The sequence below is a fragment of the Salmo salar genome, chromosome 09, assembly GCF_965601325.2.
Source record: "Salmo salar chromosome 09, fSalSal1, whole genome shotgun sequence".
Classification (NCBI taxonomy): domain Eukaryota; kingdom Metazoa; phylum Chordata; class Actinopteri; order Salmoniformes; family Salmonidae; genus Salmo; species Salmo salar.
The window spans coordinates 120,631,804-120,882,478 of NC_138299.1; the positions used below are offsets into that span (position 1 = coordinate 120,631,804).

The 250,675-nt window shown below is 44.5% G+C and overlaps 6 protein-coding genes across 7 annotated transcripts; 4 read left to right on the top strand and 2 right to left on the bottom strand.

Moving 5' to 3' along the window:
• The first annotated feature begins 75,423 nt into the window (after positions 1–75,423).
• Positions 75,424–88,673, top strand: LOC106612393 (neutral amino acid transporter B(0)). The gene is made up of 8 exons (XM_014213484.3): positions 75,424–76,144; positions 82,743–82,785; positions 83,254–83,322; positions 83,466–83,632; positions 83,913–84,146; positions 84,357–84,551; positions 84,800–84,934; positions 85,134–88,673. Exons 1-8 carry the CDS (start codon positions 75,615–75,617, stop codon positions 85,369–85,371), a joined length of 1,611 nt encoding a protein of 536 aa, XP_014068959.1. The 5' UTR covers positions 75,424–75,614; the 3' UTR covers positions 85,372–88,673.
• A 1,454-nt stretch (positions 88,674–90,127) lies between these two features.
• On the bottom strand, positions 90,128–95,491 carry LOC106612391 (ribitol 5-phosphate transferase FKRP). Its single transcript, XM_014213479.3, has 2 exons — positions 95,221–95,491; positions 90,128–94,641 (listed from the first exon to the last, which is right to left on the bottom strand). Exon 2 carries the CDS (start codon positions 94,485–94,487, stop codon positions 92,880–92,882), a length of 1,608 nt encoding a protein of 535 aa, XP_014068954.1. The 5' UTR covers positions 94,488–94,641; positions 95,221–95,491; the 3' UTR covers positions 90,128–92,879.
• A 7-nt stretch (positions 95,492–95,498) lies between these two features.
• Positions 95,499–128,228, top strand: LOC106612402 (striatin, calmodulin binding protein 4). Its single transcript, XM_014213497.3, has 18 exons — positions 95,499–96,010; positions 104,514–104,617; positions 104,757–104,827; positions 105,437–105,515; positions 105,948–106,142; positions 106,343–106,529; positions 106,627–106,780; positions 107,342–107,437; positions 117,448–117,566; positions 118,010–118,185; positions 118,443–118,490; positions 118,619–118,740; positions 119,372–119,539; positions 119,628–119,768; positions 121,379–121,477; positions 121,632–121,718; positions 121,909–122,112; positions 122,227–128,228. Exons 1-17 carry the CDS (start codon positions 95,729–95,731, stop codon positions 122,076–122,078), a joined length of 2,298 nt encoding a protein of 765 aa, XP_014068972.2. The 5' UTR covers positions 95,499–95,728; the 3' UTR covers positions 122,079–122,112; positions 122,227–128,228.
• A 1,672-nt stretch (positions 128,229–129,900) lies between these two features.
• On the top strand, positions 129,901–193,419 carry LOC106612401 (serine/threonine-protein kinase D2). Its single transcript, XM_014213496.3, has 18 exons — positions 129,901–130,761; positions 173,800–173,938; positions 174,630–174,761; positions 176,460–176,761; positions 177,053–177,236; positions 177,378–177,449; positions 177,997–178,159; positions 178,251–178,362; positions 179,578–179,655; positions 180,222–180,543; positions 180,937–180,989; positions 181,178–181,250; positions 181,355–181,461; positions 183,513–183,674; positions 190,635–190,733; positions 191,026–191,293; positions 191,442–191,527; positions 191,772–193,419. The coding sequence occupies exons 1-18, from the start codon at positions 130,435–130,437 to the stop codon at positions 191,991–191,993; spliced, it is 2,901 nt and encodes a 966-aa protein (XP_014068971.2). The 5' UTR covers positions 129,901–130,434; the 3' UTR covers positions 191,994–193,419.
• A 12,144-nt stretch (positions 193,420–205,563) lies between these two features.
• LOC106612400 (G-protein coupled receptor 4-like) lies at positions 205,564–216,878 on the top strand. Of its 2 annotated transcripts, XM_014213494.3 has the most exons (3): positions 205,566–205,962; positions 210,851–210,969; positions 214,840–216,878. In XM_014213494.3, exon 3 carries the CDS (start codon positions 214,881–214,883, stop codon positions 215,880–215,882), a length of 1,002 nt encoding a protein of 333 aa, XP_014068969.1. In that variant the 5' UTR covers positions 205,566–205,962; positions 210,851–210,969; positions 214,840–214,880; the 3' UTR covers positions 215,883–216,878. The 2 variants fall into 2 exon arrangements, with proteins under 2 accessions (XP_014068970.1, XP_014068969.1); XM_014213495.3 differs by lacking the exon at positions 210,851–210,969 and having other exon boundaries at positions 205,564–205,962.
• A 7,845-nt stretch (positions 216,879–224,723) lies between these two features.
• Positions 224,724–231,782, bottom strand: LOC106612399 (prolactin-releasing peptide receptor-like). Its single transcript, XM_014213493.3, has 3 exons — positions 231,674–231,782; positions 228,717–229,558; positions 224,724–228,390 (listed from the first exon to the last, which is right to left on the bottom strand). Exons 2-3 carry the CDS (start codon positions 229,539–229,541, stop codon positions 228,064–228,066), a joined length of 1,152 nt encoding a protein of 383 aa, XP_014068968.1. The 5' UTR covers positions 229,542–229,558; positions 231,674–231,782; the 3' UTR covers positions 224,724–228,063.
• Positions 231,783–250,675: the final 18,893 nt, after the last annotated feature.

Consider the following 250,675-nt stretch of genomic DNA (forward strand, 5'->3'; position numbering starts at 1 on the left):
GCCAGATAGCCATTTTCCGACCAACCACATGCATCACAAATAACCAAAAAACAGCTAAATGCAGCACTAACCTTTGACAATCGTCATCAGATGACACACCTAGGACATCATGTTACACAATACATGCATTCTTTTGTTTGATAAAGTTCATATTTATATATAAAAACAGCATTTTACATCGGTGCGTAACGTTGACTAACTATTTTCCCTCAAATACATCCAATGAAACAGCGCTACAATTTACTAAATTACTATTCGAAAACATTTTTAAAATGTAATATTGTCATTCTAAGATTTATAGATGAATATCTCTTGAAAGAACCTGTAATGCCAGATTTAAAAATAACTTTACTGGGTAATCACACTTTGCGATAAAAGGGGATGCGATACTCAGAACAATAGGCTAGTAATAGCAATAGGCTAGCCATCTTGGAACAATCGCATATCAAATCTAGTCTTGTATACTATTGTCAATAATCCCTTACCTTTGATTATCTTCATCCTTAGGCACTTCCAGGAATCCCAGGTCCACAACAAATGTATTTTCGTTCGAAAAAGTTCATCCTTTATGTTCCATTAGCTTGTTGTTGTTAGCGCGTTCTGAAGGCTGAACCAAAAGTTCCGACGTGCGCGGGGCTACTCTTTCAACAAAATGCATTTTTTTCTTATTTAGGTTCGTTCAAACATGTCAAACGTTGTATAACATAAATCTGTAGGGCCTTTTTCAACGAGAGCTCCAATAAGATTCGAGGGGGACGATTGCATTGTGTTTCAAAACGTTTCGAAAGGGGAGGGTAACCAGGGGCGCCGGCGTCATAATGGTGATGGCCCTCTCCGTGTGACCACGTTCCACAGCGTGTCATTCTGTCAGTATTCACAGTAGGAGACTCAAATCACTTTGTAAAGACTGGGGACATCTATTGGAAGCAATAGGAAGTGCTCAATGAACCATAGCTCACGGTGTGATTAATAGGCAACGTGATGAAGTTGAGTTCGCAATTCAGAATTCCACTTCCTGTTTCGATCTGTCTCGGGGTTTTGACTGCCATATGAGTTCTGTTATACTCACAGACACCATTCAAACAGTTTTAGAAACTTTAGGGTGTTTTCTATTCACAAGTATTAATTATATGCATATCCTAGCTTCTGAGTTTGAGTAGTAGGCCATTTAAAATGGGCACTAATTTTTTTCAAAAATCGCTGTAGCGCCCCCTATCCTAGGGGAACGCCAAGAGGTTAAGGACAACAAAGTCAAGGTATTGGAGTGGCCATCACAAAGCCCTGACCTCAATCCTATAGACAATTTGTGGGCAGAACATAAAAAACGTGTGCGAACAAGGAACTAATTGAGTGTATGTAAACTTCTGACCCACTGGGAATGTGATGAAAGAAATAAAAGCTGAAATAAATCATTCTCTCTACTATTATTCTGACATTTCACATTCTTAAAATAAAGTGGTGTTCTTAACTGACCTAAGACAGGGAATTTTTACTAGGATCAAATGTCAGGAATTGTGAAAAGCTGAGTTTAAATGTATTTGGCTAAGGTGCATGTAAACTTCTGACTTCAACTGTAAATAGCGAATGGAGGATGCTTTTCCCGTGGTTCATTTTCATGGCAGCCAGGTAGTCTATACTCTTGTTGTAAAGATAAGAAATGTGCTTTATATGAGGAAAGTTGAGAAATAAATATAATAGGCCTGGCCTATAGACATTTTTTTTTAATAGAGGCGCAATTGCATAGCCTATTGAAATGTTGCTCAACATGAGCTCATGGGCTCTCATGAAGTGTTTGATTAGATTTTCGACTACATTTGCATTGATGTGAGAGTAACTAGAGGGACAATAGAGTGCCGAGTACCAGGCAGTTAGTAAGTTTGGTAGGCTACTAATGACCATCAGCAGAATCAGTGCTTGGAGAAGCCTAATTACCATGACTAAACGGTCATGTAGAATTTGACTGCCATCATGACTTGTGACCACCGGTGTGGCGGTAATATGGTCACCGCAACAGCCCTAGTCCCAGACCCCCTGCCCGTGCATGCACATGCATAGGCACACACACCTACTTTGTGATTTGTAGGATCAGACCATCAGAGATGGTAGAGATGATCTTAGGTAAGGGAGAATCATTTGCCTGTCATTTAGTCAGTTGAGTCCGTGTTCTTTTCATTTTGAGCAGAATCCTTTTGTAATGGGGCCCAATGACAGGATGTGAAACAAACAAACCACAGAGTTGCTCTGCTCTTGTGCACTAGAAAAAACATTAGCAGCTCTAATGCAATATTGGCTTCACAGTGAAACACCACTATTATGGCTATTAATCATTCTTAAACAGTCAGTAAAATATCTTATTTACCTGTCTAAAAAAATACCTATCTTATCATGCATGCAAGCTTGCTTGTCTGTACAAAACATTGGAGCAGCAGACCAAGCAATATGCGTGAGGAGGACCCTATACCGTAGGGTAATTATTCTGGTCGGTGTCAACTTAATTCATGAACACGTACTGAGGAGATCGATTCTGTTTCTTGTTTACTTGCTATTCGAGTCAGATATTTACATTTTGGGATAGTTGTTCACTGAATTGCTAGCACTAGTTGCTCAAGCTGCTAAAGTGGCTACAATGTAAACAAACATCTCGCGCTTGGCAGAATGGGGATGTGTTGTCACATGATGCAGCCTTTGAATCCCGTCCCAAATGGCAGTTACCTACTGGAAAAGTTCTACTTACTGAGGTACTGTGGGTGCCTTTGGAGGCAGGTAGGTGGACACAGCCACTATCACAATGGATGCTGCTGGTGGTTATAGCAACCTGGCTCAGCTTCCCTCCCCAAGGGCAGTGATGACATCTTCATCACCATGGAGGGATGTGGACCAGAGGGCTTGGTGCAGAGTGGTGCTGCCCACCATGATATTACATAGACATTCATTCTGTTTATCTGTTACAAGCAAATGTAGTTTAGGAAAGTTCAATCAGGAAGGCTGGTCTGAATGCTTGTTGAACTTCATCAAGCAGCATAACAATTCACTCTGTTTCCTACTATACAGGCATAGTGGGAATGAATACAAATGTATCATCAGCATAGCGTCTCGTACTTTTCCTTTTCCTATTAGCCATGTGCGGAACATCATTCAACTACGTATTGACCTTTTGTCACGTGTGCTCCCTCTCCGGCCTCTAGGTCACCAGGCTGCTCGTTATGGCGCACACCTGTCACCATCATTACGCGCACTTGCGTGTCGTCAGACTCATCTGGACTCCACCACTTCCTTGATTACCTGCCCTATATATGTCACTCCCTTTCGTTCCTTCCCCAGGCGTTATTGTTTCTGTTTCATGTCTGTGCGTTGTTCCAGGTTGTTGTTTTGTATTATGTTCCGTTTATTTAATTAAAACAGTCACTCCCTGAACTTGCTTTTCGACTCTCAGTGCACATCGTTACAGAATGACGCCTCGCCTAAGGGAAGCATCAGGGAGTGTTTTTTATATATATTTTTTGTTTTGTTTTTTTGGTTAGGTGGGAATGACGTTGGGTCCGGGAGCCGCTACAGGCTCCCCAGCCTCAGCCGGCTCGTCGGGCTTTCATGCCTTTGCCGGATCGCCAGGCTCCACAGCTTCCACTGGCTCGTCAGGCTCTCATGCCCTAACCGGATCGCCAGGCTCCCCTGCCTCAGACGGTCTGTCAGGTTCCCGCGTCCCAGCCGGCGACAGGTTCCCACGCATCAGCGGGGGTGACCGGTCCGCTCATGATCCCCGGGATCGTCCCTTGGGTTGCCGTCCTGCGGCTGGAGCCGAACGCGCCGGGGAGGGGGTACTGTCACGTGTGCTCTCCCTCCGGCCTCTAGGTGACCAGGCTGCTCGTTATGGCGCACACCTGTCACCATCGTTACGCGCACCTGTGTGTCGTCAGACTCACCTGGACTCCACCACTTCCTTGATTACCCACCCTATATATGTCACTCCCTTTGGTTCCTTCCCCAGGCATCATTGTTTCTGTTTCATGTCTGTGCGTTGTTCGAGGATCTTGTTTTGTATTATGTTCCGTTTATTTCATTAAAACACTCACTCCCTGAACTTGCTTCCCGACTCTCAGCGCACATCGTTACACCTTTAGCCTTTAAGCACGGCATGATAATGCAGTTTCCACATGCTACTGTTTAACCTATGGGCTCACTCTTGCAGTGATCACTTTCCTCTCTCTCAACCAATGGGTGTAAACGTTGGGATGTATTCATATGTCAACTTACCCATGTTCACTTGCTGTTTTTCAGCAACAGTTTTCAATAACCATCCACCTCCCCACCACCACCAGCTAGCTTTACTAACCTTAAGGCCTGGCATTGGAACTTATTTTCTAGGCTAAACCGTTCAGATGCTACAGTCGTTTTCGTGAGATGACAGATACGGAAGTCCGCCATTGGCGGATGGGTGGACTGAGACGCAGTCCATGCAAAAAAACAGATATCCCCAGCTTTAACAGATGGATTTTGATGGGGAGACAAGGCCATACCCCAAATTATTTAATAAAATTCCATATTGCATTCTCTCTGTTCATTCAGTTAAGCATGTACTGAAATAAACTGCATTTTGATGACCCATCCCACAACTTGTATTGGATAACCCATAAACCAAGTGAATAAATGTTATTTGTTGTCCTCAAATCAAATGATTTTACTGTATCTGTTTACACACAGACAGAACATAATAATGCAAGGAATATCAGTAATACATGGTGTATGATGGTATATTGCCCTCACAGGCCAAACAAAGACCAATGTGTGACATCTCATGACACAAGCAAACCTTAGCATCTCCATTATTACAGATGTGTGTGCGTGTGTGCGTGTGTACGTGCAGAAACCGATGAAATAGAGACGATCTGGAGGAAGGGAGGAGAGAAGTCTGATGTTCACTTTCGATAAAAGGAAGGGATATGTTGTTATGATGACACGTCTTGCAAGTCAATGGACAGTAGACTTGAACTTCAATATTTATTGTGAAACTAGAATGTCAAATGATGGTGTTGCTGATTGTCATTAACTTTTGTTCTGTGAATTCAGAGGTTTGGTTCCATCCCCTACCATAACAAGAACTGTTTTCCACATCTCACAAAAGATGCTGCAGTCCGCCAATTGCAACCTAATAGAATTCCACTCAGTGCCTTCTGTAACTACATGCAATCTTTTATCTCACCAGTTCTGGGGTTCTTATCTAGGGTTCTTATTCCAAGACTGAGTGGAGCTCCTCGTGGCGATAGTGGAAGAACAAAGTCGAGGCCAGTCAAAGACATCACCACAGCCGTTCACAGGAGTGATAATGGTCCCAAAGGAGACCGTAAGGTACTGTAAACACTGCCAAACCTTGTGGTAACGTTCCTTCAACCAAAACCACAACAACAGGTTGCGTAACACGCACAACCCCAAAGGACCTCTGGACACACTAGACATGCAGGCTTGCTTGGATACACACAGGTGCGAAAGCACACACGCGTACAAGCTCATACTCTAAATGGGCACACATACACACACATGCCTGGTTGCCCTTGAAGTGAAGACCTGTGGCTCACTTATATAACCTCTTAGATATTAAGTCCCCTATTCCGACAGATATTTGTGACTGACCGGCTCAAATCTGTCTTTGTCACATCTCTCGACGAGAGGTGGGTGTAGGAGTCAGGCGCAGGAGAGGAGATAAATGCAATCACAAGAGTTTAATAAAGTCCATCCAAAACCATACAGGCACAGGACAAAAATACACAGTCCGAAAATGACCAATAGAACGAAAATCCTAAGGACATAACCTGAATGAAATAGATGAACAAAAATAACGTCACCCAACATAAAACAGGGAAACAAAAACAAACCCGCACGAAACAAAGCGGGTAGAGAAAAAATAGATACCCACACTAATCAACCTAAACAAGGAACAGGTGCACAAACCAAAACAGACAAGACTAATCGAAAAATAAAAAAGGATCAGTGGCAGCTAGTAGACCGGCGACGACGACCGCCGAGCACCACCCGAACAGGGAGAGGAGCCACCTTTGGTGGAAGTCATGACAGTACCCCCCCCGACGCGTGGCTCCCGCAGCGCGCCGACGCCAGCCTCGAGGACGACCCGGGGGACGAGGCGCAGGGCAATCCGGACGGCAGTTGTGGAACTCCCTCAGCAATGATGGGTCCAAGATGTCCCCCCTCCTTAACCAGCACCTCTCCTCCGGGCCGTACCCCTCATTTTTACATTTACATTTTAGTCATTTAGCAGACGCTCTTATCCAGAGCGACTTACAAATTGGTGCATTCACCTATAATATCCAGTGGAACAACCACTTTACAATAGTGCATCTAAATCTTTTAAGGGGGGGGGGGTTAGAAGGATTACCTTATCCTATCCCAGGTATTCCATGAAGAGGTGGGGTTTCAGGTGTCTCCGGAAGGTGGTGATTGACTCCGCTGTCCTGGCGTCGTGAGGGAGCTTGTTCCACCATTGGGGTGCCAGAGCAGCGAACAGTTTTGACTGGGCTGAGCGGGAACTGTGCTTCCTCAGAGGTAGGGAGGCGAGCAGGCCAGAGGTGGATGAACGGAGTGCCCTTGTTTGGGTGTAGGGCCTGATCAGAGCCTGAAGGTACGGAGGTGCCGTTCCCCTCACAGCTCCGTAGGCAAGCACCATGGTCTTGTAGCGGATGCGAGCTTCGACTGGAAGCCAGTGGAGAGAGCGGAGGAGCGGGGTGACGTGAGAGAACTTGGGAAGGTTGAACACCAGACGGGCTGCGGCGTTCTGGATGAGTTGTAGGGGTTTAATGGCACAGGCAGGGAGCCCAGCCAACAGCGAGTTGCAGTAATCCAGACGGGAGATGACAAGTGCCTGGATTAGGACCTGCGCCGCTTCCTGTGTGAGGCAGGGTCGTACTCTGCGAATGTTGTAGAGCATGAACCTACAGGATCGGGTCACCGCCTTGATGTTGGTGGAGAACGACAGGGTGTTGTCCAGGGTCACGCCAAGGCTCTTAGCACTCTGGGAGGAGGACACAAGGGAGTTGTCAACCGTGATGGCGAGATCATGGAACGGGCAGTCCTTCCCCGGGAGGAAGAGCAGCTCCGTCTTGCCGAGGTTCAGCTTGAGGTGGTGATCCGTCATCCACACTGATATGTCTGCCAGACATGCAGAGATGCGATTCGCCACCTGGTTGTCAGAAGGGGGAAAGGAGAAGATTAATTGTGTGTCATCTGCATAGCAATGATATGAGAGACCATGTGAGGATATGACAGAGCCAAGTGACTTGGTGTATAGCGAGAATAGGAGTGGGCCAAGAACAGAGCCCTGGGGGACACCAGTGGTGAGAGCACGTGGTGCGGAGACAGATTCTCGCCACGCCACCTGGTAGGAGCGACCTGTCAGGTAGGACGCAATCCAAGCGTGCGCGGTGCCAGAGATGCCCAGCTCGGAGAGGGTGGAGAGGAGGATCTGATGGTTCACGGTATCAAAGGCAGCAGATAGGTCTAGAAGGATGAGAGCAGAGGAGAGAGAGTTAGCTTTAGCAGTGCGGAGAGCCTCCGTGACACAGAGAAGAGCAGTCTCAGTTGAATGCCCAGTCTTGAAACCTGACTGATTAGGATCAAGAAGGTCATTCTGAGAGAGATAGCAAGAGAGCTGGCCAAGCACGGCGCGTTCAAGAGTTTTGGAGAGAAAGGAAAGAAGGGATACTGGCCTGTAGTTGTTGACATCGGAGGGGTCGAGTGTAGGTTTTTTCAGAAGGGGTGCAACTCTCGCTCTCTTGAAGACGGAAGGGACGTAGCCAGCGGTCAAGGATGCGTTGATGAGCGAGGTGAGGTAGGGGAGAAGGTCTCCGGAAATGGTCTGGAGAAGAGAGGAGGGGATAGGGTCAAGTGGGCAGGTTGTTGGGCGGCCGGCCGTCACAAGACGCGAGATTTCATCTGGAGAGAGAGGGGAGAAAGAGGTCAAAGCACAGGGTAGGGCAGTGTGAGCAGGACCAGCAGTGTCGTTTGACTTAGCAAACGAGGATCGAATGTCGTCAACCTTCTTTTCAAAATGGTTGACGAAGTCATCCGCAGAGAGGGAGGAGGGGGGGGGAGGGGGAGGAGGATTCAGGAGGGAGGAGAAGGTAGCAAAGAGCTTCCTAGGGTTAGAGGCAGATGCTTGGAGTTTAGAGTGGTAGAAAGTGGCTTTAGCAGCAGAGACAGAAGAGGAAAATGTAGAGAGGAGGGAGTGAAAGGATGCCAGGTCCGCAGGGAGGCGAGTTTTCCTCCATTTCCGCTCGGCTGCCCGGAGCCCTGTTCTGTGAGCTCGCAGTGAGTCGTCGAGCCACGGAGCAGGAGGGGAGGACCGAGCCGGCCTGGAGGATAGGGGACAGAGGAAATCAAAGGATGCAGAGAGGGAGGAGAGGAGGGTTGAGGAGGCAGAATCAGGAGATAGGTTGGAGAAGGTTTGAGCAGAGGGAAGAGATGATAGGATGGAAGAGGAGAGAGTAGCGGGAGAGAGAGAGCGAAGGTTGGGACGGCGCAATACCATCCGAGTAGGGGGAGAGTGAGAAGTGTTGGATGAGAGCGAGAGGGAAAAGGATACAAGGTAGTGGTCGGAGACTTGGAGGGGAGTTGCAATGAGATTAGTGGAAGAACAGCATCTAGTAAAGATGAGGTCAAGCGTATTGCCTGCCTTGTGAGTAGGGGGGGAAGGTGAGAGGGTGAGGTCGAAAGAGGAGAGGAGTGGAAAGAAGGAGGCAGAGAGGAATGAGTCGAAGGTAGACGTGGGGAGGTTAAAGTCACCCAGAACTGTGAGAGGTGAGCCATCCTCAGGAAAGGAACTTATCAAGGCGTCAAGCTCATTGATGAACTCTCCAAGGGAACCTGGAGGGCGATAAATGATAAGGATGTTAAGCTTGAAAGGGCTGGTAACTGTGACAGCATGGAATTCAAATGAGGAGATAGACAGATGGGTCAGGGGAGAAAGAGAGAATGTCCACTTGGGAGAGATGAGGATTCCAGTGCCACCACCCCGCTGGCTCGATGCTCTAGGGGTATGCGAGAACACGTAGTCAGACGAGGAGAGAGCAGTAGGAGTAGCAGTGTTATCTGTGGTGATCCATGTTTCCGTCAGCGCCAGGAAGTCTAGGGACTGGAGGGTAGCATAGGCTGAGATGAACTCAGCCTTGTTGGCCGCAGACCGGCAGTTCCAGAGGCTGCCGGAGACCTGGAACTCCACGTGGGTCGTGCGCGCTGGGACCACCAGGTTAGAGTGGCAGCGGCCACGCGGTGTGGAGCGTTTGTATGGCCTGTGCAGAGGAGAGAGAACAGGGATAGGCAGACACATAGTAGACAAGCTACAGAAGAGGCTACGCTAATGCAAATGAGATTGGGGTGACAAGTGGACTACACGTCTCGAATGTTCAGGAAGTTAAGCTTACGTTGCAAAAATGTTATTGACTAAGATGATACAGTACTGCTGGCTGGTGGAGTAGGCTAGCTAGCAGTGGCTGCGTTGTTGACTTTGAACGTGTAGCTGGCTAGGTAACCTCGGTAGTTTCAGTACTACACCTTGTCATGATACAAAGCAACTTTGTAGCTAGCTAGCTAACATAACACTAATCAAGACGTTCCTTGTAGTGTATTTAGTTTCAACAATGCTGCTCGTCGGTAATAGTTGGCTAGGTTAGGAAAAATGGCGTCGCGGGGGACGGAAATAGCTGGCTAGCTAACCTCGATGGCTGGCTAGCTAACAATTATCAATTAACAATTATCAAGTTATGACAAAGACAACTAGGTAGCTAGCTAGGTAACACTGCACTAGTCTAATCGTTCCGTTGTTTAGTATTAGTAACTACAGCGCTGCTAGTCGGTAACGGATGGCTAGCTGGCAGTGGGTTAATGATGACTAGGTGTGTTGAGTAAGTCTGGCGCCGCGTCGCGGCTGGCTAGCACACCTCGATAATACTCAAACTCAAACTACACAATTATCTTAGATACAGAGACAGCACGGACAACTATGTAGCTGGCTAACTAACACTAACACCACACTAATCAAGTCGTTGCGTTGTAATGTAATAGTTTCTGCTAGTCGGTAGAAGTTGGCTAGCTAACGGTGATGACTAGCTAGCTAGCAGCTAGCAGTGTTGACAACGTTAGGAGGACGAAGATAGCTAGCCTCGATAATTACTCAGTTACTCTAAACTACACAATTATCTTTGATACAAAGACGGCTATGTAGCTAGCTAAGAAGAATTGCTCAGATCAAACAAATCAAGCCGTTGTAATGTAGCGAAGTGGAATATTACCTGTGGAGCGAAGCGTGGTGCGACTGCTCGCTCTGCTCGCTCGCTCGCTCCAATCCACGAGGTACTGCAGGCCCCCCACCCGGCGCCTCGAGTCCAGGATGGACTGTACAGTGTACGCCGGTGCCCCCTCGATGTCCAGGGGGGGCGGAGAGACCTCGCGCACCTCCGCGTCCTGCAGTGGACCAGCTACCACCGGCCTGAGGAGAGACACATGAAACGAGGGGTTAATACGATAGTGAGGGGGAAGTCTTAACCTATAACATACCTTGTTTATTCTCCTCAGGACTTTAAATGGCCCTACAAACCGTGGGCCCAGCTTCCGGCAGGGCAGGCGGAGAGACAGGTTTCGGGTCGAGAGCCAGACCCGGTCCCCCGGCGCGAACACTGGAGCCTTACTGCGGTGGCGGTCAGCGCTCACCTTCTGCCATCCACCAGCCCGTTTAAGAGACTCCTGGATGGCTCTCCAGGTCTCCTTTGAGTGCTGCACCCAATCCTCCACCGCAGGAACCTCGGCCTGGCCCTGATGCCATGGTACCAGGACCGGCTGATAGCCCAACACACACTGAAACGGTGACATGTTCGTGGAAGAGTGTCGGAGTGAATTCTGGGCCATCTCTGCCCATGGGACGAACCTCGCCCACTCTCCTGGCCAGTCCTGGCAATATGACCGCAAAAACCTGCCCACATCCTGATTAACTCTTTCCACCTGCCCATTACTCTCGGGGTGAAAACCAGAGGTCAGGCTGATCGAGACCCCCAGACGCATCATAAACGCCCTCCACACCCGGGACGTAAACTGGGGACCCAGATCAGAAACAATGTCCTCAGGCACCCCATAGTGCCGGAAAAGTGTGTAAACAGGGCCTCTGCGGTCTGCAGGGCCGTAGGCAGACCGGGCAAAGGGAGGAGACGACAGGACTTAGAAACATTTGCGTTTACATTTTAGTCATTTAGCAGACACTCTTATCCAGAGCATACATTTCATACATTTTTTATTTATTTTTGTACTGGCCCCCCGTGGGGTTGCAAACACCATGCTCTACCAACTGAGCCACAGGGAAGGCCCACCACAGGAACCTATCCACAACGACCAGGATCGTAGTGTTCCCCTGCGATGGAGGAAGATCGGTGAGGAAATCCACCGACAGGTGGGACCAAGGCCGCTGTGGAACAGGAAGGGGCTGTAACTCCCCTCTAGGCAGGCGTCTAGGAGCCTTACACTGAGCGCACAGTGAACAGGAGGAGACGTACCTCCTCACGTCCTTTGCTAAAGTGGGCCACCAGAACCTCTCTAAGCCCACGCACCGTCTGATCAATACCTGGATGACCAGAGGAGGGTAGCGTGTGAGCCCATCTGATCAATCTATCGCGAACACCAAGCGGAACGTACTTCCGACCAGCTGGACAACCTGGTGGAGGGGGATCTGATCGTGATGCCTCCCACACCACCGGTGCCACCAGGCAAGAGGCTGGAAGTATGGGAGTGGGATCGATCGACCGCTCCTCAGTTTCATAGAGACGGGACAGTGCGTCAGCCTTAGTGTTTTGGGAACCTGGTCTGTAGGAAAGGGTGAACACAAAACGGACATACTCCAGATTACGGTGGTCAGTCCAGATGAGAAAAGAGTGTTTCGCTCCCTCAAGCCAATGTCTCCACACCTTCAGGGCTCTGACCACAGCCAACAACACTCGGTCCCCAACATCATAGTTTCGCTCCGCCTGACTGAGCTTCCTTGAGAAGAAAGTGCAGGGGCGAAGCTTGGGGGGTGTGCCTGAGCGCTGGGAGAGCACAGCTCCATCCCCAGCCTCAGACGCATCCACCTCCACTATGAATGGCAAAGAGTGGTCCGTTGGTGAACAGAGCCTTCAGACGACCAAAAGCATTGTCCGCCTCTGCTGACCACCTCAAACGCACCGGCCCTCCCTTCAGCAGTGAGGTAATGGGAGCAGCCACCGGTCCAAAACCCCGGATAAACCTCTGGTAGTAATTGGCAAACCCTAAAAACCGCTGCACTTCTTTTACCGTGGTCGGAGTTGGCCAATTACGCACGGCCGCAATGCGGTCACATTCCATCTTCACCCCTGTTGTGGAAATGCGATACCCCAGAAAGGAGACCGATTGTTTGGAAAACACACATTTCTCGGTCTTGACGTATAGGTCATGCTCCAACAATCGTCCAAGTACCTTGCGCAACAGGGACACATGCGTGGCGCGTGTAGCGGAAAAGATCAGAATGTCATCGATGTAGACCACCACACCCTGTCCATGCAGGTCCCTGAGAATCTCGTCTACAAAGGATTGGAAAACTGCTGGAGCATTCTTTAACCCATACAGCATGACGAGGTACTCATAATGGCCAGGTGTGGTACTAAACGCGATTTTCCACTCATCTCCATCTCGGGTACGCACCAAGTTATACGCGCTCCTGAGATCCAGTTTTGTGAAGAAGCGTGCTCTGTGAAATGACTCCACCGCCATGGCGATAAGAGGTAGTGGGTAACTGAAGCCCACTAATGGAATTTAGACCTCGATAGTCAATACACGGACACATACCTCAATCTTTTCTCTTCACAAAAAATAAACTCGAGGAGACGGGTGACATGGATGGCCGAATGTATCCCTGTCTCAGAGATTCAGTGATATATGTCTCCATAGCCACTGTCTCCTTCTGTGACAAGGGATACACGTGACTCCTAGGAAGTGCAGCATTAACTTGGAGGTCTATCACACAATCCCCTCGTCCATGTGGTGGTAATTGGGTCGCCCTCTTTTTACTGAAAGCGATAGCCAAATCTGCATATTTGGAGGGAATGGGCACGGTAGAGACTTGGTCTGGACTCTCCACCGTCGTCGCACCGATGGAAACACCTAAACACCTACCCGAGCACTCCTCTGACCACCCCTCTAGAGCCCCCTGTCTCCATGAAATTTTAGGATTGTGATCAGCCAACCAGGGAAACCCCAGCACCACTGGAAACGCAGGAGAGTCAATGAGGAAGAGACTAATCCGCTCCTCATGCCCCCCTCGCGTCACCATGTCCAGTGGAACCGTGGCCTCCCTAACCAGCCCTGACCCTAGTGGTCGACTATCTAAGGCGTGCACGGAGAATGATTGGTCCAACTGAACCAAGGGAATCCCTAACTTATTAGCGAACCCACGATCAAAAAAAGCTCCCTGCTGCGCCTGAATCTACTAGCGCCTTATGCTGGGAGTGAGCGGAAAATTCAGGAAAGGAGACATACACATACATATTACCAACAGGGAGCTCTGGGTGAGTTTGGTGCGTACTCACCTGGGGTGTTCGAGCAGCGCTCTTGCCTGCCTTCTCGACTCCCAGACGAGCTCCTCCAGCACCGGTCAGCAGTGTGTCCTCTGCGACCACAACTGGTGCAGAAGAAAGCTCATCCTCCGGTCGGCCTAGCGGCAGCACTTCCCATTTCTATGGGGATCGGAGCAGGTGGGCTGCGAGGTGGAACGAACAGGACCCGATCAGGACGCCCACGGGCAGCCAGCAAGTTGTCCAGTCGAATGGACATGTCTATAAGCTGGTCCAAGGTAAGGGAGGTGTCCCGACAGGCTAGCTCCCTGTGGACGTCCTCTCGTAATCTACAGCTATAATGGTCTATCAGGGCCCTCTCATTCCACCCCGCGCCTGCGGCCAGGGTCCGAAACTCCAGCGCAAAGTCCTGTGCGCTCCTCGTCTCCTGGCTTGCATTCTGCATTTCAATTCCTCCCAAAGGTCTTCGATGGGGTTGAGGTCAGGACTCTGTGCAGGCCTTCCACACCGATCTCGACAAACCATTTCTGTATGGACATTGCTTTATGCACGGGGGCATTGTCATGCTGGAACAGGAAAGGGCCTTCCCCAAACTGTTGCCACAAAGTTGGAAGAAGGAATCGTCTAGAATATCATTGTATGCTATAGCGTTAAGATTTACCTTCACTGGAACTAAGGGGCTTAGCACGAACCATTAAAAACAGCCCCACACCATTATTCCTCCCCCATCAAACTTTACAGTTGGTACTATGCATTGGGGCAGGTAGCGTTCTCCTGGCATCAGCCAAACCCAGATGTGTCCGTCGTACTGCCAGATGGTGAAGCGTGATTCATCACTCAGAGAACGAGTTTCCACTGCTCCAGAGTCCAATGGCGGCAAGCTTTATACCACTCCAGCCAATGCTTGGCATTGCGCATGGTGATCTTAGGCTTGTGTGCGGCTGCTTGCCCATGGAGCTCCCGACGAATAGCTATTGTGCTGACGTTGCTTCCAAGCGGCTGAGGTGTTGTTGCTCTTATACATTTCCACTTCACAATAACAGCACTCAGGGTCACAACTTTCACTGGGGATGGGGGGACATGTCCCTCGACCCATTCTGAAATCCCCCCCCCCCAGTTTTATAATTGGAATGTGATACAAAACAGGCAACGGTGTGCTTTAGGACCATGTGGACGCCTCCGTGCGGTTGGGTAGGCTGTTTGGAGTGTTTATCCGATTGGATTTAGGACCATGTGGACACCACAGAGCGGGCTGACAGCCTGTGTGAAGGCAAAGCTTCTGGAAGGCTGGCTGGACCAGCATGGGAGAGTTGAGCATAGTTCAGTGTATAGGTTGCTCTGTTTCACTAAGTTGTGAGAGGAACAGAAACTGGTTACTCTTTTGTTGACTGATGTAGCTGGCAAGGTAACTGCTGTTTAACTTAACAGAAAAAAAACTAAACTAGTGTTTATTCGCAGTGCTGAGCTAGTATTGTAACTGACATGTACTGTTAGCTAATGTTACATCCCCTGTCGACTGAGGTGAATGAATAGTAGCTACCACAGCCAGGTCAGCTCTAGCTTCAAGTTATCTGTCAGATAGCGATATGAGGTGGCTATTATTACTGTCTAACAGTTGTTTGTATGGACATGTTTGTAGCCTTTTTTTGTCACGTTTCAGAAGTAAATTAACTTGGCAAGCTTTCGCCAGTTGATGTACAGTTAGAGAAAGAGCTGGCCAAAAGTTTGCTTACATTAGTTATTATTTTTCCCTCAATCAAACTAGACCTGAATCAAAAGATGAAACCATCGGCCAAACGATTGAAGATTGATATTCAGACTTTTTTTCAGTGCAATGTGAGTTGTATTAGTCAGAGTGTCAATGTAACGTTATTGATCTGTCAGTTTCTCTAGCTAGTTCCCTACTTTTCAGACTGACACAGTAATAAACAGCTCTAATGTTACAGGCTTCACTGTCATGGTGCACAGTAGAGGTCTGCACAGGACTGATTTCTTTATCCCGCTCCTGCCCTGCCTGCACCAGCTGGCTTTCTGTCCGACTCCCATCCGCTACTGCAAGAACTGGTCCCAAACCCAACAGCAGTCCCACAATGTTATTACGGAGCTCACTTGCCAGCCATGGTCCCAGCAATTTTGCTATGGTCAATATAAAATGCTCAAAAATAACTTAAGAAATAGATTCAATTACCAGAGATTCTCACATGACCCTTATATTGGATTACTGGGCTATATCAGCCAATATGATAGATGTAGTTTGAAGAGAGCAGAGTTGGAGAGACTTGCACTTTCTCTTGAGCTATTTTTCGAGCCTACCATTTAGGAGTGGGCAGATTTTCAGACAGAGAAATATGGGTGATCAATATTTAGGCCTATTTATAGGCAATGTAGTAAACTATTGCCTAATCATAGGCCTATTTAGAAAGTACATTCCCTTGGAAAAATAACTGTCCCATGCTTCTCCGCCCATGTAAACATAGGCTACAGCCTAGTCTATTTAATTGAGACCACATGCGCACCTGATCTCACAGGTATGACTACTGAACTGGAAGCAGCAAGAATAATGACAGTGACACTTGCTACGTTTTGCATAATCCTATAGGATATAGCCTAACTTTTAGGAGGACATACTTAATGAAAATGAAAAGGCGCAACGCTCGCTCACCATAGTAGCCTAACCTATGTGCGCGTTGTGCCTTTTTCCTTTTCAATGATGATTACATTTTTTGATTGCACTTTGACTCACTTCTTGTTATTTTCAATATTTATTTACAGACACTGTAGTCCGGGACGCAACTTTCATTCTGAAATTGCATTTTTGTCCACCCCAGTTTTATCTATGGAATGTGATACAAAATGAGGACGCGGACGCCTCGGAGCGGTCGGATAGGCCGTTTAGAGTGTTTCTCGGACTGATTATTTTTTTCTTCATAATATGTCCCCCGACTTCTAAAAGCAAAGTTGCGTCCCTTACTGTAGTAAACTACAGTCTAGTTATATTTAAGTTAATTTAATATTCAAGTTAACTTCCACGTGATTCTCCAACCATGTAGGCAACCTATTCTATTTTAAAGAGACCACACATACTAGGCACACTCACTTGAACTCTCACGCCCAGCTACAGTAGGAGAGGTAGGCTACTGAAGTTGAAGCAGTGAATTCTGTGTGTGAATAATGCAAAAAAATATGTGCTTTTAATACAATAGGTAGGCTAATGCATACAAATGAGAAAGAGGACCGTTTCAAAATAATCTGTGGGATAACATCTGTCTGACTGCCTGCAGCACTAAAAATGCCAACCGTGTTCTTGGATAATATAATGTATAAATGTGCACCAAGGTAGTTCTTTGTCATGCCTCATTTTAGCAGGATCAGATGGTGACAGGGGTCTCAGCAGGGTCAGGCAGCCAGGGAAGACCAGTTTGTGACAAAGGTGAGGTTCATTTTTGCAGATACAACACTTTATCCTCTCTGTCCAGCAAACACTGGACAAGTCAGATGCTATTTTAAGGCAGTCTGACAAACCTCCAAAGTTGATTTCCAAACTGTTGATGCAGGCTTTTCCCGATGACACAAAACATGTAAAACAAAATGTCAGAAAGACCTGGGAGATGCTATTGATGACGATGAATGGATAAAGATATGTTAGAATACCCAGTCATGTTCATATAATCTCAGACATAAATTAATGCAGTTCAAGACCATCCATAGAGGGTAGTATATGCCAGTGAAACTGAATATCGTGCACTCAGAAATTGTATTATTCTGCTGGAGGTGTAAAGCACAAAAGGGGACATTTTTTTTTCATTTTTTTTATTGAAACTTTATTTAACTAGCCATGTCAGTTAAGAACAAATTCTTATTTATAATGACAGCCTACCTGATGCCATATGTTGAGGTCTTGTGAAGTCTGGCTGAATTCTGGCAAAGAGTATGTCCTTTTATCTCAGCATGTCTACGGATTCTGCCTTCTCCCTGTTTTTGTTTGCTTGGAAATGTTGATACTGGAGACTGTTATCAGAAGAAACTGTGTAACCAAGCATTTAAATTGGCTAATAAATGCATTGCTATTCATTGGAAGGTTGGTTATCCTCCCACAATCTATGGAAGAAATGTCAAGTTATGTACAGTATCACTAGATTTGTTTTAAGATTGAGGGTATACTGTGCAACTTTCATAAGGTCTGGAAGCCTTATTTGGAATACGGTACGACAAAAGGAGTCTGTATTGAAAACATGACCATGTCAGGGGAGATTTAAGCAATCCCTAGCTGCTGGGCTGCTCATTCCTGGCCCTGGGAGTCTGCTGTACTGTTGTCACTCTGAAACACTCTGAAACACCTGAAACTAATAATGAATGTTTCACTAAGATCCTGAAGCTGAGTGGGGTGTGTTGGGTTGGGGCGCTGCAGGGCCATGGACGGGTGACCCGGCTATATTGTGTACAGGTAAAAAGAGCTCTATAGTTCTATTAGACCTATGATATGAATTAAATGGAGGGTGAAATGTTTCTGTGTGTTAATGTGTAGGTGGATGTTCAACTATTGTTTTACAAACATTTCCCTTGAGACATAAAAAAAAGATGGGAAGGAAGTTGTGTTGGTGAGAGAGTTGAGTTATTGACTAGACTGGTTGGGTTCGGCCGTATAGGCGGCTCGGATTGGCTGGGCGGTATGGCTGAAATTTGATATAGAGGATGTCTTCATGACAATCAAAAGTTGTCTGTACTTTATTTGTAAGAGTTGTTCATTTGTTATGGATCTAGTTCAGTCTTATCAATCACTTTAACATACACTACCGTTCAAAAGTTTGGGGTCACTTAAAATGTCCTTGGTTTCCATGAAAACATACATGAAATGAGTTGAAAAATGAATAGGAAATATAGTCAAGACGTTGAAAAGGTTACAATGATTTGTAATTGAAATAATAATTGTGTCCTTCAAACATTGCTTCGTCAAAGAATCCTCCATTTGCAGCAATTACAGCCTTGCAGAACTTTGGCATTCTAGTTGTTAATTTGTTGAGGTAATCTGAAGAGATTTCACTCTATGCTTCCTGAAGCACCTCCCACAAGTTGGATTGGCTTGATGGGCACTTCTTACGTACCATACGGTCAAGCTGCTCCCACAACAGCTCAATAGGGTTGAGATCCAGTAACTGTGCTGGCCATTCCATTATAGACAGAATACCAACTGACTGCTTCTTCCCTAAATAGTTATTGTTTGGATCTGTGCTTTGGGTCATTGTCCTGTTGTAGGAGGAAATTGGCTCCAATTAAGCGCCGCCCACAGGGTATGGCATGGCGTTGCAAAATGGAGTGATAGCCTTCCTTCTTCAAGATCCCTTTTACCCTGTACAAATATCCCACCAAAGCACCCCCAGACCATCACATTGCCTCCACCATGTTTGACAGATGGCGTCAAGCACTCCTCCAGCATCTTTTAATTTTTTCTGCATCTCACGAATGTTCTTCTTTGTGATCCGAACACCTCAAACTTAGACTCGTCTGTCCATAACACTTTTTTTCCAATCTTCCTCTGTCCAGTGTCTGTGTTTTTTTGCCCATCTTAATATTCTATTTTTGTTGGCCAGTCTGAGATATGGCTTTTTCTTTGCAACTCTGCCTAGAAGGCCAGCATTTCCGGAGTCGCCTCTTCACTGTTGACGTTGAGACTGGTGTTTTGTGGGTACTATTTATTGAACCTGCGAGTTGAGGAATTGTGAGGCATCTGTTTCTCAAACTACACACTCTAATGTACTTGTCCTCTTTCTCAGTTGTGCACTGAGGCCTCCCACTCCTCTTTCTATTCCGGTTAGAGACAGTTTGAGCTGTTCTGTGAAGGGAGTAGTACACAATGTTGTACGAGATAGTCGTTTCTTGGCAATTTCTCGCATGGAATAGACTGATGAGTTTCAGAAGAAAGTACTTTGTTTCTGGCCATTTTGAGCCTGTAATCGAACCCACAAATGGTGATGCTCCATAAACTCAACTAGTCTAAAGAAGGCCAGTTTTATTGCTTCTTTAATCAGGACAACAGTTTTCAGCTGTGCTAACATAATTGCAAAAGGGTTTTCTAATGATCAATTAGCCTTTTAAAATGATAAACTTGGATTAGCTAACACAACGTGCCATTGGAACACAGGAGTGATGGTTGCTGATAATGGGCCTCTGTACGCCCATGTAGATATTCCATTAAAAATCAGCCATTTCCAGCTTCAATAGTCATTTACAACATTAACAATGTGTACACTGTATTTCTGATCAATTTGATGTTATTTTAATGGACAAAAAAAATTGCTATTCTTTCAAAAACAAGGACATTTCTAAGTGACCCCAAACTTTTGAACGGTGGTGTACATTAAAAAACATTAACATGTAGTGTGTGTTTGTGTGCATCTATCAGTTACACATACAGTGCCTTCGGAAAGTATTCAGACCCCTTGACTTATTCCACATTCTCTTACGTTACAGCCTTATTCTAAAATGGATTCAAAAATAACAATTATTCAGCAATCTACACACAATACCCCATAATGACAAAGTGCTGCCCTCAAACCAAGGCACGCTGCCTGCTAATTAACCTGTTAGGGCTAGGGGGCAGTATTGACACGGCCGGATAAAAAACGTACCCGATTTAATCTGGTTACTACTCCTGCCCAGTAACTAGAATATGCATATAATTATTGGCTTTGGATAGAAAACACCCTAAAGTTTCTAAAACTGTTTGAATGGTGTCTGTGAGTATAACAGAACTCATATGGCAGGCCAAAACCTGAGAAGATTCCATGCAGGAAGTGGCCTGTCTGACATGTTGTGTTTCATCTTGGCTCTTTTTATTGAAGACTGAGGATCTTTGCAATAACGTGACACTTCCTACAGCTCCCATAGGCTCTCAGAGCCCGGGAAAAAGCTGAACGATATCGAGGCAGGCTCTGGCTGAAACACTTTATCGCGTTTGTCAAGTGGCCGATCAGAGTACTATGGGCTTAGGCGCGTGCACAGGTCGACCGAATGCTTTATTTTCTTTCGTCTGTTTACCTAAACGCAGATTCCCGGTCTGAATATTATCACTTTTTTATGAGAAAAATGGCATAAAAATTGATTTTAAACAGCGGTTGACATGCTTCAAAGTACGGTAATGGAATATTTAGAATTTTTTTGTCACGAATTGCGCCATGCTCGTCACCCTTTTTACCCTTTCGGATAGTGTCTTGAACGCACGAACAAAACGCCGCTGTTTGGATATAACTATGGATTATTTTGAACCAAACCAACATTTGTTATTGAAGTAGAAGTCCTGGGAGTGCATTCTGACGAAGACAGCAAAGGTAATAACATTTTTCTTATAGTAAAGCTGACTTTGGTGAGTGCTAAACTTGCTGGGTGTCTAAATAGCTGCCCTGTGATGCCGGGCTATCTACTGAGAATATTGCAAAATGTGCTTTCACCGAAAAGCTATTTTAAAATCGGACATATCGAGTGCATAGAGGAGTTCTGTATCTATAATTCTTAAAATAATTGTTATGCTTTTTGTGAACGTTTATCGTGAGTAATTTAGTAAATTCACCGGCAGTGTTCGGTGGGAATGCTAGTCACATGCTAGTCACATGCTAATGTAAAAAGCTGGTTTTTGATATAAATATGAACTTGATTGAACAAAACATGCATGTATTGTATAACATAATGTCCTAGGGTTGTCATCTGATGAAGATCATCAAAGGTTAGTGCTGCATTTAGCTGTGGTTTGGGTTTATGTGACATTATATGCTAGCTTGAAAAATGGGTGTCTGATTATTTCTGGCTGGGTACTCTGCTGACATAATCTAATGTTTTGCTTTCGTTGTAAAGCCTTTTTGAAATCGGACAGTGTGGTTAGATTAACGAGAGTCTTGTCTTTAAAATGGTGTAAAATAGTCACATGTTTGAAAAATTGAAGTTTTTGCATTTTTGAGGTTTTTGAATAACGCGCCACGGGATTACACTGGCTGTTGAGTAGGTGGGACGCAAGCGTCCCACCTAGCCCATAGAGGTTAACTATAGGCATGTTTCAACTTATGAATTGCAAATTATTTTATGACATGTTTTCTTTTCTAACAGTTTGAATTGAGGTGTGTTCCACCTCATTAATTCACATAGAAGTAGCCCATTTCACTGTTTCAGACAATTTATGTTTGAAGCTTTACTGAGCCGGACAAACTTCTCTCTTCTACAAGAGGAGAGCCCAAGCACTTCCCCAGTGTTTCCCCAGATCACGTATGCAGATATTTGCAAATCTCCAGTCAGAAAATGACTTGCACAAACTTTTCCCCCTGGCACATTTTCCGTCTTCTGCCCGCATTGCCTTCATTGTTGTTTTCCTTACTAATAATAACTTTGGACATGTGTGTGTTCGTATCAAAGTAAGTGCCTTATTACGTTATCATTATAGTTTCTGTATGTCGTGTTGTCGTTTCTACCACAGCACACCATATTTATGTATGTACGGAGCATACTGTATTTACTGTTTTATTTACGTGTTCCAGTATTGGTGACAAATCATGCATTCCGATTCTTGCATAGATTGTAATGGACATAAATGATGTGTGTAAAATACTTTTTGGAAAGTTGTACTGATTACGATGAGCTAATGCTAAGCTAAATGCCAGTTATGTGTGGAACCATGTTTGTTGACATCATACAATGCATTCTGGTTGTCACGTTAACGCCTGTCAGACCAAAGATGTTACAACAAAAGGAGGTGAAGGGATGGTTCACTCGACTGACTGATTGTTACTCAGGGTTGCCAGCATAGACCCCCTTTCAGGGATTTTATTTTAATTTGACGTATGACCTTCTGTATTTGCAACCTATTTATTTATAAAAACTCCATAGTTAGTAATATTTCCTGCGTCATATCCCCCCACGATACCTTCCCCCAATTCTACCCCCCATGGACTTGAAATCCCCAAAATATTTTAAATTAAATTATCCCCCTTGTAGTTTCAATGAGCAAGGCAGAGGCAAAAAGGCTGATATGGACAGTGGTGGTGCAGAGATGGCAAGAGCAGTGGAATTGAGATACTAAGTGCAGGCATTTATTTAAAGTACAGAGGAAATTCGGGGAGGGGAGGAAGGGACAGAATAGAGATTACAAGATTAAGGGTGGGACACAGCTAGTTGAATATCATTTTTAATGTGATAGGAAGCATCCAACAAGAAAGTGTGATTATTGTCAAGAAAAGAGACCGTGGAGCATGTATTGCTACAGTGTGGGCAGTAACAGAGGGAAAGAGAGAGACTGAGATCTAGTATGAGGGAGAAGGGGATACAGGAAATTAGTTTTAAGAGTATATTGAGTACAACGTCATTAGATATAGACACACCAAAGACGGCATTAACGATAAGTAATAAAATAAAGATGGCACTTCTAAAAGCCTATTTCACACCATAGCCTGCTGAATTTGCCAGATAACATTTTCTTTCATTTAGATTTTGGCACAAATTACGATGTGGCTCTGACTCGCCCATGGTTTGACGTTTCAGCATTGTCTCAACGAAGAGTTCGGCGTTCGACTAGCCATGTGCAACATGAACTCGCAGTTACAAGCCTGCTAAAGTTAACGACAGACAGACCAGCAATATCCACTGTCTAAGTACAGATGAAGCATGACCTGGAATGTGAAGCTAACTGAAGCTGGCTAGCTTTCTAAAAGCTTGAATAGATATAGCTTGCTTCTTAGTATACCACTCTGCTCACCAAACAAGGGCCGTGAAAAACAGGTATGAAGTATCTGACATTGCCACAGTGCCAATTCAAATACGAAGACCATTCACAACACGGCCGGTCATGTGGCCCTCAGCCTGAAAGAGAGGGGAGACAGACACTGGAACTCTCTGTGCTTTCCAGGGCCAGGTATCAAAAGCCATTTTAAAGAGTTACGCATACACCCCAACATGAACCAACTAAGGCAGAGGAAAGCGGTTTTTACAACAAATAAACACTTCATTCCAGGCTTGCTGGCTGACTTTGTGGCGGCTATTTGGGCAACACAGTGTCTTCATGAGGTCATTAAAAGCCAAAGTTAGACAGAGCGTATGCGTGTTATGAGCACATGACATCTCCAGCTGGGGGAGAGTGCTGTTATGTATTCAACCTCTAGTTCTCTTCCTTCAAACTCCTTCACTCAATTCAATTCAAGGGGCTTTATTGGCATGGGAAACATATGTTAACATTGCCAATGCAAGTGAAGTAGATCATAAACAAAAGTGAAATAAACAATAAAAATAAAACAGCAAACATTACACTCCGCAGAAGTTCCAAATGTCATAATGTCATATTATGTATATATACAGTGTTGTAACGATGTGCAAATGGTTAAAGTACAAATGGGAAAATAAATAAACATAAATATGGGTTGTATTTACAATTGTGTTTGTTCTTCACTGGTTGCCCTTTTTCTTGTGGCAACAGGTCACAAATCTTGCTGCTGTGATGGCACACTGTGGTATTTCACCCAGAAGATATGGGAGTTTATCAAAATTGGGTTTGTTTTCAAATTCTTTGTGGATCTGTGTAATCTGAGGGAAATATGTGTCTCTAATATCGTCATACATTTGGCAGGAGGTTAGGACGTGCAGCTCAGTTTCCACCTAATTTTGTGGGCAGTGTGCACATAGCCTGTCTTCTCTTGAGAGCCAGGTCTGCCTACGGCGGCCTCTTGAGAGCCAGGTCTGCCTACGGCGGCCTTTCTCAGTAGCAAGGCTATGCTCACTGAGTCTGTACATAGTCAAAGCTTTCCTTAAGTTTGGGTCAGTCACAGTGGTCAGGTATGCTGCCACTGTGTACTCTCTGTTTAGGGCCAAATAGCATTCTAGTTTGCTCTGTTTTTTGGTGAATTCTTTCCAATGTGTCAAGAAATTATCGTTTTGTTTTCTCATGATTTGGTTGGGTCTAATTGTGTTGCTGTCCTGGGGCTCTGTGGGGTCTGTTTGTGAACAGAGCCCCAGGAACAGCTTGCTACTGGGACTCTTCTCCAGGTTCATCTCTCTGTAGGTGAGGGCTTTGTTATGGAAGGTTTGGGAATCACTTCCTTTTAGGTGGTTGTAGAATTTAAGAGCCCTTTTCTGGATTTTGATAATTAGCGGGTATCGGCCTAATTCTGCTCTGCATGCATTATTTGGTGTTTTACGTTGTACATGGAGGATATTTTTGCAGAATTCTGCAGGCAGAGTCTCAATTTGGTATTTGTCGTGGTTGGTGAGTGGACCCCAGTCCTCACAACCATAAAGGGCAATGGGTTCTATAACTGATTCAAGTATTTTTAGCCAGATCCTAATTGGTGTGTTCCTTTTGATGTCTCTCTCTCTCTCTCTCTATCTGTCTCTCTCTCTCTCTCTCTCTCTCTCTCTCTCTCTCGCTCTCTCTCTCTCTCTCTCTCTCTCTCTCTCTCATTCCTCCTGCTTTCTTGCTTTTTCTTTTTGGATAATGAGCAAATAGAGGTAGAGAGACATGGACGAAGAAGAAGGAGTTAACAAGTTGGTTGGAGAGAGAGAGAGTAATTTCTGTTTCATACAAATGTATATGTCTGCTCATTTCTTATGTGAATAATATAAATGGAAAGAGATGGGTAGCAAGGAGAGAATGTGCATGTGAGAAAGACTGCAGCGGTCCTCTAGGCCATATCATATGACTGTGGAGAGAGAGGGAGGCGTGGTGAGGCGGGCGTGTTTGTCTCAGCCAATAACAAGACTCCTCCTGTCTCTGGTTAGCTGTGAGCCTAGGGCGGTGCAGGTAGGCAGGCCCATGTGTTCCATTGAGACTTCCTCTGGGAAGATAGTGTTCCCGACCAGCTGGCTGGTTGGCTGTTTCTACGTTTCAAACCTTTGACTCCCATTCATCTAGCTGTCCTTACACTTTATGTAATGATTATGTGGCCCTCCTGAACTCCTGGCTTATGTTTACAGTGACTCTTTCTGCTGAGTGTGTTGTTGTGGAGTGTTGGTGAACTAAATTACCTGTTAATTATCATAGGGAGACGTCTCATTGCTGATCCAAAGTGTTCCATGATGTGTGTGGATCATGAGGCCTTCAGCTCCAGTATGGCAAGTTATTGAGAACAAACTCTCCTCTACCGTAACAACCTGGAAGTCATCTTCAGTGATTACTTATGCCAGTGATGTCATGCAGGATGAGGGTGATGTAATGCATTTCACAGGCAGATGCAGTTCCTGGGGATATATATCTCTCTGGGAGTGGAGGCTCCAGGCCTCGCCAGTGAACAAGGCCCAGCTGAGAGCCTACAGGCTGGAATGAATGTTCTGTTTGTGTCTCTGACCACCCTGCATGCTATGTATGCTGGGAATGTCAAACTGCCCCTGCAAATCAGACACGGCCTGACCTTTACTGCAACCCTACGTGAGCGAAAGAGAGGAGGTGGGGTGGAGAGAATAGAGGGAAGAAGAGGGTGCGAGACGGACAGAGTGGTAATAAGAGGGATTTAATAAGTGAGAAAGGAGAGATATCGCCAGTGTAAAGAGTGTATCTCATTGTGAGGTATGCATCATTATGTGCATAATTCTGCAGAGAAGTAAAAAAAAAAGGGTTGTAGATGTTTTGAGGGTTGTAGATGTTTTGTGGAATAATAGAAAACTCCAAGATGTTAATGGTCTTTGAAATGAACAAGATTACCACCTTTTGGGGAGATGTTATTTTCACAAAAATTATGTCTAAGAGTTTTTCAGGGGAGGGCTGCAAGTGTCAACCCCCAAAATACATTACATTATGTTTGGCAACTGGTCTAAGAATATTTTACCCACTGGTACATTTACAAAACGTTCTCTGTCACCACGTTTCTCCTCTGAAAACAAAATGGCTTGTAGGAGGGAGGATAACATAAGTGTTTTAAAATGTGGGCACGTGTGGTGAGGAAAACAGCTTCCTTTTGCATGCAGGCATTGTCAGGCTGAAACAGGAAAGGGCCTTCCCCAAACTGTTGCCACGAAGTTGGAAGCACAGAATCGTCTAGAATATCATTGTGTGCTGTAGCGTTAAGATTTCTCCTCACTGAAACTAAGGGGCCTAGCCCGAACCATGAAAAGCATCGACAGACCATTATTCCTCCTCCACCAAACTTTACAGTTGGCACTATGCATTGGGGCAGGTAGCGTTCTCCTGGCATCCACCAAACCCAGATGCGTCCATCGGACTGCCAGATGGTGAAGCATGATTCATCACTCCAGAGAACACATTTCCACTGCTCCAGAGTCCAATGGCTTTACACCACTCCAGCCAACGCTTGGCGTTGCTTCCAGAGGCAGTTTGGAACTCGGTAGTGAGTGCAGCAACTGAGGAAAGACGTTTTTTATGCACTACACGCTTCAGCACACAGCAGTCCTGTTCTGTGAACTTCTGTGGCCTTACACTTCGCGATTGAGCCGTTGTTGCTCCTAGACGTTTCCACTTCACAGTAACAGCACTTCCAGTTGACCGGGGAAGCTCTAACAGAGCAGGAATTTCACGAACTGACTTGTTGGAAAGGTGGCATCCTATGACGGTGCGTTGAAAGTCACTGAGCTCTTCAGTAAGGCCATTCTACTGCCAATGTTTGTCTATGGAGATTGCATGGCTGTGTGGTCGGTTTTATACACCTGTCAGCAACGGGTGTGGCTGAATTAGCCGAATCCAAACATTTGAAAGGGTGTCCACATACTTTGTATATACAGTGCATTCGGAAAGTATTCAGACCCCATGACTTTTTCCACATTATGTTACGTTACAGCCTTATTCTAAAATTGATCACATAAAAAAAATTCTCATCAATCTACGCACAATACCCCATAATTTTTTTAATTTCACCTTTATTTAACCAGGTAGGCCAGTTGAGATAAAGTTGTCATTTACAACTGCGACCTGGCCAAGACAAAGCAAAGCAGTGCGACAAAAAACAACAGCACAGAGTTACACGTGGGATAAACAAAAGTACAGTCAATAACACAATAGAAAAATCTATATACATTGTGTGCAAATGGCGTAAGGAGGTAAGGCAATAAATAGGCCATAGTAGCAAAGTAATTACAATTCAGCAAATTAACACTGGAGTGTTAGATGTGCAGATGATGATGTGCAAGTAGAAATACTGGTGTGCAAAAGAGCAAAAAAAGTAAATAAAAACAATATGGGGATGAGGTAGGTAGTTGGATGGGCTATTTACAGATGGGCTGTGTACAGCTGCAGCGATCGGTAAGCTGCTCAGATAGCTGATGCTTAAAGTTAGTGAGGGAGATATAAGTCTCCAACTTCAGCAATTTTTGCAATTTGTTCCAGTCATTGGCAGCAGAGAACTGGAAGGGAAGGCGGCCAAAGGAAGGGTTGGCTTTGGGGATGACCAATGAGATATACATGCTGGCGCGCGTGCTACGGGTGGGTGTTGTTATGGTGACCAGTGAGCTGAGATAAGGCGGAGCTTTACCTAGCAAAGACTTATAGATGACCTGGAGCCAGTGCTTCTGGCGACGAATATGTAGCGAGGGCCAGCCGATGAGAGCATACAGGTCGCAGAGGTGGGTGGTATATGGGGCTTTGGTGACAAAACGGATGGCACTGTGATAGACTGCATCCAGTTTGCTGAGTAGAGTGTTGGAGGCTATTTTGTAAATGACATCGCCAAAGTCAAGGATCGGTAGGATAGTCAGTTTTACGAGGATATGTTTGGCAGCGTTAGTGAAGGAGGCTTTGTTGCAAAATAGGAAGCCGATACTAGATTTAATTTTGGATTGCAGATGCTTAATATGGGTCTGGAAGGAGAGTTTACAGTCTAGCCAGACACCTAGGTATTTGTAGTTGTCCACATATTCAAAGTCAGAACCGTCCAGAGTAGTGATGCTAGTCGGGCGGGCGGGCGGGTGCGGGCAGGGTGGGTGTCGTCTGCATAGAGAAACCAAGGCTGTTGAGTCTGCCGATAAGAATACAGTGATTGACAGAGTCGAAAGCCTTGGCCAGGTCGATGAAGACGGCTGCACAGTACTGTCTTTTATCGATGGCGGTTATGATATCGTTTAGTACTTTGAACGTGGCTGAGGTGCACCCGTGACCAGTTCGGAAAACGGATTGCACAGCGGAGAAGGTACGGTGACAAATTGAAAACTGGTTTTAATTTTTTTGCAAGTGTATTACCTTTTTACATAAGTATTCAGACCCTTGGGCTATGAGACTTGAAATTGAGCTCAGGTGCATCCTGTTTCCATTGATCATCCTTGAGATATTTCTACAACTTGATTGGAGTCCACCTGTGGTAAATTCAATTGATTGGACATTATTTTGAATGGCACACACCTGTCTATATAAGGTCCCACCATTGACAGTGCATGTCAGAGCAAAAACCAAGCCATGAGGTCAAAGGAATTGTCCGTAGAGCTCCGAGACACGATTGTGTTGAGGCACAGATCTGGGGAAGGATACCAAAACATGTCTGCAGCATTGAAGGTCCCCAAGAACACAGTGGCCTCCATCATTCTTAAATGGAAGAATTTTAAAAACACCAAGACTCTTCCTAGAGCTGGCCGCCCGGCTAAACTCAGCAAACGGAGGAGAAGGTCCTCTGTCAGGGAGGTAACCAAGAACCTGATGGTAACTCTGACAGAGCTCCAGAGTTCCTCTATGGAGATGGGAGAACCTTCCAGGAGGACAACCATCTCTGCAACACTCCACCAATCAGGCCTTTATAGTTGAGTGGCCAGACGGAAGCCCCTCCTCAGTTAAAGGCACATGACAGCCCACTTGGAGTGGCTCTCAGACTATGAGGAACAAGTTTTTCTGGTCTGATAAAACCAACATTGAACTCTTTGGCCTGAATGCCAAGCGTCACATCTGGAGGAAACCTGGCACCATCCCTACACTGAAGCATGGTGGTAGCATCATCATGTTGTGAGGATGTCTTTCAGCGGCGGGGACTGGGAGACTAGTCAGGATCGAGGGAAAGATGAACAGAGCAAAGTACAGAAAGATCCTTGATGAAAACCTGCTCCAGAGCTCAAACTAGGACAACATTTCACCTTCCAACAGGACAACGACTCTAAGCGCACAGCCATGACAACACAGGAGCGGCTTCCGGACAAGTCTCTGAATGTCTTTGAGTGGCCCAGCCAGAGCCCTGACTTGAACCCAATCAAACATCTCTGGAGAGACCTTAAAATAGCTGTGCAGCGACACTCTCCATCCAACCTGACAGAGTTTGAGAGGATCTGCAGAGAAGAATGGGAGAAACTCCCCAAATACAGGTGTGCCAAGCTTGTAGCGTCATACCCAAGAAGGCTTGAGGCTGCAATCGCTGCCAAAGGGGCTTCAACAAAGTACTGAGTAAAGGGTCTAAATACTTAGGTAAATGTGATATTTCCGTGTGTAGATTGATGAGGAAAAAATACTATTTTATCCATTTTAGAATAAGGCTGTAACATAACAAAATGTTGAAAAAGTCGAGGAGTCTGAATACTTTCTGAATGCACTGTGTAGTGTAAATCAGTAGGATGGTTGGTTTCTGGTGTACCTAAGGAAATAGAGAGGCGCCAAATTACAGTAGCCTGCAGGGCCAATCAGAATTCTCAAGTGTTTGATGAACACAATGTGATCTCGTGACAGATTAATATAACCTCAGGTTGTTGTCATTTCAAAGGTTGTCCCTAGATGATGATCACTACTGTATCTAACGTGAGTGGAAACCTCCAACTGTAAACATACGCATCATCTAGTTCAGATAAGTCTCCCCTGAGACCATGCATTGGGAAGTGTCCAACTGCTGCTAATGAAAGTAGATGACAATGGCTCGTGTGCTTTTGTTGTCTCACAGAGGGCAACATTTTTCGTAGTGCAAAAGCAACCTAAAACTCATTATAAACTGGCAGCATATTTAATTGGTAATTTTCTTCAACAATGTGCTTTATGAACAGGTGACTATCTACACAATTATTGACACCCTTGATAAAGATGAGCAAAAAATGGTTGTCATCTGACCATAGCACCGGTTCCAATCCAAGTGCCAAACTCAAGGCGTTTACATTTGCTGGATGACATGAAAATAGATCTCTTTGTCCACACACACCAGTGGTGGGTTTGGCTTCGAAGTAATGATGTATATACAGAAAAGAACCCCATATCTACTGTAAAATATGGTGGTGGATCTTCGATGGGGATATTTGCCTCTACTGGTCCTGGGGCTATTGTTTAGGTCAACAGCATCGTGAATTTTACCCAGTACCAGGACACTTTAGCCAAAAATCTGGTTGCCTCTGCCAGGAGGCTGAAACTTGGCCACAAGTGGATCTTCCAGGAAGGCAATAACCCCAAGCACACATGAAAAGCCACAAAGGAATGGTTCATTGACCACAAAATCAACATTTTGCCATCTCAGTCTCTGTGGTTTGAATTGAAGAGGGCAGTCCATAAACTCAAACGAAGGATATCAAGGATCTGGAAATATTCTGTATGGAGGAATGGCCTAAGATCCCTCCCAATGCGTTCTTCAATCTCATAAAACATTTAAAAGAAAGGCTCAGTGCCGTTATCCTAGCAAGGGGAGGGTTCTGGAGTATTGAAAAGAGGGGTGGCAATCATTTTGAACCCTATCTTCAACCTGGTCTCAGAGCATTTTACATTTTTCTGTACATACACTCCATTTAGTATCATACTGTATGTTACGTTTGGTATGGTTACGTAAGACAGATGGTTACTTAAGGCAAAAACAAAAGGCAGGATGGTTGGATGGGTGGCCGTACAACGCTAACGTCTAGGTTGCGGGTTCAGTTTTCATCATTGACAACTTTAGCATTTTAGCTAAATACCAATTTTTAGACTACTTGCTACTTTCCAACTACTTAGCATGTTAGCCTTCCCTTCCCCTAACCATAACCCTTTTAGCTAACCCTTCACAGAACCCTTTAACCTAACTCCTAAACTTAGCTAACGTTAGCCATCTAGCCACCTAGCTAGAATTTGTATCATACAGTGAGGGAAAAAAGTATTTGATCCCCTGCTGATTTTGTACGTTTGCCCACTGACAAAGAAAGGATCAGTCTATAATTTTAATGGTAGGTTTATTTGAACAGTGACAGACAGAATAACAACAACAAAAAAATCCAGAAAAACGCATGTCAAAAATGTTATTAAATGATTTGCATTTTAATGAGAGAAATAAGTATTTGACCCCTCTGCAAAACATGACTTAGTACTTGGTGGCAAAACCCTTGTTGGCAATCACAGAGGTCAGACGTTTCTTGTAGTTGGCCACCAGGTTTGCACACATCTCAGGAGGGATTTTGTCCCACTCCTCTTTGCAGATCTTCTCCATGTCATTAAGGTTTCGAGGCTGACGTTTGGCAACTCGAACGTTCAGCTCCCTCCACAGATTTTCTATGGGATTAAGGTCTGGAGACTGGCTAGGCCACTCCAGGACCTTAATGTGCTTCTTCTTGAGCCACTCCTTTGTTGCCTTGGCTGTGTGTTTTGGGTCATTGTCATGCTGGAATACCCATCCACGACCCATTTTCAATGCCCTGGCTGAGGGAAGGAGGTTCTCACCCAAGATTTGACGGTACATGGCCCCGTCCATCGTCCCTTTGATGCGGTGAAGTTGTCCTGTCCCCTTAGCAGAAAATCACCCCCAAAGCATAATGTTTCCACCTCCATGTTTGACGGTGGGGATGGTGTTCTTGGGGTCATAGGCAGCATTCCTCCTCCAAACACGGCGAGTTGAGTTGATGCCATAAAGCTCCATTTTGGGCTCATCTGACCACAACACTTTCACCAGTTGTCCTCTGAATCATTCAGATGTTCATTGGCAAACTTCAGACGGGCATGTATATGTGCTTTCTTGAGCAGGGGGACCTTGCGGGCGCTGCAGGATTTCAGTCCTTCACGGCGTAGTGTATTACTAATTGTTTTCTTGGTGACTATGGTCCCAGCTGCCTTGAGATCATTGACGAGATGCTCCCGTGTAGTTCTGGGCTGATTCCTCACCGTTCTCATGATCATTGCAACTCCACGAGGTGAGATCTTGCATGGAGCCCCAGGCCGAGGGAGATTGACAGTTCTTTTGTGTTTCTTCCATTTGCGAATAATCACACCAACTGTTGTCACCTTCTCACCAAGCTGCTTGGCGATGGTCTTGTAGCCCATTCCAGCCTTGTGTAGGTCTACAATCTTGTCCCTGACATCTTTGGAGAGCTCTTTGGTCTTGGCCATGGTGGAGAGTTAGGAATCTGATTGATTGATTGCTTCTGTGGACAGGTGTCTTTTATACAGGTAACAAACTGAGATTAGGAGCACTCCCTTTAAGAGTGTGCTCCTAATCTCAGCTCGTTACCTGTATAAAAGACACCTGGGAGCCAGAAATCTTTCTGATTGAGAGGGGGTCAAATACTTATTTCCCTCATTAAAATGCAAATCAATTTATAACATTTTTGACATGAGTTTTTCTGGATTTTTTTGTTGTTATTCTGTCTCTCACTTTTCAAATAAACCTACCATTAAAATTATAGACGGATCCTTTCTTTGTCAGTGGGCAAACGTACAAAATCAGCAGGGGATCAAATACTTTTTTCCCTCACTGTATCATACATTTTGCAAATTCTTAACATTTTGTATGTTTTACAAATTCATAACATATAATACGAATTGTAATTTGTAGCATATACAAAATGGTTGATGGATATCAACAAATGAATTCATGCCATATGAAATGTAACATATCATACTAAATGGAGTGTCTCGGATTTACTTATAGAATAATATAAAATGCCCTGAGACCAGGTTGCAATTATTATTTATTTTTTATTACAAAAAAAATCATTACTTTTTAAACAAAATCTCTCTCTGGGCGATTGTATTAGTATGAAATAGTAATATTTGTATTTATTTTATACAGTCTTTTTTGCACATCTTAATGAAGGGTGCCAATCATTTTGTTTGACTGTATGTATTGCTCAGATTACTAAATTCTTATTAAATATTTGCCTCCTCATAACGCACATTGTTGGAGAAAAGCTTCAAATTAAATCACATTTTGAGATTATAATGAGATGTACTGTACTTTTTTTGCACTTTGCACAAAGCTTTTTCTCTGCATTTCGGCCTGTTTGTTTACTACCACTGCATTCCTTCATAACTCTAACCCTGACTTTGACGTTGCAGTTTAAATTACTAATAGGCCTCTTCTTCTGTGTTATTAATTTGGATATGTTTTGTAAAGATGATCTTGTATGGACGCCCTACTGTTCTCTTCCACTTCAGAATTAGTGGTCAGTTAGGCTGGGCAGAAACAGACGGGTAGAGGGTGGGCGGGGTGAGGGAGTCGGGTTACAGAGTGTAAATGTGTCAATTCAGGAGGCCTCTGGTGCTGTTCACATCGGACTAAAGAAGATCAGACAGGGTTTAAGGGTGTACCTTACATCTCTGTGCTTGGAGAATAACAGGGTAATGTGGGAATGGACTGCGGGACAGCCCCCAGCGTCCACCCAGCCAGATAGAGATTACTAGCCCTGGCTGCTGCCTGCATCCAACCAACATGGCCGTTTTTTTTACTTACATAAATTAATTTGCATAGGATGTATGGTATTCATAATTTAAATGACCTAAATTATATCAATATCGAGTTCAATTAAACATCATCAAATCAGTTTTTCAGGGGAGGGCTGCAAGTGTCAACCCCCAAAATACATTACATTATGTTTGGCAACTGGTCTAAGAATATTTTACCCACTGGTACATTTACAAAACGTTCTCTGTCACCACGTTTCTCCTCTGAAAACAAAATGGCTTGTAGGAGGGAGGATAACATAAGTGTTTTAAAATGTGGGCACGTGTGGTGAGGAAAACAGCTTCCTTTTGCATGCAGGCATTGTCAGGCTGAAACAGGAAAGGGCCTTCCCCAAACTGTTGCCACGAAGTTGGAAGCACAGAATCGTCTAGAATATCATTGTGTGCTGTAGCGTTAAGATTTCTCCTCACTGAAACTAAGGGGCCTAGCCCGAACCATGAAAAGCATCCACAGACCATTATTCCTCCTCCACCAAACTTTACAGTTGGCACTATGCATTGGGGCAGGTAGCGTTCTCCTGGCATCCACCAAACCCAGATGCGTCCATCGGACTGCCAGATGGTGAAGCATGATTCATCACTCCAGAGAACACATTTCCACTGCTCCAGAGTCCAATGGCTTTACACCACTCCAGCCAACGCTTGGCGTTGCTTCCAGAGGCAGTTTGGAACTCGGTAGTGAGTGCAGCAACTGAGGAAAGACGTTTTTTATGCACTACACGCTTCAGCACACAGCAGTCCTGTTCTGTGAACTTCTGTGGCCTTACACTTCGCGATTGAGCCGTTGTTGCTCCTAGACGTTTCCACTTCACAGTAACAGCACTTCCAGTTGACCGGGGAAGCTCTAACAGAGCAGGAATTTCACGAACTGACTTGTTGGAAAGGTGGCATCCTATGACGGTGCGTTGAAAGTCACTGAGCTCTTCAGTAAGGCCATTCTACTGCCAGTGTTTGTCTATGGAGATTGCATGGCTGTGTGGTCGGTTTTATACACCTGTCAGCAACGGGTGTGGCTGAATTAGCCGAATCCAAACATTTGAAAGGGTGTCCACATACTTTGTATATACAGTGCATTCGGAAAGTATTCAGACCCCATGACTTTTTCCACATTATGTTACGTTACAGCCTTATTCTAAAATTGATCACATAAAAAAAATTCTCATCAATCTACGCACAATACCCCATAATTTTTTTAATTTCACCTTTATTTAACCAGGTAGGCCAGTTGAGATAAAGTTGTCATTTACAACTGCGACCTGGCCAAGACAAAGCAAAGCAGTGCGACAAAAAACAACAGCACAGAGTTACACGTGGGATAAACAAAAGTACAGTCAATAACACAATAGAAAAATCTATATACATTGTGTGCAAATGGCGTAAGGAGGTAAGGCAATAAATAGGCCATAGTAGCAAAGTAATTACAATTCAGCAAATTAACACTGGAGTGTTAGATGTGCAGATGATGATGTGCAAGTAGAAATACTGGTGTGCAAAAGAGCAAAAAAAGTAAATAAAAACAATATGGGGATGAGGTAGGTAGTTGGATGGGCTATTTACAGATGGGCTGTGTACAGCTGCAGCGATCGGTAAGCTGCTCAGATAGCTGATGCTTAAAGTTAGTGAGGGAGATATAAGTCTCCAACTTCAGCAATTTTTGCAATTTGTTCCAGTCATTGGCAGCAGAGAACTGGAAGGGAAGGCGGCCAAAGGAAGGGTTGGCTTTGGGGATGACCAATGAGATATACATGCTGGCGCGCGTGCTACGGGTGGGTGTTGTTATGGTGACCAGTGAGCTGAGATAAGGCGGAGCTTTACCTAGCAAAGACTTATAGATGACCTGGAGCCAGTGCTTCTGGCGACGAATATGTAGCGAGGGCCAGCCGATGAGAGCATACAGGTCGCAGAGGTGGGTGGTATATGGGGCTTTGGTGACAAAACGGATGGCACTGTGATAGACTGCATCCAGTTTGCTGAGTAGAGTGTTGGAGGCTATTTTGTAAATGACATCGCCAAAGTCAAGGATCGGTAGGATAGTCAGTTTTACGAGGATATGTTTGGCAGCGTTAGTGAAGGAGGCTTTGTTGCAAAATAGGAAGCCGATACTAGATTTAATTTTGGATTGCAGATGCTTAATATGGGTCTGGAAGGAGAGTTTACAGTCTAGCCAGACACCTAGGTATTTGTAGTTGTCCACATATTCAAAGTCAGAACCGTCCAGAGTAGTGATGCTAGTCGGGCGGGCGGGCGGGTGCGGGCAGGGTGGGTGTCGTCTGCATAGAGAAACCAAGGCTGTTGAGTCTGCCGATAAGAATACAGTGATTGACAGAGTCGAAAGCCTTGGCCAGGTCGATGAAGACGGCTGCACAGTACTGTCTTTTATCGATGGCGGTTATGATATCGTTTAGTACTTTGAACGTGGCTGAGGTGCACCCGTGACCAGTTCGGAAAACGGATTGCACAGCGGAGAAGGTACGGTGACAAATTGAAAACTGGTTTTAATTTTTTTGCAAGTGTATTACCTTTTTACATAAGTATTCAGACCCTTGGGCTATGAGACTTGAAATTGAGCTCAGGTGCATCCTGTTTCCATTGATCATCCTTGAGATATTTCTACAACTTGATTGGAGTCCACCTGTGGTAAATTCAATTGATTGGACATTATTTTGAATGGCACACACCTGTCTATATAAGGTCCCACCATTGACAGTGCATGTCAGAGCAAAAACCAAGCCATGAGGTCAAAGGAATTGTCCGTAGAGCTCCGAGACACGATTGTGTTGAGGCACAGATCTGGGGAAGGATACCAAAACATGTCTGCAGCATTGAAGGTCCCCAAGAACACAGTGGCCTCCATCATTCTTAAATGGAAGAATTTTAAAAACACCAAGACTCTTCCTAGAGCTGGCCGCCCGGCTAAACTCAGCAAACGGAGGAGAAGGTCCTCTGTCAGGGAGGTAACCAAGAACCTGATGGTAACTCTGACAGAGCTCCAGAGTTCCTCTATGGAGATGGGAGAACCTTCCAGGAGGACAACCATCTCTGCAACACTCCACCAATCAGGCCTTTATAGTTGAGTGGCCAGACGGAAGCCCCTCCTCAGTTAAAGGCACATGACAGCCCACTTGGAGTGGCTCTCAGACTATGAGGAACAAGTTTTTCTGGTCTGATAAAACCAACATTGAACTCTTTGGCCTGAATGCCAAGCGTCACATCTGGAGGAAACCTGGCACCATCCCTACAGTGAAGCATGGTGGTAGCATCATCATGTTGTGAGGATGTCTTTCAGCGGCGGGGACTGGGAGACTAGTCAGGATCGAGGGAAAGATGAACAGAGCAAAGTACAGAAAGATCCTTGATGAAAACCTGCTCCAGAGCTCAAACTAGGACAACATTTCACCTTCCAACAGGACAACGACTCTAAGCGCACAGCCATGACAACACAGGAGCGGCTTCCGGACAAGTCTCTGAATGTCTTTGAGTGGCCCAGCCAGAGCCCTGACTTGAACCCAATCAAACATCTCTGGAGAGACCTTAAAATAGCTGTGCAGCGACACTCTCCATCCAACCTGACAGAGTTTGAGAGGATCTGCAGAGAAGAATGGGAGAAACTCCCCAAATACAGGTGTGCCAAGCTTGTAGCGTCATACCCAAGAAGGCTTGAGGCTGCAATCGCTGCCAAAGGGGCTTCAACAAAGTACTGAGTAAAGGGTCTAAATACTTAGGTAAATGTGATATTTCCGTGTGTAGATTGATGAGGAAAAAATACTATTTTATCCATTTTAGAATAAGGCTGTAACATAACAAAATGTTGAAAAAGTCGAGGAGTCTGAATACTTTCTGAATGCACTGTGTAGTGTAAATCAGTAGGATGGTTGGTTTCTGGTGTACCTAAGGAAATAGAGAGGCGCCAAATTACAGTAGCCTGCAGGGCCAATCAGAATTCTCAAGTGTTTGATGAACACAATGTGATCTCGTGACAGATTAATATAACCTCAGGTTGTTGTCATTTCAAAGGTTGTCCCTAGATGATGATCACTACTGTATCTAACGTGAGTGGAAACCTCCAACTGTAAACATACGCATCATCTAGTTCAGATAAGTCTCCCCTGAGACCATGCATTGGGAAGTGTCCAACTGCTGCTAATGAAAGTAGATGACAATGGCTCGTGTGCTTTTGTTGTCTCACAGAGGGCAACATTTTTCGTAGTGCAAAAGCAACCTAAAACTCATTATAAACTGGCAGCATATTTAATTGGTAATTTTCTTCAACAATGTGCTTTATGAACAGGTGACTATCTACACAATTATTGACACCCTTGATAAAGATGAGCAAAAAATGGTTGTCATCTGACCATAGCACCGGTTCCAATCCAAGTGCCAAACTCAAGGCGTTTACATTTGCTGGATGACATGAAAATAGATCTCTTTGTCCACACACACCAGTGGTGGGTTTGGCTTCGAAGTAATGATGTATATACAGAAAAGAACCCCATATCTACTGTAAAATATGGTGGTGGATCTTCGATGGGGATATTTGCCTCTACTGGTCCTGGGGCTATTGTTTAGGTCAACAGCATCGTGAATTTTACCCAGTACCAGGACACTTTAGCCAAAAATCTGGTTGCCTCTGCCAGGAGGCTGAAACTTGGCCACAAGTGGATCTTCCAGGAAGGCAATAACCCCAAGCACACATGAAAAGCCACAAAGGAATGGTTCATTGACCACAAAATCAACATTTTGCCATCTCAGTCTCTGTGGTTTGAATTGAAGAGGGCAGTCCATAAACTCAAACGAAGGATATCAAGGATCTGGAAATATTCTGTATGGAGGAATGGCCTAAGATCCCTCCCAATGCGTTCTTCAATCTCATAAAACATTTAAAAGAAAGGCTCAGTGCCGTTATCCTAGCAAGGGGAGGGTTCTGGAGTATTGAAAAGAGGGGTGGCAATCATTTTGAACCCTATCTTCAACCTGGTCTCAGAGCATTTTACATTTTTCTGTACATACACTCCATTTAGTATCATACTGTATGTTACGTTTGGTATGGTTACGTAAGACAGATGGTTACTTAAGGCAAAAACAAAAGGAGGATGGTTGGATGGGTGGCCGTACAACGCTAACGTCTAGGTTGCGGGTTCAGTTTTCATCATTGACAACTTTAGCATTTTAGCTAAATACCAATTTTTAGACTACTTGCTACTTTCCAACTACTTAGCATGTTAGCCTTCCCTTCCCCTAACCATAACCCTTTTAGCTAACCCTTCACAGAACCCTTTAACCTAACTCCTAAACTTAGCTAACGTTAGCCATCTAGCCACCTAGCTAGAATTTGTATCATACAGTGAGGGAAAAAAGTATTTGATCCCCTGCTGATTTTGTACGTTTGCCCACTGACAAAGAAAGGATCAGTCTATAATTTTAATGGTAGGTTTATTTGAACAGTGACAGACAGAATAACAACAACAAAAAAATCCAGAAAAACGCATGTCAAAAATGTTATAAAATGATTTGCATTTTAATGAGAGAAATAAGTATTTGACCCCTCTGCAAAACATGACTTAGTACTTGGTGGCAAAACCCTTGTTGGCAATCACAGAGGTCAGACGTTTCTTGTAGTTGGCCACCAGGTTTGCACACATCTCAGGAGGGATTTTGTCCCACTCCTCTTTGCAGATCTTCTCCATGTCATTAAGGTTTCGAGGCTGACGTTTGGCAACTCGAACGTTCAGCTCCCTCCACAGATTTTCTATGGGATTAAGGTCTGGAGACTGGCTAGGCCACTCCAGGACCTTAATGTGCTTCTTCTTGAGCCACTCCTTTGTTGCCTTGGCTGTGTGTTTTGGGTCATTGTCATGCTGGAATACCCATCCACGACCCATTTTCAATGCCCTGGCTGAGGGAAGGAGGTTCTCACCCAAGATTTGACGGTACATGGCCCCGTCCATCGTCCCTTTGATGCGGTGAAGTTGTCCTGTCCCCTTAGCAGAAAATCACCCCCAAAGCATAATGTTTCCACCTCCATGTTTGACGGTGGGGATGGTGTTCTTGGGGTCATAGGCAGCATTCCTCCTCCAAACACGGCGAGTTGAGTTGATGCCATAAAGCTCCATTTTGGGCTCATCTGACCACAACACTTTCACCAGTTGTCCTCTGAATCATTCAGATGTTCATTGGCAAACTTCAGACGGGCATGTATATGTGCTTTCTTGAGCAGGGGGACCTTGCGGGCGCTGCAGGATTTCAGTCCTTCACGGCGTAGTGTATTACTAATTGTTTTCTTGGTGACTATGGTCCCAGCTGCCTTGAGATCATTGACGAGATGCTCCCGTGTAGTTCTGGGCTGATTCCTCACCGTTCTCATGATCATTGCAACTCCACGAGGTGAGATCTTGCATGGAGCCCCAGGCCGAGGGAGATTGACAGTTCTTTTGTGTTTCTTCCATTTGCGAATAATCACACCAACTGTTGTCACCTTCTCACCAAGCTGCTTGGCGATGGTCTTGTAGCCCATTCCAGCCTTGTGTAGGTCTACAATCTTGTCCCTGACATCTTTGGAGAGCTCTTTGGTCTTGGCCATGGTGGAGAGTTAGGAATCTGATTGATTGATTGCTTCTGTGGACAGGTGTCTTTTATACAGGTAACAAACTGAGATTAGGAGCACTCCCTTTAAGAGTGTGCTCCTAATCTCAGCTCGTTACCTGTATAAAAGACACCTGGGAGCCAGAAATCTTTCTGATTGAGAGGGGGTCAAATACTTATTTCCCTCATTAAAATGCAAATCAATTTATAACATTTTTGACATGAGTTTTTCTGGATTTTTTTGTTGTTATTCTGTCTCTCACTTTTCAAATAAACCTACCATTAAAATTATAGACGGATCCTTTCTTTGTCAGTGGGCAAACGTACAAAATCAGCAGGGGATCAAATACTTTTTTCCCTCACTGTATCATACATTTTGCAAATTCTTAACATTTTGTATGTTTTACAAATTCATAACATATAATACGAATTGTAATTTGTAGCATATACAAAATGGTTGATGGATATCAACAAATGAATTCATGCCATATGAAATGTAACATATCATACTAAATGGAGTGTCTCGGATTTACTTATAGAATAATATAAAATGCCCTGAGACCAGGTTGCAATTATTATTTATTTTTTATTACAAAAAAAATCATTACTTTTTAAACAAAATCTCTCTCTGGGCGATTGTATTAGTATGAAATAGTAATATTTGTATTTATTTTATACAGTCTTTTTTGCACATCTTAATGAAGGGTGCCAATCATTTTGTTTGACTGTATGTATTGCTCAGATTACTAAATTCTTATTAAATATTTGCCTCCTCATAACGCACATTGTTGGAGAAAAGCTTCAAATTAAATCACATTTTGAGATTATAATGAGATGTACTGTACTTTTTTTGCACTTTGCACAAAGCTTTTTCTCTGCATTTCGGCCTGTTTGTTTACTACCACTGCATTCCTTCATAACTCTAACCCTGACTTTGACGTTGCAGTTTAAATTACTAATAGGCCTCTTCTTCTGTGTTATTAATTTGGATATGTTTTGTAAAGATGATCTTGTATGGACGCCCTACTGTTCTCTTCCACTTCAGAATTAGTGGTCAGTTAGGCTGGGCAGAAACAGACGGGTAGAGGGTGGGCGGGGTGAGGGAGTCGGGTTACAGAGTGTATATGTGTCAATTCAGGAGGCCTCTGGTGCTGTTCACATCGGACTAAAGAAGATCAGACAGGGTTTAAGGGTGTACCTTACATCTCTGTGCTTGGAGAATAACAGGGTAATGTGGGAATGGACTGCGGGACAGCCCCCAGCGTCCACCCAGCCAGATAGAGATTACTAGCCCTGGCTGCTGCCTGCATCCAACCAACATGGCCGTTTTTTTTACTTACATAAATTAATTTGCATAGGATGTATGGTATTCATAATTTAAATGACCTAAATTATATCAATATCGAGTTCAATTAAACATCATCAAATCAGTTTTTCAGGGGAGGGCTGCAAGTGTCAACCCCCAAAATACATTACATTATGTTTGGCAACTGGTCTAAGAATATTTTACCCACTGGTACATTTACAAAACGTTCTCTGTCACCACGTTTCTCCTCTGAAAACAAAATGGCTTGTAGGAGGGAGGATAACATAAGTGTTTTAAAATGTGGGCACGTGTGGTGAGGAAAACAGCTTCCTTTTGCATGCAGGCATTGTCAGGCTGAAACAGGAAAGGGCCTTCCCCAAACTGTTGCCACGAAGTTGGAAGCACAGAATCGTCTAGAATATCATTGTGTGCTGTAGCGTTAAGATTTCTCCTCACTGAAACTAAGGGGCCTAGCCCGAACCATGAAAAGCATCCACAGACCATTATTCCTCCTCCACCAAACTTTACAGTTGGCACTATGCATTGGGGCAGGTAGCGTTCTCCTGGCATCCACCAAACCCAGATGCGTCCATCGGACTGCCAGATGGTGAAGCATGATTCATCACTCCAGAGAACACATTTCCACTGCTCCAGAGTCCAATGGCTTTACACCACTCCAGCCAACGCTTGGCGTTGCTTCCAGAGGCAGTTTGGAACTCGGTAGTGAGTGCAGCAACTGAGGAAAGACGTTTTTTATGCACTACACGCTTCAGCACACAGCAGTCCTGTTCTGTGAACTTCTGTGGCCTTACACTTCGCGATTGAGCCGTTGTTGCTCCTAGACGTTTCCACTTCACAGTAACAGCACTTCCAGTTGACCGGGGAAGCTCTAACAGAGCAGGAATTTCACGAACTGACTTGTTGGAAAGGTGGCATCCTATGACGGTGCGTTGAAAGTCACTGAGCTCTTCAGTAAGGCCATTCTACTGCCAGTGTTTGTCTATGGAGATTGCATGGCTGTGTGGTCGGTTTTATACACCTGTCAGCAACGGGTGTGGCTGAATTAGCCGAATCCAAACATTTGAAAGGGTGTCCACATACTTTGTATATACAGTGCATTCGGAAAGTATTCAGACCCCATGACTTTTTCCACATTATGTTACGTTACAGCCTTATTCTAAAATTGATCACATAAAAAAAATTCTCATCAATCTACGCACAATACCCCATAATTTTTTTAATTTCACCTTTATTTAACCAGGTAGGCCAGTTGAGATAAAGTTGTCATTTACAACTGCGACCTGGCCAAGACAAAGCAAAGCAGTGCGACAAAAAACAACAGCACAGAGTTACACGTGGGATAAACAAAAGTACAGTCAATAACACAATAGAAAAATCTATATACATTGTGTGCAAATGGCGTAAGGAGGTAAGGCAATAAATAGGCCATAGTAGCAAAGTAATTACAATTCAGCAAATTAACACTGGAGTGTTAGATGTGCAGATGATGATGTGCAAGTAGAAATACTGGTGTGCAAAAGAGCAAAAAAAGTAAATAAAAACAATATGGGGATGAGGTAGGTAGTTGGATGGGCTATTTACAGATGGGCTGTGTACAGCTGCAGCGATCGGTAAGCTGCTCAGATAGCTGATGCTTAAAGTTAGTGAGGGAGATATAAGTCTCCAACTTCAGCAATTTTTGCAATTTGTTCCAGTCATTGGCAGCAGAGAACTGGAAGGGAAGGCGGCCAAAGGAAGGGTTGGCTTTGGGGATGACCAATGAGATATACATGCTGGCGCGCGTGCTACGGGTGGGTGTTGTTATGGTGACCAGTGAGCTGAGATAAGGCGGAGCTTTACCTAGCAAAGACTTATAGATGACCTGGAGCCAGTGCTTCTGGCGACGAATATGTAGCGAGGGCCAGCCGATGAGAGCATACAGGTCGCAGAGGTGGGTGGTATATGGGGCTTTGGTGACAAAACGGATGGCACTGTGATAGACTGCATCCAGTTTGCTGAGTAGAGTGTTGGAGGCTATTTTGTAAATGACATCGCCAAAGTCAAGGATCGGTAGGATAGTCAGTTTTACGAGGATATGTTTGGCAGCGTTAGTGAAGGAGGCTTTGTTGCAAAATAGGAAGCCGATACTAGATTTAATTTTGGATTGCAGATGCTTAATATGGGTCTGGAAGGAGAGTTTACAGTCTAGCCAGACACCTAGGTATTTGTAGTTGTCCACATATTCAAAGTCAGAACCGTCCAGAGTAGTGATGCTAGTCGGGCGGGCGGGCGGGTGCGGGCAGGGTGGGTGTCGTCTGCATAGAGAAACCAAGGCTGTTGAGTCTGCCGATAAGAATACAGTGATTGACAGAGTCGAAAGCCTTGGCCAGGTCGATGAAGACGGCTGCACAGTACTGTCTTTTATCGATGGCGGTTATGATATCGTTTAGTACTTTGAACGTGGCTGAGGTGCACCCGTGACCAGTTCGGAAAACGGATTGCACAGCGGAGAAGGTACGGTGACAAATTGAAAACTGGTTTTAATTTTTTTGCAAGTGTATTACCTTTTTACATAAGTATTCAGACCCTTGGGCTATGAGACTTGAAATTGAGCTCAGGTGCATCCTGTTTCCATTGATCATCCTTGAGATATTTCTACAACTTGATTGGAGTCCACCTGTGGTAAATTCAATTGATTGGACATTATTTTGAATGGCACACACCTGTCTATATAAGGTCCCACCATTGACAGTGCATGTCAGAGCAAAAACCAAGCCATGAGGTCAAAGGAATTGTCCGTAGAGCTCCGAGACACGATTGTGTTGAGGCACAGATCTGGGGAAGGATACCAAAACATGTCTGCAGCATTGAAGGTCCCCAAGAACACAGTGGCCTCCATCATTCTTAAATGGAAGAATTTTAAAAACACCAAGACTCTTCCTAGAGCTGGCCGCCCGGCTAAACTCAGCAAACGGAGGAGAAGGTCCTCTGTCAGGGAGGTAACCAAGAACCTGATGGTAACTCTGACAGAGCTCCAGAGTTCCTCTATGGAGATGGGAGAACCTTCCAGGAGGACAACCATCTCTGCAACACTCCACCAATCAGGCCTTTATAGTTGAGTGGCCAGACGGAAGCCCCTCCTCAGTTAAAGGCACATGACAGCCCACTTGGAGTGGCTCTCAGACTATGAGGAACAAGTTTTTCTGGTCTGATAAAACCAACATTGAACTCTTTGGCCTGAATGCCAAGCGTCACATCTGGAGGAAACCTGGCACCATCCCTACAGTGAAGCATGGTGGTAGCATCATCATGTTGTGAGGATGTCTTTCAGCGGCGGGGACTGGGAGACTAGTCAGGATCGAGGGAAAGATGAACAGAGCAAAGTACAGAAAGATCCTTGATGAAAACCTGCTCCAGAGCTCAAACTAGGACAACATTTCACCTTCCAACAGGACAACGACTCTAAGCGCACAGCCATGACAACACAGGAGCGGCTTCCGGACAAGTCTCTGAATGTCTTTGAGTGGCCCAGCCAGAGCCCTGACTTGAACCCAATCAAACATCTCTGGAGAGACCTTAAAATAGCTGTGCAGCGACACTCTCCATCCAACCTGACAGAGTTTGAGAGGATCTGCAGAGAAGAATGGGAGAAACTCCCCAAATACAGGTGTGCCAAGCTTGTAGCGTCATACCCAAGAAGGCTTGAGGCTGCAATCGCTGCCAAAGGGGCTTCAACAAAGTACTGAGTAAAGGGTCTAAATACTTAGGTAAATGTGATATTTCCGTGTGTAGATTGATGAGGAAAAAATACTATTTTATCCATTTTAGAATAAGGCTGTAACATAACAAAATGTTGAAAAAGTCGAGGAGTCTGAATACTTTCTGAATGCACTGTGTAGTGTAAATCAGTAGGATGGTTGGTTTCTGGTGTACCTAAGGAAATAGAGAGGCGCCAAATTACAGTAGCCTGCAGGGCCAATCAGAATTCTCAAGTGTTTGATGAACACAATGTGATCTCGTGACAGATTAATATAACCTCAGGTTGTTGTCATTTCAAAGGTTGTCCCTAGATGATGATCACTACTGTATCTAACGTGAGTGGAAACCTCCAACTGTAAACATACGCATCATCTAGTTCAGATAAGTCTCCCCTGAGACCATGCATTGGGAAGTGTCCAACTGCTGCTAATGAAAGTAGATGACAATGGCTCGTGTGCTTTTGTTGTCTCACAGAGGGCAACATTTTTCGTAGTGCAAAAGCAACCTAAAACTCATTATAAACTGGCAGCATATTTAATTGGTAATTTTCTTCAACAATGTGCTTTATGAACAGGTGACTATCTACACAATTATTGACACCCTTGATAAAGATGAGCAAAAAATGGTTGTCATCTGACCATAGCACCGGTTCCAATCCAAGTGCCAAACTCAAGGCGTTTACATTTGCTGGATGACATGAAAATAGATCTCTTTGTCCACACACACCAGTGGTGGGTTTGGCTTCGAAGTAATGATGTATATACAGAAAAGAACCCCATATCTACTGTAAAATATGGTGGTGGATCTTCGATGGGGATATTTGCCTCTACTGGTCCTGGGGCTATTGTTTAGGTCAACAGCATCGTGAATTTTACCCAGTACCAGGACACTTTAGCCAAAAATCTGGTTGCCTCTGCCAGGAGGCTGAAACTTGGCCACAAGTGGATCTTCCAGGAAGGCAATAACCCCAAGCACACATGAAAAGCCACAAAGGAATGGTTCATTGACCACAAAATCAACATTTTGCCATCTCAGTCTCTGTGGTTTGAATTGAAGAGGGCAGTCCATAAACTCAAACGAAGGATATCAAGGATCTGGAAATATTCTGTATGGAGGAATGGCCTAAGATCCCTCCCAATGCGTTCTTCAATCTCATAAAACATTTAAAAGAAAGGCTCAGTGCCGTTATCCTAGCAAGGGGAGGGTTCTGGAGTATTGAAAAGAGGGGTGGCAATCATTTTGAACCCTATCTTCAACCTGGTCTCAGAGCATTTTACATTTTTCTGTACATACACTCCATTTAGTATCATACTGTATGTTACGTTTGGTATGGTTACGTAAGACAGATGGTTACTTAAGGCAAAAACAAAAGGAGGATGGTTGGATGGGTGGCCGTACAACGCTAACGTCTAGGTTGCGGGTTCAGTTTTCATCATTGACAACTTTAGCATTTTAGCTAAATACCAATTTTTAGACTACTTGCTACTTTCCAACTACTTAGCATGTTAGCCTTCCCTTCCCCTAACCATAACCCTTTTAGCTAACCCTTCACAGAACCCTTTAACCTAACTCCTAAACTTAGCTAACGTTAGCCATCTAGCCACCTAGCTAGAATTTGTATCATACAGTGAGGGAAAAAAGTATTTGATCCCCTGCTGATTTTGTACGTTTGCCCACTGACAAAGAAAGGATCAGTCTATAATTTTAATGGTAGGTTTATTTGAACAGTGACAGACAGAATAACAACAACAAAAAAATCCAGAAAAACGCATGTCAAAAATGTTATAAAATGATTTGCATTTTAATGAGAGAAATAAGTATTTGACCCCTCTGCAAAACATGACTTAGTACTTGGTGGCAAAACCCTTGTTGGCAATCACAGAGGTCAGACGTTTCTTGTAGTTGGCCACCAGGTTTGCACACATCTCAGGAGGGATTTTGTCCCACTCCTCTTTGCAGATCTTCTCCATGTCATTAAGGTTTCGAGGCTGACGTTTGGCAACTCGAACGTTCAGCTCCCTCCACAGATTTTCTATGGGATTAAGGTCTGGAGACTGGCTAGGCCACTCCAGGACCTTAATGTGCTTCTTCTTGAGCCACTCCTTTGTTGCCTTGGCTGTGTGTTTTGGGTCATTGTCATGCTGGAATACCCATCCACGACCCATTTTCAATGCCCTGGCTGAGGGAAGGAGGTTCTCACCCAAGATTTGACGGTACATGGCCCCGTCCATCGTCCCTTTGATGCGGTGAAGTTGTCCTGTCCCCTTAGCAGAAAATCACCCCCAAAGCATAATGTTTCCACCTCCATGTTTGACGGTGGGGATGGTGTTCTTGGGGTCATAGGCAGCATTCCTCCTCCAAACACGGCGAGTTGAGTTGATGCCATAAAGCTCCATTTTGGGCTCATCTGACCACAACACTTTCACCAGTTGTCCTCTGAATCATTCAGATGTTCATTGGCAAACTTCAGACGGGCATGTATATGTGCTTTCTTGAGCAGGGGGACCTTGCGGGCGCTGCAGGATTTCAGTCCTTCACGGCGTAGTGTATTACTAATTGTTTTCTTGGTGACTATGGTCCCAGCTGCCTTGAGATCATTGACGAGATGCTCCCGTGTAGTTCTGGGCTGATTCCTCACCGTTCTCATGATCATTGCAACTCCACGAGGTGAGATCTTGCATGGAGCCCCAGGCCGAGGGAGATTGACAGTTCTTTTGTGTTTCTTCCATTTGCGAATAATCACACCAACTGTTGTCACCTTCTCACCAAGCTGCTTGGCGATGGTCTTGTAGCCCATTCCAGCCTTGTGTAGGTCTACAATCTTGTCCCTGACATCTTTGGAGAGCTCTTTGGTCTTGGCCATGGTGGAGAGTTAGGAATCTGATTGATTGATTGCTTCTGTGGACAGGTGTCTTTTATACAGGTAACAAACTGAGATTAGGAGCACTCCCTTTAAGAGTGTGCTCCTAATCTCAGCTCGTTACCTGTATAAAAGACACCTGGGAGCCAGAAATCTTTCTGATTGAGAGGGGGTCAAATACTTATTTCCCTCATTAAAATGCAAATCAATTTATAACATTTTTGACATGAGTTTTTCTGGATTTTTTTGTTGTTATTCTGTCTCTCACTTTTCAAATAAACCTACCATTAAAATTATAGACGGATCCTTTCTTTGTCAGTGGGCAAACGTACAAAATCAGCAGGGGATCAAATACTTTTTTCCCTCACTGTATCATACATTTTGCAAATTCTTAACATTTTGTATGTTTTACAAATTCATAACATATAATACGAATTGTAATTTGTAGCATATACAAAATGGTTGATGGATATCAACAAATGAATTCATGCCATATGAAATGTAACATATCATACTAAATGGAGTGTCTCGGATTTACTTATAGAATAATATAAAATGCCCTGAGACCAGGTTGCAATTATTATTTATTTTTTATTACAAAAAAAATCATTACTTTTTAAACAAAATCTCTCTCTGGGCGATTGTATTAGTATGAAATAGTAATATTTGTATTTATTTTATACAGTCTTTTTTGCACATCTTAATGAAGGGTGCCAATCATTTTGTTTGACTGTATGTATTGCTCAGATTACTAAATTCTTATTAAATATTTGCCTCCTCATAACGCACATTGTTGGAGAAAAGCTTCAAATTAAATCACATTTTGAGATTATAATGAGATGTACTGTACTTTTTTTGCACTTTGCACAAAGCTTTTTCTCTGCATTTCGGCCTGTTTGTTTACTACCACTGCATTCCTTCATAACTCTAACCCTGACTTTGACGTTGCAGTTTAAATTACTAATAGGCCTCTTCTTCTGTGTTATTAATTTGGATATGTTTTGTAAAGATGATCTTGTATGGACGCCCTACTGTTCTCTTCCACTTCAGAATTAGTGGTCAGTTAGGCTGGGCAGAAACAGACGGGTAGAGGGTGGGCGGGGTGAGGGAGTCGGGTTACAGAGTGTATATGTGTCAATTCAGGAGGCCTCTGGTGCTGTTCACATCGGACTAAAGAAGATCAGACAGGGTTTAAGGGTGTACCTTACATCTCTGTGCTTGGAGAATAACAGGGTAATGTGGGAATGGACTGCGGGACAGCCCCCAGCGTCCACCCAGCCAGATAGAGATTACTAGCCCTGGCTGCTGCCTGCATCCAACCAACATGGCCGTTTTTTTTACTTACATAAATTAATTTGCATAGGATGTATGGTATTCATAATTTAAATGACCTAAATTATATCAATATCGAGTTCAATTAAACATCATCAAATGTATAATTTAAATGTAATAATATCAAGTTTAACGATAACAGAAAGTAACAAAGTTCCATGACGTTTATGGGTTAGCAGCATGAGTAGAGTAGAGTATTACTTTATTCATCTCAATTTGGGAAATTGTTTTATCACAGCACGCATCATCAATGACTTACAATGACAGGACACGTAACAACGACCAACACATGATAAAAAACAACGCACATTAAGACACAAAGGCACATGCAACACAGCTGCTCCTGTGCTGCGTTAGAGTGCTGTGGAGTGGGTTTGTGTCATTGTCCATGATCAGGTGTGTTTTTACTTGCAGCCTTTTTATGACAATGTCCTGCGTTGATTCCAGGTTGCAGCCAATTGTAGCACTGGCTTTGTTAATGCTTGTTTAAGTCAAGCTTGTTTAAGTCTTCCTTAGCTAAATTCCCTTCCCGGCACACAATGACATAGGTCACTACACTTGCCACGACACTTCTATAGAACATACGAAGCATTTTGTCACATACATTAAAAGATCTAAGCTTCCTAAAAAAGTAGTCTGGATAGTTTTTTTTGTAGACACCCTGCATCCTACTGCTGGAGTGCCTCTGAAGCTAAACAGGGTTGGTTCTGGTCGTCCCTGGATGGGAGACCAGATGCTGCTGGAAGTGGTGTTGGAGGGCCAGTAGGAGGCACTCTTTCCTCTGGTCCAAAAAAATATCTGAATGTCCCAGGGCAGTGATTGGGGACATTGCTGTCCCCAATCACGTTAATGTCACGCCCTGATCTGTTTCACCTGTCATTGTCTCCACCCCCTCCAGGTGTCGCTTATTTTCCCCAGTGTATTTATCCCTGTGTTTCCTCTCTCTCTCTGCCAGTTCGTCTTGTATGTTTCCAAGTCAACCAGCGTTTTTCCCTTTCTCCTGATTTTTGCGTTCTCCTTTTTCTAGTCCTCCCGGTTTTGACCCTTGCCTGTTTCTGGACTTTGTACCAGCCTGCCTGACCATTCTGCCTGCCTTGACCACGAGCCTGTCTGTCACTCTGTACCTCCTGGACTCTGATCTGGTTTTGACCTTTTTGCCTGTCCACGACCATTCTCTTGCCTACCCCTTTGGATTAATAAACATTGTAAGACTCCAACCATCTGCCTCCAGTGTCTGCATTTGGGTCTCGCCTTGTGCCTTGATAGTTAAACGGATTTCATAAAGTTCCATTACGTTTATGGGCTAGCAGCATGAGTAGAGAGTAGAGTAGAGTATTATTTTATGAATCCCAATTTGGGAAATTGTTTTATCAAAGCATGCATCATCAATGACTTACAATAACGGGACACGTAACAATGACCAATACATGATAACAAACAATGCACATTAAGACACAAAGACACATGCACCATAGTAATGTAAGAGTCTGATTCAAGTGCTGTTTTCTATCCTACACTGGGTGAAAACAGGCAACAACATTTTTCAATAGAAAGACCTTATAAAACAGTTAATCAATTACACATTAAAAAGCCTCATGGCTGAGGGTAAAAATGAGCGTCTAAACCTCTCTGTGAAACATCTGGGTAGAATGAACCTGCTACTGAAGCTGCTCCTGTGTTGCATTAATAAGAGTGCTGTGGAGTGGGTGTGTAACCGTACTCATTGATGGACAACAATATTCAACGCTTGTCACTGATTTTCAAGCAGAGTTAGGTCAGTAATTATTTGTAATTATTCTGCTGAAAAAAGAAAACTAAATTGCAGGTTTAGGTTTTCAGAAGACTATGGCAGGTTTTCCTCTAACTTTTTTAACCTGTCCTTTGCTCTATTCCTATTTATTTTGATCCTAACATACACCCCAGCTCCTGCCAGTAACAGGCATACCCAGAACATGATGCTGCCACCACAATACTCATCTTATTCAAAATGATTCACACCTGTAATGGCTGCTAATAGTGCTTCCACCAAATATTAACTATAACAGGGCTGCTGAAAAATGTGTGGCATTTTCCCAGCACTTTTCAGTCAGGTGCGGCACACCACCTCTGATTTAGTTCAATAAAATATATCAACGCAGAGGCTTAAAAAGAGGGCAAAGTGCGTTTTTTTGTTGTTGCGATTTGCCTCATGTTTTGTCAACTTGTGCACAATTTTTCTGTCCTTCACATAGGAGTGCTGCTGCAGGCTGTCTGGATGTTTTGAGCAATCAGATTCACGGAAATCTCGGGTCGCGCACAAAGCTGAAGGCACGATATCCACTTTCCTCTGGTATTTACTTAGCAAGCGTGATAACACATCGCTCCTGACACAAACAAAAACTTACTTACAGTGCCTTCAGAAGGTATTCACAGCCCTTGACTTTTTCCACATTTTGTTGTGTTACAAAGTGCGATTAAAATGAATTTATTTGTCATTTTTTGGTCAACAATCTACACAAAATACTCTAACGTCAAAGTGGAAGAAAAATTGAAACGTTTGAATTTTTTTTAAAATAAAAACACTAATATATTTGGATTAGATAAGTATTCAACCACCTGAGTCAATACATGTTAGAATCACCTTTGGCAGCATTTACAGCTGAGTCTTTCTGGGTAAGTCTCTACACCTGAGTCTCGACACCTTGATTGTGCAACATTTGCCCATCCACTTTGACATTATGGGGTATTGTGTGTATGTCAGTGACAAAAAACATCTCAATTTAATCAATTTTAAAGTCAGGCTGTAATACAACAAAATGTGGAAAAAGTCAAGGGGTGTGCATACTTTTTGAAGACACTGTAAATGTAGCAGCCTGTACATCTAAAAATTAGCAATCTGACATCCCTGCAAACAATAATGAATCGTTAGGATATCACAAAATGGTCACCTAAAGTCATTGTGTCATGGTCCCCCAGGAGGTTTTGTCTAGTTCCCAGCTCTGTTAAAAATGCACTGAAAAACTATTATATTTATTATAGTGATTCAGGAGTAGCATTAAAACAGAACAATATGCCCCAGCAACATTAGACAACTACACTGAAAACGCAAACTCAAATTGCTTAAATAAGTTAACGAAGTCAATGAGAGAATTGTCAGATTAACTAATAACTAAAATAGGAGGGCAGTTTGCACTCTTTTGCTAAGTGCATGGATGTATTATAGGTAATGAATGTGACACACACCTCTACATACTTTGTGGCCCAGCAGAAAGATCAGCATACCCCCCCAAATCCTGAGGTTGTGAGTTCAAATCCCAGGTGGGGGTCATATTGAAAAATCCGTACTAAGTGAACATATCAAAAGTAATCATGTTGTTAAAGACTGATTGACTATTTTAGCTGAACAGTGTACCAGTTACCTTAAACCCCCCCATGCCATTTCATTACTTTACTTATAATGGTTTGGGACATCTTGGACAACATCCCAAGAACGTTCAGGTGACCATGACACAACATCCCAAGAAGGTCCTTAAAAAATGGGACAAAACAGACACTATAAAAAGGTCACCCAGAGAACATTACCTTGGGACGATCATGTGACGTCCTAAGGACTAGTAAAATGAAAGTCCTGAGAACATCATAAAAAGGTCCTGACATGGTCCTCAATGATGTCCTGGGAACGTGCAGGGAACTAGACAAAGGTCCCCCAGAGAACGTTCCCTTGGGACCATAATGCAATGTTCTTATTCAGTGGAATAACATCGGGACAAAACCCTTAAGGGACATAATGGGAACGTCACCGAATGTCCTCAGGTCATCCCGTTTGCTGGGATGCTGAAGTGCATGGAAACGAGACAACTTTTTTGACTGATAAACTGTAGGCTACTAACAACAGTGGCTGCATAATCTAGCCTACTATGCGCCCTGTCCCTCTGGTCGGGGTAAACAAAGCGCTAACATTGGGAATTTATAGCCCATTTGTTTTGTGAGAAAATGTGAATGGGATAAAATGTGGTTTATATTCAAATTTGGGCTAACTAGGTTACCTAGACTTTTTCAAACCAGAATTATTAACTGGAATTAATCAATTAACAAAATAGCTGACATAGACTGAGTACATTTTTTATTATGCCTACAGTTGCATAGGGCATAAAGCAAGCTCAGCCCTGTGAGTTTTATTGTCCAATCATGTTGCTTTCTCTGTGTATAGGAAACCCTCCTAGGCCTTCTTTAACATATAATTCATATGATCAAGTACAAGTTTGCTGCAGTTTGACATGGTTTTTGTTCAGGAGTTTTTTTTTAAACCATGTGGCCTAATTAGAAAAACTCTGGTCCCATAGCCCATATTAAACCTTTTTACAACAGATTAATCATGTCATACTGTATAAAGTCTGTCGTTTTACCGGGTTAGGTTACCAGAACCACTCTGGGACCTGTGGTACCACTTCTGAACTATGGGGTTTGAAGACATACAGTACACAATCAAGACATCTTCGTTTTTACATTTTTTATTAATTTGGAAAATGTTCTATGATTTTGTTTTCACTTTAGAAATGTGGAGCAGGTTGTGTACATTGGTAGGATTTAAAAAAAATGTAATACATTTTTAGATTTAGTATTAAGGCAACAAAATGTGAAGACTGTCTCTCAGTGCTCTCTCCACCCTCCTCTTCATTGACATTCAAGGCACTAGAAGCTGATTGGTTTAAGTATTAATAATTAAAAATATATGCTAATAAACAGTTATTCATATACATTTCTCATAAATTATAATTATATCGACAATTACAATTATTTATATAAAAACATCTATTTTTTTTATATTGATAATTACATTTTTTATAAAGAAAATGCAAATAATTTATTATCACAAATTGTTTTATCAAAATCAAAAATTGTTCTCCATTGAATCCTATGGAGAATTATTGATATAATAATACCATTATTGATATATAAAAATGATATCAATATATATTTTTAAAGGCTTTCTATTACAAACTAACATTGTTCTCCTGGTTCTCACGTTCCTGTCCATTGGTCGGTGGCATTCTCCTGTACTCATGATGACTCATGATTGACAAGAATTCCCTTCCTAACCATTAATAAGCAGTTTTGGGAGAGATGACCCTTGCATTGATTTATGAGCATCAGATGGCGTTACTCAGGAGATACATTTTAGTATAGCACCCATTATACAAGTAACACTTGCTAATGCTGTATTAGAATATTTCAGGTATCAGTGTATTGCAGTGTATTTTGATTATCAATAGTAGTACTCCTGTATCTCTGAATCTGCCTAAATCTTCATACTAAGGCTGATTAAAGTATTCCAGTGTAACAGTGACTCAGCATATTATGTCATCTGAAACAGGAAGGCTTCGTCAAGCCCTTAGTCAACAGTCTTTATTCATGCTCTCTCTCGCGCGTCTCTCTCCCTCTCTCTCTTCCCGTCTCTCTTTTGACACACACTCTCTCTCGCCACTCTCTCGCTCTTTTCATTCTGACATTGACAGTATTGTTACAATGTGGGGGGAAAAATAAAAGAGTGGGGAAAAAAAGGATGAAAAAAGATTGTTCTCTCATACGATATTATTAACTTGAGACAATTGTAGGCTACCGTACAAGATTGGCAAGATTGGTCAAATTACAAAATTCCTAACAACTCATCCTTTTCTGTGCTGAATGACTTTTTTTAGGGGACATCCCTCCCCCTTTCTCTCCCTCCTACCTCTTTTGTTATTGTACTTTTAGTCTCGGTGCCGCTGCCTACAGTAATGACAGTAACCTCTTCTAGCTCTACAGTCAACAAAGCCTCTTTGTCCTTATGCCCTCGTCTACTGTAGGCTAGTACCAGAACAGGAAAGGGGTATGGGTTGCTGCCAGACTGGAGGACTAAAAACAAAGGATTGTCTTTCTCACCTACATCCTTCTTTCTACTCTGCCAGCCCTCCTCTCCCTCACCTGCTTTTCCCATGCCACCTGAGACCTCAGTGCATTGTCAGCCGCATTTTCGGCGGTCACATGACAGCCCTATCACCTTCCCTGACCAGACTGTTTTTGTTCTGCCAACCATACGTGCGTAACATCACCGCTCACATTTAGACTGGAGATTAAGTCACATTGTACTGTGTGCCAACGTAACACAACATGAACTAAAGGAAGACTCGAGGAGTTATTCAGGGTTGACTGTGGTCTTCTGCTTTGGAAATAGTTCTCAAATTGCCAAAGCAAGTAAGACGAGGAAGCTAAAGAGACACAGAGACAGTCAAACTCCTTATGTCAAAGAGTTTTTGTGAGTGCCTCTGTTGGTTTTTCTTTGTTTCTTGTCAATGCTCTTGTCCCAGATGCAGAGACATGAAAATGGTATCCATGAGTTAATCGGACTCTGGGGAAGTAGATAAAGAGCTTCATTGCCAAAACCCCAACGTATCCCTTTAACATATGGACGGAAAAGCTGTTGTATGTTCAGTTAGCCTCTTTAAGATTGAATATATCAAGATTTGTGCGTGTGTATATCTGCATACAGGCTGTGTGAGCTTTTCAGTGACAGTTGGTGACATGTAAGGCAAAATGTGGTTTGTGTGTGTGTTTGTGTGTGTGTGGTGTGTGTGTGCGCACACATGTGCAGCATGTGGTTGTTAGTATGGTACAGTACCAGTCAAAAGTTTGGACACACCTACTCATTCAAGGGTTTTTCTTTATTTTTACTATTTCCTACATTGTAGAATAACAGTGAAGACATCATAACACATATGGAATCAGGTAGTAACCAAAAAAAGTGTTAAACAAATCAAAATATATTTTAGATTTTAGATTCTTCAAAGTAGCCACCCTATGCCTTGATGACAGCTTTGCACAGTCTTGGAATTCTCTCAACCAGCATCACCTGGAATGCTTTTCCAACAGTCTTGAAAGAGTTTCCACAAATGTTGAGCACTTGCTGGCTGCTTTTCCTTCACTCTGCGATCCAACTCATCCCAAACCATCTCAATTGGGTTTAGGTCCGGTGATTGTGGAGTCCAAGTCATCATGTGTTTGGGTCATTGTCCTGTTGAAAAAAAAAATGATAGTCCCACTAAGCGCAAACCAGATGGGATGGCAAATCGCTGCAGAATGCTGTGGTAGCCATGCTGGTTAAGTGTGCCTTGAATTCTAAATAAATCACAGACAGTGTCACCAGCAAAGCACCCCCACACAATCACACCTCCTCCACCATGCTTCATGGTGGGAACCACACATGCAGAGATCATCTGTTCACCTACTCTACGTCTCACAAAGACACAGCGGTTGGAACCAAAGATTTCAAATTTGGACTCATCAGACCAAAGGACAAATTTCCACCAGTCTAATGTCCATTGCTTGTGTTTCTAGTCCCAAGCAAGTCTCTTCTTCTTATTGGCATCCTTTAGTAGTGGTTTCTTGCAGCAATTTGACCATGAAGACCTAATTCACGCAGTCTGTTATTTGAACTCTGTGAAACATTTATTTGGGTTGCAATCTGAGGTGCAGTTAACTCTAATGAACTTATCCTCTGCAGCAGAGGTAATTCTGGGTCTTCTTTTCCTGTGGCGGTCCTCATGAGAGCCAGTTCCATCATAACGCTTGATGGTTTTTGCGACTGCACTTCAAGAAACTTTCAAAGTTCTTGAAATTTTACGGATTGACTGACCTTCATGTTTTATAGTAATGATAGACTGTCATTTCTCTTTGCTTATTTGAGCTGTTCTTGCCATAACATGGACTTGGTCTTTTACCAAATAGGGCTATCTTCTGTATACCACCCCTACCTTGTCACAACACAAGTGATTGGCTCAAATGCATTAAGAAGGAAAGAAATTCCACAAATTAACTTTTAACAAGGCACATTTGTTAATTGAAATTCATTCCAGTGTGCAAATCTGTCATCAAGGCAAAGGGTGGATGCTTTGAAGAATCTCAAAAATAAAATATTTGTTTAACACTTTTTTTGCTTACTACATGATTCCATATGTGTTATTTCATAGTTTTGATGTCTTCACTATTATTCTACAATGTAGAAAATAGTCAAATAAAGAAAAAACCCTTGAATGAGTGGGTGTGTCCAAACTTTTGACTGGTACTGTAGATACGATCCTGTATGTGTGTATGATTGTGTGTCTCAGGGGGAGGACAGTGTGTGTGCAAGCGTGAGGGCAGGCCAGTGTTGACACAGAGGCATCAGGGTCAGTGAGGTCATCTGCATGCAGTTATGATACGCGCAGGGGGACGCAGAGTGGGTTTGTGTACAGACGCTCCATCTCTGTGTGTTTTCATTAGAGGCGCCCTGCTTCACAAAATTCTCAGAGCACTTACTCTTCACACTGCTCTGGCTATCCAACGCACCACTCTCACAGAGTCTCACAGAAGAACGCAAAGTTTCACAGGGACACCATGATTCTTCGAAACATCACTCACCCAGTGGGGCGCAACAAAGACAAAGCCTGAGTTAACACAAGCCAGGACGAAGAGGAGAGCTTCCTTCTGCTACAGTTGAAGTCGGAAGTTTACATACAGCCTACATATAGCCAAATACATTTAAACTCAGTTTTTCACAGTTCCAGTTAGGATCACCACTTTATTTTAAGAATGTGAAATGTCAGAATAATAGTAGAGAGAATTATTTCTTTCAGCTTTTATTTCTTTCATCACATTCCCAGTGGGTCAGAAGTTTACATACACTCAATTAGTATTTGGTAGCATTGCCTTTAAATTGTTCAACTTGGGTCAAACGTTGCGGGTAGCCTTCCACAAGCTTCCCACAATAAGTTGGGTGAATTTTGGCCCATTCTTCCTGACAGAGCTGGTGTAACTGAGTCAGGTTTGTAGGCCTCCTTGCTCGCACATGCTTTTTCAGTTCTGCCCACTGTCACGTCCTGACCAGAAAAAGGGGTTGTTTGTTATTGTAGTTTGGTCAGGGCATGGCAGGGGGTGTTTGTTTTGTGTGTTTCGGGGTTTTTGGTGTATGTTCTATATTTTCTATTTCTATGTGTTTATCTGGTTTTTCTATTTCTATGTTGGGGTTTTGGAAAGACCACCAATTAGAGGAAGCTGGTTGTCGTTGCCTCTAATTAGAGGCCATATTTAAGTGGGTTAATGTTCTCTTGTGTTTGTGGGTGGTTGTTCCTTGTATAGTCTGAGCACCTTACGGGACTGTTTTTCGTCGTTTGTTTTGTGTAAGTGTTTTGTTGTTTTTCCTTCAAATAAAAGAAGACGATAAATATACCCGCTGCAGTTTGGTCCACTCCATACGACGAACGTTAAACCCACAAACTTTCTATAGGATTGAGGTCAGGGCTTTGTGATGGCCACTCCAATACCCTGACTTTGTTGTTCTTAAGTCATTTTGTGACAATTTTGGAAGTATGTTTGGGGTCATTGTCCATTTGGAAAACCCATTTGCGACCAAGCTTTAACTCCCTGACTGATGTCTTGAGATGTTGCTTCAATATATACACATCATTTTCTCTCCTCATGATGCAATCTATTTTGTGAAGTGCATCAGTCCCTCCTGCAGCAAAGCACCCCCACAATATGATGCTGCCATCCCTGTGCTTCACGGTTCGGATGGTGTTCTTCGGCTTGCAAGCCTCCCCCTTTTTCCTCCAAACATGACGATGGTCATTATGGCCAAACAGTTCTATTTTTGTTTCATCAGACCAGAGGACATTTCTCCAAAAAGTACGATTGTTGTCCCCATGTGCAGTTGCAAACCGTAGTCTGGCTTTTTTATGGTGGTTTTGGAGCAGTGGCTTCTTCCTTCCTGAGCGGCCTGTCAGGTTATGTCAATATAGGACTCATTTTACTGTGGATATAGATTATTTTGTACCTGTTTCCTCCAGCATCTTCACAAGGTCCTTTGCTTTTGTTCTGGGATTGATTTGCACTTTTCACACCAAAGTACGTTCATCTCTAAGAGACAGAACACGTCTCCTTCCTGAGCGGTATGATGGCTGCATGGTCCCATGGTGTTTATACTTGCGTACTATTGTTTGTACAGATGAACGAGGTACCCTCAGACGTTTGGAAATTGCTCCCAATGATGAACCAGACTTGTGGAGGTCTACAGTTGTTTTTCTGAGGTCTTGACTGATTTCTTTTGATTTTCCCATGATGTCAAGCAAAGAGGCACTGAGTTTGAAGGTAGGCCTTGAAATACATCCACAGTTACACATCCAATTGACTCAAATTATCTTTATTAGCCTATCAAAAGCTTCTAAAGCCATGACATCATTTTTTGTTTAAAGGTACAGTCATCTTAGTGTATGTAAACTTCTGACCCACTGGAATTGTGACACAGTGAGTTATAAGTGAAATAATCTGTCTGGAAACAGTTGTTGGAAAAATTACTTGTGTCATGCACAAAGTAGATGTCCTAACTGACTTGCCAAAACTGTAGATTGTTAACAAGAAATTTGTGGAGTGGTTGAAAAACGAGTTTTAATGACTCCAACCTAAGTGTATGTAAACTTCCGACTTAAACTGTATCTCCTGGCTGAATTTACATTTCTAACTGTTAAAAGGTGCCTTTCCCACCAATGTGCATCCTTGAGAGGAGGGTTCAAAGAGGACTCAGATTATTTTCTCAGTCTAAGCTAACCTGGAGGATACTGGCTCCCCGACAAAGACTGCCTTCTATCAGAGACGAGGCGCTGTTCTCCCAGACGTTGAGATTCTGTCTCTTTTTATACGAATCCAAAAACATGCCTTGGAAAAGACTATGTGGGCAGATCAGGTGTCATGTTAGGTCTTTCTCTCTCTCGCTCTCTGTATCAGAGATGAGGGAGGGAGAGCACACAATAACATTTCAAGGATAGCACAGATGGAATGTTCAGGGAGGTGCTCTATTTGAAGGCCTGTGATTGGTTATATTCTGCCCCACCTTTTCATTGAATGAATATAGAGAATATGGTTACTCACAGAGTCAATGGTTCAATATGTGCAGACGTCTCCATCAAATCTACCCTGTTTTGGAATCATATCACTTTGATGATGTACTGAACTTTGTCTTTACCTCGCATTCTCTGCTCCAGCCACTCCCATAGTGCTTGAAATCCCCAAGACACGTCTCCGAACTATGGGGGACAGAGCCTTCTGCTCCCTTGCCCCACACCTATGGAATGCTCTCCCTGACCATCTGAGAGCTGCTCCGTCATTCGGAACTTTTAAAACGGGCCTTATAAGAGTCCAAGCCATTGTGGGGAGGGGGGTTCTAAGCTGACATTTGGAAATGTTTTAAGATGGTCATACCATGGATCATTTAGCTATTTGATTTTGAATTGTAGGACCCCTAAAAAAAATCATTTGATTAAATATTGATTGTGGCCTTTACCTCTAAAGCTCATAGAAACACATTGAATAACACATTCAGAAATGGCAAAAAAGAGTGTCTGTCCTATATCTAGGAGATATAAGAAAGCTCAGGAAATATATATACATTTAAAAATCTCTCTCTCTCTCTCTCTATATATATATATATATATATATATATAGAGAGAGAGAGAGAGATTTTTAAATGTATCCCCAATCCGGTACTCTAGAAGAATCCAATGACACTTGTGGGGGACATAGAGCAAAACGGAGAACACCATAGTGTTTGTGAGAATCTCCCCTTTCCACAGTGGGTTTCACATTAGTTTGTAGCCCAAGCAGTTCGGATGCTACAAAACACAAGTTGGCACATCGACGGTACCGACTTCAGACGAGTCCCCTGACACTTGTGAGGGTCATAGAACAAAACGGAGAACACCATCGTGTTCGTGAAAGTCTTCCCTATTATGACCATAGAGTGGTCATAAGAGTTTGTAGGCCAAACGGATTGGACGCTACAGACGTTTTCGTGAGAAGAATGATTTTCGGGATGGTCTGACAAACACCGCTCTAGCGCTGCTACCTTTCACCGCCAATGCAGTTGCGGTGGATTGACTGATATCTCTAGCTTAAACTGACGGATTTTTGATGCGGATTTTCTTATTATGTTACTTAGATTGATGCACCGTTGCATCAATTGACTCTAGGGGGTTAAAACCCACCTCTACAGATGGTCTTTTTTCATAGTCCCAGTCTAAAACGTATTTAGCACTTAGCCCACTATTGCTATTGTACCTTCCTTGATTCTAAATGTATTTTGTTTTTATTGTATATACTTTTGTATTTTTCCTCCCAGTAAAGCATTGAGATAACTGTAATGAAAAGCGCTATACAAATGACATTTATTATTATTAGAATAAATCAACGCACCATTTTGGTTCGATACTGTATGTGTGGAAAAGCAAATAAACAATAAGCTCCATCACATCATATCCAGTTCTAGCTGGTCTGCCATTGACTCCTCAACAGCCATCCTATCTGCTAATGTTATATCTCCTTTATGCACACACAATTAGGTCTGTCTATAGGGTTAGGGATCACTAAATATTACCTGTTAGTTTAGCTGACAGCAGAGTAATGGCAGCAAGGCAGAATGTTATCAGTCATGGTTCACTTTCAACCATTAGGCTCACAGCCCGTTCCATCTCAACCCAAAGATGTTCTATTGGGTTGAGGTCTGGGGACTGTGCAGGCCAATGAAGTAAACTCAAATCAAATCAAATCAAATTGTATTGGTCACATACACGTGGTTAGCAGATGTTAATGCGAGTGTAGCGAAATGCTTGGGCTTCTAGTTCCGACCGTGCAGTAATATCTAACAAGTAATCTAACAATTTCACAACAACTACCTTATACACACAAGTGTAAAGGAATGAACAAGAATATGAACATATACATATATGGATGAGCGATGGCCGAACGGCATAGGCAAGATGCAGTAGATGGTATAGAGTACAGTATATACATATGAGATGAGTAATGTAGGGTATGTAAACATTATATAAAGTGGCATTGTTTAAAGTGACTAGTGATACATTTATTACATCCAATTTTGTATTATTAAAGTGGCTAGAGATTTGAGTCAGTATGTTGGCAGCAGCCACTCAATGTTAGTGATGGCTGTTTAACAGTCTGATGGCCTTGAGATAGAAGCTGTTTTTCAGTCTCTCGGTCCCAGCTTTGATGCACCTGTACTGACCTCGCCTTCTGGATGATAGTGGGGTGAACAGGCAGTGGTTCGGGTGGTTGTTGTCCTTGATGATCTTTATGGCCTTCCTGTCACATCAGGTGGTGTAGGTGTCCTGGAGGGCAGGTAGTTTGCCCCCGGTGATGCGTTGTGCAGACCTCACTACCCTCTAGAGAGCCTTACGGTTGTGGGCGGAGCAGTTGCCGTACCAGGCGGTGATACAGCCCGACAGGATGCTCTCGATTGTGCATCTGTAAAAGTTTGTGAGTGTTTATGGTGACAAGCCAAATTTCTTCAGCCTCCTGAGGTTGAAGAGGCGCTGTTGCGCCTTCTTCTCCACGCTGTCTGTGTGGGTGGACCATTTCAGTTTGTCCGTGATGTGTACGCTGAGGAACCTAAAACTTTCCACCTTCTCCACTACTGTCCTGTCGATGTGGATAGGGGGGTGCTCCCTCTGCTGTTTCCTGAAGTCCACGATTATCTCCTTTGTTTTGTTGACGTTGAGTGTGAGGTTATTTTCCTAACACCACACTCCGAGGGCCCTCATCTCCTCCCTGTAGGCCGTCTCGTCATTGTTGGTAATCAAGCCTACCACTGTAGTGTCATCTGCAAACTTGATGATTGAGTTGGAGGCGTGCATGGCCACGCAGTCAGGGAACAGGGAGTACAGGAGAGGGCTGAGAACGCACCCTTGTGGGGCCCCAATGTTGAGGACGCTGTTTCCTACCCTCACCACCTGAGGGTGGCCCGTCAGAAAGTCCAGGACCCAGTTGCACAGGGCGGGGTCGAGACCCAGGGTCTTGAGCTTAATGACGAGTTTGGAGGGTACTACGGTGTTAAATGCTGAGCTGTAATCAATGAACAGCATTCTTACATAGGTATTCCTCTTGTCCAGATGGGTTAGGGCAGTGTGCAGTGATTGCGATTGCGTCATCTGTGGACCTATTGGGGCGGTAAGCAAATTGGAGTGGGTCTAGGGTGTCAGGTAGGTTGGAGGTGATGTGATCCTTGACTAGTCTCTCAAAGCACTTCATGATGACGGAAGTGAGTGCTACGGGGCGATAGTCGTTTAGCTCAGTTACCTTAGCTTTCTTGGGAACAGGAACAATGGTGGCCCTCTTGAAGCATGTGGGAACAGCAGACTGGGATAGGGATTGATTGAATATGCTCTGAGGATGTGGCTAGGGATGCCGACTGGGCCGTCAGCCTTGCGAGGGTTAACACGTTTAAATGTTTTACTCACATTGGCTGCGGTGAAGGAGAGCCCGCAGGTTTTGGTAGCGGGCCGTGTCAGTGGCACTGTATTGTCTTCAAAGTAAGCAAAGAAGTTGTGTCCGCGACGGGGCTGGTTTTCTTTATGTAATCCAGGATTGACTGTAGACCCTGCCCTATACGTCTCGTGTCTGAGCCGTTGAATTGCGACTCTACTTTTTCTCTATACTGATGCTTAGCTTGTTTGATTGCATTGCGGAGGGAATAGCTACACTGTTTGTATTCGGTCATGTTTCCGGTCGCCTTGCCATGATTGAAAGCAATGGTTTGTGCTTTCAGTTTTGCGCGAATGCTGCCATCAAGCCACAGTTTTTGGTTGGGGAAGGTTTTAATAGTCACCGTGGGTACAACATCACCGATGCATTTGCTAATAAACTCGCTCACCGAATCAGCGAATACATCAATGTTGTTGTCTAAGGCTATCCTGAACATATCCCAGTCCACGTGATCGAAGCAATCTTGAAGGGTGGAATCAGATTGGTCGGACCAGCGTTGAACAGACCTGAGCACGGGCGTTTCCTGTTTTAGTTTCTGTCTATAGGCTGGGAGCAACAAAATGGAGTCGTGGTCAGATTTGCCGAAAGGAGGGTGAGGGAGGGCTTTGTATGCGTTGCGGAAGTTAGAGTAACAATGATCCAGAATTTTGCCAGCCCGGGTCGAGCATTCAATATGATGATCAAATTTAGGGAGCCTTGTTTTCAGATTAGCCTTGTTAAAATCCCCAGCTACAATAAATGCAGCCTCAGGATATGTGGTTTCCAGTTTACATAGAGTCCATTGAAGTTCTTTCAGGGCCGTCGAGGTGTATGCTTGGGGAGGGGGTGGTATACACAGCTGTGATTATAATCGAAGAGAATTCTCTTGGTAGATAATGCGGTCGGCACTCGCTGTTATGTTCCAGGCAATGTTTTTCCACTCCTCAATTGTCCAGTGTTGGTGATCGCGTGCCCACTGGAGCTGCTTCATCCTGTTTTTAACTGATAGGACTGGAACCCGGTGTGGTCGTCTGCTGCAATAGCCCATTCGTGACAAAGATTGATCAGTTGTCCGTTCCGAGATGTCGTTCTGCACCACACTATTGTACTGCACCGTTATTTGTCTGTTTGTGGCCCGCATGTTAGCTTGCACGATTCTTGCCATTCTCCTTCAACCTCTCCCATTAATGAGCTGTTTTTGCCCACAGGACTGCCGCTGACTGGATGTTTTTTGTTTGTCGCACCATTCTCGGTAAACCCTAAACACTGTCATGCATGAAAATCCCCGGGAGTGCGACCGTTTCATACTGGATCTGGCGAGGCCTGCCACCGATGATCACATCACGCTCAAAGTCGCTTATTTGACAAATTTTGCACATTTTATCAAACAGTAACTAATTGCCTCGATGCCTGTCTGCTTGCTTTATATAGCAAGCAAAAGCCACATGACGCACTGTCTGTAGGAGCAATCCATTTTCGTGAGCGGGGTTGTGTACCTAATAAACTGGTTCGGTGAGTGTATATCTCTCTATTATGTGTGGGAATACTTTGGAACAAATTTCTAAAATGTAAATCACTTGGAGCTGATTTGCTGGTGGTTTTAGTAGTTTATGTCAAACAATGAAAAACAATACAAACAACAACAAAAAATTGTTCAGAACAGTGGTTTTTGTATTGCTTCCACTGGTTAATCATTAATACCCAAGAAATTGCAGAAAATGACAGAGTGACGGAAATGTGACATGTTACATATCATGTTACATATCAAACTGCAATTATGGAATGAAAGTCCTGCTTCAGTAGGCTACTATACTACATATAGAGTACCACAGTATGAGTCATAATATCCACAAAACCTAGTGGTCAAACAGGGAAATGGTTCAAAATTGTTTTTCCACCATTCAATTTTTCCATAGGGGATTTTAGAAACATATCAAATAAGGGCTGTGTTTCGTGTAGTCTTACCCTAGCGTGACATTTTGATAACCTTGTAATCTCTCTAGGACAAGGTTGTCACGTCCTGGCCAGTATAAGTGTTAATTGTTATTGTAGTTTGGTCAGGATGTGGCAGAGGGTATTTGTTTTATGTGGTTCAGGGTGGTGTATTAGTTAGGAGAGTGTTTGATTTATTATTTCCGGGTTTTGAGTTATGGTCTATGTTTATGTATTTCTATGTGTAGTCTAGTGAGTGTGTTTCTATGTTGAGTTAATTGGGGTGGACTTCCAATTGAAGGCAGCTGTTTGGTGTTGCCTTTGATTGGAAGTCCTATATTAGTTGGGTGTGTTTTGTATTTGTGGGAGATTGTGTTTGCATTGCGTGTTTTGTTAGCCTGCAAAACTGTCATTTGTCGTGCTTATTGTTTTCTTGTTTTTTCGTGTTCAACGTTTGTTAATAAATTAAGAAAATGAACACCAACTCTGCTGCATATTGGTCCACCTTTTCGGACGACGATTTCGCTATATCGTCCTCCGACGAGGAAAGCCGTGACAGAATCTCCCACCAAACCAGGACCAAGCAGCAGAGGAAGGAGCAGAGGAATTGTGATTTGGACAATCGGGAGAGATGGACATGGGATCAGGTTATGGCCGGAGAAGGCCCATGGAGTAAGGCTGGTATGGACCGGGAACGTTTCCGAGGGACACGACTGGCGTATAAGCATGAGAGGCACCCCCAAGAATTTTTTTGGGGGGGGAACACGGGTAGTTTGGCTAGGCCTAGGAAGAGCCGGAAGCCAGCTACCCGTGGTTATATGGAAGAGTGTATGAGGTGGAGAGCGCCATGTTTCGCTGAGGAGCGCACTATCTCACCCATACGCACGCACAGTCCGGTGCACGTTATTCCAGCCCCTCACAGGTGCCGTGCTAGAGCGGGCATCCAGCCTGGTAGGAGGATGCCTGCGCAGCGCATCAGGTCACCGGTACGCCTCCGAGGACCAGGCTACCCAACTCCCGCTCTACGCACGGCTACCATCAGGCCCCTGCACAACCCAGTCCGCCCTGTACAAGCACCCCGCTCGTGCAGGGCTACTAGTTCCATCCATCCAGGACGGGTTGTGCAGGAGGTAAGATCAAGACCGCCTGTGCGCCTCCATAGCCCTGGGTTTCCAGCTCCTGTCTCTCGTGCGGACCCGGAAGTGCGTCAACCCAGTCCGACTCAACCTGTTCCCGCTCCCCGCACTAGCCTGGAGGTGCGTGTTCCCAATCTGGTACGCCCAGTACCAGCACCACGCACCAGGCTTCAAGTGCGTAAACCCAGCCTCGCCAGTCAACAGTCACCAGAGCTGCCCGCCAGTCAACAGCAACCAGAGCTGCCCGCCAGTCAACAGTCACCGGAGCTGCCCGCCAGTCAACAGTCACCGGAGCTGCCCGCCAGTCAACAGTCACCGGAGCTGCCCGCCAGTCAACAGTCACCGGAGCTGCCCGCCAGTCAACAGTCACCGGAGCTGCCCGCCAGTCAACAGTCACCGGAGCTGCCCGCCAGTCAACAGTCACCGGAGCTGCCCGCCAGTCAACAGTCACCGGAGCTGCCCGCCAGTCAACAGTCACCGGAGCTGCCCGCCAGTCAACAGTCACCAGAGCTGCCCGCCAGTCAACAGTCACCAGAGCTGCCCGCCAGTCAACAGTCACCAGAGCTGCCCGCCTGTCAACAGTCACCAGACTGCCCTGAACTGCCGGAGTGGCCAGACTGCCCTGAACTGCCGGAGTGGCCAGACTGCCCTGAATTGCCGGAGTGGCCAGACTGCCCTGAATTGCCGGAGCGGCCAGACTGCCCTGAATTGCCGGAGCGGCCAGACTGCCCTGAATTGCCGGAGCGGCCAGACTGCCCTGAATTGCCGGAGCGGCCAGACTGCCCTGAGCCGCCGGAGCGGCCAGACTGCCCTGAGCCGTCGGAGCGGCCAGACTGCCCTGAGCCGCCGGAGCGGCCAGACTGCCCGGACCGTCCCGAGCTGCCAGACTGCCCGGACCGTCCCGAGCTGCCAGACTGCCCGGACCGTCCCGAGCTGCCAGACTGCCCGGACGGTCCCGAGCTGCCAGACTGCCCGGACCGTCCCGAGCTGCCAGACTGGGCAGACTGCCCCGAGCTGCCAGAGTGGCCCGACTGCCTGGAATGGCCAGAACCGGAGCCACCTCCTGATATAGGTGGGTTGGGGAGGGGGGGTGTAGCACAGTGCCGTCGTTGACGGCAGCCACCCTCCCTTCCCTCCCTTTTAGTAGAGGGGAAATTTGTTTTGTTGTTTGGGGTTGTGGTTTTTTTTTAAAACATTTTTTTAAGGTGCTTCCGGGGTTAGCACCTTTAAGGGGGGGGGGTACTGTCACGTCCTGGCCAGTATAAGGGTTAATTGTTATTGTAGTTTGGTCAGGACGTGGCAGAGGGTATTTGTTTTATGTGGTTCGGGGTGGTGTGTTAGTTAGGAGGGTGTTTGATTTATTATTTCCGGGTTTTGAGTTATGGTCTATGTTTATGTATTTCTATGTGTAGTCTAGTGAGTGTGTTTCTATGTTGAGTTAATTGGGGTGGACTTCCAATTGAAGGCAGCTGTTTGGTGTTGCCTTTGATTGGAAGTCCTATATTAGTTGGGTGTGTTTTGTATTTGTGGGAGATTGTGTTTGCATTGCGTGTTTTGTTAGCCTGCAAAACTGTAATTTGTCGTGCTTATTGTTTTCTTGTTTTTTCGTGTTCAACGTTTGTTAATAAATTAAGAAAATGAACACCAACTCTGCTGCATATTGGTCCACCTTTTCGGACGACAATTTCGCTATATCGTCCTCCGACGAAGAAAGCCGTGACAAAGGTGACTTTTAACAATATATTTGCCTGTATTTACCCCCTCAAAATGAAATGCTAATTAGATGCTAATGTGCCTATCATAAAGAACTACAAATGCCATGATTATCTGGACAAGACTGCCGAATCAAGGCAAAGGTAAGAATCTCTGGATTAACTATCTAATGTTTGCTAAACGTAGTAATTAATAAATTGACTACAATTCTTTCAATTGACAATTCTGTGAACTGTCTGGTGCAAGTTTTAAATTGACTTAATACATGTTAGCAAAGGCATCAGCTAGAGATGACATGCAGGAGCTTGCAGGGATTATTTTAAGTGTTTCTAAAGACCTCTATGGGAAAAATGAATGGTAGAAAGATTGATCAATTGGAACCATTTCCCTGTGTGACCACGAGGTTTTATCATGACGCCTTCACTTCCGGGCTGATGGATACATTACGGCATATTGTTGTTTAGCAGTTCTCATTTGTTGCTCATGGTAGGCCTAAGCCTACGTATTTGTTGTTGAGAAATATAATGAAAGCTATTAGTGCTGCCAGTACAGTCATTGGCGAAAAACACAAGGCTCGTCGTCAATAAATTGCGCAGTAGACTATCCTTTGGAGGCTTCCGCTGTGCACGATTGATGTAGTGATGTCCCATACCCTATGGTTATTTATCTCTCCCTAGTCCCTAACACTCGTTGCTCTGTTTGAGGGACACTCCCCCACCGAGTGACACTCAAAAATGAGGGGGAGGGCTTAAAGGGTGAGTATTTGGATCGAGTCAATGGCCGTGTTCAAATCAAACTTTATTTTCCATATGCCCCCGAATACAACAAGTGTAGACTTTACCGTGAAATGCTTACTTACAAGCCCTTAACCAACAGTGCAGTTCAAGAAGAAGAAAACCTACTTTAACAAGTAGGCTAAAATAAAAAGTAATAATAAAAAGTAACACAATAAGAATAACAATAACAAGGGTATATACAGGGGGCACTGGTACCGAGTCAGTGTGCAGGGGTACAGGCTAGTTAACGTAATCTGTACATGTAGGTGCCAATGACTGGAACAATCTGCAAAAATCACTGAAGCTGGTGATAACTTTAAGCACCAGCTGTCAGAGCAGATCAAAGATCGCTGCACCTGTACATAGCCCATCTGTAAATAGCCCATCCAACTACCTCATCCCCATACTGTTATTTTATTATTTTTTATAAGTATCTCTACTTGCACATTCATCTTCTGCACATCTATCACTCCAGTGTTTAATTGCTAAATTGTAATTATTTTGCCACTATGGCCTTACCTCCCCTATCTTACCTCATTTGCACACACTGTATATAGACTTATGTTTCTATTGTGTTATTGACTGTATGTTTGTTAATTCTATGTGTAACTCTGTGTTGTTTGTGTCGCACTGCTTTGCTTTATCTTGGCCAGGTCGCAGTTGTAAATGAGAACTTGTTCTCAACTAGCTTACCTGGTTAAATAAAGGTGAAATAAATAAATAAATAAATAAAAAAAGGTGCTGGTGAAGTGACTATGCATAGGTAACAAATAAACAGCGAGTAGCAGCAATGTACAAGAGGGGAGGTGTGTCAATGTAAATTGTTTGGAGGCAATTTTTATGAATTGTTCAGCAGTCTAATGGCTTGGGGGTAGAAGCTGTTGAGGAGCCTTTTGGTCCTAGGCTTGGCACTCCGGTACCGCTTGCCTTGCGGTAGCAGAGAAAACAGTCTATAACTTGGGTGACTGGAGTCTCTGACAATTTTCTGGGCTTTCCTCTGACACCGCCTATTATATAGGTCCTGGATGGCACAAAGCTTGGCCCCAGTGATGTACTGGGCTGTTCGCACTACCCTCTGTAGTGCCTTACGGTCAGATGCCAAGCAGTTGCCATACCAGGCAGTGATTCTCTCGATGGTGCAACTGTAGAACCTTTAGAGGATCTGGGGACCCATGCCAAATCTTTTCAGTCTCCTGAGGGGGAAAAGGTTTTGTCGTGCCCTCTTCACCACTGTCTCGGTATGTTTGGACCATGATAGTTAGTTGGTGATGTGGACACCAAGGAACTTGAAACTCTCGACCCGCTCCACCACAGCCCCGTCGATGTTAATGGGGGCCTGTTCGGCCCCCCTTTTCCTGTAGTCCACGATTAGCTCCTTTGTCTTGCTCACAATGAGGGAGAGGTTGTTGTCCTGGCACCACACTGACAGTTCTCTGACCTCCTCCCTATAGGCCGTCTCATCGTTGTCGGTGATCAGGCCTACCACTGTTGTGTCATCAGCAAATTTAATGATGGTGTTTGAGTCGTGTTTAGTCACGCAGTCGTGGGTTAACAGAGAATACAGGAGGGGACTAAGTACACACCCCTGAGGGGCCCCAGTGTTAAGGATCAGCGTGGCGGACGTGTTGTTGCCTACTCTTACCACCTGGGGGCGGCCCGTCAGGAAGTCCAGGATCTAGTTACAGATGGAGGTGTTTAGTCTAGAGGTCGACCGATTATGATTTTTCAACGCCGATACCGATGCCGATTATTGGAGGGCCAAAAAAGCCGATGCCTATTAATCGGCCGATTTTTGTATTTATTTATTTGTAATAATGACAATTACAACAATACTGAATGAACACTTATTTTAACTTAATATAATACATCAATAAAATCTATTTAGCCTCAAATAAATAATGAAACATGTTCAATTTGGTTTAAATAATGCAAAAACAAAGTGTTGGAGAAGAAAGTAAAAGTGCATTATGTGCCATGTAAGAAAGCTAACGTTTAAGTTCCTTGCTCAGAACATGAGAACATATGAAAGCTGGTGGTTCCTTTTAACATGAGTCTTCAATATTCCCAGGTAAGAAGTTGTAGGTTGTAGTTATTATAGGAATTATAGGACTATTTCTCTCTATACGATTTGTATTTCATATACCTTTGACTATTGGATGTTCTTATAGGCACTTTAGTATTGCCAGTGTAACAGTATAGCTTCCGTCCCTCTCCTCGCTCCTACCTGGGCTCAAACCAGGAACACATCGACAACAGCCACCCTCGAAGCAGCGTTACCCATGCAGAGCAAGGGGAACAACTACTCCAAGTCTCAGAGCGAGTGACGTTTGAAACGCTATTAGCGCGCACCCGCTAACTAGCTAGCCATTTCATATCGGTTACACCAGCCTAATCTTGGGAGTTGATAGGCTTGAAGTCATAAACAGCGCAATGCATTGCGAAGAGCTGCTGGCAAAACGCACAAAAGTGCTGTTTTGAATGAATGCTTACGAGCCTGCTGGTGCCTACCATCGCTCAGTCAGACTGCTCTATCAAATCATATACATAATTATAACATAACACAGAAACACGAGCCTTAGGTCATTATTATGGTCGAATCCGGAAACTATCACGTTTATTCTTTCAGTGAAATACGGAACAGTTCCGTATTTTATCTAATGGGTGGCATCCATAAGTCTAAATATTCCTGTTACATTGCACAACCTTCAATGTTATGTCATAATTACGTACATTTCTGGCAAATTAGTTCGCAACGAGCCAGGCGGCCCAAACTGTTGCATATACCCTGACTCTGCGTGCAATGAACGGAAGAGAAGTGACACAATTTCACCTGGTTAATATTGCCTGCTAACCTGGATTTCTTTTAGCTAAATATGCAGGTTTAAAAATATATACTTCTGTGTATTGATTTTAAGAAATGCATTGATGTTTATGGTTAGGTACAGTCGTGCAAAGATTGTGCTTCTTCGCAAATACGCTTTTGTTAAATCATCCCCCGTTTGGCGAAGTTGGCTGTCATTGTTAGGAAGAAATAGTCTTCACACAGTTCGCAATGAGCCAGGCGGCCCAAACTGCTGCATATACCCTGACTCTGTTGCAGAGGTGACACATTTTCCCTAGTTAAAAAAAATTCATGTTAGCAGGCAATATTAACTAAATATGCAGGTTTAAAAATATATACTTGTGTATTGATTTTAAGAAAGACATTGATGTTTATGGTTAGGTACAAGTTGGAGCAACGACAGACCTTTTTCGCGAATGCACACCGCATCGATTATATGCAACGCAGGACAGGCTAGATAAACTAGTAATATCATCAACCATGTGTAGTTAACTAGTGATTATGATTGATTGATTGATTGATTGATTGTTTTTTATAAGATAAGTTTAATGCTAGCTAGCAACTTACCTTGGCTTCTTACTGCATTCGCTTAACAGGCAGGCTCCTCATGGAGTGCAATGTAAAGCAGGTGGTTAGAGCGTTGGGCTAATTAACCGTAAGGTTGCAAGATTGAATCCCCAAGCTGACAAGGTAAAAATCTGTCATTCTGCCCCTAAACAAGGTAGTTAACCCACCGTTCCTAGGCCGTCATTGAAAATAAGAATGTGTTCTTAACTAACTTGCCTAGTTAAAAAATATTTATAAAAAATAAAAATATAAAAAATGGCCAAAAATACCGATTACCGATTGTTATGAAAACTTGAAATCGGCCCTAATTAATCGGCCATTCTGATTAATCGGTCGACCTCTAGTTTAGTCCCAGAGTCCTTAGCTTAGTGATGAGCTTTGTGGGCACTATGGTGTTGAACGCTGAGCTGTAGTCGATGAACAGCATTCTCACATAGGTGTTCCTTTTTGTCCAGGTGAGAAAGGGCGGCGTGGAGTGCGATTGAGATTGCGTCATCTGTGGATCTGTTGGGGCGGTATGCGAATTGGAGTGGGTCTAGGGTGTCTGGGAGGATGCTGTTGATGTGTGCCATGACCAGTCTTTCAAAGCACTTCATGGCTACCGACGTGAGTGCCACGGGGCGGTAATCATTTAGGCATTTAATCTTAATCCTGTATTGACGCTTTTCTTGTTTGATGGTTAGTCTGAGGACATAGCTGGATTTCTTATAAGCATCTGGATAAGTCTACCGCTCCTTGAAAGCGGAAGCTCAAGCCTTTAGCTCGATGCGGATGTTGCCTGTAATCCATGGCTTCTGGTTGGGATATGTACGTACAGTCACTGTGGGGATGCACTTATTGATGAAGCCGATGACTGAGGTAGTGTATTCCTCAATGCCATTGGATGAAGAGCATCAAGAGCATCAAAATGACTGCAGGTGAGTGCTGACTAACTGACCTACAAATCACCTTGCATCATAAGTAATGACTCATTATTTGTAGATCAATTGTCTGTCAGTCACAAGGCACCCATGTTACATTGCGGTTTTGATCCTCACGAACACGGCCTATGGCTTTCAGTTCTGTAGCCTTCTCCAAGTGAGTGCCTAAGGGAATATTTTATCATTGGAATTATACTCTTTATGACAATACATTACACATATCATAAGGACATACTTTGACAGCCTAGATTTACCCTAACACAGTGGTTTGAATCTCCTGGTTTGCAGGCACATCGGGAAGGTCACATTATGCTGGCTTGCAAAGTGATATGCAATTCCCAGCCAGAGTTAGGATATCCAATTTTATTTTTTTAGAACCTGCAACCTGCTTTTAGAATGACTGTCAAGGTAAGATAAATTGATAAATTACACTAACAAAACCATCTTAACTGGAACAACCATCTCAGTAAAGGATTGGATTAGTTTCGAAAAATGTGTTATTTATCTTTGTGTAGCATAAAATCAATCAATCTATGTGCATGCAAAAACACACACATTGAAACAAACAATGCTAAAAAATCAACTGGCAATAGAGTATGCTGGGAAATATGATAATGTTGGGCAGGTTTTTGAGTGTGGATGGTTGTACCTTCTTTATATTACAAATATTGGGTATGTTGAACCATTATACTAGATTATCTGCACATGTACCCTAAAAGGTACCACACAGTACCATGTGAGATTATATGTGTACCTTGAAAGGTACATTATGTGTATTTTGATATTTTTGTACACCTGGGAACAATTCTATACCCTTACCGAAACGTTTTTTTCTGAGAGTGAACGAGTGAGGTTGAATCACTGATGCTGATGCAATCCACCCCTAACGTGTCATCTAGGGCAGTGGTAGGCTAGAATTAAGGATTGAGGAACACACATCTAGGTTCAGGATGATGTCCTCATTTTAGTGTACTTCTAATTGCTCAAATGTAATTTCATTCGTGTTTCAAACATATTTAATAATCATAGGAAAAATATGCATGATTTAATTGCTCATTGTGTGTTTACTTATTTGTCCATTTGAATGATTTTAATTGTGCAGTTATGGTTTAGAAAATGTAAAATGATATTGCTCCCTTTCTATTTGATTTTAGAATTATTTTGGTATTAGGACAGATGGTCTAGAAAGGTTGTTCGAATAGGAATGGATTGGTGACGTCACCAACCTTCATGAGCCCGCCCTCTACTTGACTTTACCGGGCATTTGTTCCGGTGCTGGTTGGGTTATAAATTACGGGCTGAGAGGCATAGCAACTCACCGGAGTCATTTCGCTACAATACAAACTCATTACTACTTCCAACAGCTACACTAACAGATCCTATAGTCAAACAAACGTTGACTATCATTTCTCTCCATATAATTATTTTGTGTAGGTGTTAAGGTACACTCAGGGCGCACAATGGCAGAAAAGATAAACATGGAGGGTAAGGCATCCAACGGAGAGGCGCATCTCGATGAGATGGTAGCCAACGGATTCGGCCACAAGAAGTGTTCCAAAGAGACAACATCGGAGAAAATCAAGAGGTTAGTCATGGCCAACTTTCTGGTGATTCTCACCGTGGCCGGGGTGATCATCGGGGTGTTCATCGGACTTGGCGTGCGCCACATGGAGCTGAGCAGGACACAGATCATCTACGTGGGTTTCCCTGGCGAACTGCTCATCCGGTTGCTGAAAATGATCATAATCCCCCTGGTCGTGTGCAGTCTGGTGTCCGGGGCGGCCAGCATCGACCCCAAAGCCCTGGGTAAGCTAGGCGGCTGGGCCATGCTCTTCTTTTTGGTCACCACCTTAATTGCGTCAGCAATCGGGGTGATCATGGCGTTCATCATCTCCCCCGGATCAAACACCGGCTCCAAGCCGATTCTGTTGGATGTCGGCGAGCAGCCCCCGACCAAAGAAGTGGTGGACTCGTTCTTGGACCTGATCAGGTGAGATTCAAATGTCTGGCAGTGGCAGGGTGGTGATTTAGGCTAAGCAAAAGGGGCAGACAGGCTGATGTGGCATAGCCATTTGGGGGTCGTTCACTGGAGTGGCTGCGACCCTGCCTTGTTTTTTACGCATCCTTATTTGTCACAATGACTAAGTGCTCACACGTGGCAGACCCCTCAGCCAGCAGCAAGCTAATGAGCCCACTGTTTGAATTTGAGTGGGGTTCTTTTGGATGTTGCTTTATTCCCCCAAATTAGGCATACATTTCCGCATATGAATTACAAAACCGAGCCAAGCAGTCTGACTGCAAGCTTGTCTTAAAATTGTTAGTCACTGGTCTCGTGCTGGGTCAGTACAAATAAGGTCTCTTGACATTTGAAAGAGGGGACCGTCAGTCCTTCTTTCTGGGTGGCGCGACATGCGACATGCGCGCCATCCAGGTTCATTAAAGCCATTTTCCCCAACCGGTCGGGGTTCCGTTTGCCGTGCGCACAGAAAATAAAGTGGTACTGGTTCTGTCAAAACCACACACAGTGCCACCTCGTGCTGTAACGTAGGGCAGTAGTTGCATCAGCTCAAGATGCAGCCGGTTAATCCGCCATGTGTGTTCAGTGTCTAACGACTGATGGCGTGTCCCTCTTGTCATTCCAACCCAATATCGTCCGTCAGAAAATTACATTTTTTTTGCCTACATGCGCGATATTATGTAACATGTGCTTAGTTTAGCTTCATGTTTCCACCAATACACGTGTAGGAAACATTGTCGTGCGTCGTAGTAGGCGTGGCGGAAGTTCTGAGTAAGTTTTGGGCTGGCCCCTTTCTTTCTGGGACAACCACTTGCATTCCAAACATGGACATCACAATTCGTTCCAGCCATGTGTTTTTAGGCACAGATGAGGAAGGATATATTGGACATTCCGTTCTTTCTTGGTTTATCACATGTTGTCATGCTTTTTTTTTTTTTTTTTAAATGTAAGAGGTCTCTGAGACAGCATCATCGAACGAAATTATTGCACAGTCGTTGCTTGTAGCACACTTTCCTGAAACATTTCATAACCCCAGTGCGCCAAGAAAAAACCCCTATACTCAGAATACGTTTTTCTATTACTAGGGGTAACACACTAAGAAATACTGTTCTACATTATCTGTCTTGCCAGTCAATGAACAGTAATGGAAGTTCAAACAGAATCAGTGGGCAAAATGATTAGCATTCCTTTATTATGGTTGTGTAGTCTAGTTTTATTACAATGTACACTTCTACTGCTTTGGTGCCCTAAAAGCCTTTCAAGCACAATGCAATGAGCAGTCATTTTGCCTGGCCGGTAGAAAATAATATATTCTAGAGAAAACAGCCATGAGTGGAGGATTGTGTCTACCCACTCATCTTTTGTGCCTCACATGCCTTACATTCTTATTGTACACTGATCATACTCATACACACTCTCAACGAAACCTCACCGTGTCGTTGGATTTAGAAAGGAAGTGGTGAACAGTTGGTCACCAAAGCCTCATGTTGGCACATACTCAACATATACTAGGAATGTGGCAAGGTCAGTGGCATTCTACATTGAGCCCTTACTACGACAGAACTGATATCCTAAAACAAACTATATGCTGGACCTTGGTTGTTTTAACCCGTCTTAGTATGCTGATGTTCCGAAGCATCAGGTTGCGTTACATAGTTACCCCTGACGGTGACTGTTTGACAGGAAATAGTCAACTGTCAACATCACTCGTGCACCTGTCATAAATTCCTGCGCCACAGACTCATCATAGGTGAGGGGAGTCATGCTACCAGGAAGCTAGCAAACCATGTGACCCCCCCCCCCCTCTGTCCTAGATCAGGTCATTAAGCTAGATTAGTTAGGAGTTTTAAAACCTAAACATCTTGCCAATCATTTAGCCGATCACGTTATGCAACAATGGGATAAGAAAGAATGGCCTATTCTCCAGAGCTTGAACTGAATTTAAAGGACCCTGCGTTTTCAGTAGGATTAGAAACGTGACTAGACCACGCTCTATCTACAGAAAAGCTCTCTTGGCTTTTCACCATAAAAAAGAGCCACTCTCAGGCTATTTGCGTTCATTTGGAGGCCCATTCTCCACGCAACCTTAATTAGGCCTAATGTCTGTTGCTTTGGGCTCATAAAGAGAAGCATGTGTAGTGTCTCTAAATTAAAGCCATGCAGCCAAACCTCCTTGATGTAGCCTAGTATGGGTTGATGCCAGTTTCCACAAGCAACTTCTTGTAAAACAATTCGCTTGCAAATCAGATTTACTATTTTGCTCTGTGGCAAACGGAAGCAGCCCAAAACACAGCCTTATACTCAACCTTTTTAAATCGTTTATAAATGACATGCTCTTTTCTTGTCAGTCAGTTGCTCTGTTCCTCCTGGTCCAGCATTGTGGGTGACCTCTAAACCTCAAAATTCATTGTGATCAGCCTCCATCTAGTCCAGATCCCTATGTCCCAGTCCAGGAAAACCGTTAAAACCAGATTACACGGGTGAGGGTATTGGGGCAATGAATATTGTTAATTTTATAATCCTTCTATAAATGCGATTGTAATTCCTTCACCTATAGTTGTCATTATGATTTTAACTCGCTCTTGCATAATATGATCTACAAGTTGAAACAGAGTGGTCTCTCCTTCCCAGTCCAACGCATAAGGAATCCACACGTTTATAATGCCTTGTGCTCCATTTTGATATTTACAAAAAATTATCAAATGAGACTTTCTTGGATGTGCGTGGGTCCCTGCAGGGAATCAATGAGAAAGGTTGTCAGTTTCGTGAGGACACACACACGCAGAAAGGCCCACAAAGGATGACGGTTAATTGTGCAGCTCGCGTGACTCGTGTGGCTCATTAAAGTGACCACTCTCTGTCGGGGTCCCGTTTTGGCAACAAGCAGAGCCGATGAGCTGTTCACTACAGTGGAAACGAGGAGCCCTTTAAAGCATGCACGCTCGCACACACTGTCTTTCACGCCCTCCTCTCGCTCTCCTCCGTTCTCTCGCGTACATACTAACACATCACAAAAAGTTGTGGCCGGTTCTCGTAGTTACACATGACCTCAATAACATACCGGCTTAAACAGGTCGTGAGGTTAAATAAAGGTCATAAACCAACTGAAGAGGAACAAGGCATCAAATTTCCCAACCGGGTACGAGAACCCCTCACTCCCTTCACTTCCTGTTGTACTTTGCTTACCTTATCTCCACAGGAAGTTGGTGGCACCTTAATTTGGTAGGATGGACTTGTGGTAATAGCTGGAGAAATATTAGTGGAATGGTGTCAAATACATCACACATGGTTTCCATGTGTTTTGATGCCGTTCCATTCTCTCCATTCCGGCTGTTATCATGAGCCGTCCTCCCCCTCAGCAGCCTCCGCTGCTTATCTCCATCTGGCTTTCACCCGTTTTGCTTTCCCACTTGTCAGTTCAATGCTTCGTTCACAGGTGCCCCTATGTAGGCAGTGTTGTATCACCTGTTTGTTTACTGGACAAGGTTTGATGAGCCAGTAACTCCTTTACATTAAATTACTGGTAGTGTTGGTCTTCAGTTGAAAGGATATGCCCTTCACTCTTACGGATCTACCTGCAAGTCATTGTCCGTCCTGTTTTTTTGACTTATTAGTCTAACCCTGAGACTAAACACCGAGACAAACATACAGGACAGCGGACCGTAGCTGTTCATATGTAGACGGCGTTAAGAGCCAGAGAGAAGGGCAGTAGTACTATTCATTCGGATTTGAATGGAGATCATTTTATTAATGCTTCAGAACAAAGAGAGGTGGAGGTAAGGGATCAGGTGTGTTGCATCAGCCATCCTCACCGGCCCCCCCTCCCTCTCCCGGTGACATTCGTTCTCTCTGTCTCTGTGGCATTTGGCTCACCCGCCTGAGCAGTATTTCAGGAGTGACTGAGAGGGTGTCTACCATCTGTGTCAGTTAGCCACGTACAGCCAGGAGGGACCCATGGGTTCTCATAGGTCTAGAGAGGGTGCCAGGATGGGGTGTGTTTTGACACTGGTATGCAAATAAGGTGCCGCCGTAATGGTTGCCACGTTTCACACGCAGTCGCAGATCCGGTTTGACCAGGTAGGGGCGTTCTCGTCTGGCCATCAAAGCGACACGTCAACAACACTGAATTGCTGAGCTCTACGCCACCCAGTAGGGTGTAAACACGACACGCCCGTCACCATGCTTCACGTGTACCCAGAAGATCAGGCACGCTGTGTCGTTGTGACCCTTTGCTCATTACTCCGACACCATGGGAATGTAAATCTAAACACCGATATGCAAATACAGTACCAACTTGCTGTTACGCAAGTGTGTGCACAGCATTGATGGCAAACTGTAAACTGCAGAACTTTTGCAGTAATCTGACATGGAGAAGTGTGCATGGATGGAGGCTGCGCACACCGCCTTCCAAACTGGACACTGACAGAGAGGGGCTTCATGTTTTAAATGAGTGCTGTTGCACATTCACAGTAGTTTAGTGTTCACGTGCAGAGTCTCGCTTCGAGAGGAGGGAGCGCGTCAACTAGGGATCTCTGTAGGACTGGGGGTAGGGAAGGAACAAGGCAGTGACTTACTAAATAAGAATGTCAGGACTGGAGATACACAATGTCTGAAATGAGAGAAGCCTTCCTTGGGTCTTTGGGCATAGATACAGCTGCCACACAGAATGTTTTTTTGTGTTTTGTTTTTAGGGTGTGTCTGTACGTGTCACCTGCAGCCCTGTTTGTTCTCTTTTTCCGTCTGTCTATTCCAACCATCGCCCAATGTTCTTCCGTCTAGCCGTAGCTATGTTCATTTAGCTCTAATGGCTGTGGTGGCATTGGGTTGTCATGACACGGCATAACAGGAAGTATAAATGGGGAAGTGGAGGGGGTAGGTGGAGTCAGCCGGTTACTAAATCTAAACAGATATGTGAGTTTTGGGCGGGCAGACGGTTGTGCTGCTCGGGGCGTCCGGGGACGTTAACGTCATTGCTTCCTGTTTCCGCGGAACCTTCACTCCCATCCAGAGCGACATAGGGTTCTAGAGAGGGCATTTCCTTTCCCTGTTTGACCAAGTCCTTCAACAACCCATGGAAATGGAGTGGTTTTGTTTTTAATTGACAGGGTTTGTTACTGATACAGGTCACCTTCCTAGAAATGTGGTTTAAGGGTTAGTCTCGAGTTATTCTATCCTCGGTCACATGGTGCGATCATTTTAATCCCACAATGCATTGTTTCCTGTCCCGCATGTGTTCAGGTCAGAAAGAGATACAGGATAAAAACATGAAAGAAGTTAAGCCCTCATTACTCTAAATCCATATGGAGGTTGACTAAGAGGGAAGGGCGGGGGCGGCTTAGTGCTCTGAGGAGAGTTGCCCACTATGTTCACGAATATGTGGCTTTGAGGGGTGGTACAGCAACTCCACTGAGGTGTGTACTGTATTGTAGAGCAGCATTCTGCCCACCCCTCTTGGCAGGTCTTGGTTTGGACCTGTAATCCCAGCAGCAACAGTTTTGGGGGCAGTTGGAGGATTAAAACACTGAAATGCTCCCCGCTATTGCCACATGACAACACTCGTGGTTGGCTCCCTCGTGAGGCGTTGGTGCCCAAGGTTATAGGCGTTGAGTTGGCATAAAGGAATCCTGGAGAGATCGCTTAGAAGTTAGAACAAGGAGTTCAGTTAGTGGTTGTATCCCGTGGGTTGTTACCTTTTAGTCACAGGCCTAGGATCAGTTTACCTTTCCCAAATTCCATTTTTGGAATGATATATATATATATATATAGAGTAATGGAGTTGAGCGTTTTTTGGCATGGTATAGGAGCAACACTGGTAAAAGAGTAATTAAGGCTTATACCATCCTCTCTAGTATGGTAATCTAGTGACTACAACTGTACCTGGAGCTGGTTCCAAAGCCTGTGGCCAGAGCGGTGAAGATGCCCCACAGGAAGGTGTAGGGGTTCTTGCGGGTGATGATAAACAGGAAGCAATACATTTATTGGTTTACATTTATGTTGTAAAATAAGCTTATATTTTGGGTTCTGATGGGGTACAACCGTTGAACTAAACTAAATGAGTTTAGTTCAACGGTTGTACCCCATCAGAACCCAAAATATAAGCTTATTTTACAACATAAATGTAAACCAACACTGAATAGCATCAAAGAATGGTTAAAACTGGTCGGTTCCTGCAATCATAGCTCTGTATGCATTTGAGTGGATGCATTTCTTCAGCCCCATCCCATAGCTTGTTAGCGAAACAGAGGCGCGAAGAAAGCTTAGTTATGGTTTCAAATAAGGATTGTAGCTTTAACCATTTTAAGGGGGAAAACTCAACTGGCCGTATGTGAATGTCTCGTGACAACTTCTACCTCTTGTAGAACACTAAATCGTACAGGGCCGCATGTATACTGTTACTCACTAGAAAACAAAGTAAAGCCAATACATTTTAGCCCTGGCTGTCACACACCTGCACTAGCACCTGTAATTCTGTAATTCCCGCCATTTTGGTTTCTGATCATCATTAGTGTCTCTGTCAGCACAGCTGGTGCCCGTGTAGTGTACTGAATGTGTCTCTTGTTCTCTCTTCCAGAAACATCTTCCCCTCCAACTTGGTGTCTGCTGCCTTTCAGTCTGTGAGTATCCTCTTGTACCACACGTATAATAGAACGAGCGAGGCTGAGAGAAACCGAGACTTAAAGGAATAATCCACTCAAACTATCTTTTGGTATTTTTTCCCCCCCACTGTTGATACAGTCCCAACATGTTTTGCATGTCCGCAATCAAGTTTTCAAGATATAGGACTTTCAAAAAGTAAATTGTAATTTACCACAGAACACGTCATCATGATGTGGCAAGTTACAATTTGCTTTTTGAAAGTCCTATATCTTGACAACTTGATGGCTGACATGTAAAACATGTTGGGACTGTATTAACAGTGGACTAATTAAACAAATACAAAAAAGTAAATATATATTTAAAACATTTTTTGGGGGGGGGGGAATTATTCCTTTTAGGCTTTTTTGGGAATCCACGTAATTAGTTAGTTAAACAGAACATGTCTTTCATCAGTGTACTAATGAAATATTTTCCTCTGTCTGCAGTACGCTACCAGCTACAAGTTTGTGACCAAGAATGGCACTAATGGCTTGCCCAACATCACAGTTGAGAAGGCGAGTAGACCTAAATGCCAAAATGAGTTGGAAATCTATATATGATGTCACTTTTGACTTTCTAACACCTATGGCTGTTGACAGTTTGAACGTGTCTGAAATGCATCACTCACGCTGACCTGAGATATCGTGTGTGTCTCTAGGTTCCCTTTGGCACAGACCAAGACGGTATGAACATCCTAGGACTGGTGGTGTTTGCCATAGTGTTTGGTGTAGCCCTGAGGAAGCTGGGAGAGGAGGGAGAGATCCTCATCAAGTTCTTCAACTCCTTCAACGAGGCCACCATGGTTCTGGTGTCCTGGATCATGTGGTAAGGGAGTCCTTTCCCCAACAGCACTGTCAGGGGGAATAGATGTGGGAGAGGATACATGCGTGATATGAGTTTTGCCACCCCGCGTTTGTCATCTTTCACATGTCAACTCCTAATTGTTAGAATAATAATAATATGGTATTTCAATTGCGTTTTTTCAAGGGTAGCATCACATGTGGTAATATTGATGCATGTTTTTTTAAATTGTCATTTTCGTACTTTTTGTTGTATTTGCGTCTTTACAAATTCACAATGGTAACCCTCCTCTCCCTCTCTCCAGGTATGCCCCCCTTGGAATCATGTTCTTGGTGGCAGGGAAGATCGTGGAGATGGAGGACGTGGGAACGCTGTTTGCCAGCCTGGGCAAGTACATCGCCTGCTGTATCGTCGGCCACGCTGTCCACGGCCTGCTGGTCCTGCCGGGCATCTACTTTATCATCACCCGCAAGAACCCCTACACCTTCCTGTGGGGCATCTTCACCGCTCTGGCCACAGGCTTTGGAACCAGCTCCAGGTACAGTTGTAGTCACTAGATTACCATACTAGAGAGGATGGTATAAGCCCTAATTACTCTTTTACCAGTGTTGCTCCTATACCGTGCCAAAAAACGCTCAACTCCATTACTCTGCAGTTCAAATACAATTATTCCAATGCTGTGTAACAACATGTTACCAGCTAATTTACGGCTAGCCCCTCACACACTCCCTCGCTGTCTCTCTCTCAGCTCTGCCACCCTGCCCCTGATGATGAAGTGCGTGGAGGAGAACAACGGCGTGTCGAAGCACATCAGTCGTTTCATCCTGCCCATCGGGGCCACCGTGAACATGGACGGTGCAGCGCTCTTCCAGTGTGTGGCGGCCGTCTTCATCGCTCAGCTCAACCACATCCCGCTCAACTTCATCCAAGTTTTCACCATCCTGTGAGTCCCGCTCTCCCTAGTTAGTTTGATTTAGTTTCAATCCAGTCCGATTCAACGGGGCAGTTGTGTTGGGTAAAGCGGAGGAAATTCAAATGTTGTAGCTACAGTATATACGCGCACACACACACACACACACGTACAAAACAGACTTTTATAAAGCTTGGGTCAAACTTACTAGGCCGAGTTTTAGGAAACGCTGTGCTCTTGAGTGACTAATTCACCCCGTGTCCCACCCCCCCCTCTGTCAGAGTGACAGCCACAGCGTCCAGTGTGGGAGCAGCAGGGATCCCCGCTGGGGGCGTGCTGACGCTGGCCATCATCCTGGAGGCAGTGGGACTGCCCACCAACGACATCTCCCTCATCCTCGCCGTCGACTGGCTCGTGTGAGTAACCTCATGTTGCAGTTCTATTGGAACATCAAGGCCTCTATAATGCTGTCATATACATGTCATAACAGCCATGACCGTTTTGTGTCTGCTTCACACACTTGACATAGCATTGACATGACGTAGTTATGGATACGGTGGATAAACCTGGGTTTGATTGGTTTAACCGTGATTGGACCATTTCTCTTGTTTCCAGTGACCGTACCTGCACCGTTCTGAACGTGGAGGGAGACGCCTTCGGAGCCGGGCTGCTGCAGTGGTACGTGGACCGCTCGGCCAAGCCCGAGGAGGGGACGGAGCTAAACGAGGTAAAGATGGAGGATGACACGCCCGCCGGGCCGGAGCACTCGCCCCTCATCGGGGAGAAGGCGAGAAGGGATGCGGGTGACGAGAAGGCGGCGGCTCGCGGCTCTGAGAAAGAGTCCGTCATGTAGATGGTTCACTGCCGTGTCATCGATGACCCTCCGTTTGACCCCTCAATCTAGCCTCTCCATACGTGACCCCTCCCCATGCAGAAAGGAGGGGAGAGGACCTTTTAGACTTTAATTCGAAGACAATTCCTCTCCTTGTGACTTCTCTCTTTCTAAGAGAACCAGGTTGGGGGGGGAGGAAGGAGAGTGTGAACAGAGGCTGTTCAGATTTTAACGTGAAAGTATTTTTTTTTTTAAGGACTCTAGTTTGAAATCCTTTGCCTCCCATTTTTTAAATGTTCGTTATATTTCTGCTTTGGTTCAGAAGAGCTGGCCTTGACTTCCTCTCTTTTTAAATATTTTTGTCAATTTATAACAGCAGGCAGACTTGAAAAGGTAAATATCTCCCTGTTTTCTATATCAATGCCCATGTACAGTATGGTTTTTCTGTGTATGAAGTAGCCTACACTAATTATCTCACTGCACTCTGTGAGAGTAGATGATGAAGATTCCTATGTTACATAAGATGCACCAAATGAAGTTAAATCCTCAGTGATGTTCCACTGCTGGAAAAAGGACCTTTCTCACACGAGCTCGCTGTAAAATCACACATACTAATGTGGCTCTGGTCAATGCTTCAAGTCTGTAGCTGTGTCATTTTAGTTAGTCAGTCCGGGGCTCGCGTCTGCCAAGCACAAGAGGGCCCCCATGTTCTTACAATCTCCCGTTTTTGCACAGTCCAAACTTTTTTTTTACAATGCTACAAGAATGTGTGAGAGGTGTTGCTGTAGAGAGCCCCCTCTAGTAATTGAATAGGATATGTCATAATCTCTCAAAAGTTCCATAATGGGACAAAATGGCAGCCATCTTGGTCAGGGAGAAATCCAAAACCAGTCTAATTGGAATGAATGGCAGTAGAGGCATAGGTGATGGATTTCTTGCTTTTACTCAGGCAGGTGGGAAAAGTAAAGCATGTGATATATCAGAAATTGTACTATAGAAATACTGTCACCCTGAATTATTGCCATATATTATACAGGCTTTTCTGTATACATGGCCTCTAAAATATATGTAAATGGGCCATAAATGTCTCAGATTTTGTTTTCTTGGAAAGCTGTAAGTGCTATTATATGATACAATATCAGTACTTATCATCAACTGATTTGAGCCAGTGTATGGCTGTGGATTGACTGCATTGTTTAAATGGAATATTGGCACATTCGCAGTTAATTTGAAACATTTATAGAATCATTCCTCAAACTGTCTGGCTAACTAGATACAGTGCAGATCAATCATTTTTGTTTTACACTGTCTTACCACAGCGCTGGCAAACCATAGTTGACCAACTCCCTGACCAACATGGCTGACTTTTGGACCTTGATAAGAAGGTTCATGACCGTTCTAGTTGCTAATTCTATGGGTGTTGCACTCCGTGTGCCCTCACTAGGCTAGGGGTCGCAGTAACAGGATGTTGCATGTCCTATGTTTTTTTTGGGGGGGGCGTAGAACTTTCGGGAGAAGCGTGGGAAGATGAGTGGGGTGAGTTACAGTGAGTAAGTCTGAGGCAAATTAATTTATAGAGGGAAGACATTCAAATTGTCTCTATGACAAAGGTATATTTTTAAAGCAATTGTTGTTGGCTGTAAGCCATTTATCAATTTGTGTTTATTTCATTGCTTTTAATGGTTTCCAAAGCAGACGAGGCCAGTGGCTGAGTAGGAACACAATCTGACATGATCCTCTTTTTGTGTCCATTCTACTGTTTTTAAATTGTCTCCAAACCGACTTCCCTTCATCAAGTGAAGCATGTCCCTTACCGAAACCATTAGCACACCTTTTTTATTTTATTTGCAGACTTATTTTAAATTATTTTAAAGTGTATTTTTGCTAGTTATTTCATGTTTTAATCATTTGTTGGTAATAGCTTTTTATACTCGAAAGATTTTTTTATTTTCCCAACAGTTATTTGTTTGTGTGCGTATGTACCTTCTGTTCCAGTCTTTCTCTATTGCGGTTAGTTCATGCAGTCAGTTCATGCAGTCAGTTCAGACAATGTGTCCTGTGGTCCGCTCATTTGTGATACCCATCCGTTCAGAGTTGATCGGGTCAGTCCACACCACTGAGAGGAATACTGTATATCTGTCATTGCCTGTGTTTTGGTAAAAAGCTTGAGGGATGGACCTGGAGAAATTCCAATTCGAAGCAAGAGTATGCAAGGACTGCCCATCCATGATATCAAAATGATCGTTTTAAATATGTTTTGAGGCTGTACAGTGTGTGTCTACAAATACTTAGTTTGGAGTATAAAAAGCTTTTATTTTGGGTTCAGATGGGGTTCAACAATTGAACTAAACTCATGAGCATTTCTAAGTTATATTCTTCAAGAATCAATGGGTACACTGTATCATTCATTTACACGTCCGAAAATGTATGTAGCAACTAAGGATTCTAGCTTGAACAATTCCTCACCTTTTTCTCTGAAGATTTGGTTTCATAACCTCACCGCCTGTATTGAATTGATACGCCCCCTATCGTAGGGCTTGAATCAGTTCTCGGATTATCCAGTCTTAACCGACATCATCATCCGAGGCTGACAATGAAGACTTGCCCTAGAACAATGCAACGAGCCGCCTGAAAACGTGTGGCGAGACCGCATTTGCGCCAGTACTATTAACACTTTCAAAGTAGCAGCATCTACTTGGCCAGTTACTTGAGTTCCAGTTCAACATTTACCTGCTCTGTCGCAGGCTACCAATTGAAAACCATTTTCCTGAGCGAAAAAGAAGCGACTATCAATCTACTCTCTGAGCTTATTTATTTTAGGGAAAGTGATTTTACAAAGGTAAACCTTCAATAGTGGACATACTAGCAATATGCTGGCTACCAGTGATGGTCTGCAAAAAGAAAGCGACAAAAATACAGCTTACTGTATCAGCCAGGTTGATATCTTGTTTGGAACAATTGTCTTAAAGGGGCAGCAACCTATTTTGAGATGTAAAATGATTTGTTTGTTGCAAAACCACTTTTGAACCTTTGATGCCACCTTTGGTTCTGCAGCCTTTTCTCCCTGCTGTCTGTCTTTTATGTTTTATGCAACGCTGTAAAGAAATGCTTATCATTCCACAGGGTCTTCGGCGTGACGTCACCACGTTGTGTGTGTGTGAGTCAGCGTGTGTACAGATAGATATGTGTGGTGATGGTGGATGTGTAGTCAGACACCATGGTTACTTGATGACATATTTATCAGAGCTGTAGAGAAGCACTGTGTTGCTCTGAATGTAATCTGTTAGTTCTAAAAAAAATTAAATACTTTTTATTAGTATTCACTTGTTGACATCTTGTTTCACGTTTCTAATTAATATATAATACTATAATGTATGTCATTTAACAGGCACTTTTACATTTTACATATGGGTGGCCCCGGGAATCAAACCCATTACCGTGACGTTGGAAACGCCATGTTCTACCTACAGAAGACCACAATTAATAGTAATGGATGTGTACATGCACTGTATATACATCAACATTTGATGTGTAAGGAACACCTTCCTAATATTGAGTTGCAACCCTTTTCACCCTCAGAAAAGCCTCATTTCGTCAGGGGGCATGGACTCTACAAGGTGTCGACAGCATTCCCCAGGGACGCTGGCCCCTGTTGGCTGGATGTCCTTTGGGACACTATCACACCCTGTGCAGAGGCTATTCACACTCAGAATGGCCCACATACACCATCCATGTCTCTCTTGTCTCGAGGCTTAAAAATCCTTCTGTAACCTGTCTCCTCCCCTTCATCTTCACTGATTTGATATTAATTTTAACAAGTTATATCAATAAGGGATCATAGCTTTCACCTGTATTCACCTAGTCAATCTATGGCATTTTGTACTCAGTGTATAGGACACATTGTGAATAGGCCCTCCAGACAAGACATGTTTGTCAGGTAGTAGTTAATGGCGATGCCCATGAATGAACACATTACACAGACTACCTGGTACTGTGTCCTGCCTCCGTGAGGTGTTGACGGAGAGGCCTGTAAAGAATGTCCTTCTATTCATTCTAATGGAACTTCAGACTTTCCCAACACACACACCCAATGCAGTCACCAACATTATATTACATCGCCCACCTGGGTGGGGTACACAGTACACACACAAGTTGGGGAACGGACCAATTTATTGATCCCACACTAACAGGTGCTGAGGGGTTTCATATAATCATGAGGTTCAGTGCTATATGGCCCCTTCTGTCAGTAGAATGGCTGGCATTAGGTTTTACAACCAGGGACATATAGGGTAAATCTTACTACAGTGACATTCCTGGGTCTCCTATTAGACTTATTCATTGTTCTTCTGTTAGCAATGTGGTAACTTTACACCCCTCCCAATTGAATTCAGCCAACGGTTCAACTTTACATCCCGAGGGAAGGAAGGAAAATACGGAAGTATATTGAGTACAATGAAGTGTGTTATGGTGTTCTTGTATTTAGCTTATCAATGTAGGATTCAGAAATGTAATTTAGTTGGATATATTTTGTCGGGGATTTTGCAGCTAGTGACTTTACCACGGCAATATTCATAAGTTACCCATTCAATGTCCAAGGCTCTTCTGCCACCTACTGGTGAGACAGGGGAGTTGCATACTAAACCCTGCTATTTTTGTCAAAACCAAAGAAAGCTTTAGGCCCTCCTGGTAAATGAATTTTTTGAATGATTCCTGAAAAACTGGAATGTATACAACGCTGTCTCATCAAATCCTTAAACCTCAAATGACAAAACACAAATAACAGTGGTGTTATAATTCATTTTTTCAGTCCATGAAGTGGAGTGATACACATTGACAGCAAGATTCTGGTTAGCGTGCTGGTGAGTATTGAGCCTTTTTCCTCACTTGTAAAATGATAGGTCAAGCGCAAAACAAGTGGCACCTATTAGACATCAGTCTTTCTCTCACAACTCAGATGACTTTTTACATTCCAGTCAAGGCAGGACACAAATGTGACAGCAACACTCAACAGATGACACACATACACACACATTTAATTTAGAATATTGGATAAACTAGTGGATAGTTTCCTTTTTCATAATTCATACCTGGGATTTGAACACACCCGCATGGACTGATAGCGCTTTATCCAAGGCCTCGCGTGAATATCCAAGTCAGAGTTGAAGAGAAAGCTCCTCATTTTACCACTGGGAAATGGGACGGCCATAATAGGCATGCTGATGGAACACGCCAAGGCCTACCCGGTGGCATCAGTCCACAGTGAAAAAGGTCTAAAGTCATACATCTCATACACTGAACATGTACACTAATCTCAAATAAGAAAGTGCATCAGTGCAACATATCTGCACATGTACTCAATGAAATATATCTTTAGCTTTAGGACAGAATTGACCAACACATTTATATTCACAACATCAACAATAACACAGCTATCGACACTGATTGTGTCAGATATTGCTTAACAGCAGCTGTTGTTGTGGTGGATATGTCATTGGATATCTGATAGCACTTTGATGAGCACCTGATAATTACAGGGAAACTATGTGGTAATAATAGCTAATACTTCCTGGTACTACTTCAAAGAATTGAAAACAATTGATAACCACCTTGTACTTAATGGTACCCCCAAAAAGATTGAAAATAATTGATATATAATTAGTGTAATTACCATTTTACCATGTCATTTCTTACTAAATACCTGGTCATTTATGTACCGGAAAATGATGTGCAACAGAATACCGTTTTGAATGTATAAATACTTTGTCTCTATACTTAACTTATAGCTTATACAGACTAATAGACCTCTGAAAGGAGTCTTCAATTGACCTGTCATGTAGGTACAGTTGAAGTCGGAAGTTTACTTACACTTAGGTTGGAGCCATTAAAACTCGTTTTCAACCACGACACAAATTTCTTGTTAACAAACTATAGTTTTGGCAAGTCGGTTAGGACATCTACTTTGTGCATGACAAGTAATTTTTCCAAATATTGTTTACAGACAGATTATTTCACTTATAATTCACTGTAGCACAATTCCAGTGGGTCAGAAGTTTACATACACTAAGTTGACTGTGCCTTTAAACAACTTGGAAAATTCCAGGAAATGATGTCATGGCTTTAGAAGCTTCTGATAGGCTAATTGACATAATTTGAGTCAATCGGAGGTGTACCTGTGGATGTATTTCAAGGCCGACCTTCAAACTCAGTGTCTCTTTGCTTGACATCATGGGAAAATCAAAAGAAATCAGCCAAGACCTCAGAAAAATAATTGTAGACCTCCATAAGTCTGGTTCATCCTTGGGAGCAATTTCCAAACACCTGAAGGTACCATGTTCATCTGTACAAACAATAGTACGCAAGTATAAACACCATGAGACCACGCAGCTGTCATACCGCTCAGGAAGGAGATGCGTTCTGTCTCCTAGAGATGAACGTACTTTGGTGCGAAAAGTGCAGATCAATCCCAGAACAACAGCAAAGGACCTTGTGAAGATGCTGGAGGACACATCTAAATCCAGTATCTAAGTATCTAAATCCACAGTAAAACGAGTCCTATATCGACATAACCTGAAAAGCCGCTCAGCAAGGAAGAAGCCACTGCTCCAAAACCGCCATAAAAAAAGCCAGACTATGGTTTGCAACTGCACATGGGGACAAAGATTGTACTTTTTGGAGAAATGTCCTCTGGTCTGATGAAACAAAAATAGAACTGTCTGGCCATAATGACCATCGTTATGTTTTCCAACCGTGAAGCACGGGGGTGGCAGCATCATGTTGTGGGGGTGCTTTGCTGCAGGAGGGACTGGTGCACTTCACAAAATAGATGGCATCATGAGGAGAGAAAATTATGTGGATATATTGAAGCAACATCTCAAGACATCAGTCAGGAAGTTAAAGCTTGGTCGCAAATGGGTCTTCCAAATGGACATTGACCCCAAGCATACTTCCAAAGTTGTGGCAAAATGGCTTAAGGACAACAAAGTCAAGGTATTGGAGTGGCCATCCCAAAGACCTGACTTCAATCGTATAGAAAATTTGTGGGCAGAACTGAAAAAGCGTGTGCGAGCAAGGAGGCCTACAAACATGACTCAGTTACACCAGCTGTCAGGAGGAATGGGCCAAAATTCACCCAACTTATTGTGGGAAGCTTGTGGAAGGCTCCCCGAAACGTTTGACCCAAGTTAAACAATTTAAAGGCAATGCTACCAAATACTAATTGAGTGCATGTAAACTTCTGACCCACTGGGAATGTGATGAAAGAAATAAAAGCTGAAATAAATCATTCTCTCTACTATTATTCTGACATTTCACATTCTTAAAATAAAGTGGTGATCCTAACTGACTTAAGACAGGACATTTTTACTAGGATTAAATGTCAGTAATTGTGAAAAACTGAGTTTAAATGTAATTGGCTAAGGTGTATGTAAACTTCCGACTTCAACTGTATATGTTTTGGGTTGTGGCTAGAATCGTTTTGTCCTTTTGGTGGGCCACATGAAAACTCCAAAGGTCCCAGCCACACCCCTCCCTCACAGCCGGCTCCTATCCAGCCTCTTCTTGGTAGGGTTGGGGTACTGGGGGTTCTCGATGACCCCCTCCCCAAACTTGAGCTCAAGGAAGGCGCGGTGGTTGTTCGGGCCGTAGGCGGTGACGCCGGCGAACGGCATTGGCACCAGCGGCTGCAGGAAATGCTCGGGGAACTCCACATCCTGTTTGTGCTCCATCCACGTGTCTTTGGTCATGATGCCATTCCGCGGGTAGAAGGGCCACAGGTCCACGTGGAGGTGGTTAGCCTCACTGTATTGCACCCTATAGAAGTCCCCCTCCACTGCCCGCTCCCACACATAGCCGTTAGCGTCCACCAGAGAACCAGAGTCCAGGTTCTTCAGGTAGTCACAGTTAGGCACGTCCTCCAGGTAGATGCCCAGGTCCACATCATAGTCCCAGGGGATGATGTCCTGGTGGCGGGCCGCCCCCAGCAGGGAGCCTCCTTCCAGCCAGTAGCGCACCCCGAAGCTCTCCAGGATGTTGATCACATACTTGGTGGTCTCGCGGAGGGCGCGCAGGCAGCAGGGAGGTGTCCAGCGCTCCAGGTACAGGTACTCAGGGGTGTCATCCCGGACCGTACCGAAGCAACGCTCAGTCTCCTTCCCACAACCATGCCACTGCTCCTTCCCATCAGCCAGTAGGAGACGCTTCAGCCCAAAGTTCCTCATCAGCTGGCTAGTGGCCTCCTTCAGATGGCTGTCTGCCTTCCACTGGTTGTGGGCTGAGCTAAAGAGAGGCCGGTGGCTGGGGGAGAAGCAGGGGCTCTCCAGAAGCTTGACCTTCCAGCCATGCAGGGACGTCTGGATGAAGAGCGAGGGCAGCAGGGGCCTCCCCAGTGGGACAGACAGGTTGAAGAGGTCCTCAGAGCGGATGAGGACCACTGCGTCCCCCTGAAGGGCTGTACACACGCTACCACTGCTCCCAGACGCCGCTGTGGAGTAGGTGGCCGTCCACTCTCTCAGACTGACCCGCAGGTGCAGGCACTGGACGGCCGAGCGTGCCAACACTGGGGAAGCCACCAGCCTCACGGGCCCCGCACCCTCCCCCTCCAGCTCCCGGATCAGCCTCTCCACAGCCCGGCCCTGCTCCAGCTCCACCCCGTCAGGCACAAGCAGCACAAACTCTGTCTGGACGTGGAACTCTGGCCGGTGGGCCTGCGGAGGCTGCTCGGGGCTGGGGGAGAGCACCAGGAGACGGGCCCCCTCGGGGAGAGACAGAGGGGGGTAGGGCGGGGTGTCAGACACAGCCAGGAAGGGCAGCTCAGGTCTCTGGTGCTGGAAGGAGCGTGCAACATCACCGACGTAGTTCTCAAAGTCCTCAAACTCCCGTAGGAGGATAGTCACACGAGGGCCGCGGCTGTTCCCCTCTCCCCCGACACCTCCAGCGCCAACCATCCCCGCGCCAACCCCTACCAGGCCCCCCATGCCGCCCTCCAGCCCGGAAGCAGGTAAGGCAGCCTTCCTGGAGCCGCTTCCTGGGTCCCGGCGTTTCTCCATCATCTGCTGCTGGGCTTGGGACACATAGTAGAGGATGAGCAGGTTCAGAGCGATGGCTCCAGTCAGAAGGCCCTGGCAGAAACTCACCCGCATGGCACCTCTTGCTGCGCTCGTCTGGCTCAGGGAAAGGAGAAGGTATAGGATGGAGCTATCTATTCAGAAAGCCTGTCCATAAATATCAGGACCCCATCAGTAAAGAGCTACTGCCTATGTGCATCAGAAGAGTAATGGCCAGCTGCTGGAATAGCTGAAATACACAGAAAACACAGGAATTTAAAATGAGTCCTAAAAAAAGAGTGGTTCTAAGCACTTCAGATGGCTGTGATAGGCTTTAGAGGCTGAAGTCTAGTTTATTACATTATATTCAAACGTCAAGGTACTTGGTGCAGTGTGCCTCCCATACATGGACTGGATTGCCCTAGTTCTCCTCAGCCAATACTTTGACCTAGATTGTAACCGTAACTATAAATTGCAGCCAAGTGAGCTACAGAGATGCTTCAAATTGATGTTCCATTTAAGTACAGGCCTATGCTCCCTTCTAGAATTGGTACCGTAGGCTATCAAGTATTGCTACAGCAATAATACCACATTTCCAGTAGCTAGAATTGTGTCTGCATAATGCAATGTACACCTATACTGCATGGCGCCTATGCAACCATGATCATTCTCAATCATTTCATATACATCATTTCATATAGACCACACCATAAATGACCCCTATAAACGCTTCATATGCACAACTCGTTTGTCTTCAAATGTGAATCACGTTCTCCCCGTTATATAGCCTAACATTCTCCCAATCGTTCGAATGAAACAGCATACAAACCATAATGCACGTAACGTTACATCGAATTCGCTCGCTGTGTGGAAAGGTGGCTGAGCTAAGCGCAACATGAAGACACCGCCAGTGCAATAGCTCCTACTTACAGTGTAAAATATGAATGTTACACCGACAAATTAACTAAAGTAGTGTTAATATACTGAGAGTTTTAGATTAGTATCAACACCGCGGTGCGTAACGTTATACCCTTGCTTTGCTGTTTCGGAAACGATCACAGGGAGCTTGCGTGAGATCACAATATGGCAGGAAGCGACGGCCCTGGTTACTGTAATGGGACAGAAAAAAAAACGATTCCCGTCGACGCTGTAGTAGATTTGCACTTAGCTCATTTTTTGGCACCGTTTCTCCATGGGAGTTCTTGCGTTTCCTCTTTACGTGAGAGAGGAAGAAAGAAGGGTAGAGTGTTAAGTGCTGGGTTTGTGAGGGACGGGGCTGTTATTATCGTCGCTGCTTGTTTCCACCTCCCTGTCCTGGCGAAAGCTCAAGCGCTAAAATGGAGGCGGAAAGATCCGGCGGAGTAGCAGGGGGAACGAACCAGAACTCTGGAGGCAGCGGCGTGGGGCGCAACCCGAACGGGCCGAAATCAGTACTCGGGCAGGCGACAACAGCAGCGGCGGCAGCCGCCGGAGCGATGGCTGGATCGTCGCAGCCTCGAGAACCACAAGACGGCGACGCAGGCCTATCGCTTCCTGGGATCTTGCACTTTATCCAGTTCGAATGGGGACGCTTCCAGACCGAGAAATATCGTTGGGAAGCCGAGAGAGATGAACTCCGGGTAATTATAGTGTTATCATCTAGCTATAGTTATGTAGACTTTGTATTACTAGCTAGTTAAGATTTTAGAAAAAAAAGCTAGCCTAGCGTTGCCAACATCCCACAGAAGTCACGACCGCTCCTCAATACTTTCCCCAATCGGACAGAATTACGGTCCACATAATCACGAATCTATTTACCCTATGCTCCTGGATATCAGTTCCAAAGCTTTTTTTGCGATCAAAGCAAACCCAATATTTGGGGGTTCCAAAAAATGTCACCGTTCTTGACTAGTCTAAAACACTGTGTTGTGAATGTATTTAATGTATTGCATCAATCACAGGACTTTCAATGATCCGTGTGTTTCACATTGAGGCGCAGTCACTGTCAGAGCCACACGCTGATCCCAACGCAGCCAGACATGTATTCGACATTGTCTAATTATAGCGGATCACACAGGTGGCGGTGTCAATAGGCTTTGTAGAGTTGCTCCAACGGTAATTAACGCCAGATGGTTGGACTCCGCTGTTTTTCAACCCCTTCGTGGTTTCTGTTTTTCTCTGTGCGAGATTACGGTGGGTCACGTGACTCACTGTCAATTACAACAGGGATTCAGTAATGCGTTTATAAATCCCGGAGCCGTGCGCGCGCGCGCACACACACACACACACACACACACACACACACACACACACACACACACACACAAAAAGACCGATGACGTAATGCGGTTCTTCCGCCGTTTACACACGTTCACATGTACACTCTTGCCTGCCTGGGGAGTGCAAAGCGTGTTTTTTTCCCCCTCATTGCTTTCCCCATTATGTGGCCTTTCTCCTGTCAGCACGTTTAACTATAAGGATGCTGAATGAACATGAGCTGATGAAATACGAGTTTGCTCGATATTTACAGTAGCCTAAAGGTCTGTGTTGAAAGGCTATAACCATTCCACTGCTGTCAGTGTATTCCACTCTCCCGCTCACTCTACCCTATAGGCTATAGCCTAGTTATAAACAGGAACTTTATGTAATATGGATGAACCATAACAAACTGGCCTGCTGATCTTATAGCAGTGTGGGGATTGAAGTCTGAAGTATGTCACCACCACCACTAGAGTCTTACTGGGAAGGATTACTGTGCGTGTACATGCGTGAACGTGAGTGTGTGTGTGGTCTGGTTTTCACAGGCTCAATTAGTGGCAGAACTCTGGCCAGGAGAGAGAGAGAGGAGTGGTTGGGTGCCCTGTTCAAACAGTAGCCCAGCAGTTTACACAAGAGGACACCAGTGGCTGCTAAAATAGGGAAAGCCCTGTGGCGAGCACACACACACACACACACACACACACACAGCCTCCATGCACATACACACAGAACACACAACACCATACAGAATAATAGCCTACAGTTTCCTCTGGGCTAGTGCTCTGTCTCAAACCAAAAGTTGTTGATTGATGACTGCCTGGTGTGTGGAAAACATTGGCCTTCCCTCCCATGTGACTGTGTGCGTGTGTGTCACTGACAGGGTGTGTATGGTGTGCCAGTGGTATCTTTTTTAGGGCTGAATCGTGTCGTTAAAACGGGAACACTTGTGGCACTCTGTCTCCTGTGACAGCAAGCCAGGCTGTGGCGGGGCCGGGCCGGGCCAAGCAGTTGGCTAGACCAGGTGTAACCTAACGTAGCAGTGGTTTCTTTCTGGTCCCTACGAGAGATATATTTTTAGGGGAAGTTTCTCTTCTGCACTGTTCAACCAATCCAGTTTAGTGTCGCCTTGTTAATGCCCAAAAGTGGAAGTCACGTCACAGGCTCTCTCTCAATTTCTCTGAAAACTGGATGCGTCCGTTTGTCATTGACCCCCGCGAAGGGTGGGCCAGGTGTGACGTCCCCAGAGCAGAACCCCAGGGCCATGTGACCACAGCCAGCAGGCCATGCCAGGGGACAGACAGACAGGTGGCACAGCTCTGGGCCCTGTTATTCATCACTGATCTCACATGACTGGGGATAGGCCAAAGCTATGTAGCGGCAGCCCTGGCTTAGTCCTATCCAGTCAGGTAAGATCCGTGATTCCTTCAAGAAAGAGAGGATGAGGGATACTGCTATAAAACCTGCAGGCCTCTCAGCTCTGTTAGGCTATATCTGTCCCTTAGAACTGTACAGGGGGTCCAAATCAAACAAAGTCATTTCTCTACTGAATATCTGAATATACTCCTGCTGAGTCTGTAGAGAAAAGAGTCTATAAAGCTCTTGTCCTACTTCATTATGCTAGTACAGTTGGTGCTGATCAAGGACCTACAGGTCTCCTAGTAAATGTCAGATTAGATTTCAACGTTGCGATCACAGTTGCGCTACAGTTACTACTTTCCATAAATAGAAGGACAGAGTGCTTTGTAGCCATTGACACTCAAGATCAGTGGCACTCCGACTAGTGGTGACCCAGATGACATCACTTCCTGCTGGGGTATGTTAAGTGGGGCCCGTAGTGCCCTTCTCTCAGCTCTCATGAAAAGCCCAGTGCTCTCATGCATGACACACGTATGTACAGTACTGTGCTTTGCTCGCCACACCCTCACACTTCTGGGCTCTTATCGTACGTTTCTCACACTTCATTTGGCCTCTCTTTCTCACACGCAAAGACACACATGCACACAAGCTGACTTTTTGCACAACTTAAGCGCTCACGCACACTCACCTACGCACGCATACACTTACACGCGCACACACGCGTGCAAAAGCATGCACGCTACACACACACACACACACACACACACACACACTCTCTCTCTCTCCAGTTCCCTGTCCCAGAAAAGTCCTCTGCTCTACTTGTTGGCTGATGGGTCTCGGAGGGATGGAGGATGGCATAGAGGTAAAGGACAGGGAGAGCTGCCCTTGACCCTGTTCAGAGGCGCCGGCGGGGGGGGGGCGGCTGACTGATGAAATGCGTCAGTCAGAACTCCTCAGCAGGCCAACTTCTGAGATGGCCATATAGAGAGTGCTGTAGTGTTTTTACTTAGAAAGGTAGTTATGTAGCCTATCTTTGTGCTAAGACTGTTGTTGGTTTTTGTGCCAATGTTCAATATGCATGTCTTATAACAAAGTTCATACCCTTTTATTACAGGTCACAGCTGTTTCTTTTGGTTCAGGTTTCAACTTAATTTGTCCCAGAGGGCAATTGGTTTTGGCACCAAGGAGTATGTGAGACGTACATACAATGCTAGTGCATGAGTCATGGGTTGGCAGCCGTCAATATCAATATAAGGTTGCTAATGATCAGCCAGTAGCAGCAGCAATAGTGTAAAGTAAGGCCTGCGTAGAAGGTAAGTAAAGTGCGCTGTGCACATTCTCCAAAACATCACGTCAACACCATTCAAATATGCAGGTAAAAAAAATGCTGACTACATTAGCATCATCAGCCCATGTAATGACAACCAGGACAATAAAACTAGTTAGGACAGACTAACCTCGTCCCTGTATTCGAAAGGCCAAATGGCCGTAGGGGTAAAAGGTAAATGAGTGCTTGTACCTGTTAGTCTTAACAGTGGGGAATCCACACCGGGAGCCAGAGGGTAGGACATAGACTCCTGTTGTCGGGGGTAGGGCACAGTCAGACAGGATGGATTCTACCTTCCTCACCACTTGTCTGCTGTACAGGTCAGACAGACTGCTCCGCTGCCGCGATCTTACTGGCCACTTTTACTATCCTAGCTAGTGCTTTTTTGTTGTTGTTGCTTTGATACCAAGGTTACCATGCCAACAGATCAAAGAAAATGGTAGGACCGACTCAATGTAGGCTTTTATAAAAGAGAGTCTTCAAGGTCCTGTCAACCTGGAACTTTGCCCGTTTCCTGACACAAACAAGGTGTTGCTGGTACTTCTTACACATCACGTCAGTGTCGCACTCAAAGCTCAATTGATCATCAATCATGATCCCAAGATACTTATAATTGGCTATGGTGTCTACCACCTGGCCCTTAAGGATCGTGTTCTGAGAGGTAGGGGGTTGACACCTGAAGTCGATACACATATCTTTTTGTTTTTGTCACATTCAGTTGAAAGGAACCGCTGTGGCACCAATGAACAAACTCCTTAACAGGCCCGGGGCTAGTTTCATCGGCATGAAGCAGACCGACTATTTCTGAGTCGTCCGCAAACTCTAGGATGTGTTGGTTCTTGTACTGGCTACGACAGTCATCAGTGTGCAGGATATAGAGGGGCGAGGATACAACCCTGGGGTGAGCCTGTTGATAATGACCGCTTCCCTGCCAGGCACCCATGCACCTTCACCCTCTGGGTTCTGCTAGTAAGAAAGTCAAGGATCCAGTTCACTACATTAGTCTCCACTAAAATGATTATTGAGTTTGTTCGTAGACCTTGCGAGATACACTACGTGGCCAAAAGTATGTGGACGCCTGCTCGTCGAACATCTCATTCCAAAATCATGTCTATTAATAAGGAGTTGGTCCCCCCCTTTGCTGCTATAGCAGCCTCCACTCTTCTGGGAAGGCTTTCCACCAGATGCTGGAACATTGCTGCTCTAAGAGCGTTAGTGAGGTCAGGCGCTGATGTTGTGCAACGATTACGCCTGGCTCACAGTCGGCGTTCCAATTCATCCCAAAGGTGTTTTGATGGGGTTGAGGTCAGGGCTCTGTGCAGGTCAGTCAAGTTCTTCCACACCACCAATCTCGACAAACCATTTCTGTGTGGACCTCACAGCCAGATTGTGAAGCACGATTCATCAGTCCAGAGATCGTGTTTCCACTGCTCCAGAGTCCAATGGCTGCGAACTTTACACCACTCCAGCCGACACTTAGCGTTGTGCATGGTGAATTTAAGTTTGTGTGCGGCTGCTCGGCCATGGAAACCCATTTCACGAAGCTCCTGAGGAACAGTTCTTGTGCTGACGTTGCTTCCAGAGGCAGTTTGGAACTCGGTAGTGAGTGTTGCAACCGAGGACAGACGATTTTTACACGCTATGTGCTTCAGCACTCGGCAGTCCTGTTCTGTGAGCTTGTGGCCTACCACTTCGCGGCTGAGTCCTTATTGCTCCTATACATTTCCACTTCCATCAAACACTTCCAGTTGACTGAAGCAGCTCTAGCAGGGAACAAATTTGAAGAATTGACTTGTCGGAATGGTGGCATCCTATGACGGTGCCACTTTGAAAGTCACTGAGCTCTTCAGTAAGGCCATTCTACTGCCAATGTTTGTCTATGGAGATTGCATGGCGGTGTGCTCGTTTTTTTTTTTACACCTGTCAGCAACAGGTGTGGCTGAAATAGCCGAATCCACTCATTTGAAGGGGGGGTCCAAATACTTGTGTGTGTGTGTGTGTGTGTATATAGTGTATATGCTTGAGCTTTTGATGTGTGTTTGATCACAGATCACTGATCTGTGATTCACTCATCAGAGTGAACTAAATCGCCTACAGTAGACTCCTTCTCTCACCTCTACTTGCCACACTTCCAGACTCAGGATCTACTCCAGTACTTTTGAAATGCATCATCCCTCCTCCCTCCCATGAGGTCCTTGCTGATCTGTGTACGATTGGATGGCCCGGGTGAAGTTCAATTCCCACCTTATTTCTGTCTGCAGTCCAGCTCTTCCAGGAAGGAAGGAAGGAAGGAGGGAAGGAAGGAAAGGTGTGTGTCTGAAGTGACGGGGCCCTGGATTGGACAAGGTTCCTGTTGTTCAGACAGGGAGTGGACGTGATGTTCATGGATCGTCACGGTACGCTGACATGGACAGATGATGTGCTCCTCCTGTGCGTACACTGTACCACAGCACAACAGGCGCGCGCACACACACACACAGGGCAAGTAAAGCCATGTCAGATTGCAGGGCGCCAGTGGAGACAGAAGTGGGAATATATAGTTCCAGGAATGTCAGGGACAGTGAGAGAGATGACTGATGCTTATCTGGGATAAAAGGGACATTCCAAAGAAGTGTGTGTGTGTGTGTGTGTGTGTGTGTAAAGAAGACGTGTGCGTGTACAAAGCGTTAGAAAAATGAGTTAGAATGACAGGTCGCAACTCGTCCCTCTGTCGGGGGAAGGAACAGAACCATGTGAGAACCCCGCCCACATAACGGCGAGGTAGATACATTCCACAATGCCCCCTGTCTCCCAGTGCCCTGCTCCCTCTGGCTGCACCCAACACAGTGCATCCTACTGGTAGCTACCTTCACTACCCGGTTTGGCCGTTCCCCTGCTACCCCAGACGGACACAGCCCTGAGCAGAGTGCCCTACTGGTTTATTTTAGTACCTGGAGTCTGTAGGCATGACTGTAGCTGCTGCTAAACCAGGAAGAACGGTTCTATCTGAAACGCACAGGAGATGCTGTGTTCTCAAAATAGCCAGTGTAACAGTTGTCCCAGTAGTCAAAGTGACGCGTCATCAGCAGAGGTACAGTGGATTTCAAAAGTCTACACACCCCTGTCAAAATGCCAGGTTTTTGTGATGTAAAATAATGAGACAAAGATAAATCATGTCAGAACTTTTTCCACCTTTAATGTGACCTATAACGTGAACAATTCAAATGAAAAACAAACTGAAATCTTTGAGGGGGAAAAATAAAAAATAAAAAACTCACAATAACCTGGTTGCATAAGTGTGCACACCCTTAAACTAATACTTTGTTGAAGCACCTTTTGATTTTATTACAGCACTCAGTCTTTTTGGGTAGGAGTCTATTAGCATGGCACATCTTGATGTGGCAATATTTGCCCACTCTTCTTTGCAGAAGCGCTCCAAATCTGTCAGATTGCGAGGACATCTCCTGTGCACAGCCCTCTTTAGATCACCCCAGAGATGTTCAATTGGATTCAGGTCTGGGCTCTGGCTGGGCCATTCCAAAACGTTAATCTTCTTCTGGTGAAGCCATGCTTTCGTGGATTTGGATGTGTGCTTTGGGTCGTTGTCGTGCTGAAAGGTGAACTTCCTCTTCATCTTTCTAACGGACGCCTGAAGGTTTTGTGCCAAAATTGCCTGGTATTTGGAACTGTTCATAATTCCCTCCACCCTGACTAAGGCCCAGGTTCCAGCTGAAGAAAAACAGCCCCAAAGCATGATGCTGCCACCACCATGCTTCACTGTGGGTATGGTGTTCTTTGGGTGATGTGCAGTGTTGTTTTTGCGCCAAACATACCTTTTGGAATTATGGCCAAAAAGTTCAACCTTGGTTTCATCAGACCGTAACACATTTTCCCACGTGCTTTTGGGGGACTTGATGTTTGTTTTTGCAAACTTCAGCCGGGCTTGGATGTTTTTCATTGTAAGAAAAGGCTTCCGTCTTGCCACCCTACCCCATTGCCCATTCATATGAAGAATACGGGAGATTGTTGTCACATGTAGCACACAGCCAGTACTTGCCAGAAATTCCTGCAGTTCCTTTAATGTTGCTGTAGGCCTCTTGGAAGCCTCCCTGACCAGTTTTCTTCTCGTCTTTTCATACATTTTGGAGGGACGTCCAGTTCTTGGTAATGTCTCTGTGGTGCCATATTTTCTCCACTTGATGATGACTGTCTTCACTGTGTTCCATGGTTTATGTAATGCTTTGGAAATTCTTTTGTACCCTTCTCCTGACTGAGATCTTTCAACAATGAGATCCCTCTGATGCTTTGGAAGCTCTCTGCGGACCATGGCTTTTGCTCTGAGATGCAACTAAGAAAATGTCAGGAAAATCCTACTAGAACAGCTGAACTTTATTTGAGATTAATCAGAGTCACTTTAAATGATGGCAGGTGTGTAATGACTTCTATTTAACATGAGTTTGAATGTGATTGGTTAATTCTGAACACAGCCACATCCCCAGTTATGAGGGTGTGCACACTTATGCAACCAGGTTATTGTAAGGTTTTCATTTTTCCCCCTCAAAGATTTCAGTTTGTTTTTCAATTGAATTGTTCACATTATAGGTCACATTAACAGTAGAAAAAGTTCTGACATGATTTATCTTTGTCTCCATTCTTTTACATCACAAAAACCTGGCATTTTAACAGGGGTGTGTAGACTTTTTATATCCACTGTAGTTTTTGCAGTAGCACCGTAACATTATTTTTGTTTGCGTGAGTACGGTTTGTGTGTCCCAGTTGTAAGGTCTCGCTGCCGTCGCGTCGACCTCGTGTAGACGGCATTGTAGACGTGTAGGCGACGTTTTTAGACTGCTCTACTTTTCTGGGGCTCTGTGTGTTAGCGAGTGTGTGTGTGTCAGGAAGAGCAATTGGACCACGCACGCAACACACACACACTCGCACTCCTCTCCTCATGATGGTTTCCCCCTCCAGATGTCTGGGTAGGGTTTGCTGGTCAGGAGAAGTTCTAAATACAGAACGCGGCGCCGTCCACAACCCACTACTTAGCCTGGCTTTCGGTGGCGGAACCAAACCAACAGTATTTCTGCACCGTACGTTGTATTTGTTTGAGTGGTCCAAACAAACTTCACCTCACAATGACTGGGAAGTGGCATGCTCAGTTCAGTTGTGGTGATTGGTTTTCAGAGGATTTTAACAGATAATGTGTGTGTGTGTGTGCGCAGGCTCAGGTGACGTTCCTGCAGGGTGAGAGGAAGGGGCAGGAGAACATGAAGCAGGACCTGGTCAGGCGGATTAAGATGTTGGAGTACGCCCTGAAACAAGAGAGGTCAGTCGCACACAGACACACACAGACACAGACACACACACACACACACACACACACACACACACACACACACACACACACACACACAGTGTAAGACTTGGGTAACACTGCCATCTTGTGGTTCTTCCTCTCTCTGCAGGTCCAAACACCAGAAGCTGAAGACAGGCAGTGACCAGAGCCCAGGGGAGAAGAAACCAGAGGCAGAACAAGGTATGCAGGCTCTATGTAGACCTTACGTAGACTCTACGTATGCTCTTGGCCAGGGGTGTCAAACTCATTTTGCCCCGGGGGCCGCTTTCGGTCTTCAACAACATTTTTTTGTTATATTTCCTCGCCATCCAAATTTTCAAAAATTAGTCCTCTAGCCATAATTTGATGCTCCCTGACTTTCTAGCTTTCATTTCTGTGATTGTTAGCGAGTTGGACACAGTCAAGAAACTGTACGAATATAGGTCCATTATCAATTCTACTCATTTTGATTTTAGTCATTAGAAAGTATATTGACACACAAAAACATTATAATATCATTTTTTTACTCAAACCGCCAATGGGCCGGATTGAACCCTCTCGGATGGTCTAAGGATTGGTTCACTATGTAGCCTAGATCTAATGCATTCTAAAGCAGAACTGGTAACTTCCCTATGCTTCTGTTTCCACGTCGGTCCCATTTAACTGTGTGTGTGTGTGTGGTGTGGTGTGTGTGTGTGTGTGTGTGTGTGTGTGTGTGTGTGTATGCGCAGAGCTGTAAGTGTTGCTCTGGTGCGTGCTTCTGTTATATCGGAGCTTCCTCCTCTAATTGACTCTTCCTCTACCCCGCAGTGCCTAATGGGCCAGCAGAGTCTGAATCTGAGCCAGCCAATCAGATGTCCTGGAAGGAGGGCCGTCAGCTGCTGCGCAAGTAAGGCTTCCTCCCCATACATAGCGAGAGCAAGGCTTCCTCCTCATACATAGCGAGAGCAAGGATTCCTCCCCATAGCGAGAGCAAGGCTTCCTCCCCATAGCGAGAGCAAGGCTTCCTCCCCATAGCGAGAGCAGCACTGTCCTCAATACGGGGTGGCAGGTAGTCGAGTGGTTAGAGTGTTGGGCCAGTAGCCAAAATGTTGCAAGATCGAATACCCGAGCTGACAAGGTAAAAATCTGTCGTTCTGCTCCTGAACAAGGCAGTTAACCCACTGTTCCTAGACCGTCATTGTAAATAGGAATTTGTTCTTAACTGACTTGCCTAGTTAAATAAAGGTAAAATAAATAACCAAAAAACGACTTTAAACAAACAGTTGAGTCTGAATGAAGAGGCTAATCGTGTGTCCATGGTTTGTGTGTGTGTGTGTAGGTACCTGGAGGAGGTGGGCTACTCGGACACCATCCTGGACATGCGTTCGAAGCGTGTGCGCTCCCTGCTGGGTCGTACCAGCCCCGAAGCTAATGGCGCCCCGGCCAGCAGCGAGCAGCAGCCCGCCCCGGACCCCGAGCCCCTGGCAGGGGGGGAGTCACTCCTCATCAGACAGATAGAGGAGCAGATCAAGAGGTGAGACCCCCAACACACACACCCCTGTCCTCGGTGTAGGGTGCTGTGGACAGTGATGAAGGGAAGCGGTAGTCACTAGGAAGTTGATCAGTACTATGTCTGTGGTGGTGTAATGCATATTTCTTTGTCTAATTTCTGGAACTGTCAGTATTGTTGTTGGAGTTGTGTGTTGCAGCTGATGTGTGTGTGTGTGTCGGTAGGAACGCGGCGGGGAAGGATGGTTCTAAAGAGCGTCTGGGCGGTTCCGTGCTGGATAAGATCCCCTTCCTACACGGCTGCCAGGATGATGATGATGAGGATGACAGTGATGAGGAAGATGACTTCCAGGGCATGGCCACGGACCGTATAGACGGGCAGCGCAACAAGAACAAGAAGCCTCGCGTTAAGGTTCCGATCACGTCAACACGGCAAAGTGTGTGTGTGAAATTATACCCCTGTGTGTGTGAGAGAGTATTGAAGGTCTTCTCTCTCTCTGTGTGTGTAGATGGGGACTGAGCCCATGACCACAGATCTGGACCCTGATGATGAGGATGAAGACGACTCGGAGGATGCCCTGAGCGAGTTTGACTTCCTGGGATCAGGGGAGGAGGGGGAGGGGGCGGGAGAGGCCCGGATCTCAGGGGACGGCCGGGAGTTAGGTACGCCATCGTCATAGCAACCACCTCAACCACACCTGTCTGTCTAGCTTTCTGTCTGTCTTCTCTTTCTGTCTGTTTGTCTATCCCTCTCTCCCTTCATCCCTATCCGTCTCTCTCTAGGGAGTTATATGTTCTGTACTCTCACCTCTACTGCCAATAAACCATTGTCTATGGTGAACCATTGTCTCTGTGTCTCTATCACATTTGTTGTTTGGATGTGTGACTTTGTCATCCACGTGTCTCTCTCTCTCGATCTGGAGCAATGTGTTCTGTTGGCATAACGCATGCTATTTGGTGTCTGTCTACTTTCTCTTTATCAGCCTCGTGGCCTGTCCCTCGGTCCGTTTCTCTTCGTCTGTTTGTGGGTTTCTCTCTTTCTATTTCTCTGTTCGTTCATCGTCTCCTTCTGTATGCATGGCCATGTGTTCTTTTGTCCTTTACCTCTCTCTCTCTCTCTCTCTCTCTCTCTCTCTCTCTCTCTCTCTCTCTCTCTCTCTCTCTCTCTCTCTCTCTCTCTGCATGACTGTGTGTGTTGTGTCTCTCTCCTCTGGCCTGGTTCAGAGAACCGCAGGAACAAGCTACAGGGCATGATGTCGGACTTCCCCCCCAAACCCTCCCCACCCCCCTCTGTGTCGGGACAGTCTCGCTCCGGGGAAGGTAAGACAACACCCGCCCCCAAAACTCTCTCCCTGTCTGGCTGTGCCAAATGTTCTACAATGTCCTGTATTATGTCATGTTTTGTGTGGACGCCAGGAAGAGTAGCTGCTTCTTTCACAACAGCTAATGGGGATCCTAAAAAAAAAACAATTGCAAGTACCAAAGTAGCTCAATTGCTTCTCTAAAGGGATGCTTCTCTAAAGGGATGCTTCTCTAAAGGGGTAATTGTTTTAGTGTTGGAAAAGGGGAAGGGGTGTGTTTTTGATAAGATGGTGGTTGATGTGGTAGGGAGTTTAGTGTTGGAAAAGGGGAAGGGGTGTGTTTTTGATAAGATGGTGGTTGATGTGGTAGGGAGTTTAGTGTTGGAAAAGGGGAAGGGGTGTGTTTTTGATAAGATGGTGGTTGATGTGGTAGGGAGTTTAGTGTTGGAAAAGGGGAAGGGGTGTGTTTTTGATAAGATGGTAGTTGATGTGGTAGGGAGTTTAGTGTTGGAAAAGGGGAAGGGGTGTGTTTTTGATAAGATGGTGGTTGATGTGGTAGTGAGTTTAGTGTTGGAAAAGGGGAAGGGGTGTGTTTTTGATAAGATGGTGGTTGATGTGGTAGGGAGTTTAGTGTTGGAAAAGGGGAAGGGGTGTGTTTTTGATAAGATGGTGGTTGATGTGGTAGGGAGTTTAGTGTTGGAAAAGGGGAAGGGGTGTGTTTTTGATAAGATGGTGGTTGATGTGGTAGGGAGTTTAGTGTTGGAAAAGGGGAAGGGGTGTGTTTTTGATAAGATGGTGGTTGATGTGGTAGGGAGTTTAGTGTTGGAAAAGGGGAAGGGGTGTGTTTTTGATAAGATGGTAGTTGATGTGGTAGGGAGTTTAGTGTTGGAAAAGGGGAAGGGGTGTGTTTTTGATAAGATGGTGGTTGATGTGGTAGTGAGTTTAGTGTTGGAAAAGGGGAAGGGGTGTGTTTTTGATAAGATGGTGGTTGATGTGGTAGTGAGTTTAGTGTTGGAAAAGGGGAAGGGGTGTGTTTTTGATAAGATGGTGGTTGATGTGGTAGTGAGTTTAGTGTTGGAAAAGGGGAAGGGGTGTGTTTTTGATAAGATGGTGGTTGATGTGGTAGGGAGTTTAGTGTTGGGGAAGGGGTGTGTTTTTGATAAGATGGTAGTTGATGTGGTAGTGAGTTTAGTGTTGGAAAAGGGGAAGGGGTGTGTTTTTGATAAGATGGTGGTTGATGTGGTAGTGAGTTTAGTGTTGGAAAAGGGGAAGGGGTGTGTTTTTGATAAGATGGTGGTTGATGTGGTAGTGAGTTTAGTGTTGGAAAAGGGGAAGGGGTGTGTTTTTGATAAGATGGTGGTTGATGTGGTAGGGAGTTTAGTGTTGGAAAAGGGGAAGGGGTGTGTTTTTGATAAGATGGTGGTTGATGTGGTAGGGAGTTTAGTGTTGGAAAAGGGGAAGGGGTGTGTTTTTGATAAGATGGTGGTTGATGTGGTAGGGAGTTTAGTGTTGGAAAAGGGGAAGGGGTGTGTTTTTGATAAGATGGTGGTTGATGTGGTAGGGAGTTTAGTGTTGGAAAAGGGGTGTGTTTTTGATAAGATGGTGGTTGATGTGGTAGGGAGTTTAGTGTTGGAAAAGGGGAAGGGGTGTGTTTTTGATTAGATGGTGGTTGATGTGGTAGGGAGTTTAGTGTTGGAAAAGGGGAAGGGGTGTGTTTTTGATAAGATGGTGGTTGATGTGGTAGGGAGTTTAGTGTTGGAAAAGGGGAAGGGGTGTGTTTTTGATAAGATGGTGGTTGATGTGGTAGTGAGTTTAGTGTTGGAAAAGGGGAAGGGGTGTGTTTTTGATAAGATGGTGGTTGATGTGGTAGTGAGTTTAGTGTTGGAAAAGGGGAAGGGGTGTGTTTTTGATAAGATGGTGGTTGATGTGGTAGGGAGTTTAGTGTTGGAAAAGGGGAAGGGGTGTGTTTTTGATAAGATGGTAGTTGATGTGGTAGTGAGTTTAGTGTTGGAAAAGGGGAAGGGGTGTGTTTTTGATAAGATGGTGGTTGATGTGGTAGGGAGTTTAGTGTTGGAAAAGGGGAAGGGGTGTGTTTTTGATAAGATGGTGGTTGATGTGGTAGTGAGTTTAGTGTTGGAAAAGGGGAAGGGGTGTGTTTTTGATAAGATGGTGGTTGATGTTATAGGGAGTTTAGTGTTGGAAAAGGGGTGTGTTTTTGATAAGATGGTGGTTGATGTGGTAGGGAGTTTAGTGTTGGAAAAGGGGAAGGGGTGTGTTTTTGATAAGATGGTGGTTGATGTGGTAGGGAGTTTAGTGTTGGAAAAGGGGAAGGGGTGTGTTTTTGATAAGATGGTGGTTGATGTGGTAGGGAGTTTAGTGTTGGAAAAGGGGAAGGGGTGTGTTTTTGATAAGATGGTGGTTGATGTGGTAGGGAGTTTAGTGTTGGAAAAGGGGAAGGGGTGTGTTTTTGATAAGATGGTGGTTGATGTGGTAGTGAGTTTAGTGTTGGAAAAGGGGAAGGGGTGTGTTTTTGATAAGATGGTGGTTGATGTGGTAGGGAGTTTAGTGTTGGAAAAGGGGAAGGGGTGTGTTTTTGATAAGATGGTGGTTGATGTGGTAGGGAGTTTAGTGTTGGAAAAGGGGAAGGGGTGTGTTTTTGATAAGATGGTGGTTGATGTGGTAGGGAGTTTAGTGTTGGAAAAGGGGAAGGGGTGTGTTTTTGATAAGATGGTGGTTGATGTGGTAGGGAGTTTAGTGTTGGAAAAGGGGAAGGGGTGTGTTTTTGATAAGATGGTGGTTGATGTGGTAGGGAGTTTAGTGTTGGAAAAGGGGAAGGGGTGTGTTTTTGATAAGATGGTGGTTGATGTGGTAGGGAGTTTAGTGTTGGAAAAGGGGAAGGGGTGTGTTTTTGATAAGATGGTGGTTGATGTGGTAGGGAGTTTAGTGTTGGAAAAGGGGAAGGGGTGTGTTTTTGATAAGATGGTGGTTGATGTGGTAGGGAGTTTAGTGTTGGAAAAGGGGAAGGGGTGTGTTTTTGATAAGATGGTGGTTGATGTGGTAGTGAGTTTAGTGTTGGAAAAGGGGAAGGGGTGTGTTTTTGATTAGATGGTGGTTGATGTGGTAGTGAGTTTAGTGTTGGAAAAGGGGAAGGGGTGTGTTTTTGATAAGATGGTGGTTGATGTGGTAGGGAGTTTAGTGTTGGAAAAGGGGGTGTGTTTTTGATAAGATGGTGGTTGATGTGGTAGGGAGTTTAGTGTTGGAAAAGGGGAAGGGGTGTGTTTTTGATAAGATGGTGGTTGATGTGGTAGGGAGTTTAGTGTTGGAAAAGGGGAAGGGGTGTGTTTTTGATAAGATGGTGGTTGATGTGGTAGGGAGTTTAGTGTTGGAAAAGGGGTGTGTTTTTGATAAGATGGTGGTTGATGTGGTAGGGAGTTTAGTGTTGGAAAAGGGGTGTGTTTTTGATAAGATGGTGGTTAATGTGGTAGGGAGTTTAGTGTTGGAAAAGGGGAAGGGGTGTGTTTTTGATAAGATGGTGGTTGATGTGGTAGGGAGTTTAGTGTTGGAAAAGGGGAAGGGGTGTGTTTTTGATAAGATGGTGGTTAATGTGGTAGGGAGTTTAGTGTTGGAAAAGGGGAAGGGGTGTGTTTTTGATAAGATGGTGGTTGATGTGGTAGTGAGTTTAGTGTTGGAAAAGGGGAAGGGGTGTGTTTTTGATAAGATGGTGGTTGATGTGGTAGGGAGTTTAGTGTTGGAAAAGGGGAAGGGGTGTGTTTTTGATAAGATGGTGGTTAATGTGGTAGGGAGTTTAGTGTTGGAAAAGGGGAAGGGGTGTGTTTTTGATAAGATGGTGGTTGATGTGGTAGGGAGTTTAGTGTTGGAAAAGGGGAAGGGGTGTGTTTTTGATAAGATGGTAGTTGATGTGGTAGTGAGTTTAGTGTTGGAAAAGGGGAAGGGGTGTGTTTTTGATAAGATGGTGGTTGATGTGGTAGTGAGTTTAGTGTTGGAAAAGGGGAAGGGGTGTGTTTTTGATAAGATGGTGGTTGATGTGGTAGGGAGTTTAGTGTTGGAAAAGGGGAAGGGGTGTGTTTTTGATAAGATGGTGGTTGATGTGGTAGGGAGTTTAGTGTTGGAAAAGGGGAAGGGGTGTGTTTTTGATAAGATGGTGGTTGATGTGGTAGTGAGTTTAGTGTTGGAAAAGGGGAAGGGGTGTGTTTTTGATAAGATGGTGGTTGATGTGGTAGGGAGTTTAGTGTTGGAAAAGGGGAAGGGGTGTGTTTTTGATTAGATGGTGGTTGATGTGGTAGTGAGTTTAGTGTTGGAAAAGGGGAAGGGGTGTGTTTTTGATAAGATGGTGGTTGATGTGGTAGGGAGTTTAGTGTTGGAAAAGGGGTGTGTTTTTGATAAGATGGTGGTTGATGTGGTAGGGAGTTTAGTGTTGGAAAAGGGGAAGGGGTGTGTTTTTGATAAGATGGTGGTTAATGTGGTAGGGAGTTTAGTGTTGGAAAGGGGAAGGGGTGTGTTTTTGATAAGATGGTGGTTGATGTGGTAGGGAGTTTAGTGTTGGAAAAGGGGAAGGGGTGTGTTTTTGATAAGATGGTAGTTGATGTGGTAGTGAGTTTAGTGTTGGAAAAGGGGAAGGGGTGTGTTTTTGATAAGATGGTGGTTGATGTGGTAGGGAGTTTAGTGTTGGAAAAGGGGAAGGGGTGTGTTTTTGATAAGATGGTGGTTAATGTGGTAGGGAGTTTAGTGTTGGAAAAGGGGAAGGGGTGTGTTTTTGATAAGATGGTGGTTGATGTGGTAGGGAGTTTAGTGTTGGAAAAGGGGAAGGGGTGTGTTTTTGATAAGATGGTAGTTGATGTGGTAGTGAGTTTAGTGTTGGAAAAGGGGAAGGGGTGTGTTTTTGATAAGATGGTGGTTGATGTGGTAGTGAGTTTAGTGTTGGAAAAGGGGAAGGGGTGTGTTTTTGATAAGATGGTGGTTGATGTGGTAGGGAGTTTAGTGTTGGAAAAGGGGAAGGGGTGTGTTTTTGATAAGATGGTGGTTGATGTGGTAGGGAGTTTAGTGTTGGAAAAGGGGAAGGGGTGTGTTTTTGATAAGATGGTGGTTGATGTGGTAGTGAGTTTAGTGTTGGAAAAGGGGAAGGGGTGTGTTTTTGATAAGATGGTGGTTGATGTGGTAGGGAGTTTAGTGTTGGAAAAGGGGAAGGGGTGTGTTTTTGATTAGATGGTGGTTGATGTGGTAGTGAGTTTAGTGTTGGAAAAGGGGAAGGGGTGTGTTTTTGATAAGATGGTGGTTGATGTGGTAGGGAGTTTAGTGTTGGAAAAGGGGTGTGTTTTTGATAAGATGGTGGTTGATGTGGTAGGGAGTTTAGTGTTGGAAAAGGGGAAGGGGTGTGTTTTTGATAAGATGGTGGTTGATGTGGTAGTGAGTTTAGTGTTGGAAAAGGGGAAGGGGTGTGTTTTTGATAAGATGGTGGTTGATGTGGTAGGGAGTTTAGTGTTGGAAAAGGGGAAGGGGTGTGTTTTTGATAAGATGGTGGTTGATGTGGTAGTGAGTTTAGTGTTGGAAAAGGGGAAGGGGTGTGTTTTTGATAAGATGGTGGTTGATGTGGTAGTGAGTTTAGTGTTGGAAAAGGGGAAGGGGTGTGTTTTTGATAAGATGGTGGTTGATGTGGTAGGGAGTTTAGTGTTGGAAAAGGGGAAGGGGTGTGTTTTTGATAAGATGGTGGTTGATGTGGTAGTGAGTTTAGTGTTGGAAAAGGGGAAGGGGTGTGTTTTTGATAAGATGGTGGTTGATGTGGTAGGGAGTTTAGTGTTGGAAAAGGGGAAGGGGTGTGTTTTTGATAAGATGGTGGTTGATGTGGTAGGGAGTTTAGTGTTGGAAAAGGGGAAGGGGTGTGTTTTTGATAAGATGGTGGTTGATGTGGTAGGGAGTTTAGTGTTGGAAAAGGGGAAGGGGTGTGTTTTTGATAAGATGGTGGTTGATGTGGTAGGGAGTTTAGTGTTGGAAAAGGGGAAGGGGTGTGTTTTTGATAAGATGGTGGTTGATGTGGTAGGGAGTTTAGTGTTGGAAAAGGGGAAGGGGTGTGTTTTTGATAAGATGGTGGTTGATGTGGTAGGGAGTTTAGTGTTGGAAAAGGGGAAGGGGTGTGTTTTTGATAAGATGGTGGTTGATGTGGTAGGGAGTTTAGTGTTGGAAAAGGGGAAGGGGTGTGTTTTTGATAAGATGGTGGTTGATGTGGTAGGGAGTTTAGTGTTGGAAAAGGGGAAGGGGTGTGTTTTTGATAAGATGGTGGTTGATGTGGTAGGGAGTTTAGTGTTGGAAAAGGGGAAGGGGTGTGTTTTTGATAAGATGGTGGTTGATGTGGTAGGGAGTTTAGTGTTGGAAAAGGGGAAGGGGTGTGTTTTTGATAAGATGGTGGTTGATGTGGTAGGGAGTTTAGTGTTGGAAAAGGGGAAGGGGTGTGTTTTTGATAAGATGGTGGTTGATGTGGTAGGGAGTTTAGTGTTGGAAAAGGGGAAGGGGTGTGTTTTTGATAAGATGGTGGTTGATGTGGTAGGGAGTTTAGTGTTGGAAAAGGGGAAGGGGTGTGTTTTTGATAAGATGGTGGTTGATGTGGTAGGGAGTTTAGTGTTGGAAAAGGGGAAGGGGTGTGTTTTTGATAAGATGGTGGTTGATGTGGTAGGGAGTTTAGTGTTGGAAAAGGGGAAGGGGTGTGTTTTTGATAAGATGGTGGTTGATGTGGTAGGGAGTTTAGTGTTGGAAAAGGGGAAGGGGTGTGTTTTTGATAAGATGGTGGTTGATGTGGTAGGGAGTTTAGTGTTGGAAAAGGGGAAGGGGTGTGTTTTTGATAAGATGGTGGTTGATGTGGTAGTGAGTTTAGTGTTGGAAAAGGGGAAGGGGTGTGTTTTTGATAAGATGGTGGTTGATGTGGTAGTGAGTTTAGTGTTGGAAAAGGGGAAGGGGTGTGTTTTTGATAAGATGGTGGTTGATGTGGTAGGGAGTTTAGTGTTGGAAAAGGGGTGTGTTTTTGATAAGATGGTGGTTGATGTGGTAGGGAGTTTAGTGTTGGAAAAGGGGAAGGGGTGTGTTTTTGATAAGATGGTGGTTGATGTGGTAGGGAGTTTAGTGTTGGAAAAGGGGAAGGGGTGTGTTTTTGATAAGATGGTGGTTGATGTGGTAGGGAGTTTAGTGTTGGAAAAGGGGTGTGTTTTTGATAAGATGGTGGTTGATGTGGTAGGGAGTTTAGTGTTGGAAAAGGGGTGTGTTTTTGATAAGATGGTGGTTAATGTGGTAGGGAGTTTAGTGTTGGAAAAGGGGAAGGGGTGTGTTTTTGATAAGATGGTGGTTGATGTGGTAGGGAGTTTAGTGTTGGAAAAGGGGAAGGGGTGTGTTTTTGATAAGATGGTGGTTAATGTGGTAGGGAGTTTAGTGTTGGAAAAGGGGAAGGGGTGTGTTTTTGATAAGATGGTGGTTGATGTGGTAGTGAGTTTAGTGTTGGAAAAGGGGAAGGGGTGTGTTTTTGATAAGATGGTGGTTGATGTGGTAGGGAGTTTAGTGTTGGAAAAGGGGAAGGGGTGTGTTTTTGATAAGATGGTGGTTAATGTGGTAGGGAGTTTAGTGTTGGAAAAGGGGAAGGGGTGTGTTTTTGATAAGATGGTGGTTGATGTGGTAGGGAGTTTAGTGTTGGAAAAGGGGAAGGGGTGTGTTTTTGATAAGATGGTAGTTGATGTGGTAGTGAGTTTAGTGTTGGAAAAGGGGAAGGGGTGTGTTTTTGATAAGATGGTGGTTGATGTGGTAGTGAGTTTAGTGTTGGAAAAGGGGAAGGGGTGTGTTTTTGATAAGATGGTGGTTGATGTGGTAGGGAGTTTAGTGTTGGAAAAGGGGAAGGGGTGTGTTTTTGATAAGATGGTGGTTGATGTGGTAGGGAGTTTAGTGTTGGAAAAGGGGAAGGGGTGTGTTTTTGATAAGATGGTGGTTGATGTGGTAGTGAGTTTAGTGTTGGAAAAGGGGAAGGGGTGTGTTTTTGATAAGATGGTGGTTGATGTGGTAGGGAGTTTAGTGTTGGAAAAGGGGAAGGGGTGTGTTTTTGATTAGATGGTGGTTGATGTGGTAGTGAGTTTAGTGTTGGAAAAGGGGAAGGGGTGTGTTTTTGATAAGATGGTGGTTGATGTGGTAGGGAGTTTAGTGTTGGAAAAGGGATGTGTTTTTGATAAGATGGTGGTTGATGTGGTAGGGAGTTTAGTGTTGGAAAAGGGGAAGGGGTGTGTTTTTGATAAGATGGTGGTTAATGTGGTAGGGAGTTTAGTGTTGGAAAAGGGGAAGGGGTGTGTTTTTGATAAGATGGTGGTTGATGTGGTAGGGAGTTTAGTGTTGGAAAAGGGGAAGGGGTGTGTTTTTGATAAGATGGTAGTTGATGTGGTAGTGAGTTTAGTGTTGGAAAAGGGGAAGGGGTGTGTTTTTGATAAGATGGTGGTTGATGTGGTAGGGAGTTTAGTGTTGGAAAAGGGGAAGGGGTGTGTTTTTGATAAGATGGTGGTTAATGTGGTAGGGAGTTTAGTGTTGGAAAAGGGGAAGGGGTGTGTTTTTGATAAGATGGTGGTTGATGTGGTAGGGAGTTTAGTGTTGGAAAAGGGGAAGGGGTGTGTTTTTGATAAGATGGTAGTTGATGTGGTAGTGAGTTTAGTGTTGGAAAAGGGGAAGGGGTGTGTTTTTGATAAGATGGTGGTTGATGTGGTAGTGAGTTTAGTGTTGGAAAAGGGGAAGGGGTGTGTTTTTGATAAGATGGTGGTTGATGTGGTAGGGAGTTTAGTGTTGGAAAAGGGGAAGGGGTGTGTTTTTGATAAGATGGTGGTTGATGTGGTAGGGAGTTTAGTGTTGGAAAAGGGGAAGGGGTGTGTTTTTGATAAGATGGTGGTTGATGTGGTAGTGAGTTTAGTGTTGGAAAAGGGGAAGGGGTGTGTTTTTGATAAGATGGTGGTTGATGTGGTAGGGAGTTTAGTGTTGGAAAAGGGGAAGGGGTGTGTTTTTGATTAGATGGTGGTTGATGTGGTAGTGAGTTTAGTGTTGGAAAAGGGGAAGGGGTGTGTTTTTGATAAGATGGTGGTTGATGTGGTAGGGAGTTTAGTGTTGGAAAAGGGGTGTGTTTTTGATAAGATGGTGGTTGATGTGGTAGGGAGTTTAGTGTTGGAAAAGGGGAAGGGGTGTGTTTTTGATAAGATGGTGGTTGATGTGGTAGTGAGTTTAGTGTTGGAAAAGGGGAAGGGGTGTGTTTTTGATAAGATGGTGGTTGATGTGGTAGGGAGTTTAGTGTTGGAAAAGGGGAAGGGGTGTGTTTTTGATAAGATGGTGGTTGATGTGGTAGTGAGTTTAGTGTTGGAAAAGGGGAAGGGGTGTGTTTTTGATAAGATGGTGGTTGATGTGGTAGTGAGTTTAGTGTTGGAAAAGGGGAAGGGGTGTGTTTTTGATAAGATGGTGGTTGATGTGGTAGGGAGTTTAGTGTTGGAAAAGGGGAAGGGGTGTGTTTTTGATAAGATGGTGGTTGATGTGGTAGTGAGTTTAGTGTTGGAAAAGGGGAAGGGGTGTGTTTTTGATAAGATGGTGGTTGATGTGGTAGGGAGTTTAGTGTTGGAAAAGGGGAAGGGGTGTGTTTTTGATAAGATGGTGGTTGATGTGGTAGGGAGTTTAGTGTTGGAAAAGGGGAAGGGGTGTGTTTTTGATAAGATGGTGGTTGATGTGGTAGGGAGTTTAGTGTTGGAAAAGGGGAAGGGGTGTGTTTTTGATAAGATGGTGGTTGATGTGGTAGGGAGTTTAGTGTTGGAAAAGGGGAAGGGGTGTGTTTTTGATAAGATGGTGGTTGATGTGGTAGTGAGTTTAGTGTTGGAAAAGGGGAAGGGGTGTGTTTTTGATAAGATGGTGGTTGATGTGGTAGGGAGTTTAGTGTTGGAAAAGGGGTGTGTTTTTGATAAGATGGTGGTTGATGTGGTAGGGAGTTTAGTATTGAGAGCTGTTCTTCCTCCACTCCTTAAGGTGGCGCTCTGGGTTTTTCTTCTGACGTCTTCATCCTGGACGCCGTCGGGGGCGGAGACATGAACCTGGGAGAGCTGGCTGACCTCACCGTCGCCAACGACAACGACCTCACCGTGGATGTGAGTACTTGAATGCGTGCTCACACACACACACACACACACACACACACACACACACACACACACACACACACACATGACAGTGTTTCTCCTATGATTTTTTTTCAGCAGCGGTGGCAAAGATAACGTGGGGGGGGGCTGAGAGAAGAAATTGCAGTTTTAAAGCTAATTTCCTGCAAATCTACACATTTCGCCATGGCTTAGGCCGTGTTCCTATGCTATCTGAGTGACTCAAACATAATAACAAAATCAATGGGGGTCCTTTATATTCTCCCTCAATGTCTAGTTTTTATGTTGGTGGTTGTTCATTTTCAAAGATGATTTTATAAATATTTAGCTCAATGATCTTTTTTACGTACTTTATCTGAGTTTAGTCATACAAAAAGTTAGCTGCTGCTAAATGACTACACCCCACCAACACTCTGCCACCTGTGTGCGTGCAGCTGCAGGATAACCGGGAGGAGTTCAAGAAGACGTGGAACCCTCGCTTCACGCTGCGTAGCCATTTTGATGCCATCAGAGCGTTGACGTTCCACCCCAGCCAAGCCGTTCTACTCACAGCCTCCGAGGACGGAACCCTGAAGCTGTGGAACCTCAACAAGGCCATACACTCCAAGAAGTAAAAACCTAAGGAATAGCAGGACCATAACACGCCAATATCAGGGCCTGTATCATAAAGTCGGGAATGCTGATTTAGGATCAGATCCCTCCTTGTCCATGTTATCTTCTTCATTGTGATTTTTAAAAGGCATAACTGATCCCAGATCAGCACTCACTCCTACTCTAAGGAGTGGGAAAGAAACTGAATGCGGTCTGGTAGTTTGCTGTAACACCGTGCTGTAATGTGTAAATGGATTTTGGTCTTTGCCTCCACAGAAATGCAGCTCTGGACGTTGAACCCATCTACACCTTCAGAGCCCACAGGTGAGATCAGACCACACGCACATACACACACATGCATGCAAACACACATTTGTTGCAGCTGTCATGTGTTTTGGTGTGTTTCTGGGTTAATAGCTCATCTTTGTGTAATCGTGTGTGTGTGTGTACAGTGGTGCAGTTCTGTCTCTGGCAATGGGAGAGGACGGAGACTCGTGCTACAGCGGGGGTCTGGACGGAACCGTGCGCTGCTGGAAGATCCCAGACCTCAACGTGGATCCCTACGACAACTACGGTCAGTCCCTGACCCCTGTCTGACCGCTCTGTCACCAGGACAAGCCAGGTTTATCCCCAGCTAACGTATTCAGCTCTGATTCAGTGGATTACACACGATCAAGTATCATCACCATGAAAACATATTGACTGACATTAGGGCTGTGACGGTCAAGGAATTTTGGATGGCGGTTATTGGTCAGCCAAATGACCACGGTCAGACGCACATTTTGGGGGCATTGTCTAGGACAGGGGTTTTCACTTTTCTTGGGTTGTGGTCGGGTGATTGTGGAGGCCAGGTCATCTGATGCAGCACTCCATCACTCTCCTTCTTGGTCAAACAGCCCTTACACAGCCTGGAGGTGTGTTGGGTCATTGTCCTGTTGAAAAACAAATTATATTCCCACTAAGCACAAACCAGATGGGATGGCTTATCGCTGCAGAATGCTGTGGTAGCCATGTTGGTTAAGTGTACCTTGAATTCTAAATAAATCACAGTGTAACCAGTTAACCAAAATAAAAGTTATTATTTTTCACGTAAGTTTGAAAACACCTAGTCTCGTTTGCTACAACACCTTGCTTGTTTCATCAAGCAGCAACAAAGTTTCATCACGTTGTAGAATCCATTTGTGTGTGTCTCTTTTGTTGTGTAGACCCGGGCATAGAGAGCAGTGTGTTGTCGGGTCATGAGGACTCCGTGTGGGGTCTGACGTATTCTGCCCACCACCATCGGCTGGCCTCCTGCTCTGCAGACGGGACCGTTCGCATCTGGGAACCCCAGAACTCTGCCCCCTGTCTCTCCGTCTTCAATAAGGAGAAAGGTGTGTGTGTGTGTGTGTGTGTGTGTGTGTGTGTGTGTGTGTGTGTGTGTGTGTGTGAGATATCTTAACTCTCTCCTCCCCCCCCCAGAGCACGGAACACCCACTTCGGTGGCCTTTGTGAACTCTGACCCTGACCAGGCGGTGGTGTCATTCGACGGCGGCGAGACGCTGCTCTATGACCTCAACACAGAGCAGAGCATCATGGTCCTGGAGACCGGCACTAAGGACGGTGAGTCCTAGGGCCTGTTCTAATACAGTCAGAATGCTACCTTCGTCCTGGCTGGTCTAGTGGTAGTGCATGTGTACGGTGTTGGCTAGGGGTGTACAGCGAATGTTTCTTGGCGTTGTCTGTTGTGACAGGATGTTATGTTTGGGGCCTCTCAAGTTTCCACTCTGATGCTGCGTTTGTAACCATGTGGGAGGTGGGAATTTAACAGCTGTGAGGTTGTAAATGCCAGTTGGATGCATTCGTGTGATTTGAACTCGTTTAAAAAACGCAGATTGGCAAATGGCCAACAAGCTGTGTCAACCATAAACTAAAATGACAGCTATTATGCTTTTTAAACAAATTATAGAGTAAAGAAAAAACACAACAATAGACTGCTTTTTATAAACCTTGTTTTGTTGTTGCGTTTAACTGCCGAAAATGCTGTTATCGAGGGCATTTCCTTAGTAGATGTCAGAGGTCACCATGTGGGAAGAACAGGATTATAGACGAGTTTCCCACTAGTAATTACCAGTTGGTGTGCCATTTCAAGTGGACTTTTCCCAGTCGTATGTGGTAAATTCCCTCTCCCCGCATGGTTACGAACGCACCATGACACTGCTTCCTTCAGTGCCAGATACGCACTTGTGACTCTCATGAAAGGTCTGTAGCACAGTTCATCTCCCGCTCTGGGGTAATGTAATGGGCTGCCGCTTTTAAGCACGTTCAACACAGGGTGCATTGGCTAATTGATTGAAAACATTGGCTTATGTAGAGCGGGTACTAGCTGTTTGCTAAAATGGGTGCAAGAGGGAAGTTTGTAACGTGGCTCGATGCTGAAACACCCTATTCTCAACCTCTGAATGGGCGCATATCCGCGGCTATAAACCAAAGACTGTAAAAAACAATATGGACATAGCCTAGCTATTGCTCTTGTCATTTCTTTGGCCCAGTCAGAATCAGCTGCTTAAATGCAGAGGGGAGACGACGTTGTGGTGTTGATTCTTTGCGTTTCCGTCTTGCTCCGGCATGCGAGGTTGACGTCGGCGTAAATGTGGCAACATATTTCAGGTGTTGGCAGCTCGATAGGCTATTGTCGTTGCACGTGGCGACATACTGTTAACGTTTTATCCACAACTCCTCTGTCCATCGCTGTCGTAATCTACTATGAAACCAACATTTTCCCAAAATGTGAGATTTTAACAAATGATGGAGTATCCTCAGAAAATGACAATTTGTGATTAGAATTTTGATTACAACGTACACATATGCTCTAGGTGTTGTAACAGAATGGCCTACGTCGGGGGTTTTTCAGCTCAGATTTACTCAAGAGGCATCGGCCTACAATGCAGCATCGGCATAGCCTATAGGACTAGTGTTTTTACATTTTTATATATATTCAGTGCGAATACGTGTACCCTTACACCCCTAGTCGGCATAGGTTCAAATCAGGCATACTGCCCTAGGATGCAACCTCTCTCTTGTCTTTCCCCACTGTCATCCTCTCTCTGTTCAATAAAATCTGAAAATACCTTATATGTATTGAAAAAAATGTATCATTCTGTGCCTCCCTTCCTTGAGAGAAGCCAGGAGGATCTCCCTCAATACTGGTCTGTGTGTGTCGCCCCCTGCAGGCAGTAAGCTGATTAACTGTGTGGTCAGCCACCCCTCGGAGCCCATCTCCATCACCGCACACGAGAATCGCACTATCCGTTATCTCGACAACAAGACAGGTCAGCCTCTGTCCACTGCTAAATCCTACCTTTATGTAACAACGGCAGAATTAGGCCTCATGCTTGATCTGTTTTGTCTGGGTCGAACTAGCCCATAGTCACGTTCCTATCTTTTACCAGTTTAAATGTAATGCCCATCTGCGTTTGTTACCAGGTAAAGTGATCCACTCCATGGTGGCACACCTGGATGCTGTCACCTGTCTGACCACGGACCCCAAAGGCACTTACCTCATCTCTGGCAGTGAGTACCCTGATTGTATTGGAACTGGGGACCAAAAGGTCTGCAATTTATTAGATTTTTGCCCTCTAGCACTACACACCTGGGGGTGCATCCTGGTCTCCAGGACCAGGATTAAGGAACACTATTTCTAACCGCATTTCATTGACGATTCCGCTGTACTCGTAACTGTGCTCTCCGCTTCCCCCTGCAGGCCATGACTGTTCGGTGCGTCTGTGGATGCTGGACAACAGGACGTGTGTGCAGGAGATCACGGCCCACAGGAAGAAGCACGACGAGGCCATTCACGACGTGGCCTTCCACCCCTCACAGCCCTTCATCGCCTCGGCCGGCGCCGACGCGCTCGCCAAGATCTTCGTCTGAGAGGAGGCACAGACAGGGACCATCATCCTCCTTGGTGAGACACTAGTGTACAGGGAGAGAGAGAGAGTGTGTGTGCTTTATCTTACAATCTGTTAGTTTACTTTCTTTACAGTTTCTACTTATATGAAATTGTCCCTTTTCATTACAGCCCAACAAACACAACTTGGCCAGAGGAGAGTGATGACTACAATGGACAAACCTCACCTGCCTACACACGCAATTCCACATTCACAGTTACATACACACACACACAGACATCCAGTGACATACACACACGAAACTGTGTCCTGCACCCCACTGGCTGGGTCATTGCCAACAGGACACTATTACCCACAGTTCTCTAGCTGTCCCATGATGCCTCAGTAACTTGTTGCAATACTAACCATACTGCTTTTCTAACGACTAATCTGGCTGCTCGGTTTATTAGGTCAGTTTACTACACTATAATACTCTATTCATTTCTACCTTTACAGTCCACTCATGGTTATAATAAGGCAGTGTGTGTGTTGACATTGATCACTAGGCATGCCGATGCATCACCTACTACAATTAGTGACGCGCGCACGCACACACACACACACACACAGGTTAACATTCAGTTTGAAACTGTGTTTTTTTTAAACGTTTTTTTTATTTATTTTTTTATATAAAAAGCTTAGCTCACCAGTTGCTAACACACATAAGTACCTGACTACAGTAGAGTCCAGTCCCCATCAAGTGACGGCATTAGCCATTGTCTACTGCAATACAGAGTGGGGCCACAATGCATTTCATTCCAAAGACTTCTGAGGGTTTTAGTTTGTGTGTGTTTTGGAGCCTTCTCCTAACCAGTGTTGGACAAAACAGCTTTAATTTCAGCCTCATCGCCGAGACACTAAGTCTGAGTGTTTGTGTGTCCGGTATTGTACGGTCATCCATTTCAGTAGAATCAAGTTTGATAGGAAAGGGGTGTGTGTGTGTGTGTGTGTTGCACTTGTTTAATCTTTGGTGCTAAGATCTCGTCAGTCCGAGTCTGAATCAGGGACCTGTTTGCATTCGAGGTGTGTGTGTGTGTGTGTGTGTGTGTGTGTGTGTGTGTGTGTGTGTGTGTGTGTGTGTGTGTGTGTGTGTGTGTGTGTGTGTGTGTGTGTGTCACTGGGATATTTGTCATCAACAGTAGCATGATATGGCTTGTATCATGCGTCACTCTCCAGCCATGCCATCTGTTTGTGTTGAGATACTGTATGGGTCATTTTTATCTCATAAGAAGACTAACACGCTATGCTAAGCAGACACTTTTCTACTGGTTTCCTTTTATATATATGTGTGTGAAGTTGGCCTTTGTCATTTCATCAGGATAGCTGGTTTGTGAAAGAGTTTGTGGAGATGATGCCACAGTGGAGACCTCTGACTGAAACGGTTGACGTTGAGAGAAAGTGACACTACTCCCAATATGGCATCCTGTATTCTCTCTCCCTTAAGTCGGCATCAAGTCAGACTGGTCCTTTGTGCCGGTCTATTTATTTAGGCTTGCGCTTGGAAACAATCATATTATCCATTGAAATAGCTGTTGTTGATTAGGTTTCTGGTTTTGGTGCGAGTCCTCATAGTGGGAAACTGGCCTCTCTCCAGTGTCAATGGAGTCAGCAGGGGAAATTGCCCCCAGGATATGGGAACAAAAGGCACATAAAGACCCCTCCTTCCTCTCCCTTTCCCCTATGGAGAGGAAACAAGAACAAACACTACCTAACCCTTAGCCCCCCCTTACATTGGCCTCCGACAAAGACTGAACTAGACAGGGTTGGTGTCTGTTCACCAAGCAGTCACTTTGGCCTTGGATTATTGTGTAGCTATTTTTCCTGGAAGGGAAAACAAGCTTGGACAAAGAGCGAAGCCACTCTGAACCGTGGGCGACTGCTAAAGACTGACATATAGGTCGGAGATCAGGGGTGATGTCGTTAGGTAGCCGGTTTATTTTTGAACTTTCCGGGGTGGAGGCAGAGGGAGCCCTACGGGCAGATCTCTGGCTGTGGAAACATGGTTCAACATGGTTCCACAAGCCAGGGCAGAGCAGGGCATGGCAGTAAAGAATTAATGGTCCAGTAGCACCATGTCAATCAGTAACTGGCCCTGAGCTGCCCACAACATACTAATCAACCCCTAGCACACGCCAGAGGAACGGGGTAGAAGTCGTCCCAAACCACTGATTCCAGATCAGATATTTCTTCATCTCCTTAATGGTTAAAGCCAGAATTGTGGCTATGGTAATCTGATCCTAGATCTGTGGTTTAAGGTAAATTTTAACCAACTACAGTACGTGCAACAGGGTCACTACAGGGGTCAGAGAATCAGAGAAATGACTGAGAGGTCAACGTTTTCCTCTCCACTGCAAGATCTTATGGGAAAACACTCTGTGGTCTGGTCAGACAGGTGTCTGCGGGCTTGATTTAGTACATGTCAGCTTCATGTGTTTGCTAAAACATGATGGTTTCAGATGTATTGGATTTGATGAGGCAGAGAATGCCTAAAGTGCTACTGTGGCACATTGTGTGCTGTAATGCTTTGTTGTTGAGAGGATATAGTACACAGTTGTCAATCACCCACACTAACTGTTGGTTATATGCTGCACTACATCAGCTGCACTAGACCCCAAAACTAGACCAAGGGGTTATCTGTAGCTCAGCTGTGTCTTAGTGTGGCTGTGGAGACCAGGGCCCAGTTTCCCAAAAGCATCTTAAAGAGCGACTGACCCTATAAAAAGCTACTTCTCGTTTTTAAAAATGGCCTACATGAGTCAGAAACACGTATTCTACTGTCAAAATTGACTACAAAGAGTAATTTTGGTCATAAAAGTCAGTCTCGTCCAAAACCGTTGTTACTAAAGTTGCATTTGAAAGCGCTCATTATTTTCCCGACTGCCTCAGAACAGCTGAGTGCATCGTTAGATGCTTTTTTTTTTTACCCTTCCTCGTCACTTTATACACTAAACAGAAGATCTCAGCTAAACATAGAATCGAGATGTTTATCTGTCTCTGTGAACGCAGATAACTTAAGAACGTAGTTGACTGCTACAAATACAAAGTTGCCAATGTCCTTGTGATTGTTGCAAACAGTAAGGTTCCAAAATAAAAACTGAGTTGTCGGTGGGGAGCAGACGGACAAACAAAAAGATAAATACAGACAGTAGGCTTATATAGGCTACATACAGTGCCTTCGGAAAGTATTCAGACCCCTTGGCTTTTTCCATATTTTGTTAGGTTACAGCTTTATTCTAAAATTGATTAAATCGTTTTTTCCCCCTCATCAATCTACACACAATATCCCATAATGACTAAGCAAAAACAGGTTAAAAAAAAATAAAAAAATAAACGGAAATATCACATGTACATAAGTATTCAGACCCTTTACTCAGTACTTGGTTGAAGCACCTTTTGCAGTGGTTACAGCCTCGAGTCTTCTTGACTATGACGCTACAAGCTTGGTATTTGGGGAGTTTCGGGCTCTGGCCGGGCCATTCAAGGACATCCAGAGACTTGTCCCGAAGCCACTCCTGCGTCGTCTTGGCAGTGTGCTTAGGGCCGTTGTCCTGTCTGAGGTCTTGAGCGCTCTGGAGCAGGTTTTCATCAAGGATCTCTCTGTACTTTGCGCCATTCATCTTCGATTTGATTCTGACTAGTTTCCCTGCCACTGAAAAACTTCCCCACAGCTGCCACCACCATGCTTCACCGTAGGGATGGTACTAGGTTTCCTCCAGACGTGACGCTTGGAATTCAGGCCAAAGAGTTTAATCTTGGTTTCATCAGACCAGACAATCTTGTTTCTCATGGTCTGAGAGACTTTAGGTGCCTTTTGGCAAACCCCGAGCACGCTGCCATGTACCTTTTTACTAAGGAGTGGCTTCTGTCTGGCCACTCTACCATAAAGGCCTGATTGGTGGAGTGCTGCAGAGATGGTTGTCCTTCTGGAAGGTTCTCCCATCTCCACAGAGGAACTCTGGAGCTCTGTTAGAGTGACCATTGGGTTCTTGGTCATCTCCCTGACCAATGCCCTTCTCCCCCGATTGCTCAGTTTGGCCAGGCGGCCAGCTCTAGGAAGAGTCTTGGTGGTTCCAAACTTCTTCCATTTAAGAATGGAGACCACGGTGTTGTTGGGGACCTTCAATGCTGCAGTCTTTTTTTACAATTTTTTTTACCCTCATCACAATTCTGTCTCGGAACTCTACAGACAAATCCTTCGACCTCATGGCTTGGTTTTTGCTCTTACATGCACTGTCCACTGTGGGACCTTTTATATGGAGAGGTGTATGCCTTTCCAAATCATGTCCAATCAATTGAATTTACCACAGGTGGACTCCAATCAAGTCATCTCAATGATGATCAATCGAAACAGGATGCATCTGAGCTCAATTTCGAGTCTCATCGCAAATGGTCTGAATACTTAGGTAAATAAGGTATTTCAGTTTTTTATTTTTAATACATTTGCTAAAATTTCTAAAAACCTGTTTTTGCTTTGTCATTATGGAGTATTGTGTGCAGATTCTTGAGGATTCTTCTTTATTTAATCCATAACACTTGAAAAAGTCAAGGGGTCTGAATACTTTCTGAAGGCACTGTATATAGGCCTGTTTATTTAAATCAGGTTCAAATCAATTTCATGTTCAATCAATTGAGTTCTAGTTTGCTGGCTAGCCTACTGTGCAGTTTTTACCTCAATACATATCACGATATGTAATGTGTGCAATGATATGCGAAATCTCTGATTTGTGCAGTATTATTGTGTAAGCATTAGAATATGCCGCCTCAATATTTGCAGCCATTAGGTGATAATCTCTCTAGGAGCTGATCCGTTGTCAGTATTGTGAAATAATTATAATGTTAAAGTAAGATATGAATAGAGAGAACTGATCCGAGAGCAGCGCTGCCTTTCTTTCGATCCTACCAGTATCGACACATGCTCCAACGACACACTTGGCGAACGTTCTTTCTGCGTGGTGTTTTGGGAAACGCATGTTACATCTTCGGGCGTTGTAGGAACGATGGATTGTTAAAACACTTGTTAGCCTAAATTCCATCGCGATCGGGAAACCAGGCCCTGAAGTGTCTCACTGGCATTTCTCCTCCCTTCACGTAAATATTGAGACTGCCATGAGTGTGTTGGATGAACTCTGCACTCAGTGTCTATGTGTCAGTCAGTCTACATGTACGTCTGCAGCATTGAGCTATAGACTGGTCCTGAGACGCTGAAATATGTCCCCCTTCTGAGAACAGACAAATCAATGTGACAAATCAAAAAAAGCGAGAGGATAATAAAAATGACTGTAAATGATAAAAGACTAGAGCTGGCGTTATGTGGTGTACATGTCCATTTTCATGTTTTATTTGTTGCTTTTTTCCCCCTTTTTGATTTGAATTATTATGGAAGAATACTGTAGTATCATAAGTGAAATCATTATTCTTTGCTAGGCTTAGAAGTTGCTTGTGATTGATAATGACAATGTATACCTTGTTAAAAAAAAAGAAAAAAAGGTTAACAAATCGGAAAAATGACAAAAAAACTAAAAACATCAAAAAGTGATCAGTCCGAGGCCAAGGTAAAGGACTCGTTTCTTTGTGTTTTTATTTTTTTAATAGCAACTTATCACTGTGTGATATTTTGTATATCATATTAAGCTGCATTCAAACAATTTCCTCTAACTACAAGGGATAAGAGACCTGCTTTTTATTGTTTGTTTTATTATATATATTTTTTGAACTGCATTTTAGCTTGTATCAAATGACAGATTTTCCTTCTTTGGTTTTGTTTACTTTGCGGGTCTCGTGTTGTATGTCATTAAAGAAGAAAAACAAAAAATGAAGAAAAAAATACATTTTGTACAGTGAATTTGAGAGCAATATTGTCATTCATCGTATCTTGTCAACTGTCATTTATTGCTGTATAACTACATGTTAATGATCAACCTAATGATCGAGGGTTTCCCTCTTATATGTTCCTTGTATAGCAACATATTAGGGTTGTTCCACAAAATGAGTCCCTTTTGATATTTTAAGTAGACATTTTGCGCCAAAATTGAATTTAAAAGCCTGTTATTAAATGAAGTGCCCTTGTAATATAGACCACATGGAAAATGCAAAAACATGTATGAATAAAGTCTTGCTAAAATGCCAAAATTCATCATTTTGATATGTCCCTCTGTGCACCCTCTGAGACTTCTAGGAAGATTTAAACCCACTTAACCCCCCCAAAAAATCCAAGTTTTCCCCATTGTAAAGCCCTAGTTATTTTGTTGCTTTGACAAAGTCATTTCTAAAGATTATTATTTATTAGTGATTCATTTTTAGGTATAAAAAAACCCACCTGGCCCTCATTTTAAGTTCAACCCTGTTATGTGAACTGAACTCACATTTTAATATCGTGAAACTATTCCTTAAAATAATGTTTTTCAAAAGAAACATTGAACATCTAATAGTCAAATCATAGTGTAAAATCTTGACCTGGTTGTACTCTTTTTGGCTGTTTTCTGGTGTTTTTTTGGGCTGTAAAACTGAGTGCGTTGAGCATAATGTCAACCCTGTTGCCAATAGATCGACAGGCTAAAATGTTTTAACATTCCCCCTGTCACAAGGGGATTTATGGATGATTTAAGATGAAATCGTCAAGTCATTTATTTAAAAGAAATGTAACATCTCTTGAGATGGGAAAACATGTTTTTATTAAGTTTGTCCTCTTTATGAAAGAATGTAAACATTTGGTGAAATCAAATGTTACACTACCCAAAATGGACTAATTTCATGGAACAACCCAATACACTCTTCTCTCCCTCACCTGACTTCTGTCCAGAACAGGAACGAACTAGGCAGGTTTTACAGGTCTCTGGGATAACGTAAAACAGGACCCACAACAAGCAAGTGACCAAAGGATTGTTCATGAAAAAGTCACATTAACATGACAGTCGTGACACCCACCTGCTACCCAAGCTCTGGAGAAGACAACTCAGAAATATCAAGCTTGCGTCACCCGTTCCTGAAGACTAGCAAGGTCAGTTGTGTTACTTATGTGATGAAGATCAAAACAGACCTTGGATCAGTCCAGTCTTATGATGAAGATGTCAGAGACTCTTGAGGGATACATGTCCCTCTAGTGGTCCTTAAAGCTTCAACTCAGAACAACCGCAGATAAGAATGTGCTTTTTACAGTAGGTTTATTGTGGTCACTTCTCTTAATCTATTAGCCATAGATGATGCTAATTAGAATATCTATATCTAAATAATAGTTTTTCATAATACACAATTAGACATTAAGCAAACATTCAACAACGAGTACCTACCAAAGGTCATAAAGCTAGTTAGTTACATACCAAAATGTATGTTTACAGTTCTGTTTTTACTCCCATTTTTACAGCTCCGTTCTACTTCACTGAGTAGAACGGTAGACGCACCGTAGGTGCGGTTCTATATTAGAATCAGAGAGAGACCTGTATGTCGTTGGCACTGCCAAGAGGGAGAGGAGAGCGAGAGAGAACCAAAAAAACAAAGCCACGGAGAAAAGTGATAGTGTTTTAAAAGAAAGAGAGACATATTTGTGAGTAGTTCCCCTCAGGGTAGAGTAAGACGAGCCCAGCTGTTTAGAGAAGGAGTAAACAAGAAGAATTAACCCAACGTTAAACACAGAGGAAGGAAAAAGAGAGAAGGGGGCGGGGTTGCTAGCTTGAGAGGAGACCAGGGAGGGGGAGGGACTGATATAGGCTTATGCAGAGCTCACCCCTCCCATTGGTAGAGAGCAGTGTCAGTCATATCACTTCCTCCTTAGTTGTGGCAAGTTCAGAAAGGAGAGGGCAGGAGGGAGGGGGAGAGGGAGGTACCTTCACGTAGCTGTCTCTGTCTTGGTTTTCTACAGAAAATAGTTAACTCGGCTGAAACTGAAACAGGGCAAAAGAAAAGCCCCACCAGGCTGTCTTTCTCCTTCATTCTCTCAGTTTCCTGCTCAAGGAAGCTTTTTTGTACAGGTTGGCGTGTAAGGACAACAAACTTTTGGTGGTTGTTTTTTCCCCTTCCTCAGTGTTTCCTGTGAAAAATTTGGACTTTCTCATCTGCAGAGCAACTTCTTCACCGGAGGAGGGGTGGAGGAGAGGTAGGAGGGGAGAAGTTTTTCTAAGTCTGTCGCTCACTCTTGCCTTGCCGGATAATGAAAGAACAAGTGTGAGTGCAGGTCACAAAAATCAAGAGGGAGAGAAGAAAGGAAGGAGCAGTGCTTCCTGGATAGGGATCTCCTCTTGACTCCTCTAGGACTCTGCAGCAGTGTGTTTGTGTGTGGATCAGCGTGTCCACACTCTCACGGTCCTGCTCTCTGAGGGAGGTAGAGCGTGTGTGTGTAGCGAGGGATGGCCAACGCCAGCCCCTGCATGTCGCCGGGACCCCTCTCCCAGGTCTTCTTCCACCCAGGGGGCCCTTCTCCCCCAGGCTCTGTGGTGATGCAGCAGGGGACCCCCATGGCTGTGCCTCCTACCTCTACTCAGGGTGGCTTCCCCCCTGTGGACCTGGGGGCTGGGCAGGGCCCTGGGGGGGCTGCCATGTCCCACGTGCCCCCCATCCCGGCAGGGGTCTCCTTCATCCTCCAGATTGGGCTGACCAGAGAGTCAGTGCTGCTGCCACAGACCGCTGACTTAGCCTACGTCAAACAGATCGCCTGCTCCATCGTAGACATCAAGGTGAGAGCGGTGTGTGTGTGTGTGTGTGTGTGTGTGTGTGTGTGTGTGTGTGTGTGTGTGTGTGCGCACGCAGCCTGGCCTTAGAGCCATACGAAACATACTTGACTTATGTCTGAGCATCTCCAAGATGTATGATACCTACTAACGGTCTAGTTACTTTAGACAGAAACAAGAGTAGGAAGGTTGATCAGGGAGGATGGGTGGGCGTAATCTGCGACCGTCTAGCAATCCAAAGGTTGCGTGTTTGAGACGCGTTGTGACATATTTAAGTACAGAGTAATATATTTGCCCTGAGACCACGTTGGTGTGTGTGTGTATTTTTTGTGTTTATCTGTTTAGTAATTACTGACGAGCTATAAGTGCTATACCAGTAATGGTGAAGCAATTTTGATCTTCTCTGAGACTCTATGCCACCCTTTTCTCTCCAGTGGTCTCTCTCTCTCTTTTTCACACACACACAGAGAAGAAGCAAGGCGGCCATTTTGCAGCAGCCAGCAGGAGAACATTATCCTCAAATCAGTGCCTTGAATAAGAGGCGTAGATTTTTATCAGCCAATTAGACTGTGAGATGGTTAGATTACCAGATTTCCAAAGCCAGTCACTGGAGGTTGGCCAGCGGGAGCTTGAAAAATTAGCCACTGGCAACTTTTCAAGGAAATGCTGAAAGAAACAAATCTCCCTCAGCCTCCACCACTGCTTTCCCTAATCTGTTATTGTTGTGTGGAACAAAACCAGCCCAATGCCAATTGAATGAGTCTCTGTCAACTGTAAATCTGATGCTAGGACTCTCCTTTTCTCCCTTCAGAATACTGTACTGTAGTGTCCACTCAAGTTTAACGTTTTAATGTCACTTTCACAAGTACAGTGAAATGCCTTTCTTCGCAGCTCTAAACCCAATTATGCAGTAATCAATATCAATGTTTTTTTAGATGCATGCCAGCAAAGCCACTACACAACACTAAACAACACATGAATTGCACTATAACGGTGAGAAACGGTGCCAACAAACTGTTAGGGCCTACGTAAACCTGTCCCAACAGCAGAGCTTTCTTTTCAGCACCATGGAGTGAATCCTTACCACCGCTACACCTGGTTATCAGCGGAGCCTCGTCTGGCAGCGAAACAGTTCATTCAGCCTCATTTACTGCCTTTAAATAAAACATAGCTGATATGGCTGACTTGCTTAAACAAATGTGGTTTCTACTGACAAGTGAGTTGTACGAACTATGGCATAACGGGACGACGAGCGGATAAGAGGCAATCCGTAATTAAGACATTAATGAGCGAGCTACTGTAGGACGGACGTAGTCAATATAACTATTTGTTCAGTACTTTTGAAATGTACAGCGACAGAATTCAGAACATTGACTGTTCTTACAGCATTTTCCCTGTACACCAAGTCAGAACCATAGGATAAATAAAGGGGGCATATAAGGAAGCTCTTACTATATTAGATGATTGCATTTCTCTAAAACAACCTATAGGCTACATGTGCACCACCAAGTCAGAACAATAGGCTAAATTATGAGGGGGAAAGGGACCAAATAATTAGGGTGAGGCATAGGGGCTACTAACAGTTTACCACACAACATACACTTAGTAATACTTTCTTAGCTACAGTATACATATCTCCCTGGCATATTACATCATTTATGCAGCAGAATACAATACATTTTTGGACTCACCTTGTTTTGCTGTGCTCACTTGACCAGGAAGGTGGCACGACGGTCCTTCTTGTAGGCTCTAGAAAGAGGCCAGAAATCCCGACATAGAATTCCAAGTTGGATGACCGTTAAAAATAATTTTCCGTATTTTACCAGTTTTATCCAAGTTCCCAGTTGAACTCACTAAAGTCTGAGATTTCCCAGTTCCGAGTTTCCAGTTGTTTTGAACGCGGCAGTCATCATGCTGGATTGACACCATGGCCAATGTATTCTAACTTTTCTGGCCCATGTGGTTACTTCCTTTTTTGTTATATCCAATTGGTAGTTACGATCTTGGCTCATCGCTGCAACTCCCCTATGGACTTGGCAAAGGTCAAGAGCCAAGCCGCACTGCTTCTTGACACAATGCTCGCTTAACCCGGTAGCCAGGCGCACCAATGTGTCGGTGGAAACACTGTCGAACTGACGACTGAAGTCAACTTGAAGGCACCACAAGGAGCTGCGAGAGCACGATGAGACAAGGACATCCCAGCCGGCCTAACCTGGATGATGCTGGGCCAAAGCTTCCGTAGATATAATGTGATTTGATGTTATTTTATCTGTGGCCAATGACCTTGAGCCTTCTTGGATGGGAACTTCTAATTTAAGTCTGGCAGCACCCAAGGGGCTTGAATTTTCTTGTTCTACCTGTAGATTTTGCAGTGACAGAACACTGAGCCAATCACGGCGCAACTAGAAAACATTACCAACCCCTACGCTCTGTATTTTCCGCTGGCTGCCCCACCACCACAGAAAGCACTGAGCTAGGCTGAAACACCTGCATTTTGGAGCTGCCTTACTCAAGAAAGCAAAAAAGAGCCCATGTTTGTATGCGGCTTTAATAACTCAAGTATTTATTTGACATTGTTTGCAAACTGATATGTGACACGTATTAACGATTTTCCGGGCCTTTTATTCACACCGCCTGATATGGAGGTCCTGGATGGCACGGAGCTTGGTCCCAGTGATGTATTGGTCTGTCCGCACCACCCCCTGTAGCGTCATGCGATCGAGGGCGGTGCTGTTGCCACACCAACCAGTGATGCAGCAAGTCAAGTTGCTCTCAGTGATGCAGCTGTAAAATTGTTTGAGGATTTGAGGGCCCATACCAAACTTTTTCAACCTCCTGAGGGGAAGGAGGCGCTGTCACGCCTTCTATATGACTGTGCGCGCGTGTGTCAGGAGTACGGGTGTTTTGGCACGGCTCTTCCATCATTCCTTTCGGCTCTCCTCTCCCGTTTGTCCGTCTCAGTCAGAAATGTTGAGTCATCACGGCCAGGCCAGGCTACTCTCTCTGTTTATTTAACAGCCAGCTAGCCTCCCTGTGTTCCATTGACACGTTTTTCCGTTAACTTCAGAGCCTACAGTATGTAAGAGCACACTCTCTCTCTCTCCCTGCCCCCAGCCCCTGCTCCTAGCGGAATAGGAACAAATAAGAACACTAAAGCTGTGTCTGTCTGTCAGTTCAACCCTGAAACCGCAGAACACTTGATGGTTTATTCAGTGATTTGTGGAAAGGCATCATTGCATTCCCTCCTCCTACTCTCATCTTTTCTCCTTCCTTCATTCCCTTTCTCTTCTCAACGCTGTTATTCTCTCCCCTATCCTCTCCTCTCTCCCCTATCCGCTCCTCTCCCCCCTATCCGCTCCTCTCCCCCCTATCCGCTCCTCTCCCCCCCTATCCGCTCCTCTCCCCCCTATCCGCTCCTCTCCCCCCCTATCTGCTCCTCTCCCCCCTATCCGCTCCTCTCCCCCTATCCGCTCCTCTCCCCCCTATCCGCTCCTCTCCCCCCTATCCGCTCCTCTCCCCCCTATCCTCTCCTCTCCCCCCCTATCCGCTCCTCTCCCCCCTATCCGCTCCTCTCCCCCCCTATCCGCTCCTCTCCCCCCTATCCGCTCCTCTCTCCCCCCTATCCGCTCCTCTCTCCCCCCTATCCGCTCCTCTCTCCCCCCTATCCGCTCCTCTCTCCCCCCTATCCGCTCCTCTCTCCCCCTATCCGCTCCTCTCTCCCCCCTATCCGCTGTCCTCACTTCTCTCTCCGCTGTCCTCACTTCTCTCTCCGCTGTCCTCACTTCTCTCTCCGCTATCCTCACTTCTCTCCCCGCTATCCTCACTTCTCTCCCCTGTCCTTCCCTCTTCTCCTCCTCTCCCTTCCTCTCCACTCCTCCCTATCCCCTCGTCTCTATCTACTTTCTCCATCCCTCTCCCCGCTGCCCATTGTCTGAGGGATAAAGTGGAGGAAATGAGGCCTGTTTCCTTTTGGAGTACACTCTGTGGGCGATCCACATCCGCCTCTTCCACCTCCATCCCCTCCCCTCGTCCTCCACATTTTCCCCCAAGGCACCTCCCCTCTCTCTGGGGTTGGTGGGAGAAGAGGTAGGGTAGGATAATTTGGTGCTAACTGTTTGGTAGAGCTCTCTCATTGTTTCAGGACAATTGAGGTCTATAGAGTGGCCGTTTTTGCCCTTGGGCTGAATATAATAAATGTAATTCCCTTGTCCCGGCTGCGTTCCCCCGAAGCACCTTTCACTTACATGGCTCTCAGGTAGCTCAATTCTTATTAGCCAATGCCCGTCACGTGATCAGGTCTTTGTCACAGGCTACAAGTGAAGACAGACACATCGGGGACGCAACTCTACGCGTCCTTGTCCAATTCTGAGGTGCATATTGAAGATATTGGAAGAATTGTCATCATTTACTTTTCGTCAGCCAACAAGATGAGTAGGGCTAACGAACAGCAAAAGCACTAGCCTACCATAAATTCCGGACTATAAGCCGCAACTTTTTTCCCAGGCTTTGAACCTCGCGGCTTAAACAATGACGCGGCTAATATATGGATTTTTCCCGCTTTCAAAAAATGTTTTACCAAAAAAACACATTCTCTGACGTGCTCAGTTTTTTGGCGGCATGAAGTTTTCATTAGACCAATGAAATTGCCGAACAGGTTAAGGTCAAACAACTTTTTTGTTTACTGTTTAGATTAAATCGAGCGCTCTCAAACTTCCCATCATTCTGATTACGGTAGTCATTTTGTCACCCTCATCATGGCAAAGTCACGGAGAAATGCATATGATGCAGCTTTCAAGTTGAAGGCGATTGATCTGGCTGTTGGAAAAGGAAATGGAGCTGCTGCACGGGAGCTTGGTCTTAATCAGTCGATGATAAGACGTTGGAAACAGCAGCGTGAGGAATTGACTCAGTGCAAAAAGACAACTAAAGCTTACTGCTAATTTTAATTTTTTTGTTACAAGCCGTGTTTCGTTAAAGCCTATTTATTTCTGTTACAAGCCGTGTTTCGTTAAAGCCTGTGTAAAGTTCATTTGTTTCAATGTACTGGTAGGCACCTGCGGCTTATAGACATGTGCGGCTTATATATTTTGAACATAAATAATTTTTTTTATTCAGTGGGAGCGGCTTATATTCAGGTGCGCTTAATAGTCCGGAAATTACGGTATGTCAATCTACTATCCCAAATAGTACAAAAGTTGACCTATTCTGGGCGAGAAATAAATATTCCAAACATAGTCTGGAACAGTTGTCGGATGCGATAGATCCCTAGCATCAAAAAAACTGTTTTAAGCAATGAGGCTGACGCAACAGATCAGATCTTTTAGCTTAAAATGTTGATGAACTATTAGTCTATTATCATGCACCTGTCTCAAAACAGGGGCAGGGGGGAAAATATTTGTAATCTATGCACTTAGTGAATGGTGACGCAATTCCTGTCGTTCATTTTCATGCCAACCAGGTAGGCTATATCCTTGTTGTAAATATAAGCAATGTGCTTAATATTAGGAATGTTGAGAAATAAATATAGTAGGCCTAGCTTACAGAAAGCTGATGGGACCCTCCTCTTTTTAGTAGAGGCCATCCCTATGTTTTCTCTCACAATTGCATAGCTTATAGAAATATTGTGCAACATGAGCTCATGGGCTCTCATGAAGTGTTTGATTAGATTTTCAATTACATTTGCAATGATGTCAGAGTGACTAGAGGGACGAGTTTGGTAGGCTACTAATGACCAGCGGCAGCATCAGAGCTTGGAGAAGCCTAATTACAGTGACTAAACGGTCACGTGGAATTTGACTGCCGTCATGACTCGTGACCGCCGGTGTGGCGGTAATACGGTCACTGTAACAGCCCTACTCAAAAACCCATTCAGCCTCCTACAGTACCATTTGGCTGTGAGCTTTATTTTGTCCCTTGTTTTGTCTGTCTTTCATCAGCCAGTCAAGTCTCACTGCCAAGATGTGTGTCTATTTAACGGGTCCTTAACTCTCAGACCAATAACCTGTTTACTAATTGGACTTGTAATGTGAGTGTGAGTGACTGGGGAGGGCCGACCTGTCGAGGCTTGACTGTGCCGGTTGTCAGTTGAGGTGTTGTAGTATCACCAAAGGTTCATCATGTCAGATGATTGTTGTAACAGGATTGTAATAACTGATGCCTGTTAGAACTTCCCACAGACCCATGGTTGGTATAGTTATTCACTAAGAAAACACCCTTCATTGTCTTCCTGTATTTCCGTTGGGCAAAAGAGGTAGAGAAAAAAAATGGTTTCACATGCTCTATCAGGATCACAGATTGCAACTGTTAGTCAACCTTGTTTCCTTGCTATTTAGGTTTCAAAATGTGTGTCTGTGATTCTCAGTCTAGCATGCAACAAGTGGCTACCCTCACTACTCCCTTATAGGCACTCTAAAGTGGTATGTGCAGTGAATGAGTCTCACTGAGTGTTGTTGACCCGGTTACCTCACATAGAGAGGAATGGAGGGAAGAAGGAAGAGTGAAAAAGATTTACACAAGGGCAAAAGAGAGATAAAGACAGAGAGCAATAAAGGCTAAGGGCAATTGAAATGGGGAACTGTGCATAGGAAGATGTGAAGCGAATTGGACAGGTGGGCCATCTCCACCCACACACACACACACAGCTGCGACTGAGAGTCCCTGGCCTGGCCATTGTTTCCACCTCCGTTCTGGAATGGGCCTGGGAACGTGATCACACGCACACACAATCTCCTGTTTACCTCTGTCTCTCGTTTACACACACCCGCATGTACACACACACACACACGTATGCACACACACACACACACCCAGTGGTGGAAAAAGTACCCAATTGTCATACCTTTATAGAAAACGACTCAAGTAAAAGTGAAAGTCACCAGTAAAATACTACTTGAGTAAGTCTAAAAGTATTTGGTTTTAAATATACTTAGGTATCAAAAGTAAATGTAATTGCTGAAATATAGAGTGCATTCGTAAAGTATTCAGACCCCTTCCCTTTTTCCACATTTTATTTTGTTACTTTACAGACTTATTCTAAAATGTATTAAATACATTTTTTTCCTCATTAATCTACACACAATACCCCCTAATGACAAAGCAAAACAGGTTTTTAGACATTTTTGCACATTTAGAAAAACAAATACCTTATTTACATTAGTATTCAGACCCTTTGCTATGAGACTTGAAAATGAGCTCGGATGCATTCTGTTTCCATTGATCCTCATTGAGATGTGTATAACTTGAAGACCACCTGTGGTAAATTCAACTGGTTGGGCATGATTTGGAAAGGCACACACCTGTCTATATAAGGTCCCACAGTTGACAGTGCATGTCAGAGCAAAAACCATGCCATAAGGTCGAAGGAATTGTCCATAGAGCTCCGAGACAGGATTGTGTCGAGGCACAGATCTGGGGAAGGGTACCAAAACATTTCTGCAGCATTGAAGGTCCCCAAGAACACAATGGCCTCTATCATTCTTAAATGAAGTTTGGAACCACCAATTCTCTTCCTAAGAGCTGGCCGCCTGGCCAAACTGAGCAATCGGGGGAGAACGGCCTTGGTCAGTGAGGTGACCAAGAAACCGATGGTCACTCTGACAGAGCTCCAGTTCCTCTATGGAGATGGGAGAACCTTCCAGAAGGACAACCATCTCTGCAGCACTCCACCAATCAGGCCTTTATGGTAGAGTGGCCAGATGGAAGCCACTCCTCAGTAAAAGGCACATGACAGCCTGCTTGGAGTTTGTCAAAAGGTACCTAAAGGACTCTCAGACCATGAGAAACAAGATTCTCTGGTCTGATGAAACCAAGATTGAACTCTTTGGCCTGAATGCCAAGCATCACGTCTGGAGGACACCTGGCACCATCCCTACGGTGAAGCATGGTGGTGGCAGTAACGATTGGCGCAACAGTCAGCATTTGCGCTGGCCACACTGTTTTTTTCACAGAAACATTTTGCACAAACACAGTCCTTACAGCATTATGTCCTGAATGTGACCAGTTTAGTTTTGGATGCAATGTTCAGACATTCACAGAAGTAGCGACAGCATAACACAATCATCCAAACCAGAAAATGTAGACTACATTAGTCCTAGCGCTAACTGAGGATAGATTGACGTAACACAAGTGGTCATATTTAGATAACTCTTGGCTGGCAGAAACCATAATATGAATTAGCTAATAGCAATTACTATTTACAATTCATCACGTCACGAGTGAGCTCACCACTGATCGAAACAATTGAGTAAAACACTTTCTAAAAATCGAAAGTAATCCGACGATGGGTAGATTGTGCTCGCCGCCATGTCAACCAAAGATAAGAGGTTGCAAGATGAGTTGGGTCTGTTTGTAGTATGCATGTTGAAGGGGGTGTGTCATCTACCATCATTCATTTCCGGAGGTTTACTCAAAAGATGAGTGAACCATCCTTCACCTCATTTTGTTATAACATCTTTGGTCTGACACACATGTCCAAAGTTGTTATTTTTAAGGAAAACAACAATGAATGTAATGCGGGCGCCAGCCGGAAAAACGTACCGGGGGGAAAAGTTAGTGCAAGGCCTGTTCTGACTGGAGATGCGCAAATGCCTGCATACTAGATCTGGGGAAACACTGGGGAAGTGCTTGGGCTCTCCTCTTGTAGAAGAGAGAAGTTTGTCCGGATCAGTAAAGCCTCAAACATAAATAGTCCGCAACGGTGAAATGGGCTACTTCTATGTGAATTAATGAGGAGGCGGAACACACCTCACTTCAAACTGTAAGTTGAAACTGACAAGTGGAAACACAGCCTATAGATAATTAGCAGGCAACGTGTCTTGGTTTGAGGGCAGCGCGGGTTAACTGTCCTGTGGCGTAACAATCACATTTTGGGACAGCGAGTGCATTCTGACATCACGCGCATCTCAATAACTCCGTTAGAGATATTTGGAACTCGCTAGTGAAGAGGTTAAAGTATTTTTTTACTCAAGTACTTTTTAAACAACTGTACACAGGCAGGGGTATTGCACGTACGCGCACGCACGAAAGCAGCAAAGAGTACTCGCGCACCCACACACACTGTGCCGCCAGTCCTGATGATGTTGATAAGGGTCCAGCCTGATGGACGATGTTGCATTGTGTGGCTGAAAACAATCGTCTAGCGTTCAATGCTCGTGTATTATTGTACGCGGCGACTTCGGCCTACCCCAGGTCTGTCTGTCAAACCGATCCAGCCTTCTGAATGGTAGGTCTGAGTATATCACATGTTCATTGGCTGACATGATCTGGTTTGATACATTTGGTCTTTTTCTAACCCAATTTGGTTGCGTGTGTGTGTTTGTGTTTTCGGAGCCCTATATTGGTTACTAATACCTACACTGCTTATCAGACCAAAGCCTTTTGTCAGCGAATTCGCTAAACCCAGGCAGGTGCACAGCAGAGTGAGTCAGCGAAGCATTAGCGTGGTAGCACAATGGTCTGAGCCGCCACACCTTTACCACACAACAGCTTTACTAAGCCACACACACACACACACACACAACCAGCAGACCTCTGGAGGAAATGGTGCCCAATATCAAACCGTTGGCCGCCGCTAATGATCCGCACAGTGCTTCCTTACCGAAACCCCCTACCCGTCCCTCATTCTCTTCCCCACTCGTTCATTTGCATCATAGCAGAGCAGCTTTGCATGGACGTACAGTGTTTTCTGGTGGGCATTAGCAGGCAATGTACTCCTCCATTTGACTATTCAAAACACCACTAATGGCAGAGATGGGATGAGAGAGAGTGAGAGATAAAGGTGTATTGACAGATTGAGAGAGATTTAGAAAGAGGGCAAGAGAGCGAAAAGGAAATTGACAGAGAGAGAAAATGACATTTACAGAGATTGAGAGAGAGATGGGAAGCAAGGTTCAGGCCACACTCTGCTAGAATCAATGGGAATGCTGTGGTTTTGTATCCAGTTTGAAGCCACGGTTTCATAGAGTTTGGCAATGCAGTTAATTTCAACACAAAAAAGGACTTGATCACTACGGAATTGTTGATGCCTATCACTCAGTCTGGTTAGTTACAACCTTTTTCAGTGTTTTTCTCCAGAAAGCATCAAGGCTGTACACTAGGTCCATACTTACTGTTACTGTAGAGCCCCTGCATTCCAGATCACCCCGAGACCTTATGATACTAATCCAATGATTTAGCTCTGCTAGAAACCAGTCTTGTACCGTAATCCAATTTTAAGCAGCAGCAGAAGCGTTTGGTGGCATGTTACTGTGCCAAAACCCTCCGAGCTGGTCCAGCAGGCAGGCAGGCAGCAAAATTCCTCTCTTTTCAGGGCAACAGACGGCACACACAGGGCTCTTTGAGAGCAGGGAGAGCTCTGTGTAGAGCACGGTTAGCAGGACATGTACCCTTCTATCTCAACAACACCTACTTACGTAAAGACTGCAAGGAAGCCCTCTCCCAATCGGTAACGTTGAAACCTGAGGAAGAGGCTCCTAAAGATCCGCTATGCAGAAATCGCCTCCACCGTTTCCTGGTTGCTAAAATTCCAATAGTTCGCCTAATTTCCATTTATGTGACAGCAAGTAAGTCGGCTATAGTGTAGAGAGAGAATCATTGCGCCATCTAAACCGCTGTGAAATATCTTTTCCAGAACCAAAAGTATTGTATTTTCAGCTGTTTGAAGCCGGTGTACAAAACTGAAGATGCAAAAAACAGAATGTTCTGAACTGGGAGCCTAGAAATAGCACACAGAACAGATCTTCTTAGACTTGCTTTCAATCAGAATGACCGATCTATAACTCACATTTCAATGTGAATTTGGTCGTGTCGCCCAAAAAGTGACATATTGCAGCTTTAACTTCGATATTGTGTCTTTTGGAGAGGCTGCCTGGAGGATGTTGTTTGGTGCGTTCCAGGAAAAGCAGTGTTTGCTCTGGAGGGTCGGAGGGCCTTTTTTTTTTTTTATAAGGTCATAGATGGCAGCTGTCGTTACCAGGGACAGCTGCAGACTCCCCGTGGTTTGTGGGTCGTGCTTAACACGAGTGTCTGTGCTGGCGCGGGATGTGTGGTGGAGGCCTGTGCGCGCACGTACACACACACACACGCACTCTCTGGGAACCTGAGGTTAGAGAGGCATGTAGTAAATACACAAACACTGATGCTGGCACTGCAGTGACTTTCATAGGAAGGAAGGGAGTGACACAGATGTCAGCAGGGATGGTTGGAGGATGAGGTAGAAGAAGCGGGGGTGACGAAAAGGAAAATGGGAAGATTACGAAACTGTAGATTACATGAAAGAAATATATAGGCGTGTCATGTGGGTCTTCAACGCGCTTGGCCTCGTGCTCTGGGTTCACTGTGAAAAACCTGTTGAACCGTGGCTTATTACTTACAGTATGTGGGCTAACAAATGTGATTCATCCCAGTTACTTTGATTTCATTGTGTTTTTAGTAAGAATCACAGGAAGTACAGGACACCTCACACATCAATTCTACAGAAGTCAGTACGTAGTTTCATACCCACATTATATTCCAAAATGAAGTAATACCAAAATGGCCGCCATATGACAAGAAGGGTTTAGTGTAGGAGTTAGGGTTGGTGTTTTAGTAATGGTCCGTGTTAGGAAAGCCCGACGACAATGGGTCAGTATGAGGGCTGGTTGGGTGGGGTCGCCCTGGTCCTCCTGGGGCTGTTTTGGACCTGAGCCTAAGGGGGAGAGAGGACTGCCAGGCTGGCTGGGGATGGGGGTGGGCAGGAGAGGAGCTAGGCCACGGCGCTACCTCAGTAGGTAAACAAATTACATTAGGGCTGAGGAGAGGACTCGGTGGAAAGACAGAGTGGAGAGAGAAAGAGATGGAGTCAGACTTAAACATTTTGTTTCTAGTATTGTGCTGGGAGCTTCACTAGAAGGGATCGCTGGGGTCCCTTGTAAATAAAAAAAAAAAAAAAGTCCAGCCAAACTCTTTGTGGAGTGGAATTCTTTGAGAGCGGACTGCTCACATTAGTCATGTGACTGGAGCTGGAGCACCAGCCTGCATCTCTCTCTCTCTCTCTCTCTATCTCTCTATCTCTCTATCTATCTATCTATCTATCTATAAGCAGATCAGTGAAAACCCTTTCATCCTGACCTGAAAATGGGAATGAGGGATCAAAACCAGAATGGGTTATGGGAAGGAGGGGAGGAACAAAAGCATAGGAAGGGAGGAGAGGGAGCCTACATAAAGGGAATGACTCACAGCCCAGTAATGTGGCTCGCAGCGTGGATGGGGATGATGTGTGTGTGACCGACCATGCACTCCCAGCACGCATTGGGAATGTTTAGCAAACACATGTTGTGCAGTGTTATTTTGAGATCTCCCTGGAGAGTCCCATCTATAACACCCGGCCTGCTGAGTGGAGGGGGATGGAGGGAGGAGGAGAATAATCACTCTCTCTGTCTCTCTACCTCCTCTACATTTTGTCCATCTTAATCCCTCGTTCTCCTCCTTATCCATCGCTTTTCCTGCTGTACAGATGCAGGATCTTAATTTGATCCCCCTGTTGTTGCACAGCAGGAAATGTAGTGTATTCAAGGTTTAAAAAGGGTTCTAAAGTTTGTAATTTCCACTTAAAAATTGTATTTTACCTAACTAAAAATGTATCAAACCCTACAGAAATGTCCATTAATTATATCCCACGCAATAATTCACATGTCCTGTTGCTGCAGGATTATTTTCCTGCTGTGAGAAACTGGTCAAATGAAGATCCTACATCTGTATGTTTCGTACACCTGTTCCCTCTCCTATCCCTGACTCCTTTACTTTCTCTCTTTCTCTTTCAGGTCTCCCCCTCTTTTCCTCTCCCTCCTTTTCTTGTGAATATAGAAAGCTGTGCTGAGTGTGTAGATAGGAACCTGGCCCTGATCCCCTGGGCCTCTATCGGCTTACCTGGCCAGCCAGGCAGAGGGAGAGGCAGGCCCACAAAAGCCCCGTTCAGTGCAGCCGAGCGCAGCTCCTTTATCCCCAGGTCCCCCCTCTCCAGTCTGGACACGGCTCTCACGTTACCTACCCGCTCCCCCAGAAAGAATAAGACGCTTTGTCTCCGAGCCCCCACCCGAGCATAGTGCAACATTTACATACTCAAGACTATACTTAATAGGTCACGCGGGTGCGTACAGCGAAAGAGTATGGTCTGTGAATTGTGAGTGGAGGAAGCAACTTAAAAGGGCAAGTCGTGGTTCAGTTCTAATGTTAAAGTTATACAGTTATTTAATGTTAACCTAAAGCGCTATACATTAGAGAGAAATGGCAATTAGCTGTATAGTTACTCAGTTGATGGAATGGGGGTCATTGGTCAGATGACAGTGCAGCAGCACTATTTGATCTTAACCCTTAACCCTTTAACCTAACACCTAACCTTAACCCTAACATGATCATTAACCCTAACCTCAACCTAACCCCTTGCCTAGCTAATGTTAGTGTTAGCCACCTAGCTAACGTTAGCCACAACAAATTGGAATTTGTAACATACATTTTGCAAATTCGTAACATTTCATACGAATTGTAATTCGTAACATATATTATGAAATGGATGATGGACATCCCCAAATGAATACATATCATACTAATTGTAGTGTTCCGGATTTACTTTAACTATGTTACATTTACCCCTGAGTGAAGGTTGGACATCTTGGTCCATCGTTGAATGAATAGGCCTGTTTTCTTAGGCTTGCCACATTCTGTGGTCAAGAGGAAGTATCTGGATCTGAACTTTATTGCCCTGGATACTGGAGCAAAAATAATTCCAGCTTGGGCTCTTCTGCTTTGTTTAGAATATGTCATAGCCCCGGATCATGATAGCAGGCTGATTAGGACTATATGCTGGCCCAGCTGGTCAAGCCTGGCCCTTCAAAAGGGACTTCTTCTGGCCAGGAGGGTCAACCAGGGTTCCTGGTCTGGAGGGAGTTGATTGGCCCCTGCACAAGGAACTTGTGCTGATGTGACGCGAGGGTCCGTTCCTACATGGAAATGAGAGACATATGTTGGTGCTGATCCCCGCTTCAGTCACTCTGGCCCTATGGCCTAACCTAGGAGGGTCAATTTATATATACAAAAATGTAACCTTTATTTAACTAGGCAAGTCAGTTAAGAATAAATTCTTATTTACAATGACGGCCTACCCCGGGCGACACTGGTCCGATTGTGCTCCGCTCTATGGGAGTCCCAATCACGGCCGGATGTGATACAATCTGGGTTCGAACCAGGGACTGTACTGATGCCTCTTGCACTGAGATGCAGTGCCTTAGACCGCTGCACCACGCGGGAGCCCAGACTTTACACGTGTCTGTGTTAACATGGTAGTCCAGGGGTGTATTCACTAGGAACCAAGAGGAAGCAAACATACCGAAACGGGGAGGGACTAACGTGAACTTGTCCTGTAAGAACCGCTTGTTTTCATTGCAAAACGTTTTCTGTGAGTGTGCAATAATGAATACACCCCAGATCTGTTTTGGTCAGGATCAGTGTGTTTGTTTTTCTGTAGGGGCTTGTGTGGATGAAGTTATTATAGCCTGTAGACCTGTTTATACACTACAAAACCAAAAGTATGTGGACACCTGCATGTCGAACATCTCATTCCAAAATTATGGGCATTAATATGGAGGTCCCCCCTTTGCTGGTATAACAGCCTCCACTCTTCTGGGAAGGCTCTCCATTAAATGTTGTAACATTGCTGCGGGGACTTACTTCCATTCAGCCACAAGCATTAGTGAGGTAGGGCACTGATGTTGGGCGGTTAGGCCTGGCACATGCTTCGCGTTCCAATTCATCCCAAAGGTGTTTGATGGGGTTGAGGTCAGGGCTCTGTGCAGGTCAGTCAAGTTCTTCCACACCGATCTCGACAAACCATTTCTGTGTGGAGCTCGCTTTGTGCACGGGGGCATTGTCAGGCTGAAACGGGAGCAGGCCTTCCCCAAACTGTTGCCACAAAGTTGGAAGCACAGAATCGTGTAGAATGTCATTGTATGCTATAGCGTTAAGATTTTAAGATATCCCTTTACTGGAACTAAGGGACCTAGCCCAAACCATGAAAAACAACCCCAGACCATTATTCCTCCTCCACCAAACTTTACGCTTGGCACTATGCATTGGGGCGGGTAGCGTTCTCCTAGCATCTGCCAAACCCAGATTCGCCCAGATGGTGAAGCGTGATTCATCACTCCAGAGAATGCGTTTCCACTGCTCCAGAGTGCAATGGTGTCGAGCTTTACACCACTCCAGCAGACGCTTGGCATGTCACATGGTGATCTTAGGCTTGTGTGCGGCTGCTCGGCCATGGAAATCAAATCAAATTTCAAATCAAATGTATTTATATAGCCCTTCGTACATCAGCTGATATCTCAAAGTGCTGTACAGAAACCCAGCCTAAAACCTCAAACAGCAAGCAATGCATGTGAAAGAAGCACGGTGGCTAGGAAAAACTCCCTAGGAAAAACTCCCTAGAAAGACCGAAACCTAGGAAGAAACCTAGAGAGGAACCAGGCTATGAGGGTTGGCCAGTCCTCTTCTGGCTGTGCCGGGTGGATATTATAACAGAACATGGTCAAGATGTTAAAATGTTCATAAATGACCAGCATGGTCAAATAATAATAATCATAGTAGTTGTCGAGGGTGCAACAAGCACATCCGGTGAACAGGTCAGGGTTCCATAGCCGCAGGCAGAACAGTTGAAACTGGAGCAGCAGCACGGCCAGGTGGACTGGGGACAGCAAAGAGTCATCATGCCAGGTAGTCCTGAGGCATGGTCCTAGGGCTCAGGTCCTCCAAGAGAAAGACAGAAAGAGAGAAAGAGAGAATTAGAGAGAGCATATTTAAATTCACACAGGACACCGGATAAGACGAGAAATACTCCAGATGTAACAGACTGACCCTAGCCCCCCGACACATAAACTACTACAGCATAAATACTGGAGGCTGAGACAGGAGGGATCAGAAGACACTGTGGCCCCATCCGATGATACCCCCGGACAGGGCCAAACAGGCAGGATATAACCCCACCCACTTTGCCAAAGCACAGCCCCCACACCACTAGAGGGATGTCTCCAACCACCAACTTACCATCCACTTCATGACGCTGCCGACGAACAGTTCTTGTGCTGACGTTGCATCCAGAGGCAGTTTGGAACTTGATAGTGAGTGTTGCAACCGAGGACAGACGATTTTTACACGCTACACTCTTTAGCACTCGGTGGTCCCATGCTGTGAGCTTGTGTGACCTACGACTTCACGGCTGAGCTGTTGTGGCTCCTAGATGTTTCCACTTCACAATAAGAGCACATGGGCAGAAATTTGACGAACTGACTTGTTGGAAAGGTGGCATCCTATGACGGTGCCATGTTGAATGTCACTGAGCTCTTCAGTAAGGCCCTTCTACTGCCAATGTTTGTCTATGGAAATTGCATGACTGTGTGCTCAAATTTATACACCAGTCAGCAACGGGGGTGGATGAAATCGCCAAATCCACTAATTTGAAGGGGTGTTCACATATGTTTGTATACAGTTGAAGTCTGAAGTTTACATACACCTCAGCCAAATACATTTAACCTCAGTTTTTCACAATTCCTGACATTTAATCCTAATAACAATTCCCTGTCTTAGGTCAGTTAGGATCACCACTTTATTTTAAGAATGTGAAATGTCAGAATAATAGTAGAGAGAATTATTTATTTCAGCTTTTATTTCTTTCATCACATTCCCAGTGGGTCAGAAGTTACACTCAATTAGTATTTGGTAGCAATGCCTTTAAATTGTTTAACTTTGGTCAAATGTTTTGGGTTGCCTTCCACAAGCTTCCCACAATAAGTTGGGTGAATTTTGGCCCATTCCTCCTGACAGAGCTGGTTCAACTGACTCAGGTTTTTAGGCCTCCTTGCTCGCACACGCTTTTTCAGTTCTGCCCTCAAATTTTCTATAGGATTGAGGTCAGGGCTTTGTGATGGCCACTCCAATACCTTGACTTTGTTGTCCTTAAGCCATTTTGCCACAACTTCGGAAGTGAGCTTGGGGTCATTGTCCATTTGAAAGACCCATTTGCGACCAAGCTTTAACTTCCTGACTGTCTTGAGATGTTGTTTCAATATATCCACATAATTTTCTCTCCTCATGATGCCATCTATTTTGTGAAGTGCACCAGTCCCTCCTGCATCAAAGCACCCCCACAACATGGTGCTTCACGGTTGGGATGGTGTTCTTCAGCATGCAAGCCTCCCCCTTTTCCCTCCAAACATAATGATGGTCATTATGGCCAAACGGTTCTCTTTTTGTTTCATCAGACCAGAAGACATTTGTCCAAAAAGTACGATCTTTGTACCCATGTGCAGTTGCAAACCATAGTCTGGCTTTTTTATGGCGGTTTTGGAGCAGTGGCTTCTTCCTTGCTGAGCGGCCTTTCAGGTTATGTCGATATAGGACTCGTTTTACTGTGGATATAGATACTTTTGTACCCGTTTCCTCCAGCATCTTCACAAGGTCCTTTGCTGTTGTTCTGGGATTGATTTGCACTTTTCGCATCAAAGTCCGTTCATCTCTTGGCTCACCAACAGGATATTATTTCGGAACCAGTATTCTAAAAACAAAAGTATTTTTATACCATATATATCCCGATTATTCCACATATAATAGCTGTGTGGAGAAAAATCATGCTTAGAAATTAAGGACCATGACAAGAAAACCTGATGATGAAAAGCAGAGTTTCACTGGAACTTCAATATTAATAATTGCAAACCAACATGAAATTAAGGCCACCAAAAGTAGAGAAGATGTGATGAGGAATACAATTCCACAGAAGTGGGTCTTCTTGGGAATTGTTTTATCCAATTGATCTTAAAAGTATTAATTAAGGTAGTAAAGTCCAGAAAATTCATCCCACCATACTCATAAGTGTTCACTACAACAGTTTTAATACGATTGGGAACTATTTGGGGACCAGTACAGGAAAAAAATTAATAATAATAATAATAATAATAAATGAAATGTATGCACTCACTACTGTAAGTTGCTCTGGATAAGAGCGTCTGCTAAATGACTAAAATGTAAATGTAAAATCTCTAGGAGACAGAACGCATCTCCTTCCTGGCCGGAATGACGGCTGTGTGGTCCCATGGTGTTTATACTTGCGTACTATTGTTTGTACAGATGAACGTGGTACCTTCAGGCATTTGGAAATTGCTCCCAAGGATGAACCAGACTTGTGGAGGTTTACAAACATTTTTTCTGAGGTCTTGGCTGATTTCTTTAGATTTTTCCCATGATGTCAAGCAAAGAGGCACTGAGTTTGAAGGTAGGCCTTGAAATACATCCACAGGAACCCCTCCAATTGACTCAATTGAAATAATCTGTCTGTAAACAATTGTTGGAAAAATTACTTGTCATGCACAAAGTAGATGTCCTAACCGACTTTCCAAAACTATACTTTGTTAACAAGAAATTTGTGGAGTGGTTGAAAAACAAGTTTTATTGACCCCAACCTAAGCATGTGTAAACTTCCAACTTCAACTCTATATAGTGTATATGGCTGTGTGTATTCTTGTTTACACTTTGCATGTTTGTTTATATATGTTTATACACTGTGTGTACAGTATGCTGTGTGTATTTTTATTGGTGTGTATGTCAAGCATGTTTGTGTATACAATTCATATACAACGTGTGTATGTGTGCCTTGTATATTCATGTGCTTGTGTGTGTGTGTGTCATCAGTGTTTCCACTCCTCTCCCTCTCCTGTCCTGCTGGTTTACAGAGCGTGTTCTGGTATGCAGCAGCCACGTCAGGAATGTAAACCTGTGTGTCTTTCCATGCCCTACTCTCCATGACGAAGTTCAGACAAATCACTGCCTCATACCTCCTTCCACCGCCAACCACGAGTCAGGAAAAAAATGTGGGTTCACTGAACCTGAACACCCATAAAGAGCATTCCTTTCTGTTTGAGTGAGGTTGTTGAGTAGGCTAAATTAGCTGCATTATCTAGCTAACTGAGTGAATGGGGAAACTAAGAAGAATAAAAAAATACCACGAAATATAGCTCTTTCTCTCGTTCCTTCTTCTTGTCCTTCATTTTTTGAAGAAATGCATTTGTTCAAAACGTTCTTTTTTGAGTCAACTACTCACCACACTTCATGCACTGCAGCTAGCTGTAGCTTATGCTTTCAGTACTATATTCAGTCTCTGATCCTTTGATCGGCTGCAAGAGCTCTGATAGGTTGAAGGATTTCCTCCGGAAATCATCATAATTAACCTCTCTAGGGGGTGTGAGACGCTAGTGTCCCACCTGGCCAGCATCCAGTGAAATTGCAGAGCGCCAAATTCAAAAACAGAAATACTCATTAAAAGAATTCATGAAACATACAAGTGTTATACATCGGTTTAAAGATAAACTTCTTGTTAATCCAACCACGGTGTCAGATTTCAAAAAGGCTTTATGGCGAAAGCAAACCATGCTATTTGTCTGAGAACAGCCCAGCAGACAAATCATTACAAACAGTTAGCAGCCAAGAAGAGGAGTAACAAAAGTCAGAAATAGCGCTAAAATTGATCACTTACCTTTAATGATCTTCATATGGTTGCACTCCGAAGACTCCGTGTTACACAATAAATGTTTGTTTTGTTCGATAAAGTCCCTCTTTATGTCCAAAAACCTCCGTTTTGTTGGCGCGTTTTGTTCAGCAATCCATTGGAACAAAGCTCGGTCACAACAGACAAAAAATCTAAAAAGTACAATAATAGTTCGTAGAAACATGTCAAACGATGTTTAAAATCAATCCTCAGGTTGTTTTTGTCATAAATAATCAATATTTCAAACAGACAAGAACTTCGTCAATAGAAAAGGAGAAACAAGAAAGGCGCGCTCCCGATCACGCGCTGGACTCATGTCTGGAAATTTCCACTGTCCACTCATTGAAAGTGCTGCATCTCCCTCATTTTTCAAAGTAAATGCCTGAAACAATGCCTAAAGACTGGCCACATGTAGAAGAAGCCATAGAGATTGTGAACTGGGTCCTAAGTCTTTGTATGGTGGATAGGCTTTCAATGGAAAAACAGCCTTTCAAAATAAAGGTATTTCCTGGATGGATTTTCCTCAGGTTTTCGCCTGCCATATCAGTTCTGTTATACTCACAGACATTATTTTAACAGTTCTGGAAACTTTAGAGTGTTTTCTATCCAAATCTACCCATTATATGCATATCCTAGCTTCTGGACCTGAGTAGCAGGCAGTTTAATTTGGGCATGCTTTTCATCCAAAATTCCAGATGCTGCCCCCTACCCTAGTGAAGTTAATGTGTAAGTCTTTGGAAGGGTTTGAGAACCATGAGTTTCCTAGGTTTTGAATTGAAGTCAATGTTCCCAGAGGAGGACGGAAAATAGCTGTCCTCTGGCAACACCATGGTGCTACCCTAGAGGGTGCTGTTGAGACTACTGTAGACCTTTGTTGCGGAACAGTGTTTTAGTCAGTGTTTTGGTGACGTGAATATATTAAGTATTGTTTTATCTAAAATAATAAAACTTTTTTTAATGTTTTACCATTTTTATGAAATTCACTGAGTAGTATGGTCCTCCCCTTCCTTCTCTGAAGAGCCTCCTCTGCATTACACAGCACTATGCCTATAGCCATGTATAGGGCAAACGTTAAAATCACATACTTAGTTTTAACATTACTATAACTTTATAATAAGCTAGTAGTGAATCATTTGGTATCCTACACATGTAGTCTCTGTTGTTCAACTCCAGGGTTTCCCTCTGAAAGTTGTGCCAGCTGTGTGTGCAGCCAGTCAAGCATTTAGGAGGCCTGAGCTTGTCTCTTCCTCTGTGTGTCTGTGTGTGTGGCAAGGCTGATAGTGAGGATGCAGGGGATAATGCACTCAGGGCTGTGACACAAACAGGAAGACTCTTACTGCCCTTTCTATGACACTCTCTTCCAGAGAGAACTCTGACTTCCAGTATTGGGCCCTAAGTCTAGACTTTAGTTAGTAGGTTTCTCTCTCTCTCTCTCTGTCTCTCTGTCTGTCTGTCTCTCTCTGTCTGTCTGTCTCTCTGTCTCTCTCTGTCTGTCTGTGTTTGTATTAACTTGGATGTCAGCAGTGTTGGCAACAAGCTGTCACCCTCACACTTTTACATCTGATTTAGGGCATTAACAATAGGTGATTTTCCTGCCTCCACCCTCCTCTCTCTTTCATGTGTATTTCATTCTCTCTCTCTCTCTTTATACTCTGACGTCCCCAGCCTGTGCTGTCACTCTTACCCTGCAGGTGCTGATTCGGGAGCAAAGGGTGGACAGGATTAGATGACATTCCTGCCGTCGGTTTCATCCCTCCGTCACAGTAACCTCACAGGGTTAAAAATAGCCCGTGCCCAGCTAACATGTTTGTTCTCGCCACACTGCCAACAACAACACATAATGAGAGGAGAAATTCCAGCGATGAGCCAAGCCGTTGTCAGGTGCTAACGAGGGCTGCACGCCGGCGTCTTTTTACACCCTGGTCGCCGCGGCAACGCCTCGTTAAACACCTGTCCCTGTTCCGGCGGCAGCGTGGTTTCACTTTCAGGTGCTCTGTTAGGCCCCGTTCGAAACATGTCCCTGAACAGGGATGGTCCCCACTCCCCACAGGAGGACTTTCCACTTACCACCCTCTGCCTGTAGATACTCACACGACCAGTGATGGGGTTTGGCATCGCTGCTGTTTACTGTACAGTGTTTTTCAGCTGAAAAACGAGACATGGCTGTCTAAACAATGGCTGTTGTTTGAGGAGAGTGTATGTTCCTCTTACCTTTAAAAGAACAGGAGGGCGAACCTATCGTGAGAACTCTTCTGTTTCTGACTCTGTTTCGTAAAGCCATGTATGGTTATTGTACTATGGAGCCTGTTCACAACGTAAGGCATGAGTTATGTTATTGATAAAAATCGGCTTTTTGGGTCTTAGTTGCACAATATTTAGGAGGAGGATAAAAGGGGTATTCCTGTGTCCCTGCTATCATAGATTATGTGTGAAAATGTCATCGCTTTGGCGATCTAATGGCTGGAGGTGTACACGGTACAGAGTGGATGGATCGTCCACAGGGAACAATCCCACATTGTTCTGGTGGCGCATCTGAATTTCGTCTGGGTTTTTACATGATAATCTTTGAGTGTGCATCTGTGGCTGAGTTCTTATCGCCGGTGATGAGACACTTCCTCCTGTCTGATTTGCTGCTGTCTCCACTTCCCCACCGCGCTCAAACACTTCTGCTCTCTCTGTGAGCTCAAAGAACTCTGTCCTCCACTCTCTGTGAGGTCATAGATGCACTCCTCTCTCTCTGTGAGGTCATAGATGCACTCCTCTCTCTCTGTGAGGTCATAGATGCACTCCTCTCTCTCTGTGAGGTCATAAACCCTGTCCTCCTCTCTCTCTCTGTGAGGTCATAGACACAGTCATCCCTCCCCTCTCTCTCTGTCTCTCTCTCTGTCTCTCTCTCTCTCTGTGTCAGGTCATAGACACAGTCATCCCCCTCTCTCTCTCTCTCTCTCTCTCTCTCTCTCTCTCTGTGTCAGGTCATAGACACAGTCATCCCTCCCCCTCCTCCCCCCCCCCCCCTCTCTCTCTCTGTGTCAGGTCATAGACACAGTCGCTCTCTCTCTCTCTCTCTCTCTCTCTCTCTCTCTCTGTGTCAGGTCATAGACACAGTTGTCGTCGTCCCCCCCCCTCTCTCTCTCTCTGTGTCAGGTCATAGACACAGTCGTGTGTCTCTCTCTCTCTCTCTCTCTGTGTGTCAGGTCATAGACACAGTCGTCTCTCTCTCTCTCTCTCTCTCTCTCTCTCTGTGTCAGGTCATAGACACAGTCGTCTCTCTCTCTCTCTCTCTGTGTCAGGTCATAGACACAGTCGTCCCTCCCCCTCTCTCTCTCTCTCTCTCTCTCTCTCTCAGATATGAGGCGAAGAGTACCATGAGTTTTAATGCTCTGAAGGAGACTCTCTGGTAGAATTTCTCTCTCTCAGATATGAGGCGAAGAGTACCATGAGTTTTAATGCTCTGAAGGAGACTCTCTGGTAGAATTTCTCTCTCTCAGATATGAGGCGAAGAGTACCATGAGTTTTAATGCTCTGAAGGAGACTCTCTGGTAGAATTTCTCTCTCTCAGATATGAGGCGAAGAGTACCATGAGTTTTAATGCTCTGAAGGAGACTCTCTGGTAGAATTTCTCTCTCTCAGATATGAGGCGAAGAGTACCATGAGTTTTAATGCTCTGAAGGAGACTCTCTGGTTGAATGTTCTTTTAGATTTCAATCATTTAGATTTTTAAGGTTAACCACTTTACAATGATTTACAAATATATAAAATATATTTTGATTTGTTGAACACTTTTTTTTGTTTACAACATGATTCCATATGTGTTATTTCATAGTTTTGATGTCTTCACTATTATTCTACAATGTAGAAAATAGTAAAAATAAAGAAAAACCCTGGAATGAGTAGGTGTGTCCAAAGACTAGTGCTATATACACTACCGTTCAAAGGTTTGGGATCACTTAGAAATGTCCTTGTTTTTGAAAGAAAAACACACTTTTTGTTCATTAAAATAACATCAAATTGATCAGAAATACAGTGTAGACATTGTTAATATTGTAAATTACTATTGTAGCTGGAAACGGCTGATTTTTTTATGGAATATCTACATAGGCGTACAGAGGCCCACTATCAGCAACCATCACTCATATGTTCCAATGGCAGGTTGTGTTAGCTAATCCAAGTTTATAATTTTAAAAGGCTAATAGATCATTAGAAAACCCTATTGCAATTCTGTTAGCACAGCTGAAAACTGTTGTGCTGATTAAAGAAGCAATAAAACTGACCTTCTTTAGACTAGTTGAGTATCTGGAGCATCAGCATCAGCATTTGTGGGTTCGATTACAGGCTCAAAATGGCCAGAAACAAAGAACTTTCTTCTGATACTCGTCAGTTTATTCTTGTTCTGAGAAATGAAGGCTATTCCATGCGAGAAACTGCCAAGAAACTGAAGATCTCGTACAACGCTGTGTACTACTCCCTTCACAGAACAGCTCAAACTGGCTCTAACTAGAATAGAAAGAGGAGTGGGAGGCCCCGGTGCACAACTGAGCAAGAGGACGAGTACATTAGATGCCTCAAGTGCTCAACTGGCAGCTTCATTAAATAGTATCCACAAAACACCAGTCTCAATGTCAACAGTGAAGAGGTGACTCGGGATGCTGGACATCTAGGCAGAGTTCCTAGGTCCAATGTCTGTGTTCTTTTGCCCATCTTAATCTTTTCTTTTTATTGGCCAGTCTGAGACATGGCTTTTTCTTTGCAACTCTGCCTAGAAGGCCAGCATTCTGGAGTCGCCTCTTCACTGGTAACGTTGAGACTGGTGTTTTGCGGGTACTATTTAATGAAGCTGCCAGTGTGTGTGTGTGTGTGTGATGTGTGTGTGTGTGTGTGTGTGTGTGTGTGTGTGTTTATATAAATATGTACATACATACATACAGTGGGGGGAAAAAGTATTTGATCCCCTGCTGTTTGCCCACTTACAAAGAAATGATCAGTCTATAATTTTAATAGTAGGTTTATTTGAACAGTGAGAGACAGAATAACAACAAAAAAATCCAGAAAAACGCATGTCAAAAATGTTATAAAATGATTTGCATTTTAATGAGGGGAATTAAGTATTTGACCCCTCTGCAAAACATGACTTAGTACTTGGTGGCAAAACCCTTGTTGGCAATCACAGAGGTCAGACGTTTCTTGTAGTTGGCCACCAGGTTTGCACACATCTCAGGAGGGATTTTGTCCCACTCCTCTTTGCAGATCTTCTCCATGTCATTAAGGTTTCGAGGCTGACATTTGGCAACTCGAACCTTCAGCTCCCTCCACAGATTTTCTATGGGATTAAGGTCTGGAGACTGGCTAAGGCACTCCAGGACCTTAATGTGCTTCTTCTTGAGCCACTCCTTTGTTGCCTTGGCTGTGTGTTTTGGGTCATTGTCATGCTGGAATATCCATCCACGGCCCATTTTCAATGCCCTGGCTGAGGGAAGGAGGTTCTCACCCAAGATTTGACGGTACATGGCCCTGTCCATCGTCCCTTTGATGCGGTGAAGTTGTCCTGTCCCCTTAGCAGAAAAACACCCCCAAAGCATAATGTTTCCACCTCCATGTTTGACGGTGGAGATGGTGTTCTTGGGGTCATAGGCAGCATTCCTCCTCCAAACACGGCGAGTTGAGTTGATGTCAAAGAGCTCCATTTTGGTCTCATCTGACCACAACACTTTCACCAGTTGTCCTCTGAGTCATTCAGATGTTCATTGGCAAACTTCAGACGGGCATGTATATGTATTCTTGAGCAGGGGGACCTTGTGGTCGCTGCAGGATTTCAGTCCTTCACGGCGTAGTATGTTATCAACTGTTTTCTTGGTGACTATGGTCCCAGCTGCCTTGAGATCATTGACAAGATCCTCCCGTGTAGTTCTGGGCTGATTCCTCATCGTTCTCATGATCATTGCAACTCCACGAGGTGATATCTTGCATGGAGCTCCAGGCCGAGGGATATTGACAGTTCTTTTGTGTTTCTTCCATTTGCGAATAATCGCACCAAATGTTGTCACCTTCTCACCAAGCTGCTTGGCGATGGTCTTGTAGCCCATTCCAGCCTTGTGTAGGTCTACAATCTTGTCCCTGACATCCTTGGAGAGCTCTTTGGTCTTGGCCATGGTGGAGAGTTTGGAATCTGATTGATTGCTTCTGTGGACAGGTGTCTTTTTTACAGGTAACAAGCTGCGGTTAGGAGCACTCCCTTTAAGAGTGTGCTCCTAATCTCAGCTCGTTACCTGTATAAAAGACACCTGGGAGCCAGAAATCTTTCTGGTTGAGAGGGGGTCAAATACTTATTTCCCTCATTAAAATGCAAATCAATTTATAACATTTTTGACATGCGTTTTTCTGGATATTTTTGTTGTTATTCTGTCTCTCACTGTTCAAATAAACATACCATTAAAATTATAGACTGATCCATTCTTTGTCAGTGGGCAAACGTACAAAATCAGCAGGGGATCAAATACTTTTTCCCCCCACTGTACATACGTACATACATACATACATACATACATACATACATACAGTTGAAGTCGCAAGTTTACATACACTTAGGTTGGTGTCATTAAAACTTGTTTTTCAACCACTCCACAAATTTCTTGTGAACAAACTATAGTTTTGGCAAGTCAGTTAGGACATCTACTTTGTGCATGACACAAGTAATTTTTCCAACAATTGTTTACAGACAGATTATTTCACTTATCATTCACTGTATCACAATTCCAGTGGGTCAGAAGTTTACATGCACCAAGTTGACTGTGCCTTTAAACAACTTGGAAAATTCCAGAAAATGATGACATGGCTTTAGAAGCTTCTGATAGGCTAATAAAGATAATTTGAGTCAATTGGATGTGTAACTGTGGATGTATTTCAAGGCCTACCTTCAAACTCAGTGCCTCTGCTTGACATCATGGGAAAATCAAAAGAAGTCAGCCAAGACACTTAAACAACACAATGTAACTCCAAGTCAATCACACTTCTGTGAAATCAAACTGTCCACTTAGGAAGCAACACGTATTGACAATAAATTTCACATGCTGTTGTGCAAATGGAATAGACAACAGGTGGAAATTATAGGCAATTAGCAAGACACCCCCAATAAAGGAGTGGTTCTGCAGGTGGTGACCACAGACCACTTCTCAGTTCCTATGCTTCCTGGCTGATGTTTTGGTCACTTTTGAATGCTGGCGGTGCTTTCACTCTAGTGGTAGCATGAGACGGAGTCTACAACCCACACAAGTGGCTCAGGTAGTGCAGCTCATCCAGGATGGCACATCAATGCGAGCTGTGGCAAGAAGGTTTGCTGTGTCTGTCAGCGTAGTGTCCAGAGCATGGAGGCGCTACCAGGAGACATGCCAGTAAATCAGGAGACGTGGAGGAGGCCGTCGGAGGGCAACAACCCAGCAGCAGGACCGCTACCTCCGCCTTTGTGCAAGGAGGAGCAGGAGGAGCACTGCCAGAGCCCTGCAAAATGACCTCCAGCAGGCCACAAATGTGCATGTGTCTGCTCAAACGGTCAGAAACAGACTCCATGAGGGTGGTATGAGGACCCGACGTCCACAGGTGGGGGTTGTGCTTACAGCCCAACACCGTGCAGGACGTTTGGCATTTGCCAGAGAACACCAAGATTGGCAAATTCGCCACTGGCGCCCTGTGCTCTTCACAGATGAAAGCAGGTTCACACTGAGCACGTGACAGACGTGACAGAGTCTGGAGACGCCGTGGAGAACGTTCTGCTGCCTGCAACATCCTCCAGCATGACCGGTTTGGCGGTGGATCAGTCATGGTGTGGGGTGGCATTTCTTTGGGGGGCCGCACAGCCCTCCATGTGCTCGCCAGAGGTAGCCTGACTGCCATTAGGTACCGAGATGAGATCCTCAGACCCCTTGTGAGACCATATGCTGGTGCGGTTGGCCCTGGGTTCCACCTAATGCAAGACAATGCTAGACCTCATGTGGCTGGAGTGTGTCAGCAGTTCCTGCAAGAGGAAGGCATTGATGCTATGGACTGGCCCGCCCGTTCCCCAGACCTGAATCCAATTGAGCACATCTGGGACATCATGTCTCGCTCCATCCACCAACGCCACGTTGCACCACAGACTGTCCAGGAGTTGGCGGATGCTTTAGTCCAGGTCTGGGAGGAGATCCCTCAGGAGACCATCAGCCACCTCGTTAGGAGCATGCCCAGGCGTTGTAGGGAGGTCATACAGGCACGTGGAGGCCACACACACTACTGAGCCTCATTTTGACTTGTTTTAAGGACATTACATCAAAGTTGGATCAGCCTGTAGTGTGGTTTTCCACTTTAATTTTGAGTGTGACTCCAAATCCAGACCTCCATGGGTTGATAAATTGGATTTCCATTGATTATTTTTGTGTGATTTTGTTGTCAGCACATTCAACTATGTAAAGAAAAAAGTATTTAATAAGATTATTTCATTCATTCAGATCTAGGATGTTATTTTAGTGTTCCCTTTATTTTTTTGAGCTATATATATATATATATATATATATATATATATATATATATATATATATATATATATATATATATATATATATATATATATATATATATATATATACACACACAGCATATAATCATTATTACATTTTTCTCCGGATTTTGGAAATTTTCGTATCACACGACACCTAGTTTTGGGAACTGCTGTCATAGACACAGTTCCCCTCTCTCTGTAAGGTCATAGACACTGTCTGTCTGTCTCTGTCTGTCTGTGAGGTCATTCAGTAGATGCTGTCCCCCAGGGATCATCAACTAGCCGGCCAATTTTTTCTTGAGTGGATAGTCGGGGGGCCGAATAAAAACATAATAATATATATTTAGGGCCTCTCAAGTTGCACAGCAGTCTAAGGCACCCAAGAACACTAAGGTAACCTGCCTATGACTACCAACCCGTAGCACTCATATATGTAGCCATGAAGTGCTTTGAAAGGCTGGTCATGGCTCACAACACCATTATCCCAGAAACCCTAGACCCACTCCAATTTGCATACTGCCCAAACAGATCCACAGATGATACAATCTCTATTGTACTCCACACTTCCCTTTCACACCTGGACAAAAGGAACACCTATGTGAGAATGCTATTCATTGACTACAGCTTAGCTTCAACACCATAGTGCCCTCAAAGCTCATCACTAAGCTAAGGACCCTGGGAGTAAACACCACCCTCAGGGGTGCGTGCTCAGTCCCCTCCTGCACGACCAGGCACGACACCATCATTAAGTTTGCTGATGATACAACAGTGGTAGGCCTGATCACTGACAACGACGAGACAGCCTATAGGGAGGAGGTCAGAGACCTGACTGTGTGGTGCAAGGACAACAACCTTTCCCTAAACGTGATCAAGACAAAGATGATTGTGGACTACAGGAAAAGGAGGACCGAGCACGCCCCTATTCTCATCGAAGTGCCTGCAGTGGAGCAGGTTGAGAGCTTCAAGTTCCTTGGCGTCCACATCACCAACAAACTAACATCTTCTAAGCACACCAAGACAGTTATGAAGAGGCACGACAAAACCTATTCCCCTTCAGGAGACTGAAAAGATTTGGAATGGGTCCTCAGATCCTCAAAAGGTTCTCCAGCTGCTCCATCGAGAGCATCCTGACGGGTTGCATCACTGCCTGGTATGGCAACTGCTCGGCCTCCGACCGCAAGGCACTGCAGTGGGTAGCGCGTACGGCCCAGTACATCACTTGGGCCAAGCTTCTTGCCATCCAGGACCTCTATACCAGGCAGTGTCAGAGGCCCTAAAAATGGTTAAAGACTCCATCCACCCTAGTCATAGACTGTTCTCTCTGCTACCACACGTCAAACGGTACCAGAGCACCAAGTCTAGGTCCAAGATGCTTCTAAACAGCTTCTACCCCCAAGCCATGAGACCCCTGAACATGTAATCAAATGGCTGCCCAGACAATTTGCATATATATAGACTGCAAATTGACCACAAGAAGCCCAAACGGATATCATTTTTGACTAAAACATAATTTCAAACCTTGATTACATTTGGGCACATTGCCCTGTGTAGGGTGCCGTCTTTCGGATGGGACGTTAAAACGGGTGTCCTGACTCTCTGTGCTCTTTCAAAATCCCATGGCACTTATTGTAAGAGTAGGCGTGTTTTCGCCCCGGTGTCATGGCTAAATTCCCAACCTGGCCACATTCCATCATAGCCACCTAATCATCCCCCTCATTCCTAATTGGCATATCACTCCTCACCTCTCCACCTGATATCTGATGTGTGGTGATCGTTCTGGCACAAAATGGTCGCCGTGCAGCACTGATTTGTGTGCTGCACATTGATGGTGAATGAGGTGAGTTTCCCTCTACTATGTAAAGCGCTTTGATTACCTCAGTTGGTAGAAAAGCGCTATATAAATCCAATCAATTATTATTATTTGTATATGATCACATGTCTCTTTATTATGCTTGGGAATACTTTGGAACATATTTCCAAAATGAAAACCACTGATTTCCTGATGTTTTTGTTGTTGTCTTATGTCCAACAGAGAAAATTCTATAAAACAATAATAATAATATGCTCCGAAAACTTGCGGGGCCAAATAAAACCACCTGCGTGCCACAGACGGATAGAAAGGGACTTTGAGGTTATAAACAGTTCCTCTTTCTGTGAAGTCATATACACAGTCCTTTCTGTTGCCGCGAGGCCATGGTGTAAGCACTGTAGAATGCTATGAATGCTCTAAATGAGAGTTTGTCCTAGGAGAGGTCCCCACAAAAACCCTCGCTTGTCAACTTTCACCCGGTTGTAGGTCTCCAGTCAGTGCACCAGGTGGGGACTTAGTGGGGCTGTATCTTTCGAGCTTGTCTTTTCTCACCACCTCAGCGCGAGGCTGGGCGGTCGTATGTTGACCGCGCCGAGAGCATGTTGAGCTGCAGGGAGGAAGTCGTGGTGAGGATATAGAAAAATAGAACTCTGGGTTGGACCAGCCCCCCTCTGCTCTACGCTTCACACCTAGACAGGCTGTTTATAGCTCGTCGCCTAGCTCTGAAGCCCTCTGATACGTCTAGCAGCGAAGTAGAGGGCTCCTCAAAGGGCGGAAACGGACGTTGGTGGTGGCGGTGGTCGTGTGTATCATTGTCATTGTGATATAGTTGACTCAGCCTGATTACTTGCTAATGTGTGTAATGTTGAAGTATCAAGTGTGATAGATGAAGTAATACACTCAAAGATATCTGTCCCACTCTGATCCCTCTCAGGGATACCACTTTAATAAATGTTGGGGAGTTGACTATAGAATACTACAGTACTTACTATAGAATTCTGTAGTTTACTGTAGAGTACTATACTAGATACTGTAGTATCCCTTGATCGTGTAGTGCTTACTATGGTATTCTACAGTATAATACTCAATTCTATACCACACACTGTAGTTTCCCTTGATCATGTGTAGTACTTACTATATAGAATGTTGTAGAGTACTATAGTAAATACAACAGTAGTATCCGTACAAAAAAAACACTGTAGTAAATACTACAGTAATGTCCGCAAAAATACTACAGTCTGCAAAAACACGACACTTTTTTAAACTGTAGTAAATACTACAGTATTTAATTTGCATATACCCTGCTCATTCCCCTCCCCCATATCCCAATTTGTGCCACCCGTAAGTGAGAAACCTACATGCCAAGTATAGGCAATATACTGTGTTCCCTACAGGTTATAGAAAAGAGAAGAAGCTCTTTTAGCATTTCTTCAGTAGGTTTCCACAAGGAGAAAGTCCCCCACTGCTATGTCAAAGATAATAAAACAGAAACACTATAAATACTACAGTCTGCAAAAACACTACAGTAAATACTATAGTATTTTTTTTAAATATGGGAATGAGCATAGTTGTGACATGGTTCTGGCATGTCCCAACAGAATGTCGTTTTCCAACAACATTTAATCCTATCATGTTCTATCGTATGATCACATGGTCTTGATATGTCTGGTCGATCCAAGACAGGAGCGGAAGGAAAACAATTTAGGGCTAGATTCATTCCGTAGCGTGTTGTAGCACGACTTAAAGCTGCGTTCCCGCTTTAGCGTTCCCGCTTTAGCGGCTCAATCGGAAATTTGTCTCACCTTTTTCCTTTCAATCGTGCGATAACACAGATTGAATCAAGCCCTTAGCCTCAAGAGACGAAAGAAAGAGAGAGAGAGAAAAGAATGGCGAGAAAAGATGATGTCAAGAGAAGCCACATTCTGAGACTGTGCAGCAGGACAAAGGCCTCTCTGCCAGAGGCGACTGAATACACCCTGGATCACATCAGATGACCAGGAGGTCAGGTGATAACACTGTTCAAAGAAACAAGGAAGCAGTAAACAAACAAACAGATGGAGTGCAGCGCTGTGGACCGTGACATCATTGTGTTTGAATGGAAAATATTGTGTTTGAATAGAATATATTGTTCTCTGAGCTCCCATTTCACTCTCAAAGAGACTTCTCCATGACACCCAGCCTATTCGTGTGTGTGTGTGTGTGTGTGTGTGTGTGTGTGTGTGTGTGTGTGTGTGTGTGTGTGTGTGTGTGTGTGTGTGTGTGTGTGTGTGTGTGTGTGTGTGTGTGTTCCCTTGACGTCAGTATGTTTGTTTTTGACTGCTGATGTTTTGATATTTTTTGATGTGTGTGTGTATTTTCATTACTGGTGTTTGGACAATCTAACCTCTGCCCAAGATAAAGATTCTTGTGGTTATTGACGGTGGCGACATGGTGGACACCCGGCGAAAGGGATAATGTGCAGTCTGTAGGACATTTTTTGATGAGGGCTGGCTACTATACGGACTACTATAGGGTCATCTTTCTACCCTTCTACTCTGTGCGACTCAAAACAGGGTCCAGTCAGTGAGAGGAATGAATACAGCCTTGTCCCAGATCCTGTACAATCGAGTGAGCTAAAATAAATCAATCTCTGCTTTTCTGTTGAGTCCCCCCGACTAATATCTACCTCAAATTTGTCCTTTTGGAAGTTTTTCTTGGTAAGCCCTTCTCTTGTTCCATATCAGTTTTTTTTGTGCTTTTTCCTTCTCCATTGTCAAGCCGAACATGTTTGCCATGACAAATCCTTATGGAGTTGGCAAGAGAGCCGAAACAGACTAGTACCCAGGCTAGAAGGAAGAGGCCATACCCAGAAATCCTGGAGACTTTGATCGTCTAACATTAAACCCAGCAGCAGCAGCAGAGCCCCTCCAGCCATGTAGCCAGTCCAACCAGAACTCCCTCCCCTCAGTCACAGCCAACAGCAATGTTAACTTTATCTGCTAATAGAGGGAATGAACTCACCTCACCGTTGGACACATTTCTCCCCATGTTTGTTTGGCTTCTGAATGACGGGGGCAGGAAGAGGTCGGAGCCAGCGGAGGACGTAGAGCGTAGTCACTATATGGCCATGCTAGAAAGGATAAACGTGGCAAATTGGCAATAGTATCATTGCTTATTAGTGATGGGTTAAGTTGTTGCTAGTTAATTTCCTGCCTAGCAACAAAGATGTTATGTTCAGAGAAGAGGAGGAGACTTCGCCTAAAGTGGGGTCTATATACTTGTGCTGTTGGGAACACGTCTGTGTCTGCTCAGCTGTCTGACCCAGTGGGCGAATAAACTTGGTTTGAGCATTTTGTTTTATAGTTGTCTGTTAGTTTTTACTCTGTTTTAGAACCTAACAGTTAGCTAGATGGCCATGCTAGACAGGATAAACAGAGAGGTATTTCATTGAGATTTACTGGGGTTGGAAGGAGTGGTTGGAAAGTCAGGTGCATGTCAGGTGTTTTACCTTGGGCTGGGCAACTCTGCCTCTGAGCACTCTGGGTAGTAGCTCATTCTAAAGCAGGAATAGCAGGAGAGCAGAGGAGGACGGTGATAGAGAGAGGAGGCAGGAAAGAGGGGAGTCGAGAGAGAGAGAGAGTAGGGCGGGAGAAAAGTAGGAAGGGGGAATATGGCAGGATCGAGAGAGAGAGGAGGGCCTCCGTAATTTACCAGTCAGTCATAATGAAGGCATTGGCCTGAGGAGGAGCAGGCGGGAAACCTTGCTAGAGACACAGCCCTATCTCCAGGCAAGCTAACCAACTCTATCTGCCAGTAGGTATGATTGCACCCGAATCCCATTGTCTGAATACGTACTGTACAAACAACGCTTGTGCAAATAAATACTCACATAGCCTCCATGCATTTAGATACAGACTACTGCTTAGAAGCTCAGTACACTATGCTGCCCATACGCTATGCTAACCCAGATACTGGGAAAGAGAGGATGTGTTTTTACCCCCACCACAAGTCACTGCACTGAAAAGTAGAAGACGTTTGGTTACGTCATCTAGCCTACGTGCCAGACAATGCTACGTCGTTGCCTCGGCTTCTTTGGCCAACCAAATTGGCCAAAGCAGAAAGACACTGGCAGCCAGGCTAATACTATTATTATCATCCACATCAAGGCTAGGAGGACGCCGGCAGAGCTACAGTGTGCGGAGGAGGCGTTGTTGAGCGCATTGGAAGCTGCTGAAGGCCTATGTTTGCCTCGGTCGGTAGAACCACAGTAATTGCCCATGCATGCCTTGCGGGGCTGGGTGTGGATCGGCTGGGGTTTGTCTTTGGGTCGGAGGGAAGGGTGGAAAGTCGGTGGTTGTGGAGTCATTTGGCTGGTATGAATCTTTCTCTAGCTCTGGTCAACAGCAACAGCATGGCAGGGTGTGGTGTACTGGGATAGTGGGACAGTGTGTTGTGATTAGGGCCACTACTGTGGTTTGGTTCGGGGGAGATGAACATTATGACCTTGAGGAGGCCTGTGGTGACAGAGTTCTGGTCTGGCCTATAGCAGGTCTGGGTGTGGTGTTGACTAACGGAGTTGGAAGGTTAGTGTGGGAGCAGTAAGGTTCCTGGGTATTGGGACAGGCCAGGTCTGGAGTGTGTCTCACTGTCTGTGTTGTTGACTCCTGTTCAGTAGCAGACCTGGCTGGGTGTGGTGGGCTAACAGTGTTGTGTTGTTTGGCAGGGAGACAAGCCAAGCTCTTGGCCTCCCTCAACTGTGCTGTTATGGATTCCCCACTGGGTGAAAGAAAGAGGGTGTGTTTGGTGAACAGCAGAGACGGAAACGGAGGGACTGTGGGTGGGTGTGGGTGGGTGTGTGTGCAGTGTGTACAGGAGGCCGTGTGTAATGTCAGTGTGTATAGGAGGTTGTGTTTGGTGTCTAGTACCAAGGAAGAAGAGTGGAAGGGTGTGTATGTACATGTGTGTGTGTTGTTTGTGTGCTTTGAGGCGGAGCGCAGGGTTCCCTCTTCCTGTTTTGTTTTTACAGCTTTTTGTTGTTACATGTACATTCTACACACATTTTACATACATGTCACAATTCTTGACCTTATTTTAGTAAAACATTTTTTTACAGTAGTTACACAGCAAAAGTAATTTTATATTTTGATATACATTACATCTGGATAGATAGTACTTATACATCCTGTTTTCAGTCTTAATTATTATAGAACATGGGCTTTTAAGCCCACCCCTCAGCTACTCTCAGTCCATCCCACCTATCTCCGTAAGCCCACCCCTCAGCTACTGTCTGTCCATCCATTTACATTTTACATTTACATAATTTAGCAGTCTTACAAATTGGTGCATTCACCTTATGATATCCAGTGGAACAACCACTTTACAATAGTACATCTATATCTTTTTCGGGGGGTGGGGAGGGTTAGAAGGATTACTTAATCCTATTTCAGGTATTCCTTAAAGAGGTGGGGTTTCAGGTGTCTCCGGAAGTTGGTGATTGACTCCGCTGTCCTGGCGTCGTGAGGGAGCTTGTTCCACCATTGGGGTGCCAGAGCAGCGAACAGTTTTGACTGGGCTGAGCGGGAACTGTGCTTCCGCAGAGGTAGGGGGGCCAGCAGGCCAGAGGTGGATGAACGCAGTGCCCTTCTTTGGGTGTAGGGACTGATCAGAGCCTGAAGGTACGGAGGTGCCGTTCCCCTCACAGCTCCGTAGGCAAGCACCATGGTCTTGTAGCAGATGCGAGCTTCAACTGGAAGCCAGTGGAGTGTGCGGAGGAGCGGGGTGACGTGAGAGAACTTGGGAAGGTTGAACACCAGACGGGCTGCGCGTTCTGGATGAGTTGTAGGGGTTTAATGGCGCAGGCAGGGAGCCCCGCCAACAGCGAGTTGCAGTAATCCAGACGGGAGATGACAAGTGCCTGAATTAGGACCTGCGCCGCTTCCTGTGTGAGGCAGGGTCGTACTCTGCGAATGTTGTAGAGCATGAACCTACAGGATCGGGTCACCACCTTGATGTTAGCGGAGAACGACAGGGTGTTGTCCAGGGTCACGCCTAGGCTCTTAGCACTCTGGGAGGAGGACACAATGGAGTTGTCAACCATGATGGCGAGATCATGGAACGGGCAGTCCTTCCCCGGGAGGAAGAGCAGCTCCGTCTTGCAGAGGTTCAGCTTGAGATGGTGATCCGTCATCCACACTGATATGTCTGCATGTCTGCATGTGGTGCGGAGACGGATTCTCGCCACGCCACCTGGTAGGAGTGACCTGTCAGGTAGGACGCAATCCAAGAGTGAGCCGCGCCGGAGATGCCCAACTCGGAGAGGGTGGAGAGGAGGATCTGATGGTTCACAGTATCAAAGGCAGCATATAGGTCTAGAAGGATGAGAGCAGAGGAGAGAGAGTTAGCTTTAGCAGTGCGGAGAGCCTTCGTGACACAGAGAAGAGCAGTCTCAGTTGAATGACCAGTCTTGAAACCTGACTGATTTGGATCAAGAAGGTCATTCTGAGAGAGATAGCAAGAGAGCTGGCCAAGGACGGCACGCTAAAGAGTTTTGGAGCGGAAAGAAAGATGGGATACTGGTCTGTAGTTGTTGACATTGGAGGGATCGAGTGTTGGGTTTTTGAGAAGGGGTGCAACTCTCGCTCCCTTGAAGACGGAAGGGACGTATCCAGCGATCAAGGATGAGTTGATGAGCGAGGTGACGTAAGGGAGAAGGTCTCCGGAAATGGTCTGGAGAAGAGAGGAGGGGATAGGGTCAAGTGGGCAGGTTGTTGGGCGGCCGGCAGTCACAAGTCGCAAGATTTCATCTGGAGAGAGAGGGTAGAAAGAGGTCAAAGCATAGGGTAGGGCAATGTGAGCAGGACCAGCGGTGTGGTTTGACATAACAAACGAGGATCGGATGTCGTCAACCTTCTTTTCAAAATGGTTGACAAAGTCATCCGCAGAGGGGGAGGATGATTCAGGAGGGAGGAGAAGGTGGCAAAGAGCTTCCTAGGGTTAGAGGCAGATGCTTGTGGCTTTAGCAGCAGAAACAGAGGATGAACATGTTAAGAGGAGGGAGTGAAAAGATGCCAGGTCCACAGGGAGGCTAGTTTTCCTCCATTTCCGCTCGGCTGCCCGGAGCCCTGTTCTGTGAGCTCGCAATGATTCGTCAAGCCACGGAGCAGGAGGGGAGGACCGAGCCGGCCGGGAGGATAGGGGACATAGAGAGTCAAAGGATGCAGAAAAGGAGGAGAGGAGGGTTGAGGAGGCAGAATCAGGAGATTGGTTGGAGAAGGATTGAGCAGAGGGAAGAGATGATAGGATGGAAGAGGAGAGAGTAGCAGGAGAGAGAGAGTGAAGGTTGCGACGGCGCAATACCATCTGAGTAGGGGCACAGTGAGTAGTGTTGGAGGAGAGGGAAAAGGATACAAGGTAGTGGTCGGAGACTTGGAGGGGAGTTGCAGTGGGATTAGTAGAAGAACAGCATCTAGTAAAGATGAGGTCAAGCATATTGCCTGCCTTGTGAGTAGGGGGGGACGGTGAGAGGGTGAGGCCAAAAGAGGAGAGGAGTGGAAAGGAGGCGGCAGAGAGAAATGAGTCAAAGGTAGACGTAGGGAGGTTAAAGTCACCCAGAATTGTGAGGGGTGAGCCATCCTCAGGAAAGGAACTTATCAAGGCGTCAAGCTCATTGATGAACTCTCCAAGGGAACCTGGAGGGCGATAAATGATAAGGATTTTAAGCTTGAATGGGCTAGTAACAGTGACAGCATGGAATTCAAAGGAGGAGATAGACAGATGGGTCAGGGGAGAAAGAGAGAATGTCCACTTGGGAGAGATGAGGATTCCAGTGCCACCACCCCGCTGACCAGATGCTCTCGGGGTATGCGAGAACACGTGGTCAGACGAGGAGAGAGCAGTAGGAGTAGCAGTGTTTTCTGTGGTAATCCATGTTTCCGTCAGCGCCAAGAAGTCGAGGGACTGGAGGGTAGCATAGGCTGAGATGAACTCTGCCTTGTTGGCCGCAGACTGGCAGTTCCAGAGGCTGCCGGAGACCTTGAACTTCACGTGGGTCATGCGCGCTGGGACCACCAGGTTAGAGTGGCAGCAGCCATGCGGTGTGAAGCGTTTGTGTGGCCTGTGTAGAGAAGAGAGAACAGGGATAGACAGACACATAGTTGACAGGCTACAGGAGAGGCTACGCTAATGCAAAGGAGATTGGAATGAAAATTAACTAAACAACTGGGGAAACGAGAGAGCCGAGGGCCTCCCTCACTAACCATTCACTGAAACACTCAAATATAACTTTTCCAACTTCCACTTAGAAATTATAATTGATGTAAACTACAGTGGTTCAATGTTTCCAGGAATAGGCTCAAACTTAGTTTATTCAACTAGATAACTTAGTACAGTATTCTTCCGTGAAACCCACCCAGTGCACCGTGTCCTATGACGCCGTAGCTAACTAGCATGCTAGCATCCAATAACACACGGTTAGCGCCAATACTTGGTTACAACAAACTACCAATGGATCATTCGTGTCCGTGTCTAGTTCCTTTCATAACGCAGAAGTAATTAAACGTTGGCTAGCTAACACAAAGTCAGTCCTGCTAGCTACACAAGTGGACGACACAACTCGAAAGCTTACGTTGCAAAAATCTTATTGACTAAAATGATACAGTACCGCTAGCTGGTAGAGTTGGCTTGCTAGCAGTGGCCTATCTCCGTAAGCCCACCCCTCAGCTACTGTCTGTCCATCCCACCTATCTCCGTAAACCCACCCCTCAGCTACTCTCAGTCCATCCCACCTATCTCCGTAAGCCCACCCCTCAGCTACTCTCAGTCCATCCCACCTATCTCCGTTAACCCACCCCTCAGCTACTCTCAGTCCATCTCACCTATCTCCGTTAACCCACCCCTCAGCTACTCTCAGTCCATCTCACCTATCTCCCTAAACCCACCCCTCAGCTACTCTCAGTCCATCTCACCTATCTCCCTAAACCCACCCCTCAGCTACTCTCAGTCCATCCCACCTATCTCCGTAAACCCACCCCTCAGATACTCTCAGTCCATCCCACCTATCTCCGTAAACCGCCCTCTTATGAATTCCATGTGCCATATATTTTTCAACTGTGCTGTGATCTTTCACATAAATTCTGAACTTGTCGAATCGCATACAATCTAAAGATTGTAAGTTAAAGATACATATATTTTACTAAAAGTATTATTATAATATATGATAATACTTTTACTAAAAATATTATAAAATATTATAAAATATTATTGTTTATTGATTTACTATGGCTTTCCAAATCTCCAAACAGTGCTATTTGTAGTGTTAATTTAAGATGATTCAGGAATGGCTGAAACATAATATCTGTCACCAGAACAAGCTACTGTATATAGGGGAAATACATAGAATAATTCATCTAATGATTCTGTCTCTACATAGAAAAATCTGCAGAGATGAGATGGTTGTATGTCCCATATACATAACATTCTGTTTTTGTGCCAAGAATTTTGTATAATAATTTCAATTGAAAAACTCTTTTGCGAATCAGATCATAAATCATATGCCATGGAATCGGCACATCGAGAATCTATTTCTCAGCTATTTTGCTATCTACAGTACCAGTCAAAAGTTCGGACACACCTACTCATTCAAGGGGTTTTTCTTTATTTTTACTATTTTCTACATTGTAGAATAATTGTGAAGACATCAAAACTATGTCAGGGCTATTTGACCAAGAAGGAGAGTGATGGAGTGCTGCATCAGATGACCTGGCCTTCACTATCACCCGACCTCAACACAATTGAGATGGTTTGGGATGAGTTGGACCACAGAGTGAAGGAAAAGCAGCCAAGTGCTCAGCATATGTGGGAACTCCTTGAAGACTGTTGGAAAACATTCCAGGTGAAGCTGGTTGAGAGAATGCCAAGAGTGTGCACATTTTTCTCAAATGTTGGTCTTTGGTAGAGGGCAGAAAAAGTTCCCTACCTTCTTCCACTTCCCTCTTCCTGTTAGTGTGTAGGGTCTGGCCAGATGAGCTGTAGGGTGGGATCATGGGAGCAACCAGGGGTAAAAACAACAGAGATAGATAGATAGATAGATAGATAGATAGATAGATAGATAGATAGATAGATAGATAGATAGATAGATAGATAGATAGATAGATAGATAGATAGATAGATAGATATGGGGTGGGGGAGAGAGGGCGAGAGACAGATGTTGAATCCCAAACCAGTCCCTTTCCCTCACCTCTCGGCCCTCCATTTGCCTGTTTACGTGCACCTCCGCAAAATGCACAAGTGGCCCAAAACTAGGGAGTGAAATTGATCGAGGGTGTAGGGGCTAATTAGACCCTCTGATGACCACTTCAACCAAGCCAGCAAGGCTGCAAGCGCACCGCGATATGTTTTGGAGTTTACGCAATTTCATACAAAATAACGGAGAGGCGTGCGTGATTATCTGCCACGTGCATTTGTTTGTGTCTGATTTCAAGACATGACATGTAACACATGAAATACCTCCCAAATGGAAGGTTTATCTGTTATTGAGGTCAATACAGTCTATTGTAAATCGACCGCAATTGTTATTTTGAGTTTCATGCTCGTTTTATCATGTGGAACTTGAGTTGCATCATTCAAGTCACCAGTGCGTCCAGAAGTTGACGGGTTTATTTCGTATTTCCCTCGCCAGTCTGAAAGTCAACCTCAGAGTGACAGGCCCTCCAGGTGACTGGGTAGGAGCGAGAGCGAGGCTATGTCATAGGGACTGCTTCCTCTTGACCAGCCCCAGTGTTCTGATGTTAGCTATTTCATGTTACAGTATATGTAAGTTCCAGCATATTGGCCTACTCTCCTCTCTTCTAGTAAATGAGTAACCCTATCCCATAACCCCGTCATCTCTCTGACACGCCTAGTATATAAATTGAACATACCTGTACCACGCCCCGTATGGAAGAGGTCACCACCTGGCTGTTATAGATGACCCAGATATACCAATTCCCTTGCTAACATTACCAGCATTCTGCATTGGATGCCACCATCAAGCCATTCTATTTCATATACTGTATATGCCGACTGTTTTATACAGGATCCTGGGTATTCTTGTGGTGCTGGGGGAAGAGATCATGTCCCAGCTCTGTTGACCCGTGCCCTGGAACATGTCTAGTGCTGCTGACCTGAACCAGACTACATTAACTATTCAGGTGCCCAAGGCTGTCCATACAACCACCTAGCCTCGCTTAGGTGACTTTGACTGACGCTTTCATAACTGCCAGGGCACTTTCTTGGAAGCTGTGTGTGTGACAGGTGTATAGTGTTACCCCTGTGTCTTTTTCGACGAGGTCTGTCTGTATGTAACAGAGCACCCTTGCCCATCACTAGTCACTGGCCATGTCCGTAACTCTCAGATTTGGCGTGTTAATCCAGGAGGACAAATGGGCACAGTGTGTTCCTTTTAGGGTGGGATTGGCAAGATGTGTGTGTTGTGCCGGACGGTGTTGAGTTGTTCCCATCAGCAGGCTTGGCTGTGCTGCTGTTATGCCTGATTGGGTATGAGATGAAGTTGTCTATTATCTATCCTGTTGCCTTCTCACTTTACCACTACCTACAGTATATGTACATAGCTACCTCAATTACCTCGTACCCCTGCGCTTCGACTCGGCTCTGGTACTCTCTGTATATAGCATGTTGTTTTGACTTGTTATTGTTATTCATTATTCTCTGTGTACTTTTTCCCCGTGTCACTATTTCTATATATTCTAGCTCTGCATTGTTGGAAAAAGTACGAATTTTGCTGTCTACACCTGTTGTTTACGAAGCATGTGACAAATACAATGTGATTTGATTGTTGCTTCTCAGTTCTGTTGCTCAGGGAAGTGTCATTGTAACAGTGATGCCCAGTCAGCTGTGAATTTCAATTGACATCTACCTACTCTGATACTTTCATTTTGCACCATTTATAATGCATCTTTTTCAAACTCTCTATCAATACATTTAACTGTTTGATAGCTGAAGTCTTATTTTGCATTATATACAGTGGGGTCTGAAATGATTGACATGGCCCCAAGACACGCTAACCTCTCACCATTCCCAATAACAGGGGAGGTTAGCATGTCTTACAGGTATGATCTTTGACCCTCTGAAACGTTCTCGCTCATCATCATTCACGGTTCGTTCAGGATTATCCGCAATTTATGGTAGCATCCTCATGACTGTAGAAGTGTTTAGAAACATATTCTCATTTACAATAAAAGGGACTCCAAAATGACCCGATTTCATTTATATTGGGCACCAAGTAATCTGAAAACACAACCAAAACAAACTGCAAATGCATCCAGGAAGTTTGTGGAGTCACGTTGTGTGCTAGGAACATGAGATCTAATACTAAACTTTTGACTACTTTATTTATAAGAATCTTTAGGGGTGTCAGTCATTTTTACCCCTACCTTTTTGAGAGAAAAAAGTATTACTTGTTAAACAAAATCTATTTCTCTAAGCAATTGAAATAGTATAAAATAATATACTTTCCCCATTTTGTTGAGAATACAATACAGTATTTGAATTATTTAATATAGTCATTATTGCTCATCTTTATCAAGGGTGTCAATCATTTTGGAGCCCGCTAGAGGTGTATGTTTACCATGTGACCCCCATGGTTATCTCAGAATAGTGTGTGTGTGTGTGTGTGTGTGTGTGGTGTGTGAGAGAGCCACACACACAACAGGAAATGGTTAATTACCCCCCCTTCCCCCGAACTCACCACCCTGTTGCCAAGTGTGTGTGTGTGTGTGCATGCCGGCGTGCACAGGCCTATCTATGTGTGTGTGCTTGTGTGTGCGTGCCCCCACTTCTCCTTGTGGTATCGTTCCGTAACGCTTCACTAAGTGAGCAGAGTTGTCCACTGGGGGCACATCCGCAGCCTGTCACTATGCAAAAAAAAAAAACTTGCCTCTGTGTTTTGTCAGCATTTATTTAAAATCTCACCAACTTTGGTGTGACACCATATAGCATTCCCGTAGGCTACAAGTCATATGTCTCTTCCACCCCTCACATGCATTATGACGGTACAGCACTGTATCCGAGATTACATTGATTTTAGAGATGATGAAATTATAGAAAATGTATGAATTAGGTATTAACCTATTTTCTCTCTCTCTGTCTCTCTCACTCTGTCTCTCTCTGTTGTAGTTCCCAGAGTGTGGCTTCTATGGCATCTATGACAAGATCCTGCTATTTAAACATGACACAGGCACCAACAACATCCTGCAGCTGGTCAAGGCTACCCAGGACATCCAGGAGGGAGACCTGGTGGAGGTGGTTCTCTCTGGTGGGTAGCAGTCTCTCATCCACTTCTGCTCTCTTTTCATCCGCCCGTCCTCTTCTCCCTTACTCATCCTTTCATCCACCCATCCTCGTCTTCCTGCTCCCCTCCTCTTTTTCTCTCTGATCTTCTCATCCTCTTATTCCTCCTAACCGTCTCTGTTCCTTTCCCTCGCATCCTTCTTTTAATGAGCACAAAGTAGAAACAGAGGAAATGTGCATAACACCATGCACTCAACACCATATGTATTTGGATGGTGAAGCTACCATTTTAAATTCGGCTCTATATTCCAGAATTTTGGATTTGGGCTAAGCGTGATCCGAAGCACAACCAAAACAAACAGCAAATCCATCCAATAAGTTTATAGTGTGCAGGGATTATTGGACCAAAATACAAAACTTTTACTTTTGAAATGTTTGACTACACTATAAGTGAGTTTGTCCAAAAACGGATGACTTATGCAAATTGAAGACTAGATACAACAGCACTCTCATTTCTAACCAGAAAAACAAACGTGTATGAAAATACACTAAAGTAAAAAATGACGTTCTGTACTATTGCCTCATATGAAACATTTGATCTCAACTCCAAAATGCTGGAGTATAGAGCATATTCACAAACATATCATTGCTAAAGTGATTGACAGGTTGATACCCAGACTGACTGTTGTGTTCCTCTGTGTGTTGTCTGTCTGCAGCTGCGGCCACCTTTGAGGACTTCCAGATTCGGCCTCATGCCCTGAATGTCCACTCGTACCGTGCCCCGGCCTTCTGTGACCACTGTGGAGAGATGCTGTTTGGATTGGTCAGACAGGGCCTCAAATGTGACGGTATGAGGGGAGGGGGGGGGGGGCTGTTCTGCCTGCCCGATTTTACATTTTGTCTAAAGAAGAGCATGGGTTTGTGGTGATTTACATTGGCGTTTTAGTCATTTAGCAGACGCTCTTATCCAGAGCGACTTACAGTTAGTGCATTCGTCTTATGATAGCTAGGTGGGACAACCACAGTGATAGTAAGTACATTTTCCTCAATAAAGTAGCCATCAGCAAAGTAATTTCCCCCTCAACTTCCCACCTCCTCTCCCTCCTTCCTTTCTCTCTCTGCCTGTCTCTCTTTCTCTCCCTGTCTCTCTCTCTCTTTTCTCTTGATGCCAGCTCTTAGCAAACTGTTTAAAAAATGGTGTTTGTGCAAATACAATGCTATTTCTCTGTAAACAAATTAACAACAGACTTTCTGCATGCTTATAGAGAAGGGAACTTAACATGTACTGCACTGATACAAATTACTGATGATTTATTTAAAGAAATTGATAATAAGAAGATTGTGGGAGCTGTACTGTTAGATTTCAGTGCAGCCTTCGATATTATTGACCATAACCTGTTGTTCAAAATACGTATGTGTTATGGCTTTTCAACCTCTTCCATATCGTGGATTCAGAGCCATCTATCTAATAGAGCTCAAAGGTTTTTTTTTATGGAAGTTTCTCTAATGTCAAACATGTGAAGTGTAGTGTACCACAAGGCAGCTCTCTAGGCCCTCTACTCTTTTTAAAAATGTTTACCAATGACCTGCTACTGGCATTAAACAAAGCATGTGTTTCCATGTATGCTGATGATTCAACCATATACACATCAACAACCACAGCTAATGAAGTCACTGAAACCCTTAACAAAGAGTTGCAGTCTGTTTTGGAATGGGTGGCCAGTAATAAACTAGTCCTGAACATTTCTAAAACTAAGAGCATTGTATTTGGTACAAATAATTCCCTCGGTTCTAGACCTCACCTGAATCTGGTAATGAATGATGTGGCTGTTGAACAAGTTGAGGAGACTAAATTACTTGGCGTTACCTTAAATTGTAAACAGTCATGGTCAAAACGTATAGATTCAATGGTTGTAAAGATGGGGAGAGGTCTGTCTGTAACAGATGCTCTGATTTTTTGACACCACACTCCAAAAACCAAGTTCTGCAGGCTCTAGTTTTGTCTTATCTTGATTATTGTCCAGTCATGTGGTCGAGTGCTGCGAGGAAAGACCTAGTTAAGCTGCAGCTGGCCCAGAACAAAGCGGCACGTCTTGCACTTCATTGTAATCAGAGGGCTTATATAAATACTATGCATGCCAGTCTCTCTTGGCTAAGAGTTGAGGAGAGACTGACTGCATCATTTCTTCTTTTTATAAGAAACATTCATGTGTTGGAAATACCAAACACACAGCTCTGACATACACACACTTACCCCCCAGATAAGTCACCAGAGGCCTTTTCAGTCACCAAATCCAGAACAAATTCAAGAAAGTGTACAGTATTATATAGAGCCATTATTGCATGGAACTCCGTTCCATCTCATATTGCTCAAATGAACAGCAAACCTGGTTTCAAAAAACAGATAAAGCAACACCTCACGGCACAACGCCTCTCCACTATTTGTCTTAGATAGTTTGTGTGTATGTGTTGATGTATATGATCCTAATAAAATACCAAAATTCTCTCCTCCGCTCTCTCTCTTTCTATCTGCCCCTCCCCTGCAGGCTGTGGATTGAACTATCACAAGCGCTGTGCCTTCAGCATCCCCAACAACTGCAGCGGCGCGCGCAAGCGGCGCCTGTCCACCACGTCTCTGAACAGTAGCCAGTCGCTGCGTCTGTCCACCAGCGAGTCCCTGAGCAGCGTGGGCTCCAGCTCAGTCAGCACCTGCATGGAGGATGCCAGCCTGATCCGCCCGCACACCACCCAGACGCTCCCGAATTCCACCTGTACCGCGTCAGCATCCCTGGGCCTGTCCACCAGCCCCTCCATCACTAGACCCATGGCCCGCGCTAACACTCAGATGGTACTTCATCCACTCAACTCCGCTTAGTGTCTGTCACTGTTAGGACACTGCTCTGTGCAGAGTTGAGGTCACTTCCATTTCAATTCAGGAAGTAAATTGACTCGTTGCTTTTCAGGAGAATTGGAGTGGGGTCAGTTTACTTCCCCTTGAATTGACTGAGTTGAAGTGGGATTGAGCCCTAACCTCGGCTCTGTGTGATTAGTTCTGGAAAGCCAACACTGATTTACCTACGTGGAAATACCATGGATAGAGCGTTATCATTTGAGTTTCTCCGTCTCCTCCCGTCCCCAGCCGCGAACCCCCAGCGAGGCGCGGCGGTTCTACACGGGCCGGCCAGTGCACCTGGACAAGATCCTGATGAGCAAAGTGAAGGTGCCACACACGTTCGCCGTGCACTCCTACACGCGCCCCACCGTGTGCCAGTACTGCAAGAGGCTGCTCCGGGGCCTCTTCAGACAAGGGCTGCAATGCAAAGGTTAGTATGGAGACAAAGGTTAGTGTGGGGTCAAAGGTTAGTGTGGGGGCCCCAGGGGTTTATCAAGAGGGGGATAACTTATTTGGAGTGCATATTGGAAGATACTGTCTAACAACGTTGATTGTTTGTGTTGTGTCGTAGACTGCAAGTTCAACTGCCACAAGCGCTGTGCTTACAAGGTTCCCAACGACTGTCTGGGGGAGACCATAGGAGGTAAAGAAGACAAAACACATCTTTGTTGTGTCATGTTGTGTCACGTTGTGTCATGTTGTTAGAAGTGTGTCCATGATTTGTTCAGCCACACTTTAGTGGCCCAGCGGTCTAAGGCACTGCATCTCAGTGCAAGAGGCGTCACTACAGTCCCTGGTTCAAATCCAGGCTGTACCTCTTCCGGCTGTGATTGGGAGTCCCATAGGGCGGCGCACAAAAAAACAAATTACATTGTCTACAGCAGGGATGGGTAATTTGGTTGGGGCCACAAAAAACAAAATTCGTCATGAGGGGCCGCAGTGGCTTGTGGGTCTGCGTACCCACATCCATACCAGCCAATATTATATGCAATATTAGTACATATATATAGAGTCCTAATATTATATAGTACTTCTCACCTTTTTTTTTTTTCTCAGACAACAGAAGTTGTAAGTACTGCCTACTCACATACTGGTATAATGGGCTTTGTAATGGACGCTATTTTCTCTGTCTATTTTCTACATCTCTTTGTAGTCATGTGTGGCTGGCTCTGTCCTCCTCTCTCCTCCAGACATGTTGAGTCCCAGTGTGGACCACGAGGTGCCTATGGACTACAGTAGTGAGTATGCCGACTCAGACAAGTCTTCTCTGATGGACGATTCAGACGAGGCCTGCAGCATCCCTGGTTCTTTCTCCCCTGAGAGCAGCCCGGACGGGGTCAGTGGAGACCAGAGGTACACACATGCGCGTTCGCACACGCACAATAACACACGCACGTACGCGCACACACACACCTACACCTAACCCTGTCCCTCTGTTCCACAGTGCTAACATCCCGTTGATGAGGGTTGTTCAGTCCATGAGGCAGACCACCCGTCGCTCCAGCACATCCATCAAAGAGGGCTGGATGGTGCACTACAGCAACAAGGACACACTGGTAATACTATTGACTCACTGATGTACTGACTGACAATGTGAAACATTTTCTCTACCACACCAGATTCCAGATTTTTTCTACTTCTTTTCTAAAACTATTCTACTCTATTTTAAGGGTACCTAATTAACATTTTCTAATGCATTTATAAATTGTGTGTTCGCCGTTGATTAATCATTACGCCCACGTGTGTAAATGTTAGTAAGCTAGTTATTCACACATTTCTATTTCCTTAAGCGTCACTTTTTTGCGTGCTTATTCTTTTACCAGGTACTGCTGGAATGTCTACCAATGGCTAGCCGATTTAAAGTCAACTCCACGATTTACACTGGAGTTGAGCGGCGACTAGTGTAATTTTATGTGACGTCGGAGCTCCACTCCACCGTAAATCGCGGAGTTGTGAGAAATTACACTGGTCACCCCAATTTTTTTTTAACATATTTATAAACTGTAAATAGCACTCACTTTAGATTAGGGACTGTAAAAAGACTGAACTAATAATTAGTACGTGGGTCATAGATGTCGGGTATTAGTACATGTAGTAAACAGTGAACACACAGTACCTTAGAAATGGTTTATTAGGTATCCTTTAAAGTAGTTACCTCTCTTACTTTCTACTTCTTTTCTAAAACTTTCCGAGACGTTTTCTTCTCCGTGTTTGTTCTCCATGACGTTGACCCACTCTGCTTATCGTTCCCTCTGCCTCTCCTATCCTCCATCTCTTCTTCGCAGTGTTTTCTGTTGGAGTTTATCTTACCTCTATAACTTTTACCTCCGTCGCCGTTAATGCTCTTCCTTTTCATCTGTGTGAAAGTGTGTTTGTGTATCTCCGCCTGAGTGTGATAGATGGTATATACCTGCTCCCTGCTGCACTAAAGCACTCAACGTGTGTGGAATTCACATCCACAGCCTCTTTCTCTCTCTCTCTCCTTCCTCTTTGAAAGTGTTGCTGTTTACCTGAACTCAGACCTGAGACACTTTCCGCCTTCTCAAAGCTAACCTGTCCTGCTTTTCTGACACTGCTGTGGTCTCTCTTCTCCTTCTCTCTTCCTACCACTCCCTTTGCTTTTTCCTCTCCTCCACCTCTCAACTTGCCATCCCTCTCCTTGACCACTCTTCCTGGACCACAGCTTCACCTTTGACCCCCTCAGTGAACCTTGGTTGACCCCTTGAACCCTTTACCTCCTGTCCCCTCCTACTCCTCCGGCACCCCCACAGAGAAAGCGGCACTACTGGCGTCTGGATTGCAAGTGCATCATCTTGTTCCAGAACAACACCACCAACAAGTACTACAAGGTACTGTATTCTCCAGCACCACTCAACTAGATTAGCCACACAATAAACTTCACAGGTACTATATGAGTCGGGTCTCAGTCAATCAATCAACTTTAATTTATAGAGCCCTTTTTACACCAGTAGTGGTCACAAAGTGCTTATATACAGTAGATACCCAACTTAAAACCCCAAAGAGCAAGCGATACAGATGTAGATGCAGGTTTATGACATTATTATTATTTAGTAAATATTTCCTTAACTCTATTTTCTTAACTGCATTGTTGGTTAAGGGCTTGTAAGTAAGCATTTCACGGTAACACCTGTTGTATTCGGTGCGTGTGACAAATACAATTTGATTTGATTCATTCCCTAGTGAAAATCTACACACCCCTTGAAGAGTTTTCACATTTTGATGCCTTAAAATTGAATCTAAAAAGGGATTCAATTGGATTTTTTCCTATTTATCTACACAACCTACTCCACATTTTCAAAGTGAAAGAAAAATTCTAGAATTAAATAAAATAAAAATAAAAATGTCTTGATTGTGTTTGTGTTCACTTGATTGCGTACATCCCCATGTCCTGTAGGAGATTCCTCTGTCTGAGATTCTGGAGGTGCGCCCCTCAGGGGACTTCACCCTGGTTCCTCCAGGCACCAGCCCCCACTGCTTCGAGCTTGTCATGGGAGCCATGCGCTACTTTGTAGGGGAGGACCCCAACGTCGCCGTCCCCGCCCTGCCCCCCACCACCGCCCAGGCCTTCCCCCCCACACCCCCCTCCCCCAGCAACGTGGTTCCCAATAGCGGTGTGGGGCGGGAGGTGGCCAAGGCGTGGGAGGGCGCCATTCGCCAGGCCCTCATGCCAGTTATCTTCCAGGATGCACCACCGATAGAGGGACACACTCCTCACAGTAAGATATAATATAACATCACAATAATAATATGGCTGTTTTTAGCGAAACTTTCATTCCCAAGTGTCTTAGTTCTAACGTTCCAACCAAGTTAGCCATCTAAAGAACAGAATAATGGGGTCTGGATCTGATATCAGTTTAGCTCTTAGTCTGGATTTACAGCCCTGCTGTTTGTGATCTGGGGAAAGGGGGCTGGTGTTGTGGGAGAGGTACAGTGAAAGGCTTATGAGTGGTATGCAGTCCAAAGGTCGAGCAACAGAAGCTTGTTTTCAGACCTCCTACCACACACACACACTCTATCTCTGTAGTGACCCCACGTAAGGTCAGATGGGAGTCCTGTATATGTTAGTGTGGATGGTTAGCGTTTTTTTTTTTTTTTACTTTGATCCGCAGGACAGGCTTCAGTCAGCATCTCAGTGTCCAACAGTGTGATCCAGGAGAACGTGGTGAGCAGTCTCTTGACACACGGTCGTAATAGATTATCGTACATTATACACATTCACAATCATTACCAAGGACTTTGTGGTGATGATAGTGATGATGATGATGGTGGGGATGATGATGATAATGATGGTGAAATGCACGATAACGGTGATAATTATGTTGCTGTTGCCTTCGTCAATTTCTCCTCCAGGACATTGGCATGGTGTACCAGATATTTGCAGATGAAATCCTTGGTTCTGGCCAGTTTGGAGTGGTGTATGGAGGTCAGTGTCTCCAGTCTTCTACACTCGCCGTATTGAGTCGTTGAATCTCAGTTAATCAGACTCCTGTAATTTACTCTCTTCCCCCCCCCCCCCCCCCCCATCAGGGAAGCACAGGAAGTCGGGGCGTGATGTGGCGGTAAAGGTGATTGACAAGCTGCGCTTCCCCACCAAGCAGGAGAGCCAGCTGAGGAATGAGGTGGCCATACTGCAGGTGACCACCAGGGGGAGACATATACACATTTTCAACAGGTCTCCCACTTCTAGTCTAGTTCATCAGCTACACTACATGGCCAAAAGTATGTGTGGACACGTGGTCGTTGAACTTCTCATTCCAAAATCATGGGCATTAATATGAAGTTGGTCCCCCCCCTTTTGCTGCTATAACAGCCTCCACTCTTCTGGGAAGGCTTTCCACTAGATGTTGGAACATTGCTGCGGGGACTTGCTTCCATTCAGCCACAAGAGCATTAGTAAGGTCGGGCACTGATGTTGGGAGATTTGGCCTGGCTTGCAGTCTGCGTTTCAATTCATCCCAAAGATGTCCGATGGGGTTCAGGTCAGGGCTCTGTTCAGGCCAGTCAAGTTCTTCCACACCGATCTTGTCAAACCATTTCTGTATGGACCTCACTTTGTGTACGGGGGGCATTGTCATACTGAAACAGGAAAGGGCCTTCCCCAAACTGTTGGCACAAAGTTGGAAGCACAGAATCGTCTAGAATGTCATTGTGTGCTGTAGCATTAAGATTTCTCCTCACTAGAACTAAGAGGCCTAGCATGAACCATGAAAAACAACCCCAGACCATTATTCCTCCTCCACCAAACTCTACAGTTGGCACTATGCATTGGGACAGGTAGGTCATCCACCAAACCCAGATTCGTCCGTCGGACGGCCAGATGGTGAAGCTGAATTCATCAGTCCAGAGTCCGCGTTTCCACTGCTCCAATGTCCAATGGCGGCGAGCTTTACACCACTCCAGCCGACGCTTGGCATTGCAAATGGGGATCTTAGGTTTGTGTGCGGCTGCTCGGCCATGAAAACCCATTTCATGAAGCTCCCAACGAACAGTTCTTGTGCTGACGTTGCTTCCAGAGGAAGTTTGGAACTTGATAGTGAGTGTTGCAACCGAGGACAGACGATTTGTATGTGCTACGCACTTTAGCACTCGGCGGCCCCGTTCTGTGAGCGTGTGTGGCCTACCACTTCGCGGCTGAGTTGTTGTTGCTCCAAGACATTTCCTCTTCACAATAAAACCACTTACAGTTGACCGGGGAAATTTGACGAATTTGACTTGTTGGAAAGGTGGCATCCTGTGACGGGGCCACGTTGAATGTCACTGAGCCTTTCGATACGAGCCATTCTACTGTCAATGTTTGTTTATGGAGATTGCATGGCTGTGTGCTCGATTTTATACACCTGTCAGCAACGGGTGTGGCTGAAAGAGCCGAGTCCACAAATTTGAAGGGGTGTTCACATACTTTTGTATATATAGTGTATGTGTGGCTGGTGGCTTACTGCTGCCACACAAAGAATGCGTCCCAAATGGCACCGTATTTCCTACATATTGCACTACCCTGGTCAAAAGTAATGCAATATGTAGGTAATAAGGTGTCATTTGGGACGCAGACTGATAGGCTCCCACCTACAGATGTAGGATCTTAATTTGAGCCAGTTTGCTACAGCAGGAAAATAATCCTGCAGCAACAGAAAATGTGAATTATTATGTGGATTATAATGTGGATTATAATTCAGGGGTTGAGGCATTTTTCGTTAGGACAAATCAAGTCTGAAAGTTTTAAAGTGGAAATTACAAACTTGAGAAGCCTTTTTAAACCTGCTGTGCAGGAAAATTCTCGGCAACAAAAAAATTATCCAATTAAGATCCTACCTTTCTACAGGCCACAAGGGTCAATTTTTTTTATCGCAGGGTTGTCATGCCAACTGTGTTCAATTACATTGGCAGGTTTTGCAGCAGAATTATCATCTCTATGGGGTGTAGTTAGATAAAGGTCAAGTGACAAATAAACACTGCCATCGCTCTATACTCTAACTGATACTCAGTCTAATTCTCTCTCTCAATCTTCCATCCCCTCCACTCTACCTCTCTCTGTTTCTTTCCCTCCCTGGCTGCCATTTCCAAACTCTTTTTCTGCCCTCTTTCTCTCTTCTTTTCTCTCTCTCTCTCACTGTCTCGTGCCCCTTTTCCCACCCCCCCCCCATGCTTTCCCTCTCTCCCTCAACCCTCCCCTCTCTCCATCTCCCAGAGTCTACGTCACTTGGGCATAGTGAATCTGGAGTGTATGTTTGAGACTCCAGAGAAGGTGTTTGTGGTGATGGAGAAGCTCCATGGAGACATGTTGGAGATGATCCTGTCCAGTGAGAAAGGAAGGCTCCCAGAGAGGCTCACCAAGTTCCTCATCACACAGGTGAGTGTTTGTGAGTTTGTCTACTCACATACGGGGGAAAAAAATACATTTCAAATATATATTTTTTTATAAATGTTTTAGGATACATGTGAAATATGTTCAATTGGACAAATACATTATTTGTCCAATTGTAATGTTCCACGAAATGGGTGCCTTTTGAGTCCCTTTGATAAGTTAAGTAGCAATTATGCACCAATATTGCATTTTTTTATCTTCTGTTATATGAAATGAAGTGTCCTTTAATATAGAGCACATGGAGATTTCAATATAAATAAAGCCAAAATTCAGCATTTTGACATGTCCCTCTGTGACTTCTAGGAAGATATAACGTTATCTAACTTAACGTTAGCTACCTAGCTAACAAGCTAGAAATTAACCAATGATCTTCAGGTCGGAGCTCTAGAAAGTGGCAAGAGTTCCCGACTTGGAATTCCGCGTTGGCTGACCGTTCATAATGTATTTTGCCAGTCCAAACTAGTTTTTTTTCCCCGTGTTGAACGCACTGAAGTCTGAGATTTCCCAGTTCCGAGTTTCCAGTTGTTTTGAACACGGCAGAAGTCATACTGGATTGACAGCATGGCCAATGTATTTATTCAACCTTTTCTGTTGCGTGTGAATGTTTATCCTTTTAAGCTTGGAAAAAAGACACTTTCAGACAGATGTTTTAAATCCTTAAACCCAGACTTGGACCACCTACCCTCTCCACCAAATATCAGGCAGGAGAAGCAAAATAGTGATTGCTATGCAACACTTGCACTAGCCATTAATTCCTTCCAAACCACTTATTGTGTCCAGTGTCTGTGTTCTTTTGCTCATCTTAATATTTTCTTTTTATTGGCCAGTCTGAGATGTGGCTTTTTTTTTGCAACTCTGCCTAGAAGGCCAGCATCCCAGAGTCGCCTCTTCACTGCTGACGTTGAGACTGGTGTTTTGTGGGTACTATTTAATGAAGCTGCCAGTTGAGGACTTGTGAGTCGTCTGTTTCTTAAACTAGACACTCTAATGTACTCGTCCTCTTGCTCAGTTGTGCACCGGGGCCTCCCACTCCTCTTTCTATTCTGGTTAGAGCCAGTTTGGGCTGTTCTGTGAAGGGAGCAGTACACAGCGTTGTACCAGATCTTCAGTTTCTTGTCATTTTCTTGCATGAAATAGCCTTCATTTCTCAGAACAAGAACAGACTGATGAGTTTCAGAAGAAAGTACTTTGTATCTGGCCATTTTGAGCCTGTAATCGAACCCACAAATGCTGATGCTCCAGATACACAACTAGTCTAAAGAAGGTCAGTTGTATTGCTTCTTTAATCAGCACAACAGTTTTCAGCTGTGCTAGCATAATTGCAAAATGTTTTTTTAATGATCAATTAGCCTTTTAAAATGATACACTTGGATTAGCTAACACAACGTGCCATAGAAACACAGGAGTGATGGTTGCTGATAATGGGCCTCTGTACACCTATGTAGATATTCCACCAAAAATCTGCCGTTTCCAGCTACAATAGTCATATACAACATTAACAATGTATTTCTGATCAATTTTATGTTATTTTAATGGACCCCCCCCCCCAAAAAAAAACTCTTTCAAAAACAAGGACATTTCTAAGTGACCCCAAACTTTTGAACGGTAGTGTGTATATATACACAGTGGGAAGAAAAAGTATGTGAACCCTTAAGAGTTTCCTGGATTTCTGCATAAATTGGTCATAAAATGTTATCTGATCTTCATCTAAGTCACACCAATAGACAAACACAGTCTGCTTAAACTAATAACACACAAACAATTATACATTTTCATGTCTTTATTGAACACACAGTGTAAACATTCACAGTGCAGGCTGGAAAAAGTATGTGAACCCTTGGATTGAATAACTGGTTGACCCTTCTTTGGCAGAAATCACCTCAACCAAACGTTTTCTGTAGTTGCGGATCAGACCTGCACAACGGTCAGGAGGAATTTCAAATCAAATGTTATTGGTCACATACAGGTGATTAGCAGATGTTAATGCGAGTGTAGCGAAATGCTTGTGTTTCTAGCTCCGACAGTGCAGTAGCATCTAACAAGTAATATCTAACAAATTACACAACATGTACCCAATACACACATCTAAGTAGGAATGAATTAAGACTATATACATATGGACGAGCGGAATGGACTAATATACAGTAGAATGGTATAGAAAAAGTCTATACATATGGACGAGCGGAATGGACTAATATACAGTAGAATGGTATAGAAAAAGTCTATACATATGGACGAGCGGAATGGACTAATATACAGTAGAATGGTATAGAAAAACAGTCTATACATATAAGATGAGTAATGCCAGATATGTAAGCATTATTAAGTGAATGAGATACTGTAGAATAGTATAGAATACACTATATACATGAGATGAGTAATGCCAGACATGTAAACATTATTGAGTGAATGAGATACCGTAGAATAGTATAGAATACAGTATATACATATGAGATGAGTAATGCCAGATATGTAAGCATTATTAAAGTGAACTTTGGACCAATCCTCTTTACAAAACGGTTTCAGTTCAGCAATATTCTTGGGATGTCTAGTGTGAACTGCTCTCTTGAGGTCATGCCACAGCATCTCAATCGGGTTGAGGTCAGGACTCTGACTGGGCCACTCCAGAAGGCGTATTTTCTTCTGTTGAAGCCAGTCTTGTTGATTTACTTCTGTGTTTTGGGTCGTTGTCCTGTTGCATCACCCAACTTCTGTTGAACTTCAATTGGCGGACAGATAGCCTAACATTCTCCTCCAAAATAAACTTGGGAATTCATTTTTCCGTCAATGATAGCAAGCTGTCCAGGCCCTGGGGCAGCAAAGCAGCCCCAAACCATGATGCTCCCTCCACCATACTTTACAGTTGTGATGAGGTTTTGATGTTGGTGTGCTATGCTTTTTTCTCCACACATAGTGTTGTGTGTTCCTTCCAAACAACTCAACTGTAGTTTCATTTGTCCACAGAATATTTTGCCAGTAGCGCTGTGGAACATCCAGGTGCACTTTTGCAAACTTCAGACATGCAGCAATGGTTTTTTTGGACAGCAGTGGCTTATTCCGTGGTGTCCTCCCATGAACACCATTCTTGTTAAGTGTTTTACGTATCGTAGACTCGTCAACGGAGATGTTTGCATGTTCTAGAGATTTCTGTAAGTCTTTAGCTGACACTAGGATTCTGCGCTGTGCTCTTGCAATCATTTTTGCAGGATGGCCACTCCTAGGGAGAGTAGCAACTGTGCTGAACTTACTCAATTTGTAGGCAATTTGTCTTACCGTGGACTGATGAACATCAAGGCTTTTAGAGATACTTTTCCAGCTTTATGCAAGTCAACAATTCTTAATCTTAGGTCTTCTGAGATCTATTTTGTTTGAGGCATGGTTCACATCAACACAATGCTTCTTGTGAATAGCAAAGTCAAATTTTGTGAGTGTTTTTTTATAGGGCAAGGCAGCTCTAACCAACCTCTTCTCATTGATTCGACTCCAGGTTAGTTGACTCCTGACTCCAATTAGCTTTTTTTGGTTCACATACTTTTTCCAACCTACACTGTGAATATTTAAATGATGTATTCAATATAGACAAGAAAAATACAACAATTTGTGTGTTATTAGTTTAAGCACACTGTTTGTCTATTGTTGGGACTTAGATGAAGATCAGATCAAATTTGATGACCAATTTATGCAGAAATCCAGGTAATTCCAAAGGGTTCACATAGTTTTTCTTGAATCTGTATATATTTGTTGTTTTTTTTTGTTCGTTTTTTTGCTAAACAGGTGGCTCTGCCCCACATGCGCTGAATGACGGGTCGCCACTGGTTGTACGATGTATAGGTTTTGTTTGAATCGGTAAACAAAACATAAACTGCCAAACTATAAGAAAAAAAGTCCCCGAGATCTATTATTTAATTGATTAATAAAATAAGTACTTACTGTAGGCATTGTGTCATAAAGAGCACATGTTCAAGGTGCACTATGCAGAAATCGCTCCTCCATTTCCTGGTTGCTATGATTCTAATAGTTTTCCTAATTTCAGTTTATGTGACAAAACAAGTAGTATAGTGTAGAGAATCATTGTACCATCTAAACCGCTGTGAAATATATTTTCCATAACGCAAAATATTGACTTTTCAGCGGTTTGAAGCTGGTGTACAAAACTGGAAGTAAAAGATATAAAAAAACTAAACTTAAGAACAGGAAGCATAGAAATAGCACACATAGAACAGATCTTTTTTTTAAATTTCACCTTTATTTAACCAGGTAGGCTAGTTGAGAACAAGTTCTCATTTACAACTGTGACCTGGCCAAGATAAAGCAAAGCAGTTCGACACGTACAACAACACAGAGTTACACATGGAGTAAACAAACATACAATCAATAATACAGTAGGAAAACCTATATACAGCATGTGCAAATGAGGTAGGATAAGAGAGGTAAGGCAATAAATAGGCCATGGTGGCAAAGTAATTACAATATAGCAATTAAACACTGGAATGTTAGGATGTGCAGAAGATGAATGTGCAAGTTGAGATACTGGGGTGCAAAGGAGCAAGATAAATAAATAAATACAGTATGGGGATGAGGTAGATTGTTGGATGGGCTATTTACAGATGAGCTATGTACAGGTGCAGTGATCTGTGAGCTGCTCTGACAGCTGGTGCTTAAAGCTAGTGAGGGAGGTATGAGTCTCCAGCTTCAGAGATGTTTGCAGTTCGTTCCAGTCGTTGGCAGCAGAGAACTGGAAGGAGAGGCGGCCAAAGGAAGAATTGGCTTTGGGGGTGACCAGTGAGCTATACCTGCTGGAGTGCATGCTACGGGTGGGTGCTGCTATGGTGACCAGTGAGCTGAGATAAGGCGGGGCTTTACCTAACAGAGACTTGTAGATGACCTGGAGCCAGTGGGTTTGGCGACGAGTATGAAGCGAGGGCCAGCCAACGAGAGCATACAGGTCGCAGTGGTGGGTAGTATATGGGGCTTTGGTGACAAAACGGATGGCACTGTGATAGACTGCATCCAATTTGTTGAGTAGAGTGTTGGAGGCTATTTTGTAAATGACATCGCCGAAGTCGAGGATTGGTAGGACGGTCAGTTTTACGAGGGTATGTTTGGCAGCATGAGTGAAGTATGCTTTGTTGCTAAATAGGAAGCCGATTCTCGATTTCATTTTGGATTGGAGATGTTTAATTTGCTTCTTAGACTTGCTTTCAATGAGAATGACAGATCTCACATTTCTATGTGAATTTGGTTTCGGATCACCCAAAAAGTTACATATTGTCTTATTCTGGTGACAAGATAATCGATGCTTGGCAGCCGTTTGGAAAAAAATAAAATAAAAAAAATCATGCTTTTTGGTCCAAAAGAATCTCATGTAGGCTATATACTGAGTATACAAAACATTAAGAACACTTGCACTTTCCATGACAGACTTTGACTAGGTGAATCCAGGTGAAAGCTATGATCCCTTATTGATGTCACTTGTTAAATCCACTTCAATCAGTGTAGATGAAGGGGAGGAGACAGGTTAAAGAAGGATTTTTTTAAAGCCTTGAGACAATTGAGACATGGATTGTGTATGTGTGCCATTCAGAGGGTGAATGGGCAAGACAAAATATTTAAGTGCCTTTGAACGGGGAATGGTAGTAGGTTCCAGGCACAACGGTTTGTGTCAAGAACTGCAACGCTGCTGGGTTTTTCAGGCTCAACCCTTTTGATGCATATAATCACATATTTGTCCCTGCAGCGTACCATCGCAAATATGTGATTGGAACAGTAGCAACAGAATGTATGATGCAGCAAACGCTTCTAAACAGCATTGTTGTCTGAAAAGCATCTAAACAATGTTTTGTACTGATGGAAAATAAAGGTCTTCACAACTCTTCCCCAATTTCACCAGCGGCTAACTTTTTTTATGATGCAGCCATGTTTGTTTACGTTTGACAAGCGAAAACTCCCTAATCCCAGAATGCCATTCATTTTAAGACGCAAATAAGTAAAGTCAAAGATGGCTGCGCCCATTGCCCGAATAAGATCTACTTGATTTGGCCACTTTGGCAGCTCGAGCTTAGGAAGGTGTTCCTAATGTTTGCTATTCTCGATGTACGGGGTCTCTGCAGATAGCGCTGTTGGCTAGAGAGCACATGCCAATTCCAGAGTGGGCACACTCACTATATAACGCAACATTTTTGTGAGAAAACCATTTTACTTGTTGTTTTTTTTTTACTTACATTTTTTGTTTGATACACTGGAATTTAAACCCAAAATGTATTTGTATGTGCACTATGTCATCACAGACAGTCTTTAACAAGTCTATTTAATGGAAACAAATCTCTGGTAGGAAAATGCAGATTTTCGAATATTTCGCATGAAAATCTGTCGCCAGTTGGATGGAAACTTAACTACTGATCAATATGTAATAAGTCATTTAAAAATCCAAATTAGTAACCGCTCTAGCTACCCTGTAGACTAGATGTCAGAGCATTTCTGGAATATTGTCAGGCATTATATGATTTTAGTAAAGATGCAAATTTGAAATGCATTTGAAATATATATATTAAAAAAAAAAAAAAAAAGTTTATCTGTATGATACTGTTTTTCATAGTGGTTTTTTGTTTTTATGCCACATTTTAATAAACTTGTTTGTGTGTGCGTTTTCTACAGTTGTGTAGTTTCTCACACCACTGTGTGTGTTTCTCATATTTTCTCACATCGTGAAAATAAATCTGCAGTCAAACCAGTGAAGTATCAAATTTGCTTGAGATTTTGTTGGTTCCCGATCATGTTCTGTAGTTGCTCACGCCCACACATCACTCACTACATAACACATATGTCATTCCTAACCGTATGTTTTTCTAGGGGTGTGTTCTCACTCTGTGTGTTTTGGTTTCCTGTTACAGCCCAGAGAGTCTAAACCATATCCTGTGTGTGTGTGTGTGTGTGTGTGTGGTATAGATTCTGGCAGCCCTGAGGCACCTGCACTTTAAGAACATCGTCCACTGTGACCTGAAACCTGAGAATGTCCTGCTGGCCTCTGCCGAGCCCTTCCCCCAGGTACAGAGACACCTGTCATCACACTATCACACACACCATGACTCTACACATCCAAGCTAATGTAGACAGCCCTTAACTCAATGTAATGCACCTTCATGCATATTATACTAATTCATCTCTCTCACTCACTGTCTTTCTCACTTTCTTTCTCTCTTTCTCTCACTCACTTTCTCTCTCTCTCACTCACTGTCTTTCTCACTTTCTCTCTCTCTCTCTCTTCCTTTCTCTCTCTCTCACTCACTTTCTCTCTCTCTCTGTCTGTCTCTCTGTCTCTGTCTGTGTATGCGTCCAGGTGAAGCTGTGTGACTTTGGCTTTGCCCGTATCATTGGTGAGAAGTCGTTCAGGCGTTCGGTGGTGGGCACCCCGGCCTACCTGGCCCCAGAGGTGCTCCTCAACCAGGGCTATAACCGCTCCCTGGACATGTGGTCTGTAGGAGTCATCATGTACGTCAGCCTCAGTGGCACCTTCCCCTTCAACGAGGACGAGGACATCAACGACCAGATCCACAACGCTGCCTTCATGTACCCACCCAACCCCTGGAAACAGATCTCACCTGATGGTAAGACACACACACACACACTTGCACTCATGCATGGCAAATGCAACTGTCTCATGTCTTACGCAAACATGGGTAAGTCTATCTAAATATGCAGGTCGTTATGGCGTTCACACACTGTTCTCAACTGTGTGCCTGTGTTCCTCTTCAGCCACTGACCTGATCAATAACCTGCTCCAGGTGAAGATGAGGAAACGCTACAGCGTGGACAAGTCTCTCAGTCACTCCTATCTACAGGTACACTAGTCAACAGAAGCATGGTGGCGATACAAAGGTCCATTACCTACAGTGGAGACACAAGGCCAACTAACTTACTTATTTCTCATGTTTCTCTCCATTCTCTAACCTCTTATCTCATCCTCTTTCCTCCTTCCATGCTCTTCTCTTCTTCCCCTCCTCCCTATCCTCCCATCAACCATCCCTCCCTCCCTCCATCCTTTACCCCCCTCCCTCCATCAACCATCCCTCCCTCCCTCTCCAGGACTACCAGACGTGGTTGGATCTGAGGGAGCTGGAGACCAAGCTGGGTGAGCGCTACATCACCCATGAGAGCGACGACTGCCGCTGGCAGATGTTTGCCCGCGAGCACACGCTCCCCTACCCGGCCCACCTGGTGCCCCCTCTGCCTGCGCTCGGCTCCGACGAGGAGGCCGGGGAGGACGCAGACATGCAGGGGCTCACCGAGAGGGTCAGCATACTCTGAGAACCTGGAGAGCCAGGACCCATGAGGGTCCAAGAGACTCAGACTGACCCAGGGAAGAGGAGGGGAGTGTGGGGAGCGAGTAGAGAGAGAAAGGGGCTGGCTGGATGGATGGAGGTCCGGAGAGTGGGGAGGGTGAGGCTGGGAGGTTTAGCTGTAGAAAAGCGCCTTCTATTGAGATGATCCCGCTCCTAACTGTCTACTAATGGTGTCCCACTCCGGCCCTTGCCTGTCCAATCTCCAGACCCCATCCTTGACCCCTCTCTCCTCGGTCTAGCTTAGCTCTTCCACCCTTGAACTCTTTGAGTGTAAGAGATTGCTCTGCTGTATCCCACAAGGACATGCTGTGCTGTACCCAGTGGTCAGGGGATGTGTAGAATATTGTTGCTGCAGTGTGCTCATTCAGTCTAAACTGCAGTATGGCAGAGGTCAGTTTGGGTGAAACACTCAAATTGCATTCTAAGCTCCTGGCAGAGGCACAACTTGCATCTTTCTATCTCAGAAGCCTGGGCAAGCACAAGGATCCCCTGCTTATTGTGATAGGAGGGAGAGGAAGAGAGACAGGGATAGAGACAGACAAAAAACTTTAAGGACTCGGATCAATCCACTTATGCATGACTTACATCCACCCATAAGCAAATCCTTATGAACCGTTTTATTTTCATTGAATGCGATGACTGGAAGCGCCCTGCCTGTACTGTCAGACCTGTTTGCTGCAGACCTCAAAGAGTTTAGTGGAGACAAAGGAGTCATTTAGTGCCTGTAAGTGGTAGATAAAGGGCTTCTAACTGTAGGCAGCAGACCAGCGCTAGTGGGCTGTCATGGTCTCAGAGGAAATCTGCCGTTCAAACGACAACAAAGACAACAAAGCCAGAAGTGGATGTAGCAATCAAGGATTGCACCTTTTTAAACTGTCCACTGATACTGTCCTAGTTGGTGCAGCGTCATTATTGATGATGACTTATTAGTGAAGACCGAAGACTCGCTTATCATCGGAAGTGTTAATTCACAAGTCCTGGTGATCCGAGGGTGTCCTAGACCTGTAGACATACACTGTTACAATGAAGGCAATGTGGACGTTTTCGGAATAGTTTGTCACGGACACCATTAAACACCAATGGACAGTGGGGAAAATGCTATTGCTCTTCTAGTTACAGTAGAAAGACGACAAACTGCCTATCTCTCGAGTCAAGGTTAAAGTGTGGGAGGAGGGCTCCGATATTGATTGCTGACTATGAACCTAGCATGTCAACTAGTTGATGTCCATGTGAAGTAGATTTGTCTAGAGGAAAAGCATTGCCGTGAAGGAATATTACGTACATGTATAACCATATCTTTATGCAGTGTAATCAATGTATGCTTGGAGAATGTAAACCTATGGAAGATCCCAGCATTTATATGTAACATCAGTACAAACCTTGACCTACAATTGTTCGTCTGTCATTTTATTCAGCGCGTTGTCTCTTGAACATGGAGACGGAGGATTAGGGGGAAATGTGGAAGACTAGGGAAGAAGTATAGGAGGAAATGATGATGGTGATTATGCATACCGCTCTTCAGACATTACCTGCTCGGAATTTCCATCGCACTGGAACATATACACTATGTGGATTGAATGACAAATTGAGAGCGATTAAATATATAGCGATCGTCAATAAATAATCAACATGCATGGATGATGTTTTCCTCACAAGGTGTTTACTCCCCTTATGATTGACAGGCCAATGTACGCCTATTTAATACATCATCATCCCCATTTGGGTGGCCTGCTTCCAAGGCCTTTTAACAGCCTGTCAATCAGCTCTCCTACATAACGAGTGTAAATGACATACTACACATGGACAGATGGGAGAGAACTGGGGCTTCAGATGGACATGGGGGGGGGGGGGGGCAAAACTCATTCCGTGGAGGGCCGAGTGTCTGCAGATTTTTGTTATTTTCTTTCAATTTGTGTCCAATTAAGTCCTAAACAACCAGATAAGGGGAGTTCCTAGCTAATCAGGGACCTTAGTTGTTCGATAATGGACAATGGTGGAGAGAAAACCGCAGACACTCGTCCCTCCATGAAATGAGTTTGACCCCTTTGCCACTTGTCAGGACACAAAGCCAGCGTTTTGCATTATTCTACACAAGCATATTATGAGAGCCTTGTGGCCAGCTCTGAAAGAAAGGACCACTTGTTAATTATAATATTTCATATGTAATTTAGCAGGCACTTTTATCCAAAGTGACTTAGTCATGAATGCATACATTCTCGTATAGGTGGCCCCAGGGGGAATTGAACCCACAGCTCTTGAAATTGCAATGCTCTACCAACTGAGCCACAGGGTCATACTGAATGGTGAGAGCTCTTCACTAGCCTGCTGGGTCTGCCAGAGGGACAATTGTTACTCTTACTGGTTGGAAAGGTCAAGAGGGGAGCATGGTTGGAGGATAAGTGGCCATCTCACCCAGCAGGTAAAAAGGACATCATACACTGAACCTATTGGTGGCAGCAACAAACCCATCAAACCTGGGTTCAAATACATGTGTATTTGTTACTTAAATACTTATTTTCTGTGTCTTTGAGTATTTTCAAATAATATGGCCCGTATCAACTACTACTGGAAGTATTTTAAAAAATGTTATATAAATAGCCTATTTCAAAGAACTAATTTCAAATACTATATTTAAAAACCAGGGTTAGATGCATTGGATATATTTGAGTGAGTGTATTTGAGTATTTTCAAATACTTTCCAAGTGTATTTCCAGATACATTCCAATATTCAACTAGCTGTCTTTTCAATACATTATTTTTTTTTAAATATACCCAAATGTCTGAAAGTAATTGAAATACACTAAATAGTATTTTAACCCAGGTCTGAAACCCATAAATTATGTGATGTGATCCAGAAAGCATGGTCCCTTTGCAGTCAAGTTATGGAAGGGGGTATTTAAATGATTAGGACTCTGCCTAGACTTTTAGCTGCCTGACAAACAGGCCTACAGTATACATGTTCGACTAGTACAGTTTTCGTCTTGCTACAATGCCAAACAAGGCGATCAGTTGGAAGTCATCACACGCACATCCTGGTGCTCATCCTGTCGAGCTGATCTGTGCATGTTGGTTGGCACAAATTATGTGTGGGCCTACTGCAGCTACGGCACCATACATGTCCTAGTTGGGCGCAACTCTTTCATGTGGTGTTCTCTAAAACGACGGTTGTTGATGTGCACGGCTACATTTCAGGTACATTTGAGCAGTAGTAGGAACCAATCTGCCTTGTGTTATTAGGGCTCTAACACAATACTAGTTGTGGATTTAAAATGCCCACTCATGTATGTCATCCTGGAGCCAGGCAGAGAGAGCGAGACCGAGAGAAAGAAAGACAGAGAGAAAGAAAGTCAGCGAGAAAGACCGAGAGGACAGGGAGAGGGGTAATGGGGAGCGAGATGGAAAATATTTGAACATTTTGCGGTAAGCCCACCTCTGCTCTCCTCCCTGGGACACTAGTGGTTCTGGGGGGGGGGGGGGGGGGGCAGTGCCCCTGTGACAACAATTTTGGACCTCCTTGTGGCCCCCCTAAATGTGGAGTATGAAATCATTTTTACATAACACATTTTTGCTATCGTTCTTTTTTTTACATCTGTTATTAGACAGTGGCAACGATGATGACTATGAACATGGTCTTTTGCCTGCTAATGCCTGCAATGCAGTGACGAAAACGATATGACAATAATAACGTCTAATGTAACTGGCCCCTCTAACAGTACAACTGGCCCCAGCTTGGCCCCCCCCAGTTGAAATGGTCTAGAACCGCCACTGCCCTGAGATCAGTTAGTTCCTGCTGCCTGTGTCTGCCAAAACTCTGCACTGCATCATACAGTAGTTATGTTGACGCCTGTCTCATGTAGCGTTCTTTAACCGTTAGTATCAAGGTCATCTGTACTTAGCAAGCAGGAAAATACAATTTGGGTAGAAATGGTATGAAAAAGACTAGTGACGGTCTTACTCTACTCTGAGTGAACAACTGAGTGTGTACGTCCAACTGTATGTCTATTGGTGTTTTAGAGATATTAATTCTAAAGAAATATGACGAAGACTTAGATCAAAGACATCCGCATAGCGGTGTTTTGGCTGTGTAGGAGGTGGAACTGTGTTGGAGCGTTCAAATCGGTGAGCAGCTACTCTTGCATAACTGTCATGAATCCACACCTGCCTCACTCGAATTAGAAGTTCAGAACGAGAAAGTGTAGGCTATATGGAAATAATTACGCTCAAATAGAAAAATCATTCAACTAAATAATGAGGATTTCTATCATTCCCATGGAGGTGTAGATTACAGCTCACATTCCAGTGTTTGAACTTGTATACAAGGCTGCATGGGATTTCTGTTAATGTGACTCTGTGCAGCCAATGGCAATGTCTGCTTTAGATGTAATGCCAGGAGTCACTTGTGCATTTGACAGCTCTATTGCAGTTCCACTGCTGACACCGCCAAAGCAACGCTATGCAATTTTCAGCTGAAGCGAATCTGATTGAACAGAGCCCGTAATTAATACATTGTAGCCCAGAGGAGAAACTGATATCTCAGTGATTCTTGAAAGATGGGACAATCCCTACTTTATTTTCACAAATCATTTTCTTACTATTAAACATTTTTTATATATATATATATACTGCTCAAAAAAATAAAGGCAACACTAAAATAACACATCCTAGATCTGAATGAATGAAATAATCTTATTAAATACTTTTTTCTTTACATAGTTGAATGTGCTGACAACAAAATCACACAAAAATAATCAATGGAAATCCAATTTATCAACATTTACATTACATTACATTTATCTTATCCAGAGCGACTTACAAAATGGTGCATTCACCTTATGATATCCAGTGGAACAACCACTTTACAATAGTGCATCTAAATCTTTTAAGGGGGGGGGGGGTTAGAAGGATTACTTTATCCTATCCTAGGTATTCCTTAAAGAGGTGGGGTTTCAGGTGTTTCCGGAAGGTGGTGATTGACTCCGCTGTCCTGGCGTCGTGAGGGAGCTTGTTCCACCATTGGGGTGCCAGAGCAGCGAACAGTTTTGACTGGGCTGAGTGGGAACTGTGCTTCCTCAGAGGTAGGGGGGCCAGCAGGCCAGTGGTGGATGAACGCAGTGCCCTTGTTTGGGTGTAGGGCCTGATCAGAGCCTGAAGGTATGGAGGTGCCGTTCCCTTCACAGCTCCGTAGGCAATCACCATGGTCTTGTAGCGGATGCGAGCTTCAACTGGAAGCCAGTGGAGAGAGCGGAGGAGCGGGGTGACGTGAGAGAACTTGGGAAGGTTGAACACCAGACGAGCTGCGGCGTTCTGGATGAGTTGTAGGGGTTTAATGGCACAGGCAGGGAGCCCAGCCAACAGCGAGTTGCAGTAATCCAGACGGGAGATGACAAGTGCCTGGATTAGGACCTGCGCCGCTTCCTGTGTGAGGCAGAGTCGTACTCTGCGAATGTTGTAGAGCATGAACCTACAGGATCGGGTCACCGCCTTGATGTTAGTGGAGAACGACAGGGTGTTGTCCAGGATCACGCCAAGGTTCTTAGCACTCTGGGAGGAGGACACAAGGGAGTTGTCAACCGTGATGGCGAGATCATGGAACGGGCAGTCCTTCCCCGGGAGGAAGAGCAGCTCCGTCTTTCCGAGGTTCAGCTTGAACTGGTGATCCGTCATCCACACTGATATGTCTGACAGACATGCAGAGATGCGATTCACCGCCTGGTTATCAGAAGGGGGAAAGGAGAAGATTAATTGTGTGTCGTCTGCATAGCAATGATGGGAGAGACCATGTGAGGATATGACAGAGCCAAGTGACTTGGTGTATAGCGAGAATAGGAGAGGGCCTAGAACAGAGCCCTGGGGGACACCAGTGGTGAGAGCGCATGGTGCGGAGACAGATTCTCGCCACGCCACCTGGTAGGAGCGACCTGTCAGGTAGGACGCAATCCAAGCGTGGGCCGCGCCGGAGATGCCCAACTCGGAGAGGGTGGAGAGGAGGATCTGATGGTTCACAGTATCAAAGGCAGCAGATAGGTCTAGAAGGATGAGAGCAGAGGAGAGAGAGTTAGCTTTAGCAGTGCGGAGAGCCTCCGTGACACAGAGAAGAGCAGTCTCAGTTGAATGCCCAGTCTTGAAACCTGACTGATTTGGATCAAGAAGGTCATTCTGAGAGAGATAGCAGGAGAGCTGGCCAAGGACGGCACGTTCAAGAGTTTTGGAGAGAAAAGAAAGAAGGGATACTGGTCTGTAGTTGTTGACATCAACCCATGGAGGTCTGGATTTGGAGTCACACTCAAAATTAAAGTGGAAAACCACACTACAGGCTGATCCAACTTTGATGTAATGTCCTTAAAACAAGTCAAAATGAGGCTCAGTAGTGTGTGTGGCCTCCACGTGCCTGTATGACCTCCCTACAACGCCTGGGCATGCTCCTGATGAGGTGGCGGATGGTCTCCTGAGGGATCTCCTCCCAGACCTGGACTAAAGCATCCGCCAACTCCTGGACAGTCTGTGGTGCAACGTGGCGTTGGTGGATGGAGCGAGACATGATGTCCCAGATGTGCTCAATTGGATTCAGGTCTGGGGAACGGGCGGGCCAGTCCATAGCATCAATGCCTTCCTCTTGCAGGAACTGCTGACACACTCCAGCCACATGTCTAGCATTGTCTTGCATTAGGAGGAACCCAGGGCCAACCGCACCAGCATATGGTCTCACAAGGGGTCTGAGGAACTCATCTCGGTACCTAATGGCAGTCAGGCTACCTCTGGCGAGCACATGGAGGGCTGTGCGGCCCCCCAAAGAAATGCCACCCCACACCATGACTGACCCACCGCCAAACCAGTCATGCTGGAGGATGTTGCAGGCAGCAGAACGTTCTCCACGGCGTCTCCAGACTCTGTCACGTCTGTCACGTGCTCAGTGTGAACCTGCTTTCATCTGTGAAGAGCACAGGGCGCCAGTGGCGAATTTGCCAATCTTGGTGTTCTCTGGCAAATGCCAAACGTCCTGCACGGTGTTGGGCTGTAAGCACAACCCCCACCTGTGGACGTCGGGCCCTCATACCACTCTCATGGAGTCTGTTTCTGACCGTTTGAGCAGACACATGCACATTTGTGGCCTGCTGGAGGTCATTTTGCAGGGCTCTGGCAGTGCTCCTCCTGCTCCTCCTTGCACAAAGGCGGAGGTAGCGGTCCTGCTGCTGGGTTGTTGCCCTCCTACGGCCTCCTCCACGTCTCCTGATGTACTGGCCTGTCTCCTGGTAGCGCCTCCATGCTCTGGACACTACGCTGACAGACACAGCAAACCTTCTTGCCACAGCTCGCATTGATGTGCCATCCTGGATGAGCTGCACTACCTGAGCCACTTGTGTGGGTTGTAGACTCCGTCTCATGCTACCACTAGAGTGAAAGCACCGCCAGCATTCAAAAGTGACCAAAACATCAGCCAGGAAGCATTGGAATTGAGAAGTGGTCTGTGGTCCCCACCTGCAGAACCACTCCTTTATTGAGGGTGTCTTGCTAATTGCCTATAATTTCCACCTGTTGTCTATTCCATTTGCACAACAGCATGTGAAATGTATTGTCAATCAGTGTTGCTTCCTAAGTGGACAGTTTGATTTCACAGAAGTGTGATTGACTTGGAGCTACATTGTGTTGTTTGTGTTCCCTTTATTTTTTTGAGCAGTGTATATCACACCATGTAAAGAAACAACCTCATAATTCTTAAATTCTTTTATAAAATGCAACTCCGTCAGACATCATAAAAGGCATTTCATTTTGTGATTTAAGTATTTAAAAGCCTTGTTTAATTTTAAAATTGGATAATTCAAGTATGTAATACAAATATCCAAAGTTCGAGAGCGAGACCGAGAGCTTTGTAATGCTCCAGGGATCATTTTGTTAGCATTTTTGGCATGTTTTTCTAGATTCAGAACATGAAACCTTTTTAAAGCAAACATTATCCCTTAGTTCTAGCACAGCAAATACGCCAATAGTTTAAGCATATGTTGCAGAACAGTGATTAACCAATTTTTTTCAGAATATTGACAAAAAGATCTCAAGGTGGATGCCGTTGGTGACGGAGTTGACAAGCTACGGACAGAGTTGACAACATATACTCAAAACGGACATATTTTTGCCTCTAAAAATAAAATCGAACCATTCTATCAGAACTTTCCGCACTCTGACGAAGTTGACGTTAGACAAAAATCTGAAGGAGTTTATGTTTTATGGAATTGACAAAAGTTGCATTCAAGCGGTATTAAGTTCCCCAGCAAGAAAAACGAAAATGCCGCTCAAACAGACAGGTAACCTAACAAAGAGTCATTGACAACAACCGAAATTTAACAGGTGGGGTTTTATGAGGGGTGTCCATTAAGTTGAGTAGCAACAACAACTGGGACCTAAAGGACACCTACTGTGAGCACCCACTAAATTTGCCTAAGATGAGGCAAACAAAAGAAAAACCCACACCACACCAAAACATGAAGCAAACCAAAAAGTTGAGCAAAACGAAAACAGGGAAGCTCAGACAAGGGAATGTCTTTCTAGAAATCAAATAGGGAGAGCCAACTCAAGGTGTTGACCCTCCACATCTCTCAAGACAACTGGAGCACTCTTAAATATAATCTGGGCCAGCACAGGTGAAACACCCTCCAACTACCGAGATAGATAAGCCAGCACAGGTTTAACACATATTGACTAACGAAGTGACACCAATCGGTGCGCCCTATGTGCTAAAGTGCAATACGTGCTAAAAGTCCAATCTCAAAACATAAACGGAAAAACCAAAACATGTAACAGTATACAAAGTATGAATTGTTTTTCGTCATTTGCTTTATGACTCTAAAACCTAATTAAAAGAAACAAATTTGAATCATAATTAATGTTCTATCTTAAAGGAAAAATCCACTCCAAAACTGTCTTTAGGTATTTTTTTCATTAGTCCACTGTTGATAAAGTCCCCCAAAATGTTTTTGCATTTCAGCCTTCAAGTTGTGAAGATATTGGACTTTCAAGAAGCAAAATGATAAGTCATGATGAGTGGCAAGTTTTTGAGTGATTTCCTTTAATCTGGAGTTGATATTTTATGGTTGTGACCATGGTAATTTCAATATTGTTTGTTTAAATCTATCAAAAGTAACTTTATAGACCATGAGTGGTCTTGTCCCCCCCCCCCCCCCCCAAAAAAAAATATATATATATATATTTTGAAAAAAAAACTATAAAAATAATGTTTCCCTGCCGGACAAGGATTGCCCCAACTTTCAAGCATTCCTGATCTATTACCAATCAGGCAATTGTCGGATTATTTCTACCAATATTGCAATTACATCTCCAGCAAATTCAGGAAGTTGTGCAGAATAGGGTTTTACACAGGATGTCTCTACCTTGTAATCTAGGTTGACAACAGCGTCAGAGGGCATTGTGCATCAGAGGGAATTGTGCATTATGGGAACCCATTTAAGACTGAATAGACCAATCACTGGTTGTATTTTTTGTTCCATAGTTGAATAATGTCACAATGACATCCATCACCACTAGATATAATTAGAACTTGCCCATGTTTATAATCTTCTCTAAATCGAATACATAACCTTTTTAGTGGCTGGAAACGGCTACTGTAAAGCATGTATCCATGTTATACTATATTGTGTGTCCATATTTTGTTTGAGCTGGAAAAATATGGTCATGGACAGGTCATTTATTCTTAAACATTATTGTTGCATGCCTTAAGCTGAAGTCTTTCCATTATCAGTTCACTCGCTTTACCAAAATAGTTGTCAACAACATCAATGAAACATTTGTTATGAAGTCTTTAATCAACATGGCTGTACGTTCCTTGGACCTAAACAGGGATATATCAGCCCATTATTATAAACCCTGTAGGAGAAGATGGATGGGTGCACAGAGGTGAGCGCTGGCTTCGTCTGTCTCTGAGATATAAGAAAAGGCTAGAATCTCTCATGAGTTATTTAAAAGAGCCGGACTAGAATATTCCCGGCAAGAGGAAGCCATGGTAAATCAATAGAATGGCCTTGATGCATTAAGTGGAATTTCAGCCCCATCCATTTTCCCTTCACTGACATTATTATTTATTTCACTTTCACGTCAGCTTGGTTTATATTTGTTGTTCCATGGATGAATAATGTCCCAATGACATCCAGCACTGTACATTTTTTATAAAGTTGTTTGTGTAGGAGCTTATCAAAGATTCTTACAGGCTTCATAGCTTAAACTTGAAAAATTAGAACCATAGGCTCCATTTTTTTGTACCCCTTTTTCTCCCCAATTTCGTGGTATCCAATTGGTAGTTACAGTCTTGTCCCATCGTTGCGAAGGTCGAGAGCCGTGCGTCCTCCTAAAATATGACCCCGCCAAGCCGCACTGCTTCTTGACACAATGCCCGTTTAACCCGGAAGCTAGCCACACCAATGTGTCGGAGGAAACACCGTACACCTGGCGACTGTGTTAGCGTGCATGCACTCAGCACGCCACAAGAGTTGCTAGAGCACGATTGTGTCGGCCCAACCCTCCCCTAACGACACTGGGCCAAATGTGCGCCGCCTAATATGTCTCCCGGTCACGGCCGGCTGCGACACAGCCTGGAATTGAACCAGGATCTGTAGTGACACAGTGATGCAGTGCCTTAGACCGCTGCGCCACTCTGAAGGCCTTTATAGACTACATTTCTGTTGAATTTGTGACACTTGAGTGTAACCAAGCCGTCACTTCTCCAGGTGCGCAATATTTTATGTGTGGGAGAGTTTCAGGAAAGAAAACTCAATCAAGCTAAGTGCATATTCTATAGTCATAGCTGATGTAAAATGTCCTACATGGCAGAAGCTAATTTGAATCTGTCGGGAATAAGACAAAATGCCCATTCTGAGCACAACACACACACCGCATAGCAAGAGAGCAGGGAGGGTGCGAAAAAGTAGGCTACGTGTCGTTTTCATAGTATTGCCGTCACTTTTACAGTAGCCTATCACACAATGACTTTGTAATGCAGAACAAAGTGAAAGTTTGCCTTCTTGTTTTAGTAAGCTACACACGGTATGGGTCCTACATATGAAATGAACCAAAAATGTAGGCCTATCTGAAATGCAGCCATATACACAACAGCTGGCTGTCATGTCTGGATAAGAGCGTCTGCTAAATGACTTAAATGTAAATGTAAATGATGTCGCCCACAAGAACGCACCAGACGATGAAGAAAAACCCCACGAAGACTGGTAGCCCAAGATGTGCTCATTAAAACAACACAAACCGTAACCATCGATTCAGGACCATGGACAGAAGGCTACCCCCAGTCAGCGCAATGAAAGGAGGACTTCAAAAAAAATGCACTTCCAATTTCAGCATCACCTCACAGCGCAACAAATAGGCTACGTTGGTCATCGTCCCTATACTTGTCGAGTAACGCAAAACGGTACATCTATCAATAGACCTGCAAAAGCAAGCAATGGCATTAAGAATCACAGATAAATCTAAAGTATCCATTGAAGGATAAAGCAAAGGCCTAAACTATACATAAAAAAATCTGCCAAACAACCAGTAAGCTTACATGAGGGAAAACCAATGAAATAATCATTCTGGCACAGCGGATAGGGCCATAAAGGTTGTAGCTTACCATTTAGACACGTTTTTGCCTCCTCCATGCTGTGTTGAACCTCATGAGACATTTCTGATTCCATTCTCCTTCCTGGCGAAATATACTTGTCAGGTCCAGCTCAAATGCCAGCTGGACAAGCTGGGCTTTTCGTTGATGTAACATCACTCAGTAAGCTCTTTAGAGTGGAGAAGGAATTTTCACACATTGCTGTAGATGTCCCAAATGTTAATCCAAACCCATGTTTCAGTGCCAACGGCACAGTCGGCATTGATGACAAAAGGCCTGCCGAATCTTTGAAGACCACTGAGTGGGGTTCCATTTGTAGTTGCTGGCTGTGGTTGCGATTTCACTTTGCAAGAATCAATACACTCTGCTTCCACTGGTTCAGTTTTGGTTAGATCCAACAGGTCATCAGGTGCAAGTTACTAGTGGCTGGCGAAACGGCGGTGCAGGTGCTTGTTGTGATGCTGGTGCTAGGCCCTGGCTCTCCATCTTCTTGTTCAGCAGGCAGTATGCGGGATGGACGGGTATTACATTTGCTGCAAGGCTCCTCAACCTTGGTGGTAGGACCAGTGGGCTGCTCGGAAAGCTTGCATCGACATGGTGGCCCTACGTTTTTTTTGCTCTTGGCAGTGCCTAGCCATTTTCGAATCTCCATGCTGATTAGCCAACTATAAATATTCAACTCACTGCTACCAAAACTTAATGAAGCTAGTAGCTACTAGCTAGCCTATTAAAACGGTCAATTTTACCCTGCCCTGGGTGGAATCCAATGAGCTTCCTAAATGAAGGTAATGAAGATGGTACCTTATGACAATGCATGGCTAGGTGCACAAACACAATGCATTTGGGGATTTTAACTACTAAACATTACATTATTATATCCCCCTCCTCAGATCATGAGCTCGCACCCAGCATAGCCTCTATCCCGTGTCTGTGCTACTGGCAGGCCCGACAACGCTGCATTGGCAAAATTCATATACCATTTGTTATGTTTATGGGGAAACAAAACTGGGGGGCATGTCTGGGGGGTCCATGCCATGTCACGCTTTGCCACCCGGTACTTTGCCGACCCATAGAGGCGGCTCTGTCTCTCGTTTCATCTCTCCATCTCCCTGTTGAGCACAACACATCCTCACTTCAGGACAGATTTTCCTCTCCTCTCCAACTTCTAATTTCTGACCACATCTCTGAAACTTACTGACAATTGCACACTATCTGCTCATTTACCCACATACCTTCATGCATCTCTGTACATTTCCCTGCAGCAACGTTCATTAAAAAAAAATTGCTTTGGAAACAGCTGTGAAGCGTTCAACATCAAGGGCATATTGAGAGAGTTATTACAAGACAGAATTCAAAGATGGGATGATAAATATTAACACAGAGTGTAGGGAGAGTCTGTTTATAAAGGATATTTGCTTCTCATTCCCAGTTGAATTGTGACTGTGATAAACATTTTTCCCTCCTGTATTAATAGGCAGATGCAGTCCAAGTCATGTAATCTCCAGCTGTGATTTACTTCAGGTACGGAGATGACGTTAGAGATGACCTGACCTGTGATTAATTATTTTAGAATTCTCCCTAATGGTTTCAGTCCGGTTGACATGTGTATCAGATTTCCACGCCATAGGAATAGCCCATTAGTCACGTCTAAAGATAATTTTAATCTATTGTGTTATTGACTTACATTGCCTGTGAGTCAATAATATCTGTTGCTGCTGTTAGCTCTCTTTGTTGTATCTTGTGGAGGAAACTACCATTGTGGTCAGCCTGACTTCCTGTCAAGTTGTAAGTTTCAGTCTCAACGATCCATCTGGAGGTGCTGGGGAGTTAGTGTATGAGACGTGTCTAGCCTGGTCTCTACCCCCGCCCTGAAGTAATTACTTCTCAAATGCACGTGTGTGCTGAAGAAAACTCCCTCCCTCCTCCCCTAAACATCACTCTTCTCTTCCCCTCTCGTGTCTGGCTTATTCTCTCTCTGTCTTTCTCGTGCATGGCTGTCTATCTGACATCTTGACTTTAGTGAATGGACTGACTGCTAATGGTTGGCATTTCCCCATCACAGAGGACGTGTACTGGGTTGAAAACATCAGTCTGTCGGTTGTCTTCTCTCATCAGAGTGTTTCTGACTGGAGTGGGCGCAGCTCTCTTCCTGTCGTCATGTGGGACTCTAATGGTCTGGCAGTAACTCAAAGGTTCTGAAGTCTCCCCTCAGGCTGTCTGAATGGAAATTTCCTGTACCTGAGGGTTACTGAAGGAGACAGAAGTTCTTGACCCACTTTTGGAGAACCATTGTTGACAACAAGCTAAGTGCCACAACTGACAGGTGAGGACTTCTTAAACGGCGGTCAGGACTCAGAAGTGGTAAAACGTGTAGATGAATGAATGATAGTGCTTTTGTCAACTTTTTCCTTTCGGATGGAGTTCAGACATTCTCTGAAAGTTAGTGCACAGAGTATAACTGTACGTTTTAGAAAATAAGACATACACATGTTGTCTCAAATTGATTGAGAGTCCTTTAGGTCTCAGTTCAATCTCTTCACAGATGCACGCCTGTGCTTCCTAAATATTCGACCTAAAAATTGCGCTGACAAGATCTATTTTAATTCCGTTCTAAAATAACCCCCCCCCCCCCCCCCAACACAATTTTCCCTGTTGCTCTGGCCCCAGGATGACAGAGATAAAAGGAAGCCTGTAGCAGTGTGAGTCTGTCTCACTAAATGATTAGACTAAAGAGGTCTGGGAATGTAGCCAGTGACTGATTCAAGGTCCGAAAACATGCAAATTGCTTCCACAGGTGCTTAAAGGGCAAAACAAAGGGTTGATTCTGAGAACTGTGGAAATGTGGAAGAGAACAGTCTGCTGATTGAGAAAGAAGTGGACATTTTCAAGGATGTAAACGAGTGACGCTTTGAGACCGTTGGGACACGAGACTATCTGTGACCTGGGAGATCTTTCGTCTAGCTGTCACTGTACGTCTGAGAGTCCCCTCCCTGTGCGTTTGGCTAAAAGAACATTAACATACTGCTGGACAGATGTAATGGAGTTAAATCCACATTACAAGTGGTCTTGAGAGGGCTAGCAAGGACAGCTTCAGTGGGTAGATATTACATGTAGTGTCAGTCAAATGTACTCTTCTAATTGCTAAGCAAGGTTCATTTGACGTTAAGAGAATACGGACAACACAAGGACTAAACTAAACCCACAATCTCAGGGAGTTAACCAAGATGCTGTGCAAATCTGATAGACAGAGAATCCTGTGGGAGAGAATGCAAGGCAGGTAGCATGTAGAGTTGCAGATTTATGAATGGTAGCCTGCTACACAAATATTCATGATGCTTTATTAATCAGACAGGACAGATAGCTTAAAAAGTGCATTCTTCAGGCCAAACATGAGATAACAAAACTAGACCTACAGTGTTCTTCAGTAATGTGCTGGAATGTACAGTTGAAGTCGGAAGTTTACATACATCTTAGCCATGTACATTTAAACTCAGTTTTTCACAATTCCTGACATGTAATCCTAGTAAAAATTCCCTGTCTTAGGTCAGTTAGGATCACCACTTTATTTTAAGAGTGTGAAATGTCAGAATAATAGTAGAGAGAATTATTTATTTCAACTTTTATTTCTTTCATCACATTCCCAGTGGGTCAGAAGTTTACATACACTCAATTAGTGTTTGGTAGCATTGCCTTTAAATTGTTTAACTTGGGTCAAACGTTTTGGGTAGCTTTCCACAAGCTTCCCGCAATACGTTGGGTGAATTTTGTCCCATTCCTCCTGACAGAGCTGGTGTAACTGAGTCAGGTTTGTAGGCCTACTTGCCCGCACACACTTTTTCAGTTTTGCCCACACATTTTCTATAGGTTTGAGGTCAGGGCTTTGTGATGGCCACTCCAATACCTTGACTTTGTTGTCCTTAAGCCATTTTGCCACAACTTTGGAAGTATGCTTGGGGTCATTGTCCATTTGGAAGACCCATTTGCGACCAAGCTTTAACTTCCTGACTGATGTCTTGAGATGTTGCTTCAATATATCCACATCATTTTTTCTCCTCATGATGCAATCTATTTTGTGAAGTGGACCAGTGTAACAGCTGTCGTGAGAGAGAGTAGACCAAGGTGCAGCGGAGTTTGTGTTCATCATTGAATATATAATAGACGAAAGAACACGATACAAAAATAAGAAAACCGACAGCCAAACCGTCCTGTCAGGTGCAAAACACTAACAGAAACAATTACCCACAAAACCCCAACGGAAAAACAGGCACTTATGTGTGATTCCCAATCAGCAACAACACTCTACAGCTGTGCCTGATTGGAAGTCACACGGCCAAAATCAATGAAACAAACCAACATAGAAAAATGCACATAGAACGCCCACCCAATGTAACACCCTGGCCTAACCAAAATAAAGAACAAAAAACCCCTCTCTATGGCCAGGGCGTTACAACCAGTCCCTCCTGCAGGAAAGTACCCCCACAACATGATGCTGCCACCTTCGTGCTTCACGTTTGGGATAGTGTTCTTCGGCTTGCAAGCTCCCCCTTCTTCCTCCAAACATAACAATGGTCATTATGGCCAGACAGTTCTATTTTTGTTTCATCACACCAGAAGACATTTCTCCAAAAAGTACGATCTTTGTCCCCATGTGCAGTTGCAAACCGTAGTCTGGCTTTTTTTATGGCGGTTTTGGAGCTGTGGCTTCTTCCTTGCTGAGCGGCCTTTCAGGTTATGTCGATATAGGACTCGTTTTACTGTGGATATCGATACTTTTGTACCTGTTTCCTCCAGCATCTTCACAAGGTCCTTTACTGTTGTTCTGGGATTGATTTGCACTTTTCGCACTAAAGTGCATTCATCTCTAGGAGACAGAATGCGTCTCCTTCCTGAGCGGTATGACGGCTGTGTGGTCCCATGGTGTTTATACTTGCGTTCAATTGCTTGTACAGATGAACGTGGTACCTTCAGGCGTTTGGAAATTGCTCCCAAGGATGAACCAGACTTGTGGAGGTCTACAATTCTTTTTCTGAAGTCTTGGCTGATTTATTTTGATTTTCCCATGATGTCAAGCAAAGAGGCACAGAGTTTGAAGGTATGGTCTTGAAATACATCCACAGGTACACCTCCAATTGACTCAAATTATGTAAATTAGCCTATAAGAAGCTTCTAAAGCCATGACATAATTTTCTGTAACTTTCCAAGCTGTTTAAAGGCACAGTCAACATAGTGTATGTAAACTTCTGACCCGCTGGAATTGTGATACTCTGAATTGTAAGTGAAATAATCTGTCTGTAAACAAATGTTGAAAAAATTAATTGTGTCATGCACACAGTAGATGTCCTAACCGGCTTGCCAAAACTTAAGTTTGTTAAAAATACATTTGTGGAGTGGTTGAAAAACGAGTTTTAATGACTCAAATCAAATCAAATCAAATGTATTTATATAGCCCTTCGTACATCAGCTGATATCTCAAAGTGCTGTACAGAAACCCAGCCTAAAACCCCAAACAGCAAGCAATGCATGTGAAAGAAGCACGGTGGCTAGGAAAAACTCCCTAGGAAAAACTCCATAGAAAGGCCAAAAACCTAGGAAGAAACCTAGAGAGGAACCAGGCTATGAGGGGTGGCCAGTCCTCTTCTGGCTGTGCCCGGTGGATATTATAACAGAACATGTTCAAGATGTTAAAATGTTCATAAATGACCAGCATGGTCAAATAATAATAATCATAGTAGTTGTCGAGGGTGCAACAAGCACGTCCGGTGAACAGGTCAGGGTTCCATAGCCGCAGGCAAAACAGTTGAAACTGGAGCAGCAGCATGGCCAGGTGGACTGGGGACAGCAAGGAGTCATCATGCCAGGTAGTCCTGAGGCATGGTCCTAGGGCTCAGGTCCTCCAAGAGAAAGAAAGAAAGAGAGAAAGAGAGAATTAGAGAGAGCATATTTAAATTCACACAGGACACCGGATAAGACAAGAGAAATACTCCAGATGTAACAGACTGACCCTAGCCCCCCGACACATAAACTACTGCAGCATAAATACTGGAGGCTGAGACAGGAGGGATCAGAAGACACTGTGGCCCCATCCGATGATACCCCCGGACAGGGCCAAACAGGCAGGATATAACCCCACCCAGACCTAAGTGTATGATAACTTCCGACTTCAACTGTACGTTTGGACAGGCATTCTGCAAGCACATTCGATTTTTAAAAGTATAGACATGGTTGGGTTTTTTTTTTAAGAAAGAGGAAATGAAACTGTGTTGGAGCGAAAGGGTAACCACAATAGCGCAGTTATCAAGAACACACCCACAAGTGGTCACATAAAATACAGCATTATGGGCTACAGTATTTGGAAAGATTTGTATCAGCAGTTCTGAATTTATTTTTGGTTAAGAGTCAACGGAACATTAGTAATCTAGACCAGAATGTTCATTATTTCCTTGTTACTAAGAGGGGAATACCACGGTTACTCACAACTCAAGCTATCGGTATGCCACCGATACCTACGTTCAGCCTTTTCACTTTTTCTGATGAACGTTGTCAAGGGCGCAAAATGTTCAACTAACGCAATGATTATTCCATCAATGTCTCTGAAACTGAAAGATGTTTCTAAATTCCACAGTGATTATTGGAGGCCAAATGGCCTGACTAGTCAGTAGATTGCACCAGCATAGCAGAATGTTCTGATGAATGATTAGCACGTTATGGTCTGACAACAGGTTCAGGTCGCCCTATTCACCGTGGTAATAATACAAAGGAAAATGTGCAGATCGTCACATAGTCAACGCTCATTCTTATTTGCTGCTAAATGAACTACTAATCATGTTCGTCTCACCTCAGTTAGGCTATTTGCGGTTTGCATGTAATGTCTGTCATCCACATGGTGAGAACTTAGATTAATGACAGATATGTGGATCACCCATAGAATTACCCTTTAGGATCATTATCATGAGCATTAACCCAGGGAATAGGAATGAGTGCTTGATCAGTCTGGATTACATACCAATTATATACCGTAGAGTACATTTACATCACATGCCAATTCATGCCAATGTATTATCATCCACTTATACCATTAATAAGGGCCTTCTGTTTCTGCACACCGACAACAACAATGCCTGAGTGTGGGATGAGGATGGAAACATAGCAACATCCTCTTCTCTGCCCCATAACGTTTTGTTTTTTTAATGATTTCCTGTTTTATCTTTCAGAACTCAAAAGAGTTTCTCCAATTTGAGCTGGAACCGAGCTACCCCTCAATACCATCAACACATTTTAGTGCAATAATTAAAAAGAAGACTTTGTATTACTCCACCAGAGAGCTGAAAAGGTAATTATGTGATTGCGCTACTAATAATCTAAAAACACATTTTGGTGTATGTGGTATTGAAAGGAACATAGATGTCCATCTTATTAATTGCTGCCATGTTTCCCAGAATCTAATTGGGATTTAGATTGAAATAGGGATGTTTGTTTCATGTGACAGTCAGACTTGCATGTCTATTTCAGGAGCAAGCTAGAACAGAAACTTAGATCTGATTATCAGTGTGTAGTATCAGTCCGAATTTCATCACCAATGATTGATAAAGTTACTGCCGCAGGACATATTTTCTTCCCGCTATGATCGTAACACCCCTGTGACCTTTATAGAACTATGTCCTTCCTTGCATTTCACTAAAGAGTTGAAATACGCATTAAAGCTACGAACTGTACTGCTGTCAGTCTTATTGCCTCCAAATATCTGGTTAATCCAATCCCAGGGCCTGGCTCTGGCACATCGAACGTCACAATGAAGTGCAAATGCTCTCCCGTGAATCACAACCTGTGCTGTGGCAGATAGTCAGCCAGTTGGAAAACATTCAGAACAGTAACCATGGAAAATGTTGATGCAATTACTGGACAGCGGCATTAACATAAGATAATATAAACCCGTTTTAGAGGAGGGAGCCAATATTTCCATGACACATTTTTTGTCAAATCATAAGATCCTGAACCCAATGACAGTAACTGCTATCATACACAGAGGGGGTCAGACAATGTAGAAGGTCACAAATCCTGAAATTGGTGAAGCTTTTCACACAAAGTATTTAAAAGCGGAGAGATGGTTTCACAGTCAATTTGGAGTTAGCCAGTTCCACTGCAATAAGGCTCAAATCGATATCTGTGAGACCATGACTAAACCTCAGAGACCCACTTTTGAAGGGTAGACTCATATTTTCCATCCAGAGCCAATTATCAAGCTCAAATAGTATGTTACATTTTTGACTGTGTCAGAGTGGATAGCCAAAGGGTTTTATCTTTTTGACACATAAACAATTTTGTCAATGAAATGGGTTGGAGCAAAGTGTGATGAGCTGGATACTGGGATATTAAAATGAAATGATTGTGAGTAAGAGGATGCCATCTTTTGAGGGATGAGTTCAACTGATATGTGTTATATAGTATTGTGTCTATTTATACGGTGCATTCAGAAAGTACTCAGACCCCTTCAACTTTTCCACATTTTGTTATGTTACAGACTTATTCTAAAATTGATTAAATACTTTTTTCCTCATCAATCTACACACAATACCCCATAATGACAAAGTGAAAACAGGTTCTTAGAAATGTTTGCATAAGAAACAGAAATAACTTACATAAGTATTAAAATACACGACAGCCCGCTTGGAGTTTGCCAAAATGTACACAAAGGACTCTCAGACTGTGAGAAAGAAGAATCTCTGGTCTAATGAAACCAAGATTGAACTCTGGCCTGAATGCCAAGCGACACGTCTGGAGGAAACCAGGCACTGCTCATCACCTGGTCAATACCATCCCTACGGTGAAGCATGGTGGTGGCAGCATCATGCTGTGGGGATGTGGGAGACTAGTCAGGATCAAGGGAAAGATGAACGGAGCAAAGTACAGAGAGATCCTTGATGAAAACCTGCTCCAGAGCGCACAGGATCGAAGACTGGGGCGAAAGTTCACCTGCCAACAGGTACAACGACCCTAATCACACAGCCAAGACAATGCAGGAGTGGCTTCGGGACAAGTCTCTGAATGTCCTTGAGTGGCACAGTCAGTGCCCGGACTTTAACTCGATCAAACATCTCTGGCGAGACCTGAAAATAGCTGTGCTGCGACGCTACCCATCCATCATGGCAGGGCTTGAGAAGATCTGCAGAGAAGAATGGGGAAACTCATCTAATACAGGTGTGCCAAGCTTGTAGCATCATACCCAAGAAGACTCAAGGCTGTAATCACTGCCGAAGGTGCTTCAACAAAGTACTGAGTAAAGGCTCTGAATACTTCTGTAAATGTGATATTAAAAAAAAAAAGTTTTTGCTTTGTCATTATGTGGTATTGTGTGCAGATTGATGAAGGAAAAAAACGATTTAATACATTTTAGAATAAGGCTGTAACATATGAAAATGTGGAAAATGTGAAGGGGTCTGAATACTTTCCGAATGTATCGTATGTGTATCTATGATACACTTCATGGGCTCTTTTGAATCTGTAAAGCTGAATTGTTACAGATTCTGCGATAGAAATGTAAAGGTAATTTCTGAATGAGCCAACATATGCAGTGTTTACTGTGAATGCAGTCTCCGCTAAAGCAGAGATTGCCTTTAAATTTCAATCAAGCTGTAAAGCTGAACTTCCGCAATGCAGATTGATTAGAGCCCTATGTGAGTAACTTTCTACTAAATGAGAATAGAGGAAGTTCTAGGAAAGACAGAATAGGCTGTCTCATTTATGACTCAAGACTGTCTAAATACAACTTTCCTGGTTAAATAAACGTTAAAAAAAAATGGCAAAGACTACGGAAACTTGATTTTTAACACAGGTGATAAACAAGCTTTTCTGATCAGGGTTCATACATCACAAGCGATTCAAACTATATTTTATTTTACACTAATTACATACCTTTGTGAGAATGCTGTTCATTGACTACAGCTCAATGTTCAACACCATAGTGCCCTCAAAGCTAAAAAATAAGCTAAGGACCCTGGGACTAAACACCTCCCTCTGCAGCTGGATCCTGGACTTCCTGATGGGCCACCCCCAGGTGGTAAGGGTAGGTAACAACACATCCGCCACGCTGATCCTCAAAACGGGGGCTCCTCAGGGGTGCGTGCTCAGTCCCCTCCTGTACTCCCTGTTCACTCATGACTGCACGGCCAGGCACGACTCCAACACCATCATTAAGTTTGCTGATGATACAACAGTGGTAGGCCTGATCACCGACAACGACGAGACAGCCTATAGGGAGGAGGTCAGAGACCTGGCTGTGTGGTGCCAGGACAACAACCTCTCCCTCAACATGGTCAAGACAAAAGAGATGATTGTGGACTACAGGAAAAAGAGGGCCGAGCATGCCCCCATTCTCATCGACGGGGCTGTAGTGGAGCAGGTTGAGAGCTTCAAGTTCCTTAGTGTCCACATCACCAGCAAACTAACATGGTCCAAGCACACCAAGACAGTTGTGAAGAGGGCACGACAAAACCTATTCCCCTTCAGGAGACTGAAAAGATTTGGCATGGGTCCTCAGATCCTCAAAAGGTTCTACAGCTGCACCATCGAGAGCATCCTGACTGGTTGCATCACTGCCTGGTATGGTAACTGCTCGGCCTCCGACCGCAAGGCACTACAGAGGGTAGTGTGAACGGCCCAGTACATCACATCATTGGGGCCAAGCTTCCTGCCATCCAGGACCTCTATTCCAGGCGGTGTCAGAGGATGGCCCTAAAAATTGTCAAAAACTCCAGCCGCCCTAGTCATAGACTGTTCTCTCTGCTACCACACGTCAAGCGGTACCAGAGCATCAAGTCTAGGTCCAAGAGGCTTCGAAACAGCTTCTACCCCCAAGCTATAAGATCAAATGGCTACCCAGACTATTTGCATTGCCCCCCCGCCTCTTTTACACCACTGCTAGTCTCTGTTGTTATCATCTATGCATAGTCACTTTAATAACTCTACCAACATGTACATATTACCTCAACTAACCGGTGCCCCCGGACATTGAATCTGTACCGGTACCCCCTGTATATACCTCACTATTGTTATTTTACTGCTGCTCTTTAATTACTTGTTACTTTTATTTCTTATTCTTATCTATATTTTTTATAACTGCATTGTTGGTTAGGGGCTCGTCAGTAAGCATTTCACTGTTGTATTCAGCACATTTGATTTGATTTTGATTTGTTTGTCTTTTCAGGAACTACTCCAGTTTGGACCTGAACAAAGATAAAGAAACAGATGGATAAAACAAACTTCAACTTGACTTGCGTGACAATCTCTAATAGCCCTATCAGTAACTTATTGATGGGCATCTACATCCTGGCCTTTATCCTGGGCTTGGCCTTTAACCTATTGACCCTTGGCCCCATCGTCCAGCAGGTCCGCAGCCAGAACGCCCTGGGGGTATTCCTGCTCAACCTGTCCCTGTCTGACCTACTCTATATCTTTACCATGCCTCTCTGGATCAACTACTACCACAAGGACCACCACTGGAGCCTGGGCAGCCTCTCCTGCAGCGTGGCCGGCTTCTTCTACTACTCCAACATGTACCTTAGCATCTACCTGCTGTGCTGCATCTCTGTGGACCGCTGCCTGGCCGTCACCTACCCCCTAAGGACCAAAGCCTTCCGCAGCACGCGCTACGCCTGGGTGCTTTGTCTGGTCGTGTGCGTGACTGTCATGTCCGGACACGGCCTGGTGCTGTTCAAAGACAACCTGCAGGACGCCCACGACGACATGCAGGACCGCTGCTACGAGACCTACCCCATGCCACAGCCCGTGGCCCTGTTCAACCTGCTGCGGGTGGGCATCGGCTTCCTGCTGCCTCTGCTGGTGCTGGGGCTGTGTTACTGGAGGATCCTGGGCCAGGTGAAGCAGAGCGAGGGGCTGGGGGAGCAGGCTAAGAGGAAGGTACGGCTGCTGTCCTTCGGGGTGATCGGGATTTTCTCTGTGTGCTTCGCCCCCTACCACCTCCTCCTGCTGACCCGCTCCCTGGCCTACTACCACATGGACGAAAATATGTACTGTCAGTTTGAGCAGAAAATGCACTTCCCTTTCTCGTTCACGCTGGCCCTATCCAGCCTGAACAGTGTGGTGGACCCAGTGCTGTATGTGCTGGTCAGTAACGGGGTGAGGGAGGACATGAGACTGTGCTTCTGTGGGAACAGACAGGGTCAGAGGGAGAGAGAGAGTCCCCTCTCCATTGAACCATGGAACACACATATTACAAGCCTGATCTGATTACATACTGTGTGTGTGTGTGTGTGTTTGTGTGGAGGGTTGGGTAGGTTACTTTCTAAATGTAATCCATTACAGTTACTAGTTGCCTGTCCAAAATTGTAATCAATAATCTAACTTTTGGATTACCCAAACTCACTTTCAGTTGCTTTTGGATTGCCTTCCCTTTAAGAGGCATTAGAAGAAGACAAAAAGGATCCATCCAACGCATTTGGTATGTCATCATGGTGGTCTCTGACTCACTCAGGTGGAACAAGCTGAGGCTTTTTCCAATGCTGAATTGAATGTCATTGAGAAAACAGAATGCTGTCATAAGGTGTCTGAATTTAAAAGTAATCTAATTAATCATGTTGTTTTTCAAGGGTATCGGTAATCTGATTACAATATCTTTGCTGGTAACGTAACTGAATACAGTTACAGTTTGTTGTATTTATGCCCTTCATCTTTTGCTGTAAATCCCTTCTGTGCACATTGTAAAAAGGACGGCATGTTTGTTCTGTGTGACTTTAATAACATGTTCTTTCATATCAACCCACTTTCATGGACAATCAGTCAATCAGGTTGTCTTTAAAATGTTCAAAGAAAAGCCTTTGTGAAGTTTTTCTAACATTCCGCTTGGTGATGAGGATGGGTATTGTGTTCTTTAATTGGAGCTTTCTATTAATGCCTGTCCTCATTGGTAAGGAAAACCCTTTCAAAGGCTGTCTGTTCTGGCTTTATGTTACAGGATTGCTCCGCTTGAAGGGCCCTTGAATCTCTTCAGGCCTGCCACAGGTTTTCATTGATATGTGCTTGGTTTACAAATGAACCTTCTTGTTCTAATTTGCCTGTTTGTGGACTGACATAAATCAGAAGAACATTTGTCAATTTCATATACTGTATATCCCAAACGAAATCTATGTAATAAACAATTCTGGTGTTGGAATCACATAAAATACAGTACTGGACATTGAAGGCATGTTGTACAAATGTTCACCCAATAAACATAAAAGGAAGCTACCCAAATGTGCATATTTGTTCTTACGTTTCCATGTACAATTCCATTATCGGACAAATCAGTTCCCCTCTCACTCCATCAAGGTAAAATATAAAAATAGGAGAACAAAAATCCAGCGCTGGAAAAAAATTAACTTCCTCATCAATTTAGACACTTAGTCAATACAGCTCTTTAACAAATGCTCTGAACATGAGAGATCACTGTAGACCCTCGCTTTAATTAAGCAGTGTGATGCTGATTTATATCGGTTGGCAGCGAGTATTTATGCTGCAGTAGTTTATGTGTCGGGGGGCTAGGGTCAGTCTGTTATATCTGGAGTATTTCTCCTGTCTTATCCGGTGTCCTGTGTGAATGTAAGTATGCTGTCTCTAATTCTCTTTCTTTCTTTCTTCTTTCTTTCTTTCTTTCTTTCTTTCTTTCTTTCTTTCTTTCTTTCTTTCTTTCTTTCTTTCTTTCTTTCTTTCTTTCTTTCTTTCTTTCTTTCTTTCTTTCTTTCTTTCTTTCTTTCTTTCTTTCTTTCTTTCTTTCTTTCTTTCTTTCTTTCTTTCTTTCTTTCTTTCTTTCTTTCTTTCTTTCTTTCTTTCTTTCTTTCTTTCTTTCTTTCTTTCTTTCTTTCTTTCTTTCTTTCTTTCTTTCTGAGGACCTGAGCCCTAGGACCATGCCTCAGGACAACCTGGCCTGATGACTCCTTGCTGTCCCCAGTCCACCTGGCCGTGCTGCTACTCCAGTTTCAACTGTTCTGCCTGCGGCTATGGAACCCTGACCTGTTCACCGGACGTGCTACCTGTCCCAGACCTGCTGTTTTCAACTCTCTAGAGACAGCAGGCGCGGTAGAGATACTCTGAATGATTGGCTATGAAAAGCCAACTGACATTTACTCCTGAGGTGCTGACCTGTTGCACCCTCGACAACCACTGTGATTATTATTATTTGACCCTGCTGGTCATCTATGAACATTTGAACATCTTGGCCATGTTCTGTTATAATCTCCACCTGGCACAACCAGAAAAGGACTGGCCACCCCTCATAGCCTGGTTCCTCTCTAGGTTTCTTCCTGGATTCTGGCCTTTCTTGGGAGTTTTTCCTAGCCACCGTGCTTCTACACCTGCATTGCTTGCTGTTTGGGGTTTTAGGCTGGGTTTCTGTACAGCACTTTGTGACATCAGCTGATGTAAGAAGGGCTTTATAAATAAGTTTGATTGATTGATTGTGGGGATGGGACTTGCTGCAGTCCCTCTGTTCCCGGGTGGGGGGGGGTTATTTGTGGGGCTCATGGTTCCTATCCTAGTGGTGGTCCCTTTGGCTCTTACATTCTGGATAAGAGCTCTCTGGTGTTGATGAGGAAAGCTGAATAGAAGACTCGAGAGACGCTATGGCTCACAGAGAGCACGGCTTCCATCCAGCTTCACTGACAGCAAACATAACGTAAAATGAGCCGTAATTAAAACAGCCACACAGTCCATAATCAGCTGACGGTAACACAGACCGCCCCCACACGCCATAATTAAAACGGCCAGCGATGTTTTGTCTCTGTTGCTGCAGTTACAGAGAGGGATGGACAATTATCCACTGCTTTCAAACCGTTTATTTGAACATCGCTCCCAAAGAAGGTCATATCAGTGTGTAACCGATGTCAAATGGCTAGTTAGTTAGCGGTGGTGCGCGCTAATAGCGTTTCAATCAGTGACGTCACTCGCTCTGAGACTTGAAGTAGGGTTTCCCCTTGCGTTGCAAGGGCCGCGGCTTTTGTGGCTGGATGGGTAACGATGCTTCGTGGGGTGTCAGTTGTTGATGTGTGCAAGGGTCCCTGGTTCGAGCCCGGGTTGGGGCGAAGAGAGGGACGGAACCTACACTGTTACAAGTGCTCCTTGATTATTTGGAAGAAAACGGTCATAAGCTAATATCAGTAGATCTCATGAAGCAAATCCAATAACCAGTGGTGAGAAGGAAAGTTTGTAATGAAATCATTTACTACAATCCAATATAACGGTGTTTGCATGAATGAAATTGAGATAAAGTGACGTTTGTTCTATCTGCTCAGCGCTGATAAGATGATAAGAGCTGAGAAGAGAAGATTTTCAACTAAATCTGACAGGAACGGTCAGTTTCCAGACACAGTCCAGACTCAAATGATTTTGGAACACAATTGGCCGCCACATTCTTTGTCACCAAAAGGAGGGTTCAATAATCGCTTCTCAGTGGCAAGCATTTCTGTGACCTTCCTTAGCTCTGACAGTGGAGTGAGTTAAAGAGGGACAGCATTGAAATTGCAGGTTATCTTGCTATGTGTGGAATGGTGTTTAATGATTCACATGATAGCATGCTGCTTGTCAATAAAGCTCCCACTGTGCCCGTCAATACGGTAGCAGGCTGAATGGTTGGCATTTTACTGGTGGGAACAGTGGGCTACGACGTGAATGCTTGCTCTGATTCTGAGCTGCTCACGGGGACCAAACTCTTGAAATGAGACGCACTGCAAAGCACAGATTTATCTGTCATATTGAATTGGTTTCATGAGGGCTGGGGACAGCCTGTTTACAGAAGGAAGCTCCCCTCTCTTAGAGATTAATGATACGGTACTTTCACAGAGGAATCTTTTTTTTTTTTCATTGTAATTTCCTCTCTTTACCTCACTGAATGACTATTGGTCCGTCTCAGTGCCAGAGCCTTGTTGAACATGATGCAAAGGAAAGATATGCAGACAGTGTTAGTTTTGGAGACTGTGAACATTCTTCAGAAATACAACTAATTCAAGATAGTAAACTAGGTCCTACTTCTCAAAAGGCCATGAATTATGTATGTTGCATTAGTGAGTTTTGTTTGCAAACACAAAATGTCATTCTAGGATCTTTATAAAGGCAGCGCCTCATTGAAAACCAATTTCCTTTGTCTAAGGGTCCTTGATAGATCTCATCAAATTATGGAAGAGTATTAGATTACCTAAACCCTTATTTCTATGTGTACCATTTGTGAAAGCAATGTGCTAAATGATGCATGAACTGTAGCAATATAATGTTATTTTATAATCAATTAATGCAGCTCTCTAGCACTCAAGCACAAATGGCCTAGATGAATGGAGTTTTCAACCTGTGATAGATGTGAAATTATGCTAATAAATGATTATGTGACTTTAACCCTTTCTGGGTTACCCAGAAGTAAAAGGATCTTGCGAAAGTTTTGTAATTTACTGTTTCACTTCTGGGGGGGGGGCATTAACAATTGTGATTACCTTTGTGCAAATGGAGGAAGTGAAGTCTCCTCCCTAGCAAATGGAAACTCGAGGACAAACCCCTCCCTTCTGCTAATTTAACCCGTGTTTATCATGGCCAAAAAGGAAATGTTTGTTTTCATGAATTTTTACGATATAGCCAATTTTGACTTTGGACAGACCGTACCACCCAATCCTGATTCGTCCAAATAATCAATGATGAAGACCCAAAACCAGGAGCTACTGCTTGTAATCACATAATTCTATGTGAGCCTTGAAAGATTCTCGCCATTTCATCTGTCCACGAGAGATTAAGGCAGCTGAAGCTTGTATATCATACTGCTACATAAAATGGCTGTATGTATAGAAAACACTTGACCAATGAGCAGTTTGAAAAACAACATCAAGGGCTAGGCACTCTGTGGAACAAACAGTGATAGATCTCGGTGTGTGTGTGTGTGTGTGTGTGTGTGTGTGTGTGTGTGTGTGTGTGTGTGTGTGTGTGTGTGTGCGTGCGCGCGTGCGGGTGTATGCTTGAAGATACTTTTGAAGACATTCGTCCCCTTACGTATCCTCAAGTCTTCTCATATCAACTATGGCTTGAATACACACTTGTATACACACTGTTGATCATGTTCGTCTGAGGATCTCCGCAGCTCTCCTTGAAGACTACACACTTGTCCCATTCACTTCACACAGATCTGTGTAAAATATAGGGTTGCAAAATTTGTGGAACTTTCAATAAATAAATCCTCCAACCAGGATTTCTGGAAAAGCAGGGAAGTTGTTTCAAATGTGAAACACAAATGAAACACAAATGTTTCAACCCTTGTAAAAACAATGAAATCTTATTGCTACACTACAGGAAGAAAGCACAACAAGACATTTGCTTTCAATTACGAATGTGGAAAACGTTCCCTCACACTGTGACTAAAGAACATCATGGTCTTACAGTGTGTGTTGGTACAATAACAAGCTCCCTTAAACATTGATATATTGTACCCCACATGAATCCAGTGTGAGATACAACTAAGCACTAAGCTCTTAGAGGAGTATAAAATAGAAAACAAAAATCACAAAAAATAAATATTTCAGGTCCGTGCCACATCTTCCATTACTGCTAAATGTTGTATGGAGCAGCTACAATGAACATACCAGTAACAACTGACAGATTCCCTGCCACACCACTCTCACAGTTGGTGTTCCAATGTGTGTTATAGTGAAAATTAGAAGTGTTTTTAACACGGGAGGAAATTGAAAAGTTGGAGTATAGGTGTAAAGAAAAGGAGAATAAAGTAGGCCGATTGAAAATTATATTTGTAGTTGGTGAAACTGCCATGTCTGCTTTTGATATTACAACAACAAAGAAGTTTGCTTCAAACATCGACCACTCTTTTGTCCCTTTTACCGCAATGCTGGATGCCCCCTTTTCATTTCATCAACAAAACAAAAACAAGAACAAAGGCGCTGGGGTGAACAGTGGCGCTCTTTCCCCTTCTACAGATTTCAACTTTAAGGGCTCTATTCAATCCGTGGCGCTGAAGATCCGTTTTGTAACAGGTTTGACAATTAAAGGCAATGTTCCCGTGGTCGCAGAGACTGCATTCACGGTAAACACTGCATATGTCGGCTCAATCGGAAATTACTTCTAAAATTTTAACACTGATGTTCCGCGATACTTTGGCGATACGGATTTTCATACAGCGCTAAGGAAACACACACAAAGCTCTCTCTACAAGCAAAAAGTCAAACAGGAAGTACCAGTGACGCGCCCAACTGGGAAGTGGTCCGATGAAGTGGATGCTAAGCTACAGGACTGTTTCGCTAGCACAGACTGGAATATGTTCCGGGATTCATCTGATGGCATTGAGGAGTTTACCACATCAGTCACCAGCTTCACTACTAAGTGCATCAACAACGTCGTCCCCACAGTGACTGTAGATACATATCCCAACCAGAAGCCATAGATTACAGGCTAAAGAATAGAGCTGCCGCTTTCAAGGACGCTACAAGAAATCCCACTACAACCTCTGATGAGCCATTAAACAGGCAAAGCGTCAATACCGGACTAAGATCAAATTCTACTACGATGCTCGTCGGATGTGGCAGGACTTGCAACTGTCAGGAATTGTGACGGGAAACCCAGCCGTGAGCAGGATTGTAGTGTAATGGATTACAGCATGTAAACATCATTAAAGTGACTAGTGGTATGTTATTAAAGTGGCCAGTGATTTCATGTCTATGTATATAGGGAAGCGGCCTCTAAGGTGCATGGTTCAGTAGCCGGGCGGCAGCCGGCTAGTGATGGCTATTTAACAGTCTGATGGCCTTGAGATAGAAACTGTTTTTCAGTCTCTCGGTCCCAGCTTTGATGCACCTGTACTGACCTCGCCTTCTGGATGATAGCAGGGTGAACAGGCCGTGGCTCGGGTGGTTGATGTCCTTGATGATCTTTTTGGCCTTCCTGTGACATTGGGTGCTGTAGGTGTCCTGGAGGGCAGGCAGTGTTCCCCCGGTGATGCATTTTGTAGACCGTACCACCCTCTGGAGAGCCCTGCGGTGCAATTGCCATACCAGGTGGTAATACAGCCCGACAGGATGCTCTCAATTGAGCATCTGTAAAAGTCTCTGAGGGTCTTAGGGGCCAAGCCAAATTTCTTCAGCCTCCTGAGGTTGAAGAGGCACTGTTGCACCTTCTTCACCACAATGTCTGTGTGGGTGGACTATTTCAGATCGTCAGTGATGTGTACGTCGAGGAACTTGAAGCTTTCCACCTTCTCCACTGCAGTCCCGTCGATGTGGATAGGGGCGTGCTCCCTCTGCTGTTTCCTGAAGTCCACAATCAGCTCCTTTGTTTTGTTGACATTGGGTGAGAGGTCATTTTCCTGGCACCACACTCTCAGGGCCCTCACCTCCTCCCTGTAGGCTGTCTCGTCATTGTTGGTAATCAGGCCTAGTTGGAGGCGTGCGTGGCCATGCAGTCACGCGTGAATAGGGAGTATAGGAGGGGACTGAGCACGCACCCTTGTGGGGCTCCTGTGTTGAGGATCAGTGAAGTGGAGGTGTTGTTTCCTACCTTGACCAACTCCGAATAACTCTTCTCCACCGGCGGCGTACTGGAGCAGCCTCTGTGATAAGTTAAATTGCCCTGGGGGGTACGAACAAAGGATCCAATTCAGAAAGTCGTATTCCTAGTCGTAATGCTGGTGAGTTACTGCCTCTTTGATATCCAAAAGTTATTTTATGTAATAACACAAAAAACGTCCTGGGTTATAACGTAAGAAGTAACACACAAAAAAACGAAATACTGCAAAGTTGCTTAGGAGCTAGAAACAGAGCTGGCATGTCTGTCGGCGCCATCTTACCATCTTTCCATCTTACCAAGCAACATGTCTGGAGGAAACCTGGCACCATCCCTATGGTGAAGCATGGTGGTGGCAGCATCATGCTGTGGGGATGTTTTTCAGCGTCAGGGACTGGGAGACTAGTCAGGATCGAGGGAAAGATGAACGGAGCCAAATACAGAGAGATCCTTGATAAAAACCTGCCCCAGAGCACAATTTTTTGTCAGCAGGACCATACAGCACTGAATGAGAGCAAATGTGACTTGAAAAGTTGTCTATTATTCAACTACCAAAAAGACAAGCTTACATTAATTATAAATATTCATAGTTGATGTTTCCACCTATTAGATCTCTGTGTTTACAGGTATATATTTCCAAGATGAATTAAGATATCCTAATGTTGTTTGTTTGTGTATGAAGGGAAGACAACTGACTACTTGTATTTCACATTTTAGCAATATCAGAGCTTGTTTAATTGGGTTACATGAGTTTATGTAGCCCACCCCTCTCCAACCAGGCAATATTCTGCACATTTTGAGTTTAGGTGGTACATCAAAATATCTATTAATTTAACCACTTTTGCATTCAAATGTGTTTTGTTATACGTCGGTTAGTGGTATCTCAAAAACTAAAGCTCATTTTGAGGATTGGCCACTCGCCTAATATTCTCGTAATTCTCTTTCTATAAAAAAAAGTTACATTACAGCTCAATTTGAGACAATTTAGAATTTTCGATTAATCACAGCAAATCCTGCGGTTAACTTGACTAGATAGCCCTAATTGCAATGCACGTCCGTGTTATAAAGGTCATGTGACTCAGTCCCTCCCTACATGCCACACATGCACGCACACACACAGGGAGAAGGGACTTATCTGGGGAGCTGGCGCCAGCGGGAGAGAGCTCTGTCCCTAGGGTTCATCCATAGACTACACACTTATCTCCATAAGGCCATTAGCTGAAACTGCTGCTGTTGTATGTTGAGCCCTGCTGCTCCTGGGAAAGACAGGCTATATCCAGGCTTTCTAATCCCATTACAGTAATGGCTGCCAGATAGGATAAATGAAACAAATTAGCATGCACACACATTTAGCTCCATGGCATTACTGGCCCATCTCACTGCTCTGCCCTTTGTTTAGAGCCACTTCCTTTGGCACTTGTCACTGCTACTGGTCTAAATAGCTACATAATTTTGCTATTGGTGGATGTGCATATTTAATTGTTTGTCTGTGTGTATGTGAAAACCTGACGAATGAAATAGACGAAAAAAGAACTGAGTAATTTTTTTTCTCACATGTATGATTTCACAGTCTTTTTAATTAGCAAACAAACAGGATCAGGGGCGTGCGTCATGCAGACATTCTTTTCGGAGGATGGAGGGGGTGGTAAGTTGGAGCATTTGGCATTTTTTATACACCTGAAACAGCTTCTTCCTGCAATCTAGTGCCATAATCATTATGCCTAATTCTATTTAAAAATATATATTTTTCTGCATAGGTTATTTCAGCATACCTCTTTACCTGTTCAATTTTCATTTCAATGAGGGTGTCATTTTGACTGTTGTAAATCCCACATCTCAATATACTGCACAAACATGCCTAGGATATTACATCCAAATTACAACACATTACATGGGGTCATAACATACATCATAAATACAGGCGCATATCATGACATCATAATTAATACACAAATAATCTGATATTAACATCAATTGTCAGATCACATTTAAACTAAGTATGTTCCTGACTGTTTTTTTTTTTTTTAAGAAACTAAATGTGCTTTTCTGCATCTCTTCAAAAAAAATCTGGGTAAAAGAATGTTGAATGTTGTTCAGTACATTTAGCATTTGCTTGCTTTTCTTAAGTCTACCAACCTTGCCAGCAGGCATGCCAGCTAAGATAGTTAGACAAGCTACTCCAACTTGATTGATAGCCTGAAACAGCTTGGTAGCTGGTTATGAGGTTGGGAGATTGGGACCATAGCTAGCTGGCAAAAAATTGCTAGGTGGCTAGTAATATAGAGAAACAGCTAAACATTTTTGTTTTATATATTTATCAAGAAGGAATCAATAGTCTACATGGCTTGATCAAATTCATTTACTAACATACTTCCAGCAAGTCCTGGCCATCACCGGCCACTAAAATCAAATCAACTGCTGTGTGTGTCACTCGAACACTCTCTCTCCTCTACTGACGATACTGTCTGCATGCTCTAAAGCCCTCAAACTCAACTCTGGACTTTGAAGCCAGTTCAATTGTATTTTTTTTTAATTGTCCCCCTCTAATCAGGGACTGATTTAGACCTGGGACACCAGGTGGGTGCAATTAATTATCAGGTAGAACAGAAAATCAGCAGGCTCCGGACCTCGTAGGGTAAAAGTTGAATACCACTTCACTAGAATACAGTATTTAGTGTCCTGCCGAGCCTGTCTTTACTCTGTGGTGTATCGGTACCCCCCTGTGTATAGTCTCACTAATGTTATTTTACTGCTGCTCTTTAATTTCTTGTTACTTTTATTTCTTATTGTTACTCTTTTTTTTTAAACTGCATTGTTGGTTAGGGGCTCGTGAGTAAGCATTTCACTGTTGTATTCGGCACATGTGACTAATACAATTTGATTTGATTTAACCTTGGAAGGAACCATTTGCTAGGTAGAATGGGGCAGGGGGGATGTACTCTTTGCCTGGTCCAGTCATTGTGCCCTCTCTGCAAAACCCAGCTGACAGATCTTTTTTAATAAATAATGATGAGAAAATGTGGGGTTAAGCGTTTTGTTCAGTAATTAATTTAACATCTGAAAAATAAATAAACAGGAAACATCTGCCTTTGTGCCCCCCTATGGGCATGATGCCTCTGAACCTCATACAGGAAACCAAGGTGATGCCAACAATGAGGCAGGGTAGAACAGCTGCCTCTACAGAGAAGGAACAGAAACACTGTGTGTGTAACAGGGATGTGTGAAACTGCAGTCATGCGTTCACTGCGAGTAATTGTTTCAAATGTGTGTACAGTATGTGTGACACGGTGTATTACTCCTAACCTACATGATCAATTTGTTTAAAGGAGGTTCATTCAAAACCCCTGTGCCTTTTCCATTATATTCGATTTCGAAGATTGAAAAAAAAAAAAAAAAAAAACATTTTGCTCACACTTAACTGCAGCAGTCTGTTTCGAAGTCCGTTTCATGATATCTGGTCGTACACAAACATCCATACAGATCACATTTAAAGCCATTCAAACCCAGTGTTCTTGTTGGACTGACGCCGTGGGTGGTTTGCTAGAGTGAGTCAGTGACAGCGTGCTCAGAGGCCTTGTGAATGTTAGCTACATGAACCCCAGCTAACTAGACAGACATGGACACAGCTGCACAACCCTGTTTGAAACACACTATTCCTCCTCTGATACAGCCACTGAAACCACGGCTAGAAAGCTCACTTTCACTCAGTGTAACCATCGCTATAAATTGTGTTGTCAAAAGATGACAACAGGGTTATGATTTTGTGTTGAAACCCGCTTGTTATCACAACACACTGGGAAATCAGACGGCAGGAGCTTTGTGCAACACCAGTTTTTTGAGAGGAGAAATTCACTTTGAAAACAACTAACCTTTTTAACAGAACATAACACCAATTCACAGACAGCAACAGAAAGGGCCTCTGGGAATTAATCCATTTTATTAGGCTCAAAGCCAGTGTCTCAGGGTTCAGCAAGTGGCATAACAACGGGTTAAAAAGTGTATGTTGTGTTCTAGTTGCGCTACTCAGCAACAGATACGAAACTAATCCAATTGTGAGGTACATTTGGCAGACTGGGTGCTGTTCCTGGGCTGTCAGTCAACATGGCAGCCATAATATCACTGTTGGTGACTGCACAGATAGTGCTTTGCTTTGGATTAATTGAGTTCCAGGGAGCTGATTGGGTTTGAGACTGCAGGGAAATCCTGCAGGGAACAACACCTGTTCAAAGATACTCCTACACACCTAACTAGCACTGGGCAGGGGAATCGCTCCATATGGCCCAGGCAGAGAGAAACTAGGGGCTAGGGAAAGGGGGACAGAGAGCAAAAGAGAGAGAGAGAGAGAAATCAAAATAAAAGTAAAGCTAAAGCTACATGCATTGAAATAAATCGGAAAAAGTGATCAAGAGAGAGAGTAAGAAAAGGGAGAGAAAGTAAGAAACACGTCAAAATCAGGCGAAGAGTGAGTTATCTTTGCGGACTGTTTGTGCCCTGTTGCCCTCCTCTGTTTCGTGTGTGTAATCCATTTGGAGAGTGAGGAGTTCAGAGCAGGGTCATCACCCCCCTCTGCCGCTGCCAGACCTGCATCCCAGCCCAAGGTCCCAACAGTGTTTGCACGCTCTGCCTCACAGAAGATGCGGGACCTGCTCATCATCTTTGGCAGCATGGCTGCTGTAGTGACACCCAAGGCAAATAGAATGAACGATCCACAGGGTTGACGGTCTCCAGAGCAGTCTGATCCCCCTGTCCTACTGTCTCTCTGCCTCTCCTCATTCTCCCCCTCCTCCCTGCTCCTACGTCGTCTCTAACTGCGTGTATGAGATATATGTAATGGCTGCTGCTATGGCATATGACCTTTGACCCCTACCTATAAACCACGCTGTGGTTCCTGATGTTCTCAGAGGGTGCTGTCGGACTCTCGACCGGCGACCCCCGGGGTCTCCTTGGCGGGGGCGGGGACCTCAGAGAGCAGGCTGAGGCAGGTGGCCGGGTTCCGGGAGGTGCAGCGGGAGAGGAGCTGGCCCCCTGGGGTCCCCTGGCGGCGACAAGGGCACAGGTAGCCCTTGAGGTGCAGCCAGATCTTGCTGTGCAGGGAGGCGTAGATGAAGGGGTTGTAGCAGGCGGAGCTCATGGCCACCAGGTGGCAGCACACCTGCAGCACATTGACATAGCGCTTGTCCACGATGTGGTAGTCTGGGTCCAGGTCCAACAGCAGGTTCAGCACCTGTAGGGAGGGAGGAGGAATACACATGCTCAGGGGTCACATACATTAGGATTACAGTGGATAACATTGGGATTACATTAGGATTACATTAGGATTACATTGGGATTACATTGGATTACATTGGGATTACATTGGATTACATTGGGATTATGTACAGCCTAGGTGATGTAACTGCCCCTAAAATGCTTTTTCAGCATATTTTCTCAAAGACATCTGCTCAATTATATAAAGATGTCAGCAATGTCAGGAAAATTGATGGGCTATCAGGAAAGTGCAGTGGGCTATCATTGGGAGTGCATTGTGCCTGTGCATGCGTGTGTTCTCACCTGCAGGGGCAGCCAGCAGAGGGCAAAGGCAAGCACAGAGGCTACCAGGAGAGAGAAGGTTTTCCTCCTCCTCTGGCTCCAGCGCTGCTGGCAGTGTGAGGGCTCTCCGGGCAGCGTGTGGCGTCTCAGGTGCACTGTGATGGCACAGTAGGACACGCTGACTGACAGCAGAGGGATCATGTAGGAGGCTACCAGGATACAGCAGGAGTAGAGCAGCCTGAGCTGGCCAGAGCTCGGCCAGAACTCTTCACACACCACCAGCTCCACCCCACGGGGCCTCAGGTCCAGGTAGCGCGTGTGGAGGGAGGGAGGGGCAGCCAGGGCCAGAGACAACCCCCACACCCCCAGAGCCACTGCGCCGCAGCCCCCGACAGAGATCCTCCTCCTCACTGGGTGGGCCACCACCACGTAGCGGTCCACTGCGATGGCCGTGAGGGACAGCACCGAGGCGAAGACAGTGGCGGCCTGCAGCAGCGGCACCAGGTGGCAAAGAGGGCGTCCGAAGGCCCAGCCGCGGCTGTCGAAGGCGTACGAGGCGGTCAGAGGGACGCAGGTCAGACACATCAGCAGGTCGCCGGCCGCCAGGTTACCGATAAAGAAGTTGGTGGCGTTGTGGAGCTTCTTATCGGCCAGGATACAGGCCAGCAGGATGGAGTTGCCTATGCCGGCCACGGCCACCAGGAGGCAGTAGAGGGGCAGGAAGAGGGGCTTGAAGCGCAGCAGCAGCTGCATGCCAGAGAACATGTCCAGGGGGTTGTTGCTGTGGTTCAGGGAGGGGCCTCCAGTAGTGTTGGCCCCACTCAGGACCTCCAGGATGGGATCCATCTCAGTACACTGCTCCCCTACCACACAACATAGACAGTCACTAAATTGTGGCAGTAAAGAAAGACTGGAGGAAGCATCAGCACTTGCAAAGTCAAGGGTTGAACCAATATCTAAGGTCACTTCGATTCTGAGTTCAACCTGTTCATGACCCTCAGCAGCCCTTTCTGCATTAGTTGCTAACTTAATATGCACCAAAGATTATGGATATACTGACAAGATACGTCTCTCCGCCCTAACAATGGGAGTCGTTGTCCACAAAGCGGCACGTTGGGCCGTCTAGCTCCCGCCTATCCTTTCTTTGATTGGTGGATGCATACCATTATTGTAATCCTTTTTGAATACTCAATGAGGGTTGTTGACATCAACCGCCTGTATTCAAGGGAGAGAGATGCTATGCTGCAAGCCTCATGCCGTGAATATGCAAAGCCATCTCAAGGCAACAGATAAAACGTTTTTTTTTTCTTTCTCAAAGTTGCCGGGATGTCACGTGTCCTACTTATATTAGTACACTCGTAACAATTTAAGCATTACGAAACTTCCATTCAATCAAATAAACTCACGTAGCAAAATAAGACATTCATTTTTTTTGGACCAAATTCGAAACACTCATTGTCCTCCTTCCAATAACTCCTTGCTTGGTGGGCGAAACAACGAAAGAGCGCCACCTGCTGGTGAGAGACAGATTTTCCACCTAGTTGGGCATCTCTCTTCCTTTTCCTATATGTATGTACTAACCTGAATGTCATTTCATTTTTGGGGGGGCGGGATGTGGGCGTCTGTGTAAACGTCATGTTTTTCCTGTCCAGTCTCTTTAATACTGTGACCGCCCACTTTAGTGGCTGCACTCACTTTACTCTCTTGGTCTAAGCGCCAGCACCTCGGATATGCATCCCCTGTAATGCTGTTGCAATGCACTTGATGGGGTTCTTCCAGCCACTTATTTCTGAGCCTCGACGAGAGCTGAAAACCCTCTGATTGCAAAACGGAGGAGCTCTACAGCTCATCCAAAACCCAACCGTGTCACGTCTGCACTGACGCATACTGTGGGATTAATCAGATGGCTTTACTGATTAAAATGTGTATTTTTTTCCTAGTTAATGTGGGAGAATATCATGATTTCTTCGATTAGGAAGGGAGATTATTAGTGACCCCCAATCATAACCTACTATTTGAGGAATTCTATTATGATTTTCCATAATCAAATATGCTTGAGGCAAGAAATACAGAGGTGGTTAGATTGACATACAGATAAAAATAGCTAAAGTTTTTTTTCTGTCACTCTGAACGTGGTAAATCAACAGGTGGTGAGGAAGAAGGAGCGATTGAATATGTAGCCTAAGTCATTGCGCTGTTACATGACAAACAACAGTAGATAATACAATGCGTTTGTGAATGGTGTCTTCATGCAATAATGTCTAGTGCCTACAGTACATTTGAGTGGGTCTTTATAGGTTGCATATGTGATGTACTCGTCCAAGCAGAGCGAGACACTGAGATGAAAGACAGTCCTATACTCTGAGTGGTATTGCAGTCTAGTTTTGGATGGCTATTTTAACAGTGAAATGACCAGGCTCCCTATTTACTTCGAAGTGAGCCTAAAACCTATGGCAACAGAGATAACAGTCAAATTGCTCCTGAAACACGTTTAATCTGTCGCCCTGCTATCTGATCTCGTACACAGGTGGATCAGGCAGACGACAAAAACGCACAAGAAAAAGACTGGCTACAGCAAAATGAATAATACACAAAATTTTTACACATTCCTTTTTTATGTCTGTGATTGAACAAATGGCATATCATTACAAATGATAATATTTGGTATAATTTCAACCATTAGCAATTTTAAGAAATCATCCATCCAACTCGTCAAACCAGCCATACATACTGTAGTGTTAGTACTACTTTGTCCAACTCGTCAAACCAGCCATACATACTGTAGTGTTAGTACTACTTTGGGGGGCTAAGTGATCCTTTCAAAATAGAGTATCAAGCGTTCCCATTTTCTGTATTCCACAATAAAACAAGCAACATTGATTTAAGCTGTAATCATGTGTATTGTGCGTTTTTTTGTATGCACCATTTGTGTGCGTTGTGTGCGTGGCGCGTGTGTAAGATAAGAGAGAGAAGCCTACTTGTACAGCGCCTTCCTTTTCCTCAGAGGCAGCACGCGTCTCTCCTCTCTGTCACGTCGCTTCACTTCTGTGACTGTGTCTCTCTCCTCTTCCTCTTCTCTTCCCCCTCTCCCTGTGATGTGATAATTGCCTCTCTCTCTCTCTCTCTCCTCTCTCTCTCTCTCTCTCTCTCTCTCTCTCTCTCTCTCTCTCTCTCTCTCAGAGCCCAACCAGCATATATATAGGCAAGTGATTGAAAAGAGAGATTGTGTGGTGTCCCAACACTATCCTCCCCTCTCCCCCTCCCTCTTTTTCTCCCTCACACGCTCCAGAGATGTCAATCACACACACTGCATGAATTTCTAAATGATTTCCCTCCTAAAACATGTTGCTAACTTCCTTCCATAAGTGCACAATGCAACGCATATAGTTCTCTCTCTTCAGGTACAAAATCCAAACCTGCATCAAATGATGTGCTAACAACAGATGGACAACCTGCAATGAAATGTCTATGTAGGCTATCCCTCCATCCCTTCCTGCCTCAAACGCACATGCACGCACGCATGCACACACATACACCACAGGAGGTTGGTGGCACCTTAATTGGGGAGGACGGGCTCGTGGCAATGACTGGAGTAAAATCAACGGAACGGTATCAAATACATCAAACACATGGTTTCCATGTGTTTCATGCCATTCCATTTGCTCTGTTCCGGCCATTATTATGAGTCGTCCTCCCCTCAGCAGCCTCCTGTGACACACCCTCATTTGTTGGGATTCAACATAAGGGCTCAGGCACACTGATACCGTTTACTGGCCGAGAGTACTTAGCACCTCTGAATGTTATTTTCGAACTGAGTGGGTACCGATTTTACATGTAGAATCGCATGAAGATTTTCAGCAGACGTTTCCAGCAAGTGGACCCTTAAACACAGCCTGAATGACCGGCAGATGGATGCTAGATCCACATTTGGTGCGATGTGTGCCATCCTTAAGGCAACCAATTGGAATAGGATTGTGAGTTTGAGCAACTTTATATATTCAGAGGTGAAGGCATATTATTAATATTATGAAATTGGCATCCTATCTATAGGGCAAGTGTTAGTTTCTTTCAATCACTTTGGCACATTTTTCAGATGTAGGTGGTATATTTTCTAAACTCTAAGAACAAAACTCCAAACTTATAACACTTGTAATGGCCCCTATCTTATGTTCAGAACCTTTGATTATGCTTTGGGGTTTCACACGTTTCACCCCTCAGTCATTCATGCAAAATCGAAGTTTTCCGTGAAATACCATGAGAACGTTTTGTTTAGTCACCAATACATCCGATGATGATAGGCTCACCATTTACCATTTAATCCAAAGGCAAAAAATAGAAGATACACATTTCAAAACTGTTCTTTTTGAAGTCCTGGTTGGAAAGAATAGTAGATTGCATTATGATGTTCTATACTGTACTTAACTAAAACTTGAAATGCACAATTCTTTAAATATTCCGTATCCAATGGCAGGTTGTGAGCATGTTGAGAAATATGTCAGTCTTACAGTTTCATTATCCTTATACAGCCCACACATAGGACAAATCATCAGAAATAGGGTATTGTAAAGCAGTTAGCTACTTTAAAAAAATAGCAAGGTGTTGTATGCCATTTATGCCCCATTGTACAAGATCACCTTTTCTAAATGTCAGCTGATACAGTATCACTTGTCTCTCTGCTTGAAATTCATCTGCTTACATTGCATTAGGGTTGCAACATTCCAGCAACTTTCAAGAAATTCTCTGGTTTTTCAGAAATCCTGGTTGGAGGATTCCCAGAACCAGAAGACAATAACCAGGAAATCCAGAATCCTCCAACAAGGATTTATGGAAAACCAGGGAATTTATTGAAAGTTCCCAGAATTTTGCAACCCTACATTGTGTCAATTTAATTGATCAGCTTAAAGTGTATTCAGAAGTGTAAGGACCAAAAATTGGAATGGGTTTAGCATATGTATTGAGGAAATATTGAGAATGTGAATAGACCAGATGAAGCCAAGGGCTGCAGATGAAGGATCCAGCGGAGTTGACTCTATAGGGCATATGTGTCAAACTCATTCCATGGAGTGCTGATTGTCTGTGGGTTTTCGCTCATCCATTGCACTTGATTGATCAATTAAGGTCACTGATTAGTTAGGAACTCCCCCCACCTGGGTGTCTAGGTCTTAATTGGACACAAATTGAAAGGAAATAACAAAAATCAGCATGCACTCAGTCCTCCATGGAATGAGTTTGATACCCCTGCTGCTTGCAGTCTCAGGTAGACATCACAGTTAGGCTGTTGTGGTTAGGCTGTTGTGGTTAGGCTGTTGTGGTTAGGCTGTTGTGCCCCCCAGAAGATCCTTGAAGGAACCTATGTAAAAGGAGAATGACATAAGAGGAGGAATGACTCTTTGATTGGGTTTAAATAGGGTGTTAATGGTGATTAAGAACAGGTGTGTGTGCTGATTAGCAGTTAATAGCAGCTGGAGCTTGTTTGAGGAGCTAAGTTCAGGGCAACTAGTTAAGAGTTGTAAACAATAGGAGGCTGATTGGCAATGGTTTGCAGCTGGTGCTTGTTGAGTTGCTAAGGAGGTGCGTTCAACTAGTTAAGGGTTGCGTTGAAATTTGATCCTCACTCCTGAATTTTTGTTCATACTTAAAGGAAAATTCCACCTAAACTATATTTTGGTATTTGTTTCCTTGGTCCATTGTTGGCATCAGTGGTGTAAAGTACTTAAGTAAAAATACTTGAAAGTACTACTTAAGTTTTGGGGTATCTGTACTTTGCTATTTATATTTGACAACTTTTACTTCACTACATTCCTGAAAAAAAATTATGTACTTTTACTCTGTACATTTTTCCTGAAACGCAAAATTACTCATTACATTTTGAGTGCTTCGCAGGGCAGGACAGGGAAATGGTCTAATTCACACACTTATCAAGAAGAAGATCCCTGGTCTGACTAACTAAACACATGCTTAGTTTGTTGGAGTGTGCCCCTGGCTATCAGTACATTTTAAAAATAAGAAAATGGTGAAGATTTTGAAATTATTTTTACTTTTACTTTTGATATACTTAAGTATTTTTTAGAAATTACATTTACTATTGATACTCAAGTATATTTACAACCAAATACTTTTACTGAAGTAGTATTTTACTGGGTGACTTTCACTTGAGTCATTTTCTATTAAGGTATCTTTAATTTTACTCAAGTATGACAATTGGGTACTTTTTCCACCACTGGTTGACATAGTCCCAAAATGTTTTCTTGTCACTTTCAACGTACATAAATACCCGTATGATGCATTTTTCATTGTACGATGCATAACGTAGTCTCATATGATCATACGACCTAAAATGCGTGACACGGGGATAATTTCTGTATTTTGAAAGTTACATATCTTGAAAACTTGATTGCTGACAAGCACAATATTTTGGGGCAATGTCAACAATAGACTAATGAAACAAATACCCAAAGATAGTTTCTGGGGGGAGTTTTCCCTTTAACACCATTCAATGAAATTCAGATGATGCGTACCAAGAAAAAGTATGCGAACCCTTTGGAATTACCTGGATGTCTGCATAAATTGGTCATCAAATTTGATCTGATCTTCATCTAAGTCACAACAATAGACAAACATTAAGCTTGCTATCGTCGACAGAAAAATGAATTCAAGTGTATCAAGACATTTTGCAGGAGAATTTTAGGCTATCTGTCCGCCAATTGAAGCTCAACAGAAGTTGGGTGACGCAACAGGACAACGACCCAAAACACAGAAGTAAATCAACAACAGAATGGCTTCAACAGAAGAAAATACACCTTCTGGAGTGGCCCAGTCAGAGTCCTGACCTCAACCAGATTGCGATGCTGTGGCATGACATCGAGAGCAGTTCACCCCAGACATTCCAAGAATATTGCTGAACTGAAACAGTTTTGGAAAGAGGAATGGTCCAAAATTCCTCCCGATCGTTGTGCAGTTCTGATCTGCAACTACAGAAAACGTTTGGTTGAGGTTATTGGTGCCAAAGGAGGCTCAACCAGTTATTGAATCCAAGGGTTCACATACCTTTTCTTGCTACTGTTTATTCTTATACATTCCAGGTGTTTCAGCAGTGCGTTGTATACTATAATTCCAAATTAGGCACATTTGGGAAGTCTTGATACAAAATGGTGAACAGAAATGCAATGGTTAATTGGATCAGTCTGAAACTTTACACATACACTGCTGCCATCTAGTGGCCAAAATCTATATTTGGGATGATAATACATTATGGCATTTCTCTTGCATTTCAAAGATGATGGTACATAAAAAAATACAAAATAACGTTTTTTTTCCTTTGCATTATCTTTTACCAGATCTATTGTGTTGTACTTAAAGTTCAAAGTCACTTAAATCTTTGTTCTTGCCCATTCACCCTCTGAATGATGGCACACACAATCATTTTACATTTTTTACATTTTAGTCATTTAGCAGACGCTCTTATCCAGAGCGACTTACAGTAGTGAATGCATACATTTCATACATTTTTTCTCCGTACTCCGTACTCCATGTCTCAATGCTAAAAATCCTCTCCTCCCCTTCATCTACACTGATTTGATGTGGATTTAAACAAGGGACATAAGGGATCATAGCTTTCACCTGGTCAGTCTATGTCATGGAACAAACAGGTGTTCTTAATGTTTTGTGTACTCAGTGTGCATAATGAATAACATATATAAAAGACAATATCCAAAGGTAAAAGTTTATTATAAATATCATGAATTTGGCATCCTATATTGGGCTAACGGTAACTACTTCTAAACTTCCAAAGATCCAATCAACCATGGATGAATGATAGTATACCTTCACATTGGTATGATGGTGGGCAAATCAGATGTCAATGTAGCCTACATAAACCCAACCTCACTCCGAATTTACTTTCAGAAACAGCTTGTGTAAGAAAATAAAGATTTACGCTACTCAGTGTTATTTAGGCAGTCTACACAAATGAGTATGGAAGCTGATCAATCTCTGTGTTGACAGGATAGCTCAGCTGAAATGAACACAGACAAAAAAGAAACGAAAAGGAGCTAAACACAGGCAAAATTTTAGAAAACCTGGTACAGTCTGCTTTCCACCAGACACTGGGATATGAATTCACCTTTCAGCAGGACAATAACCTACAACACAAGGCCAAATCTACACTGGAGTTGCTTACCAAGAAGACCGTGAATGTTCCCGAGTGGCTGAGTTACAGTTTTGACTTCAATATACTTGAAAATATATGGAAAGACCTGAAAATGGTTGTCTAGCAATGGTCAACAAATTAATTTGACAGAGCTTGAAGAATTCAGAAAATAATAGTAAGTGATCATTTGCAAACATTTCTAAAAACATATTTTCACTTCATCATTATGGCGCATTGTGTGTAGATGGGTGATATTATTATTATTTTTTAAATCCATTTTGAATTCAGGCGGTAACACAACAAAATGTGGAATAAGTAAAGGGGTATGAATACTTTCTGAAGGCACTGTTGTCATAAAAGAATGTATGTTAAACACTATTACTTAACACCGTTAACACCGAGTTAGTCCATGTAACTTATTATGTGACTTGTTAAGCACATTTTTATTCGTTAACGTATTTAGGCTTGCCATAACAAATGGGGTTGAGTATTTATTGAATCAAGACATTTCATCTTTCCATATTTAATTAGTTTGCAAGAATTTCATAAAAATATAATTCCACTTTGACATTATGGGGTTTTGTGTGTAGGCCAGTGACAAAAATATAAATTTAATCCATTATAAATTCAGGCTGTTGCACAACAAAATGTGCTTTCTGAAGGCACTGTACTTAAAATAGGCTGCAGTATAGGCTACTTTTTTTCTTCTTTCGTTCGCTAAAAAGGTAGCTTCTACAAACAGATTTGTTTTCTCTTTTCAGCAGTAGGCATTTGCTTTACGAACAATTTCAATTGTACAGTGCCTTGCGAAAGTATTCGGCCCCCTTGAACTTTTCGACCTTTTGCCACATTTCAGGCCTCAAACATAAAGATATAAAACTGTAATTTTTTGTGAAGAATCAACAACAAGTGGGACACAATTATGAAGTGGAACGAAATTTATTGGATATTTCAAACTTTTTAACAAATAAAAAACTGAAAAATTGGCCGTGCAAAATTATTCAGCCCCTTTACTTTCAGTGCAGCAAACTCTCTCCAGAAGTTCAGTGAGGATCTCTGAATGATCCAATGTTGACCTAAATGACTAATGATGATAAATAGAATCCACCTGTGTGTAATCAAGTCTCTGTATAAATGCACCTGCTCTGTGATAGTCTCAGAGGTCCGTTTAAAGCGCAGAGAGCATCATGAAGAACAAGGAACACACCAGGCAGGTCCGAGATACTGTTGTGGAGAAGTTTAAAGCCGGATTTGGATACAAAAAGATTTCCCAAGCTTTAAACATCCCAAGGAGCACTGTGCAAGCGATAATATTGAAATGGAAGGAGTATCAGACCACTGCAAATCTACGAAGACCCGGCCGTCCCTCTAAACTTTCAGCTCATACAAGGAGAAGACTGATCAGAGATGCAGCCAAGAGGCCCATGATCACTCTGGATGAACTGCAGAGATCTACAGCTGAGGTGGGAGACTCTGTCCATAGGACAACAATCAGTCGTATACTGCACAAATCTAGCCTTTATGGAAGAGTGGCAAGAAGAAAGCCATTTCTTAAAGATATCCATAAAAAGTGTTGTTTAAAGTTTGCCACTAGCCACCTGGGAGACACACCAAACATGTGGAAGAAGGTGCTCTGGTCAGATGAAACCAAAATCGAAATTTTTGGCAACAATGCAAAACGTTATGTTTGGCGTAAAAGCAACACAACTCATCACCCTGAACACATCATCCCCACTGTCAAACATGGTGGTGGCAGCATCATGGTTTGGGCCTGCTTTTCTTCAGCAGGGGCAGGGAAGATGGTTAAAATTGATGGGAAGATGGATGGAGCCAAATACAGGACCATTCTGGAAGAAAACCTGATGGAGTCTGCAAAAGACCTGAGACTGGGCGGAGATTTGTCTTCCAACAAGACAATGATCCAAAACATAAAGCAAAATCTACAATGGAATGGTTCACAAATAAACATATCCAGGTGTTAGAATGGCCAAGTCAAAGTCCAGACCTGAATCCAATCGAGAATCTGTGGAAAGAACTGAAAACTCCTGTTCACAAACGCTCTCCATCCAACCTCACTGAGCTCGAGCTGTTTTGCAAGGAGGAATGGGCAAAAATGTCAGTCTCTCGATGTGCAAAACTGATAGAGACATACCCCAAGCGACTTACAGCTATAATCGCAGCAAAAGGTGGCGCTACAAAGTATTAACTTAAGGGGGCTGAATAATTTTGCACGCCCAATTTTTCAGTTTTTTATTTGTTAAAAAAGTTAGAAATATCCAATAAATTTCGTTCCACTTCATGATTGTGTCCCACTTGTTGTTGATTCTTCACAAAAAATTACAGTTTTATATCTTTATGTTTGAAGCCTGAAATGTGGCAAAAGGTCGAAAAGTTCAAGGGGGCCGAATACTTTTGCAAGGCACTGTATTTAGAAATTTGCGAAAGGCAGGTACAATGGACGTGCCCATTTAACCCTTGTGTGGTGTTCATGTTTTTGTTATTCACCCAATGTTCGCGGGTCTGATGTACCCACAACATTATAGGGTTTTGAAAACAATACAGCCATAACAAATCACATAAAAATACTTCATACTTAATACTTACATGTTGACTTATATAAATTACAAGCGATATAGACAGTATACATGGTTAATATTTGCCATTTACCTCTGTTAGATTACATGTATCAATAAACGCACTATTCGTTTTTTTTAATGTCAAATGTTTATAATCAAAAAATGGGTGGAATAAATCATGTTTATCTTCAACAAATACGAACAAAACAAGGTTTTCATCACTATTGATGTTTATTGCTTTGAACTGAACAAATTGGAAGGACACATTTTTACATACAGTATTTTATGGAAATTATAAATGAGCCAAATTGAACACAAGTAAGGCCGGTCTACACACAACATGAGGGACAGAGTTTTACTGTGTGTATGTTGCAAATGTATTTCTTGCACTTGATGCATGTGTACTGTGTCGTCCTTCTTGGGTTCACACACAATCACAGCTCTTCTTTTTATTGTTTCAATCTAGAATGATGAAACCACTTTGTTCAGGAAATGTATTAACAACCTCACTCACATATAGTTACAGCAGGCCAAGGTAGGAGAGTCACACACACACATGCAACAACATCTCTCACACTTACTTCCGGTATTGGAGTTGTTGGTTCTGTGGTTCGGGCCGACGGGGCACCAGCATCCTCCTCCTGAATTCTCCTCATGATGGCTGCAGAAGCTGGGGTCCTTGGGATATGTTGCCTCCTCTGGATTTGAGGTCTTACCAATGCCTTGCCCAGCTCCTTGAGAAAGAGCAGTCTCCTCTGGAGCTTCCCACTGTTCCAATCTGGGATCAACGCCATCCAGATGACAAACGCCTTGTACGCCGGGATGTCCGAGATGTTGAAGAATGCCCAGCGAATATAGGGTTCTTCTTTTGCAGCTGTAGCCAGTCACCAATGCCCCCTTTTGGCTCATCATAGAGCCAGGCCCGATTCAGGTACACTGGCATTTGCCCCCTCAGTTAAATCTAAGTTTAGTTTTATGTCGATATATAACACATACTTATATTTAAATAGATTATCCAAAACTTGTCATCCATCCTCCAAACCACACTCTCTCTCCGCGGTCCGAGTAGGCTGTTGTTGTTGCATTGGGACTTACCACCTCTAACCCTGGCAATTTGACTGGTACACTCATGTGTACACTTGCAATGGCTACCAGTCCTGACTTAACCCTTGTGTGGTGTTCGGGTCTGTGGGACCCATTTTCAATGTTTACTAAAAGAAAAATTATACAATTAATTATTTTTTCAACCTGAGATCCATTGGCCTTGGGACATTTTCCTCTTTTAACTACACTTTTATAGACTGGGACATTTTCTAAAAGGGAAATGTGAAGTTGTGTGATGTCACAAATGTTTGTAAATAATAACCCTGAAGTTATCTTCTGAAATAGATTCACAGAACATTCAGTAAATGTTAGTAATCAGTAATTCTGCTAAATGACTTAAATGTAAATGTAAATGTAAATGGTGTAAAGAATCTGTCATGGATGAACAACATGGAACAATTTCAAAGATTTTACAGAGTTACAGTTCATATAAGGAAATCAGCCAATTGAAATAAATGCATTAGGCCCTAATCTATGGATTTCACATGACTGGGAAAAGAGATATGCAGCTGTTGGACACAGAGACCTAAAAAAAAAAAAGGTAAGGGTGTGGATGAGAAAACCAGTCCGTATCTGGTGTTTCCATTATTTGCATCACGCAGCGCGACACATCTCCTTTGCGTAGAGTTGATCAGGCTGTTGATTGTAGCCTGTGGAATGTTATCCCACTCCTCTTCAATGTCTGTGCAAAGTTGTTGGATATTCACAGGAACTGGAACACGCTGTAGCACACGTTGAGCCAGAGCATCTCAAACATGCTCAATGGGTGACATGTCTGGTGAGTATGCAGGCCACGGAAGAACTGGGACATTTTCAGCTTCCAGGAATTGCTTACAGATCCTTGCGACATGGGGCTGTGCATTATCATACTGAAACATGAGGTGATGGTGGCAGATGAATGGCACGCCAATGGGCCTCAGGATCTCGTCACGGTATCTCTGTGCATTCAAATTGCCATCGATGTAGCTTGTCAACTATGTGTCTGTCTATCCCTGTTCTCTCCTCTCTGCACAGGCCATACAAACGCTTCACACCGCGTGGCCGCTGCCACTCTAACCTGGTGGTCCCAGCGCGCACGACCCACGTGGAGTTCCAGGTCTCCGGCAGCCTCTGGAACTGCCGGTCTGCGGCCAACAAGGCTGAGTTCATCTCAGCCTATGCTACCCTCCAGTCCCTAGACTTCCTGGCGCTGACGGAAACATGGATTACCACAGATAACACTGCTACTCCTACTGCTCTCTCTTCGTCTGCCCACGTGTTCTCGCATACCCCTAGAGCATCGAGCCAGCGGGGTGGTGGCACTGGAATCCTCATCTCTCCCAAGTGGACATTCTCTCTTTCTCCCCTGACCCATCTGTCTATCTCCTCATTTGAATTCCATGCTGTCACAGTTACCAGCCCTTTCAAGCTTAACATCCTTATCATTTATCGCCCTCCAGGTTCCCTTGGAGAGTTCATCAATGAGCTTGACGCCTTGATAAGTTCCTTTCCTGAGGATGGCTCACCTCTCACAGTTCTGGGTGACTTTAATCTCCCCACGTCTACCTTTGACTCATTCCTCTCTGCCTCCTTCTTTCCACTCCTCTCCTCTTTTGACCTCACCCTCTCACCTTCCCCCCCTACTCACAAGGCAGGCAATACGCTTGACCTCATCTTTACTAGATGCTGTTCTTCCACTAATCTCATTGCAACTCCCCTCCAAATCTCCGACCACTGCCTTGTATCCTTTTCCCTCTTGCTCTCATCCAACACTTCTCACTCTGCCCCTACTCGGATGGTATTGCGCCGTCCCAACCTTCGCTCTCTCTCTCCCGCTACTCTCTCCTCTTCCATCCTATCATCTCTTCCCTCTGCTCAAACCTTCTCCAACCTATCTCCTGATTCTGCCTCCTCAACCCTCCTCTCCTCCCTTTCTGCATCCTGTGATTTTCTCTGTCCCCTATCCTCCAGGCCGGCTCGGTCCTCCCCTCCTGCTCCGTGGCTCGACGACTCACTACGAGCTCACAGAACAGGACTCCGGGCAGCCGAGCGGAAATGGAGGAAAACTCGCCTCCCTGCGGACCTGGCATCCTTTCACTCCCTCCTCTCTACATTCTCCTCTTCTGTCTCTGCTGCTAAAGCCACTTTCTACCACTCTAAATTCCAAGCATCTGCCTCTAACCCTAGGAAGCTCTTTGCTACCTTCTTCTCCCTCCTGAATCCTCCTCCCCCTCCCCCCCCCCCTCCTCCCTCTCTGCGGATGACTTCGTCAACCATTTTGAAAAGAAGGTTGACAATATCCGATCCTCGTTTGCTAAGTCAAACGACACCGCTGGTCCTGCTCACACTGCCCTACCCTGTGCTTTGACCTCTTTCTCCCCTCTCTCTCCAGATGAAATCTCGCGTCTTGTGACGGCCGGCCGCCCAACAACCTGCCCACTTGAACCTATCCCCTCCTCTCTTCTCCAGACCATTTCCGGAGACCTTCTCCCCTTCCTCACCTCGCTCATCAACTCATCCTTGACCGCTGGCTACGTCCCTTCCGTCTTCAAGAGAGCGAGAGTTGCACCCCTTCTGAAAAAACCTACACTCGATCCCTCCGATGTCAACAACTACAGACCAGTATCCCTTCTTTCTTTTCTCTCCAAAACTCTTGAACGTGCCGTCCTTGGCCAGCTCTCCTGCTATCTCTCTCAGAATGACCTTCTTGATCCTAATCAGTCAGGTTTCAAGACTGGGCATTCAACTGAGACTGCTCTTCTCTGTGTCACGGAGGCTCTCCGCACTGCTAAAGCTAACTCTCTCTCCTCTGCTCTCATCCTTTTAGACCTATCTGCTGCCTTTGATACTGTGAACCATCAGATCCTCCTCTCCACCCTCTCCGAGTTGGGCATCTCCGGCGCGGCCCACGCTTGGATTGCGTCCTACCTGACAGGTCGCTCCTACCAGGTGGCGTGGCGAGAATCTGTCTCCGCACCATGCGCTCTCACCACTGGAGTCCTCCAGGGCTCTGTTCTAGGCCCTCTCCTATTCTCGCTATACACCAAGTCACTTGGCTCTGTCATATCTTCACATGGTCTCTCCTATCATTGCTATGCAGACGACACACAATTAATCTTCTCCTTTCCCCCTTCTGATAACCAGGCGGCGAATCGCATCTCTGCATGTCTGTCAGACATATCAGTGTGGATGACAGATCACCAGCTCAAGCTAAACCTCGGCAAGACGGAGCTGCTCTTCCTCCCGGGGAAGGACTGCCCGTTCCATGATCTCGCCATCACGGTTGACAACTCCCTTGTGTCCTCCTCCCAGAGTGTTAAGAACCTTGGCGTGATCCTGGACAACACCCTGTCATTCTCCACTAACATCAAGGCGGTGACCCGATCCTGTAGGTTCATGCTCTACAACATTCGCAGAGTACGACCCTGCCTCACACAGGAAGCGGCGCAGGTCCTAATCCAGGCACTTGTCATCTCCCGTCTGGATTACTGCAACTCGCTGTTGGCTGGGCTCCCTGCCTGTGCCATTAAACCCCTACAACTCATCCAGAACGCCGCAGCCCGTCTGGTGTTCAACCTTCCCAAGTTCTCTCACGTCACCCCGCTCCTCCGCTTTCTCCACTGGCTTCCAGTTGAAGCTCGCATCCGCTACAAGACCATGGTGATTGCCTACGGAGCTGTGAAGGGAACGGCACCTCCATACCTTCAGGCTCTGATCAGGCCCTACACCCAAACAAGGGCACTGCGTTCATCCACCTCTGGCCTGCTGGCCCCCCTACCTCTGAGGAAGCACAGTTCCCGCTCAGCCCAGTCAAAACTGTTCGCTGCTCTGGCACCCCAATGGTGGAACAAGCTCCCTCACGACGCCAGGACAGCGGAGTCAGTCACCACCTTCCGGAGACACCTGAAACCCCACCTCTTTAAGGAATACCTAGGATAGGATAAAGTAATCCTTCTAACCCCCCCCCCCCCCTTAAAAGATTTGATGCACTATTGTAAAGTGGTTGTTCCACTAGATATCATAAGGTGAATGCACCAATTTGTAAGTCGCTCTGGATAAGAGCGTCTGCTAAATGACTTAAATGTAAATGTAAATGTAATGTAATGATAAAATGCAATTGTGTTCAGTGTTTGTAGCTTTTGCCTGCAAATACCATAACCCCACCAGTACCATGGAGCACTCTGTTCACAACATTGACATCAGCAAAATGCTCGCCCACATGATGCCATACACGCCATCTGCCCGGTGCAGTTGAAACTGGGATTCATCCGTGAAGGTCACACTTCTCCAACGTGCAAGTGGCCATCGTGTTTGTGTGGTTTTGGTGACAATTCAAATGATGCAGTCCACGTGACGTGTTTGTGTAGTCTCTCTGAAGCTTACATTATTCTGTTGGTGTTTGTTGTGTGTGCTCTGTGTGGCTACATAATGTGTTTAAATGTGTGTGGTAGTGTGCAGGCAGGGCAGAGAGGGTCAGACCGCAGAAGGTGTCCGAAAGGTACATAACACAACATAACACAACGCAACACAACAACAGAACACAACAGGAGAGAACAAGGTCCCACAAGCTTCTTTCATGATTCATACCTTAACAAGAGCGACACAAAGACCAAAGAGAAGAACAGACCTACCTCACCATCTCCTGTTTTGCCCCTTAGAGAAGATACAGGGCACAGTCCTTTGGGCACAAAAGTCAGTGATTTAAGAGCAAATTTAGGTCTCGGTTCAATCAGATCTGCTTTAGCCAACATCCGCATAGCGGTTGTTTTGGCGGTGCCGGAGGTGAAAATGTATTAGAGCTGTCAAATCCACAAGCGGCTCCTGGCATTATTCCTAAAGTGGACATTGCCATTGGCTGCACGGCCACACCTTCAGAGAAATCCTGTGCAGTCTTGTTTACAAGTTTGAACCCTGGAACGTGAGATGCAATCTACACTTCGATTAGGCTGATAGAAATCCTAATTACCTCGCTTAATGATTTTCAGTTTGAGCGTAACTATTTCTATATGGGCTCCGTTTTCTCGTTCTGAATTTCTAACGCGAGCAGGACAGGTGTGGCTTCATGACAATGATCACAAGAGCAGCTGCGCACCGATTTGACAGCACCAATGTAGTTACACCTCCGACAACGCCAAAACATCAGCTATGCCGGTGTCAGCTACCGCCGGTTAACGCTTGATCGGATTGAATCTATGTGTTATAACCATCATGTCGCTTACTGCCGAAATACACGCAAAACTGCATATTTGGATTTTTTTTTACATATTGTATAGGCACAGAATTTATGCTTTGGCTTGTTGTTGAAAGAGTTTTAGAATGAAAATTGCAAGAACATATTTACAGCCCACCAATGTCAACGTTGACAGAGTAAACACATGGTATAAAAAAGTTGTTTTTAAACTTCAGATGGGATTGTGTTCCCGTCTCCTTGAATGATGCCCTAAGATACAGCTAGCTATAATGGCTATGATTATACAGGTGAACTGGGAAGATGTGAAAGGTTATTTGTGAGCCTGTCTGTCTTGGTAAATGTCTTAGCCTGGGTTTTGTTAGTGGCATTGGCCAGGGGCCATGCCGCTACTCCAACACATTCAAGACAGATCACTTTAACCCTGGCTTTACCCCAGGACCAGTTACCAGCACCACCTCAGGTCTGACCCCTGAATAGGCATGACCCTGAACCCAGTGGAACGACTAGTCTCAGCATAAAGAAGGCTGCCATGACAGAATGGTATGTAGACATATGAGGAACTGAAGGAAGGGTGCAATGGAACCTGTTTTGAGACTTAACCCTCAAGCTATCATTTTGACCCAAGAGGCATATTTGTTATCATAACCCAAATGTGGTTCCTTCAATTCTTCCAATTGTTCATGACTTTGTCAATCAACTTGCTTCAAATGCTCTTAGTTGTTGTGGAAATTGACCCACTATGCTGTTGACTTTCTGCAGCCACGTCCTAGCGCTGAGTCTACCTTTAAACATTTGGAAAACTGAACTATACTTAAATCAAATGATGGTGAGTTTGCTTTTTAGTAGTAATGTGGATTGTACTTTGGGGAAAAAGCTGCACATTATATAAAGGAAATGTTTATTGAGAGGTGAGGTGCTGCTTTTGTGTGTGGTCAGGGAAGAGGAAATCAACAAAGAGAGAGAGAGAGAGAGAGAGAGAGAGAGAGAGAGAGAGAGGTTATAAGTGAAGGACAAGGGTCACCGTCCCACAGGTCATCCACCTTCATCCCTCCCTCATCACGCGCTCTCTGGCTGGAATGTTGGGTTGTTGTTTGAGGGATGGAAAACAGATGGAGAAGTGATGCGAAAGATAGAGGGTCAGACAGAGACAGAGACAGACAGCACTACACTCAGCCTGTCATCATTTCATTCGATGGTGCCAAAACCCCTCATCTACGCCTATAGAGGACATACCGGCACACTCAAGCTAACCTCCCACATACAACCCAATATATCTCTCAGGCACAAATACGTCTGTGCAAACTCACATCAGTGTGAAGTGAGATATAATACAATTGAAAAGAAAATGAAATGAAATAGAAACTGGTTATTGCTTCCATATGTCTAAGTTACTGACATTAAGCTGCAATAATACTTTCCTATCATCTCTCTGTAGGATATTATATTGTGACCTATCAAACCACTATTGTGCTCAGTGTCTCAGAGAGGAGACTAATTAAAATCATTGAATGTAATTTCTGTTCGGCTAATTGAAAACAGTCTACCCTGTTTCATCATCCCTGCATATTTACCTCTCCATGTCTCTCTCTCTCTCTCTCTCTCTCTCCTGTCATGAATTTACCCGGTCTATTAATACTCCAGATTATGAAAATGACTTGCAGGCAGTCTTTGTCTAGCCACTAACTGACTGATTCATATTTATAATGCAAAGTTTGAATAGTCCGTAGGGCCAATAGGCTTTACTCATGGAGGATATAGACAGTGAGGAGAGATATAGTCAACTTATTAGTAGATGAAAAGAAATGAGAACACACTCCCATTTAACAGTTTGAATGTAATCCTTTTGATGACATTTATTCATAGAGTAAAAAAACAACATATGAGGTGATCAGGGATGGAGCTGTTTGTTTAACTTTGTCATCGTCTCCACTTGGATTTGCCTCTTGACTGCAGGTACGTCTGTCTGACTGTCTCAGTTCCCTGCAATCTGCAAACAAAGATGGTGAGAAATATATAATAAGTGTCCCGGAGTGCCATTTGACTTCTCTCTCTCTCTGTGTGTGTGTGTGTGTGTGTGTGTGTGTGTGTGTGTGTGTGTGTGTGTGTGTGTGTGTGTGTGTGTGTGTGTGTGTGTGTGTGTGTGTGTGTGTGTGTGTGTGTGTGTGTGTGTGTGTGTGTGTGTGTGTGTGTGTGTGTGTGTGTGTGTGTGTGGGAAGGTGATTGGACCTCTTACCTGTATATCAGGGATGACTGGCTTCTCACCGGCTCTGCTACATGGTTCATTTGATAAGCTCCATCCCTGCTGCTTCTCCCTGGTCCCGTGTCCCAAGTCTGTGGATTCAACAACAGGCTCAGAATACTAATTCTACCAGTGCAGTAGCCTGTACCGTCAACACACCAAGGTTATGAGGCCAGATAGGAAACACAGATATTGACACTACGGGGAAAGATCTTATCCTTTACCTCAAAGTCATTATGAAGTGATTTGTTAATGCTGGTGCTTTTCTTCTGACCTTCAGTTCTGGTCTGGTCACCTCTGGTCTGGTCAGCTCTGATCTGGTCAGCTCTGGTCTAGTCAGTGGGGGTCCGGGCTGTAATGGTTCCTCTGGAAGGTCTGGATACGTCCAGACAATGGAATGCAATTACAATACATCTCACACAATATTTGAATGTTCTCTCCCGATACCATACAGTTCTGTTGGACAACTGTGAGGACAGCGAACATCAAATCTCTCCAACCGCAGCTGGTCGTCATGGAGCCTTAACTTACCATCCTGACCGGTAATAGGCCTACTCCCACAGGTCCTGGCAGTCTATACTCACCATCCCATTGGTCCTGGGAGTCTATAGGATTCTCACCGTCCTATTGGTCCTGGGAATATGTACTCACCATCCCATTGGTCCTGGGAATATGTACTCACCATCCCATTGGTCGTGAGAGTATATACTCACCAACCCATTGGTCTTGGGAGTCTCACCATCCAACTGGTTCTGGGAGTCTCACCATCCCATTGGTCCTGGGAGTCTATACTCACCATCCAACTGGTCCTGGGAGTCTAGTCTCACCATCGCATTGAGCGAACACCGGGGACTCACTGCGGTGGCGGTCGGCACTCGCCTTGTGCCGCCTCGGCGTCCCAGGTCTCCTCCGAGCGCTTAAACCATTCGTCCACCGCAGGAGCTTTGGTCTGACTCTGATGCCAAGGTGCCAGAACTGGCTGATACCCCAGTACGCACTGGAAAAGAGAGAGGTTAGTGGAGGAGTGGCGGAGTGAGTTTTGGGCCATCTCTGCCCAGGGGATGAACGCCGCCCACTCCCCCGGCCGTCCTGGCAATATGACCGCAGAAACCTACCCACATCCTGGTTTACTCTCTCCACCTGCCCGTTACTCTCGGGGTGAAAACCTGAGGTGAGGCTGACCGAGACCCCCAGACATTCCATGAACGCTCTCCAGACCCTGGACATGAACTGGGGACCCCGATCAGAGACTATGTCCTCAGGCACCCCGTAGTGCTGGAAGACGTGAGTGAACAGGGCCTCCGCAGTCTGTAGGGCCGTCGGGAGACCGGGCAAAGGGAGGAGACGGCAGGACTTAGAAAACCGATCCACAATGACCAGGATCATGGTGTTGCCCTGTGAGGGAGGAAGATCTGTCAGGAAATCCACCGATAGGTGTGACCACGGCCGTTGTGGAACGGGTAGGGGTTGTAACTTCCCTCTGGGCAGGTGCCTGGGAGCCTTGCACTGGGCGCACACCAAGCAGGAGGAAACATAAACCCTCACATCCTTGGCCAAGGTGGACCACCAGTACTTCCCACTAAGGCAACGCACCGTCCGACCGATGCCAGGATGACCAGAGGAGGGTCACGTGTGGGCCCAATAGATCAGACGGTCGCGGACAGCAGACGGAACGTACAGACACCCAGCTGGACACTGAGGGGGAGTGGGCTCTGTACGTAACGCCCGCTCGATGTCCGCGTCCAGCTCCCACACCACCGGTGCCACCAGGCAAGAGGCCGGAAGTATGGGAGTGTGATCCATGGACCGCTCCTCTGTGTCATACATCCGGGACAGTGTGTCTGCCTTAGCATTCCCGGAACCTGGTCTGTAGGACAGAGTGAAAACAAAAAGGTGTAAAGAACATGGCCCACCTTGCCTGGCGAGGGTTCAGTCTCCTCGCCGCCCAGATGTACTCCAGATTGCGGTGGTCAGTCCAGATGAGGAAAGGGTTTTAGCCCCCTCAAGCCAATGTCTCCACGCCTTCAGAGCCTGGACAACAACCAACAGCTCCCGGTCCCCCACATCATAGTTTCGCTCCGCAGGGCTGAGCTTCTTCGAAAAGAAAGCACAGGGGCAGAGCTTTGGTGGCGTGCCCGAGTGCTGAGAGAGCACGGCTCCTATCCCAGCCTCGGACACGTCCACCTCCACTATGAACGCCAAAGAGGGATCCGGCTGAGCCAGCACGGGACCCGAGGTAAACAGAGCCTTCAGGTGACCAAAAGCCCTCAGCCGACCACTGCAGTCGCACCGGTCCCCGCTTCAGCAGTGAGGTAATGGGAGCCGCTACCTGACCAAAACCCCGGATAAATCTCCGGTAGTAGTTGGCAAACCCTAGAAACCGCTGCACTTCCTTTACCGTGGTGGGAGTCGGCCAATTACGCACGGCTGAAATGCGGTCACTCTCCATCTCCACCCCTGAAGTGGAAATGCGGTACCCTAGGAAGGAGACGGACTGTTGGAAGAACAGACATTTCTCAGCCTTGACGTACAGGTCATGCTCCAACAGTCGACCAAGCACCCTGCGCACCAGGGACACATGCTCGGCGCGTGTAGCAGAGTATATCAGAATGTCATCAATATACACCACTACACCCTTCCCGTGCAGGTCCCGGAAAATCTCGTCAACAAAGGCCTGGAAGACTGATGGATCAACCCGTACGGCATGACGAGGTACTCATAGTGCCCTGAGGTGGTACTAAA

What these genes read in the sequence shown, in the direction of transcription:
- LOC106612393 (XM_014213484.3), top strand. Translation starts at nt 75,615, where the DNA reads ATGGCAGAAAAGATAAACATGGAGGGTAAGGCATCCAACGGAGAGGCG. An exon ending in CCAACATCACAGTTGAGAAG is followed by an intron (nt 83,323 to 83,465) that starts GCGAGTAGACCT and finishes GTGTGTCTCTAG; the next exon opens with GTTCCCTTTGGCACAGACCA. An exon ending in CTGGTGTCCTGGATCATGTG is followed by an intron (nt 83,633 to 83,912) that starts GTAAGGGAGTCC and finishes CCCTCTCTCCAG; the next exon opens with GTATGCCCCCCTTGGAATCA.
- LOC106612391 (XM_014213479.3), bottom strand. Translation starts at nt 94,487, where the DNA reads ATGCGGGTGAGTTTCTGCCAGGGCCTTCTGACTGGAGCCATCGCTCTG.
- LOC106612402 (XM_014213497.3), top strand. Translation starts at nt 95,729, where the DNA reads ATGGAGGCGGAAAGATCCGGCGGAGTAGCAGGGGGAACGAACCAGAAC. An exon ending in ACAACGACCTCACCGTGGAT is followed by an intron (nt 117,567 to 118,009) that starts GTGAGTACTTGA and finishes GTGTGCGTGCAG; the next exon opens with CTGCAGGATAACCGGGAGGA. An exon ending in CGTCTTCAATAAGGAGAAAG is followed by an intron (nt 119,540 to 119,627) that starts GTGTGTGTGTGT and finishes TCCCCCCCCCAG; the next exon opens with AGCACGGAACACCCACTTCG.
- LOC106612401 (XM_014213496.3), top strand. Translation starts at nt 130,435, where the DNA reads ATGGCCAACGCCAGCCCCTGCATGTCGCCGGGACCCCTCTCCCAGGTC. An exon ending in GCTCCATCGTAGACATCAAG is followed by an intron (nt 130,762 to 173,799) that starts GTGAGAGCGGTG and finishes TCTCTGTTGTAG; the next exon opens with TTCCCAGAGTGTGGCTTCTA. An exon ending in TCAGTCACTCCTATCTACAG is followed by an intron (nt 191,528 to 191,771) that starts GTACACTAGTCA and finishes CTCCCTCTCCAG; the next exon opens with GACTACCAGACGTGGTTGGA.
- LOC106612400 (XM_014213495.3), top strand. Translation starts at nt 214,881, where the DNA reads ATGGATAAAACAAACTTCAACTTGACTTGCGTGACAATCTCTAATAGC.
- LOC106612399 (XM_014213493.3), bottom strand. Translation starts at nt 229,541, where the DNA reads ATGGATCCCATCCTGGAGGTCCTGAGTGGGGCCAACACTACTGGAGGC. An exon ending in TCTGCTGGCTGCCCCTGCAG is followed by an intron (nt 228,391 to 228,716) that starts GTGAGAACACAC and finishes CCCTCCCTACAG; the next exon opens with GTGCTGAACCTGCTGTTGGA.